Below are 286094 nucleotides of genomic sequence, written 5' to 3' on the forward strand. Positions count from 1 at the left end.
GCCAGTTTCATTACTTGAGGGCACCAGCGCATGGAAGGCAGAGCATCCCATAAGCAGGGACGAGGCTGCGAAAGAACACATCCACTCTGGCCGAGGCCGGCTTTGCAATGACATCAAGAGCGACCAGCTCTCGGTGGCCTTTCCTGTCCCCTGATCAGTCACTCTTTAAACTGGGAATTAAACCAGGGATTTTCCTCTTGAAAAGCAGGTGATTCGCTAACTGCGTTCCCTGTATCTCCCCCGCCTCTATGACAAGAAGAAACACGGCAGTACAACCCTATAGTGGGGAGCATGAACATCCCTCACCAGTCTGTCTCTGGGGTGTGTGTGTGTGTGTGTGTGAGAGAGAGAGAGAGAGAGAGAGAGAGAGAGAGCTGTACCAGTTGAACTTCCACCATTCTTCACAGCGCTTAGTAGCCTAGGTAGAACGACCAGCGTGCCAAAATCTCAAACGAGAGCCTCTACGCCTATGATAGGCGTGTAGCAGCAGCAGCAGTCAGGAGTTTGGCAGGTGCAGCTGGACTCCTAGCTGGCCCCCTTCCCTCTCCTATGCCCCTGCAGGAAAGGCAGAGGAGCCCGGCTGCTGGCGTTTAGGCGAGGGTTCAGAGCCCCCAACAAGGATTCCTCAGCGTCACGTGTGAACGCGTCCCAAGAAGCCTTTCTCCTTGCACTTAGGGCTTGACCTCCGCCGAGCGCTTAGGGTTGCCTTGTAAAGCAATGACGCGGGGCAATAAGAGCTTGCGAAGAGCCGCAGGGCAGCGGTACAAAGGTTGCTTTGTGTTTCCTGGGTTTGCCATGGGGCACCCTCCTCACCCCAACCCGCCGCCGTTTCGATTGCGCACGGGGGGGGGGGGCTGACTCAGGAGCAAAGGATCTCCAGCCCTCTGATCCAACCAACCAGCCAGCCAGAAGCCCTTTCCAGCAGCTCGGGGATCCAGATCCCCCGGGGAGCAGCTGCCAAGGCCTTCCTCCCACAAAATCCCGCAGCTCGCGCGCCGCCGGCTCGTATTTAACAGATGGCGAGTTGATCGCGGGCCCCAGTGCAGGTCGAGCAGCAGATGGTGGCCGGCTCTCTTCTCTGCTCTCTTGCGCCCTCTGCCGCTAGGACTGGGCTGCAGCCCAAAGCACCCCGACGCACACAAAAGGCAGGAATTCCTCCGAAGAGTCTCGTGCATCCGAATTCTTGGTGGTCTCTTTAATAATAATAATAATAAAATCGAAGTTTTTATTTTGCATCATGACGACTAATCTCACCGCCAAAAATCACCGTTTGATGCTGAGTGATGGGAACAGCATCCCTGTGATTGGACTTGGGACATACTCAGACCCTAAAACGGTAAGAGCATTTATTACTTTTCTCCCCCTCGCATGAATATGAACTCACCACAGCGGTTCATTGTTAAGGTTCTGTTTCTTGAAAGGAGGCGTCTCTGTCTCCCCAGCTTCTTTTGAAACTTGTTTGGACTTTAGATTCTCCCCTCGCATTTCAACCCCATGCTTCCAACCCCCCTGAACTCGTTAAAATTTATCTTGCAGAGATGTGATCAGCCTTGAAGAGTGAAATACGGTGAACCAGTAAGCCAATCTCTGGGGCCTCTTTTGCAAAATTCATTCAGCACAAATCAAACAAGCCAGAACATCATGTGTATTTAAACTTGGTTGTGGGTGTTTGCTGTTGACTCTGATGTAATTCAAGTGACTCTTAAGGCTACATTCTTACACATGCAGACTTGAGGGTTAAGCACCCTGAGGCGGCAATGCTAAATGCTCACTTACCTGGGAATAAACCCCAGTGAAAGCTTTGTGCGTGATATCTAACTCGGCCACACTCCCACTGAAAGAAATTAGTCCTAGATTCTAAACGCAGTGATTTCAGCGAGTGTGATTTAGTCAGATGTCACCCAGTGGGGTTTACTTCTGAGTAAACCTGCCTAGGCTTGGACGCTGATAGTGGGACTTTTCTTCTGAGTTTAAATGTGCAAGAGATTTGGCTGCAAGCCCGTTTATAGAGTCGCGCTCTGCTCAAGTGTCGTTGATAAAGAATTGTGAGTTAAGGAAAGTACTCATCTCTCACCTACATTAAATCAGGGCGATGGATAAGTGCTCAATGTTGGTTGGATCTATTGTGCAAGATAGATGGCAGACCAGGGCTAAAGATGGCTTTAGACTTGTAGGATCGACTCTGTCTCTCACTGGGGCTCCAAGACCCACCAGTCAGAGCTTGGGGTGAAAGACATACATACAGTTAGCACGGAAGCCCTGGGCACCCCCCCCCCAGCCCATGCTGAGCTCAGGGCTTTGTTTCCATCGCCAGAACTGTACAGAGCTCACACAAAAGACTGGGGGTGGGATAGCTCTCAGCAGCCTCTCTTAGGTGTTTCTAGCAGGACTCTGCTAGCAATCACACACACTTACATGGTTTTTAAAAGGGGGAAAGACACTCTGTGGCCACTGCTAACCTCCGATGGCTGTATTCTCCTTCCATTGTTGGATGCATACCATTCCGATTCTTGGAAACCGCAGAAGGGGAGAGTGATTCCCCCCCCTTTCTGCTAGTGCTCTGGTCCTGCTTGCAAGCTTCCCAAAGGCATCTGGGTGGTCACTGCGAGGCAACAGGATGCTAGACTAGATGGGCCACTGGAGTGATCCAGGGTGTCTTCTTGAATTCTTCTTGTTGTTTAGTCGTTTAGTCGTGTCCAACTCTTTGTGACCCCATGGACCAGAGCACGCCAGGCACTTCTGTCTTCCACTGCCTCCCACAGTTTAGTCAAACTCATGCTGGTAGCTTCGAGAACACTGTCCAACCATCTCATCCTCTGTCGTCCCCTTCTCCTTGTGCCCTCCATCTTTCCCAACATCAGGGTCTTTTCCAGGGAGTCTTCTCTTCTCATGACGTGGCCAAAGTATTGGAGCCTCGGCTTCACAATCTGTCCTTCCAGTGAGCACTCAGGGCTGATTTCCTTCAGAATGGAGAGGTTTGATCTTCTTGCAGTCCATGGGACTCTCAAGAGTCTCCTCCAGCACCATAATTCAAAAGCATCAATTCTCCTTGTATTCTTGCCTCCCAACAAATCCCACCTATTCACTGCTGCTGTAGATCAGGGGTGAGCAGATTTTAGCCTGATAAAAACTTGAAACTCAAGAGCTATACATTGGAGCCAGATACAACACACACACACACACACACACATGGATAGAATTACAGAGCAGGGTGCGTATAAGTAGGGGCTGAGCCCAAGAGCTCCCCCCCCCCAACAGCCCCCAATTACCGGGACTGATCTGTACTCCCTCGAAAGTCCCCATCTGGTTTTCCTTGCAGACTTATTTAAGGGAAGGGCAATGCAAGAGCAGTTGCTATGTATGCAGAAGGTCGCAGGTTCAATTCCTGGTGTCTCCAGGTAGGACTGGGAGGGAGGTTGCCTGAACCCCAGAGAGCCCCTGCCAGCCAGCGTAGACCAGTAGTTCCCAATACTTCCCTCCAATGCAACCTCCCTCCCAGTCCTACCATGGACCACTTGAAAATTGCTGATGGTCCTGATGGACCAGTTTTTTCTGCATGTCAAGGCAATTCAAAGAATCATAGAATTGCAGAGTTGGAAGGGACCCCCAGGACCACCTGGTCCAACCCCCCTGTAATGCAGGAATATGCAGCTGACCCTGCGCCACTTAGTCTTTCAGCCGAGCCGACCTCACAGGGTACTTGTGTGCATAGAATGGGGAGGAGGAGAATAACCATCTATGCCACCCTTGAGCTTCTTGCAGAAAAGGGGGGGGGGCACAGAAATGTAATGAAGTACATCAATGAAATAAGGAACGCTCTGTTTCTATTGCTAGATGTCCTAGGACAGGCATCCCCAACCTGCGGCCCTCCAGATGTTTTGGCCTACAACTCCCATGATCCCTAACTAACAGGACCAGTGGTCAGGGATGATGGGAATTGTAGTCCAAAACATCTGGAGAGCCACAGGTTGGGGATGCTTGTCCTAGGAGTCCAGAATCAAAAGGAAGCCTGCATTCAGGCACAAGGCAAGGTGAGATGACCAGCTCAGGCAGCAAGGATCCACAGGGACAGCCGATCCCGGTATAGATCTTTATTCCACCCAGCCAGCCATTCCTGGTGTAGTTCTTCACTCACCCCTTCTTCCCTGGTGAGAAGGGGGGGCGCCCTTTTTTTCCGCCTTGGGCGCCAGAATGTCTTGGACCCAGCCCCTGATTGCAAGGGGAGCCAATATGGTTCCCTCCAAGAGCTGGAGTACAACTTCCCCACATCCCTGGCCGTTGGCTATGCTGACTTGCAGTTCACCAACATCTGGAGGAACAAAGCCAGAGGCCTGCTGATGTGCATATTATCGCAGCCTTGACAATGATTTGATTGCAAGGTGGGGGTCTAACTCTTCAAAATAGCTAAATAAATTCCATATATGCATGAAAGCAAGTCCCAAGGCAGGAAGCAAAGCTTAATTCTGAGTAAATATATGAAGGATCAGGCGGCACATATTTGTTCAGCCTTGGAATTTTTCTCCAAAGGAGGGAAAGGGAATCCTTTTGTTTGCCGGCTGGTGTTCCATCATGCATGTGCAATACAACATGAGAGAAGGAGCTTTGTCAGTTGAAGGGCTTCTACGTGTCCAGACAATAAGGTTACTCAGTTCTGAATGGTTAAAAACTTGTTATTTTTAAATATTTTTAAGGTCAGCTCATCTCTCTTAATACAGTCTGGTACTTTTCTTATCCCTTGGCATTTGATGACAGAGTTGTTGTGAAGATAAAAATGGAGGGGGGGGGAACGATGTAGATAATTCCTTGATCTCTTTGTGGGAAAGGCAGGCTACAAAATGTATTTATTTCTTTGTCATCCCCCCACAAAAAAACCCATTTATAAACAGCTTCATAGTTTAAAACTCTTTAAGTGGTAAATGTGAGAGAGATAAGTGAATAAGGATGGCTGAGAATTCCGTTGGCAAGAGAAATAGGTGTGGAAATTGCCTCGATTGGCATGTCAGCCCAAGGATGCCCTTGCTAACCCGAGGTCACAAAGTGAACTCGGTGGGAACCAAATGGGATTGTATGACTCCCTAGCCCTAGAAGTGCTTTCTAAGGTTTGCTGCCTGCCAATCCTGCTGCACTGAACAAATATAAAAGATGAAGAAATGTGCCGGAGCCTCTCGCATTCAAAGGAATGCCCCTGGAACAAAAGCCCAGATTCCATCACCCCAATTGCTGGGGCTCCTCAAACTGAGTGCCAAAACCAACTGTCGGAAGACGCCAAGGCATCTGTGTGTGCCTCTTGATGTGGTGCACTGGGCATTAGAGTTTATCTTCATCTTTGGACAGCCTTAATATCTACCAAAGCATACCGGATGCTCACAGGCTGATTCTTTCAGCCCATGTTTGCTTAGCACTAAGGTGGGCCATACTGGGGCGGGAGGGCGAGGAAGGAGAGTGGATAGGATGGTCTGTACTACTCTTGGCTACTAATTTTCTGAATGCTCTCCTACTTTATGTATTAAAACCTTCCTGTGGATACTGACAAACCAACATCTGTTTGACCATTATTGTCATTTCCCATTTTCAGAAGACTCTGTAAAAAAAATAATAATGAAAGGGAGTCTTCAAAAATGCTTCAGGTTTGCAGAAAGAACATCTGGGTGATGCCATATTTTGAATGATATTTCGTCCCAGTAATGTTGCGCAGCTTCCCCCCCCCCAAAAAAACTGGGCACGCTCCAGAGGTTGTTGGACTCCAAATCCCATCAGCCCCAGCCAGCATGGCCAACAGTCAGGGATGATGGTAACTGGAGTCTAGCACCACCTGGAGGGGAGATGCTGCCCCTTCATGTGCCTGAAATAAATGCATATTCTCCCCATGCAAACCCTTTCCCCTGTGACTTTTCATGTTGCAGTTTGGACCGCAAAGCTCCTTGGCCCAGGGGCTTGCCCAGCAGTGTTTTCCTAAGATATTATGCACTCTGATGGTACTACACCAGTGGTGGGGAAACTCTGGCTCTGTGGCCAAACATGGCCCCCTGGGCCTCTCTATCTGGCCCTCAAAAGTCTCCCCAAGGCACCCCTCTCCCTGGGCCTGCTTTCTCAGGCTAAACATAGCCAGTTCCTTCACTTGATCTTCATAGGACATGTTTTCCATACCGCTGGCTACCCTTAGCATATAAACGCATCATGAATCATCTGTTATTGGGGTCTGTGGGCAAGTAAAACTTGCAAACCATTGTAGTTCTATTTCTGTAATGGTGTGAATCAGCAAGTTACCCCATCAACTTGCATTTCTTGTTTAAATATAAAATCATAGAATTGTAGAGTTGGAAGGGACACCGAGGGTCTTCTAACTCAACCACCTGCAATGCAGGAATCTCAGCTAAAGCATCCATGAGAGATGACCATCCAACCTCCAAGGAAGTCTACCAGCTTCCAAGGGATACTGTTCTACTGTCAAACAGCTCTTCCTGTCAGAAACTTGTTCCTGATGTTTAGAATCTCTTTCCTTGTAACTTGAAGCCATTGGTTTGAGTCCTACAAGCTTGTTCCCTCTTCCATATGACAGCCCTTGAGATTTTTGAAGATGGCTATGATATCTCCTCTTAGTCTCCACTTTTCCAGGCTATACATACCCAGCTCCTTCAAGTGCTCACCATAAGGTTTGATTTCCAGACCCTTGATCATCTTGGTTGCCCTCCTCTGCACATGTTCCAGCTTGCCAACATCCTTCTTAAATTGTGGTGCCCAGAACCAAACACAGTACTCCAGGTATGGTCTGACTAAGGCAGAATAGAGTGGTGCTATGACTTCCCTTGATCTGGACACTATACTTCTGTTGATGCAGCCTAGAATAGCATTCACTTTTTTTTGCTGCTGCATCACACTCTTGACTCATGTTGAGCTTGTGATCCATTAAGACCCCTAGATCCTCTTCATATGTCCTACTAGTAAGCCAGGTGTTCCCCATCTTATATGTGTATCTGGTTCTTCCTGCCTAAGTGAAGAACCTTACATTTGTCCCTATTGAAATTCATTTTATTATTCATTTTATTATAACCTACCACAATCTCTTGGCAAAACAGACAAGTGGGGGGGGGGTTACCCACAATATTGAGCTTCAGACTAAAAGCTTGGGGGCAGTGGGAGAGTAAGGCCAATTTAAATGCCTGATCCTTATATATGAACCAGGGATACTCCGAGTGAAAAATCACTGTTCTCTATGTCAGCAATAAGGTGTGTGTTCTGAAACAATGGCTCAATAAGTAAGACTAAAGGCAAGAAGGTCATTGGAATACACACCTTGGAAGCTGAACAGGGGGGCAAGGGGCAGGGGGGGTGATCCTAGCTGGGTTACCACTCACCCAACCTCAGCAGGAAACACTCCACCAACAGCCATGGTTCTCAAACTTTTTTTTTCTCTGAACCACACTTTGAGAATAATTTTTTTTCTTGCATCCCACTGATTTTTTTCTGTTGTTAAGAAGTGTGGTGTAGTGGTTAAGAGCAGTAGACTCGTAATCTGGGGAACCAGGTTTGCTTCCCTGCTCCTCCACATGCAGCTGCTGGGTGACCTTGGGCCAGTCACACTTCTCTGAAGTCTCTCAGCCCCACTCACCTCACAGAGTGTTTGTTGTGGGGGAGGAAGGGAAAGGAGAATGTTAGCCACTTTGAGACTCCTTCAGGTAGTGATAAAGCGGGATAGCAAATCCAAACTCTTCTTTAAGCAGCCAGATCCATCACTCACACCCTTGGCAAGGAGCTGTATTGCTGCTCCACCCAAAAAAAATTACTTTGCCACAATAGCCATATTAGAAATTACTACATTTTACGTGTCCCAAGTACTTGAAGCGCCCAGGGTAAGAATGAAGAGCAAAAAACTTAAAATAATGCATGCCTTTGTGTGGGAAGATTGGGAAACCTCTCCAACATTTTATCTCACCACAACAGTGGTGGTTTTGTTGCCCCACACGTATACTTCATACACCTCATAGTGTAATAGGCGATTTTTGCAAAAACAAAACCCTGGGTTTGTGCCCTTGGCATGAACTGGTTTCACCAACCCCTAGGCATGCCTCTGTTTGCAGTGTTTAGAGTGGATTACAGCAAGGTTTGGGGGGGGGGAGGCAGGGTGGGGACTAATAAAATTCAAACAGCCAACAACAATTTTAGGCATTTGTCTGCTGCCCTTATCTTAAAAAAAGGGAGTGGCCTTAAAGAATTTGGGCGCAATAGAAATCTCTGTGGTGGTCTCTGTGAGGCAAGGCATTCCACCATCTAGGCCTAGCCATAGAGAGAAGGCCCTTTCCCACGGCCCAGCCAGTCCTGCCTCAGGCACTGTCAAGACACAAAGACGGGTCTTCACAGCAGATATTGTGGGGAGGAGATGGGCTGTGGGTGGCGGTTCATTAGGGCAAGTGGGGTGCTGCCCCACCAACCTTGGCCAACCCTCCCTTGCCTTGCCTTGCCTTCTTATTGCTTACGCCCAGTCCAGGGGAGTGGGCCCTGGCTGTCAGTTTCTTCTGCCTTAATCTCTTCATTGCTGCTGTGGATAGGGACAAAACTAGAGTAAGTTGCCTGTGCCCGTCATTGATTCTTGACTCCATCTGCTCTTGACTTCCATTCCTTCCACCTCCCAGCCCTAATGGGCCCCAGCCCCACTGTGGGCAGCTTCACGGTACTTTTATTGGGATTGAATATATTTTTGTTTATTCCATCTTCTAGGCTTTGTAGCCTCCAAAGGTGGCACACAAAGCAACCAGTGAAACAAATATTTTATTTATTTTGTTATTTAGTTAGCTTTTGAAACAATAAAGCAAAACCAACAGCAACGTTAAGTAGCATTAATATAACGGCAGTAGAGAAAACTATTATTAAAACATAAGCCGACTAGAATGAAACAAAGTATTTAGGGCTCTTCTGAAAGCCAACTAAGAGATACATATATTCCAGAGATAAATATATATTTGGAACGGACACAGATGAGGAGCCACCAAGGAGAAGGCCCTGGAACTCAGTAACCCAATAGCTCTCACCAAATTATGGGCCGTTTGTTGCAAATTTTAAGGTTCAGGTGGGTACAGATGGGTATAGGTGGTCCCTTGAGTATCCTGACTATTTAAATGGGATCACCAACACTTTTGAATGGTTGCGTAGAAATGAACTTGCAGTCAATGCAGCTGTTGCAAAGTGGGTATAATATGCTCACCCATGGGTGAGCTAGCACTCGCATTCTTGCTGCCTGGGTTTGGACCAATCAGATTTTCCATTTGGTTGCCACATGTAGATCACACTGCAATAAACACAATTCCAATCTGAAAGTAACAAAGATGTGTGCCATGAGATATTGATCGGTCCCCTTGACCATGGATTGGAGAGAGTTGGGCAGTGGTTTTCATTAGGAACCCGAGTTCGAGAAGGGGAATTTTTCTTCTAGCAATCATTATTGGGAAAAGAAGAGACCAGGACGTGAAATCGAAGGAAAGGGAACTGTTTTGAAGAATGTTTCTTGTCCTCCTTATACTGGAAATGTCACACAAGAATGCCTAATGGAAAGTTAAGCCTGCCTTTTTGCATATGAACAGGAATAATAGAATCAAAGCACTGGAACCTGGGAAAGATCTTAGAATAGTCTAAACCAGCCCCCTGAACTGAGAAGGACTTTATTATTATAGATTAATCATTCTTGACAGATGTTTATCTACCCATCTCTTCAAAAGCTAAAATTGATTTCCCCCCATCTACCTTAAAACTATTTGTTTAAACAAGCACCAAGTATGGCATTTAGAAGCGTCTTCATAGTATTGAACCCATTTCTTCTTTCTGCAACTTTTGAACGTTGGGGGATTTTGTTAAAAAAACCTGTGGCTGAGGGAGTGTGCTAGAGCCACAGTATACAGCAATGCAAACACAACCTTAATTTTCCAGGTTGAAGAACAAGCACCACCACCCTTTCCTCAGTGGTCTGAAGATCTTACTGCCCTTTCTACATTTGAATGTATATCTTACAATTATCTATCTCGTTTAGAGACCTATTTGGACATATGAATCACATTACATTTACACAAGTTGGAAGCGGGGGTGGTCACCAGTCTTTTTGGGCTCATCTGCAAACTAGAAAAACGGTCATGGACACCAGATATACACCCACCCCCAAACTACATCCAAGCATGCACCACAACCTACTCTATTGGCTACAACAGGATACTTAATCTAATTTCAGCAGGGGGAAGGGAACCCTGCGGGTACCAGGGAAGGCTCTTGCTGGTACATATGCACCCCTGAGCACCATATTGGTGACCCCTGACTTAGAAGACATTGATCCCATTTTCATGGCTGTGATTGACATTGCAAGGGAGCAAGGCTTAATCGTAAGGTCTAATCAAGGCAGCTCTATTTAGCTCAGAGGGAACAAGACTTGCTTGCATTTGGCGATGGCATCCTTATTCCACCTTTGCAAGAGATGCTTCAGGACTCAATTCCTATGTGTTCCCCACTGTGATTCCACCATTGCATTTCCATACCGTGCAGTTTAAGACTCAGTTTGAAGCATGCTTGCTTAGGAGGTAAATCTGGGTGAAAACAATGGGACTTAATTCCAAATACACAGAATTAAGAATTAGACCTGGCTGTGAAAATAGACTTATTTTTTTGAGAACTAATCTTCATGGAATAGTTGTTCAAAATTCAGATTTTTAAGAGGATGTCCTTAACAGAGGTTAATTTCAGTGTGGTTATCAGTCAAGCCAACTAAGCACAGAATGTTGGTTTTTGGGGGGCAGGGGGCGGGGCTGGAATTCTGGTCAGAACTGGCAGGTCGGATGAAAGTGTGCAATCCATAGTTAAGCCCTAGCTATGTTGTATCTGCAGTAGTTCTTCCTGGCAAGTGAATTGTGGTCTTTGGCACAACTGCACATTGCGAAAACTTATTTCTGAAATTAAAATTCCTGTCTCCTTCAGGTTCAAAGACCATGCAACTGTTTTTAATGAGATTTGCAATGTGGTATTGAAGACTGAGATACTCAATATTTTCAGGGGGGGGGGAGAAAATTTGCCATATTTGAAGTGAGGCCTCCTGAGCATTACAACACTCTCCCTTCCTATAGATTTCAGCAACCGGTATTCAGAGGCATATTGTCTCCTACCTCCACTGTTGAACAGCCATTGTGGCTAAAACATGGCATTTTAGCCTTTTACAAAGCTTTGTTGTTTAGTCGTTTAGTTGTGTCCGACTCTTCATGACCCCATGGACCAGAGCACGCCAGGCACTTCCTGTCGTCCTCTGTCGTCCCCTTCTCCTTGTGCCCTCCATCTTTCCCAACATCAGGGTCTTTTCCAGGGAGTCTTCTCTTCTCATGAGGTGGCCAAAGTATTGGAGCCTCAGCTTCACGATCTGTCCTTCCAGTGAGCACTCAGGGCTGATTTCCTTAGGAATGGTAAACATGCAAAAACTACAGGCCTTAACTGTAAGGCCTTGGAGTTTTGCATTCTTCAGCTACCTTTTTCCTCTTTTAAGCTCAGTATTTTTTTTAATCAATATTTGAGATATTTGTTCATTTGCATTTCACTTGTTGCATTCTTATCTCTGGGAGAGTCAAAACAGATTTTGAATAGGGAAGGGATTTGCTTCAGCTAGTTTTCCCAGTATTGCTTGCTAGCATGGCATGTAGAATATACAGTATTTTTCCGTGTATAAGACTAGGTTTCCCCCCTAAAAAATAATGTCAAAAATTAGGGGGCGTCTTATGCACGGATATTGCCGAGGGTGGGCTGGCGATTGGTTGTTGCCTCAAAAATAGGGGGTGTCTTATACATGGGGGTTGTCTTATAGACTGAAAAATACGGTATTTGCAGCTTCAGTGCAGTTTTATTGCAGATCACAGGTAGGCAACTCCCACCTGATTTGAATTCAAATGCCTTGTTTTAGTGAAAACTAATTATTTAAGAAACACTGACACAACATCTGGACTTCATTATTCAAGACTGATGATACAAGACATTTTTATTTTATTTTTTATTTTATTAAAAAGGGATTCTTGATTCAATTACTTCAGAGAAAATTTCAGGAGGCTTTGACATCTTGCCCACTCACCTCCTCTCTAACTTCTTTTCTTCTCTTTCGGGACAAACTCTGAAAGATTGGTCACATCAACCAGTTTGTTAAGGGTCCCGAGGACTATGAGAGTCTTCTAACAACTCTCAGCACACTTAAAAAAACCTACAGTTCCCAGAATTCTTTTGGGAGAAGCTATTCCTGTTTTAAAGTAGTATACGTGTGCTTTAGATGCAAAGTTAGGTCCTTTAAAATGTACAGTTCTCTGAATTTTCCAAGACAGTTTTTCAGCCAAGTAGTGTGTACACAAATGTATATGCTGGGATAAAATGTGCATAAAAATACATATACACAAATACACAACATGGAAAAATGCATTATATTAGGGGAAAGTGCTTTGCCAGTGTGGTGTAGTGGTTAAGAGCGGGGGACTCATAATCTGGGGAACCGGGTTTGCTTCCCTGCTCCTCCACATGCAGCTGCTGGGTGACCTTGGGCTAGTCACACTTCTCTGAAGCCTCTCAGCCTCACTCACCTCACAGAGTGTTTGTTGTGGGGGAGGAAGGGAAAGGAGATTGTTAGCCGCTTTGAGACTCCTTAAAGGGAGTGAAAGGCGGGATATCAAATCCAAACTCCTCCTCCTCCTCTTCTTCTACTTCTTCTTCTGCAATTGCATACAAGCATATACAGTGGTGCCTCGCAAGACGAAAAGAATCCGTTCCGCGAGTCTCTTCGTCTTGCGGTTTTTTTGTCTTGCGAAGCAAGACCATTAGCGTCTAGTGGATTAGCGCTATTAGCGGCTTAGCGGGCTTAGCGGATCAGCTGATAAGCGGCTTAGTGGCTTAGCGGATCAGCTCTTAAGCGGCTTAGCGGATCAGCTGATAAGCGGCTTAGCGGATCAGCTGTTAAGCGGCTTAGCGGCTTAGGATCAGCTGATAAGCGGCTTAGCGGCTTGGGAAAAAGGGGGGGGAGGGAAAAAACCATGCAGGAGCTTGCAAGACATTTTCGTCTTGCGAAGCAAGCCCATAGGAAATTCGTTTTGCGAAGCAACTCCAAAACGGAAAACCCTTTCGTCTAGCGGGTTTTCCGTCTTGCGAGGCATTCGTCTTGCGGGGCACCACTGTACAGTGGTACCTCGGGTTACATACGCTTCAGGTTACATACGCTTCAGGTTACAGACTCCGCTAACCCAGAAATAGTACCTCAGGTTAAGAACTTTGCTTCAGGATGAGAACAGAAATCGTGCAGTGGTGGCGCGGCACTGTATATGTTAGGAGAAATTTGCACTAAAATACCAATGGCTTAAAAAACCCCAAACTGATGTGGAAACCAAATTTAAGAATGTAAAACTGAGAAACTGAAATTGCCATATTCACCCATCTCTACTGGAAGGGGCTTATTATAACTGGCCAATTCACTTGCTGTATACCACTTTATTGCTTCTGTATTTCCTGTGTTCCACGTATTTTAAAGTGTATGTTTGCTCTGAAATGCACTGTTTGCACTTTAAAAACAAATGCTGGAAAGTATCCAACAGCAGATGCCTTCACTTCCTTCCCATCATCTGAAAAGATCCACCCGTTCCAAGGTTTGGGCATTTTCTTTTGTCCATATTTCCACCCGAATTCACCAGATATACTCGAAGAACTGCTAACAAAACAAAACCCACCAGTCCTCTGGTATTTGCTCAGGAAGGAGATCAAAGCATTTATAACTGTAAGAAATGAAGGGGGATGAAAGTCTAACTTGGAATCTCAGGAGGTTTTTGGGGATCTGGGCATCATTTTGTGCTAATCAGCCTCAGCTGTTAGGCCTCCAAGTTAAAGGCTTATGGCTTCAGGTGGGGTATTAGAAGAACTGAATAAAAAAGGCAAAGGCAACTTCTTTCATGAAAGAAATGTTGGTAATAAGCTATAAACTGTGAGGTTGGAAAGTACAGGATTATAGAGTGGTAAAATGTTGCAAAATAACATTTCCCCTTCTATTTAAGGAGTCACACTTTTAAGATAATGTTTCCCAGAGAACGCCAAAACCTTCAGATCCACAGCTTAAAATGGTCAATTTAAAACTGGCTAATTGGTGCCATTAAGTAACCAAACAATTAAACCCATGTGCACAACGGATAATTGGTGTCATTGTCATACGTGCACATTCCCTTGTCTTTAGGTGCATTAGTTGTTCTGCCCTTAAGCAGGACGGAATGACCCTTTCTATGTACAATTGCGACATGGTGGACCTGCCACAGTTTTGGCACGAAAACTTAGGAAGAGAGCTACTGGATCCAAACAAGCATCGGAAACTAGGAAGTTGCCTAACACCAAATCAGGCCTTTGCTCCATCTAGCTCAATATTGCCTGCTAATGAAGGAATGGGTGTTTCCCAAACCCAAAACTGACTGTGCAAAACTGACTGTTCTCTTTGACAGGCAGCAGCTCTCCAGGGTTTCAGATGATGCGAGTCTCTCCCAGCCCTACTGAGAGGTGCTGAGGTTTGAAGTGGGAACCTCCTGCGTACAAAGCAGATCGTCTGCCACTCAGTTATAGAAAACAATAGAAAAATTATATCCAGAAATATTTCCAGTTTTTGTTTGCTTTTAATCAATTTGGACACATACAGGCTCCAAAATGTTTCAGATTTAGAGTGCTCTGTACATCCAAGCTGTCAGCAAGTCTTTGAAGTACAAAATGAGGAGTGCCCTTTCCCCCCTTAATTTTCTCTCTAGAAGACTGGGTTTTGCAGCAGTAACCTGCAGACCTTCAAAAGGAAGGCTGCATGTGATGGGGTTGGGGTTTAAATCAGTATACCGTATTTTTTGCTCCATAAGACGCACCTAGTTTTTGGAGGAGGATCTGATGGTGAATTTGGGGTGACCCAGTGCAAAAATCCTGAGGATCCATGTGGATCCATGCTTTGTAACCACATTTTTGCACCATTGCAGCCCCAGGAAACAGTGGATGCGTGATTTTTTGGGTGCAGGCTGTAGCCATGGACATGCTATGTGATCTGATGGTGACTTTGGGGTGACTCAATGTAAAAATCCTGGGGATCAATGGGCTTTTACCTCCCTCTCCCAGGCAGCCTCCGCTAGCGTCCCTTATCTCTCTTCGGATCCCACCACTCCCTTCCCTCTTGTTTGCCTTAGTGTCTTTTCCTTAGCTGGAGCAGTTTTTTTGCTCCTCCTTTTCTTCTAATTTCTCTCCTTATTGCTTTAGTCTTTCTGTTTCCCCCCCTTTGCAAGTTTGCTATCTTTACCTCCCCCCCTCCCAGGCAACCTCCTTTATCTCTAGAGTCCCTTATCTCTCTCCCCGCAAACAATCAGCAGCTTTGTTTCAACACTCACTTCCCTCTTTCAAGAAAAGAAAAGAAAGAAAAGAAAAGAAAAGAAAAGAAAAGAAAAGAAAAAAAGAGCATGATCTGCTTTTTGCCCCTAGGCAATTTGGCTCCAGGGACCACACATTCGCACCATAAGATGCACAGACATTTCCCCTTACTTTTTAGGAAGAAAAAAAGTGCTTCTTATGGAGCAAAAAATATGGTATCTCTTTTAAATTGGTATATCTTTTCTGAAAAGTTACAGACAGTCCTTGGAACCACCGACCCTGCAATTTTGTACGAGTCTCAGGGAAATAGCCATGTCGCCCTTAGCCAACAACAACAGCCAAAGGCTTACTTTGCCTTAGCCAAATTCTACAAAGCCACATAACTGGATGGCACTATATCTTTGGTTATGCAAACTAAGTTGATATTATGGGAATAATCAAGGTGCACATGGTTCAAAATCTACATGCTGGTGCTGCTCATTCACCAAAGAAAACAGCCCTTTTCTCTGTTCACCCAATCACAGCGCTGGACAGAAGACAAGATGCATTGTGTTCTTTTCCTATGGTTAGTTTTTAAAGCTATAAAGGCCTGTCTGGGTTTCTTCTTTTGTTTCTGTTTTCGGATCAGAAAGGCAAGGTTAGGAAGGAAGTTGCCATATACTCAATCAGACCACTGGGCCATCTAATTTCGCACCCCAGGAGTTCCCAAATTTGGGTCTCCAGCTGTTTTTGGACTACACTTCCCATAATCCCTGACCTGTTAGCTAGGGGTGATGGGAGTTGTAGTCCAAAAACAGCTGGAGACCCAAATTTGGGAAACACTGGTCTATACTTGCTCTCAGGATTTCAGATGGGGGTCTTTCCCGGCCTTTCCTGGAGATTCACAGATTTTAACTTGGGACCTTCTGTGTGCAAAGCGGATGCTCTTCCGTGGAGCTATGTCACTTCTCCTAAAGGCTGTTTTTGGATGCCAACTCCCATCAGCCCAAGGCAGCAGAGCCCAATAGTCAGATGATGCAAGCTGTGGATCACCAGTTTCACCAAAGATTCCCCATCTCTGGTATGAACAGATAACATTTGCTCTGAGCTCCACTCATAGACCCTCCTGGACCACCCCTACCTAGATTGACCTTTGACCCAGAGAATTCTTCCCCTGAGTACCACTTTTAATTTTGGGGTGACGTGGCCCCTTCCCAACAGAAGGGGCCATAGCATGGGTACATTGCATATGGAAGGTTCAAGAGTCAGCAGATACTTAGCAAAGTTCTCTCTTGAGACCCTGGAGAGCCACAGCCAATCAGAGCAAGTCAGCCGCTATGCCTGGCCGACCAATGGTCAGTCTCAGAAAACTGTGAAACCATTGCAGTGGAGCAGTGAGAGTGGGTGGAAGCGGGTTCAAATCCCCACTCAGCCATGAAGCTTGCTGTGTGACCTTGGTCCAGACATTATATCTCCACCTAAGCTACCTCACAAGGCGGTTGTGAGGGTTACATTGGGGCAGGAAGAGAACCGTGGACAATGCCTCAGTCACCTTGGAGGGAGAACCGTGTATCAATGTAATAAACTCAATATAATCCAGGTTCATATGTTTCCTTAAGGGGCACCACTGGGCTGCATCCTAGCTCTGAAGGAAGACGCCATCTTGGAAGGCACAGCAATGTGTCTCCTAGATAGATGGTTTATATCATATACTCATCACCCCAGTTACCACTTCTCTTTTATCTGCTGTTTCTGAGTTCCTTCTCTCCTTAGATTTATTTTTGCTCGTTTCTTGACGCCTACATTACTTAAGAAAGGCTGCCAGCATTATTATTCCCTCCCTCTCCTTAAAAGCTGAGTGTGTTCTGGTGCTTTGGTGTTTTCTAGGAAATACAACATCTCACCTTTTGCCAGATGGAAATTCTGGGAATGCTCCCTCGTGTAACTTGCATCTTCAGAGTTCTGCTAAAAAATAAAACCTGAGCTGCCTCGTCTGTAACATCTCAAAACGCTTTAGGCACTTTCTGTGACCTGCTCTTATACCCCTCAGATTTTGGTTCTGGTGTTAAGTGGCTTGCCCATTTATTTATTCCAGTCTGCATTTGGGTGTTATGACAGTGTTTGAGAACTGTCTTCTCTACTGATGCACTTGAATGTTAAGTGTGTTTATTGCTATTTTAAATCTTGGATTTTAATGTCTGTATTTTATTGAGGTAGTGTAGCCTACTTTAAAGGCACACTTTAAAACCATTCATTAATCAATTGTCATTATTCTAATTAAGAATAAAGAAAGTTCACCTTCTATAAACTTCATTCATAAATGTGGTGGAATAATAGTAATAATAGTTATTGATAATAATAATTTCCAAGTAACACTTTAAGGAGGAGACATTATAGGATTTCACTGTAAAACTCATTGATAGCTATAGTGGTTCCTGCTGGTTGTGGTGTGGAGGATTCCAGTGAAAATGTCACAAAATAGTGAGCAAGCCTTTGAGTTTCTCCAGAGCTGTTAATCAGGCTAGAATGTTAAGGGAAAATGAGATGATGATAAACACAGGATGTCTGCAGATTGAAACATTCTTAAGGTGAATGCTGGATCGTTGGCATCAAAATACCAATACATTCCCCCCCCCTCTTTAATTTGGATTTTTCCTTTCACAGGACAATCAAATAAACAAAACAAAACAAAACAAAACAAACAAACAAACCCAGCCCCAACTACAGTCGTACCTTGGAAGCCGAACACTTTGTCACGCGGACATTTTGACTCCCAGTGTTCCAGTTTGTGTACGTTCTTTTGGAACCCGAACGTGCGGCGTGGCTTCCGATTGGCTGCAGGAGCTTCATGTAGCCAATCAGAAGCCGTGCCTTGCTTTCTAAATGTTTTGGAAGTCAAACGGACTTTCAGAACAGATTCTGTTCAGCTTCCAAGGTGCCACTATACTGCCAATTGTGGGATATGTAGTTGCTTTGCTTCTGTTTCCCAGTTATGTAGTTCAATAAAGGTTCATGCTGTTATTACTCTGTTTTGCCTCGTGGGAACCCACCTACACTTCAGGCCGGTCACCCTCTCTCAACCTAAACTATCTTGCAGAGTTGTGGTGAGCATGAAATGAGGAAGAGAAGCACCATCTACATCCGCTTGAGTTCCTTGGAGGAAAAGTAGGATATATAGTAAAGTAATAAATGTATGGGGGACGCGGGTGGCGCTGTGGGTAAAACCTCAGCGCCTAGGACTTGCCGGTCGCATGGTTGGCGGTTCGAATCCCCGCGGCGGGGTGAGCTCCCGTCTTTCGGTCCCAGCTCCTGCCCACCTAGCAGTTCGAAAGCACCCTTAAAGTGCAAATAGATAAATAGGATTTATAGCGGGAAGGTAAATGGCGTTCCGTGTGCTGCGCTGGTGCTGGCTCGCCAGAGCAGCGATGTCACACTGGCCACGTGACCCGGAAGTGTCTGCGGACGGCGCCGGCTCCTGGCCTCTAGAGTGAGATGAGCGCACAACCCTAGAGTCTGACAAGATTGGCCCATATGGGCAGGGGTACCTTTACTTTTAATAAATGTATAGGCCAGATATAAGTTCTTCAAACTTTTGTTCTGTAAAGCCTCTAGAGCTATATTTCAGTATGCTCTTCTTTTGTTTTTAGCAGGCTTGCATTTAAATGTGGCTTGATTGGTATCCTAAGTTCATTTCCGTGACTTGTTCCTTTTGTGGCTTTAGCCATTCTTTTGCAGGGGGCGGGCAGCTGTGGAGGTTGAAAGGAGGTATAAATACAAAAATAAAGCTCTCCCCCCCACTTCTCTCTCCTGATTGGCAGACCCCCAAAGGCACTTGTGCCGAATCTGTGAAAACCGCCATTGATGCAGGTTACCGCCACATTGACGGTGCTTTTGTGTATTACAATGAACATGAAGTGGGACAGGCCATCCGGGAGAAGATCTCTGAAGGAAAGGTCAAGCGTGAAGACATATTTTATTGTGGCAAGGTGAGAAATCCTAATTATTGGTGAGGGTGAGGGTGGGGAGTGTCAGGAACACATCTCGTTGGCCTTAACCTGCATTTTGTTTTCTTCAAGTCAAAGGTGAAATGTGGGAGGTTTTGGCAGGTAAGGAAACAAAGGAAAACTGTGTGCGGTGCAAGCAGCATTGGAAGGAGCTACAAGCCACACTCTCCAACCATCCTGAAATTCCTGGGACAGTCCCAAAAATCCTTTAGCCATCCCGGCTTCTCACGGTGTCACGGACAGTCCCGATCTCCTAAGAAAATCTCTCCTTGCTCTCTGTTCCTATCTTAATTATTTGCTTGGCTGATGGACTGGTGTCAAGGCTCATTTCTCACAAAGGCTTTATATGTAGCTTCAAAAAGAATATATATATATATATATATATATATATATATATATATATATATATAAATTTACTGTCTCCACCCCTCAAGAAAGATATTGTAATGATATGAGAAGCCTTTCTTCAGATTCTGCTCTTCAGCAACTTAACGTCTTTGCCATTGGCCTTGACAAGTTTCCTCTTAAAATTTCCATATTGAAAATTACAATAATATAAAACAATATACGTAATAATAATAAAAAATCCCAGTGCAATCAAAGATAATAGACCCACTTAGGATTTTAAAGAATCTCCTGGTCTCACTGCACTAATCCTTTCCTCTTTTTTTGCTACACAGAATTTCCTTGTTGTTAAAGCACACAGAGCTGTTCCGTAGGTCACAGAAGAGTACACATTTCCTAATAAAAACACTAAGTTTTTGTTTGGAAGAGTTGGTTAATTGGTTAACAGCCTGCCCGCTGCTCCAAACCTTGAGTGGAAGGGCAGGCTGCTGGCAGAGCAGCACCCCCACCCCCATTCAGCAGCCCAGGAGTGTGGGGCATGGGCGCACAGCCTTCCCGTTGCTCCAAAGCTTCCCGGGGCTGCAGGGGGAAGCCGAGGCTGCCAGCAAACGAGCGCGGCTCCCCCACCCCCCAAGAGCAGTCCAAGAGCGTGCCACACTCCGGCAATTTGGCTCCAGGGACCACACATTCACTCCATAGGACGCACAGACATTTCCCCTTACTTTTTAAGAGTAAAAAAGTGCGTCCTATGGAGCAAAAAATACAGTATTTCCCAAGTACCTTTGCCTCAGCACATCATAGAAGAAGCATTTCAGCAAACAATGTTATGGTTCAAATTACATGTGCAGATGATGAGATTAGACAAATTCATGGAGGATAAGGCTATTCTATCTCCACAGTCAGAAACGGCATGGATACCTGTTAAGCCATTGGGATGTCCTAGCTCCTGCCCCCAAAACATACAAGCAGAGGCTCTTACTTGTAAGTAAGAGATATTTCTTAGGGCAAATAATGATACAGATTAAGGGGCAGACAAGAGGCTTAGAAGTCATGATTCAAGAATTCAAAAGCAGGGCAAGAGGTTCAGAACTGGACAGAAGCAACAGAGATGTCTCAACAACTTGACACACCCCATCTGCCAAGCTTTTAAAGACAAGGTGTAGCATGCTCACCTGCGACACTTGCTCACCGTGGGGGAATGTTGAGACTATACCATTTATAGTTTTGTACACTCGTAACATAGAGGCTTCAACATATGCACACACTTTCATCCTCCATCTATTTATTATTATTATTAAATTTGTATACTGCCCTTCACCCATAGATTTCAGAGTGGTTCACAACAAAAAAATTACAATATAAAAAAAATAATATGTAAGCATCTAGGTAGGCAAGAGGCATGATCACAGTTCAATGACATATTACAGCCAGGCAAATGCACTCAGGTAGGGCACAGAAAAAGGGGAAGAAATGGAGGCATTGAGAGATTTTACTTTCTTGGGCTCCATGATCACTGCAGGTGGTGACAGCAGTCATGAAATTAAAAGACACCTGCTTCTTGGGAGAAAAGCAATGACAAACCTAGACAGCATCTTAAAAGTAGAGACATCACCTTGCCAACAAAGGTCCGAAGAGTTAAAGCTATGGTTTTCCTAGTAGTGATGTATGGAAGTGAGAGCTAGACCATAGAGAAGGCTGATCGCCAGAGAATTGATGCTTTTGAATTATGGTGCTGGAGGAGACTCTTGAGAGTCCCATGGACTGCAAGAAGAACAAACCTATCCATTTTTAAGGAAATCAGCCCTGAGTGCTCACTGGAAGGACAGATCGTGAAGCTGAGGCTCCAATACTTTGGCCACCTCATGAGAAGAGAAGACTCCCTGGAAAAGACCCTGATGTTGGGAAAGATGGAGGGCACAAGGAGAAGGGGACAATAGAGGCCGAGATGGTTGGACACTGTTCTCGAAGCTACCAGCATGATTTTGACCAAACTGCAGGAGGCAGTGGAAGACAGAAGTGCCTGGCGTGCTCTGGTCCATGGGGTCACGAAGAGTCAGACACGACTAAATAACAGGGCACAGAACAGGGGCAGTGAGGAGCATGGCACGGGAACAGCCCTCAGGCCCAAAGAGAGAGGCATGGAGGGCTACATTTGGACCCCAAGCCTAACATTTTTGACTTCTTATTTAAGGCCAACTCCACAAGGTCCTCTAGCAAAAAGACCCTGTGAAGGGCAGAGGTTTTCAACCTTTTTGAGTCCACAGTTCCCTTGACCAACTACATTCTTTCTGTGGCACCCCTGTGGGGCTCTGGAGCCCAGTTATGTCAGAGGACCATTCGCCTGTGGAGCTTATAGCCAGGGATGCTGCAATAAACAGCTGTACAAGCCTTTGGGAGGCAGAGACACAAGAAGAGAAGAGAAGAGAAGAGAAGAGAAGAAGAGTTTTGGATTTGATATCCCGCTTTATCACTACCCGAAGGAGTCTCAAAGTGGCTAACATTCTCTTTTCCCTTCCTCCCCCACAACAAACACTCTGTGAGGTGAGTGGGGCTGAGAGGCTTCAGAGAAGTGTGACTAGCCCAAGGTCACCCAGCAGCTGCATGTGGAGGAGCGGGAAAGCGAACCTGGTTCACCAGATTACGAGTCTACCGCTATTAACCACTACACCACACTGGCTCTCCTACAAGCCTACTGCTATCTAAATAGAACTGTTTGGTTTTCTGTATTCTTGCCAGTGTATCATAAACAAAGATGTTGCAAAAGTGCCATTTCCTCTGTTGCACTTCTGTCCTTCCCTCACCCCTTTGCCTAACCCAGCAATGTTTTTGAATGTTTCCTGGCTCTCTCTTACAAGCTCACCATTAGTTATGCACCAGGTTGTGCCCAAGCATCCATCTGGATGGGAAGCAAAAAAACAACAACTGGATGGGAGGAAAAAGGGACAGAGACCGGTGTTGCCTGTGGTACCCCTGGCCATCATTCAAGGTACCCTAGGCTTCCACGGCACGCTGGTTGAAAACCACTGGTTAAGAGCATTGCTAAAGCCTTGTCTCTATTATCTCCATTGCTGTTTACTAACCTAAAGGGAATATTCCAGCTGTTCCTGTTTCATGCTACTTTTTATTTTTTTAAATTCAGAGCCATGACAATGCAGTTTGGGAGGCGAGCTGCAGAGTAGGAAAAGTGGGGTGGGGAGACTCCCTAAGAATCCCAAGGACTTCTGAAAGGGGAGAATGGTTGGTATGAATGTGGTTCCAATTACCCTGGAGACTGCCACATTAAACAACTGGCTTTCAGGGAGGGAAGGGCTGAAAATAAAAGCCCTTAGGCTGAGCCTCCGTCTCTGAAGCTGCTAATTGATCTGTGCCGGACTGCAGGAAATGGCTAATTTCTTGTGTCTAAGTCTTGATTTTTATATTTTTGAAAGGGAAGAGGAGGCCGCTGAAATCTAGACAGCAATCTTTAAGCCTTAATCTCCAGTCAAGTAAACCTCTTGAATGAGGGAGAAGTTGGTCTCAAAGCCACCAATGAAGTGTTATTTCACAAATCCTGAGTGGCTGGTTGGTGCCTAATGAGAAAGAGAGAGCTATAGAATTCCTAACATGAGAAAATGGTCAAAAACTGTCCAAGTCACAATGTGGCTTCTACATTTTTATATGACCGTGTGGTTGTAATGGTCAGAGAGCTGGACTAGGAGACCAGGGTTCAAATCTCCACTCAGCCATGAAGCACGCAGGAATGACCTTGGGCTAGTCACTGTCTCTGAGCCTCCCCCAAAGGGTTGTTGTGAGGTTAAAATCGGAAGCAGAGAAGAACAGTGTATGCAGCCTTGAGCTCCTTAGAGGAAAGGTGGGATAGAAATGTCATAATAAATAACAATAAATAGATGATAAGAAGCATGACATTCAAACAGGACATCCGGATCGACCACTGGGTCCGCCTTTTGCTGCTAGCCAGCTTGGAGCAACAAATCTTGCATATTCTTCACACTGGTAACATTGTCTTAGTTCATCTGAGACATTGCAGCCCAGGCATAGGCAAACTCGGCCTTCCAGATGTTTTGAGACTACAGTTCCCATCATCCCTGACCATTGGTCCTGTTAGCTAGGGATGATGGGAGTTGTAGTCCAAAAAACATCTGGAGGGCCAAGTTTGCCTATGCCTGTTGCGCAGACCATTCTGCTTGCCAGATTCCAGAATCTAGGCAGAGATTGGGGCATAAGCCATGAGGCACATTTCTTGATGAAAATTTGCTTTCATTCTGCTCCATAGATACTGTGGGGCAATCGTCTTCACTGCAGCTGCAGATTCCCCACCAAAGTGACACAAGTATCAACTGTAGAGTTGCCTAACTCGGCAGCATTTGGAAACTTGTACAGGAAAGGAAAGGATTGTCACAAAATATCTAGCACCACCATTAACAGCTGCAAGCACTGTCATAACAAAACAGTGGAAAGTCCTGCAAAATAATAAAATCTTACTGTAATGGGTCACTTCCCTTATCAGATCATACAAGATCATACATCAGATCTTGAGTTTAAAAAACTGATAGAGAATTTTCCTTGAGATACCATTGGCTATGCCCACATGATACATTAAAAAAACCCACCTTATATCATCTCAGCATTCATGGAGAATCCTGGGAACTGAACTTTGTTAAAGGTGCTGGAAATTTTAGCTCTGTGAGGTCAGTGCTCTATAGTTTGTTAAGTCAGAAAGTGGCATAAAAGTGCTTTAAATGCATTGTGTGGATGTGGAAAGGGATATATTAAGTTGCTGATCAGTGGAACCTTGGTTCTCGAACTTAATCTGTTCAACTCCCAAAACGTTAGAAAACCAAGGCACAGCTTCTGATTAGCGCAGGCACCCCGGAAACAATAGCCGACAGCTGCATCGGACGTTCGGCTTCCGGAAAATGTTCGAAAACCGGATCACTTACTTCCAGTTTTTTGGCATTTGGGAGCCGATTTGTTTGTCAACTGAGCCATTTGAGAACTGTACAATTTATTATAAGTGACAAGTGTGTTGGTTTGTTGGAATATTTCTAGATAATATGATTGTTCCTTTTCCTTCTGCATAATTACGATTGTTACCATCTATTTATGGAAGCGTTTTGTCTAAAATTCTTAGGTTTTGATGATAAGCAGTACAAAGGACACTTTAATAATCCAGTTCTAACTATCTTTACTCAAAACAGCTAGATCTCTGAAATCTGTAGAAGCTCTAAAGCAGCTTTCAACAATGCCTTGCCCTCCAGAAGGTTTGGACTCCAGCTCCCATCGCCCTCACTCAATTGGGCCAGTGGCTGAGGATGAAGGGAGTTGTAGTCCAACAACATCTGCAGTGTGCCAGCTTGAAGAAGGCTGAGCTGGAGTTAGGCAACTGACTCATCAGAAATTATTCCAAACTCGCAAGTGCCAGGATAATTGTGCACAATCAAAAATTATTTGCTGACTGAAAGCAGCAGCATCTGTATTCTGGCACAGTTCTCAAAGCAAAGCATTATTTTATTTTATTGCATGCAAAGAACTTGAAGGTCCAACCCCCACCCCACCCCCGATTTTCCTTCACTGCCAGAAATTTTGGTTGTTTGGCTGCTCCTCCCCACCCCCACCCCAATAGTTCTTCTATTTCATTAAGTTGAAAGCAATGTTTGCAGAGAAAGTGATGTCCTGGGACAAAAGAATAATTTGGCAGCTTCCTGGTGCTCTCACTTATTGACACATGACTGCTATGTGCACTGAGAAGATCCTCTTGAACACAAATAGTAAAAAAGAGTTGGGAAGAGAGAAGACCCATGATGAAACAAGAAGCTAATATTTACAATGCAAAGAATAACCCAGCGTTCATAGCCTTTCCTAGAAAGGGTTTTTGTTTTTGTTTGCTGGAGCTGCTTGCCATGCACACTTTGAAAATGATCAAATGAAGCCAAGAACTGGGTCCTATTCCTGCAGCAGAACTGTATCCATAACTCCTCAGAAGTAAGCCTCATTTAGTTAGATGGGATTTACTCTCAGGTAACTGGGTGTAGGATTGCAGCAGTACAGGAGACGATATATGGAAACCATCTCGATTTGAGGATTGGAAGAACGGAAAATTCACACAGGACTATTATTACTATTGGTGTTTATCAGCTTAAGGAGACTATCAGAAAAGATCATAAAGAAAAAAGAGAAACTATATGAACAAGATGTGATGTGGAAACAGCAAGACAAGATGGGATAGAACTATGAACTTTGTTTGGACTGATTTGGACTGATTGAGACATTAACGCAGCAGCAAGAAGATGATCAGAATCCCCCTTCGGATCTTGAAATATGGGTCCCCCCAACAAAATTTAAAATTCGGCTTTGTAATTCGGAATTTATGTGATATGATTTAATTTGATGTGATTGGCCAGTTAATAAAAATTATTATAAAAAAAAAGGATTGCAGCAGTACAGTTTACTTCTGTTGAAGTGGCTACTTCTGGACTGCCATGAAAGAAGAACAAAGAGTTTTGTGGCACCATAAAGTCTAACAATTTACTATGGCAAACACTCTCGTGACCTAAAATTTCTTTTGTTAGATACATCAGTGTTGGGGTTTAGTTTGGCCCAGCAGGTCTAATTTTGGCTATGAGGCAATTTTCTCCAGAGCTGTCCCTTCATATATATGATCACGCAGATAAAGTCATGGGTTCAAAGGAACAATCAGGATACTTAATGTGTGCTCTCCAATTGGGAACTCCCAAGTGCAGCCAATCCTTGCCAAGACAGGAAGTCACCATGACATTAAGCCATCTTTCAGCAGGGATCCTGAGGTCAAGCAAAGGAAAAATGGATCATCTGACATCAAGCACTCCTTACTGCTGTTGCAATTATTGTTCATGGAAAATTCCATACCCTCTGAAAGAACAGTTTTTGTTGTGACCTTGCTATTTATAATGGTTCTCCAAGTGTAGCTGCCTGTGGTTAACTTCGGTCAACATGCTCTTGCAATGCCATATTTTCTTTGTTTCAGCATTTAGCTTGCGGTGAAGGTTCTATCACATTTATTTACGTTTTCTTCCTCTTCTCCCTCAAGCTGTGGAACACATGCCATCCACCAGAGCTGGTGCGTCCAACTCTGGAGAAGACATTGAAGATCTTGCAGCTTGACTACGTTGATCTCTACATTATTGAGCTGCCGATGGCTTTTAAGGTAAAGAGAAAAGTTGTGTTAGAGCTCCTCCTAGTGTTCCAGTCTGAACTAGGAAGAATACCTGGAGTAAACTTCACATTTACAGGTAGAGAGGCCACTGACTCACCACCCAAAATGCATCTCTCTCTCTCTCTCTCTCTCTCTCTCTCTCTCTCTCTCTCTCTCTCTCACACACACACACACACACACACACGGAGGCAGATTTGCATATAGGGTAAGTTGCACACACTAATTTATAAAAACATAAATTTGCCATGAATTTTTTAATTTGCCAAGCAAAGCGAGACCTTTGGTTTAACGACTTGCTCGTTCAACATTCTGTCTGTAGTGCTGGCAAGCAAGGACTGGAGAACATACAGCTTTTGTGTAGAATATGCATTCCTTGCAAACATACAAGCAGGGTATGAGGGGAGGCAAACAGGAATTCCTTTAGGCAGATCATTCTTTCATGTTTGTACCCTCAGATCTTGACAACTCTGTGGAATTTTTTTCAGTCCTTTCCCTCTCCTCCCGCAAATCCCACAACGCTCCAACAGTCATTTCAAAGGGCTGAGCTACACATTACTAAATTCACTCTTTTTAAAAAGCAGGCTTCATGCTGACACTTTTCTTTTCATGGAAAATCCCAGTTCAATGCCATACACCCAGTGCAGATCAGGGTGTGTGTGTGTGTGTGTGTGTGTGTGTGTGTGTGTGTGTTGGTTTCCTGCTGAAAAACAACTCTCTGGCTGCCATGTAGTTAACAGCACCTATGGGGACACATAGCCAGGTATATGTGTATAGGTGGGATAACAGAGAAACCAGCATGCTTGTACATGGGTTCAGAGTAATGTGTGAATGAGCATAGAGGGAAAGGCATGCAGGCATCGGCTGCTGGCCAGAAAAAGGATATTGCTGTTATTATTGTTATTTTGTGTGTGTGTTGTTTTAATGTATTGTATTGTAAATTGCTTTGGATATAATTTTGATCAAAAGGCAGAGTGTAACTTGTTAAAATAAATCAGACGTCACTTGAAGCCCAAGCCCCTTCTTGGGAATCAAGGAAGCAAACTTGCAAAAGGCAGTTTGTTTTGTAATGTGAGATCTCTGAAGACCACTGGAATTTCAGAATGAAATTTGGTACATGTGTTCAAGCAATGGAGATACATTTCAGCTGCAGATGACAAAGTTCAACCTCCATGTCCATTTTCTGTTAACCTAAGTACACATTTATTCTTATGTGTGCTTTCTTTCCCATTGAATCACTTACCACCTTCTTCTACACATATCTTTCTATCTTTCCAAGAAGTCCCAAGGTAACCACTGCCTCTCCCCTGGAAAGTAAAAAACAGAATACTTATGTATTGTGGATTTCTCTTCTACAAACATATTTGTGTGTGTGTTTTTCCCCTCAGCCTGGAGAGCGCATCTACCCAAAAGATGAAAATGGGAAATGGATGTACCATGAGACAGACCTATGTGCCACTTGGGAGGTAAGTAGATCTGAAGCTGCTGTGGGACCATCATCTTTGCATCTCCTAAGCCCAGGTGTGGGCAGACTTCACGCCCCTTCCTCTGTCAGCTTACCTGGTTACCTTTATCTTCATTTTTCTGGCCTGAGGCTGCTAACAATGTCAAGTAGGTCTGGATTTTGACACTGCTCTACTTCCTCACAGTGCTCCCAAGCTAGCTTTGCTTTGGAGAATTGTGGCTCCATGAAGACTACCCCAGATAGGGCCTTATTTTCCCCCTCTCATCTGACCTTCCCATCAACACTCTATTTCACTTTTCTGCCTATTAGTTTTTTTCCTTCTTCCTTTCCCCCTTTCCCCCTTCTGCTGTGGAGATAAATCACTTCCTTGTCTTTCCTTATTTAAGTTCTTGAACAAAGGCTATTTCTTCAGCAAAGTCTGCCCCCTCCAGAAGCTTCTTGGCCTTCTCCTGTCCTCCTCTACATCCTGGCTCTTTCCTCACTTAGTTGCTACTGAGACCCCTCCCTCCTTCCCTCCCTCCTTGGAGAATTGCTATAAATCTTCTATTCGGCTGCCTTCCCACTGTTTTGCCTGTTTTATTCCGACAGGCTTTGGAAGCGTGTAAAGACGCAGGGCTAATGAAGTCCATTGGGGTGTCCAACTTCAACCGTAGGCAGCTGGAGATGATCCTCAACAAACCAGGACTCAAGCACAAGCCTGTCAGCAACCAGGTAATGGTGACGTGCAAAGTGAGGCAGTGACATGAGCATGCATCTTGTTGCTTTCGCATCATCTGACATGCACTGTATGCGTTTGGCACTTGGGTGACGTATCAGAGTACCAAAGTGTCAGGGAACTGCCATCGGAGGAACAGGTGGTGGTGGGGCTCAGGGAGGCTGGGAGAGACTCAACAGCTGAAGCAGGAACCAGCAGGGGGAGGAGTGTATCTCTGAGGGAATGCGAGCAGGTGGGAGGGCTCCGAGACACTTCCAGCGAGAACAGTGGGGAGGTATCTGAAGCTCCCATAGGGAGACCCACGCCTCGCCGGAAACTGTCACGCCGTGAGTCCAGAAGACGTGTTTCCGTTAAGGAGCTCTTATGCTGGAAACGATTCCGAAAACAACCACTGTCGGAATCTGCAAGTGATTAGAGCAGACATGTCTGAGGAGCTCTGTCACACACAGAGGTTTGTGGAGTTGCACAAACTCTGAGGGACTACGATTTTACGCACAAGCAGCTCATCATCCCATCACAGCATTCCGACAGTCTTTGTAAGCTGCCTGTGCAGGAGAAGGCATCATGAGCGACCCAGCCGGAACCGAAGGAGCAGGGGTTGGAGCTGGTCCAAGCTTGGAAGAAAGGTACCGAGCGTTGGAAATCCAACTGGCGCTGCAGACGGCGAGGCTTGAGGAGAGAAGGGCTCAGGATGCAGACAAGAAGGGGAGAGCCACCCAGTTCACCAGAAAGGTACCAGGATTGGTGCAGAAGTTTGGGGGGGACCCCAAGGACTACCATGCCTTTAGAACAGAGATGCAATATGCCCTCAATGTGCAGTTTGATGAATTCCCTGACGAGGAATCGCGAGTGGCTTTTGTGATTGGGCATCTTGAAAAAGGGGCGAGGGACTGGGTTAGACCCCTGATGGCAACGCATAATGACGTCCTAAAGGACACCATGAAGTTCTTTCGTGCAATGGATCTCATGTTTTCCAGCGATATTGAGGAGGGAGTGGTGCGCAGACAGCTAATGGCTTGCAAGCAGGGAAGCCGATCTGTCCGTGAGTACTGGACTGAGTTCACCATGCTGGTTCACAGATTGGGGTGGGACTTATCGGCGGCACCCATTCAGATGCTATTTGAAGAAGGTCTTTCTTCGGCTGTGAAAGACGAACTGTCCCGGAGCCCCAGGGCGGTTTCTATGGATCAGCTGACCAAATCTGCGCTGACCATAGGAGCGCGCCAGGAGGCGAGAGCCTTGGAGAGGCGGGAAGGTAAGGGGGAACGTTGGAAGGAGTTACGCATTCCAGACATTCCTGAGCCAGCTTTCCCGCCGGCAGAGCCGATGGAAATCGGAACAGCTCGCGCGCGCGCAGTTTCAAAGCCCAGTGAAGGGGGTAGGAAGGAGGGAAAAGGCACCCGGAAATGCTATCTCTGCCAACAGCCAGGTCACTTTGCCAGAGTCTGCCCCCAGAGGAAGGAATGGCAAGGGATGGTGGGAGCTGTTGAGGGAGGAGTGGAGGAGATATCGGAGCAAGTAAAAGCCAACGCCTGGCTGCCACCGTCGGGGCACAGCAGCCAGGCCAAAGAGCAGTGAAAGTGCCCACGCCAGAACCTCCCAAACCTGCCCTAGTGATAGAAGTGTCACTAGAGTTGCAAAACGGATACCCTCTGAAGATTAAGGCGCTGTTGGACTCAGGCAGCTCCTGCAATTTCATGAGCAAAGAGTTTGCAGCTGAACACCAGATACAGACGATCCCTTTAAGCAACCCCCTACAGGTGACCACGATCGATGGCAGGGAGCTGTTGGGAGGGGAAGTCAGCTTGCAGACCGTCCCAATGATAATGAAGGTGGCAAGGCACACAGAACTGATAGCGTTTAATGTGGCCACCTTGGGAGGGGCTCCCATTATTTTGGGGATGAGCTGGCTGGCGTTACATGATCCACTGGTGGGCTGGCATCAGAGAGTGGTTTCCTTTGGTTCCGCACATTGCTTAGAACACTGCAAGGAGGGAAAGGGTTCAGCAGGAGCCCAAGCTACCCTAGCAGGGACAGAAGTAACGGAGAAGGTGAAGGTACCACGACAATACGCAGATCTCAGCGACGTGTTCAGCGAAAGGGAAGCTGACCAACTACCCCCGCATAGACCCTTTGATTGTCAAATCAATTTACTGCCTGGGGCGCAGCTCCCCGCAGGCAAGTTGTATGCCATGTCAGACAGAGAAATGCAGGAGCTAAGAGAGTTCATTGACAAGAACCTGAAGAGGGGTTTCATCAGAGAGTCAAGAGCGGTGGGAGGTAGTCCAGTGTTTTTTGTGGATAAACAAAACACGGACAAGCCGAGACTTGTGTGTGACTTTCGGGCCTTAAACGCAGTGTCAGAACCATTGGCCTTTCCCATGCCTAGAATAGATGACATTTTGAACAGGGTGCGGAAGGGAAAGATTTTTACCAAGCTGGACCTAAGGGGGGCGTACAATCTGATACGTATAAGGAAAGGGGATGAATGGAAAACCACCATGTTCACCCCTTTGGGGGCATTTGAATATCTCGTTATGCCATTTGGATTACAAGCAGGCTCGGCGTGCTTTCAATCGCTGATGAACCACGTACTAGGGCCTTTGCTTTACAAGAATTGTGTGGCCTTCCTGGATGACGTGTTGGTGTATTCTGAGAATGAGGAGCAGCATGTGAGAGACGTCAGAGAAGTGTTGCGCAGGCTGCTAGCCAACCGGCTGTGGGTGAAACTGGAGAAGTGTCAGTTTCATACCAAGGAGGTGGAGTTCCTGGGGTACCGCCTGTCAGACAAGGGATTGGCTATGGATCCCGGCAAGGTCCAGGCAGTGCTGGAATGGAAAACACCCAAAACAAAGAAGGATGTGCAGAGGTTCCTAGGGTTTGGGAACTTTTACCGTAAGTTCATCCGAAACTTTGCCCACCTGACGGCGCCCATAATGGACTGTCTCAGCAGTAAGAAGAAATTTGTTTGGACTGAGGAGGCGGAGCGAGCTTTTGAGGAGCTAAAAAGGGCCTTCGCCTCTGAAGAACAACTTCTGCATGTGGATTTACAAAAAAAGATGAGAGTCGAAACAGACGCATCAGACAGAGCCATAGGGGCGGTGCTTCTTCTGCAGCCAGGGAAGGAGGAGTCAGAGTGGAGACTGTGTGCTTTTTTTTCGCGAAAGCTGAACAAATCCGAGAGGAACTACACGGTGTACGATCGAGAACTTCTTGCTATTCATGAGGCTTTTCGGAGATGGAGGCACCTGCTAATTGGCGCACAACATAAGGTGCAAGTGTGCACTGACCACAAGAACCTAGAGTATTGGAGAACGGCACGAGTGCTCAACCAACGGCAGTTGAGATGGGCCCAGGAGTTCTCCAGATTTAACTTTGAGATTTGTTATGTGCCAGGCCCAGAGAACGTTAGGGCGGACGCTCTCTCACGCAAACCTGAATATTTGGAGGGGGAGGGAGCACCCGAAGAGAGACATGTCATTCCAGAGGACCGCTGGGTGTGTGGGGCGGCATTGGTGGGGCAAAGAGAACTGGTAGAGGGAACGGAGAACGATGAATACGCACAGGACAAACTCAGGGGACTCAGGAGGGAGGGAGATAAACCCGGAGGTTTTGAGGAGAGAAACGGGGCGTTGTACTACAAGGGAGCGTTATATATACCTGAAGGAGAGTTGAGGGGGAAGGTACTCAAGCAGCTGCACGATAGCCCCATAGCGGGGCATTTTGGGCAACACAGAACCATGTGGCTGGTGACCAGGGAATTTTGGTGGCCCAAGGTCAGGGAAGAGGTGCGGGAGTATGTGAGGAGTTGTGACCAATGCCAGCGAGCCAAAGGGGAAAGGCGGGCGCCGGCAGGGTTATTAGAACCACTACCCACACCAGAAAGACCATGGGAAGCAGTGGCCATAGATTTCATGACTGATCTGCCAAGGTCCAGAGGGAAAACAGCCATCATGGTTGTGGTAGACCTGTTAACCAAAATGGCACACTTTATGGCCTGCTCACATGCGGTCACGGCAGAAGAAACAGCTAAATTGTTTGTAGAAAATGTGTTTAGGTTGCATGGCGCCCCCTTGAGGGTGGTTTCAGACCGAGGGAAACAATTTACTTCCAGGTTCTGGAGGAAGCTCATGAGCTTACTGCATGTAGAGGTTAATTTCTCGACTGCCCGGCATCCTGAAACCAATGGGCAGGCGGAAAGAGCCAATGGCATCCTCCAGCAATATTTGAGGTGTTATGTTAATGACAGAGAGAATGATTGGGTGGAGAAGTTGGCATTGGCGGAATTTGCCTACAACAATGCGGAGAATGTGTCCACGGGGATGAGCCCCTTTTTGGCTAATTACGGGTGCCATCCCAGGGCTTTCCCAGGGGGGGAGGGGAGAGATGGAGCGTTCCAGCTGCCGAACAGTTCGTAGAAGAAATGGAAGCGATCCATCGCCAGCTCCAACTTAACTTAGACAGGGCCAAGGAGGAATATAAGAGGCAGGCAGACAAACACAGGAGAGAAGGTGAAACCATTAGGGTGGGGGACCAAGTGTGGCTGTCAACCCAAGGGTTACCCTTCAAAGGGGGTTGTAAGAAGTTAAGACCCAAAAGATTGGGCCCATTTGAAATCACACAACAGGTCAATCCAGTGGCTTTCAGACTCCGGTTACCGAACCACATGAAGCTGCACCCAGTTTTCCACAGGTCATTGCTGTCACTGTATAAAGGGGACAGAGAAGGGAGGGTCACTCGGGGACCAGCAATGGAGGAAAGGGAACAAAGCTACCATGTAGCGGAGATCCTCGATTCCAGGTGGAAGGGAGATCAAGTAGAGTATTTGGTAATGTGGGAAGGGGAACCGGAGTCGGAAAACACCTGGGTCAGGGCAGAGGATGTCAATGACGAGGTTTTAATAGAAACTTTTCATCAGAGGTTCCCACGTAAACCTCAGCCTGTAGCGAGGTTCCGGAGGGAATACTTTGCCACCACTGACGAAGAAGAGGAGTTGGAGGGGTTCACAGATTCCGAGGAGGAGGAGGATTCAGCGAGCCGGGACGGCGATCGATGGAGGGAATTGTTCGAGACGTCTGAAGATGAAGAAGATTCTTTTCGGGGTTTTACCTCCTCACCTCCCAGAGGAGAGGGAACGGGAGGGGGTGAGGGGGGCCCTGGAGGGGAGGTGGATGTCAGGGAACTGCCATCGGAGGAACAGGTGGGGGGGCTCAGGGAGGCTGGGAGAGACTCAACAGCTGAAACAGGAACCAGCAGGGGGAGGAGTGTATCTCTGAGGGAATGCGAGCAGGTGGGAGGGCTCCGAGACACTTCCAGCGAGAACAGTGGGGAGGTATCTGAAGCTCCCATAGGGAGACCCACGCCTCGCCGGAAACTGTCACGCCGTGAGTCCAGAAGACGTGTTTCCGTTAAGGAGCTCTTATGCTGGAAACGATTCCGAAAACAACCACTGTCGGAATCTGCAAGTGATTAGAGCAGACATGTCTGAGGAGCTCTGTCACACACAGAGGTTTGTGGAGTTGCACAAACTCTGAGGGACTACGATTTTACGCACAAGCAGCTCATCATCCCATCACACAAAGCATCTTGTATGGACCATTCTTACGATCTTGTAGCTGCGCCATGACGGCTGTGCTCTGCTTCCAGAGCCAGAGGCACTAATGCTCCTGAATACCAGCTGCTGCAAACCAGAGGAGGAGAGTGCGCTCTTATGCTCAGGTCCTGCTTGGGGGTTTCCCACAGGCATCTGGTTGGGCATTGTGAGAACAGGCGGCTGGACCAGATGGGCCAATAGCCTGGTCCAGCAGGCTCTTTGTATGGTCTTATGCTGAGGGAACTACCCAGAGGGGAGCATATTCATGGCTTCAGATGACTTAGTGTATGAGTGGTTAAGTACAGTGGTGCCTCGCAAGACGAAAAGAATCCGTTCTGTGACTCTCTTCGTCTAGCGGTTTTTTCGTCTTGCGAAGCAAGCCCATTGAAGGATTAGCGGATTAGCGCTATTAGCGGCTTTTAGCAGCTTATCTGCTGATCGGATCAGCTGATAAGCGGCTTAGAAAAAGGGGGGGAAAGGGAAAAAAAAACAGCAGTAACTCGCAAGACATTGTCGTCTTGCGAAGCAAGCCCATAGGAAATTCGTTTTGCGAAGCACCTCCAAAACGGAAAACCCTTTCGTCTAGCGAGTTTTCCATCTTGCGAGGCATTCGTCTTGCGGGGCACCACTGTAATTTCTGACATGGGACATAACGATCTTAAACCTGCCCCACTCCAGATCATAAGATGCAAGGCCAGTATCAGATTGTTGTGGGGCCCTTTGGGCAACAAGAGTAGCCTTGGGCTCACGTTCAGCACCTCTCCTTCCTCCTATAATCACACCCCCTACCAAAAAAACCCCCTAAAATACATCTTACCCAGGACTTCTTCCCCCTCTCTCACAAATGCACTCATGTCTCTTCTTCCACTCATCTTTCTCTACCTAAATATGTTGCATGTCTTATCCAATGTTACAATTATATGACTCTATGAGAGCCCACCTAGTATAGCATCTGGTTCTCACAATCAGATCCCTATGAGAAGCTCACAAATAGGATCTGAATGTGGCAGCCTTCAGCCCACCTTTGATTCCCACTTGTGGCACGGTAGACCTTCATTCATTCAGACACCCTTACTTATTTTTCTCTCCCCACCCCCACTCATTTCACACCAAATCCATATCACACAAATCATGCACCTCCAGTCCTCTCTCCCCCCTTCCCCACAAACTATGCATTCCCTAAATTGTCCCTATATTCATCAGTGGAAATATTTGACATGCATTACAATAATAAGGATAACATGATCACTGATATTGTGAATTGCCATCAGCTCTTTGGAAAAGATCAGAGGAAGGAAAAAGGATAGAAGGATGATCATAATTTTTAAATCTCAGTTCATAAACTGCAGTGAGGCAATCCTATATGACACTTAGCCTAACCTGTCTGTTTTGAGCACAAGAACACAATATCTTTATGTGGGAGAAAGAAGCAAGAAGAGCAACTACTTGGTAACTGCCTGAAGGGAGAAGATATGGGGGAAATAAGAGCTAAAAGACCTGAACTGGCTGGCACAAGAGTGAAGATTGCAGGCAGCAACAGGGCTATGTGTCAATCAGCCGGTCTCTAGGACAGGGGTGGCTAACCTGAGGGCTGCACTCAAGGTTGGTCAATCCACCAAGTGCCACATGTCAACAGTGGTCATAGCCAATCATGGATGAACTTCCCCAACCACACGTTTACCACTGTGTATACAAACACACCCAGCCAACGTACCGAGAGTCACTGTGACCAGGTGACCTGCTCAGTTTGCCTCTGAGGTGCTCCCTATGAATGGGCAACTTCCAGGTCCATCCTGTTCTCCCTTCTTAGGGATCTTTTTCTTTAAACTGGACTTGAATTGGAGAGCCCTCTAAGCAGAAGAGACCTTAAAATGGAGGACTGTAAATCATTGCAGCCCACTACTCTGTACATTTGGCTCCATTTCTTGTTGAATAAGAACTGTACATGAGACATTCTGGAGCTACAAAAGCTGTGTCATCAAAAAAAGCAGATTGTGGGTCCGATTATAAAAGAATAATCTAGGAGACAATGGATTTCTGAGCACTCTGCACTTTTTTGACAAAACCCACTGAGAGAATGAGAGAGAGGGCTGGAACACAGTTTTCTTGGCAACTGGATGAGGTCAGTGTGTTCCACCAACATAAGCTTACAGTTGAATAAGCTATCCTTATTGAAGCCTTTTCTCATCCCCACTTCCAGGGGCTCCAGTTTGAGCAAAGGAGGATTTGCATGGGCTAGAAGCCGTGCTTTACTGGGACCAGCCTTGCAATAAACTTCACAAACAATAAATCAGTCCTGGGATAAATTGGGACTGCTCCATGGAATAGATACTTTTAAATCTATGAAACATTGGCCCATGTAGATGGTTCCCAGGGTCAACAAAAGTTTGCAGAACCCTGAGAGAAGCCAGTTTTCGCCTTCCTTTCTTAGAATTTTATCCCCAAACCTTTCACAGCTTTATAATGGGACTGTATTTGTGGCAAAGATATAGAGCAGGGATTGGGGACCTCTGACCCTCCAGATGTTGTGGGACTACAACTCCCATCATCCCTGATGGGTGGTCATGCTTGTTGGCCATTATGACCATTGATTGGGGATGGTGGGAGTTGTAGCCCCACAACACCTGGAGGGCCAGAGGTTCCCCGTCCTTGCTATAGCAGGATGGCTTCATGGTGTATGATGTATGGTGTATGAAGAGTTTAGTTATCCCAGCAGGTTGAAATGGTTGTGTGAAAATGAGGAGGACCTAAGTGTTTCCCCTCCAGCAGTTTTTCCACTGAAAATCATTCCCCGGGAGAAATTACAGGCAATTACATGTTGACTTTGTGAACAAGGTTTCTTGTTGGGCCATTTTGCCATTAACCCAGGCTTCTGCATTCTGTCTCTGCAGATTGAATGCCACCCGTATTTCACCCAGCCCAAACTTTTAGAATTTTGCAAACAACATGACATTGTCCTTGTCGGATACAGCCCTCTAGGAACATCAAGAGATGAAAGCTGGTGAGTGAGATGTTGTGTTTAGGAATATTAGAGCAGGGGTGGGGGACTTGTAGACCTTGTAGACCTCCAGATGTGGTTGGATTCCAAACTCCATCAGACCCGGCCACCATGATCGGTGGTCAGGGATGATGGGAATTGTTGCTGGAGACAACTTCACCCTCTTTCCTCTGCTGCAGGGTCACATTGTTCTCTTGCTGCTCCATCTGTTGCTAAATTCGTTTGAAATCTGTTAGCATGGTCCTCACCTGGTCCAAAGATCACCGGTATGCTACTCTCACACTGCCTGCATAGGCAAGGCACCCAGTTTAAAAATCAGCTGTATTGCACCCCTATTGCTTGCGGATGCCTTCAGCAGGGCGGTTTTCAAAACCGGATAACAACTTGATTTGGTCTTGCTTCAGTCCCTTCACACCCCCATTAGTTCTTCTTCTGCCACCAGACTGCCATGTAAGGCAAATCTAGGCTGATTTCCTTTCCCTTTCTACAACAAGGGTGAATGTGTCCTCCCCTCCGCTGCTGGAGGACCCTGTGTTAAAGGCCATTGGAGAAAAATACAACAAGACGGCGGCCCAAGTGGCGCTCCGCTTCAATATCCAGCGAGGGGTGGTGGTCATCCCTAAGAGCTTCACCGCAGAGCGCATTAGAGAGAACTTCCAGGTAAGCTTTCAAAAAAGCCTGCTCTGTGTGGCAAAGCACCTGCTGTTCTTTCTCCCCACCTCACTAGAAGGTAGCAAAGCCCACCAGCCTTGCAACCTCTGAAAGGGTCTTTGACAACAAGGCAGAAATAGCACTCCATGTCTGGAGTCTTCAACCTGTTCAATTCTCCCTCCCCCCCCATTTTTTAAAAACAACTTCCACCGTTACAAAAACAAAACCAATACCGTATTTCTCGCTCCATAAGACACACTTTCCCCCTCCTAAAAAGTAATGGGAAATGTGTGTGCGTCTTATGGAGCGAATGCAGGCGGGAGGCTCTGCTCAGCGCTCCCTTTAAAGAGCCGTGTGGAGCATGTGTGCAGCTCTTGGGGGCTTATCCCCGAGGAGGGAGAAGGGCAGCCCGTCAGTCCCTTCTCCCTCCTTGGGGAAAAGTCCCCAAGAGCTGCAAAAACGCTTCACGCAGCTCTTTAAAAGGAGTGCTGAGCAGAGCCTGGGATGCAGACAGGCTCTGCTCAGCGCTCCCTTTAAAGAATCCCCCCCCTTGCATTCCCCCCCTAAAAACTAGGTGCGTTTTATGGCCAGGTGCGTCTTATGGAGCAAAAAATACAGTGCATTAATTGTCAGCTTCCGTCATCTTCAACTTTTTCAAACCAGGGACCCGCCATGTGCTTGGGACCCACTTTCAAATTTTTTTTAAACCTTATATTTATCAATCAATCAATCATTTTATTCGACCGTCAGTAAAAAAAAAAAAAAAATTTGTCAGTACACAGTTAAAAACTCCAGGAAGATTTTAGAACTTAGTCAACACTAAAATGGGCTAAACAGATAGCCCCATATCAATACAGTCAATTATAGTCTTGCGACACTTAAAAGCTAAAAAAAGAAATTTGGCCACCAAGGAAGGTATAGCTCTAGTGACGTTATTCAGCAAGTGAAAAACCTGGTTTTCTCCGGGTAGGAAGCTAGATTGACATAGGAGTGGGTCTATAAAATTTTGTCTAAGCTCTGCATAAGAAGGGCAAGTCAAAAGAATGTGTTCAGTGGACTCAACCACACCCATGGCGCAATGACAGGTTCTCTGGGCGTATGGTACTCCCCTGTACCTTCCCCACAATATCGCAGAGTCAAGGACATTTAATCTAGCCACTGTAAGAAGTCTACGGTATTCCACATAGTGAATTTCTGCAAGGTAGGGGGCTGGTATGATCCGATAAATCTGGTGTCCTAGGAACATCCCTGGTTTTACCTGGGATATGTCCTCTTGTCTGGCAATGTCACTCAGTCTCCGGGAGATCACAGCTCTAGCTTGATTGTACGTCATAGACTCAAGGTAAAGGTGAGACAATCCGCAGGATTGAACCTCGTTAGTGACCTCCCTTTCCCACGATGATTGGAAATCGTCCCTCAGTATCAAGGGGGCAATACCCACTGGTTTAAAACAAAGCTTGAGCCATAGCCAAAGCTTCATCTTCAAGGCCACATACCGTAGAGCTTACCTTATATTTATGTGATGATAGTATTGTCGTTGGCATTTAATCTTGGCCAAGGATGCAACCCAGCAGTGGATCTTAGCCCACTTCCTGAAGACCAGCAAACACTGGAGGCACCACAGATGGATTTTCTCCTTTGGGTAATTCTCCTTCTGTTCTGGGGAACTCCATAATGCCTTCTTCCACATGCTGTGGCCCTCGGTGCAGTCGTACCTGCCTTTATTCCAAAATAATAAGGATCTGATGATCTGAATCTACAGCAAGCCCACCACTCTGGCGTAGGGAACAGAGGGTTGGCTTGCTGTAGATTCAGATCTTTTCTTGGGATTGAAGCTCACTGGCTGAAATCTGGTCAGTCACAAACTTGCAGGCTAACCTACCTTGCAGCGTAGTTGAGAACTGGACTAGATGATCCCCATGCAAGTCATCAAATATCGAGTGCCCATGCATGAATTTGTCCTCCATTCTGGTTATTTAAGCAATTTACCTTATACTGAATCAGACCATTGGCTCACCTGAATCAGTATTGTCTGCATTGACTGGAAGCGCCTCTCCAGGATTTAAGGCATTCCCAGCCATACCTGGAGATGCTGAGGATTGAACCTGGAACCTTCTGCACACAAAGCAGATGCTCTGCCACTGAGCTATGGCCCTTATGGCTGCTCTCATTCCACCACAAACTTTACTATCATGTGCTGCTCATGTGATCCTTTTGCAGGGGCTGTGAGAATGAGGGTGTGCCTGCTGTCCAGCATCCATCGCCTTTTAGGCTAGAGGAGAGGCTAAGGGCACAGCTCTCAATTTAAAGCCCTGGGTCTGAGCACCCTTTGTTTTGCTCCTCAAAAACACGCTCTCCAAAGCTCAATCAGAGCAAACATCAATCTGCAGAAAATCCAAATTGGCAGACATGGAGCACTAAAGTCTGGAACGAGCAGGACAAAGGTCAGTGTGGACAAGCCCACACTTAAGACACAGGCTTAGCCATCAGTGGCATAAATGTTTCTCTCTCTCTCTCTCTTTCGCCAAGATCTTTGATTTTTCCCTTACTGACAAAGAAATGAAAGAGATTGAAGCGCTGAACAAAAATATCCGCTACGTGGAGATGTTAATGTAAGTATAAATCTAGATATGCAGCATGTAGAAGCATGAGTTGTACTGATGTGATAACCACAGCTTAACTGTGGGCTGGGGCCTAGCCTGATGTTTTCAGTGCAGGACCCAAAAATCCACTCTATGGAAGGAGGGAGGGCCTTTCTGGCTTTGGATAAGATTTCCCCTTTGATAGGCTGCTTCTCACACGTGCATGACTTCCACTCTCTCTCTCTGTTCCTGCAAAGGCGGTATTAGGGTACCGCACTACAGGAGGCGCCAAAAATTCTGTAGAATGAAGGATTTTGCATTGCATAAGGCGCCACTGAAAGTTGACGGTCCCTGGCCCTAGAAACATCAACCAATTGCTTTGGATTCTTACAAGAATGTGTTCCCTATAACCCAGGGATGGGGAACCTGCTACCTTCCAGGTGTCTTGGACTCCCAATTGTCATCAGCCCTATTCAACATGGCCCATTGCGGGATGATGGGAGTTGTAGTCCAGCAACTTCTGGTAGGACTTAGGTTCCCCACCCTGCCATAAACCATTCACCAGACAGTGCTGGTAGCTCAGCTCCTTTATGCTCTTAGGTCCGTCCAGACTACCTGCAGCTGATCTGTCTTCTTCATTACATGGATTGGGAGCTCTTAAGTCAAAGCATTGTCCTCCTGCACAAGACAATGTGCTTCCTTGCCTTAAGTAAGCTGGGGACCACAGCTATGCTCCAGTTTGCTGGCAGGTTCCTAACATGGCCATTCTGTTGATCCTGAAACATGAGAACGTCCTCCATGTGTTCTAGGAAATGTGGAAAGTTGGTCACTTGCAATGCAGCTTTAGGAGCCCATGGTATTGTATTACATTTGGCTAGCTCTTGCCCAAGGACTTGCATGACTGAAGTCTGTAGCGAAACAGCCTTGGCAAAACAAATGCACCAGTAGATGCCAGCTTTAACATCATCACTCCCAAGACTCCTGGAAGCCAGTCAGGACATTAATGTCCCCTTACATAACCAAACCGAACTCATCCAGGTTTGAGTCCCAGCAGTTCAATTAGAGGGTGCAGCCAGGTTTGAATGGGCTGCCTGCCAGTTCATAGTGGAGGAGGGAGAAAGAGGCAACAGAAATGAGAGCCAGATAAGTTTATCCTTTGCCGGCTCAAGGAGTTGGGATACATGCAGGGTTTGGCTACACTTTGTACCACATATAGTCAGGGAATCATTAGTGAAAATCAGATGTTTAATCTTAATAACCCAAACTGACCCATGTTTTCTCCAAAAGCCAAGCACTTGTGCTTATCAAGACACAATCTTTGAATCTGAGAGGGCTTTTTAAGTAAAATCATCTTTTTACATATGAATACTTACTCTAATGGATCCTTCATATTGCAGGAGGCCTGTTTGTACCAAGTTTTAAAGCATACATATTAAGCACAGATCACCTTTTCTGTTCAAAATGGTGTATTTAGTTCTGTGTGGGGACTTCTGAAGGCAACAAATTGCCATACTCTAGGGATTTGAAAATGTTCTCCACCTACCTTCCAGTTAAAAGAAAACATTCCGGACTGCTTGCAACTAGGGTTGCCACCTTTGGTCAGCCAAAATAAGGGACAAGTCCACACTTTCCCTTAAAATAAGGAACCACCCCTTATTATAAAGGACAGGTGGCAACCCTACTTACAATACTTGAAGAAATAACCCTTGAAATACAGTGGTACCTCGGGTTACAGACGCTTCAGGTTACAGACTCCGCTAACCCAGAAATAGTACCTCAGGTTAAGAACTTTGCTTCAGGATGAGAACAGAAATCGCGCGGCAGCGGGAGGCCCCATTAGCTCAGGTTAAGAACCGTTTCAGGTTAAGCACGGACCTCCGGAACAAATTAAGTTCTTAACCCAAGGTACCACTATAGATAAAATATGATCACTTCAGATGTTTTGGACGACAGCTCCCACAATACTCTACCACAGACCACAGCTGTGACTGATGGGAGTTGCCACTCAAAACATCTGAAAAGGTCATCGATTACCCCTTCAGTAGATCATACCAATAGCAAGCCTGAGGTCAAGGTGGAGGGATGTTGCTGTTGTGGTTATTTATGGTGTTAGCTGCCACTATTAACTGTGACTTCAATTTGTTTCAGGTGGCAGGACCATCCAGAGTACCCTTTTCACGATGAATACTGAAAATGGTGCATCTACTACCGTGTGCTTGGTTTTAGTGATCTTTGTTCCTTGTTATCTTTTAGCTTTGAATTTAGTAACAGCATCATTGTAATCTTTCTGCAAGTCCCTAGATTTCTCCTATGCCAACCCTCCACCATTTGTCCAAGATAAATGTGGATAATCAGGGCCACTCAGAAGAGTAGTTTCAAGTCAGTGTTCAACTGCCACTACTATTGCGATGGAGGAGAGCCAAGGTGTTGTGGTTTTTGTTTCGTATAAGACGGAGGATCTCTCTTTGACTTGCTGTCTCAAATTTTTGTCTTGTGTAACAAACATTAAAGAACATTTTCGATTAAATCTCTGATGAACTTGAACAGCTGGATGCAAGGTTAGGAAACATAGTATGATGGTGGCAATCATTCAAAGCAAAACTGGATGTGAAATTTGGAGTAGCTTGCTTATAAAAAAAAGTAATCTTCTAGATCAGAATGTTCCTTCATTGTATGTTTTTTTGGCACTTGTGCCCATCTTATGTGAATATAAAAGGACTTATGGACCAAAGCCACCTTTGGCTACACTTTAGAGCAGGGCTGGGGGACCAATGGGCCTCCAGTCACTTCTGAACTACAACTCTCATCATTCTTGACCACTGGTCCTGCTAGCTAGGGATGATGGGAGTTGTAGTCAAAAAACAGCTGGAGACCCAAGTTTGGGAAACTCTGGGTTATGCAGTCTGGAGCTGATGGGAATTGTCCTAAGAATAAATTATTAATTATTATTATTATTATTATTATTATTATTTATTTATTTATTTATACCCCACCCATCTGGCTGGGCTTCCCCAGCCACTCTAGGTGGCTTCCAATAGAACACTAAAAACAGTATAAAACTTCAAACATTAAAAGCTTCCCTAAACAGGGCTGCCAATGACATTTGAAGGGCCACAATTTTCCCACTCCTGCTTCAGAGTGAAGGCAATGGTTAATTATACAAGTGGTCAGAGGTGGTGCCAGATGGGTGTGGTCAGCATGGGGCCCTCAAAAACCTTTCAGCTCCAGTAACCTTTAAGCAATGCCAACAATCCAGCTAAGAATATGGGTTGTTCACTTGTAACATGTAACGTTTTTAATATGCAGAAGTAAAATAAGTCACAGTAGCCTTTTAAATAAGAAATTGTTAAAGTTTTAGATATATAAAAAAGGATTTCAAGTCCATGTTTGGAGGAGGAGGAGGAGAGGAAGATTGCTGCCCTTTACATGACCACACAATGGGACACTGGCTGATACTCAAATATGTACGCTGGGTAAATCTGATACTTCTCAAAGATGACAAAAATAGAAGGATCAAGAACGTTGTCCACACAGCTATCATAAAAGTTGTTCGATTGGTTAGATCTCGATGGAGGGCGGAGGTAAGCAGGATTTCCTTGAACGTAATCTCCAACCAGAACTTTAGCTACAAACATGCTCCTGACGTGGGTATCCGACTGGCAATATGCATGTGAGTAACTGGCGTCTCTGGCAAAATAACTTCCTGAAAGAAGAGATGTCTGTAAGAACCAAGCAAGCCAATGCCAGTTTGCTGCACAAATAATCATCTTGAGCATTTTAGACCACTCCCTTCCTTTTCGATGTGCCATTGCTCATGTAGCCAAAATAGCATCATCCACACCCAACAGGGAGTATCAACAGGCGCATGGAAACCCTTGGTGGGGGGGGAACCCTCCAAATAGCCCATTGAGGCTGTTCTGGATGTAGGGCGTGTGTTTTGCTCACTGTGATATTCTCTTGCCTTTGTGCTCACACAGCTGCATTCTCTGCCTATCTCCAATACCAGCCCATTTGGTGACTTGCACAGGGCAACCACAAAGGTGTGGAGAGTAGACTTCTGAAGAGGAGGGGCAGGGAAGCAAGTGGATATAGGAGATCATTCAATCACAGATATTCAGTTGGCAAAAGAAGAATCACCAAGGGCCCCCAAGCCTTCCACATTGCTGCGGACTTTCAACAAACACACTTTTTTGTACTTGATTGGTGTTGGAGAGGATTAAATCCTGCTGAGGACTTAATATCAGACTATAGACAGGGTATGGTATGGTCCTTGCAATTTGTGTGTGTGTTCCTCTCAGGTTCATTGCACACTAGATGGAGAAAACATGCACAGCTACGCACATTTCTTGCCCGCTCTGAATGGGTACCTTTTCCATAGAGAGTCCCATGGGTGCCACAGATTCTCCAGTCAAAGTTCTGCCCACAGATGTCATGCAAATGGCGTTTGTTGGTGCCATGGAACAATAACCTTTCGTCTACCTTGTCCCCCCCATTCATCTTCTTCATCTGCTCTTTCTGCCTAGAAACAGAAGCATCTACTTTATAAAAAAATAAACACACACTCCGAGTCAAACTCAATGCCCGCAAGAATTAAAACTCCTTTCCTTGAACCAGCCCTCAGGCAATGCAATGAAAGGGTCAGCAAGTATGTTTACACATTTGCCAGCATAATTTTATACACTTTTTTTCTAGCAGAGTAGTCAAATAATTACTTTCCCAAGATCTACTAGCTTACTATATTGTAACAATGTATACTCTACATTAAAATCCAAATTCTACACCAAGCAAACCTTTATGTCTGGAGGCAGTTGGAGGATGGATGACAGCTAACAGATTGAGGTTGAATCCTGACAAGACAGAAGTACTGTTTCTGGGGGACAGAGGGTGGGTGGGTGTGGAGGACTCTCTGGTCCTGAATGGGTAACTGTGCCCCTGAAGGACCAGGTGCGCAGCCTGGGAGTCATTTTGGACTCTCAGCTGTCCATGGAAGCGCAGGTCAATTCTGTGTCCAGGGAAGTTGCCTACCAGCTCCATCTGGTACACCGGCTGAGACCCTACCTGCCCGTGGACTATCTTGCCAGAGGGGTGCATGCTCTGGTTATCTCCCGCTTGGATTACTGCAATGCGCTCTACATTGGGCTACCTTTGAAAGTGACCCGGAAACTACATCTAATCCTGAATGCGGCAGCTAGACTGGTGACTGGGAGTGGCCGCCAAGACCACATAACACCGGTCCTGAAAGACCTACATTGGTTCCCAGTACATTTCTGGGCACAATTCAAAGTGTTGGTGCTGACCTTTAAAGCCCTAAACGGCCTCGGCCCACCTGAAGGAGTGTCCCCACCCCCATCGTTCAGCCCAGACACTGAGGTCCAGCACCAAGGGCCTTCTAGTAGTTCCCTCACTATGAGAAGCGAAGTTACTGTGAACTAGGCAGAGGGCCTTCTCAGTAGTGGCACCCGCCCTATGGAATGCCTTCCCATCAGATGCCAAAGAAACAAACAACCATCAGACTTTTAGAAGACATCTGAAGGCAGCCCTGTTTAGGGAAGCTTTTAATGTTTGAAGTTTTATACTGTTTTTAGTGTTCTGTTGGAAGCCACCTAGAGTGGCTGGGGAAACCCAGACAGATGGGTGGGCTAATAATAATAATAATTTATTATGGACACCTTCACTAGACAAGGGAATCATCAGACTGCTGTGGACTGAAGGCTTTGCCAAGATTGCACAGTCTCACCTTAGGAGTACAACTTACACTGCTCATTCTATCTCCTATAGCTGAACTGGGTGGTGGTAGAGATTATGGTCACTAGGCAGCCACTGGCCAATTTATGTTGGACCACTTAGTGCAAACTCCCCAAACCTAGTGCCCTCCAAACATTTTGGACTACAGCTTCCATCAGCCCCAGTCTACAGGGCCAACGGTCAGGGAAGATGGGAACTGTAGACTCAAACATCTGGAGAGGAATCAGGTTGAGGAAGGCTGCTGTTTGCTGGGATTCTTTGGAAGAATGGTGGTCAGATTCTGTAAGAGATTACTTCAGAGGCAACCTACATTTGATACTAGTCACCTATTTAAATAAATCCTCCAGAACAATTGTCTGGGAGTTCTCCAACACCTGAGACCACCACCGCCAACTCATGTAGGGATGCTACTGAGCAGCAAGTTGGGGGGCCACTGTGTCCCAAACACTAATTACAACACTGGCATGGATGGGTATCCTGGTGAGTGAGATGGAATCCCTTTGGATAATGGTACCCCATAATCCTCCAGTCTGTGCTGATGCTGCTTTGAATGCCCAGGTGGATACAGTAGGGGCAAGTCAACCTCTGTTTGACTGAAACACGACAAAGAAATATCAATGTGCTTCCCTCAAAATATAATCCATGGCCACCTACATATTTGTGACACCAGGCCGCAAGACTTGAATTCCCACCAAATGATAGAAGAATAGCAGTCAAGTAAGGAGTCATAAGTGACGCGGGTGGCGCTGTGGGTTAAACCACAGAGCCTAGGACTTGCCAATCAGAAGGTCAGCGGTTTGAATCCCCATGACGGGGTGAGCTCCCGTTGCTCGGTCCCAGCTCCTGCCAACCTAGCAGTTCGAAAGCACATCAAAGTGCAAGTAGATAAATAGGTACCGCTCCGGCGGGAAGGTAAACGGCATTTTCGTGTGCTGCTCTGGTTCGCCAGAAGCAGCTTAGTCATGCTGGCCACATGACCCGGAAGCTGTACGCCGGCTCCCTCAGCCAATAAAGCGAGATGAGCGCCGCAACCCCAGAGTCGGTCACGACTTGACCTAACAGTCAGGGGTCCCTTTACCTTTTACTTTTAAGGAGTCATAGCCAATTATAGTAGTATCCCCCCTTCACCACAAAAAGAGACAAAGGAAACCATTTCTAGACTCTCATACCATGATTTCCCATCCCTCGGGGGAGAAGAAAATCAAATACGAACCACTGAAAAACTTGCCAAAGAGACGGGTTCTGAATCCTTTGGAGTCGGTGGATAACATAACCCTCCATGGTCTTCTGAAAGAGTTCCTTAATTTCATTGTATTCTTCAGCAGAATCAGAGATCTCCACCAGCTAGGCACAAATCATAGTGAAATGAACCATTCCATATTTGTTTTCAGCCTATACATTTATTTTCTCACATTTATACATCACTCTTCTGAAACAACACAAACCCTGTTTTATGTTTAACATTGCTTCGCACCGATTGAAATTGTTCATTTTCATGTTTTATGTTTTTCTTTAAAAATGTGTTTCTTTAGAATGTTGACTTTACCACTAGCCCATAGTACTTGAGTCTCTATATTCTGTCTGCCACCTGGCAATGCATTCACTCAAGCAGGTACTTAACTCAGTTCCTTTCAGCTCTCAGCTCCAACACTGCCACCCATTTCCTACTCTCCTTGTGCTAGCGGGCTGCTCTCCTTTTCATACAGAGGAAGCAGCTGAGAAGCACCATAGCTCAGTGGAAGAACATCAGCTTGCATGCCAGAGCCTCTATGTTCAATTCCTGAAATCCCCAGGTAGGGCAGGGGACACCCCCCATCTGAAAACCTGGAGAGCCACTGCTAGCTCTCCAGAACCAAGCTAGATGGACCAATATAGGCCTTTGGTCAGCTGTGTAGCAGTAAGGGGGAAATGTGAATACCTTATAGCCTACATTAGGCAATGCTGATCGGACCCAACTTGAAGGAAACAAGGGGGTGGGAAGAGAAGACTCAAAACGACTGCTGCAGACAAGAGACAAAACAATCATTAATAACCGGGAGAAGAGGAAATAGCAATTGGTTCCATTGTTGAACTATTAGGCAATTCATTCCATTGTTGGAGAATCAAGACTTTTCCCCTAATATTCAACAGATATATCCCCAGCCTTGCTCAGCAGCTAACTCAAGTTTCAATACAATTAAGCATCTTTTGCATTATGTTTGATCTCTTAAGATAGATGTAGGATTAAGAAATAAAAGGTACAGGGGCATTGTTCTATCACTTGCATGGATGCACAATTTCTGAAGTGTGCAGTTTGCCATGTCAAGCTGCAGCAACTGCAGCCCCTTCTATTAGAAGCTACTGGAGGCCTTGCCCTGGTTTTCTTTTTGGCAACCCACCTTGCTAAGAATACCCCCCCCCCAACATCTAAAAGAGATCACCTTGCTCATATGCTGCTTGCAGCCATGGTTCAACCAAAGGGATGCTATGCCTATTTTGCATATATCCATTGCATGCATTGATTTAGGTTCGGTGTTTATTTGAAACATTTCTATTCCACCTCTAGGAGATATTCGAGGCAATTTACGCCCAATCCAAGTCTCATAGTCAAATATCAAACAAATATATCTTGCCCCCCTCAAATATACACAAACAGTTTAGTAGACATTGACCAAGCTAGGCTGAGAATGAAAGCATATCCAGTACCCCATCTCATTGTCACGTCCTCCTCCAAAGAGCACAAGCTTGGGCCACCTGCAGACTCTTCTCCGGGTTCGGTAGTACAGGTTTCTCTGGACCATCTCTTGAGGGAAACGGTAGTGGTCAATGTTAAAAATCTCATGTCCATCATCAGCTTAGAATTAATTTAATTAGAGAACTACTGAACAGTAAAGGGTCCTGCTTTCTCCCTAAGATATAATCACAATACAGCTCCTCTCACTTTGTTCGTGCACCTTCAGAAAAACCAGGGCTACTCCAAAGGACCTGTTGAGTGACCATCCATCCCCAGCTACCGGTATTTGCACAAAACCTGTGGAAAGGTCTTTACTGAGCATTTGCTCCCACCCCACCCATTTTTTTTGCAGGGTATTTATACAACAATGAACACTAGCCCTGATTTGCTTGCACCATCTTTTATACATCTTCCTGTTAATCATTTGTTCACCCCACTTTTCAGTACATGTTCCCATCACTTTCCTAACTATAGAAAGTCCAGGTTAGTTGGTTGGTTGGTTGGTTGGTTGGTTGGTTGGTTGGTTGGTTGGTTGAAGTGGATCTGTTGTGCTATTTTGGCAGTGCATTTAATCCACTTTAATTGTACAAACCTAAGTTTCCAGTATGGATTTGAATCTCTCCTACAGAATAATGACTGCCTGGAAGCACATCCAACCAAATGCAAATCCCTATGTGCTGAACAGCAATAGAGTCCTCTGTGGACTTCACCAGGTTTGCATCCAGCCAATGCATTACAGCAGGCCCACATTCAAAAATCTGGTTGTCCTCACCCTCACTCAACAAAGGGTATGTAGAGGAAGACATTGAAATGATACAGCTTGTTCTCGAGCTTTAGAAATCGTTACTATAAAGAATGGGACCAAGGACTGAGTCATTTGTTACATTAGCACATGTTAAATTTCTCAGAAACTAGCACCATTTTTGTATGGCAAGGTGGAACTTCTTCAGTGTGGTAAAAAGAGAGGGAGTCAAGAGTTATGTCAGAGGAATCTCTTCTGCTAAAGGCTGCTGTTCTGAATCATCCTGCACAATTTTAAAAGTTATTTATTTGGTTGTGGGCAGTTTCTCTGTTAAAGTGCTGGCCTTCCTATTCGTTGCCGTCGCCTCCTCCCTTTACTCTGTCCTTTGTGTGCCTGGCAGTGATTGGGCCTCGGAGCGCCAGCAAGACCTTGCTAGATACTAAAAGCAAAACCACTGCGTTTCAGCTTTGCAAGTACAAGGTATACGCAGGAGAATATAATTTCCTCTTCTCTTGAAACAAGGTGCTGCCTCATAACTGGCAAAGCTTTTGTGTTGGGATGGGTAAAACGCGGAAATACCAAAAACAGCAACAAGTTTTGTGAATGTAGAGATCGGAAGGGCATTCTGCCACCCCCTACCTTAATGAGGATGATACACTACCTTGGAAATTTACTTCGTACAGCTGAGTACCAGCATGGAAGAAGACAACGCCTCTGTGGTCCGCCTGGTAAGCAGCCTCCAATTCTTCCGATGATACTGTGGCAGCACAGTGCTCCAAATGCTACAGAGAGGTGTTGGAAAGGGAGATAGCAGAGTATCCATTGGCTTTGAGCTTTTTGATTTTCAAGAGTCTTCAGCAAACTTGGAAACTGGCCTTCCCAATCAGATGCCCTCCAAATTGTTTTGGACTACAACTCCCATAATTCCTGCGACTTGTCTTTGTCAGCCCCTAGGCCAGTCTTCCCCTCCAGGTGTTGTTGGACTCCCCCAGAGGAGAAGGCCATGAAAGTAGTAGCAGGACTATTGCTGGCTGGGAGGTGGGTAGCTGTGCTATTACAAAGGGCAGTAAAAGAGATCACTCAGTGAGAGTCATTAAGATTTGGCTCAGCAGGAGAAGAAGGGTACCTCACCTTTTTCCCATACTCAATCCACCTGTCAGCTTCATCCAACCAATACCAGATGAATTCTATTCTGACAATGGAGTCTAAGAGCATGACAATGGAGTCTAAGAGTGTTCAGGGATGGGTCTGTTGTTTCATCTGGCGCTAGTCCTCTTTGGAAGACCTCCCCCACTTCAATAAGCACGGGAAAGAGAAGGACCAGCTGGGGAACAATGATTCCAAGCTTTAACCTGAAACGTAAAGTTAAGACATTCATTAGCATCGCGTCAAGGAGATTAGCCAATGCCTTTATACAGGAAGCTACCTTATACCAACTCATTCTAGGCCAATGTTGTCAGTCCAAATCCATCTGCCCTAGGCAGTACGAACCACCCATCCCCTGCTCCCTTTTTAATTGCATGTACCAAGTACATGCAAAGCATGTACTCATCACATGCATAAGGACATCCCACTGAACGATGGTCCCTTCCCAGAAGGATTTTTTTTTTTTAGAGCATCAGGAGGCAATAAAGCACTTTAGGAGATGAGAGATGCCACAGATAAGGAGAACTAGCCCTAGTAGATCTGGGTGGAATGACTATGAGCACAGAGGGTTTGCTACCCTCAAACTGAACTGACCACAGTCATGAGACATCGACCAGAAACTAGGGTGGGCATGTGTCCTACTTTAAGGATGGCTGTCCTCTTTTTTAAGAGCTGTCAAAGGACAGTTCTCCATTGGAAGGCATCGTCCATTGGGAGGGCTAGCCAGTCCGGATCCAGGCTAAAGAACCTCAAGGAGAGAGAAAAGGCACCTTCACATTGCCCAGCAACCCTGAGCCCTTGGGTAGCAGGCACACCCAGGTTATAGTCTTTCCCGCAATGTCAAATTATAGCCATTTCTAAATGTACAGCTATACACATAAATTAACATATGCAAATGTTACATGTTATGCTCTCTTTTTTAGCAAGGGCCACCCCACCCATTTAGCCATATATTGGTTTGTAAATTGAGCCTAATGGTTGCTTAAAGTTTGCTTTCTGGTGTGTTACATTCCCCTTAAAGTAACCAGAGTTATAACAAGCGCAAACTACTCCAGGAAAATATGCCTGTCTTATCCAGTACCGCCAGAGGTTAAAGGCCTTTTATTTTTGTTGCAAATGCTTTCAGACTTTGCCTCTTCCTCAAGCAGCTTTCGGTTTCCACCTGGCCTTTGCTTACAGCAGCGTCACTCAAATGTTTTGAAGTGGGACTGACTTGTAAACTTCCAAAACGCCTCAGGGCCCACTTGCAAAACTAACACCATATTTTGAGTTCTGCTTTTTCCCCATTGCAACAGAAAATTCAAGACTACCAAATCAGCAGTTAACACTGCAGAGGTTTGTCTACCTCCCCCATTTTTTAATGCCTAGATTGCTCTCTCTATTCCCAGTGTCCAGGCTGCGAGTGTCCCCCTGCCATCTCTGTGCTCACAAGCTTACTCAGCAGTAACCTTAGGAGTAAAAAAGCATTTGACAATCCTTCCAGCCAGATATACTTTTACTGCACCAAGCTTCTTAGAAGTATACACATCACATTGCAAGAAAGGAGATTCTAAGTGAACACCAGGAAGAACATTTGGACAATAAGAGCTGTTTGACAGTGGACTCTCCTTCCTTGGAGGATTCTAAGCAGAGGTTGGGTGGCCATCTGTCATGAATGCTTTAGCTAAGATCCTTGTATTGCAGGAAGTTGGACTAACTAGGTGACCCTCAGTGTCCCTTCCAACTCTACAAGTCTATGATTCTATACCCGGAAGTAAACAAATGATTCTTTAAAACATGTTCTTTTTTAGACAGGGATGGGTAACCTGTGGCCTGACAGATATTGCTGGAGCACAGTGCCGATAGGCTCAGCAGTCCATCAACTTCTGGAGGGCCAGAGACTCCCCATTGCTGCTTCGAGAGCCCTTCAGGAAAAGAGGCAGGTGTCTTCTATCCACTTACCTTTTTCAGTCTTTGCCAGAGACGTTCTGTGGCGCATCTCACAGGAAAGTCAGCAGGGGAAAAAAGACTTGTTATCCTTGCCCCTCTTGTGTGAAAACAATCCTGTTACAATCGAGTCATATTTAGTCCAAAGCCAATTCAACAGGAGACCAAGTCAGGTAGGATTCAAGGCAGAGTAATATTTTTTAAAAAGAGCAATAATAAAAAAAAGCTACAAAGGAGAACAACAGCAGAAATCTCAATCAGGAGAACCTTCTAGCCTTGACTTCCCATGGATCGCCTTCCAGCTCAACTGCCCTCTAATCAGCCCAGCCTTGCAAGCCCCACCCTCCAGCCTCTTGGCTTTCCTGGCTAGATAATTAACTGGATCACCTGTCTCTGAGTCAAAGGCTCAGTTAACTCTTTCCAATGCCTTTCTGCCATTGAGAAATGTGGCTCATGCAAACAGGGCTGTCAGCTACGGTGGCTAGTTTTGAAGGGTTGTTGTTGTTGTTTAGTCATTTAGTCGTGTCCGACTCTTCGTGACCCCATGGACCAGAGCACGCCAGGCACTCCTGTCTTCCACTGCCTCCCGCAATTTGGTCAAACTCATGCTGGTAGCTTCAAGAACACTGTCCAACCATCCCGTCCTCTGTCATCCCCTTCTCCTTGTGCCCACCATCTTTCCCAGCATCAGGGTCTTTTCCAGGGAGTCTTCTCTTCTCATGAGGTGGCCAAAGTATTGGAGCCTCAGCTTCAGGACCTGTCCTTCCAGTGAGCACTCAGGGCTGATTTCCTTCAGAATGGATAGGTTTGATCTTCTTGCCTAGACTTAAACTAGGCTAACAGGCATCCCCTCTCCCAGGGAATTGTAGTTGCCAATGGGAAGGTTCGTGGTATAGTGGTCTGGAGTTGCAGTGGGTCAAGCACCCTTTACTATTTCTACAGCTGGGGTCCTCTCTCCAGCTAGGGGAGAGAGACCAGGTGTCCAGGTAAAGGTAAAGGACCCCTGACAGTTAAGTTCAGTCGCGGACGACTCTGGGGTTGCGGTGCTCATTTCGCTTTATTGGCCGAGGGAGCCGGCGTTTGTCCACAGACAATTTTTCCGGGCCATGTGGCCAGCATGACTAAGCTGCTTCTGGCGAAACCAGAGCAGCACACAGAAACAGCGTTTACCTTCTTGCCAGAGCGGTACCTATTTATCTACTTGCACTTTGACATGCTTTTGAACTACTAGGTTGGCAGGAGCTGGGACCGATCAATGGGAGCTCATTCCGTCGCGGGGATTCAAACTGGCAATATATCATGAATCATGATGATGGTGATGATGTATGTGTGCTATGCAAAAATCAGAATGTGGGGGAAACCAGCCAATGCTTCTCTCAATTCCTGCAGCCCCTGTTAAAACTGCTGGCTCCGTTCTCCCCTGCCTCATGCAGGGGGCAGCGAATTACAAGAGCAGGCACTGGCAAAAACCATGGTGCAGGAAAAACCATGAAGCTAGTCAATGCCTCTGCATAGCTCTGTTCTTCTTTCAGACATTGGGATGTATCGGTATATTGTGATGTTTACCTGGTGATACATCACAATGTTGAAAACTAGATATTGCCCAGCCCTGCTGACAAGATTCACCCATCCCTAAGTCCCACACATGTCTACTTATAAGAAAGCCCCACTAAATTCAGTGGGAATTACTCCCAGGAAAGTGTTATATGCTTGCAGACATAGTCACATGTTGCCCCCTGAAATGGAAAGTTGCTTCCCATGCCAGGGACAGCCGCATATATTTTGCCGCCTGAGGCAGAACAGCAGAGCATCTCAATCTGACTCAACTAACACTCAGTTTCCCCCAATTTGGTTCGGAACTTGCGACTCAGCCGAACCCAGAGTTATGTTTAGGGAAGTTTTTAATGTTTAATGCGGTATTGTGTTTTTAATATTCAATTGGGAGCCACCCAGAGTGGCAGGGGAAACCCAGCCAGATGGGATGGTATAAATAAATTATGATTATGATTATTTGCTAATGATGTCACATTATTAGCCTATAGTTAGGTTTCTCCAGTCTAATCAGAACGACATCAAATATTTGCAGAACCCTTCCCCACACCGCCCTGAACTTTCACAAGAAAAGTATGTGTGTTTGGATGACAGTGATAGTGTACAAACCACGTCTACCTCCAATTTGCAAGTGCTTTCACCTAAAGTCTGGTTACAATGAATAAGGTAGCAGCTTTGACCCAACGCTTCAACTCTTCCATTAGCATGATAACATATGCAAGATGGCAAGAAAAAAAAAATATTAATAACTTCTGAAAACTGTGCTTTATTTCAAACCATTTAATTAGGTGTTCACTGAGCGTATAAAAAGCTTAGAAACGCTGCTTAGATTTTGGACCTAATGTCACTTTAATATGAAAGTTTCCATTGCGAACTTGGATGAGGTTGGAATTTTACCCTCAAAAACATAGAAAACATTTCACATCTTTAAGCAAACTAAAATGGGAAGTTCAACATTTCCTGTGATTGTCTACCATTTTATACAAAATGTTTTATCTCAACAACGACTGTACAGTCAGTGTTTACATAATCACTATCTGCTAAGGCCTTCAGTGCTGATAGAAAGAAGCTTACTAGACACAGTTTAGAAAACCACAAATAAGAAAGTAGTTCAAAGTTGCTTGTCTATTTGGCTACATGATGCTAAATCATTCAAACTAGCCAATCATACACATTGGGAACACTCTCAGTCAGATTTTCATATATGTATGAAACATTTTCAGGTGGGATTCCATCACTACCAGCTAATTCAGGTTGCACAGTTAGAACTTATTTGGTGCTCTTGGGCATCAAACTCACTCCCCAACCCACCCAAAATCAGACTTTTTGCAATAAGGAATGTGATGGGGAAATGCACTAGGGATAACATTTCATAGAATCATAGAGTTGGAAGAGACCACAAGGACCATTGAGTCCAACCCCCTGCCAAGCAGGAAACACCATCAGAGCACTCCTGACATATGGTTGTCAAGCCTCTGCTTAAAGACCTCCAAAGTAGGAGACTCCACCACAATCCTTGGCAGCAAATTCCACTGTCAAACAGCTCTTACTGTCAGGAAGTTCTTCCTAATGTTTAGGTGGAATCTTCTTTCTTGTAATTTGGATCCATTGCTCCGTGTCCGCTTCTCTGGAGCAGCAGAAAACAACCTTTCTCCCTCCTCTATGTGACATCCTTTTATATATTTGAACATGGCTATCATATCACCCCTTAACCTCCTCTTCTCCAGGCTAAACATGCCCAGCTCCCTTAGCCGTTCCTCATAAGGCATCGTTTCCAGGCCTTTGACCATTTTGGTTGCCCTCTTCTGGACACGTTCCAGTTTGTCAGTGTCCTTCTTGAACTGTGGTGCCCAGAACTGGACACAGTACTCCAGGTGAGGTCTGACCAGAGCAGAATACAGTGGCACTATTACTTCCCTTGATTTGCTTGATTCAATGTCGTCTAACCTCCCCACACACAAATCAGAATGAATGTGCAATAAATAACCAATGCTGACTGATCTCCCTGCAAACTTTGTGCAAACAAATAAGGATAAAATGCCCAATGAAAAGGACATCTGGAAGTGACCTGGGCTTTATCCAGTGCACAAACAGAAGAGGGCTCCACTAGTGCAATGGGATTGCATCTTCCTTTTCCTCCCACAAGCTAACTGCACCCTGGGGCGCCCTCAAATCTGCTTCCAAAGTTCTGGAGACTTGAAAGAAAAAGGAAGAAGGAAGGAAGGAAGGAAGGAAGGAAGGAAGGAAGGAAGGAAGGAAGGAAGGAAGGAAGGAAGGGTTATATACTGAGTTGAATAGGATTCAAAAGGCAGAAGTCTGATTGGTCCTAGAACAATAGGATTCAGAATGCAGCAGTCTGATTGGTTCTAGAACAATAGGGTCCAGAATGCAGCAGTCTGATTGGTCCACAGAAGCCACCCAATCCAGCTTCAGGTGGAAGTGAATCTGCAACCTGATTGGCCTACAGGTGAATCCCGGAATTAGCTAATCACGTGGGGCCCATTGTGTAAATAATGTCTATAAAGCAGACATTCTGGGGGAACTTCCATTTTTCCTCCTCACCACTATGAGCAGAAGAAAGAGCATGAAATCCACTCTCGACTCCGAGTATATTTTAGAAAGAAAGAAAGAAAGAAAGAAAGAAAGAAAGAAAGAAAGAAAGAAAGAAAGCTCCCATTGGTGCCAATGAAGGCTTTACTTCCATGGCTGATAGCAAGCATAAAGAGGAGCAAATTTTTGGCAGGATTGTTGCAGAAGAGATGAGGATGTTAAAGACAATAAAATAGGTGTATATGGCATCACATGAATTGAAACATACATTATTTAGCCCCCCCCACTCTTTTACATGGATCCATGTACAGACTGTGTTATATTTGATATGATTTTGATTTTTCATGCTTGCAGCTGCTGAATCCAGGGTTTTGGTTTGTGACCCTCTCAAGTTGCATTCTGTGTTGCAAAACTAATGTTACCGTTACTAGTTCTCTCAGTCCATCTTGCAAAGCCATGGACCATACACAAATGATTATTATTTCTTAGGATCAATGGGGGGTAAAGCCCCCTAACTGGTGCGATGGCACTAGACCTGATCAAGCATTAGCAAGGATAACTGAAGGCAGTAAGCATCACCTGTGAGAATATAATCATATCCATATGCTTAATTCTACCAGTACTATGAATTTCAAAAGAGGTGTGAAATTGGCTGCTTGAAAGCTGCATCTGGTTTAGTCAGTTTCACAAAAAGGAAATTTCCTCCCTCCCACTTTGCAACAGGCAATATGATCACTTGGAATTATATGTGTCTGTCCTTTTACACACTACTAATAATAACAGTAATAACGTGTGTGTGTGTGTGTGTATACACACACACACACACACACACACACACACACACACACACCCCAAAATCAGAAGTTTCAGATTTGGGGAGGGCTTCTTTACCATTCTAAAGATGCCCATTATAATCACACACACGTCTTTTTCAGCAAGGCTTATTTCAGTTTTTTAGAGTCCATCTTGGAGTACATCAAAAAGTATCATTGGCCAAGGTACACTGCTCAAATCAAACTTTTTAAAAAATGAGCCTGTGTACCTTGATGACTAAGAGCTCTGCAGTACCACTTCAACATCTACAAATAGGTATTGCCTCTACACAGCCAGCATTTAGGGATTGCGTATGCATTCAGACAGACACATCTCTAGGAGTCTTTCTTCAAGGACCGGATGCTCTCGTGCCCATCTGCATGGCAGATGAGGACAATATCAGGATGCACACGGGCTGTTGCTTGCACAGTCAAAGGTGTGACTCATCTGCACAGGGTTTCCTGTGCCTTTGATTTTTCAGGAACTCTCCATCTGGTATGAAAACACCAAACTGGAAGCAGAAGATGCTCCAATGCAGGCATGCTCCGAGTTGTGAGGGTGGCGTTAAATATAAGCTAGGAGAAGTCACCGCAAAATCAGAGCTTTGAAGTTCAGGCTTCTGGTTCACCCCTCCAGCTCTCTTTATGCTTCTCAGTAAGTCCTGATTTCTTGTTGCACCACCTTCAAGAGGATCTGAAGCTTCAGTGTAAGAGAATCTGTAATAGTAAGGGGTTAGATGTATAAGGGCAAAAGTATTTCATGTTCTGGTGTTCCTAAAGTACGAATGATGTTTCTTCCAAAATTGGAAAAATTAATGTGGAAACAGAATGGGATGGAATTAGGGTTATAAAAAAAGAAGAAGCAAAAATGGCACAAATTAAATATGGACAGATTTGAATCCCTTCCTCAGCCCCCTATCTGCAACACGTGGATATTAATACTGACTTATCTTAAGAAGTTATTGTAAGGATTACAAGGACATAATACATGTAAGCATGTTAAACTCTCAGAAGTACTTTATGGATGCTTAGCATCATTATTAATATAATTATGTGATTGCTCAAAACAGGGCTACTTGGAAATGCCCCCATAATATTGGACGGTAAGTTTGCAATTCCATTTCTCCCTCTCTCGAAGTTGCCATAAGGCTTGTAGCTTGAATCTCAAATGCTTGTACAGGGTGCTCCTCTTGGTTTTCCTTCCCAAGTAACAATTCCCTTTGGGCTTCTTGCAATTCCCCTTTGATCAAAGGAACTCAAAATATTGATTTCATTGTAAAAACAAACACAAAAAAACCCTTCAAAAAGCAGAGCATTTTCTTAGGTAACTTGAAAAAGCTCAAAAATATAATTAATGAAGCTGCAAATTAAACACACCACGGCAGCCATGTCTTCCACACTGGCATTTTTTTAAAGTATTGGGTTTTTCCATTCCACAATAAGGATTGGAAACACAACTGGAGCTGTTAGGGGTACTCCATAATACTCGTTTCGCATTTGTAAGGACACATATTTCAGTGTGTCAGTACCCACACACTGGAACTCCCTGCCGAATGACATTTTTTGTTTAGAGAAGACCCAGCTATAGAATGTTGATGTGTCTTTTAATCTGCTTTTAGCTTATCGTTGTTTTTAATTATTTTTGAGTGTTATAAATATCTGTCTGTAACTGTTTTTACTGATAGTTTCATATTTTATTCTTTTTTGTATGCTGCTTTGCGGGTTCCCCCCCCAATACACACAATCAAGAAGCATCGATAACCAATCAATAATAAATCTCCCCCTCATTCCTGAGGGAATACAGCTCTCGACAGCCAGATCAAGCTCTGGCTATGCAGCGATCTTTAAAGAATACCGTACTGAATATGATCATTCAAAATTACCCAGCAGTTTCTACTCACAGAATGTGGTGCTGCAACACTTTGGCATTGACCTGTTGATGAACAAATAGTAAACGGGAAACCCACTTAAAACCATGGCACAGCCAATGCTGATATTGATTGGGTCCGAGTAGAAAGACATCGCCACAGTGAAAAGGCAAATGATTGTAAAGGAAACAGGAACGAAGAGAGGAACCTGGATAGGAAAAAAGAGTTCCAAAAGTGGAGTTACTTTTACAAGTGGGCCCTGAAAGGCTGAGGAAGTTTGCAGGTTTCAAAACATTTGAGAAGCAAAAGGAGGACTGGAGGAAAATGAAAGCTCCTAGAGAAAGACGCATATACCTGGAGGTATTTGCAAGGCAAATAAAAGGCCTTTGACCCATGACAAAGGACTGAATGTAATTGTTAGAACTCTAATTAAAATGTTTCTTTGGGTGAGTGGGGGGAAATCTAACACACTGATTGAGAGCTTTCCCTCACACTGTGTGGTCCAAGTCCTGAGTTCTACAGGGACATCCTTGAGAGGAAAACAAGGTAATTGGGAGTTTAAGCTTTAAATTCCTCTCCTCTGCCATGCATCCTAACAATAATCTGCATAAGGATTATTATTATTTCCAGATGGGCACAGGAGCTGCATGTACTTAATCTGTGCACCCAAGTCTTGAGAAGAGAAGCTCCATATGAATGAGACATGCAAGCATTCTTTTGCTTTAAAAGGTGTGGAAATAAGGGTTCTGGCTTATGTCCACAAGGCGGCAGTAGATGTACATATTATAAGCACTGGTCTTCTCGAATTCAATTTGTATGGTTTCTTCTTGGTGTTTTTTCCCTTCTAAGTTTTGTGAGCGGCTAAAAAAACAGCAAAGCAATACCCTGCATTTCCGAAGTGCTTTTGGTAGTGGCTATGAAGACATGGGACGCGGGTGGCGCTGTGGGCTAAAGCCTCAACGCCTAGGGCTTGCCGATCGAAAGGTCGGCGGTTCGAATCCCCGCGGCGGGGTGCGCTCCCGCTGTTCGGTCCCAGCGCCTGCCCACCTAGCAGTTCGAAAGCACCCCCGGGTGCAAGTAGATAAATAGGTACCGCTTACCAGCGGGAAGGTAAACGGCGTTCCGTGTGCGGCTCTGGCTCGCCAGAGCAGCGATGTCACGCTGGCCACGTGACCCGGAAGTGTCCCCGGACAGCGCTGGCCCCCGGCCAATAAATGTGAGATGGGCGCACAAACCCCACAGTCTGTCAAGACTGGCCCGTTCGGGCAGGGGTACCTTTACCTTTACCTTTATGAAGACATACCAAGAGCATGTTATTCCTGAATATGGAAAATAAGGTAGCCGGGTGAAAAAAGGAATCCTGGGCTCTTGCACCTTTAATAGTGACGTAGAAGATGGAACTTCAGCTGGTGTAGATTCTCTTGCAAGACACCTGCTGACATTTCTTTTTCTATACAGCTATTAAAGGTACAGGAGTCCTCTTTTCACATCTGGCCACCCAAAGAATGATAATGAAAATCCACCCTGGGACACCTTAGAAGTAGGGGGAATATTTCTTCTCTAAGCAAACAAGCAATTCATGTTTGTTGTTTATTTGTATCCCACCACCCTTCCTTCAAGGAACACAGGGCAGCATGCATAGCTCTCCTCCCTAGGGGCAGAGGAGAAATTCAGTTCGGTATGCATTTAAAGCAGAATCTCTCAAATTCACACTTTCTCCGAACAATGTGTACAAAAATGGACATATTGGGGGAGTGTGTGCATTAAATGAAGACATTGGGGGAAAATGACATACAAAAATCCATTATATTATGTGAAATAGCTTGCAACAGTGTGTACATTAGGCAAAAGTGCACCGAAAAATGGGCTTCTTAGGAGAAAATTACCCAAAAATGCTTAGAATTTTCATGAGGGGTTTTTTTTAAAAAAAATGCAAATTACTACAGAACACAGAAAACTAAATTTAATAATGGATAAATGAGAAACTGAGAGATGCAAAATTGACAGATCCTTCCATCCCTATTCTGCCCCCCCCCCCCATTTTATCCTCGCAACAACACCCAGTCAGGCTGAGAGGGAGTGTGCCTGGCTTGAGATCACAAGATGCTGTAAACAGCTCAGAGATGCCGTATGATGCTCTAAACTGCTCAGAGGTTTCTTTGAAATATGGAGCACTATATGAATTGCCTTTTAAAATGTCTGAGTTGGAGGGCTGAACATAGGTCACCTATTTCTTTTTAACCACTTAACACTGTTTCTGATCAGTTGTTGATGGGTGTGATATTTGTTGGGTATACTCTGAGGTGGAATCTGAACCAGGGATCACTTGGCTCACAGCTCCAGCTCTTAACTACTTACTCTTACTTATTAGCACAGAGAGATGGGTCTAAGTACATACCCGGTCTAAAATAAAGAGCAACAGAGGGAGAATCATGGGAGAAAACAGGCTAGCCAAACCCTTACCTTGAATGGGCTTGTTATCTCAGGATGACGGCAGCGGTGAACTATCAGCCCAAGGGTGGCTAATCCTATGAAGAGCCACCGGGAGAAGCTGAAGAAGTTCAGCAGGTGGTAGATATCTCCAACACAGATCATGGCTGTGACCAAAGGAAACTGAGGGGTGTAGAAGGAGGTGAAATAGATTTAGTAAACCACCATCTCAGACTGAACACACAGATGTAGCTGAAAACCTAGAACAGGGATGGGGAACTTGTGGCCTTTCAGATGTTGCTGGACTGCAAGTTTGTGTACACACTCCCATTTTCTGTGCACCCAGTGCGCTTCCACTCCTGGTGTGGGAAGCAGTGTGCACAAAACGTTAGCCGGAATAAATATCCTGTAGTTTCTTAGGAAATACTGCACCCTGCCCCTGAAAACCAGCTTCAATCTTAATTGAGAAAAAGAATGACCTAGCTGCATTTTAAGCCAGTAATGTGTACACAGCCTTTTAGAGTAAGCCCATTGAGACTGACAGTCCTTAAATTACTCATGGGTATCTTAAACATTTCAGTGGGTCTACTCTAAGAATGACTAGGATGGAGTCAACCCATATCCTTACCATCAACATGACTGCTGGTAGGGGTGTATGTCTTTGAATATGGATCATGGAGAAGAGGGGAGGCCATTGCCCTTCTCGTGAAGCCACAAACAAGGTCCTAGAAGGAGAAAACAAATAAGCAGTGAAAGAACGCAATGAATTAGTCTGCATAGGTAGGGAACCTCTAGTAGAGATGCTCAGCGCTGGGGTTCTCTTCCTCAGTTTCATGCTTTGGCCCTCCAGATGTTATTGGACTACAACGCCCATCAGCCCCAGCCAGAACAGCAAATGGTCAGGGGGGATGGGAGCTATAGTCCAGCACCAACTGGAGGGGCACATATCCCCCAGCCCTGATATGTAGCATGTAGTTCATCCTTCAACAAGATTAAAAAAAGAGGACACTGACCTTGAAAATGTAAAGATTCCCCCATTCATTGTCCCAAAGCAAGACAAGGAAACCAAGATAGGCACCATTGAGATAACACTCCGGCAAGCTTTGTGTGCAAAGCTCTGGAAGAAAAGGCATGTTTGTGTTCAGAAATGTGAGGTTTATAATTACTGGTGAAGGAAAACCACTGAGTGGCCTTCAGTGAAAGCAGGCGTGATATGCTACGGAGCTCTGTTTCATTCTGATTTCATATTTACTTGTTGTTCTCCATGCCTCCCAAATCCCTGATTTTCTCTTGTCTTATTCATTTTACAAAAGGCATAGAGACATTATTACAAGGCCCTAACAGCACTATGGTTTTCCCAAACTTGGGTCTCCAGCAGCTTTTGTACTCCAGCTCCCATCATACCAGTGGTCAAGGAGGATGGAAACTGTAGTCCCAAAGCAGCTGGAGACATATATTTAAAGCATCACCATGCCACTTTAAATAGTCATGGCTTCCCCCAAAGAGCCCTGGAAACTGTAGTTTGTAAAGGGCAATGAAAGTTGTTAGGAGACCCTAATTCCATTCACAGAGCTACAATTCCCAGAGCTCCCTGGGAAGAGGGGTTGACTCTTAAATCTCTCAGGGAACTGTAGATCTGTGAGGGGACTTGCATCAGCACCACCAATAGGCAAGGCTGCTGGGAGCTGAAGTCCAACAACATCTGAAGGGCCACAGATTCCCTTCTCCCAGCTTATGAAGGACTGAACTGGGGATGGGTGAATCGGTCCATTCCAGTTTCTCAAATTTTCAGTCTCTTATTTTTTTATATTTTTTTAAAAAAGATATTTATTGAGAATTTTTAGGATATAAAAAAAATAAAAAATAAACATACAAAATAATAAACAATTAAAAAACACACATTAATTTTCAATAATATAACTTCCATATCCTTATTTCCTCCGACCTCGTACTTCCCTTCTTTGTATTCCAATTCGATTTGTTGGTTCAGCAAATCCTTACCATAGAACTTTTACCCATTTATAATCCCTTTTTCATATCTCCTAAAGCATTACAGCTGGAAACCACTTAATTTCTTTCCAACATCTTTCTAACATTCATTAATTTTACAATATTTCTTTAAGTAGTCTTTAAATTTCTTCCAACAAATTTTCAGTCTCTTATTCAGCTCTCCACATTTACGCATTCCTTTGAGAATTCTTTTATAGATATATATAGAAGTCCTCCTGGAAATTCACCAGCATTTTAATGCAAATTTCTCCTAATAGATGTGTTCCTCGCAGTTTTGCCTAATATATACATTTCTTCAAAGCAATTCCCCCTAAAATAATGCCTGTTTGTATGTTGGGCTGTTAATGCTGTGAGCTGCTCCATCATAGTCTCAGGTTGTCTATATGTGTAAATAAACTCTCTATCATAAAGACACCACGGTCTCTGCTGACCCTCATTCCAAGGAAACTGAACCCTGGAACCCCCGGAATCTCGCACTGCTCAGAGACTGGGGTGGCACACATACAATGGGTTGCTCTTCTGAGACATCTCGATGACCAAACAACTCCTCCAAACAATTCTGCAGAGGCTGAATTTAATTGCCACTGGCTTACATTCCAGTCCTCTCCCCTCCATCTACTGAAAACTGAACCCTCTTGGGGAAGAAGGGGAATAATTCTGATATTAACTACAACATTGGCTTTCGACTCACCACAGCTACTGCCTGGGAGGCCAGAACATCTGCTGCTGTCAGTACCGTGTAATAGGAAACATTAGTAAGCATATAACCCACAATCACAGTGATCACAGACACAATCACTGCCAGAGGGATATTTCTACAAACAAAATGGGGAGGGGGAGAGAAAAGGATCGTCAGTACAACTGTTCCCATGTAAATGCAAAATTTCATTGTATTGTTATTTTATTATATATATGAAGCCTGTGCCTTGTTAGCCTATGGAATAATCCATCCCTATTCAAAACAGCATCAGAAAAACATTAAAGGTAAAGGTAAAGAGTGTAGTGGTTAAGAGCGGTAGTCTCGTAATCTGGGGAACCGGGTTCGCGTCTCCGCTCCTCCACATGCAGCTGCTGGGTGACCTTGGGCCAGTCACACTTCTTTGAAGTCTCTCAGCCCCACTCACCTCACAGAGTGTTTGTTGTGGGGGAGGAAGGGAAAGGAGATTGTTAGCCGCTTTGAGACTCCTGAAGGGGAGTGAAAGGCGGGATATCAAATCCAAACTCTTCTTCTTCTTCAAAGGTACCCCTGCCCGTACGGGCCAGTCGTGACTGACTCTGGGGTTGCGCGCCCATCTTGCTTAAGAGGCCGGGAGCCAGTGCTGTCCGCAGACACTTCCGGGTCACGTGGCCAGCGTGACGAAGCTGCTCTGGTGAGCCAGCACCAGCGCAGTGTACGGAAATGCCATTACCTTCCTGCTAGAAAGCAGTCCCTATTTATCTACTTGCACTTAGGGGTGCTTTCAAAGTGCTAGGTGGGCAGGAGCTGGGACCGAACGACGGCAGCGCACCCCGCCGCGGGGATTCGAACCGCCAACCATACGATCAGCAAGTCCTAGGCACAGAAAAACATTAAGCAGGGTCAAATGCAGATCTTTTTAAACTGGTCTTTTGACTCACCGCTCTGGCTTCACTAGTTCTTCTCGCACAAAACTAGTTTGAAACCTGCATCGTGGGAGGGAATGGAACAGACTTCAGTGGCCCTGACAGTTTAGAAGTGACTGTCTTAAAAATGGATGTCGTTTATGCATACCATCCTGAATAGGCAAACATCCCTGCATAAAAAGCCAAAGGAAGCTTGTCCAAAGCGAGGGTCTGAGCATTGAAAGCATCCTGGAAATTTTCTGTATGGCCTAAAGAAAACCATACAGTTAGAAAGCAAAGTATGATAAACATAGCCACGTTCCTAAGATAGATGAGCATGTAAACAGGCTTCGTTTTACCATATACATCTTTGAGATATGGTTCAGGAGTACAGCATATACTTTGGATGCAGAAAAGTCTCCACGTTCAACCCATGAAATTTCCACTTTAAAAGATCAGTTAGAATGTAATAGGGGGCAGGAAACATTCTGCCTGAGCTCTTAGCAGACTTCCTTAGGGATGAAATTCTGCAAAGCAGGTGCCACAAATGAAAAGGCCCCGTTTCTTATACCCACCCACCCAACTTCAGACTCTGACCACTGTTGTCACTCAAGTGTGGGGGGAGGCAGCCCTCAGGGCAGAATATATGGAGGCTATAATATTTTCTGGAGGCAAGTCCTTGCATTTTGATGGTGGTGATGTTTTATAGCTAATAACAATGAGAATAATGCATTACCTTGAGCTAAAAGTATCATTCCTGGGACGATGATGAGAGTGAGAGCTACCAACTTGACGATGGACAAGAAGGTCAGAAGCCTGGCACTCCAGCTGACACTCCAAGAGTTCAGGATTAGGACAATGTCTGGATTAGAGAGGGTAAAAAAGGCATTTGATCTGCACGCTGGGACTATCTAGTTCAGCTGATGAATTCAGAATATGAAATTAATAATAAGACTCCCATTGATTTGACTGAATCGCATCCCAAGGAAATAAATGGGGCACAGTTCCTGCTTCGTACTTACAGTAGCCAAGAAGAGCAACAAGTTTCACAGCCAGAAGTGGAGCGCCACAGGGTGCGAAAAAGGGGTCCAGGATGTAGCGTCCAAATGCCAGTGCAACAACTGCACTGTTGGCTGGCCTGGAAGGGAAAACTGGCTTATGCATTCTGTGACAAGAGCTCAAGAAAACTCTTATTTTTTCCATGCAAAGATGCCACATTCCTGCAAAGTCAAGGAAACTGGGCAGTTGGCTTATTTAAACTGTTTTCTGTGTCCCCTGGAAATCGCTCAGGAGGGAATATGTCTCTAGGGCTGAAAAGAGTTATCTGCCCCTGGCCTAGTTCATCTGGGCTGCTATTCCTGATGGGCCAAGCTGACACAACTCAGAGAAAGGCAGGACACAAACTTCAGTTATTTATGAACAGCTGCCATTCACCCAGAAATATCAGGCGGTCATTTGCCTGGACTGCCTTTAATATCTGCTTCTTACATGCGCAGTTTCTCTCACTGACATTTAAAGGCATAGATTATATACACAACTGCGCCACATGGTTCGAAGCATTCCGACCTCACCTTTAAGTTTATAGCAGGTTGCAGATGGAAAAGCTTACCTTATAGCAAAGTATTCTGCCCATAGGAACAAGAACCCTGGCAGAGGGCCCAGGGTCTCCAAGATATAGATGTAATGGGCTCCAGACTTTGTGATCCGGGTGCCAAGTTCAGCATAACACAGAGCACCTGGAAGTGTTCAGGTAGGAAAGAGTGTAAGCAAACCATCCTAAAGAGTTTTCCTTCACTTCACGCATTGATGGGCTATTGGTATCCTGTGATGTTGTGTCCATGACAGAGGAAAATAGGACCCTCGTGAAAACCCTCACTTAGAGTCACCCAGATTGCAAAGCCTTCTGTAGTGGATAAGGCACTAGACTTTAAACAGGGGTTCAAGTCCCTGCTTCATTTGTGACCGTTAATGTTAAAAATCCAGCAGATGGAAGATTTGTGTGGTGAGCCCTTCCCTTGATGCCCTAAGCACAGACTTATTTTGCTTAATGCTTAATCCAGCCCCGAGATGGGCCAATGGTCTCACGCAGTTTAAGACCGCTTCCTATGTTCCCACCACTATCTCTGTGTATCAGTAGAAGATGCACACAGAGAGCTGTCATACTGAGGTTTCACTTCAAGTGCCCCTAAACCCTTTTTATTCAGACGTAAGTTCTGTTGAGTTCAAAGGACCTTGCTCCCTAGTCATCCCTAATTACTGCAGTGGTGAAGAGTCATTCCTCATACATTTTTGAACTGGTCTTTGACCGTAATAATAAAATTATTATTATTAGTTGGCAAAGGCAATCATAAAAACCTGTTCATCTTCAAGGTGCCACAAGACTCTTTGGCATTTTTCCTCCCTAGTACATTTGCCAAGGATTGCAGCCTTCAGAGTGTCAGAGAGCTACTGAAACTAGGGAAACCAGAATGACCCATATCTGCATGAAGTGTTTGTGCAGCCATTTCAGCCGCCCATGGAAATTATGACATTAGGAATGATCAATATTGACAACCTGAACTTGAACCTGGAGGCTGTGAAAAATCCATGATGACTCCATATGTGCACCCACAATGGAACCATATGGTCAAAAAACAGCTTTCTTAGATTTTAGCCTGGGTTATTTTTATCCTAAACTTCAGCTGGCAAACTCATGTTTTGAGGCCATTCAGACAGAATCACAACCCCCTGTATTTATCATTGGAGAACACTTCCATTGAAAGTTGATTGCTTTTGGGATTTTTTACAGGGTAATTCTATACATGTCTATTGAAAAGTAAGCCCCATTGAGACCCTGGAAATTAAGTATATGATTGTAGCCTTCGCTTCCAATTTCTTGTAGGGCAGATGGGAGGAGGGCTCCATTTTGGCTCTCATGGTTTACTCTCAGTTCTCTTTGGTGAAAAAGTGCTGTTAAAAAGCCACTGGGTAGAGTGTTTTTTATTTTTGTTTGTTTGTTTCTTTTTGCAAAACACCAGCATGACTAGCTGACATCTGATGGGAGTGTGTTCCACAGGGCAGGCGTCACTACTGAGAAGGCCCTCTGCCTGGTTCCCTGTAACCTCACTTCTTGCAGCAAGGGAACCGCCAGAAGGCCCTCAGCGCTGGACCTCAGTGTCTGGGCTGGATGATGGGGGTGGAGACACTCCTTCAGGTATACAGGACTGAGGCCGTTTATATCCCCTTTTGCAGAAGAGGGGCCATAGCTGTCAACGTTTCCCTTTTTTTAAGGGAAATTCCCTTATTCTGAATAGGATTCCTAAAGGGAAAAGTTGACAACTATGAGAGGGGCCACGGCTGTGTACAAATCATATACAGTGGTACCTCGGGTTACATACGCTTCAGGTTACATACTCTGCTAACCCAGAAATAGTACCTCAGGTTAAGAACTTTGCTTCAGGATGAGAACAGAAATCGTGCAGCGGCGGCCAGCAGCAGAAGGCCCCATTAGCTAAAGTGGTGCTTCAGGTTAAGAACAGTTTCAGGTTAAGAACAGACCTCCGGAATGAATTAAGTACTTAACCCGAGGTACCACTGTATTTAAAGCACATTCAAAGCACATCAATCCCCTCCCCCCACAGAAATCCTCGGAACTGTTGTTTATCCCCTCACAGAACGAAAGTTCCCATGATTCGGGGGAGGGGGGAAGCCATGTGATTTAAATATGATTTAAATGTATGGTATGTACACAGGCACGCATTCTGAAGACAGAGGTCCTATGTTCAGTCCTTGGCATCTTCAGTTAAGGTGGCAGATACTAGGGACATTTGAGCTGACTGGTGGGGTTATGTAATTAAAAGACCCCACAGAAACGACATTGCTCTGTAGCAGGAATGGGGACCCGTGGCCCTCCAGTTCTTGTGGGACTAAAACTCCTCTCAGCCCAGCCAGCATTGCCAAAGGTCCAGAGCTGATGGGAGTTGTTGTTGGGCAATAGCTGGAGAATCACAGTTTCCTCCCCCTTGCTGTGTAAGTATCACATGAGTTCTGGGACTTGCAGGTGGAGAGGGGACATGCCCCTCTCAGACTTCCCAGGTGGGATAGTGAAATACACTCAGAGTCGCAAAGTGATTTCATGCTCTTTATTCAGCTCATAGTGGTGAGGAGGAATGAAAGAAAGTCCCCTCACAGTATCTGCTTTATATACATTATTTACACAATGGGCTGCACATGATTGGCTAATTCCGGAATTCTACTGTAAGCCAATCAGGTTGTGGATTCACTTCTATCTGGAGCAGGATTGGGTGGTTCCTGCCAACCAATCATACTGCTGCATTGTTCTAGGACCAATCAGACTGCTGCATTCTGAATCCTATTGTTCTAGGACCAATCAGACTGCTGCATTTTGGATCCTATTGTTCTAGGACCAATCAGACTGCTGCAGTTTGGATCCTATTCAACTCAGTACATAACAGATAGTTACGCTGAAATACATAAGATTCATAGAACTGTAGAGCTGGAAGGGACCACAAGGCTCCTCTAGTCCAACCCCCTGCAATGCGGGAATCTTTTGCCCAACCTGGGGCTCAAACCCACAACCCTGAGACGAAGAGCCTCATGCTCTACCGACTGAGCTATCCAGGATGTTAGGAGGCTGAGATACAAGAGCCTGTTAGGAAGGCTGCTGTTTGGGAATCTTATGGGTCAAGGGCTTTGAAATGGCCTTCCCAGTTTCATCATGCAATGGGGGTGGGGTGCCTCTTTCACAGGGTTCTTCTGATAAAATCCTAATTCGGATTAGTTACACATTAACCCCATGTGGCTTTGGGAGCGCCTGCTCCAAGTTCAAGGCAGAAACAAAGGCTCGCAGCACTGCATGTGCAATGGAGGTGTCACGGGACCAGGGGCTGCTCAGTTGCATCAGGTGCCCAAGTACATCTCAGAAAACAGATATGGCAGGGTTGGAGTGTGTACAGAAAAGGGCACAGCTCAGGGGCAGAGCAATTGCCTTGCCAACAGAAGGTCCCAGGTTCAGTCCCAGGCGATTTTTTTCGCTTCCCCCCCTTTATCTAAGCCGCTAAGCCGCTAATAGCCTTTTAGCCGCTAAGCCGCTAAGCCTTTAATAGCAGCTAAACTGCTAATAGCGCTAAGCCGCTAAGCCGCTAATAGGGTTGCTTCGCAAGACGAAAAAACCACTAGACGAAGAGACTCGCGGAACGGATTATATTCGTCTTGCGAGGCACCACTGTAATCATATATGTATTATGACAATATTATTATTTATATTACATATACAGTGGAACCTTGGCTTCCAAACGCCTTGGGAGCAGAATGTTATGGCTCCCGAATGAATGAAAACCAGAAGTAATTGTTCCAGTTTTCGAACGTTCTTTGGAAACTGAACACCCGACGTGGATTCTGATTGGCTGCAGGAAGTTGCTGCAGCCAATCACAAGCTGTGCCTTGGTTCCTGAACTGTTTCGGGAATCAAACAGACTCCCGGAAAAGATTAAGTTTGGGAACCAAGGTTCCACTGTATAAGAATGTATGGAAATGTTACTGATTATATATAACGTACTATACTATATCTTTTTATTATATTTTTGCACTTTCTCTCTTTTTTTCTTTTGCTCCTTTATTTTCTATAACGGAAATTCTTTTTTATTTATACAGTGGTACCTCGGGTTAAGAACTTAATTCATTCTGGAGGTCTGTTCTTAACCTGAAACTGTTCTTAACCTGAGGTACCACTTAAGCTAATGGGGCCTCCCCCCGCTGCATATATGCCACTGCCGTGCAATTTCTGTGCTCATCCTGAAGCAAAGTTCTTAACCCGAGGTACTATTTCAGGGTTAGTGGAGTCTGTAACCTGAAGCGTCTGTAACCTGAAGCTTCTGTAACCCAAGGTACCACTGTATATTAAAAACAACAACGTTGAGTCAGAATGCTGTCTCAGTTCTGGGTCCTGGGCCAATACGGATTTCATTACTGCAGCTACCAATTCGTTAAGTGATGGGGTGAAACACAGTCCCAATAGGGTTTCTCATCCTCCGAGAGCTGAGAAAGGAGAGGAAAGAAACTCACCACGCACCAAACATAGAGAGGATCCCACAGGCAAACCAGACGACTAAGGAGAGGCCCACGTTGCCGGAGTTCTTCAGCACCCCTTGGGGAGAGATGAATATTCCGCTGCCTACCATGCTCCCTATGAGGAGCGAGAAAGCTCTCAAGAGGGTGATCTTCTTCCTCAGAAAGACAGCTTCCTCGTTCTTCTTCGATTTCCCCATGGCCTGTGTGGTCCTCTGGAAGAGCCTTCAGGTGTCAAAGGTTTGTGGGGCGGAGGTGTGACTTGAATCACCGTAGAGGTTCTTCCTGATCCCTCAAATCAGCCTAGCTTTAAAAAGAAAGAAGAGCGTTTCCAAAGAGACCCTTAGAGGTTGGGACGGGATGTTATGAAGCAAGCGCACAGCTCTCCAACCTATATTTGCATTAATGTGGGAGAAGAGCACCACTTTCAGGGGGATTATCTGCCATGCTTAACCCTTTCACCAACCCAGTTCTACAAATGAGTGGATGATGAGCCTCCCTAGCTCAGTATTGTCTACATTAACTGGCAACAGTTCTCCGGGCTCTCAGGAGTGGGACTGTCCTAGCCCTTCCCCTCCCGTTATCCCTCTTTCTTCCTCACCTGGAAACAAATTGTATCCTCCGGGTGTTTTAAACATTAGTGTTCCTTCTCCGCCCTGCCCCATTTCCCTTTAAACATGTGTTTAAGCACATGCATATGCTTTTAAAATTACTGCACATTAAGCACCGCAAACATTTTTATGGTGCTTTGTAAACTACCCGAGCACCAGGTGGCTGGGGGACCATTGCGCACCTAAAGTATTTGTTTCTAGCTTATTGTTGGTTAAAACGTTACAGCTCACATCTTGTGTGCGTGCCAATTCTTTTAAAAAAACACACCAACCCAAGACATTAACACATTTAAATGCAATATTTATACATCAAATTATCAGCCAGTAATTCATTCTCATTATGTACCACTATGAATAGGAAAGGACACAGCCAATACATCCATTCATCAAAGCTGAATGGATGTCACAGTTAATGAGAAGTATTGCTTCCTCTTTCAGTCTCTCTGTATATAGAACTCCGGAAAGTAATAAAGGAAGCCCATTTATCTTTTTTTTTTTTTTTAAGTTGATTTTCTGCTCCCCTTCATTTATAATGAAGTAACTTGTAAGATTAGGCATGATAGCTGTAGTCAATAAATTGATGAGTGCCATTCTGGAGACACACTCCAGCACACTGAAGCCCATAGAAACAGCCCATTGCTGTTGCAGCAATAAAACAAAATGAAATAATCATGGCATTGTAGAGTTGGGAGGGAACCCAGGGGTCATCTAGTCCAACCCCCTGGAGGTAGAAAATAATAATTGATACTAGTAACCCCTCAACACTTATTGCTATTTTCATGAACATTAGTCTAATCATACTCGTAATAGGAGGGAGGCACTTGGTTCCCTGAGCCAAGAGGAAGAGCCTTCTGACTCCAGTTCTATATGGGCTCTGTTGTAGGGTCACCATATTCCAAAAAGTAAAAATCCAGACACAAAAAGTACTTTTAAAAAGAAAGTTGTTGAGCTTTGTTGTTGACTCTAATTCCGTCGTTGGAAGAACCACGTCAGCCCCAGGCTTGTGTAGATCTTGGCAGAGGGGTACTCCCAGCCTACCCTGTGTGCTCCTCAATCTGTGGATCTTGCCCTTTGGCCCAGGAAGCAAAATGACTCAGACCAGTCCTGGTTAGTCTCAACATCACTCATCCAGAAACGTTTGGAAATCCGGAAGTAATCCAAAGAGTTTTCTTGGGTCGCACAACACAGTAAGCGGAACTATGGTTCAGCAAGACTGTATGAATGCTAAGGAATCGTACCATGTTGTGCAAAACAGCCTTGTGTCTTAGGGGGAAATGTTACCTCTCCTCTAGTCACAGCACGGTCCACTGGGAAGGTAAAGCATCTTGGCTTTGAAGCTGAGTTGCTCTACGTAACAGATTAAAGTGCAAGTATGTTAATCCTCGCAGCTGCACTCTGCATGTGTTTGGAATAAAGGAAATATTTACAAAGCTCGTTTTTGTTTCCTACAATGTGTTGACTGTTGACTCAGATCTCTTTCGTTCTACGAAATTGCCCTTTTTGTTGAAGAGTCAAATGGAATTTTAACTGGCAAAAAAGATATGTTATGAAGAAATCTTACATGACACATCAGTCCTGTTTCTGAGCATTTTACAGAACAAAAAAAGGGGGTGGTATCCATCTTTATGCAGTGGATTCTGAGAGTGTATGGGACAGAAACAGAGAGTGTATCAAACTCAAACAGAAGAAGAAGAAGAAGAAGAAGAAGAAGAAGAAGAAGAAGAAGAAGAAGGAAGAAGTCACCACAATCCAGCCAAAATGATGCAATTTATGTTAATGACAGACCCTCCCAGTGTCCCTATTTTCCAGGGACAGTCCCAGATTTACAGAAGCTGTCCTGGTTTCTGATTTGATCCTGGAATGTCCCACTTTTCCTTAGGACGTCCCTATTTTCATCAGAGAAATGTTGGAGGGTATAGAGTTATGCGACCCCCGAGCCAAGGAGATAAGTAACTATACAACATTTAGAAGACATCTAAAGACAGCCACTTACAGTGGCTTGGGCAACCCTGTCAGATGAAGGGCATATAATTACAATTATATTATTACTGAATAGTGCACCCCTATTTTCATTGGAGAAATGTTGGAGGGTATGCAATGGGAAAGATTAAGCACAGGCTTTACTAGAAGTTATATTCAACACTGCGCAAAGGGTGATCAGCTCATGCAATGGGACTCCCCCTATCCTGACCCCCCAAACCTGATCCAAAGGGACCCCCAGCCCCATTTTGAGAGTGGGGGAGGGAGTTGTAGGGGAGAAGGAGGAGACGTTCCATTGCCCAAGCAGAAGTCTGAAGCATAAGCAAAAAGGCAGAATTTGATAGAACTCTAGGTCACTGACATAAATGGAACTGAAAATATGTCAGTTTTGACCTCTGTGAACAGAGCCATTAAATACACACACAGTCACAGGCAGTGCCAGCTCCCGGTGAGGAGGGGCCTTCAGGAAAGGAAACTGCTGTTAACAGCTTCAAAAACAGATATCTGCAATAAAAATACAGGTCTGGGGAGACCAAACAGGTTTTGGCAGGCATCAAAAGGCAGTACAACAAAGGCGTCTGCCTGATATCAATAGGCAGGGAGTTCCAGAGATTTGGTAGTGCTGCACTGAAACCTCAACTTCTCACAAGTGCTGAATGAATGTTATGTGGCACTTGTGCTATTTTTCTAGAAAAAGAGGTGCGGGAACTCACCATGGCCCCCTCCCTTGTTTTCTTATAATGGCAATGGCGCCCACCTGAGAGGTGCCAGAACAGAGTTCCAGTGAGTTCTGGCTGGGGAAAAAAGTCCTGTGTAAAAGTGCCCCTTCCACAGATATTGTGATCTGATATCTGTCAGCCATACAAAAGAGGCTTCTAATGGTTCGTTGACACCTCACAAACATCTACTATTTGTGTCAAACACTTGCCAAACATGGCAACAGCCAGGAGCAATGTTATGTACATAAAAACTCAGGGTATAGACATGTGACACAAATTACATAAAGTTTACATAGTGTGCTTTATGTGAATTTTAGGTGGCTTTCAGAGGGACAGGGGTGAGGGACTTTGGCTCTCCACTGTAACTGGATTGGGCCTCCACAAATCAAGATGGCAGGTGGCTGGAGTCTTCCAGCTCTGTGCTTTGCAGCAGACCCAGCTGGCTGTGAAAAGCTTTGAGAAAGTTCTTCGTTGTTGCTTTTAAGGGGAGAGGAAGAGGAAGAAGAAAAGATCTATGTCCCAGTGCAAAAGACATAGTATGGCTTGAGCCCCTCACAGCACCCATGGGCAACCGTGCATAAATATGAGAAGAAACTTACCCCAAAGTTAAAGGAGCCCCATAATAATGTGTTGATGAAGCAGGATTGGTCCCATGGAATGATACTAAAAATATCTTCTCATTGTTGGTGAAAATACCGGTAGGCAGAACACTAAGTTGCAGTTGACCCTTCTTTAAACTTAGCGAGGAACCGGAGGGAAATAAAAAAAGCCCTCCGAAAAAAGCAAGTGAGGAATGCAAGAGCTTTAGGCCCTGCGGATAAGTCAGATTCCAGAGCTGTTGAACAGTAAGAGTAGCTGAGAACAGACGCGCTAACAATAATTGAGCAGCTCAGTTGGTAGAGCATGAGATCTCAGGGTTGGGCGTTTGAGTCCCACGTTGGGCAAAAAGATTTCTGCATTTGCAGCGGGTTCGACTAGATGATCCTTGTGGTCCCTGCCAACTCTACAGTTCTGTGACTAGCTGGATAGTGCAGTGGTTTCTATGTTTGGGGTTACCTTGAAGATTATCTGGAGTTCCTCACTTCAGGTTATAATTAATGGTGGACAAGTGTTCCTTAAAGACAAAGAAAGCTTCTCAGGAAACATACTGGGAGGTCTAGAAAAGGGAGTGACCACTGGGATCCCTCATATAAGTACAGAAGAAAGGCCATAACTCAGTGGTAGAGCATCTGCCTTGCATTCATTTGGAATATTGTGTAGAGCTCTGGTCGCCTCGCTTCAAAAAGGAGTTGGAAAAGGTTCAGAAAGGGGCACCCAAAATGATCAAGGAGATACACTGCCATGCCCCAACTCTCCTTGGGGAGAGGGGTTGTAATGAGAATATTTTGCCCACACCATCAGTCTCCCTACAGCAAGAGTAACCAAAATGGCGCTTTCCAGATGTGGTTGAACCCAACCCCCCATCCATTCCAACCAACACATGACCAGTGGTCAGGCATGATGTGAGGTCTAGTCCAACAACATCTAGAGGGCCCCACATTGGCTACCCTTTGCCATACAGGGTTTCTACCAGCATTCTGGAGCCAGAAGGCTCAAAGAGGTTACTAATGCTCTGCACTGTAGCAACCTGCTCCCTCTTTCTAGGAAGAAAGCAGCCTAACTCAAGGTACTGTGGAATCCCAAGCTCCTGGCCTTCATACTCCAAATATCTGACAGTCACTCCTTGCAGTTTGCGGAAGTCTGCAAAACTTGGGCATTCTGCTAGCTTAGCACCGTCGCTTCTTCAATAAGCTATGAGCAGATGTTCCAGATGCTCCAGAAGAGCCGCGCCATTCCCTGATGAACCTCATGACCTTCCTCTTTGTTGGTGACCTGGTGAGGGTGGGGAGCGAGTTCTTTTCACTTGCTAGGACAAGTCCCGGGGGCAAAACGAGAGACTTTGCCTCATCGCACAAACTGTTTTCTTAGCTGGATCGGAGAAAACAAAAATAAAGCAAAGCGTCCCCCTGCAGGGTTCCAAAGTTTGAGCAGGCAACAGCTTTCCCAGAAATTCTTGTCCCTTTAACTATTTCAGCTCTGGTGAAATCTGCATGGGCAGGATTGTCCCCCTTAGCTACGCCCATGCTTCCCTGGACTCCGCAAAGGCAGCCCCTAAAACATCCCTCTGTGGCTATTTTGGGGAGCTGTGACCCCCCCTGAGCTCCCAGGGGTGAGCACACAGGTCACGTATCTGCAGTTCACAATGGGGGTGTTTGTTGCGGAAAACACAAGTGTGGCAGCAATGAATCTTTGGTGCAAGCATGCTGTCTGTATGAAAGCAATTGCTGGGTGTGGAGTTACTCTAAAGGAAGTCGTGTGAGCTCCCTGCCAGCCACCTTCAAGGCCAAGTTTGTAAAGCATTTGCAAACAATGAGTATTTTGCAGTCTTCATTTTCACCTTGTCATCTAGACATGCAAGCTCTGCGCACTTCACCAGCTGTCTACCTTTCCCTTTAAAGTGCATTTCTTTACCGGGGGGGGGGGGCGGGGATGTTATTGGGTTGTTGTTTTTATTTTGATTATATATTTTGTGGTTTTACAATTTGATTTTGTTCTGTGAACTGCCCTGAGACCTACGGGTATAGGGCGGTATACAACTTCAATAAATGAGTAAATAAATAAAATTTCTTGTCCCGATTTCAGCATAGATAAGCACTTGTGCTCATTTTTAACGTTTGTCCTATTAACTCATTCTTGGATTGTGAAAGATGTGGAAATACTGAAATAATGATCGACCATAATATTTGGTGCCGTTATTACATGAGACTCCTCAAACGAAGGGACAAGTCACCATTTAAATATATTGTCTATTATTATTATTATTATTATTATTATTATTACTTGATAACGGATAATAAATTGACTTACTTTGTCTTGCCCTTGCTTTGCTTTAAATACTGTATTTCATTCACTTGATTTCTTGCTTACCCTGGAATGTTCTGTCTGCAGCGACTTTCATGAAGTCTTCACAAATAACAGTTCAACAGCTTTTGCTTTTTCCACATCTGTAAAGCAAATGAGAAATCTATATTGACTAAAAACAATGTTTCTTAAAAACACACACCAAAAAAATCAACAGCTTCCTATACAGCATTCACAATGTTTTGAGAGGATGTATTTGAAACGAAGCAAAATTCCATACATTCTGATCTCATGCATGTTTACTCAAAAGTAAAAACTCTACTGAGTACAGAGAGGCTTAATTACAAGTGTACATTTGTAACATCGCTTGTGAAAATGTGTGCTGATGAATGACTTTCCTGGCTAGGATTGCCAGCTGACCAGGAGGGGAAAAAGTAGTTTGCTCCTCAGCGTTTCCCCCCCCAATTCCAAATTTAATAATAAGGCAATTAAATGCATGTTGTCAAACCTGTTCTGTTGTTGTTCCTTTTTACAGCAGCTTGATTTTCAGAAATCAGCATGTGGAGCTCTTCGTGGTATGAATATAAACATTTATTGTGCGGTAAATTAAAGGTGGAGGAACAGGAGCCAGTGAGGAAAAGTTGGCAACCCTGGCCCTGGCCTCTTTCCAGCTCTCTATCAACTCCAGCATAGTGGCTCCCCTTAACTGCTTTGGACCTGAAGGTAATTTATTCAGTAATCTCAGAGATATTTTAAACCACTCACATATTGTTGCAGACCCAGCTCCAAGGTAGGTTTCTATGAGTAACATCCAGCGCAGAGGCACTAACTCACTTGGCTCAGTCCCTTAATTCTCCCTCAGAGCAAAACCCCTCCTCTGAAGAGATCACCACTGGGTGCCTTTCTGTTGTTGGTCTCTCAGCTCAGCTGCTATTCATTTTTTTATTTTTTATATAAAGCCGTAAGCACAGATTATGGTTGAGAGAACACATTTTGTTTTGTGACCCTCTGAAAAGTTATGTAACAATTATTATCACTGCTTTTTATTTATTTTAGCACCTCCCCGACTGTTGTTATGCGATGCCCAGCTTTGATCAGCTTGCTGCCATTTCTCTTCACCAAAGGCATGGCCTCAAATCAGAAAACCTTAAACCAGCAGAAGTAGCACTGATGCGTTTCTGCTTTGTGGATAAGGCAAATTTAGGCACACTGAGCATGGAGTACAATGTGCAAAGATGCCTTTCCATTCCCAAGGGAGTGAAAGGTTGTTTGCAAAGTCCTTTCATTTATTCAGTTTTTTATTAAAAGCAGTTTCTATAACAATTGTGGTTTTTTAAAAGGACATCCTACTTCAAATAGCACGCTTGCCACAAGGAATTCATATGCCTACCAGAGGGGTGATGTCCATTCGCATAAATAACCTTCCTTTTTTTAGAGAGAACTGGCGAAATTTACAAAGGAAAGCTCTATAAAGGTGGTTAAACTGTGACAGCTAAATACAGCCTCCATATTCAGAGGCAGTCTATCTCCGATTGCCATGTTCTGGGAACACAGGAAAATAAGAAAAGCCTGCCAGATCAGGCCCACATCTCATCTAGTCCACAGTTTTCACAATGGCCCACCAGATGCCTGTGGGAAACCAGGGAGCAGGATTTGATCACAAGAGGACCCTTCCCCTCCTGTGCTTTCCAGCAACTGGTATTCAGTATCCCAGTACGTTTCTGAGCACAATTCAAAGTGTTGGTGCTGACCTTTAAAGCCCTAAACGGCCTCAGTCCTGTATACCTGAAGAAGCGTCTCCACCCCCATCATTCTGCCCGGACGCTGAGGTCCAGTGCTGAGGGCCTTCTGGTGGTTCCCTCACAGCGAGAAGTGAAGTTACAGGGAACCAGGCAGAGGGCCTTCTCGGTAGTGGCACCCACCTTGTGGAACGCCCTCCCACCAGATGTCAAAGAGAAAAACAATTACCAGACTTTTAGAAGCCATCTGAAGGCAGCCCTGTTTACTGAAACTTTTAATGTTTAACAGACTACAGTATTTTAATATTTTGTTGGAAGCTGCCCAGAGTGGCTGGGGAAACCCAGCCAGATGGGCAGGGTATAAATAATAAATTATTATTATTATTATTATTCAGAAGTAGAGCACAGCCATCATGGCTAATAGCCATTGGCAGCCTCATCCTTCCTGACTTTGTCTCACCCAAGTTGATGGCTATTGCTTCCTCCTGAGGAAATGAGTTCCATAGTTTAACTATGCACTGTTACACTGTCTCTAACTGCGTCCATGCCGTATTATTCACAGCAACGGGAAGAGAAACCCCAAAGAAAGGAAGACTGAAAACACTTCCACTTACCTGACACCACCAGGTTATAACCAAAACACCAATTTCCCCCTCACACTTCGTTTTTTAAACTAATGAAGTTCTTTGTCCCCGTTGTTTCCAAGAAAGCTATCGCTTTTCTGCCCTGCACTGCGGAGCATTCATCCTTCAGAGAACTTCACAAACATTAACGAACGGAGCTTTGTGAAGGATAGATAAATACTATTTTCTCGTTTGATTGATAGGTGATGAAATTGAGGCAAAGAGCCATGAAATTAGTTAGCAACATGCAGCAACGCTGCCAGCTACGTGGGTCTAGAATAATTCCCTTCTAGCACCTACCATTTCCCTCCGCTGTCGCCTTGCTACAATGACTTAACTCCACACACCCCCGCCTCAATCTCTTCTCAAGAGAAAACAACGATCTCTTTAATTTTCTGAAGAAAATACCTAGAAAACTGAAGACCAGATCAGTATGAGGGCTGTAATCATTCGTCACCAAAGGTCAGCTATTGTGAATGGCACATGTTGAGGTTCCATTTGGGAGGCCAAATGGAGAGTCTTGGCAGGCTAAATATGGCCCACAGGTGGGAGGCTCTCCAGCCCTGGCTTTGGTAGTGGCTGGGCTGAAAGTCAGTTGCTTGTCAAATGAATGCCCATTTGATTGCTCTCCTCAGCTCTGTCTGGCCCTGCCTTGCTGGATTCTGCAATGATTATGGCTCTTAATACCGGTCGCTTTGACTTCTTAGGACAGCATCTGCAGCAATGTTCTTTTCTCTCACTGTGCATGCTTTTATTTGTGAGGAATAGCTCATGTCAGGTGCACCGCTTTGATATCTTTGCTTAGGTCAGTGGCAGAGCTGTCTTTAGCAAAGATCCACTCAGCGCTCCCTTTTCTGGAGGGGGGGAGTTGTTGAGCTTTTTTGGTGAGGGGAAATCGAGAGCAACAGAGAGGGGCTACAGATCAAGAGAGACCAGTATGCATTTGCCGCCCCCCAGAGTTCACAGGACCCCCTGCACCCCCGGGTAAACACGGCCCTGGCCAGTGGTCAAGGTGCTTTGAACTGCCCTGAGAACTACGGATGAAGGGTGGTACACGGACGCCAAACTTTAACTACCGTAGTTTTTATTAAAGGCTTCCTTGTGTAACAAACAAAAACATAAAAGTACATACAGTGTCTCCACTTTCAATTCATGTTTACATTCTGTATGAGACACTGTTGTTATATGCATTATGCAATTGGGGGATAGGAGAGAGAGGGAATTTCATGGTGGAATTCTTGTTGCAGGATTTGCCAGTATACATATATGCCATGGCTATTTCTTGCTACACACAATTTTGTAAGTTTCTGTTATATGTGGTTTTTTAAAACAATAAATACATTTAAAAGCAGCCTCTGAGGCTGCTGTGGAAAAGAAAATAGCAGGAAGTGAGGTCCTGCTTAACCCCTTCCCTTCCTACCGTTTGTTTATCTGTGTTTCCACCACCCAACAGTTTTTCTCTTTGTGAGGGAAAAAGATACAGAGAACCCCGTAACAGTTCCACGCATGTGGGAAAGCAGTTTGTGAGGGTGGGGCGGGGGGGCTGATTTTAAGCAAACAAATGGCAGAAAAGGCAATGGTTTTTTGTTTTTGTTTTTTAAAAATCCTTCTCCCTCCCCATGGTAGCCTAATAGGCTACTTTTCAGTTTTTTAAAATGGGGGTAAGACACACATAACTCTGCAATATGTAGTTGGACTCAATTCCTTTTAAAATTATTATTTGGAGCAGAAGAACCTGACAGATTTATAATTTGCCAATAAACTCTCTGGGGGAAGTCCAGATTCTTTACCAAAAGGCAAACAAAGTTTCAGGCCTTTGGGACATGGACCGAGAAGAGAGGAGGGGGAAATCAATAACACATCTATTTGGGGTATTTGTGTGCAAATGTGAAAGGTCTTTTCAGTTAAATTTTGTTTAAAGAAAGCAAGAGTTGTCTTTCCCATTCTGGAAACAACCCTCCCCCAGATAACCAGATCATGGTCAGAAGGTCAGAAGGACTTTTTTTAAAAAAAACCTATTTAGATTTGAACCCTGGCCTCTTCTCAAATCCTTCACCCTGAGGGTTATAAAAGCAGAAACATCTTATATAATACAGAACAGCATGAAATGAACTGAAAACATTTCAATGTTTGTTCTATAATCTTGCTTCTGGTATTGGAGGTGGTATGGCTCTGAATATCAGTTGCCGGAAAGCAACAACTGTATTGGCCCATGTTGCAGATATCAGTATTGCACAGTTTGAAGCGACTGGAAGCATAAGAACTGACTCCTTTTGGAAGAAACCATTGTTTGGGCCCATAAAAATATTAGTCAGACTTTTACTTGCAGAACTCTTTAAAAACAGAACATAAGCATCAAAGATAAAACCAAAACGTATTGTGCTGTCCAGAACAGGCTCAACATTTTAGAAAATACGAAATAATCCAAACAGATCGATAAGCAAAGGTCTCTCTCTCTCTTCAACTACATCCATTTTTCTAGAGATCTTTTCCTTGAAAGCTATGTTTACGTTTTCTGTTCCCTGTGGCCAGGAAGACTTAAAAACACCACAGCTTTCAAGATGGCGAGTTTGCAACTCAGTACCTTTGTCACCTGATCTAAGGTTCACTCTCAGCATAGAGTAGGGAAACAATAAACAGCTAATCATTAACTAGGTACAGCTCAGAGTCCTTTAGAAACCTGCTGTGAAAAACCACCAATGTTAGCAATACACATTTAGCCATTTTCCATTTTAAACCTTCATCAAGACACATGCATTTTCATTTCAGTGTCAATTAAGCCAATTATACTCAACAGCCTCATCTGCTTCTTGTGGGCTTCCCATAGGCATCTGGTTCACCACTGTGGGAACAAAATGCTGGCCTTTGGTCTGATCCAGCAGTGCTCTTTTTATGTTCTTAACAATATTCTCCCCGTTTCATTGCCTGAAAAAAATCATTATTTGATTAACCAGATTTGTTTCTGTCTCTAATTCACATGGTCCCAACTGTTTGTTATATTAAGAAATCTGATACAAACAAAGACAGAAGGTAAAGGAGGAAAGTAATTGAGGGATAAAGCAGTCTAATTCATGCATGAAGGGGTTAATACAATAGAGTAAACTATCCTGCCAGGCTTAGCTATGTCACTTCCCTTACCTTGAGAGGAAATAGGTAATCAAGCCCATGGTTCCCTCCAATCTACCCAAGAAACTTCAGCTCAACTGCATGGGTCTTGCCAGCAACTCTTGAGCTCCTATACCAATAATCTAGGAACTAAGTTAAGTTTTACTACCTGTGCAACTTTTTCTGAATGCTGCATGGCAAAGCACATGAATATGACCTTTGGAGAGTTTGTAAGTAAACCATTTTTAACTTGCCAAACATGTGGTCTTGGAACTTGGAAGGGCATTTTTAAAGGTATAGCAGCTGTTATTTCCACGCTTTGCTTTGCTACGTATCTTGTGATTTTAAACATTTTGCTGGGGTTTTCTCACCTAAGAGTACTTGCCCCAAATTTGGATCTTGGCATTCTGCCACTAGGCTACAGCCCTTTCCCTGCCTGAGGCAGAACAAATGCATTTCCCACACCCAAAGGCATGGTGCTCTGTATGTGGTATGTGGTACATACTGCCTCTGTATGTGGTATGTGGTACATACATGTAGTATGTGGTACATACTGCCTTACATCAGCAATGATGCTCACATGCTGGGGTATATACCTAATGGCTTTTTACGCACCAGTCTGGAACCTTTTGCATGTTTACTTGTCTATCTTTCAAACTATTATGTGTGTATATTTATTTATATTTAAAAAATTGCATACCACTGTGTCATAGCGAAGAGGTTTACAGCAATAAATCTTTAAAACCATACAATAAAACCCATTATAAACTTAAAAACAGACATCAGTTAGCCATTGTGGTTAATTAACCATTGTAGAAGGTTGTATTCTGAATTGCCTGCATTCACCTGGTTGGCATAGGAGGCAACAAGAAGGTTTTTTATTATCATAGAATCGTGGAATTGGAAGGGACCCCAGTCATCAAGTCACCAACTCCCGGCAATGCAGGGATATTTTGCTATTTTGTCTTTTTCTACTCGATATAAAATTCATAATATAAGAATAATTATAGTGTTATTTTGGTACCTGAATCAGAGCATTTCGCAAGCACCTCTCTTAATTTCTGGCAGTAAGAACAGGAGTGGTTGCTTGCCTTCATTCATTTCAGTGTGTACAACTAGTTTTCACCATGTGATAACAAATTGAAAAACTAATGCTTTTCTGCCTCTTTCATGTCACCCAGAGCCAGCCACTTGATCTGACCATCTCACTCTGCCTAATGATAGGGGCGGCCCGTTTAACTCCAGTCATCTAAAAGGTCTATGAACGCGGCCCTATTAGACTTGATGGGTTTTTGTTTTATTGCCTTGCTTTGTACATAAGGCCTGCATTTTATCACTGAGGCAATGGATGAGACAGACATTTTGTCTGCCTTTGCCGTGTTTCAGGAGTCGACTTTGGGAGAGTAAACACTCTCTTGGCAACTAGAATAACTGTGCCCCATTTCTCTGATGGGCTTAGACATCCATATTCCCAGCAGGCCTCTCTCCCTCTCTGTATTTATTTTGGGACTCCTTCTCCGCCTCTGGACTTCGAGCCTTCTTTGTTGCTTTTTGTTTGTTATCATCACCGACAGATGCCCTTAGAGCAAACAAAAAGGGAAGGGGTGTAAGTAGAGGAGCACACGGCGCAGGCATGAAACCTGCATGATATGCAGACAGTGGAATTTGCTGCCACAGGAGGCCACTGATGCTAATTGGGTTTAATAAAGGATTAAATTGCTTGAGAACCAATAACCCCATTAGTGGCTACGCATGCTAAGAGAAAAGTCCTCGCATTGCGTGCCGCAGGAACTAATATGATCTCCGGGAGGGCAGCCGATAAACATCCCCTTCCTTTCTCCATCACTTAGCACAATAGGACAGGTCAGCCTTGCAAAATCCCACTCCTTTGGGGTGAATAATGTTTTCCGACATATGGAGAAAACACTATTTGCTTCCCCACCTTTCCAGAGCCTCCCCCCGCCAGTCCTCACTGCACTAATCATTGAATAGGTAGGGTTACCTTGCTACCCTCTCACAATTTTTTACAGACTGTTCAAACTCATGGCAGGAGGCAGGGCGTTGTGTTAATTTCATCGTAAAATCACCAAAGACTAACAAATATACTGGACATTGACTTTCAGGAGTCAGAGCTGCCCACTTTTATCAGATGCATGAAGGCATCACTTAAGTATGTATTTGCAGACCCTCCAAGTGTCCCTATTTTCCAGGGACATCCCTCATTTAGAGAAGTTCTCCCGGCTTCTGATTTGATCCCACTTTTCCTTAGGACGTCCCTATTTTCATTGGAGAAATGGTGGAGGGTATGGAGTTATTTGACTGCCGAGCCGTCTGAAGGCAATCCTGTATAGGGAAGTTTTTTTAAATGTTTTATTATGTTTTTATATATGTTGGAAGCTGCCCAGAGTGGCTGGGGCAACCCAGTAAGATGTGTGGGGTATAAATAGTAAAATGATTGTTATGGAATGGGACGCCCCTATTTTCATTGGAGAAATGTTGGAGGGCATGTATTTGTAAATTGTTGGCATCCATCTGCCTCAAGATACAATGGAGTGCACTTCCAGGGGTGAAGTCAAACCACAGTGTTAACAGCACTGAAGTGATTTCCTGGGGGCACAAGCCTGGCCTGTGTGTATGGAAGTCCTGGGTTGCCCAGATGAAAAGATCCCCCTCTCAGCCTTGCTGATGTGGTCCAAAGGAAAGCAGAGTAATGTGTTTGACACCAGCTTAGCTGCAGGAGTTGCCAGAAGGAGGCCTACAAGGCGCCATCTTAGGGACTCTGTTATGTACTGAGTTGAATAGGATCCAAACTGCAGCAGTCTGATTGGTCCTAAAACAATAGGATCCAAATTGCAGCAGTCTGATTGGTCCTAGAACAATAGGATTCAGAATGCAGCAGTCTGATTGGTCCAAGAACAATGCAGCAGTATGATTGGTTGGCAGGAACCACCCAATCATGCTCCAGATATAAGTGAATCCACAACCTGATTGGCTTACAATAGAATTCCAGAATTAACCAATCATGTGCAGCCCATTGTGTAAATAATGTATATAAAGCAGATACTTTGAGGGGACTTTCATTCATTCCTCCTCACCACTATGAGCTGAATAAAGAGCATGAAATCACTTTGCGACTCTGAGTATATTTCAGACTCTGTTCTGGATTTGTGTAGGGTTTACTCCTTAGCCTTTTCCTCAAGATATCCTGGAAAGCAGAGGTGGTTTAGGATCACAGTTTTCTTTCTCCTAGATGGGCTCCCTTCTGAGGTTGACAAGCCCATCTGCCCCTCGCTTCCCTCTGCAGCACATGCAGAAACCACCTTTTTGGCCATTGGGCCCACCGTTGGTTGACATTTCTTCCTTAAAAAGCTCACGTCATCCACCAGACATGGAGACAATATCCATGGTTAAGACTGGAGCTTGTACATACTGTAAAACCAAGTGGAGCACATCCTGATCAAAAACAAACTGTTTGTGTGAAAAGCCGGGAATTGGACTTGCACCACGCCACGTATCACTAGCTGTGGACAAAGCCCTGCAGCAGACTTCCGTTTCGTGGGATTTGGGCCCCCGTTTCCCCTCCCACCTGATATTTTTGTTTAAATATTTGTTTACTTCATGCTCCTGTTATTCCAAAGTCTTCCCAGACAAACTGTACTCTGCCTGCTAAGCAAAGAGAGAGCGAGAGACTGACTGAGAGGAGAACTGAGCCGCAACACAGGGGTCCGGAAAGGAACTCAAGTTGTGCTTCATACGGGGACTTCCTGTGGTTCCGCGGGGACACTGAAGAAGGCATGGGAGTTTGCAGGAGGAGCAAAGCACCGGCAGAGGTGAAGGAGGCCGTGTTCCTCAGGAGGAAGATCACCCTCACCCGCGTCATTGCCTTGGGGGTGGGCACCATGGTGGGCAGCGGCATCTTCATTTCCCCCAAAGGAGTCTTGCAAAACTCAGGCAACGTGGGGGTCTCCTTACTGGTGTGGCTGGCTTGTGGGATCCTGTCACTATTTGGTGAGTTGTTTGGCTGCTTGGTGGTTTAATTTCCTTTTTCACATACAGCGTCATGTGATAGACAAAAATCCCATGACTGCAATCATGAAGCAGGAATTCTAACAATCATAAAGGGGGAAAGTCTCCTCTCCCACCCCAGCGTGTGGAAATTGTGGTATAACAACTTAGGGTGTGTCCTCTTGGGGATGATGGAACCTCAAAATGGGCTTCTGTGGAGGACAGTGGGAGAATCATACACACACACACACACACACCAATATTAAATTCAGTTCTCCACATTTCCACATCAGTTTGTGATTTTTTTATTTTTTAAAATAGTCCTCATGAAATTTCATCCACATTTTAGTGTGAATTTTTCCTTAATATACACAATTCTGTATGCAATGTTGTGCAATGCACATATTTTTGGGGCAAAGCATATTTTATTATGTATATTTCCCCTAATACAATACACTTTTGTATGCTATTTCCACAAATATATCCATTTTTGTGCACACTTTACCTTAGTATATGTATTTTTTGTACGCATTACTTGACTGGAGAATTGCATTATTGCTGTTACTATTGCTATTATTACTATTAAATGTCTGGGTGGAGGATAGCCTGGTTTCAGTTGTCAATGCTCTGGCAACCTCCAGGTTAGACTACTGCAATGTGTTGTGTGTGGGGCTGCCTTTGAAGATGGTTCAGAAACTACAACTAGTGCAAAATGCAGAAGCTCAATTGTTAACAGGCTCAAGACGGCATGAACATATAACACTGGATCTGGCCTGACCACAAAGGCTTCCAATTTGTACTGGGTTCATTTCAAAGTTCTGGTTTTATATGGCTTGGGACCTCTAAAGGACCACCTGCCCGCGTAGGAACCGAACCCTGAGATCATCATCTGAGGCTCTTCTTTGAGTCACAAGAAGAGAACGAGCTTCTTCTGAAGTAGCTCCCCATCTATGCAACTCTCTCCCATGGGAGGCCTGACTGGTATGAATGAACTTTGTCAACATTTTGGTACCAAGCAAAGATGTTGATTTTCCCGGGCATTTGGGTAGCACCAGTGATTGGATGTGTTTACGTTGATTATATTTTTAATATGCTTATGTATTTTCTACCATACTTTATTCTTGCAATTGGTTTGGAACTGTCTGTTGTGGGAAGGTTACACGCTAGAACTCGGTTTGCCTTTTACCTGGTTTGCCTTTTCATATTAATCTTTTTGTTCTCATTATATTTTTATGGGGGTTGGTTAGTTGCATTTTATAATCGTTATACTGCTTTTATGTTGCTAAGAAACATTTTTCCCCCTTTTAATAAAAAAGTGGATTAGACATTTATTGGAGAGAGGCCCATGTGCAGAGGCAGATTTAGGGGAGTGTGACTGGTTCAGTCGTACTGCATGCAGAACCTCGGGGGGCCCTACAGAAAAGTGGGGGGTGCTCAATATTGGTGTTGTCCAGGATGCTGCTGAAATTTGAGACCCTGAAGTCCTCCACTGCCATCTGGGGAGGTTTGAATCCCAATTTGGCCATGCAGCCACTGGGTGACAGTGGGACATTCATCATCTATCAACCCAACCAGGATTATTGTGAAGATAAAAAGCGGGGGCTCCTTTGAATGAGAACCGGACAAAAGAATGGAAATTACCACTACTGATGACGATGATGATTATGCATCTCAGTTCTAAATATCCTTCCATTGGTACCAGTCCAACTTATTTTAGTGCAACTGAATTTCATATCAATGTGCTTAGAATTAGGGATATTACTCATCAGATAAGGGTGATGGTGATGTTAAGAAATGCACACAGGGTTTACATTTTTAATGTTTTCTTTCTAGGAGCCCTGTCCTATGCAGATCTCGGAACATGCATCACCAAGTCCGGCGGTCATTACATTTACCTGCTAGAGACACTTGGACCACTGCCTGCTTTTCTAAGATTATGGGCGGAATTTGTTATGATCCGGTAAGGGCAGCTTTAACTTCCCATTGTTGTGTGAGAAGGGGAGGTTCTCTAGGGTTTTACTGGGAGTTTTGTGTCTCTTTAAATCTCTCAACAGGGGCACTGTTCCAGCTGTGTTTTTAAAAGCAGCCAGCTGGTGGATGCAGCACCACTGAGATCTAACAAATGGCTGCAAAGACGTTGAGAGGGAGGGGAGAGGGAAAGGAATCTAAGAAAGAGATGGAGGGGGGGGGAGAATGAATGAAATAATAGAGAAAGCCCTATGGGAGAATAAAAACAACACACACACAAACATGCACACACAGCCTTTCTTTCAGTCATGACATGAGATAGATGAATATTTTCTTCCAATAAGAAGACCACCACTGTACTTTTTTGCAGCAGCCACAACAAAAGGTCTTGTTCTATAGAAATCAGTTTGATATATGATCTGCCCCTCCACCAATACCAGATAGCTACTAGATAAACAGAGCCGTCTGCCACAGAACATCTGGGAGTTGCTTTCCCTGAGGAGAGGGATCTCACCGCTTGCAGTACCAGGACAGAGCAATGCAAACACATGGGCCCACTACCCTATTTCAGTGCAAATACAAGAATACACACACACACACACACACACACACACACACACACACCACTCATCGACCACCCCACCAAGGTCAGGCCCATCCGTTCAAAGCTTGTTCCCTTTTGTGTTTGCTTTGCGTGTGTTGTCACAAATGCTGCAGAATTTAGAGGAGAAAGCGGGGTTGGGAGCTGGGGAAATCATTCTACCTCACACCAGAGGGGGGGTTGATGGAGCATATTGTAAAAGACTGGCCAATGGCCATCAAAAGGCTTCGAAAATACGGTAATCCTAGCGGGATGTTGGTGAGGCTCTGATCGCCACATTTCAAGGCCTTTCGCTCCATCCCGTGCATTTCCCCTGTCTACCCAGGGCTGTATGAAGAACTGAGCTGAAAGCTCCCCAATGAATAATATGGGCCAAATGTAGAACAGAGAAATGAAACCCAGCTTGGAGTGGGGCTTCATTTCCTGTCACTTTTCAGAGCAGTGCAATATCCACCATCATGTTTGGGGGCAGCACACCATCAACAAAGGCAACAAGTATCTCCCCCCCTCCCCATGGGAGGCAGCAGCACCAGGGCATTCTTTCATCAGCCTCACCAGCCTTTTGCTTTTCCCATAATACCATGGGGCATCTGGGGCATATTGAGGAAAAGCCTGGGTTCTTATTTTGGTGGTTGGGCCACCATTCTCTCCCCTGGTCTCCAAAGCAACATTAGTTCAACAGTTCAAATGAAATGGTGGTGGGCTATTGAAAGAAAATGGATTTGGCCTATGGTTTGCCCTGAAATCAGAATCTTGGCAGAAAAGGAGTCTCACAGCTTCTCATTCAGATCCTGAAATTGTAGGGTTGGAGAGGGACCAATGGTCATCTAGTCCAACCTCCTGCAATGAAGGAATCACAGCAAAACAATCCCTGATAGATGGCTATCCAACCTCCTTCCATGAAGGAGAGTCCACCACATTCTGAGGTACAGTGGTTACAGATGCTTCAGGTTATAGACTCCGCTAACCCAGAAATAGTACCTCAGGTTAAGAACTTTACCTCAGGATGAGAACAGAAATTGTGCGGCGGCAGCAGGAAGCCCCATTAGATAAAGTCATACCTCAGGTTAAGTACAGTTTCAGGTTAAGAATGGACCTCCAGAATGAATTAAGTTCTTATCCTGAGGTACCACTGTAGTCCATTCTCCTATCAGACAGCTCTTAACGTCAGAAAGTTTGCCAGAAAGTTTTCCCCAGTCCTCAATCCATGCTTTGGAAGAGTGTCTGAATGTCTTCATTTGTGGTTGTTTTGAAGAGCAGACATCAACAGGAGCAGACAGAAAACATAGGTGAGAGGGAGACAAAGTTGCCAGAGAAAAGACCAAAATAAAAGAAATGTTTTTGCCTTTGTTTCATTTTCCAGACCTGCAAATATGGCTGTGGTGTCCTTGGCATTTGGTCGGTACTTAATCGAGCCTTTCTTCGCCCCGTGTGATGTCCCTCCTTTGGCTGTGAAACTGATTACCACCACAGGAATCAGTGAGTACCAAAGAGAACTAAGTATCTAAGGTTGCAAGTTAATCCTAAATGTACCTGCCAAATATTAATACATTTCTCATTGCCTCTTGTACATTTGCAGATATTTCCACAGCAAAATATCATAAATATGCTGAGAAAGTTCACAAATAAAGCAAATCTTCATAGCTCATAATAATTGTTTTTATTATGAGTGAAGAACCCTTCTCTAAATGTTTGTACTGATAAGGAGATATATTTTTAATACCCCCACTTTTGCATCTCCACAACTGGCATTTATCAGACTGTGCTGCTGAGGCCAGTACCAATAATAATAATAATAATAATTTGATTGATTGTACCCTGCTCGTCACTTGGTTGCCCCAGCCACTCTGGGCTGCTTCCAACAGAATATTAAAAAACACAACAAAATATCAGACATTAAAACCTTGATTGCTTTAACCCAGCAATAGCCAATACAGTGCCCTCCAGGTGCCAATGGACTCCCATCAGCCCCTGCCAGCATGGCCAATACTCAGGGATGATGGGAGTTGTAGTCTATCAAACTTCTAGAAGGCACCAGATCAGCCGGCTGCCCCCACTTTAATCTCTTACTTAGCCTCATTGAGAAACTGCCTTTCATTCCCAATAGCTGCATCTCAGTTCACTCTTAGTAGTCCATATGTTGTTGGACTACAGATCCCATCATCCATTCCCATTAGCCATGCTTACTAGGGTGGCTGGGAATTGGGATCCAGAATGTTTGGAGGGGCACCAAATCTGCTACTCCTGCCCTATACTAAGAAAAGAGATCCCCAGTGCCGTATGATAACCACATGAGTTCTCCTCAATTCACAATCCTAACCTTGTCTACTCAGAAGTTATTCCTACTGAATTTAGTGGGGCTTAAACGCAGGTAAGTGGGTTTAGGATGGCAGCCTTAGTTCTCACAGGCCATCCATGAAATGCTGAGATCTTTCTTCCTGGTCTCTTTAAAAAGTTTGCTAGATATATCCAAGGCAGTTTGTAAATGAACAGAAGCTGCTTTTCTTTTTGTTTGATGCTGTCAGCCAGTTGGCAAAGGAAAGGGCTTTTCAAAACCACGGTTAAAAGCTATTTAAAAGCCAGCTAGTTAAAAAACAAAACAAAACAAAACACCACTCACCGGCAATATTTAGAAACAGCAGTGCTCTTGCATGTTTGAAAGCTTCACGCAAACAGTTGTAAACTCCTTCCTTATAGGGCTCCTCGGCCTTTAAGCTACTTGACCAGCAGAAATGCAGCTGCAGCTTTGCTTTATTTATTTTTTAAAAATATTGAGAGGCTGCTGTATCATTTTTTTAAAAATCAGAGCAATTTAAAACAAAAATACCCAAAACCATACAGTAAAAACTCTCTCTCTCTCTCTCTCTCTCTCTCTCTCTCTCTCTCTCTCTCGTGTGTGTGTGTGTGTGTGTTGTTGTTGTTGTTGTTGTTGTTGTTGTTGTTGTTGAAAACAGACATTGATTAGCCATTGTGGAAAGATGTATTCTTAATTGCCTGCACAGGTCTGGCTGAATTTAAGAGTTTTCAGCAGGCATTTAAAAGTTGGCACAGAAGGCACCTGCTGCAGAGATCCGGCAACAGGGATTTATTGACATTTCTGCCAGTCATGCTGGAGTCCTATCAGAAAGCCCCATCAAGCTTGTGGGGTTTTTTCTAATGATCAGCACTTTTAGTAAGTAAGCTTGCTGGAGAAGCAGTATTTCCATCTCCATGGGCTGTTATGACACAGAAGCATTTCTGGTTCTGTTTTTTTAATGTCAGCAAAAAGTCAACACTCGCTAGCTGTTCCAAAAGCACAAGCATTGCAGACGCAGCCATTCCTGGTGATTTCTCTCTCCTCCTTTTTCTTTCTTTCTTTTTCCTAAAAAATATTTATGCATTTTCCATTTTTCTATTTACACTTCACATCTCTCTCCTCCTTTCCAGCCCTAGTCATAGTCCTCAACTGCTGGAGTGTGAGCTGGTCTGCCAACATACAGATATTCCTCACAGCCCTCAAGATGGTCACGGTTGGTCTGATCATCGTTCCTGGGATGATGGCGCTGGGAAATGGTAAGACTGGCCAGAACCCCCCTACATGGCATGAAATAAGAAAGGAGCATCAGAAGGGGCAGAAACTGGCAGTGGCAAAGAAATAGGAAATATGGGGGTGGTCAGAGAGACTTGCCAGGGGACAACAGTAGGTTTGATAACAGAATTCTGTGTGGGGTAGCGCGGGTGGCGCTGTGGTCTAAACCACTGAGCCTCTTGGGCTTGCCTATCAGAAGATCGGTGGTTTGAATCCCCATGACTGGGTAAGCTCCCATTGCTCTGTCCCAGCTTCTGCCAACCTAACAGTTCGAAAGCACACCAGTGCAAGCAGATAAATAGGTACCACTGCGGGAGGAAGGTAAACGGCATTTCCGTGCACTCTGGTTTCTGTCATGGTGTCCCGTTGCGCCAGAAGCAGTTTAGTCATGCTGGCCACATGAACCGGAAAGCTGTCTGTGGACAAACGCCAGCTCCCTCAGCCTGAGAAGGGAGATGAGCGTCGCAACCCCATAGTCTCCTTTGACTGGATGTAACCAGTTCTTTACCTTTTTTCTGTGTGGGGTACTTTTCCAGACTCACAGTATTGTAGAGTTGGAAGGGAGCGCAAGGGTCATCTAGTTCAACCCCCTGCAAGGCAGGAATTTTGCCCAATGTGGGGCTCAAACCCACCACCCTGAGATTAAGAGTCTCATGCTCTACCAACTGAGCTATCCCACTTGAGCCCCAGGTAGCTTTTATGCATCCATGGTTCTACTGAGGGCCAAGCTCTACATGCAGCCTACAAAGTAGGCACTCTGCTCCCTTTCTCACCCCAGGATACAGAAGTGAGGGATCTCACACCTAGGTGGTGGAGCAAATGTGGTCTTTCAGGCATCTCTAGCAAGCCCCTGGGACTCTTCCTAGGCCAAGGGTGGGAAATCGTTTTATCTCTGCAAGCCAACTTTGACAGGTGCGGTAACCCACCTGCCTAGGGCATTCCCTAGGCCATACCTCCTGCCCCTGGCTGCTTGGGGTGCATCATTCAGACGGTGCCTCTCGCAGGCCTGGCTGGTGAGTTGTGTGCCTGTGCCTCTGATTTATACTGTAGAAGAATGAGCATCATATCCATTTCTCCACGCCCTTTTGCCTCTGGCCCCAGGCACCCCAGGCCTGTGGCCCCTGGAAAAGTCCCCACAAGGAAAAGTAACCTTTAGGCTGAAAAGGGGCTCCCGGTTCATGTCAAGGTGTGAAGTTTTATGTGTGCAGAAACTGCCAGTAAAAGTTGGAATATGCTGGAGCAGCGGTTTTCAACCAGTGTGCTGTGGCACCCTGGGGTGGCTTGAATGATGGTCAGGGGTGTCGCAGGCAACACTGGCTTCTGTCCCTCTTTCCTTCCCTCCCTCCTCTGAGGCCCTCTCCTGTCTCTGCCTCCCATAGGCTTGCACAGATGTTTGTTGCAGCAGCTCTGACCACAAACTCCCCAGGCAAATGGTGTCTCTGGGGCTGGCCAGGGGGTGCTTTCCAGGCCCCTGTGGGGCAGTGTGAGGAGGCACCTCTCTTTGGGGCGGGGGGGGGCAGCTCAGAGACCAGGGGCAGCAGCTGCGGCTGCCCAGAGGACTCCCAAGGAAAGGAGGCTGAGAGAATACTCCACAAAGGAGGGTGTTCGGAAAAGGGTGAGAGGCTGCCAGCTCTGCAGGCAAGGGGTGACATAACTCAGCTCCTGAGCTCCATAGGGGTGCCGCCGAAAGAATGTAGTTGGTCAAGGGAACTGTAGACTCAAAAAGGTTGAAAACCTCTCTGCTAGAACATTCTAGCGGGTCTTCAACTTTTCGAAGCGCAGCTGTTGTTTTTCATGCTGTGTGTCTTAGATTAGTTCCAAGGCCATTCAGTGAGCAGTTTCTTCTTCTTCTTCGTCTTCTGACTTCTATGCTTTACTTTCATTTTGCATTTTATATTCGTGTGGTGCAATTTTTCTGCTGAAACTGGTTTTGCTCTAAATGAGCTGAGCTTTGCCTTGCTAGGGAGCTAGCAACAAACTGCACGATTTATGCCTTAGTAAATCTCTCCTTAAGGATTTTTTTTCCCTGCTGTCTGTGTATTTTATTTTATTTTTTGAATCCATGCACCTGCCAAGGTTCTTCTACTCTGCTAATCAAACAATGTCCGGGCGTTTTCCAGGTCTTGGTTCCCAACAGTTCACCCATAGTAGCCAGTTGAAGCCCTAAGGCAGAGAAGATGCATATATGTAGATACCTTGGGTCCCATTTCCCTCCCCAACAAAGCTCCATGCTGGGGGAGTCTGCACCTGTTGAACTTCTGCATGTTTTGCAGAAACAGAAGCAATGATACATGGCCTGATCCAGCCAGTTCTCCTTATGCTCTTATCTGGCTGGGCACAATGGAAAATGCTTCTGACCCAGGATGGTGTCCGCTGATGTATATACCTGCTCTCATTGTTTTTCAGGCCGCTATGAAAATTTCCAGGACAGCTTTAACACAACTTCACTGACACTTGACAAGCTGCCTCTTGCTTTTTACTCTGGGATGTTTGCCTATGGAGGGTGGTAAGTCTTTGAAATTCTAACAGAGCTTTCTACTGTTTGCTCAAATGTCAGAAAGAAAATGCAAATTAAGCAATAAATAAATAAATCTGTACTTTACTCCAGAGCTGGCACAATCCTGGATTGCAGATAATATTTATCTATCTAGTCTGCACCAAATATCTGTTGTAGGGTTGGGATATAACTCACAGTGTCATCTTCCTTTGTTCATTTCTTTTGTGAATTACTGAGGTGATCGTGCTTCACAGCTCATTCCCTTTGGTAATTTTGATGCTCTTTTGTAAGATTCCATAGCTGTTTTCAAAAAGTCTGGCGTGCATTTTTATCTATCTATTTTTATTACAGACATAGAATATATGTATACATGGAAAGGAGAATACTTTCGCAAAGTGAAGCTAATATAGCAGGATTCGTTATTACTGGGGTTGGAGGGCGGGAGGTTTTTTTTAAAAAACCACACATATGTTGACCTTGTGACTCTTGATTTCTTATTTCAGGTTCTATATAAGCTTTGTAACAGAGGAAATTGTAAATCCTAAACGGTGAGCAAACGGGGGTTGGATGGGTTCCGTTCTTTTCCGGTGTATGAAACATGTGTTTCCAAAATAATTGAGAGCATCTGAGGAAGAAGCAGACCAACAGAGCAAATGTTAGGAGGCAGAGTCTCTTCAGCAGTGCCCCAAAGAGGAGAATCCCTGTTAAGTTGTGGGTGAACATATCAGACGACACAGCGATTCTTCAAACAGCTCTTGTTTATTCACAGGCCAGGACAGAACTGAACTGAAGGGTTCAGTCAGCCTGCTGATATAGAGCTCCAGTACAACGTAACTGTATCAACTTTCTAAAACTATCCAATCACTGAACGTCACTTTCAATCCCTTTTTTGCATAACTATCTACAGTATCTCCCTGCTGGCCCAGGGTGAGAACTTCAGTACATAACAATCCCCTCAGAGTTGACCTCAGGAAGAGTTAAAAAAAGACTGAGTAAATTGGCATGAGAAGATCTTGCTGAAACAGGCCAAAACCCCATCTAGGTCAGCCTCATGTTCTCACAGCAACTAACCAGATGCCAATGGGGAATCTCCTGTCTGAAATCCTGGGAAGTTGCTGCCAGTCCGTGTAGCTAATACTCTAATAGAGGGATCAATAGTCTGACTCAGTATAAGGCAGCTTCCAGTGTTGCTGTCCATTAAAAGAAGCAGTAGCACAGGTGTCAGCTACAACACCCATCCATCCAGCTAAAGCTAAAGGTCAGGGAAAGCCTTAGTAAGCAGGTGAGTTTTCAGTATACATCAGAAGCATCCATCATTCGGTACCTTCTGAATCTCAGACAGTGAGAGCCCCACTTCCATCCGGCTTTCAGATGACCACAATACAAGTTGTGTCAGTATCGGCTAAATCTCCGCAGTAGATCTCAGTGATCTCCTGAGTCTGTACAGAGGGAAATGGTCAGCCAGCCCTGAGTTGCTCCAGCTTTATACATTAGCAACACCTTAAAAGTGGCTTGTTGGTTAACAGTCAGTGCAGTTCCTTCAATAGTTCAATACATGAGGCAGTTTGTATAAAAAGAGGGGGAGGGGCTTATTAGGGTTTGCTATTCTTCTTTTAGGGTTTGTTATTTTCTTTATTATGTTTCTATATGTGCTGGAAACCGCCCAGAGTGGCTGGGGAAATCCAGGTAGTAAAAAAAAAGGTTTTTGAAAATATATATAATAAACTCAGAGGTGGGAGCAAACACGAAAGGGAATGCCTACTCATTTGAATGGGGAAAGAATGAAGTTGGTTCTCATTAGAGAGTAGGAGATATTATTATTATTATTATTATTATTATTATTATTATTATTATTATTTAATGAGACATTCCCTGCATCTTCCAAACTAACCTCAAGGACAGAGTGACCCACAGTGCATGAATCACAGTGGCTAAGCTATCGCTATCTTGAAAAAGACATATTTATACATACAGATGCGTAAAGAAATATAATGCAAGCAACACATAGCCATCCAGCATATAATAGGGGGGTCAGGGAGGTCATTAGGCTCCCCAAAGTAGCCTGTTCTTTGAGAAGAGATATTCAAGTGTCCCTGTTTTCATCTCTACACCTTTGGCAGGTCTTGTCATATTTGGCGCTATCTTACAAGATAGGAAATGTGGGGTGGGAAGATAGAAGGCACCTTGAAATGTGGACCAAATAAAATTCCTGACTGTCTTTATTTTCCTATTTTTGCAAATGTCTTCTACATTATTCAAGGTGGGTGGCCACAGGGTCAAGGGAAATCTGTCTCTAAAATGGAACCGTGTATAAGAGGAACGGTGCTTTTCTTCTTCAGGAATATCCCACTCGCTGTAATAGTGTCCTTGGCCGTGGTTACAGGGTGTTACATCCTTACCAATGTGTCTTACTACGCAGTCCTGACACCACATGAGATTCTCAACTCTGACGCAGTAGCTGTGGTGAGTGTGGCAACTTGCGTGCTATCTGTATTTTTAGACCAATATTACCAGGGGGGCAGAGGAGAAGGGAGATGGTCTAGAAGGCCTATTGGACATAAATTTAAGTAACAGATTGTAAATTCCTAGGGCAGACATCTGTTTCCATGGGCAGCGAAGAGGAAACATACATGCTTTCCTAAACAACATTTGGTTTGAGGAAGAATCTTTAAATTGTGCACCTATAAATGAGCAAATCCAGACAGAATACAGAGTACTCCTAGATTTTTTGTTCTCTCCAGATCAATATACCTTCATTCAGCATTAAGCAGCAATTTTTGTATTGGCTTTCAACTGTCTGAACACAAATTTGGATAGGCCTTTTTGGCTGATGTGCTGACCTCTTTTAGTTTTGACTTATTTCACAGGTGGTCTCTGCTGGCAGCAGGGCTGTGGCAGCTTTCAAATGTTTTGCACTGTCTTGTGACATGCACAACTAGCTTCCTGTTGGACAGAAGTTATGTACTCAATCCAATGAGTGCCTGGCTCTCCAAGAACGACTTTTGTCACTTGAGGCCAAATATATATTTCTCTCTCCCACCCAGGGCTGGCCCAGTTTTTGCTTTTTTATTTATTTGCAGTTGTTGTTGACATCTGTCCATCTCCCAAGACAATGGAGGAGTGTACCTTTGGGAGTGTCAAACTGTTGCAGAGTTAAAGCGCCGTCTGCGGCTGCAGAGACTGATATGGTAGAGACATGTTTTGTTGCAGCAGGGGCAGGTGAAGGCATCCAGATGTGCTGCTGCAGATGCACCATGGTGTGTGTTCTCTCTGTGCTCCTTCCAGGGGTCATTCCTCCTCTGGTCACTGCTGTGGATACGCAACCTGTCTGTCTCCAGGCACTGCAGTTGTCTGCAAGGGATTCCCACACAGCAGGGTTGATATTGCCAGCCAGTATCCCTCCTTTTCCTCCCAGAAGCTCAAGTGACCTAGATTGTTCTCCAGCTCCTTGTTTAAACCCCACAACAACCCTGTGAGGTAGATTAGGGTGAGAGGCAGCGACTGGCTCACATGGCTCGCTGGGAATTTGAACCGTAGTTTCCCAGGTCCTAGTCAGACACTCTAACCACTACACTACACTGCCTTCGTTTACTGTATGACATAATGGAAAGTTCTACAGAACTCAAAGAATGGTACCCTGTGATACTGTTGGTTGGCCTTACTGATAAAGCTGTCTTGGTTTTCTTCCAGAGTTTTGCTGATAAAGCTTTCAAGAGCATTTCCTCTGTGATTCCAATACTTGTAGCTCTCTCGTGTTTTGGTGCTTTGAATGGAGGAATCTTTGCTGCTTCAAGGTAAGGGCTTGCCGATTTCAAAGCAAATGTCTTTATTACAAGAAACTGTTCACAGTTCCTTATCTTGTCAGTGTCTTCCTTCTACCAAAATGCTACTTTAGGGAATAATACAGAAAGCAGCCATTCCCCCCCCCCAAATCTGCCTTTTGTACAGAAATTCCAGTTCTTATCTGTATTTCACAAACCTATGTAGAAATAACTTCCAAATGCTGGGAAGTTATGGCTAAAGAAACACAGCACAGACCTAGGCTATAAGAAAAATATTTTTCCGCACACCTTAGGGATAATGCCTATATAGAAAGGGAAAAAAGTCAAGTGCATTGGTATAGTTTAAAGAGCATTTGCTCCCCGACTTGACATATTGAACTCAGCACAATTCACTTCAGTAACGACAGCCATTTTTTGCGAGCTGATATTTCACAAAGAACCTTTCTTAAAAAGCCAGTCAGTGGACAGCGAGTGGTGGAAGCTAGAGAACAACTCTGAATAACGCTTACATTTCAGTGAGAGGAATATAAATAAAAACGAAGTCTTCTCCCAATTTACCAGGTGCAATGCTGCTGTGGTGGGGTTCTCTTTTCCTAGAGTATGTGATATCCCTAACACTTTATGGTTTCTAAGGGGGGGGGGAAAAGAAATGCTTTCTTTTAACGAAAGGAGTGTTTAACAAACCTCCAGTAAGCATAGCAAAAAAAGGAAGTGGAATTCAATGTGTGATCAACTGGTTTTCTTCCACAGGATGTTGTTTGCAGCTGCCCGGGAAGGACAGTGGCCAGCTCTCTTTTCAATGATACACCTTGAAAGACACACTCCTCTTCCAGCCTTGATACTAATGGTAAGAGCTTCAAGGTTTGCTTTAGTGTGCGGTTGGACATAAAATGCAGTGTATGGGCCTGGGGGGGGGGATTTTGCCCTTGGATGGCTGATGATGTTTTAATTTGAAAAGGGGGAGAACTAAATGTATTAGGACTGTTTCTTAAATGATTCCAATACGAGATGGGTGACACCTGGTTTGAGAGCAGTACATGTGAAAAGGATCTAGGTGTCTTGGTTGACCACAAACTTGACATGAGCCAACAGTGTGACGCGGCAGCTAAAAAAGCCGATGCAATTCTGGGCTGCATCAATAGGAGTATAGCATCTAGATCAAGGGAAGTAATAGTGCCACTGTATTCTGCTCTGGTCAGACCTCACCTGGAGTACTGTGTCCAGTTCTGGGCACCACAGTTCAAGAAGGACACTGAGAAACTGGAACGTGTCCAGAGGAGGGCAACCAAAATGGTCAAAGGCCTGGAAACAATGCCTTATGAGGAACGGCTAAGGGAGCTGGGCATGTTTAGCCTGGAGAAGAGGAGGTTAAGGGGTGATATGATAGCCATGTTCAAATATATAAAAGGATGTCACATAGAGGAGGGAGAAAGGTTGTTTTCTGCTGCTCCAGAGAAGTGGACACGGAGCAATGGATCCAAACTACAAGAAAGAAGATTCCACCTAAACATTAGGAAGAACTTCCTGACAGTAAGAGCTGTTCGACAGTGGAATTTGCTGCCAAGGAGTGTGGTGGAGTCTCCTACTTTGGAGGTCTTTAAGCAGAGGCTTGACAACCATATGTCAGGAGTGCTCTGATGGTGTTTCCTGCTTGGCAGGGGGTTGGACTCGATGGCCCTTGTGGTCTCTTCCAACTCTATGATTCTATGATAGGCAGTGTCAGGCACCATAAAGGTAGAATGTTCTGTTTCCATGTTTGAAACAAATTGGCCATACCACATTAAGACCCTGGTTTTAGCCTCCATCTTTGGGCAGGTAACACTTTGTCGCATCCTTGGCGTCGTACTTAAAGGATGCTTGTTAGCTACTGAAAGAAGACAGGTGGATAAATGAATTGTCACTATATTTTCGATAAGAACGGCTGAGTTTAGCTGGGGTCGTTTTATATTGTTCTTAAGTGTTCCATGTCTATTTTAGGGTTGCCATATTTCAGAAAGTAAAATTCCTGATACCTGGAAAGTTGTTGAGTTGTTTGGTTTTTTTTTGTTTTTTTAGGAAACCACCCAAAATTGAAGAGCTTTTTTTGGGAAGCCTGACCCCAAAATACTGATTTTGAGCTTTTTGAGCTATTTCAGTTGCTTTTTCCATTCCATTGCCATACAGGGCTTTCCCTGACAAAATCCCCACTAACGCCATTTTTATGCCCAGAAAACCAGGACATGTTAGGAATTTTCCTGACATGTGGCAAGCCTAGTCTATTTGTATTTTGTATTTGTATCTTTTTGTTTCATAAGACTGATTGATACTTTTAAATGTGTTTGTGGGAGAAGGGGGATATTGTGTTGTTTCTTTTGTTTCAACTATTTAAAGAAACACTGCCAAGTTTGAAAAGCACTGCCTTAAGTTATCTGGGGTTTAGGGTTTTGTATATTAACACAAGACCCTTGAACCTGGGCTGGTAGCATGTGGGCAGCTGGTGTGGATGTTTCCATAGACATGTTACATGCTGCCGGCCTTCTGCCCCCATCAGCAATTTTGTACTAGTTGGGAGTTTCAGGGCCAAGCCCACCATCAGGTCTCATCAACTGAAAAAGTTCCCATAATTCTGCTCAGTAATAATGGACAAGTGTTATACAGTAATTAGTCACAAGGAAAACCTAAAAGTAGCATGGAAAACTGGTTTTGTATTCTACTGACATATTTCCAACACTGCCATTTTTCTCCATCTGCAGTTGCCATTGATCTACTTGATGGTGTCCATTGGTGACCTCTATGGGCTGTTGAACTTCTATAGCTTTTCACGCTGGTTCTTCATAGGACTTGCCACCCTGGGGCTCATGATACATCGTTATCGGCATCCAGAACTGCCAAGACCCTTTAAGGTAAGAAGACTAAAGATAGTGGATACAGGGATGTGTAAATCTCTGCTTCTATCTTTTACCTAGTGTAGTGGTTGGGAGTTACTCGTGCGTAAACTGTCCCCGTTTGGGAGCTTGGCTGCCTGGGTTAAACCGTCCTGACTGCACAGCCCATCTCAGCGTGGCTGCCTCAGTCACTAGCAGAATCTGTCTGTGGGCGTTTCTTAAACCTTTGCCAGCATAAAAGCTGTTTGACACCCAATCGTCTCCACCTCTCATTGCGCGGGAGTCTCCTGCGCAGGGAGGGCATGGGTAGTGGAGGACCAGTGCTCTCCTCACTGACTTCCAAGGAAGAATCCCGGAGCCTTTCCACCTCTTCTCTCATTTGCTCTCCTGGATCCTTGGTGTTACGCTGATTTCCTTCCCCCTCTATCAAGCTGCGTCTCCCCCTAGTGCTGGTACCTTCCCCTGCAGAATCGGAGAGCCTCTCCTTCTCCTGTTGCTCTGGTGTCAGTTCCCTGACACCTAGCTAAAGAAAGACAAAGGCACATAAGGAAAAAAGGGAATCCCAGAGCACAAAAATCCAAACATATTGGCCCAGATCAGACATAAAGCTCAAGTGGTTTGTTGCTCTCACCCTGTAAGATCTCAAATGTATACTGAAACCATGGTTTTATCTGCCAGACTAAGCCTTGACCCCAGGGAGGATTGCCCGATACAGGACCCATTTTCATCTTGTAAGCAGAAAGATGAGGAAACTGCTTTAACCACAATTTGCTTAATGAAGATGGGGTGCCCATGTTTTGATATCCATTTGCAGCTAATCTTTAACCACCTCTTATATGGTCAAGTGTAATGCTTAACCATGGTTAAGGAAAGCAAGTCCAATGAAGTCTGTCTGAAGCTATTATTTCATAAGCTGCTTAGGGAAATTTCATTGCTAGGTGGCCATATTCTGTAAATATTGTGTTACATAAGCAGAAGCAAAGTGTGACCTTGCTCACAGGCTACTAACTGAACAAGGACAAAAGGGAATCACGGATCCATTAGAAGCCAAAAATAGGAGAAGGGGATGGAAGACACAAGAACTACCCACCCGGGAAGAATGGCAAATGAAGGTGATGGACTATATGGAACTGGCGGAAATGACTGGCAGAATCCGAGACCAGGGAGAAGAGTCAGTGGAAGAAGATTGGAAGAAATTTAAAGACTATTTACAGAAATATTGCAAAATTAATGAATGTTAGAATGATGTCAGAATGAAGTTAAGTGGTTATAGCAGCACTGTTATAAAGGAGTATGAAAAAAATGGTTTGTTAACAGGTGAGAATCCAAAGTTACAATATATTAAGTTAAAGGATTAGGATAAAAACAAAGAGGGAAAGGATTTGCTGAATTAACTAACTGAACTGGAATACAAAAAAAGGGAGGTGTGAGGAGGTCAGGGAAACAAGTAAATGAAAGACAAGACATGGAAAGATTGGTTTGTTTTTAAATGTTTTTATTTTTCTGTATTTTGTATTTTTCTTTTCTTTTTTTCCTTTCCCCCCCTTTTTCTTATTTTTGTAACCTTTTTTGAAACTTTAATAAATATAATTTTTTAAAAAAGGAGAAGGGGAGAAAAATGCCACCATAACATGCCAGTATTTGGGAAGAAGTCATAAAGAAACCCTAAACCAGCTCCTTTTCCTGCACTTTATTAAAACTAGAGGATGGAAACATTGTTAAGAGCGTTGTTGTTGTTTTTAGGTGCTTTGTATAGGGATGAGTTATGGTCCTTTCCATCTCTCAGATTAAATATACTACTCTTCTCCATGTTCAAAACATGTTTCTTTTTTGCATTTATGCTTCATGCAGAACTTTATTTTCCGATTTGACCCCTTTTCCTTTAGGTGCCTTTGTTTTTCCCACTAGTGTTCACAATAGCCTCTTTCTGCATCGTGGGGACATCCCTGTATTCCGATCCTGTGAACACCAGCATTGGCTGTGCTGTGACTCTGTCTGGCTTGCCCGTCTACTATCTGGTGGTGCAGAAGACTAGGATCCCAGGCTGCTTCACATCCATGTTCAGTAAGTATGGCATCAGCTATGGTAGCTCAGAACCGTGAAAGGGAAGCTTCAAAATTAGCATAAATGAGGCCCAATTTCACATGTGGCACATGACACTGTTTGTGGATCAAAAGCTGTCAAGAGGAGTTCTGCATCTCCAAAGAGTTGGGGACGAAGTTCCCTCTGTCCTTTTATAGACTATAGATCTGCAAATGCCAACAACTGTGCAGCAGAAACTATGCTCAGTTTAGGACGGACAACAATCATGTGTGAAACTTCTCCCTGAAATTAAGCTAGTACTCTGATATTATTATTTATTAAATTTTTATACCACCCTTCATCCAAAGATCGCAGGGTGGTTTAGAGTATAAAAGCCACAAAAATACACACCATAACAACAAACCCCCCTGAGATCTTTGGATGCAGGGTGGTATATAAATTTAATAAATAATTGTGATAATATGCACGGTCCTCCACAGTAAACTGGGCCGGTTGCATTGGCTGTGATTGACGATTTCTCCTTGTCACACATATAAGGACCCAAAAAGCACTGTACTTACCTTATGAAGTTTTGGTAAAGACACAAAGAAGATAAATCAATGCATGTATAATACTGCTTAGAGCTCAACCACAGGAAAAGTTAAGAATATGTCTAGTTCGAATGAACTTGGTAGAGACTGGAGAAGAAATCTTCAGGAAGGCGTTCCTCAAGACTACTTCACAAATTTTAGCAAGTATATATACCTATCTGTATAGTGTATGGCTCTGCCCTGTTAACTACCAAGAGGCATGCTAATAATTTTAACTGCATGTAAACAGGGAGTGAAACCAGATAGCTTCTCTCACACTTCATAGGGAATAGCAGGTTCACAATGTGGACCACGATACATCTGATGTGTGAAGCAGCCAGAGTTTTCTGTTTTCGCTGAAGAACACCAAATGATGCCTCTCCCAAACTAAACTTTTCCTCTGATTTCCTTGTTGCATTTGTCTAGATTCCATCACAGTAAAATTGCAGATCCTGATGAAAGTGGTGCCCCAGGATGTCCTAACATACTGAAGAATGTGCAACCCTAGGACCTTTCAAATCTGTTCTTTGGGAGCTCCTCACACTCCAACCATGTGGGATACGCCTCCAAGTCCACTTTTAAACAAGGGAGAAAACTGTGACAAGCCATTCTTTCCTTACCAACGATTAGCCAGAGCATTTGGATATCAGAAAATTAAAGGGTGGTCTTGTTTTGGGCAAAAAACATAACCCAGTTCTGCTTAGATCAGGAGTGGGAAGCCTCAAGTCTCTCTGTCAGGCCTTAAGACTCTTTCTAGACTACATCTCTCATCAGTCTTGCTCTCTGAATCCTCCCAGAGGGCTTTTGCCCTTGAACTATGGTCATGCCTCCTACTTGTCTGGATAGAGGTGTGAGTTTGTGAAGAAATCTCCGACTTTGGCATGGTTGGAATGTTAGGCCAGTATTTCAATCTCAGTATATAGGCTACTAGAGCAGAAAAATTGGAACAGACCAAGGGTCTGTGAGTTTTGTCCAGGTGGTCTGCAGTTGTTCTGTTAAAACAATGGAAAAGCATACATCATCTAGCACAGTACATTACACTAGCTACAACAGGCAGGAAAATAAATAAGCGGTCTGCCAAGACCCTCAGCCATTTTCAGGTGATCCATGGAGAAAAGAATTTGGGAACCACCAACAGAATGGATACCAGACTTTATAGTATATTAAAAGCTGGTGCCCAGCTGAGGAAGCTTGCATATCTACGTGTAGAAAACCAGTGAAAATGGAAAATTCAGTATGATCTCACCTTGCTAGAGACAGAGCAAAATTAATGTTGCTTAAGAATGGATTACCGGATTTTCAAGGTAATCCTTATACAGTGGATACTTTCCTGGGGTGGGTGGAACAGATAATGGGTTATTCATTTAAGGGTAGCCCTGGTTACCAGGAGAATGACGGAAACACAGTACATTCAAGAACAAGTGACTTCACTTGGTAGAGATGTTAAGATGCCATTTTAAGATTAGTGGACTGTACTTAAAATACATTTAACCTTGCAGGGGTTAATTCAAGTGGTAGCTTATCTGCGGTAAAAGAGCTGCGGCCAAAATGACATTTGGTGGAGCTGCTTAATTCAACACTTGCAGCACGTGAAACTAAAAAACACACAAATAAACATCACCACCTAGTCCCAAATACTTGCAATTTCACCAGAAAGGGAGGAAGCTCCTCCTCCTGGATAAGCTCTCACATCAAATTACACAATGAGTCTAACTCATCCTGAAGAATTCCTTCTAATGTGGAATGCTTTTCTAGCATAGGTAAAGGTAAAGGTAAAGGTACCCCTGCCCATACGGGCCAGTCTTGCCAGACTCTAGGGTTGTGCGCTCATCTCACTCTAGAGGCCGGGAGCCAGCGCTGTCCGCAGACACTTCCGGGTCACGTGGCCAGCGTGACGAAGCTGCTCTGGCGAGCCAGAGCCACACACGGAAACACCGTTTACCTTCCCGCTAGTAAGCAGTCCCTATTTATCTACTTGCACCTGGGGGTGCTTTCGAACTGCTAGGTTGGCAGGCGCTGGGACCGAGCAACGGGAGTGCACCCCGCCGCAGGGATTCGAACCGCCGACCATGCGATCGGCAAGTCCTAGGCGCTGAGGTTTAACCCACAGTGCCACCATACAGAGAACTAAAATAATAGGCTGCAATTCTAAGACCATGTACCTGTGAGTCAAATTGTACTTAATGGAACTTACTTCTCAGTAAACGTGGTTAGGATTGCAGCCTAAAGCACAAATTACACCCTGCATTGATAGGAACCTTCATTTTTTATTAAAGGCGCTTCATATCTGGGCTGCTCCTAAATTAATAGTACAGAGATATGGTGCAGGAAAATTTATATGTATTTTGGATGACAGGACTGTAATGATTTATATATTTGTTGTGTTAAATTTGTTATTATAATTGTAAATTGTTTTAGGAATGGATATAAAACATTCTCACTGTGTGCTGTTTTCCAGCTGTAAGGGTTGTGTCATATATTGTGTACAAATTACTTGTGTACCCTTAATCCTTGCCTCTCATCCTCAGTTTTCGGTGACAAAATACACGAGCCTATGGTGTGTTTCCCAATTATTTTATTCCTGGAGCATACTAATTTATTCAGGATTTAAACTAGAGACAAATCACCTACGCTCAAGAATACACATTTCCTCTCTTGAGCTTCCAAAGTGATAGGCAGGCATAGTCTTTGTAAGTGCAAGATGCCCGGTTTATATTCCTTGCAGCCATCTCTGCTGATACAATGGCACAGAGGTATGCGACCAATGCTGCATGGAACTGTCCTGCTCCAGTGCAACAATCCATCAAACATAGTTGCTTAAACTGTCTAGTAGTTCAGTTCCTAGGGTCCACTTCTTCATGTACCCAGAATCATGCCCACGTACTAACCCAGACAACAGAAACCCTAGGGAGATTTCCTAGTGAAACAGGAAGAACAGCAAGGCCCTTGGATATCTCCTGAATCTTTGGTATAGGGTGAGTAGCCTAATCCTTTAAATACCCCAATTATGGCTGCTCTCAACACACACTGGCACTGTGTTTCTTGTTGAAATGTGTGCCAACCACATGAGGAAGCACCAGACAATTTCTCATTGTCACCACACTATTTTCTGCCTAAAAACCTATATTGGAAACAACTCTATTCAGTTAACCCTGTGGATTCTGGATTCCCAGAATTAATCCGTTAGCAGAAGTTCCTTTCTAGGAGGCATCGTTTTGCCATGTTACTTCATACGCCTAAATGAAGTGAGTACGTAACAAACCCCCTTTTAAAGAAAAAAAGGACGTAGCTGCATCTTTGCATTCTGCTGTGAATTATGACTCTCTAGTGTTAAAGTCAAAGACCAGACAAGCCTCTAATCAGAAGCCCAATTCACATGCTTAAGGAAACCAACAAAGTTTGTTATGTTCTAAGGCACTTTTCCCCAACCAGATGACCTTCAGTTGGACTACAGCTCCTATCAACCATGCTGGCTGGGACGGAAAGTACTGTAGTCCAAATCATCTAGAAGCTGTGATGTTAGGGAAGGCGCTGCAAAGAGAGGTAACTGGTTATAGGTGAAATCTGATAGTGCCGGTCTGCTGGCATGGTTACCAGAAAGCACTGACAGGGTGTGTGTGTGGGGGGGAGACCTAAAGCTATAAAAGTATTTTGAAATAAGTGAAGCTAGTATTGCTATCTGGGGAGTACATTCTGAACTCAAGCTTTGCTCAAAAACCAAGAGTGGTAGAAAATCAGAAATAGAAGTGGAATTAAGTTTGGTTTTTTCCCCACAAGACATTCTGTATCACATCCAATATTTACACTGAATGAGTGTGCTGAAATTAAACACTTGAATGCTGAAATCAAAAACATAAGCAATACAGATTTTAATTTCAGTATTTTTGAAGTACAGGAAGTGGAAACTATGGTCAAATACAAATTTAAACAAGCCACTTGTCCTTCCAAACAAGAAATCAATAAGCTACTTATATAAACTTACAAATATTAAAGTAAAATTGAAACAAAATAAATACTGTACATACACTTTCCCTGCCTGCAGGCAAAAATGGGATGGGAAACACTGTTATAAATCGAAAAAATGCTCTTAAAGCTGCAGCATCCCATTTCCCAGCCAAAACACTCGACACAGTAGTGTGTTTCTGTAAAAAGGAGCAGAGGACACACAACCCCCTATGCAGAAAGACAGCTATTTCACAAACATTCAAAAAAGTTAGAAATCAGACTGACAGTAGAAAAAGGGTGGGGGTGGGGGGAGTCACATCAGCAAAAACACTACTACAAAACTAGTAAATATAGCCAAGACCTAACCCCTTTTTTTCAAATGCAATGAATATTTTAAAAATGCCAAAGCACAGGCAAAGTTAAAACTGTGATAATTCATATTAATATAATCTCTTAAAGTGATTTTTCATTCCCTTCCCACAGCAAGAAACTATTATGGCTTAAAATTTATATTCAAAGTCCTTTTCTAGTTAGAAACGCAGCTTCAGCAGCAGCTACGTTTCCTGATCAGTGCTCGTCTCATTCTCACCCAGTGTTGCATGATTCGTTCGTTTTGTAGACAGATCTTTGCCTTTTTGGAAAAAAAACAGATGTTGCAGCTCTGAACCCAGTTTAAACTACAAAACGGTAAGGCCCTTAAATTCAGTTCATATTTACTACACAAAATAAAGTTGCCCTGGATTCACTTAGGCCCAAGGCCATGAACAGTTTTTAATGGTCTGGAAGTATGAATAATGCAAGTTCTTCTTCTTCTTCTTCTTCTTCTTCTCCTCACAAAATGATGACTTGAGATTTTTGGTGGCACAGAAATTGTGGGCAAGGAGAGGCATTATGCAGGGGATTCTCTGGTCATTTATAGCATTGGGTCTCATTGGGTTTCTTCCAAGCTACCAGTTACAGAGTAAGCAAAAGTGTCAAGTCATGACTCAAATCCTACAAAGTTTTGTTTCTTTAATGACTACGCATACTGGCAAATGAAGGCAGTCTACGGCATGTTAAAAGGCGAAGTAAAGTTTATTTAATCTGACCATGACATTGTACGGCTGAAGAACATTATGTAAGCATTTCAGATTGTGGCCAGAAAGGCAGCTCTTTTTGTTCTGAGATGGTTTGGAAAATGATTGTATGTCATTGTTACTGATTGCATAGGTAAATCTTACCACAGAAGTCAACTGAGGCTAGTTTGTAGGCTGGCTTTATCAGTAAGTATTGGATAAAGTGAAATGTGGCTGGGGATGTCACTAACCACCAGTATACCAATGCCCTTTTCGATTCTCTCTCTCTCTCTCGTTTGGGCAAAGCCCAAACATTTCATTTCACATATTCCTATCACCTTACAACTCCAAGAGAGAATAGGTCTATTGTAATTCCACCCTACAGCTGAAGCTCTTGTTTCAGTTATTTAAAAATATCTTCTCTTTGAAAATAAGGTTCACTCACCTTCTGCCAGATATGGCTTTAGAACTGCTTCCTGTCCCTCAAGGAAGTGAAATGATGAAGTCAGGACTGTAGCACCCAATTCAGACAATCTATTACACATAAAAGTCTGGTGCAGCAAGGGTCTCTATCAAGCAAGTTATTAACACACAAACAAGACTTGTCTCGATCAAGCCACCAAAATAATTATTGCTTCAGAGCAATTTATTTTGGTGCACACAATTGATGTACTCTACCTTCCTCAAAATTAATCTTAATGCCTAATCCAAAGCTTCATTTTGGTAAGTCTTACTAAAGTGGTAATAGGGGATATTTCCCTCGATTTGTATTTGAAAGACAAAAGGTCAGACGAAACTACAAAGTATTTCTCTTGGTCTATGAAAATATGTTTGCATGCTCATGACAATGGAAGTGAGTCGTGGGGGTGGCGGGGGTGGAGGAATGAGAAAAGTAACTGGAAACAGCCATTAAAAAACCCTCTTCCCTTCTACCACCACCATCACCCAATAAGGCCATAGCTATATTTTAGTAATCAAGATATGTTGAGAGAAAGTAGATCAGTTATAGGATCTGCTAGCTACTATGGATTCACTGGAATATTTTAAAGTAAGAACTGAAGAAATGCAAATGCTTCGAAATTCACTTTAGAATTGCTTTTTCCGTCTAAACCAAAAGGACAAGTAATTTTACTTTAAGAGGGAATTGAGAACTTAAATGATCTGTAGCTCAGTTAAAAGATATATGGACTGCTGGGGGGAAAACATTTTCTCTTACCAATACTGAAAAGTGTGCAATTTCAGATTAACCAATAAATTTCCATGTTTCCAAAAGCTAGTATTAAATTCCCTTTCTGTAACTGGCTCTGTTTATAATGCTGACAACATGCAGCTTATCCAGTTTGGTTTTAGTTACATAATGTGGACACACAAGTGCTGGGGGAAAAACTGTAATTCGATGAAGAAAGAAGAGTGAAGAACAAATGTGTGGTAACTTTCAAAATCTAGGACACACCACAATCCCATTATCCTATTTTTATCCATTTACACTCCACAACTAACCATATTTACTCAGAGGTCAGTCCCAATGATTACAATGGGGCTTATTTCCAAGTTAAGATTGCTACCTTGGTTATTTTGGCTACCATCCTGCATGTGGCTATGCAGATAATTCCTATTCAGTTAAATGGGAAGTGTTAGGAACTCTGTCAAGGACTGCAGCCTTGAAATGTCTCCACTGAGAATTTTAGCCAAGGACGTCTGACTAATATCTATTCTGATAGATGACAAAGGTCATTATGTCTAGTTTAATACAGATACACACATATAGATGCAGCAAATACTGAATATATAAAATTGTTTAAGCACAGAAAAGTCCTATTTGGGGACTTTTAAGATATTTTATTTTTGATATAACCTGAAGGCTTGGAAGTTTTTATTGAAGTTAAAAGAAGTCAAGCAACTGAGTAGCTTTGGCCATGCTTTAACTCTTTATCAACAGAAGAAGAAATCCAAAGCGGTATCCCTAGTATTCCCACTTTAGTACTGAATAGCCCTCTTACCAAAGTAGTAGTACAGGTGCCTCCCCTTTTCCTCCAAAAACAACTTAAATATTCAATTTTATATTACAAAAATACAAATTTATCATCTAGGTTATTTACATGTATTTCAGAATTGGCATTTACTACTGGATATTTGCAAAGCATGATGCAAAATAGTAATTCTGAGTTTTAGCAAGCTATGAAACATATTTACATATATACAAAAACTTAAGACCTTTCATTGGCTGGCATGTGTAGACGAGCAATACTCTGCCGCAATAGCCTTCCTCCAAAAAAAGAAAAAAAGCATCTTAAGTGTCTACACTTAAATCAATAATAGCTGTAGTGCTACCCTTGGTTTACAGCTACCCATGCTTAGCATGAATCGTTCTCCATGATATGGAAACAAATAGGCAGGAGGAGGAAGCACACGTGTGAAAAGAGCTCTTAGTAACGTTATGCCAATTTATCATCCAGAACAAATGGCAAAACATGAGAGGAGGAAGAGGGAGGAGCAAGAAGGGAAAGCTTAACTGGCAAAGAATACGTACTTTAGAAGTCAGTACAAAAGCCAGTCAAGAGCTTATATAAAGAGCGGAAATTAACATGTGATTCCATGTGCCTTAACTTAATGCATCACATCCATGTTTAAGACTATACCTGTTATCAATTGTTTGAATGCAGAGTAAATCATTCATGTGGCGCTCCACTGGAGACAGACAGACAGACGGAAGACAGACAGACATTAAGGACAAACAAAAACCTTCACATTCTCAACATCTAAAATAAAAATCATAATTCCCACAAAGAGTTTTCCAAATAAATAATTTTAAAATGAATTCAATAGTTGCAAAAAAAAATCAAATCTGTCAAATAAATTATTGATAACCACCTTCATCACACTCTTCTGTTCGTGAATTAGCTCAGACGCTACCAGAAACAACAAAATGATTGAGCCCTGAAGAAAGACCATCTCCCAAGTCCATAGTCTCTCTGAATATTCCCCTGTTTCCCAAATGGTTATTGCTGAGCAGGTGTGGCACAGTGAAAATGCAGCATTGAGTTTTTGTTCATTAGGCAGTGTTCTAATAAGGTACATGCATTCTGCTTCAAGCAGAGGAATAAAACAGAAGCTCCAGGCACTGTTCCCCCTCAGTACTGGTCCGTGCATAAAAAGGACAGCAGCAGCAGCAGTGGTAGCAGCTACTGCATCAAACAAAGAAGCGCGCATGGCCATTTCGGTTCAGCTTTAGAATCTTCCCTAGGCGCTGCTTGGCAGTTGCCATTCCTTTCTTTGGACGCTTTCCTGAAAAAGAAAGAAAGAGTTGGTACTGCTAACCACCATTCATGCTTGCACTTCCATAGCTCAGTAAAATCAGCCCCATGTTGGCACAACATGGGATTTCCTAGACAGGAATATGAGGAAACAGAAACTTGTCAGGAACTAGCTATATTCTGTTCTGACTCTTCCGGTATACTGACTACTACTCCAATTAGATAGTTGTGAGATACCAACCACCTGAAGGGCAAATGTACAAATTTGAGGTTGCAATACTAACTACCACCAGTCCTTATTTATATAATGCATTTCAATGTATATGGAGTGTTCTGAACTACAGGCTTGTAAGGGATGTCATTATTATGCCATTGTTGTTGTTATTATGTATTTTGTGCCACACAAAATACATATTAAAAACTAGAACAACAACACCTCTTACCCTATATTGCCCTTGCCCTATATAGTATAGGTGTGTGTAAGGCTAAAAAAAAGAAATGTGCACAACATAATCCCTCACGTGAAATATTATGGAATTCAACATCTAAAAAGGACCGATTGTGTGGCACTGCAGACTGGGTAGGAACCCATTTTCTGAATGGGCACATCGTTTAAACCATGCACTACAGCTTGTTTTGCAAAAATCAACTGTCGGTGATTTCTGTCTAAGAGAAATAAACACAGATGATTACACCACCTTTTGTTGCCTGATTGTTGATAGGGGGTGGATTTGATGCTGGCCGCTTTGTTGGATGAAGAGGTACAGACAACGATGTTTCACCATATGGCCTGTCAGGACTGAGGCTGCCATCACTTAGCCTGCACTCCCCTTCAATCAAGCTCGAGTCCTGGATGCACTTGCCATGGGGGAAGTTCAAAGCATTGTTTTGTAAATGGATCCTGTTTTCTGGAATTTTATAACTGGTCTCAGAAGCACCTTCCTTCTTGAAGTATTTCTGAGCTTTACTTGTATCCTATGGAGGGAGAAGAACAGTTTGATTCTGGAATGCAACGAATACACCACCGGAAAGACAGTTTTTGTAACTTTAAATAGTTTGTTCTAGGAAGCCAATAACTACATTCTGAATGAATGGGAGACACCTACAAACATATGAAAACATCACCACTATGTTCAGAAAACAACAAAGAACTTAAATGTGGGTAGACTACACCCATAGAAGAGGTGAACTTGACTACTTTTCCTTTCTTTGTGTAACCTACACCAATGCAGCCTTGCATGCCACACTTCGGCATCTCTCCCCCTGCCATCCCACTTTTAGATTTGTCAGCAGCCTTTGACACGGTCAACCACGAACTTTTGGACTACCGCCTTGCTGACATGGGGATTCAGGGCACAGTCTTACATTGGCTGCACTCTTTCCTTTCAGGTCAGGGACAGAGGCTGGCACTAGGGGAGGAGTTGTCACTGCACCCCTTGGTGTGTGGAGTGCCGCAAAGGTGTAATCCTCTCCCCAATGCTTTTAAACATTTTTATGTGCCCCCTTGCCCAGAATTTTGGGCTGGGTTGTCATAAATATGCTGATGACACCCATCTTCATCTGTTGATGGACGACCATCCTGACTCAGCCCCAGACACACTAACCAGATGCTTGGAAGCTGTGGCTGCATGGCTGTGTGGGAGCCAGTTGAAGTTAAATCCTTCGAAGACAGAGGTCCTCTGGCTGGGTTGGGACGACATGGGGTTGGGGGGCCAACTCCCATCTCTTGCGGGGGCTCAATTTGTGCCTATGCCTTCTGTCAGGAGTTTGGGTGTAACCTTTGACGCCTCCCTCTTTATGGAGGAGCAGGTTGCAGCTACAGCAAAGGCGGCATTTTTCCACCTTCGCCATGCTAAGCAGGTGGTCCCTTACCTTTCTCGCCTTTCTGATCTAGCCACAGTGATCCATGGGATGGTCACCTCCAGGCTTGATTATTGTAACTCACTCTTCGTGGGGCTGCCCTTGAAGCTGACCCAGAAACTCCAGCTGGTGCAGAATGCAGCTGCAAGCCTCCTTACAGGGTCCTTGCTGTGGGACCACATCCATCCAGTGCTATACCAGCTGCACTGGCTCCCGGTGGAGTACAGGGTCAGGTTTAAGGTGCTGGTTTTAACCTTTAAAGCCCTATACGGCCTAGGACCCCTGTAGTTACAGGACCGCCGTATACCCCACAGAGGACCTTACGGTCTGCAAATAATAATATCTTGGAGGTCCCAGGCCACAAGGAGGTGAAACTGGCCTCAACCAGGGCCAAGGCCTTTTCGGCTTTGGCCCCAGCCAGGTGGAACGTTCTATCGCAGGAGACCAGGGCCCTGTGGGACTTGACATCCTTCCGCAGGGCTTGCAAGACGGAGCTGTTCCGCCTGGCCTTTGGTCCGGGCCCAGTTTGACCCCCCCCCATGGGACACTGTAAGTTACCTCTTTGGCCCTTTTATCGGCTCATGTGGGACCAACATTCCGCACACCCCTGATGAATACTTGAGGTTCCCAACCCCATGGTTGTAATATGTTGGCAGTCATTTAATTTTATCCTGATTCTAATTTATAATTAATTGTTCAATTAATCAAACACTAATTTTTTTATTGTGTTTTAATGTATTTGATATTTGATATTAGCCGCCCTGAGCCCAGTCTTGGCCGGGGTGGGCGGGGTATAAATAAAAATTTACTTACTTACTTACTTACTTATTTACACTATCACTTATTTATAAAAACATGCAAAAAAATACTTAAGTGTCCAAGTTATACAGCATCCTTCACCAAAGAGTACATTCATGTTAGAGCAGAGGCACTTACTTGCAAGGGAAAATTAATCAAAGTTATATTCTGTAATCTGGAACCCCTCTGAATATTTAGTGTGAGCTTGAGAAACCCCCAACCTGTGACCCAAACTAGGCCCACAAGGCTGTTTCCCCCAGCCACAGCCACCTGCCCCAAACTGGATGTTATATGAAGTCATGTGTGGGGCAGGCTGCAAAAGAACAGTGGGAAGCCTTAAAGCATGCTCCAAATTGTTCCTCTGCAAGTAAGAGTTTGCATTCGGCACCTTTTAAATTTGGTGTCAAAAGCAAGCGCTGCTGGGATCAGCTTCATTCAGCAGCTTTCAATCGGAGCTGACCCCTGCAGAAAGCGGACTTGGAATTGGCCTTAAATTTTAATTCTTCCTTTGAAGTTGAATCACATAATTGTATAGGATGCCCAATGATTGGCACAGCATCCCCACCCACGTGTCAAAAGCAGTCTGCCAAGAGCAAATTGGCCAAATCCAGTTCCCACTCCTGATTTAACGTGTACAGTACACAGCAAGCTGCTTTATTAGACACATAATATAATCTTACCTGAGGATTTACTTTAGAAACTGCATGTAATTGTGAAGCAAATGTTGAAGCTCCCACATCTTTTTCTTCTTTTATGTGCTTACCTGAACAGAAATTTGAAGTTCTTAGTATATTTTATATGTTATTCATTCCCCCCTACAGATTCCACCTAGTGTACTACCAGAGTAACCCAAGAGAAGTTCAACAAAACAAATTTTACACTGAGGCAAATTTCCTACTAGAATAATGCAGTAGCTTATTGACTAGTCATAGGTCTGCAGTTTTCTTTGGGCAAGAGAATGCTAACACAGCCCAAAATGTTATAGGACGGTCTAGCTTTGTAATACAAAAGGTATTAAAATCTACTGGTAGATAAATCTACAATGGAAACTAGATTAGCTCCAATCTGCAGTAGTGATTGTAATGGCTCACAGTGGAAGATCACCAACATATCACACTTATCAGATCCTTGTAGCATTTGTGCCACTTGTACACGCCTTTCATACGTCAGACAGCATTAAATCTTCCCCAATACAAAACCAGAAAAACTGAAGCATTTTGGATCAAAACTGTTTGCCTTTGCCATCTGCATCTCTTCGTAACCATAGATATAGAGATGGGTGGAAAAGCATGAAACAGATTATAGTTGAGACAACATCTGCTGTCACAGCTGTCAAGTTACTATGCTTTCTGGGTTTTGCTAAAAGCAAACATCTTGCTATCTCCCTAAACTGGTGAAACAAGTTACTGGGGCAAAGTACTGGCAATTCTGACCAACTTCTATAAAGGAAATTCACATCACTGTTGATTCTTTTATATATAAAAGAAACCGCGCTATGATTTTCTTCCCTCTGACAAAAGGCTATAATTTATTAAGTAAAATTAATTTAAGAAAACCAGAATCAGCAAATTAACAAGCTACTACTGAAATCATATTTTTATGCTTCCCCACCCCCTCATTATTCTGCTGTTACATTTTGATTTTGCTACATTTTGGTAATGGCTGTGTTTAGACAAAGTAATAAACTATGACTTAAAATCCTGTGTATAAGCTGTGCACTTTTGCACCTAGACTGAACGCTCTTCCCTTATTGAAGCAGAGGAACAACCCAGATTAACATCATGTGTGAACCACCATGCCTCTTGGTTTCTCCCAAACAAATCCAATCAGGAAGCAAAGAACAAGACTTGGCTTCCGGTCATGGTTCACATGGAGAGAAACAAACTACAAGCACCAGTTCTGGCATGACACAAAGTAAGCCATTCCATGGTTTGTTTCTCTGCTTGACTAAAGCAGAAGTGAAATATGTGGGAGACCTCGTGGCTTAGCATTACATCTGAATGTGGCCATTGTCTCAATTTTATATTTTAAAAAATTCATTTTAAGCCTAAATAACGGTCTTGGAAAATTCAATGTAAAAAACCCTACTGCTGCTGCTACTACTTGGATTAGTGATATTTTCCTGTATTTTCTATCAACTTTAAATGAACATCGTATTAAACTGGATTTTATACTTCCAATGAAATTTCATTCACAATCATTAAAATCTATATAAATTGTTGTATTTACGACGTTAAAGAACCCTACTGTGGTAGAATTAGTAAACACAGTGTTAACACACAGGTGTCTTTAATCCCATAAGCAGCCCCTGTAAGGTTTTTAGTTTTTAGTTTTTTACACTCCTAATCTCATATCGAGTAATTTGAGAATACGAATGCTTAGAGTTTTATTACCTCTCTAGCTGGAAAAATAAATCCATCTGTTAATGCAAGAATGCATGAGTCACTGCATCTGTCGGTTACCTGCTGAAACCTCTGCACAATGCCCCCAATTATAAATTAATCAATTCAACCACAATAGATTTCTTGTGTTAGTATCTTAAGCACTTAATATCAGAAAGAGAAACAAGGGCATTTGAAGCACATGCCTTCCAGCTTCAAGTTGTAATGGAGAAATGTAGGCCTTGCATGTTTCCAGCAGTCTAGTCACTTGCTTTTACTAGAAACTGTCTGCCCAACTACACAGACCTTTTTAGCCTGGCATGTGCACTAGTAGCGGAAGTCAGATGGATCTATTTTTTTCTACAGGCAGCACCTGAGCCATCTGCTGTCTTAGAAAGCTAGAAAATCTAAATCTGACCAAAAAAACCCACTACAGATATTCCATTGATCTTGATTCCCTGAAGGGGACTGCAACTTTCAAGCTAATCCAGCCATGCAGCCTACTTTTGCAATCTATAGCTTAGGCATCTTTTAGTTTTGGCATAATATACATCTACAAGAGAACATACCATATTCTGCTTTATGACTCTGGGAAGACAGCTTGTCTTTATGCCTACTTTTGGGATAGCTTCTGTGTTCCTGAAGAGAGCTTCTTCTATCAGTGCAGTCTGTGCTCTGCATATGACTTGGTAAACAAGTGGTATAGTGCAATCCTGCCATAGAAAGCATGCCCTGAATAGCTTCTTCCTCCGTACTGGTCGAGGTAGGACATTCCCTAAAAAATAAGAGGAAAGAAGAAAGCTGTATCACAGGACTAAAATGTCTCATCTTCCTATTTAACAGAAAGCAATGAATATAATTTGCTTCAAGCACCTCCATTAATTTTGTAATTGTTCGCCACCACCACCCTTTTTTTACTCACCTTTTAATTGTCATTTCTAGATGTCTAGATGGCTTCTGCATGGTTTGAAAGAGGTCATTTGTTATTTTAGATTCCTCTCTAAAATTTGAAGTTACTTCCTGTTTCTCATCACCTGAGCTTTCTGACTCCTCAAGAGAGAAATCTTTTTGCTGGTGGAAGGAAGACAAAACTTTCAACACAATGAATACCATTAACTTCTACACTAATTTCTACTTCATATTTTAATCTTAGTTAATTCTTAAGGTTAAAGGTAAAGGTACTCCTGACAGTTAGGTCCAGTTGTGGACGACTCTGGGGTTGCGCGCCCATCTCGCTCTATAGGCCAAGGGAGCCAGCGTTTGTCCGCAGATACCTTCTGGGTCATGTGGCCAGCATGACTAAGCCACTTCTGGTGAAACCAGAGCAGCGCACAGAAATGCCATTTACCTTCCCGCCGAAGTGGTACCTTATTTATCTACTTGCACTTTGACGTGGTTTTGAACTACTAGGTGGGCAAGAGCTGGGACCGAACAACGGGAGCTCACCCCGTCGTGGGGATTCGAACCGCCAACCTTCTGATCGGCAAGCCCTAGGCTCTGTGGTTTAATTCTTAAGGTTAGGGTGACTAAATATATATTCCTAGAGGAGATGTTGGGTTATGAGGATGGGATGGGATTCTATTTGGAAGCCATGTATTAGGCAATAAAAGATTGCATAAATGTATGCTTGGTGTACTTTAGTTGCAGATCTATAAAATTTAAAAAGAAAATGGATTTGTAGCAGGGTCAGCATAAAAAACAGTTTATATCTATACTAGCTGACCTTTCATCTAACTCCCCCCCCCCATGCACAAACTGTTCTTGCCCATTTTTGTCATTAATACTATTCAGAGCTAGATATCCTTTGAATTCTAATGTTTAATACTTCATTTAACCACCACCTGCGACACTCTTGTATTTACCTGGTTAGTGCAATCAGGCTCAGATTCTTCTGAATCAGAAATATCAGAGTATTCTGAGTTTCCATTCCTGAGTTCTGATTTCACACTTTCAAAGAACACTGGAGGAGAAAAACAGAGGGATTTTAGATTTGCCATATATTAACTGGACATACTTCCCTATAGCTCCTGCTACCAACTGAGCCTTTCATCCTGTGACTGTACATTGCTTTGAAGACAATGAAACTCTTAATACACATATCCACACTCCAATAACAGAATTTAATGCCCACTGTTAAGCATATAGGAATGAAAGTTTGTAATTTATACGTAATTTGTTACTTCCCAGTTCTTAGGAATTTAATTTCTGGCCTCAGAAAACCACTGTAATTGTGAGAAAATACTATATATTCCATATATAGGGAATTCTCGGTAGAAATTCTACTTTGATCAAACTGGACTTTTTCCCTGTGATCATAGAAAGTCACAATAATTTATTTATATGGGGATAACATACTGCTTGAACTCATTATACTAAGGTCCCCAAAAGATCCAGCTCATGAGTCACAGATATTCCTAGCTATGTATTTCCCAATTAACCAAAGACATTGACCTACGTCTATGAACACAGCCATATCTGAATTTAACAAACACTCATAACCCACCTTTAGCCTTTTTTAAAATATTGGCTGCATCTGGAAGTGACACTAAACCATGGCATAGTGCTGTGTAAAAGAACTTTGCCATCTCCTGAGCTTGTGTGTTCCTCCCATGTGGCCAAGATTCCAGATGTTTCTATTTGGGGTTTTAACCAGCCAAAGCCCTGCTTCAATCTGAACCAGGGAATGGACTTCAAGACTAAGGTCAGTTTCAAAAACAAGTCCGCTTCAACTCATGCTTTTTGAAGCTGGCTTGTTTAAACTAAGTACAGTTAGTGTTAGCCATGAACTCTGGTTCAGAAGAAAGAGGAAGATTGGTTTAACTAAAATCAAAAGTAAAAACTTCCATAATCCTCCTTCCAGTCATGCAGGAAAAGGAGAAAATGGGGACAGCACACAAGTCTGAGCAGAGTAAGGCTCAATCGCATAGTGCTAAGACATGATTTATCATTATGTCTAAATGCAGCGATTGTCAGTGGAAGCTTAACTACCCTGATGAATGACGCCACATTGATCAGCAGTACAAAGCAACAATGAAGAACGGTACAGATACAATAGCCCTGGATTTCTAGTTCAAGGAAAACATACTTACTGTTCAGTGGTTTCTGAGCATCTACACTGCCATCTGCTTCCTGGGAGATGTGTTCTTCTGCCTTAACTGTTATTTCCTTCTCTGACTCTGCTCTCTCATCCTCATCTTCACTGTCCGCGGTGTAAAGACTTCGATCTCTGAAAGGTTGCCTCTCATCTCTGTAATAAAATAACCTGTTACCAAACCAAAAAAAGATCCATTGGGGCCTTGCCCCATCTTTTTATAAGTAATAGCCAACTTTCACTGCTTCCTAGAACTTTTAAGGTACCATTTCTCATCTACTGAAGAATTTTTCCCAAGTCTCTGCAGAATTGTTGGCTGTTATTCTCTTTAACAGAAGGTTTAAATCATTTTCAATTATTTGAAACAGGAGTGGAAAACCTCAGGCCAGGAAGCCAAACTTGACCTTCCAAGCCTCTCAAGTTGGCCCTCAAGACTCTCTTGCAGGTCATGCCTTCGCCAAAGGCCACATTACCACCACTCTGCTTTGAACAATCCTTCAATGTGTTCTTGAAGTAGGATAATGCCTCTTGCTTGCTGGGGGGAGGTGTGCATGCTACTGAAGGGATATGTGGCGGATGAAGAGATGTGGGGTACAGAAACACCTGACTTTTGCATTGGTGGAATGTATCCTACTGTACAAATGTAAGAGTCACACCCATTGCTTTGCCCACGTTTGCCTTTGACCCAGACCACCGCTGGCATATGGTCTCCAGAATGTTTCCCCATGAATGAGTAATGCCCTTAGTCTGAAAAGGGTTCTCCACCCCAGGTGTCAGAGACTGGCTGGACGAAGCAGAGTGGTGGGGAAAACCAGCCGGGAACCCCCCCCCCCGAGAAACCCCAGAGAAGAAAGGCTCAGAGCCAGGGGGTTGGTGATGGGACCCTCTGACCTGTCAGAGGGAGAAGAATGGAAAGAAGTACTGAATGCTGAAGGGTCAACAGGGTATAGTGAGCAGGAAGAACATGTGACAAGGAGCTGTTCAGACTGCGAGGCTGAAACATAGGAGCAGGGTCAAGAGACTACAGAAGAATCCAGGGAGTCTTCCTCTCCTGCTGTGACCAGCTCTCCCCACCCACCCCGTCTCCAAGAATGTGCTGAATAACAAGGAGAGAGGAACAGAGGCTAGAACAGTGCAGATGTAGCTTGAGACTGCTTGGGAAACATCTGGGGGAGTGGAACCTTAGAAGGGCGAGGGAGGCAGGGAACTTCAATCCTGGCAACTGCTCTATAGGGGCAAGACCTGATGGTAAGTGTTGTTCAGTTGTATGCCTTTTCCTTGAATAAAGAGTTAACTTCACCGACAACTGAGACTACTTCTTCATGCTGACCTGCATCTGACTCCAGACCTGACACCAGGTTTAAAACCATCTATAATAGCAGGACTGGAGCTCAGTGGGGCCCACCACTGATGCCTGAAATCAGAGCTCCAGCAGCGCAAGTTAGCTGGACCTAGTCTACATTTAAATTTGCTCACAATGCCACAAATGGTGCTTCCTGAGGGCACTGGGAGAAATTAAGGCGGAGGTAACATAAGAGCCGTCTGGCAGGGTTTCAAATGCTGCTGCCCCACCGCACAAGGCAAGTCCATTATGGCAGCACTCTATCCAAAACTGCCTCAAGTTGGAGACAGTCCTGCAAAATGTGCCCCTTTGTCCCTCCAAACATTTAATTCCTGTATTTGGTTACAGATGTTTCTTGCTGTATCCCTTTTTCAGCCCAGATCTGTCAATTAACTACAAGCCGGATTTTCAAAATTGCCTAAAGTAAACTACATGTAGCAAGCTACACGCTGATGTTTTTATACCTAATTATTCTTCCATTTGACAGCAAAAGCCGTAAATCATTGTCCTTCGTTCTCCATTCAGGAACAGTAGAAGATGGCTGAAGAGGCTTGTTAAACCTTCCATTCAGTTTACCATTTGCCGTGTCCTAAAGCAAGGGGACAAAAGATTTCACCTACGGTTAATGGTACTTTAATAAGCTATTTCTCTTTGTAATCCACATCAGCTGTGGTGCACTGCCAAGCCACACTTAAAACACTGACAGCCAGCAAACGAAGAAATCCTGCATTATTAATAGCCATTATGGCAGAGAGAGAAGTCTGTTTCATGTGTACAATTGTCTTTCACGCACATGGCCCAAGTTGCAGCAAATCCTTCCTCCTGCACAACACTCAATTCTCTCCCATTCTCTGGATTGTTGGTGCTTAGTACACATATTCACTATTAACATGTCTAAACTATTCTACTTTGCAAGTATGGACGGATGGTACTTCCTCTGAGAAATAATTTAAGACAAAAGATCGCCATTACAGATGAATTTTTACAACATATCAGCACATATATTATTAAGTCCACAGAGCTGTATTGCTAACAAGAAGATACTCAGACCATAGAAATATAACTGGTAGAGAGGACTCTGTATGATGTCATTTCCCCTTCTCTCCTGAACAGGAAGGAACACTTAGTAATTCCTCCCTCTCTCTCTCTCTGACCAGCAATGGATGCAGACATGCCTCTGCTTCCTCCAGCTTCAGCACATGCCTGAAGCTGGTTATACTGTAAATATTAAGTATTTTGCCTGCATAGTTTTTACTTCTGCTTTTGCTGTGAACCAATGCATGATCATCAAGTAAGTAAATTATATTTTTAAGCTTACTTTCCAGTCTGTTGCTTGATTCTTTTTTAAGCGGGTTAAGAAAGGGGAGCCAGCTTACTTCATAGCCGGACTTGTTCAAAACAAGGTTTTACAACCTAACACCTATGCTTTTAATTTTGCTGCCAGGGGTAGGATTTTAAAACACTGTTTAACCCACAAACGTGGGCACCTGGGGGGATAAATTGCAATTAATATACCCTCTCCTATAAAAACCCATCCCACAAACTATACACTGGGAACAAGCAGAATTATATACTTAAGGTTCCAGAAATGGGAGGTAATTGGGGATTTGGGTGAGATGTTTTAAAGGAAAAGTGATACCAGTGGGAAAGACCACCATTACCGCAAAACCCTTCTAATTTTTCTTCTTAAAACAGCTCCGGTACCAAATACTTTTTAGCTCACAGGAGAATATGTAGAGGCAACTTCCAAAATATGGTCTGTCCTGGATCTTTTTGGGTAAAATGGAGAAGTATTTGAAAGGTCTAATTCCAGGCTTAACATTCTTTTACTGTAGCCATACTGTATACGTTTATTGCCACACTACATCTATATTTGCTAATTCAAAATTCATCTATTCACATACACCCAAAATGGAAAGTGCATTTTGAGGTCGCTCCTCCCTACCTGTGGTGTCCAGTACAATATATATATATGTGCCTGGGTAGTGCAACAACTCTATTTCCTCACCAAACCAGTGGTATTCAATGATGTGGAAAAGTGAGAATAATATTTTCATTGAACATTAACCAGTGATGATATGATTATACCTCCCACAGTCTTTGTTTTAAAAATGCAACAACTTCCCATTTTTATGTGTGCCATCTGCCCTGCACATTAAATGTTCTAGTTGTACTTTACTTTGCTCCAATATGCAATTCTGTACTTGCCTCTTCCCACGGGGACATCTCTAGTCTTTTGAGAACTTCTCTTGTGTGGAGCTCCAAGATGTCCAAATTAGATGGAGTTTTGATGGCATGGTCCCGTAGCTTCCTTGCTTTTCGTCTGGAATGATGGGTGGAGGCTGATTCATTTGATGAATGCGAAACTTGGCACACACCAATAATTCCCTGAGTTTTAACTGGTTTGCTGTTCTCCTCCTTTAAATAAAAGAAAGTTATTTAGAGCAGCCTATATTGACAATTCCACACAATTTAAAGTGAAAGGTTTCACTTTCAAGTAGCAGTATTAAGACTTTCAACAAGATTATTCCATCCTCTTCCTGTATTGTCTATTACAACAGCACCCTAAGGGACTCTGTCCACTACTGAAATGTAAGAGAAAGAGAATGTTATGCTCCAGCTAAAGATTTAATTCAAATTTCATTATTCACTCTAAACTGCCTTTATAATTCCTCCATAATGTGATTACTTAAACTTTGAATTCTAAGATAGGACCATAGGGTGGGTTATACTTGATAAGTATCTTATAATCATAAGCACCTAAACAGTTTGCCAACCATGAGTAATAAAAGTTTGGAAGTGATTATTTCAGCAAACTAGCAGTTATTTTTGAAGAGAGAGGAGCACAACTAAAGGAGAGCATCTCCAAAAGCTGAAAGTAATCATATGCGATTATCCAAATTTTGCAATCATATTCAATGTATTTTATTCTTACCTCTACAGAACGAATCACTTTAGATAGTTCTTTAATTAGCTGTCCAGGCCTTATATTGTCTGGAATTTCAAAGGCATGTTCTGTTACCAGCTGTTAAGTAAAACAGGAAAATAAGCAGTTAAGTTCCTCCAAATACAAATCAGCAGCATATTTAAATACAGAATTTTTATGAAGCTGTATTGCATTTTAAAGGCTTTTCTTTTAAAGAAAGAAAACCCACTAAAATTATGACTACACATTTCAACTTACATCTTTTTTCATCCATAACTTTAAAGCAGTAAGTAAAGCTTTCACTCCTTGTACTAAGAAAGTTTGAGGGTAAAAACCATCCTCTTTCAGTTCTGGAAATAAAGACAAACACTGCACATTAGATTAATATAAATGTCAAATGAGTATTTACATTAACATCTCTCTCAACCTTTAAAACCTGTAAAAAGTTACTCATGCATTCAAAACTACAATGAAGAGTAAACTGTAAATGAATCGTTTAATTCGTTAACTTCTAGGAAAGAAAGGGGGTTGAAAGCCATCATGGCCAACCCCTGCCCCAAAGGAGAATTTCCCCACACCCCAGTTTTTACAGGATTGCCCCACATAAACCAAACAGTGGTTTGCCAAGCCACGTGCCAATGGATCTTCAGAGCAAATGGATCTATGGGATTCAGTAACCAAGCTACACATGAAAAAATCTCATGGACTTTAGTCAGTCTCAGCCTCAGTAGAAAGTAACTTTCCAAACTTTGTTATCAGCAGGGGAGAGCATGAAGTAAAACTAGAAACCTACTGAGGTGCATGTTCACTAAGCTTTCTTTAGACTTAGGGGCAGCCCTTTAGCTTCCAAAGGAAAGCCAATGAGAAGCACCAAAGCTCCTGTACCAGCAAGGAAACAAGAATCAGAGGAAGAGGAAGTTTGAGAGTTGGAGGAAGAGGCAGACCAGGCAAGTGAAGGGCAGGGTGTATCCCCACCCTCTCCTGCACCACTGTCTCCCAAAACCAGCAGAGGAATGACGCGCAAAGAGCAGAGGAAGCTTCTATGCAGGTGTAGCCTCTGGCAGGTACATAAAATGGTGGAGGGAGGAGTGATCCCCAGTTGCTGCAACTGCTCCATAGAGAGTGGACCTGGGAGTAGCTGCCTAGACACTAGACTGGTGTGTGTAGGTATTTGGAGCCACAGAAGCAACTGTAAATGTTATCTTTGACAATATAGAGTGAACTCTCTGCTGTGTACATTCCTTTGGGTAGGACCTCCCTTGACAGGGTGGTGGCTAAGTGAAATGATTTTTAAGTCAGATTAAAAAAAAAAAGACTTGGCTGCCTGGGTTCAGTGCTAAGGTGGTGGCCATGGACATTTCTTATACATGTGCATATTCACAAAAGCATATCCTTCCCACACCGTATTATCAGAACAGTTTTGGGGTTAGAGGTGGAATTTTTAAGCTTTATGTTTAGCTTCCTGTTGTGCAGTTGGCTAACAGTCTAGTTACTTGTCAGCTTCAGTTGCTTTCCTCAGTTTCTTGAACTTCTATTAGTTCCCAGTTCAGTTATTTGAACTACATTTACTTTATAAGAAAAAAGCTATTTTGGGGGAGACTGGCAGAGAACCTAAATAGAGGTGCATAGAGTACTGACTAATAGAGACTAAGGGAAGCAGCGTACAAGTTAATAATTTGAGTGAGGTGACAACTGTAACTTTAGAGGGCTGTGCATGAATGTGGTCCTGAAACAAATACATTTTCACTTCCACATAAATAACTGGAGTTGACACATATTTAAAGATACATAGGACACTCTAAAGAAAAAGGTTCATATGCCTTCTTTGTCAAAGCCTTTGTACTCCGCTGCACATGAATCATATGTGTAGCGTTTACTACAAATGCTTTTAATCCATAAAGCTTCTGTCATATCAAAACTGAACAAAGTAGCTACACTTACATTTTCCAGTTATAAACTATGAGTAACTTATGTCTTGTTTGACTGGTGTACATTAGACATTGGTCTTCCTGCAAATGGTAGAAAAAAGTCTAGCCTCACGTTCTTCTTAAAACATGAAATGAGTTACCTTTCAAAGTTTCCAGTAAGTTTTTGGCCACAAACCAACAGATGGCTTCAAAGAAAGGGAATTTGAAAAGATCTGGGGTTTTTAGCCTTTTCTCCATTTCATAACACCTAAATAAACAATTTAGAAGGATTATTTTGTGTGAATATTGATCACTGTTAACTGTGTTCACCTAAATTATATGGTGTGCAGCAAAATGAAGCAGTCCATGACAAACAAGATACATCAAGATTTATACTCAAGAGTAGTAAGATCAAACTTGACAAAATTGGACAGAACTTTTCTAAGCTCTGGACTTATCTCTTCTGAAGCTCTGTTGCATATTGAGCTGCGACATTGGACTTCATAATACTAATACCCAACTTTAAACTTTAAACAGACAGAATTCAAGCAACTTATGCCATTATGGTATGCTTAGAACAAAAAGTTTACTCTCAAGTAATGCAGGAATTAGAATTTATTTTCCAGTTCCTGAGTTTTGCTTGCCTAATTTCAGTTTGTTCTGATGAAATCTTCCATGTTATCTTGTTTAATTTCAAAGTCAAGTAGAACAGAACAAACTATTCATTTCTATCTGGAAATAATTCTTGCAATATTCAGTCCACCCCTGGCAGAATAGCAGCATTGTCTCTTTTATTAGTGTCTTGTGTCATTTAATCTCATTTAATCAATTATGTATCAACTGAATGACAAATATATTTTCAAGCTTATGGGAGAAGATACATAATAAAAAGAGAAATCTCCAATACAAACCTGAGCTGCATGCCAATATTGAGGTTGTGCAAAAAGTTTCCTCCAAAAGCCATACAGTCCTGAGAAGTGAGCACAGCATGAATCCAGCCTGAAATGACAGGTAAGCAGAACCTGAGTATCCCTGCCACAAAATATTTCGCATGCCCTACATTTTGGACTTCAACAAAACACAGGCTAGGACTGATACTTTGAAGACCTCCAAGATAATGTTTTATAACAATATTGGCATCACTAATCACACTGGGTGAAAGACATCCACATCCTATTAAGCTGTCTAAGTGTAGCAGTTTGGTGAAGAAAGTGTGTGAAAATGGACAATCCCAAAATCCAAGCCTCTTCCAGCTCCAGCTGGGAACAAACTGAAGTACCAGGATAAAAGTCAAAAGTGTTTATCTAATTCAATCTTGAAATGGAAGTCTATGGCACACTGAATGGAAACACTGTCTAAAGAGTTCAACCCTAGTATCAGAAACCTCCTTAGCTCGTATAATTGCAATTTATTATTTTTCTTGTGTTAGTTTCTTGCACAATATTTAAAAACCACCCCATGTGCAATCATTAAGTGGTACATGGAAGAGAATATCCAATATATATGCTCAAAATAGGTCAGTTAATGCAGTCAGAAATTCTAAAAGACAGCACAGAAGTGGAGGGATGGTCATTGCTTCTCTGGATTTTTTTTCTCTGGAGCCCTGGAGTCCATTATGTTCTCATAACACCATGACTAGACTTCTACAATACCATCTGTGCTGAGCTCTTGGCTGAAGAATGTGGTTCCCTCTTTCACATTAGGAAGGACATTTTACCAGTAATAAGATCTGCACTGTGTTTGGCAGTTTTTCAGGCACACTTCAAGGTGGTGGTTGTAGCAACCTATAAATCCCTCATAAATGTGACCTTACATACTAAAAGAATTGTCACAAGTCAAGCATGACCATAAGTGACCTCATGGTACTGGCATCAATAAGGTAAGTTTGAAAAAGACATGATGAGATATTCTTGGTGACTATTTCACACTGCTCTCTCCCAAAGGATTTGCTAAATCCCAGTATCAGAAATATATTTTATTTTGTTGACTAGGGTTACATAGTCGTTGCTGTAACACACTGCACATTAAATTATTTTGCTTTAAAATATTGCTTTTCAAATAGAACTACCTAAGGCATACTTAGCTTCCTAGTTAAAAATCTTAGAAACCCTTTATTTTTACATTCAAAGTAGACTCAAGTGTGAGAAAAAGAAGTTGCTCACACTCAGAGGAGTCTAGACCTTGTATGTCTGTGTGAGTCAATGATCTGAACAGGCATCCTCACCTGAAGGAGAAATCCCAGAGCAGCGATTCATGCAGACACTCTTAACAATTCTAAGGACAAGTTGTTCCACTGTGTCATGAGAGATTCAATGTTTCAGTCACACCCATTCAGATTCAGGCACCCAGCAGAGGCTGACTGGATGGAGACAAGTCCAGAACAGCTAATCTTTCAGACACAGCAGGCAGCCTCTGAGTGGGAACTTTTAATAATTTCTCAACTTCCTTATCCTAAATTGGGTCATAATTGCTAAACATATTAGCACATTTTTTTAAATTGAATTTTAAAGAGTCCTCTGAACACCAGCCACCAAACTCAACAGATATGAGCATGATTATTCCTTGAGGAAAGCATTTTACCTGTGGGAACAAATAAAGTATGTCCTTGCTTCACTACACACTTGTAACACTTGTCAACTTTATCTCCAAAATACACTTCACTCTGGGTAACAGATGAACTCCAAGATTCGTAGATTGCCAAATTTTCATCAGTAGGTTTGATCAAGTAGAATATCTTTTCACCCTATACATAAAAAATATTGAATGAGGTTAAATTTGTCTCTGATACACAATAAAACTGTGATAGTAGCAATTAAGGAGAGGTAGAATATTATGGGATTAAGCAGGCTTTCCCAAACTGGTGGCCCCGAGATGTTGTTGGACAGCAACTCCAATCAACCCTATTGCAGCCCAACATCATTTTGAGTGCATCAGGTTTGGTAAGTTGGGAATGGGGTATAGGAATGAAAATGCTTAGGTTCCTTCCCAACTGAACATGATAGGCCTAGAAATAATGTTCTGGGCATAGCAAAACAGAATAGAATGAAGTTGGAAGAGATCAGTTTTTATTAGCTTTTCCAGCTATCACACCCATTAGTGTTCAGAATAACAATTTTAAAACTCTCAGGCCAATAGTCACAAAATGCCCAGTGTGGTTAAACTTAAAACCTTAATTGAACTAACAGTTTCAACAGTGTCATTCATAACCACCCTGAGACCTTCAGGTATAGGGCACTATGTAAATTCAATTAATAATAACATGAGCCATTTAGCTCCTACCCAATCATTGTGCTGCTGCATTATGCTGTATGAAACTGTGGTTTGGCTTAGTGTGTTGTCCAAACCTGGCCTCATGGTTTAGCTCTCCCAGACAAACTGTAAGACACAGGACAAACCTTAGTTACAGCTCACTTTTGACCGGAAATATTGCACACAACATTAAGCCAAACCAGAACTTAGCACATGAAAGCAGCAAAATGACTGGGAAGGAGCAAAGGAGACACAATCTCATTTCACATTTCCTCATTTGGGTTAAGCTGTAGTTTGGTTTAGTGTTATGTTGGAACCAGGCTGGTCCATGCAAGAACCCTTCAAGATTATTATTTTTAAATCCATTATGAATACTGTACATTCTATATTTAGAAATCAGCAGTGTTTTCTTACCCAGAGAACATGATACCAGACAGAAGTTCCCCCAAAATCAATATGGAAATCTGTGTAGCTATCTTGAACTCCCATTAAGCAGTACTTCTGAACAAAAGGCTTAGGAAAGACTGAATCATCTGGCCAGTAGTTTTCAACCCAAGAAAGTTTTCTGGCGATTTCAGGGACTTCCACTAATTCAGACATCCTTAAAAGAAGAAACACATACAATAATAAATAAGAACACAGTGAATGAATTTTAGTGAAGGTACACAGATACAACCAGTGTCTATGACGTTTTTATCTGCACCAATTAAGTACAGTAGCTCTACAGAAGTCAAAAGTGGCAGTGGCGGTTCATATAACCAATTAATATTTAGCATATTCTTGGATGCTACCTTTAAAAGATCAAATGATACTCATTCATTCCTTCAAACAAAGTTATTTTAGAGTAATTCCTGCTAAGTTTTAGACAAAGGTATCATAATCAAATTATTGTGACCTACTTCACATATCACATTAAACCACAAGATAAAACAAACTGTGGCTTAATGTGAATGAGTGCATGCTAGTATACACTGTTCAAAAGTTCCCAATACACTGGACTTCCGGGGAGGCGCCTCCGGCAATGGCTGGATTCCTCTGATCGGGAGGAATCCGCTCCATGGAAATTAGGGTCTGGCCGCCACGGCGAAGGCGGAGACCCATCAAAAACCACAGGTGGGAGAGGCTTGTGGACGTGGGATTCGGCTGGCACCTTTTGCGCCCCCCCCCTACTCGCGGGGAAACCCGGTTTCGGGGATCCGGAGCGAGGTGGGGGTGAGTGGCGCGGTGCTTTGAATCGACTGTTTTTTTCACGGAGTGAAGCCGCATTGCTGTTGCAGGAGAGCGCTGACTTTTTCCTGTGGACAATTTGATCTTAAAACAACAACCCGTGAATAGAACGGAAAATTGGATTTTTAAACGTCTTAATTTGGCACCGAAACGGGGAGGTTTCAGACAGGAAGTCCACCTCCCCCTTTTGTAAATAGATTGAAGCAAAGAGGCTGCAAACTAAAGCCTTGGAAAGTCTCTCATAAAGGATCAAACTTCCATCGGTTAAATCACTAAACCCCCCTTGGAAGCAGGAGAAGAGGGGGTAGATTTAAGATCGTGTAAGCCTGCAGGACAGAATAAAGAAAGTCAAATTACCACTGCTCTCCCCGGAGATCTACTTTTCAGCATCAAAGGAAGGAAAATAAGAACAAGGTCAGGAGAAGACAAAGTAAAGTGCATGTATAAATATGAAGAAGACCTGCAGAAGGGACCTGGAAAAGAGTTAAGAGCCTCGGACAGAAGATCACCAGGTTGATGGGCTATTCGGAATTGATGGAAATGACTGGCAGAACCAGAGACCAGGGAGAAGAGACGGTGGAAGGATATTGGAAAAAAGTTTAAAACCTATATATGGAAATAATGTAAAATTAATGAGTGTTAGAAAAATGTTGGAAGTGAATTATATGGCTTTAGTAGAAATATCTTAAGTAATTAAGTATAAATAAGTATTATAGTATTAATGGAAAATAAGGTTAAAATATGTTAAGATAATTATATGACAGAAAATAGAGAAAGATGGAAAGGATTTCCTGAAACAATTACCGTATTTTTCGCACCATAGGACGCACTTTTTCCCTCCTAAAAAGCAAGGGAAAATGTGTGTGCGTCCTATGGAGCGAATGCAGGGGGGAGGCAGGCGGGAAAAGCCCTCAAGAGCCGCACACAAGCTTCGTGCGCTCTTGCGGGCTTTTCTCCAGGAGGGAGAAGGGACTGACTGGCTGCAGCAGTACCTTCTCCCTCCTGGGGGAAAAGCCCCCAAGAGCGGCACCCTCTTTAAAGGCTGCGCGGCTCCTGCGGGCTTTTCTACGAGGTGGGGGAATCCCTTTCCTGCTTCAAAGCAACTACGGAGGAGAGAAGGAAGGGGACCATGGATCCTCTGCTGCTCACGGCTGCAGCGGATTCCTCCTCCTTGATTGCTGGGAGTTTCTCTGGGCAGGAATTCCCTCAGCTTAAGTGGGGCTGGGGGAAGTGTGGCAGGTAGGGGGGTACTGAGAGACACATGTCTCTCAGATGAAAATTGGGAGTGGGCATTGTGTGAAGTGGCTGTGGATCTCCTGCCGCAGAACTGTAGGACTGTATAGAGTTGGGAGGGTCACCCAAGGGTCATCTAGCCCAGCCCCCTCACAATGTAGGAATCACAGCTAAAGAACGCCAGGCAGATGGTCCCCCAACCGCTGCTTAAAAGCCTCCAGTGGTGAAGACCCCAAACGCCTTCCGAGGTCATAGAATTGCAGGGTTGGAAGGGAACACCAGGAGTCATCTAGTCCAGCCCCGGTGGACAGCGGGCGCAATCTATCCCGTTGTGCAAGACTAAAGATGCTGCGCAAGGCTAAAGAAGAAGCCAAGGCAGTGAGCGGGATGGATCGCGCTTGCTGCCTTGTCTTCTTCAGCTGCACTGGAGAGGTTTAGCTCCTGGCTGGAGAGGTTGCGCGGCTATGGATCCCGCACGCTGTCTTGGCTTCTTTGCTCTTTGGGGCTAGGGGGGGGAACCCGGGCTTCCCCCGCAGCCCTGAGAAGCTCTGGGAGAAGTGGACAGGCTGCATGCAGCCTGTCCGTTGCTCTTTGGGGCTGGGGGGAGGGATAATATTTTTTTCCTTGATTTCCCCCTCTAAAAACTAGGTGCGTCCTGTGGTCCGGTGCGTCCAATAGAGCGAAAAATACGGTAATAGAAATGGAATACAAAAAGGGAGGTGAGAGGAGGTCGATGAAACAAGGGAATGAAAGAGAGGATACTGAGATGATACGATGTGTATGTTTTTGAATTGTTTTTGTTTTTGTTTGGTTAATGTGTAAATGTTGCATTCTGTATTGTTTATATATTGTATTGTATTGTTTTCTCTTTTGCTTTTTTCCCCTCTTCCTTTTTTCTTCTTGTCTTTCTTCTTTTTTTCCTTTTTCTTTTTGTAAGGTATAAAAGTAATAATTTTTTTTTGAAAAAAAAGTTCCCAATACACTGCTCCCATTGCACAAATTAAACAAGCCCAAATCTTACTTGTTGTGTCAACTAAACCCATTGCTCATTTCCTCCAAACTACAGGTTTGGATGACACAAGAAGCCAGACTTGGGCTTGCTTCACCTGCAGCATAGCAGAAGCAGTAGGACCCTGGGGAATTTTAAGCAAGATGGACCTTTATGCTGCTAGTTTACATTCAACCATACAGTGGTACCTCGGGTTAAGTACTTAATTCATTCTAGAGGTCTATTCTTAACCTGAAACTGTTCTTAACCTGAAGCACCACATTAGCTAATGGGGCCTCCCGCTGCCGCTGCACCACTGGAGCACGATTTCTGTTCTCATCATGAAGCAAAGTTCTTAACCTGAAGCACTATTTCTGGGTTAGTGGCGTCTGTAACCTGAAGCGTATGTAACCTGAAGAGTATGTAACCAGAGGTACCACTGTAATTGTAAAGTATGGTTGAATATGACATGAGAAGCAGGCCAATTATATTTACTTTCATTTGCCAATCTCCATATTGTCAAATGCCAGCCTCCAAGACTGATTTTTCTACTTAATTAGAGCAAGCCTTTAGAAGCCAGGGAATTATATTGTAATCCACTTCCTGATATAGGATTTCAAAACAAATGTGTAAAAACCATATACTCACTTTGTGTCTGAAAATTCAAGGCTGATCACATTTAATACTTTTGGTCTGTCAGGATTTGTGAAATACTTAACATAATTATGGAGCTTCATTTTACTGTCTGCTTGTCTTGCCACATCAATAACATCTATCACTTTATCACCACCTGTAAAAAAGAAAATATTAAGTCTCTACATAAACAAGGATCACCTATAAACATCACTGAAAGTCACATCTAGGGATTTTGGCAAAATATTACTTTCTATAACATTTCTAGTGTTCTTAAAAAGGAGTAGTTAATGATCTAAAAAATAAGCAACAATTAAGTTATATAGAACAAGAAATATTATATTATATTGTAATGCTCTCTTAAGGTAAAATGAATAACTGTGCAGCACTGAGGAAATTCATAGAAACCTGAAGGTTATCCCTTACTACCCAACAAAGTGATCAGTCTTACCAGCAACCTGGAACTACAATTTCAGAGATAGTGACAATGTAGATATCACACTTTTACTGTTGGAATAATCTCACTAAATCTATGAGTAGTCTAAATATAGAGGGTGTCATCTAATGCTGTCTGTGCATGAGCAGAATGGGCCTCATTACACAAGGGGGCTCTCATTTCCTATCTGAATCCCCCAAAACCTGCTCCTGACAACAGGGAATCCCTCTGGAACAATTTGAAGGAAGCAAGACAGAAGCAAAGAGAAACCTGCTTGAACAACACTGGATCACACATTTAAAAGCTTTCATCTTTGAAATTGTAAAGTGTAGAGCAGTGTTTCCCAACCGGTGTTCCGCGGCACACTAGTGTGCCGTGGAACTTTGCCTTGTGTTCCGTGGAGGCGGGCGAGTCGGGCGGTGAGAGGCGGGGCGGCGGCGGCGAGCACACGCGGGGCGGCGAGCGAGCGAGCTCCCACATCCCATCGCCGCTCGCTACTGGGCCTGCGCATCCGCTCGCCACTGGGCCTGCCCCAGGAGGTGGGGTTGCGGGCATCACGCCCTTCCCCACGTGAGCGGGGAATCCCATCCGCCCCCACGTGAGCGGGGAATCCCATCTCAGCCCCCGCGAGAGCAGGGGAATCCCATCCGGCCACGCCTCCTGGCTGGCTGGAGGGGGCGTGGCTTGCCCTTTTTAGGGCCGGAGCGGAGGGGGCTCACCCTCTCTTCTCCGGCTAGCCCCATCGCCGCTCGCTACATCCTATCGCCGCTCGGCGAGCACACGCGGGGCGGCGAGCGAGCGAGCTCCCACATCCGACGGCACCAAGCAGGGGCCCTTGGCCGGGCCGGTGCCCACCGTGCCCGCCTCCGCCCAGGAGGGCGGCAAGCAGCCACCGCCGCCACCACCCCTGCCGCTGCCCGGCAACCGCGCCGCCGCCCCCGGCTCCCCGCGGTGGGTGATAGTGCAGGCTTCGACGGGCGAGCTGCGAGCTTGGCGGGCAGCGCCTCCGTCTGCAGCGCCCGCCTCGCGGCTCTCATTCCCTGCCCCTGCCAAAGCTCACTCAGCCAAGCCGCGCTCTCCTTCCTGCCTCGCTTTGCTGCCTCCTCCCCCCCCCACCCCCAAAGCTTGGAGGTTCCCCGGCAAGGGGGAGGGAAAAAATTGAAAACTTTCACTTTCGTGCGTCCCTCCCGGCGTGACGCTGCGCGCTGACGTCACGGGGCTGTAATGGTGGTGTGCCGCGAGATTTTTTTCATTAAACAGGTGTGCCGTTGCCCAAAAAAGGTTGGGAAACACTGGTGTAGAGAACTCAACTTAAACTAAATGTTCTCAAACCTTATCACAGTGCAAGCAAAGAAATGTAATGTCTAAACTTCCAGGTGTGAATATTCATCCTTCCAAAAGGCTGCTTTCGCTTTTTTGTTCTAATTTGAAGGGGCCCTAAAGCTACACACAAATTGTCCACAAAGTTGCTTGCATTGCACTGACTAAGAGTTGACATGTTAGTATTCTGCATACCACATTCACAGAATGACAAAGGCTAAACTCCATTAGTGACTGCATACATCAGTTTAGGTAGCCCCACTTCTAATTACAGTAAACGTGGTTTTATTACCATTTTAATTACTGCACATGTTTTTACCCTGTTCTTCATAACAGACCATACCTACGTATCGTTCCACATCCAGAATAGAGAAAGTAGAGGGAGGAAGCCTGAGACCTAGGCCATCTAATTTAGGAACCATAATGGGAACATCAAACCCATGCTTCTCCAGGTATCTTTGTGTCAACTGGCTGCCATGCATTTTCAAAATGATGTCATCAGCACTACAAAAAACAACAATACTTTTTAACACTTGAAAACTAAATAATTCTTGTATACTACTTTTTTGCATATTTTTATTACTTTATTTGATTGTTCCCCATTCTGGAATTGAAAGCATTCAATGAAGGGCAGGTTATAAATACTGAGTCCCTTCAGAGAAAAGGGTAGGATATAAATAAATGTAATAATAATAATTTTAATTATAAATACTTCAAATTGTATGAATAATAGTAATAGTAATTAATATCACCATCACCATTAGATGTCTTAGCCAAAAAGACATTCAGCTGCCCATTATTTTTAGTGTGTTAAAAGTTTATGGCTTGAAGACAAAACTGTTGTTTGAAGGAGCTAGAAAAAATGACAAGACTTTCTGCACCTGCTCTTATATATGTTCTAATGCAACTTATCTTACCTTGGGAAGGAGCGAGCACGTAGTTGTTTAACAAATGTTCTTGTTCCAGCTTGTACTGGCTTGGAACCATCATCAAATTCTGTATAGTCATGTCTGTGCCAGTTCCTTCTCTTCTTCACTAGATAGTAAGGATTAAAACATTATCTTCTAAAATTAATTGCAACTACCACATTTGTACCTGGCCCTTTCCTCAAGACATTTTAGAGAACTATCCAGTTTTCTTTTTTAAAAATCCCATAAGGAAAGATATGCTTAAACATGCATGGTTGGGTCCAAGGTCACATATGCACATCATACAACTGAAGTACTTGCTTTCTCCAAAAGCTACAGTTCTCAGCACTCTTAACAAGTTACAGTTCACAAGATCCTTTAGGGAAGCCATATGCTTTAAATAGTGTGGATTAACCCTAGAGAAGCTTCACAACTAATCAAAGATTTGACCCCAGGTCTCCAAGTCCAAGTATCACATCACCAAACTGGATCTCAGACAGTTTCTGACAAGCTGCCTGCTATTAATTAGTGAATAAATCACCCTCTGCCCTGAATTGAAAAAAACAAAACCATTTATAAATGAGCTGGGTGATGGCATCATTAAAGGAACTAATATAAAGTCTAGACTACATTTACACTCAGAACTGAAGCAATAGAACTCATTTGCATGAAAAATCTATTACGAGCCAAATATTACAATTCATAACATTTTCTTAAAGTTACAGCTGGATAATAGTTCCAGGCTTCATAAACCATAGTTTAATAGTAACAGGAACAAACATTGGGCAGAGTATTCCCTCCCCCTCTTGCTGCATCATTTCTGGCTTATGACTTCTAGCTTATATTTCTGGTTTGTAAACTGCCATCAAGCCATGGTTGAGACAGAAGAGAAACTCTGGCTTGATACAAGCAAGAAACAAAGTACTGAAGGGAGCAGTGCTAGAAGAGAGGTGCTTGTTCAGGGTTTGTTCTCCATTTCAGAAAAACATGCTTGGAACCAGGCCATACTGTACTCTCAGAAGGGAGAACCAAAGTAGCCCTTGCACTACAATTCTCATCATTCCTGGAGCTGATGGGAGCTGTAGTCCAACAACATCTGGAGAGCACCACATTGGCTACTCCTGCTCTACAAGCATTTATAACAATTTGCAGTCCCTTCTTTACTCTAGGATCTCAGCATGGTTTATATGGGGTTCACAATTTTCCACCTGGGGCAAGCTTCTTATTTAAATTCTCTCTCACACTAAAAAGGTATACTGATTTAATTATTTTAGGTGGTGGATATATCCGTAAAAGAAATATGTTGATTAAAATCCCTAAACTTAGAATTTATATCATTTCCCTAGCCATTCTTAATTCAAGCATTACACTCAGGGGACAGAATTCACTAAACCAGCTCTGTCAATGGAAGACCTATCCAAGGGCTTCCACTTGCATAAGAGCTTTCCCTCCTCTTCCACCTGCACCCCCCAAAATTGGTTCAAGTGGAAGGTCAGAAGAACCCTCAGAATAGCACATTGTGGGAGGAGAGGAGGGTTGTTCTATTTGGTAAGTTGAAATGCATGCACAGGTGGAACGAATGGAAGAGTGCAACACTGAATTCCACCTAGTATCTTATTCCTATCTTTCACCTTCCAACTGTCAACCATGACAGCACACTTCAAGCATTCAAAAATAATGTGGGAAGCATGCTACAAGCACACCACTCCAGCCCAACCTTTCCATGTTGCGTAGGAAAGTCTGAAAGGTATTGGGGGGGGGGTCCAACCATGCCTAGATGAACATGCTTCAAAGCATGTATTATTTTGAACATCTGAAAGAGTTTACTACTAATTGTTATTTATGAAATCTTGTGTCCACTGAAGCTACTGTTCTTTATGGGGTTTTTTAAAAATAAAAAAATAAATTTAATTCTCCACATTGAGCCGCTGACAGAGTATTAGTAATTTCATCTGGGCATTCTGAACTAATTAAGCTTTCATTGTTTCAAAACCAATGGATTGTATTACTCCAACTACCATATTTTTCGCTCTATAACACGCACCCGACCATAACACGCACGTAGTTTTTAGAGGAGGAAAATCCGTAGGCATGCCACCCGTAGGCATTCCCTCCATAACACGCACAGACATTTCCCCTTACTTTTTAGGAGGAAAAAAGTGAGTGTTATGGTGCAGAAAATACGGTAATCAAAGGAGCAGAAGGGCATTACTACAATATATGCTTGACTGTCATCCATCTCTCTCAACACAACTGCAAGTTGCAGTTTACTACTCAGAAGTAGTATGAAATCTGAAACTTAAGTTGGAAAACATGTCACGCAGAAATTGAGGCGTACACCACAAGCCAAACTGCACAGTAATCAAACAGCTTGTGTCCTACTTCATGATTAAAAGGGATGCAAAGTCATATGGGCCTGGCAACAAAGTTTATGCTTTGCCTGGATCACAGTCTAGAGAAGGTTCAGTGCACACAGGATGGCCGATACACAGCAACCACTTTCAATGGCTCTTTTTTAAAAAACAAAAACAAAAACTGGCTTCATACTCCAAACCATTTTATGTGGCAGCTCATCACAAAGACTTGGTACATTTTCTGTATTAAGAGCTTTGTAGTAGCCTGTATTATACATGAAAACAGCTTGCTGTAGCAAGGCAGCTGCCATAGGCAACCACTTAAGGGAGACTTCCATGTGGCAGTCGTTTCGTGTGTGCCTTGGGTGTGCATATTTCTGTGCGGAATGATGCATATCATTCTTTCCATGTGTACACACCTGTTTCTTCAAGCTCAGTGACCACTTTGGAAAGCAGCCAATGTTATCTGACAGTTATTAAGGTGGGCAGCTGCACTACAAAAGACACAAGACAAAGCCTCTGATGTAACTGAACTTCTCTATAGAACAAATTGGTATGTGGATTAACAGGCTAGTATTACTTGCCAGTAGTTATAAATTGCATTTTTTTAAAAGGTAAAGATTACTGTGGTCAAAGTTTTCAATACTTATTCTAACAAATATTAGGTTAGCTTCAATAAGAGAAATAAAAACAAAACCGCAATTCAACAGTATCACACATATGAAAAGATTAAAACAAGAAATCTATTAGAGTCCAGTGTAGCTTTGCAATAACTTTCAGAAAGGCAAACATCTCATTTATCTGTAAGTTCAAGGTGGTATAATATATTATAAGCAATTATCCTAAAATTATTAGCCCGAGCTATGAATTTTATACTGCACCTTCTAAAGGACACTTAAGGAAACACATTGTAACCTAGCCTGAGAAGCAATGTTCAACATTGCTTAATGTTTAATGGGGGTTCAAATAATATTCAGGAATAAATCATAGATAAAAGTCCATGAAGCATTAATTTCAGTTTGTTCCTAACTTTAATCTTCCAACTGTTAACCTCTCAAAGGGAATTATTTGAGGCTTAAACTGGGGAGGGGGTCCTAGGCACACCCACCCGGCTCCTCAACTTTCCCAAATTGAGAAGGAAGGCCAGAAGGTGACTTAAGCACATCTGCCTGTCTTAGAAGCTTCCCTGCAGCTTTCCAAACGCAATTCCTCAATGATATTTGAAAGCAGCTAACAGATTCTTTTGCTTTACCATTAGTGACAAAAACTAAATTAAGATTCTTAGGATATTACACAACTACAGCTATTTGGGCAGATCAAGATATGTGAAATCAGGATGATCAATTTATTCAGGATGGATCTATTTCTTATCACAATACAGTCACAAAGCAGGCCAGGACTTTCAGTCCTGAACAGAGAGTTTCACCCTGTACCTTCGTCAGGTACAATCAGATTGGCCTGGCAATCACCCTCTAACACAGTGCCATAGAAAGTCCAGTGATCTGCTGATTGGTCTGCTTGGCCTTCTTGCATGGTAAAGGAATCCTCTGTTCTTTGTTGGGTGTGACTGTTTCCTAACAACCACAATAGACCCTATATGTGCATGCTAGAGAGCACCAAATCTTAACAGCCATCTGCTAAATGGCTCCAGCATTCTAGAACCTATTTCAGGGCCTTGAAAGGGACACCAAGCTCAACAGGAAGATTTGGAACAACAGGCCAAGAGGCTGGGAGCTTAACAGATACTCCAATCAAGATTCAGCAAGGAATAGCATAGTTAACTTCATACTAGAAATGATGGTATTCTGAGGGCTACTGATCAGACACTTTTTACAGAACAAAAGCAAAAAACCACCAAACCTTTGGGAAATTCTGAAATGGATAGCATTGCTAAGATCTAGTAAGTAAAACCCTCCTGAATGAAAGCTCACCATTTAGAGCTATAGCTCATTCTGAACAGACAGTAAAGAAAACATGATCTAGTACTGCACATTTTAAGAGTGCACTTGGCATTCTAGAACCAGATGATGAAAGGGTTTCACTGTGTGAGCTATTGCTGGGGACAGTAAACTCATTATTTGTTTAGAATAAGAATGTATTATATGTAATCTGTGAACATCAGACTAAAAAGATGCTTCTTCTGTTTCTATAGAAACACATGTTGAGTTGGTAGAGCACAAGACGTCGTCTCAGTGTCGTGGGTTGGAGCCCCCCCTTGGGCAAAAAAATCCTGCATTTCAGGGGGTTGAACCCAAGAGGTCCCTTCCAGCTCCATGATTCTATGATCTATGATGTATGTTTCCAAGTCAAGAAAGCAGCTTTGTCAACACAGGAGATCAGGAGGACCCCACATGCTCACATACTCCTCCACTTCCCTTTCATGTTCAGAGCTGACCATGATGCAGCATTATGTCAACTTTCACAAACTGCAGGTAACTCAAATCAGTTTGCAAAATTCTTAAGCATAGTTGCAAACCACAGTTTGGAGCTAAAAGGTGTAAGAATACTGGTGAGTATGGAATGCTGCGCCATGGCTAACCCATGTAATGCAGTTTATTTGCACAGGTCAGGCTGCTATGCCAGCAGTCTTTTCTCAATAAAACAAATATGGCCACTGTCACACCTCCTGTCGTTATATCTGGACTGCAATGCATTCTACAATTCCCTTGAAAAGCACTGATATTGCTCCCAATACAAAATGCAATCGGAATGGCTGAAAATTATTTTAATTTTTTTAGCATACAGTTGTACCTTGGTTGTCAAATAGAATCCGTTCTGGAAGTCCATTCAACTTCCAAAAATGTTTGACAACCAAGGCGCAGCTTCCGATTGGCTGCAGGAGCTTCCTGCACTCAATTGGAAGCCGCGAAAGCAATGTCAGACGTTCGAGTTCCAAAGAATGTTTGCAAACTGGAACACTCACTTCCGGGTTTGCTGTGTTTGGGAGCCAAAATGTTCGAGTTGCAAGGCATTTGAGATCCAAGGTACGACGATATTACTCCAGTTTTGTTTAATCTGCGCTGGCTTTTGGTTTGCTTATATACGGTAGTTATATACAAAAGACCTAAATTATTTGCAACCAGGATTTCTGCAGTACCATCTCCACCCACACAAAACTGCACATGTTATCTTACACATAGTTCCATGCCCTGTTGAGCTTCATAAGTAAAGTTACTTGGGACATGGGGAATAATCTTTTTGGCCATGGCACCTAGAGATGTGGTGCTTCCTCCTTAGGGAACTTTCTCCTCAGTTGGCCTCCTCTTATGGTTTTTGGGCACTCTCTTTATTTCACCAAGTATTTGGCCTATTCTAAGCTTCCTTCTGCCATGTGTAATTAATGGCTTTGCTTTTATATCTGTGTTTTTCATACATGCAAGCCCCCAAAAGGGCCTTTTTAAGAACTGAAAGGTGAGGTTTAAATTATTTTTTTAAAAACAACAACAACAACATGCATCACTGCTTAAATCATTACTTACTCAAGGAGGGTCCATGAAGAACTGCGCAATTGGGACAGTGGTACAGATCAATGTCAACAGCATGGTGCTCTTCTACTCTGACACAACTAAAAGAAGAAGAAAAAAAATCTTCAGGAACTCTTAAGTTGCAACTGCACCTTTTAAGGAAAATTATCAGAAGTTACATATATAACCTTAGGACAAGTTACAAGTTCTTCTCATCACCAGCTGGGGTGCAAAAGTTCAAGGAAAGGAAACACCAAAAGTTGCTGCCTCAGCTGCACAAGTGGAGGCACCCTGTATCCTTTGTCTTGTCTTCTCTGCTGCAGCCTTAAGGAATGGCTGCAGGCAAGTGACAGATGAAATCCAATTATGAAACAGAGCAAACCATGTTATTTTATGTGGTGCTGCATGTTATTGTTAGACTTTCAGCGGGGCTCAAGTCTGGTGGACAAGGTATACATCTACTAAATAAAGAACTTGAGCTTGTTCCCTCTTGTTTGGGAGGGGGGCTCAACTATATGCGGTTTTGTGAATACACACCATCCCCACAATGTAAAGGTACATCTGACCGTTAGGTCCAGTTGTGGACGACTCTGGGGTTGCATGCTCATCTCGCTCTATAGGCCGAGGGAGCCGGCGTTTGTCCGCAGACAGCTTTTGGGTCATGTGGCCAGCATAATTAAGCCACTTCTGGCGAACCAGATGTAAATTGCAAGTGACCTATATGCCTATAATTTAATAATATAGTCAGTAAACTGTAGAGAACTCGTAAATCTTTCACTTATCAAAGTGTAAGGGATTAAATTGAGAGGTAGGTAAATTATCATAAGGACTAGATAACAGAATCATTTGGCAAAGTTTTATTTGATAATATTGCAGAAAATGCAGCCCGTTATTCAACAAATCTGAACACCACCATTAAACAGGTATATTGTATTCCATAGCAAGCTGTTTTTCCATTAGGTTGTAAAACTGCAAACAAACATTGCCTTTCTTTCTTCCTTAGCTCTTTATGTTTTTATGTTGACAGTAAGTATTGCTAGAGGTCAAAGCAAGAGTATATTAAGCCAAGTTTTAAAACAGAAGGAGAGAGAGAGAGAGAGAGAGAGAGAGAGAGAGAGAGAGAGAGAGTGTTAAATAAAAGCTTCAGACTTCTACTGTAACTAAGAGGCAAAAAGTGTGACTGGATAGCTCCAATTAACTGAAGACATATCACACACTATTGGATAGTCTCCTTATGCTAATTGGCAATATTATCTTAACCAAATTAATTAAGCAAATTAGTACTTCTCTCTGCCCACCCTCCCCAGTTTATCCTCCTTTAGATAAAGTATACTCTTCTCAAAGTGGAAGGCTACCACAAGACAGAAACCCTCCTCCCTGTACCAAACAGCACAGGCGACTGCCACAAGCAGGCCTTGTGCCTGAAGAAAAGGAAATGGTCAAGTGCCTTCTCCCTGGCTTGGCAACAACAGAACACCAATTGACTAATCAGTTGGTGGCAATGAAAGGAAGGAATCATTACACTTGGAGAGGATTCCAAGTTCTTTTCAGCTTAGGAGGTGTTGTATGGAAATTACTAAAACTACTTGCCAGTAAAAGCACAGAATGCTCTTACTACCTTTCGCCTGGAAACTCACAACTACAGAAGTTACATCCTTTCTACTTTCTGCTGCAAACCACCACAAATGGGTTGATGTGGTCATTTCACAAGGGCAGAAAGAATGAAATATAGTTAGCAACACTTATGAAACAACTAATGAGCACTTACTTTCTGTCTCTGTCAAAAGTATGGTATATACAATGGAACCTTGGTTTTTGAATGTAATCCATTCGAGAAGACAGTTCGGCTTCCTAAACATTCGAAAGCTGAAAGTGGAAGCCTCAATACAATAGGGAAACTGAAAAAGGAAGCCACGAGGCACATTCGGCTTCCGAAAATCGTTCAAAAACCGAAGCAGTTACTTCTGGGTTTTCGGCATTTAAAAGACAAAACCTGCGTCAACAGAGACATTCAACATCCGAGGTTCCACTGTAGTAACAAAAACCAGCAACATATGTTCACTTTCCTTCCACCATACTGCTTTTTACACCTTCTTCCCTTATACAACCCTCTCTCTAACCCAACTACCAGCATGTTTTCTACTACCTTTTAGAGGAGAGGTGGGAAACCTGTGCATTATTTCACTCCAACTCCCATCAACCAAAGCCAGCATTACCAGAGGGCAGGGATGATGGAAGGTGTACTTCAGCATAATCTGGAGGACCACAGGTTCGCTGCCCCTGCTTTAGAGGTTCAAATTCCATGAGGAAAGAGGGTTAAGCCCCTGACAGTGGTGGAGAGAGCAAGGTGCTTCACCAGAAATACACATACATTTATTAATAAACTGAAGAATACAGTTCTGTATATAAATTAAATGTTGTGTTTATGATCAACCTAGGCCAGGAGCAGTCCCAATCTTTGATATATATTTTTTTGTTCACAGAATGACATCCTTTCTCTTCCCCACTTCTCTATACAGCCTTAAAAGTGAATAAAACATGTAAAAAGAATGAAGTATATGAAGTGAGCTTAGCAACCTCCTTGCAGTATGTCACCCAACAGCTTTAGATGAAAATAAATAGATTTTATACCACAATGTATTAAAAATTCATAACACTTTCCTACTCTAGTTGCCTTTTAAAAATAATGTAGAAGTGATTTCATGTAGAAGCTTTTTGCTTTAGTGGCAACATCAGCATTATACCCTGCTGAACAAGAATGAACTCAACATTTTCCGCAAGAATCACCAATTTAAAGGCCTACTTTACTTAATGCCAGACTAATGGAGATTAAATATTAATTCCATTCAAAGCATTCATGACCTGGAAAACTAGCACTATCTATTTAGAACCACTGGTACCAGTATGAGGCAGACCTGAAGACACAAATTTTCTAAATAATGAAACATTCGTTTGGCATATTTTGATGTCAGCAGTCATAACTGATATTAATGTACTCAAATGAGTTAGTTTCAATTTATTCTGACTTATGCCTCATGTTTCCAGTTTCACCTCACTGTTTAATGTCCCCTGATGGGGAGATGCACAAGCTGTGCTAACACTAATATAAAACATCTACTTTGACCATAAGGACAATGCAAGGAGCAGTAAGCATGGAACAGTTACCGCAACCTTGCAACATACCAGGCAACAGAGCTTGCCTTCAAGCCAGGTTGTAGTTTCGAGGTTCACTGCGTTTGTAGGCATACAGCCTGTGATAAAGAGATTTTTCTCAGCCTGACTGATTTAAAATAAAATAAAAAACTTTAAAAGCCAGGACCAATACAATAAATTTTAACCTCTTGAAATGTAAGCATTGAGGCATTCAGATTAAATCAAGAAGTGCCTAAAATATATTAGTATGATAAATTATATTTCAATTTAATTAAATCTATTAAACTACTATGCAAAAAGTTTTGTTGCAATCTAATTTTCAATTTGTACATCAGTATTTTCACAGACAGGGAATTCTAAGCTAGAAGTTACTATAATATTCCAGCTACAAGTGTGTAAAAGCTCTCTCAAATGGAGCCTTGGTATATATAAATGTTAGTTTATCAAAGAGAGCCAAAAGAGCGCTGTGGCACGTTAAAAAGTTTTTAAAAATCGGGGCATGAGCTTTAGAGAACTAGCCTCACTTCTGATGCATGAAGCATGAACTCCTTAGTTTCACACATTTGTTGGAATTTGTTGTTTATCAATAAATAAAACAAATAAAACTTCTCATTCATTCATTTCATCAAAGGTTCTGATAGGGAGCAGCTAAAAGTATTCTAGATTTCTAATGCTGACTAATCTCATGAACATAGCCCAAGGATATCACAAGGTCAAGTCCTTTAATACTTAAGATTTATTTAAAAAGTTAAAATTGAGGGGGTGGAGACAAACTAGAACAGCATTTTCCTCAATTTTTCAACAGATGCTCACGTTTTCAAATATGAACAGATTTAACCTACATAACAATTGGTAATTATTCATACAGTGGTGCCTCGCAAGACGAAAATAATTCGTTCTGCGAGTCTTTTCGTCTTGCGAAGCACGGTCCGTCGCAACTGCGCCTCTTCAAGCGGCTTTAAGAAAAAACCACAAGACGTTTTCGTCTTGCGAAGCAAGCCCATAGGGAAATTCGTCTAGCGAAGGCACGCAAAACCGAAAAACCCTTTCGTCTAGCGAGTTTTTTGTCTTGCGAGGCATTCGTCTTGCGGGGCACCACTGTACTAGTTTTCTATATTAAAAACTATTTTCAAAATTTTGATGTGAAATATAATCTAAATGCTGGTCAACAATATATACACATCATAAGATTGTAAGACATGTTTTATATGTAATGCATCTCATTACTGCTGCATAAATTAGAGGACTCTATGAAGCATATTAAGTAACAATAAGGGCAATAATATAAGTAGTCAGAATATACAGTGGTACCTCAGGTTACATATGCTTCCGGTTACAGACTCCACTAACCCAGAAATAGTGCTTCAGGTTAAGAACTTTGCTTCAGGATGAGAACAGAAATCATGCTCTGGCGGCATGGCAGCAGCAGGAGGCCCCATTAGCTAAAGTGGTGCTTCAGGTTAAGAACAGTTTCAGGTTAAGGACAGACCTCCAGAACGAATTAAGTACTTAACCAGAGGTACCACTGTATTAGAAATTATAAATGAAGACACTTTAACATAATCAGTGATACCAGTGAAGTCTAAATAGTGTGTTGTAATTTCCTAGCTTGCAGTCTCTGCAAATTAGAACAACAATAGGGAACCACACAGAATACCATTAAAACGATTCCCATTACATCTATGTTTTCTGTGCTGGTTTCTGGATTCTAGTGGTCTCTTTCAAGTTGAGTCCTTCATGTGGTCACCCACCAGGTGCTCTGGAAACTACATTTGGTCTAAAACAGAGCTAGTTCTCAACGGAGGCCTGTAGGCCATTGCAATAAAGCAATAACTGTAAAATAACTGATAAGCCTCGAACTCGAGAGCAAGTCCTAATACTGCAAATTCCACCAATGTCTGCCTCTTAAACAGACTTTGTGACACAAAATTGGGTTCACAGTAAATACTGTAGATAAGCCCCTACTGTCCCCACTGCTGTACAATAATAACAATTTATTACTTATATACTGCCCATCTGACAGCTCTACAGTGCTTTCCTATCCAGTATGACCGCCATCACATGCACACATGGGCAGTTTATCTGCAACAACAACACACTTTACTAATTAAACCATAGTTTTCACTACCGTTATTTATTTTCATTCTATTTATTAATCATTTCCTGTAAAATCTTAAACCGATCTAACAATTAAAACAATTTCATATAAAAATACGTAACTACATTTTCCATAGTTTTGCATTCAGCATACAGTGGTGCCTCGCAAGACGAAATTAATCAGTTCCGCGAGTCTCTTCGTCTTGCAGATTTTTTCGTCTTGCGAAGCACGGCTATTAGTGGCTTAGCGGCTACAGGTATAAACTCGTTCCCGCAACTGCAAGCCTCAACCCCTAGGGAGCATCTGGCCATTGCATAAGCCTCGTCCGGCCTCTTAAGCAGTCCCTCCTGACGCGCTTACATAACACAAGCCCCGACCGCCGCCATCCCAGCGACCCCGGAAGATAAGATCTGCAGCAAGCACCCCGCACCTCCGATCCCGGGGCGCGCTCAGCCAAGGCGTCCCCGGACACCTGTCCTGCCGCGCCTTTGCGCAGCGCTCTGCAGAGCGGAGCGATGAGCCCGGCCAATCGCAGGCAGGGCAAGCGAAGGCGAAGAGAGCGAGGCCCAGAGGGAGGAGTCTCCAGCAACGCCATCGACGGCCCCGCCGCAGCTCCGAGTCCTGGAGCCCTCCGGCTGCGGGCTGCCTTTATTTTGCTGCAGGAGCCTCCTCTGCACCGGGATCCTCGCGCGCTCCCTCTGTCTCTCCATGCCTTTTAGGTGAGTGGCGCGCTCGGGCTGACTTTGGACGACCCACAGCAGGACTTCCCTTGGCCACGCGACCGGAGCCCACCTTTGCGGTCACTTTGACAGGCGATGGCGCCACCCTCAGCCTCAGTTCGGGGGCACCAGCTGCTGGCAAATGGGTGTCCCCCTTCTTCCCTTGACGGGGATCATCTTCCCCGCTTCCTCGGAGACGGGCAGGCAAAACTTTTCATGTTCCCCCCCCCCCACTGCCCAGTCTGCCCTCCTCGGGATCTAGTGGTCGCCGCGCGCGCTAAGAGCGCAGACGGGGAAATCCCACCCCGAGCCGGGTGTCGCCGCCAAGTCCCCTCCCAGTTCTAAGGCTGAAGCCTAGGAACTTTTCGAAGCGGCGCGGGGCAGCATCACCACCGGCTGTGTTTCCGGACGCTAATAATGTATTGATTGCTATTACTATTACATAGATTCCCCGCTGCCGCATAAATAGATTGGCGGTGAAAGCGGTTTGCGCGCGGCGCAGATCAAGCCCTTCGTCTTGCGAAGCAAGCCCATAGGGAAAATCGTCTTGCGAAAACCGAAAAACCCTTTTGTCTTGCGCGTTTTTCGTTTAGCGAGGCATTCGTCTTGCGGGGCACCACTGTATTAAAGTTTCTAAAGAAGTGGGTCTGCTTAACTTGGTAATTGGAAACAATTTCCATGCTAGTCACACATACCCCAAATAAGATTTTATCTAAACTGCAGAATACGCTGCCAGATTTAGACAACAGTTTTCTGCCAGGCTATATTGACCACAAATGCTCAAAAAGGATTCTAACACTTCCATGTCATGATCCAATATTAATTCAAGAAAAATAATTCAATAAAAGAATGACTGCCACAAGACCATGTAAATAAAAAAATGTGCTATATGTGAATATAGAAGGGAGGGGTTGAAAAATGCCACACAGTCACACCATGCCACCAAGGATTCAGTCCTGCTGACATTTCACTGTGATATACGGTAACTACATCATGCAACACCAATGGTGGTCACCTGTATGATGTAACACTAACAACCTCAAGAATCAGCCTGGACAGTACTAAACTGTCAGAAGAGTGATGTACCTGCTCTAGTTTTGCCAAGAAATGAAGGCACACTTTCAAGAATTACATGAGATGCTGCAGACTACACTAAGGAATTTTATTTTGCAGCAGTAGTTGTGCTTATATTTGTCCCCTAGAGGAGAAATGTAATGCATAACAAAGGGAATATATATCTTCTACATACAGCAAATGTGAGCCAAGGATGCTGCACTGGGCCATGACCGTGCATTTGAAGATCTGCATCTGTTGCCTCCACATTCTGGTTTCATCAAAATGTAATACCAAATCATGGTTTGGCGCTAAACCAGGGGTCGGCAACGTAAGGCAACCACAAGCGGCCCACACGGGTCGTTTAACTGGCCCACGAGCCGCCCCTGAACCGAGCCACCCACTCGGCGAGTCCCCACGCACTGCGCTAAACCGGCGCAACGTGGCGCAGGGACTCGCTTCCATGTTGCCAGAAATCGCGTCTGCACAGACACAGACGCTGGAAATTGCAGGCAGGTGCGCTCATGCGCATCTGTGATCCAGGCCACAGGCTGCTGGAGTGAACCGGCCCAGGCGAGGTAAACCTTGCCGACCCCCTGCACTAAATAAATCATCACAGAATGAGCCACAGTTGGGCTCCCATGTATACTGCATTTTTCTCCCCAACTTCCTGCTCCAAAGCATGGCTTGCTGATTTGAATGGAAGGGGAACCTATGTTTTGCCACAAACCATGGAGGCCATGAGGGAATGACAATGCAGAAGGAAGAAAAAACCAGAGGCTTCTTCATATAGTGCCAAAATCATGGTATGCAGGTGCATGGCTAGGTATTTAAAATATAGTTTGTAAAAGTGTGAACTTTAACCGAACTATCTCCTTTTTGGACAAGATGAACTTGAGCAGAACTAATTCACTTTTGAAACAAACACTGTATTAAACAAATCAGTGCTACACAGGGATTTATTTATACCAATGATATATTTCTGCAACACTCTCCACAAAGCACTTTTACAAGATACTACAGTAAGGAGGGAAAGTACTTGATCCCCTGCTAAATTTGCCCATTTGCCCTCTGACGAAGAAATGACCATTCCATAATTTTAATGGTAGGTATATTGTAGTTGTGAGAGACAGAATAACAATAGGGAAACCCCCAGAAACCCAGAAGACAAAAGTCAAAGATTGATGTGCATTATAATGAGTGAAATAAGTATTTTATTCCTTTGCAAAACATGACTTCGTACTTGGTGGCAAAACCTTGTTGGCAATTACAGAGGTCAGACGTTTCTTGTAGGTGGCCACCAGGTTTGCACATATCTCAGGAGGTATTTTGTCCCAATCCTCTTTGCAGATCCTCTCCAAGTCAGTAAGATTTTGAGGCTGATGTGTAGCTACTCAAACCTTCAGCTCCCTCCACAGATTTTCGATGGGATTAAGATCTGGAGGCTGGCTAGGCCACTCCAAGACCTTAAAGTGCTTCTTCTTAAGCCACTCCTTTGTTGCCTTGGCCATGTGTTTTGGGTCATTGTCAAGCTGCTTGGCAATAGTTTTGTAGCCCAGTCCAGCCTTGTGCAGGTCTACAATCTTGTCCCTGACATCCTTGGACAGCTCTTTGGTCTTGGTCATGGTGGCTACTTTGGAATCTGCAGGATTGATTGCTTCTGTCAACAGGTGTCTTTTGTACAGGTACTGTAATTAGCTGGGATTACAGGTAAGACCTCTCCCTTACAGCAGGTGCTTCTAATCTTGGCTCGTTACATACAGTGAAGATACCAGGTAGCCTGACATCTGGCTGGTTTATAGGGGATCAAATAGTTATTTCACTCATTATAATGCACATCAATCTCTGACTTTTGTTTTCTTGGTTTCTGGAGGTTTTCCTGTTGTTATTCTGTCTCTCACAGCTATAATAAACCTACCATTAAAATTATGGACTGGTCATTTCTTTGTCAAAGGGCTAATGGGCAAATTTAGCAGGGGATCAAATACTTTCCCCCCTCACTGTATCATGCTGAACATTTAGGCTATATTTTTTTCTTTTGCATTAGTACTATCAAATATTTTCTGCAATCAAAAACCAAAGCTGAATTTCTCAAATATAATACTCCATAAGCATATTTTAAACAATACATTAAATACCGTTAAAACGATGGGAAGGTTGGAAATTAGAGTGCCTTATCATTTAAAATAATCCTGCTTTACTGCCACAGAAACACTACTCACATGTTTTAATAACATAGCAAGTTTCAATAATATACATAGCTCCCCCTACCAATTCAACTATCCAGAGTTGTAATTATGTAACAGCCACTTCATGTTGCTTAACATACACAAGGCAAGTATTCCCCACCACCACCACTTGGCAAGATACAGAACTGAAACTCCAGTTAAAGGCAAATGTGAAATGCAAATATGCAAGTACAGAACTATTATACAAGACAACAAGACCGTAACTTATTTCCAGGTAATCTTTTAAAATACTATGCATTACTTGCTCTACTGCACTTGCACATTTAAACTGAAACTGCATTGATACCCTTTACTCTGGATTCAGTTCTATTTATTTACAGAACATAAATAAACTTGGTTTTAATATGCCAGAAAGAGAACCAGTGTTTATTAAAAATTCAGAGTATTTGTTACCTTCTCTTGACATTTAAAAATTGTTTCCAGTACTGATGTAGATGTACTGGACAACAATCAACAACATGACAATCAACACAATGCTAATGTACATTACTTAGAAATAGAACTGTCATTACACTTCTATCTCTGTGAATCTGGCCTAGGATATCCACACTGTTCAAAATTAGCTTCTAAGGCTGCAATACTAAGCACACTTACTTGGAAGTAAACACCTTCATACTTAGTGAAACTTACTTCAGAGTAATATGCAAATGATGTAGTTGCAAAACTGATAAGGCTTAATCCTTAACTGACATAACACTTTGCTAATGAAACTGCATTTAATTATTTTATTCCTTGGAAACTTTTTACATAAAACTGTCACAAAGTGACATGATTGCCTTGTAAATAGGCCTACAAGAATTACTAGCCTACTTTTTTTACTAGTCTGCTAAGAGGCTAGTAGCCTGTATTTCCACATTCATTACAGAGGAGTGGAACCCTATTTTCCATGACAGCATAGAACAGAGGACTACTAACAGTGACTAATTTTTTAAAATGTTTTTTACCAAGCAGACCAGCAGAGAATGAATGTGCTTCCCTTCCTCAATGGCCAGAATGAAAACCAAGTTGATTGGTGGAGAAAGGTTGAGAGAGTCATTCCTTTTCTGCTGGGCCACTCATTCATCAGTATGGAATTCCTTGTCACCTACCTGACCTACCAGACAAGCAGGTAAATACAAGTATCTGTTTCAAGCACTAGGGTTAGCCAGAATTTTATGCTATTGGCCTGCTGCACAACTGGAAGATATGAACCCAGGAGAGACAGAAAAACTGCTCAGTGTCCTCAGTGTAGAGGCATGTATTTTTCTACCACCGCATGTGCAGTTAGATATACATGGAGCAGCAGTTGACTGTACACATGTGCAGATGTGAATGCATATACATAGACACATGTTCCCGAAGAGCTGGCATGCAAAATTGGGTCCAAATAGCAAGACTGCATAAATTAGCCTCACAGCCGCTAATCTGCAAACAAGCCCTGCAGACCAGAGTCAGCCAGAGCCTTTTCATTAATCAAGTGACTCTGCCTGTCATTTTTACCTGTGCTGCCTCTTAGCCAGTACAGGGTAGGGAATAACCAATGTGACTACACTAAAGAATGAAAGAAACATATTTCTCTTTTCTTGCCAGTAACAAAACCAGTAACTGCTACATGATTTTATCAGTGATCTGACACAAATGGAAAATTTCAAAATTATTTAAAGGGGGGAAACTAAAACTGTCACAGTATTGAGAAGACAGTGACTAGACCATTAGAGAGAGAGAGAAACCTCCTGTTTGTATTATTATTATTATTTACTTATTTATTATTTATACCCCGCCCATCTGTTTCCCCAACCACTCTGGGCGGCTTCCAATCAAGTGTTAAAAACAATACAGCATAGTGGCCTATGGGCCAATACTGGCCCTTCAGAGGGCCCAGTCTGGCCTATAAAGTCCAAAAACATGCCTACCAACCAATCAGCTTATATCACTCTGATGGGCTGATGATATCAGTTGTTGGCCAATGGGAAGGTTGGGCTTTAATTCTGCACTGACCTATGTGCCTGTTCCCAGCAGCCAAACTAAGCAAAATTGGCTCACATGGTAGTTAAATCCTGCTCAGTTTAGCCACGTGTGCCACTTCCCTTGCTGGCCAAAGCAGCAGGATTTAACCCCTGCTCATCCTCATTAAATCCTGGTCAGATCCCTACAAACTACTGGCAAGCCAAGTGATCCCACACCTTATATTTGTGCAGCTGGTTCTTCCTGCTTAAGTGCAGAACCTTTTATTTGTCCCTACTGAAATTCATTTTGTAAGTTTGGGCCCAGTTCTCCAATCTGCTATGGTCGTCTTGATCCTAATTCTGTCTTCTGAAGCATTAGGTACTCCTCCCAACTTAGTGCCATCTGCAAATTTTATGAGCATCCCCTCAATTCCTGCATCCAAGTCATTTATAAAAATGTTGAACAAAGGGCCCATGACAGAACCCTGTGGAACCACACTTGTCATTTTTCTCCAGGGTGATGAGGAACCACCAGTGAGCACTTTTGGTGTTTGGTCACTCAAGCAGTTACCTGATCCAGCCCAAATTTTACCAGCTTCTCTGCAAGAATACTGTTACTTTGTCAGAAACCTTCAAGATAGACTATGACCACAGCATTCCCTTTAGCATGCTGCTATGGTATCCACTTGAGCCACAGGTTCTAGCCATTTTAGTGCAGCAAATGCAAGAAGGTAATTTGGCTTAAATGAAACAGCTGGTATATAGAATGGTGCATATTTAAGTTATTGTTATTTACCAGTGTCACATTTAAAACAAGTCTAATTCTCCTCTGGCTTGTAAAAAAAGTATTGTATGGGGCATCCCAGATGCAAAAGTATTACAGTGATACCTCAGGTTACATACGCTTCAGGTTACAGACTCTGCTAACCCAGAAATAGTGCTTCAGGTTAATAACTTTGCTTCAGGATGAGCACAGAAATCGTGCTCTGGCGGCACGGCAGCAGCAGGAGGCCCCATTAGTTAAAGTGGTGCTTCAGGTTAAAAACAGTTTCAGGTTAAGAACGGACCTCCGGAACAAATTAAGTACTTAACCCGAGGTACCACTGTATAGCCAAGTTATATAAAAGGTACTGTCCTTAACCTGGCATTCAAAGAGATAATTAACGTGTTAAAGTTTAAAAACAGATTTAGATTCAGGAACTGGAGATGACTACAGTTAACTCTTTAAAGAACTAACTATAGGACAAGTCACTCAGTGACAATTCATCTGGTTTGTGCAACCAGCTAAAATTCTATAGGGCAGGGATGTCCAACAGGTTGATCGCTATCTACTGGCATATCCCCGGGAGGTTTTTGGCTTCCTTTCCTTAGTGGTGGTAAAATCCAGCCCTGCCCCCTCAGCCCACCCTCCACTGTTGCACAATCTCCAGAATGACAGACTGAGTTATAACAGTGATGTTGATTGTTTCCTTAGAGGAGTTAGCCATCCCAGCTATAGGGCATGGCTACAAGCAGAAATCACACCTCAGAGTTTAAAAGAAATCATGTGAAAGCACCAAACCTAATGTAAATTCCATACATGCAAAGTGGTATTCTAAAGAATACAGTACATATGGATTTCAAGAAGAATTTAAAATTCCACTCACAGGAAGCTCCTAAGAAAGGCTAAGGATTGTAAGATGCCTTCTGATCTCTATTGGATATATTGCATTATAAAAGACAGAAAACAAGGAGTCCATGCAAGTGGATAACTCATACAAAAGATTCAAAACAGTCCAGGATCTTGTAAGAACCACTAGTGTCAATGCTTTAAAAACATATTCACGGATCCAACGACATAAGCAAACAAGCTGAGGTGTCCAGCTCTCTCAAGTACAAAACATTTGAACACTAACATCCAAAGCAAAATGAAATACTTCAGCTCCTTTCAAATTAGAAAAAAGTATAAGAAAATAGCAACTGAGCATATAATTCAACTACACATAGACTAATATTTTCTGAACTGTAAATTAGGAGATAGATCTTGAGGCCAGAAACAGGCCACAATGCTGAACACTCTTGTAAATAAGCCCCAACTGGACTTACTTTAGAGTAAACTTTAAAGTATTGCACTGCAAAAGTGACAATTCAGGGGACTATGTTAAAAATTAAGACAAATTATCAGGAAAAGGATCAAACAGCCAGCAATAATGTATCTATGACAGTCTAAATTTAGCAAAATTGTGATGTTTTATTATCTTCCTTGTGGGATACTGCCGGGTGCTTTTCGAAGGGAGCAATAGCAAATCTGTTTATAGTTCAGTTGCCAAGTAATTTGGATTTCAGGAGCCAAGCCATGTGCAGAAGCAAAATTATTTAACAGCACAATCCTATGAATACCTACTCAGAAGTACCGTAAGTCACAGAGTTCAATGGGACTTACCTAGATAAACATTAGAGACTAGATCTTTGTTTTCCCTCTTTTCCACAAGAAAGCATTTTCTTAGGAATAACTTTTAGCTGGTTGCACACTTATAAATAAAATAAATTACAATGCTACCATATAATACACTTCTACATCCACCTTATCAAACCCATTTTTTCTGTCCTAATGCATTAGTTTGCTACTGCCCAACCCATTCCCCTGCTTTTTTGCCACTTTAAGCTCACCTAACTTTTAAAAGCATGTATCAATATTTTGTAATAGATTTCAAAGGGGTTTTTTTGAATATCAGTTCAAATTCTCCTACTGTTTAATAGGACTTCTACAGACTATTGCAGCGATGTTCCCTTTAACAGAACCAAAAGACTGATTACATAACTATTTCACTGCTGTAGGCTTAGGAATTTGGAAATAATTCAGAAAAAAAATCTTTGTTCACCATACTCACAGAAATTTAGCAACAATAGAAGCCTATTTCCTTTTTTGGTTTTGCAGTTTTCTGAATTAAAACACTGGTGCTTACATTTGCAGCAATGCACCAGGATATTGTCAGGTTCCTCCGTAAAACACTTAAATCTATAATAGCCCCACTGTCACGGAACACACGGAATCTATTCAGAGACGAATACAGAACCACATGTGCACCTGCAATGGCAGGCAGGTGCACTTTGTAGACGGCGAGCCAGCCTAGCTTCTAAATGTGAACAATGTATTCGCAATAATCACCGCGCGTGCGGCTCGACCCTCGAGGACAGTTACAGACCTTCTCTCTGTGCTATCTGTCTCCTTTAAAAACAAGAGAGATTAAAAAAAAAAACCAAACAAACCAGAGAGGGAGTATATGTCTCTCTGATCCGGGAACGATCTGAAGCATGAACCATGTCCCTTTAAATTAGCTTCCCTTCGGAAGCCAGCAGAGGGAGATGAGGCTGTCTCGCCAGCTCCATCGTGACTCTGTTTTTGTTAAATGGGGGGTATTTAAATGTCCTGTTGTCAATCAAAGCGCACTTCCCCTCCGCAGCCGCAGCAGCAGCAGCAGAAGCTCGGACAAATATTCCCCCAGATCGATGCCCCTTCCTCCGAACTTCAGCCGCCATCCAGCCTCCGGCCAGCTGGGAGATCAAAGGGCGGCCGAAAGAGAGCCACTCGCGCCGCCGCGGCAGCCCCGAAACTTGCTCCTTTGTTTAAATGCCCATGGATACCCACCCAGCCACCCCACCTCCTCCCTTCGCAGCCGAGGGGAGGCTGCAGCTAGTGCCGCGGCGCCGGCGTGGCCTCCTCTTCGGAGCTCGCACTTTCCCAACAGAACTGACCCAACCTCCCTGTGCAAAGGGGAAAAGAAGGAAGGGGGGAAACGCCAACCCGGACACTCACGCGAGCGCAACGTCAGAAAAGCGTCCGCGAGGCGCACGCAACTCTCTGGCCGGGGGAAGCACGAGCCCAGGAAGCGGACGGGACGGCGAGATGAACACGCATAAAAACACGCGCGCACGCACACAAAAAGGCACCTCAGCCGCGACGCGCTTCGAACAATGCGAATAATAATAAAAGCAACTCAACTTTCCGGGCACCTCTCGTCCCGCCAAACTCCTCAGAAGAGCCCCTCAAGCTCGGCCAAGGAGTCCCTTATATAATAACACTGTTTGGAGAAGGGGGTGGGGGGAGAGAGAGAAGGGAACCGAGGAGCGCCGGCGGCTGCCCGACGCCGCTTCCTGGCACGCCGAAAAGCCCCGTTCACACAGCTCTCCCGCAGACACGCATCGCGGCGCGCACACACCGCCTCTCTCTCCCCCCGCCTCATTGTCCTTCTGTTTGTTTCGGCCCCCGGCCGCCCCCTTCCCTCACGGCCCTCAGGTCTCCCCCCCCTCTAAATAATGGACCCCCCCACACACACACACTTCACTGTTTTGTTGTGGTTTTCCCGTGAGGAGACCCGGCCCCCCTCCTCCTCCTCGCTGCCCCCTCGCGTGTTTTACCTGCCATGGAACCAGTCCTTGCATATGTCGCACTCGATCATGAAGCGGCTCACATCGTAAGGCTCCCGGCACACGCAGTACACGGGGGTCGTCGCCGCCGTTGTTGTTGTTGCTGCTGCCGTTGTTGCCGTAGCCGCCGCCGCCCCGGCCATCTTTAAAGAACTCGCTCGCTCGCTCACTCTCTCTCTCGCCCGGCTGGCTGGCTGGCTGGCTTGACTGACTGAGCCGCCCTGCTCTCCTCCTCCTCCTCCTCCCTCGCCTCCTCCTCCCCCCACCCCGCCAGCCCCAACCAACAGCCGCCGCCAGCCCAGCCAGCCAGCCAGTCAGTCGGCAGCACCAATAACAACAGCGCGCGTGCTAGGCTCCCGTATCTAGAGGGAGAGGGGGAAGGAGCGCGCGTGCGCGTGCGTTAGGCTCCCACATTGGGCGCGCGGCCGATACCCCTCCCTCCCTCGAGAGCGGACAAACGGCAAGGGCGCGCGGCGGAGAGGGACAGTCACGTAAGGTACATCGCCGAGCATGCGCCCTAAAGAGGAGGAAGTGAAGGGCGGGCGGAGGCGGCAGGAGGGGCGGGGGGTGTGTGTGTGAAGAGCGGAACCGTCGGCAGGAAACAAGGCGGCATGGAACTCTCACGACGCGTCAAGCGCGCGCGCGCGCTCACAAAAGGGATAAAAGTTCTCCCTCGCCCGGAAGCCCGCCCGCCCCGCCTCCCGGTCTCGCTCTGAATTGACAATGAGAGAGAGAGAAGCACGTGCCGCCACACATCCTTCTCCTCTTCCCCTCACGCACACATCTCTCTCTTTCTCCCCTCCCCTCTTTTTTGTAGGCGGGGCTCTAGAACAGCGGGCGGGTGAGGTCACAGGCACACGTTGGTCCCGCCCCTTTTCACTCTCCCCCGCCCTCCCGGCGCCGTCACGTGCTTGGGGAAGGAAGGTGCCGCGAGGACACTGTGGAGGTGGTTTTGTTTTTTTGTTTCTTCTCCTCCTCCCTCCCTGCTCGAACGCTCGTCGGCCGCGCGTCACGCTCGCTCACTCTTATGCAACCGAAGGAGAGCGACGGAAGTCAGAACCTTACGGAAATGGCCGAAGTTGGCCCGAAGCGCTTGACTTTGTTTCTTCGAGTCCGGGGCGGGGCTGGAGCCGTGATAGCGGCGGCGGCAGCGCCTTAACCTTGAACACCCACACGGGGCTGTGGCAAAGGCCAGGCAGGGAATAATTAAACGTGCGCGGAGTCCCGATATGCGTGCGTGTTTATACGCACGTGTGTATGGACGTGCACGTGCATTTATGGGCAGGGAAGGTAGCAGCGTTATAGGCGTGCTGCAGCCATCCTTCCATTAAAAGCACCCGCATATTTTTTTTGCACGCGGTTTTTAAAATGTTTTTTATTAACACTTGCTCTGAATGGCCTCCTACAGCTTGCATATCGTTCTCCCGCGATGCGCCGGTTAACATATTGGCAGAGTTTTGCAGATGTTTCTGCGGAGGCGAGAGTGATCAGCAGGACAGTTATATTTAATATCTGTCGCAGATTCTGATCTCACGTTTCCACTGTGGGCACAGATCCAGACACACATCACTTGCAAATGTTCACCAAGTGACTGTTTGTGGTGGAAGGTTAAATGGGGATCTGCAGAAATGCAAACCTTGCAAATCATTCATGGTACTTTCTGGGATAATGACACTCCCGTATAACTTTCCTATACTTCTGAATAGGAGGCAATTGATAACCTCAGGGGCCACAGAGTTATATGAATAAGGAGGCACAGTTAGGACTGCAACCCTCAACACACCCAGGAAGCATGTCACATAGGTTTCAATTTGCTTTTGAGTCAATATTCTTCTGCACAAACTTCATGAACTGTGACTAACAAGTAAATGTTGTGGGCAGGGCACAAGGTTCCCACAGCCATTGAATGAATGCAATTAAACATGAACATTAATAGTAAAGAAAAGCTTATATGTTTTGCTGCAATTAATGCTGAAAACTTCAGGAAACTGAAAATGCAACAGAGACCTGGTTCAGTCTTGAAATCTGCTTGTTGATAAGTTACATAAAACAAGTTGGCACTGTTTGTGGGCCAAACAACACTATCAACATGAGTTTTCTAGAGGCACCCACATGCATGGTTTAGGTGTGAAGGGAAAGGTTATAGAGACAGCACCTTTTGGTGTCATGTGACACACTTGATGACCTGCCATCCCTTGCCTGCCATCTTCACCTGCTAGCCTCAGCAGGGCGAATTGTCGGCCCACCATGCTACTATCTTCTGCAGGTGAGCCTTCATAGAATCATAGAGTTGGAAGGGACCACAAGGATCATCCAGTCCAACAATGTAGCAATCTTTCACCCAGCATGGGGCTCGAACTCACAATCCTGAGATTAAAAGCCTCACGCTCTACCAATTGAGTCTCATGCCTTTACGAAGTGCATATAGTGCCTTGTTGTTGGAGGAGACTCTTGAGAGTCCCATGGACTGCAAGAAGATCAAATCTATCCATTCTGAAGGAAATCAGCCCTGAGTGCTCACTGGAAGGACAGGTCCTGAAGCTGAGGCTCCAATACTTTGGCCACCTCATGAGAAGAGAAGACTCCCTGGGAAAGACCCTGATGTTGGGAAAGATGGAGGGCACAAGGAGAAGGGGATGACAGAGGACGAGATGGTTGGACAGTGTTCTCGAAGCTACTAACATGAGTTTGACCAAACTGCGGGAGTGCCTGGCGTGCTCTGGTCCATGGGGTCACGAAGTTGGACACGACTAAACAACAACAACATAGTGCCTTGACCTGGGGAGTGTAGCCATCACAAACACTGAGCCCTGAATTTCCTAAATGCTTTTTTGTTTTTAAAGGTGCAGATCATGTTCCCATCCCCAACTCAGAATGCAGAATAAGAAGAGGAATCTGGAGTCTCATGGACACCAGTATGTTCAATCCATGGCTCTGGAGCAGGGGTGTCAAACTCAAATTCATCGGGGGCCACATCAGCAGTTTGGTCACCCTCAAAGGGCCGGTTGTATCTGTAGGACTTTATCAAAGTTATTTTTCCTTAGGCACTGGTGTGTGTTGTCTTGAACCTATACACTATTTAATATACCTATTCCAGTACGATTTTAAATAAGAATAGAAGAAGAAATAATAATGATTTTTTAAAAAGATGACGAGATGGGCTTCCAGGCAGACTGGAGCTCCAACGGGGAGGAGACAGGAGCCTGTCCCAACAGAGCAGAGCAGAAGCAAATCTTGCCTCCCCCCACCCTGCGGCCGCACTCAGGAGTCGGAGGATACGGAGCTGCAGTTTGGGCAGCAGCAGTTTCTTCCTTGCAAGGGAGCCCCAGCGGCACTGCGAGCGCGGGTGGCCAGGATGTCCTGCTGGGGCCTGAGCTGCTGCAGTTGCTCCCGGGGAGGGGGCTATCCGCCAAGTCCTCCGGCCCGGAGAAAGCCGATGTGTTGGTGTGGGGAGGGGGGCGGTGTTTCATAGCCAGGCTCCCGCAGCCAAGTTGCTGGCAGGCTCGCACTTTGCTCCAGCTGCCCAGATGCTGGCGCGGTCCTCTTCGGGGTGGGAGGCACCCCTGCTTTGCGGTGTGGCACACCGCCCGCTCGCCCGGCTCCCTCCACCCCACTCTGCGCAGCTGAACCGGCAGCAGCTTCGCCTCTCCCAGCCCAGCCAGGGCGCGCCGCCTGCGGCAAGACCTGCGCCGGGTCCCCACTCTCCACTTGCCTCCGCCGTTCCCTTCCCTGCCTGCCGGCCCCGCCCACCAGGGCGACCCCAGCCAGCCCCTGGCCCCGCCGCCTGCGCCCCTGGCCATCTCCTCGCCAGCTGCAGCGCCGCAGTGGCCTCTTCTTGCGGCCCGAGCGAGCGGCGTCCCAAGCGTGGCTCTCGCTCCCTGCCCTCGCTGCCAGCCTCCACAGCTCCCTCAGGCTCCAAAAGTTGCCCCGCGCGCGACCCGCCCCCTCAAGCAGCTGCACCTGGGAGGCTCCGAGGGGCGGAGGCAGCCGGCTCCGAGCTCAGCTTCGCGGGACCGCCTCCTCCGCATCGAGCCCCGGACTGGACCGAGCGAGCAGAAAGCCTCTTTGCCCGGCCCGCGAGGCAGGCGAAAGTTGAGGGACCGGCCGGTATGCATGGCCGACGGGGTGCGTCTATTGGAGCCCTGTCTGCAAGCAGGCAGGGAAGGCTTCCTCGCCCTTGATGCCACGGGCCGCATGACGAGGTCTGGCGGGCCGGATTCGGCCCGCGGGCCTTGTGTTTGACACCCATGCTCTGGAGAAAAGAGCCGATGTGATGAGGCCGCAGCTCTGGATGGCAGCGGACCCATTTCCTATGTACATTTGAGCTAGCTTCTTATTCGGTGAAATGGTGGCTCTTGCACTCCCAGTATTGTTTGGGCTCAGGGAAGAAAAAGGATGGTGCCTAACAGTGTGCGGCCTGACATTTTAGATGGTGACTGACAGCATGATGCTGCCTCTGAGACCTGTCCTCTCTTTGCAGCGTGACAAGTCCCAGCTGCAAGGAGCTCTCCATCTCATAAGCCAAACCTTGCTATTCAGCGAGGCCAGCTGCAATCTGCTCCATTTTATGGTAATTAAAAATAGCGTTGGGCACCTGGTCGGCTGCCAGTGCAGCTGCTGCAGATACACTAAGTTTGAATGCCTTGATGCCATACATGCACCCTCACCCTTCCCTTCATCTGGAATATGTGACAGAGCAAATGTCTTTGGCTGCCATTTACAAATGGTTCCCTTTTGAGCAATCTCGGGCTCTGGCATGAGTGAACTAGGGATTTGTCCTAAATAAGGGTGCATCTAAAGTGGAGGTTCAGCGCACAGTCCTTAGTGTTTCTTTAGTACCAATGTTTACAGACAAGGTTTGCTTTGTTTCTTTATGAAGGTCTGTAAGTCTCTTTTCCCAGTCCCTTTTCAGGGCACACCCCTTACGTGGAGATGAAGTACTCAAGTTTGTTCTAGTCTAGGCCAGGAGCAAATTGCTTGGGGGGGGGTTGCATTTTCACTGCTATAGTTTCCCGCTTTTCTGAATTTCACCTTTTGTGAGGCAGTGTTGTTGTTTTGAAAGAGCCTGGTCCTGTAAACGTTTACTCAGAAAATAATACCACTAAATTCAGTGGGCCTTACCGCTTGCTGTGTGTACAGTAGTACCTCTGGTTACGTACTTAATTCGTTCTGGAGGTCCATTCTTAACCTGAAGCACCACTTTAGTTAATGGGGCCTCCCGCTGCCGCCGCGGGGCTGCCGCGCGATTTCTGTTTTCATCCTGAACAAAGTTCTTAACCCGAGGTACTATTTCTGGGTTAGCGGAGTCTGTAACCTGAAGTGTATCTCACCTGAAGCGTATGTAACACGAGGTACCACTGTACATAGGATTGGCACCTATGTATGGTCCTTCAGTCTTAGAATTTAGAACAAAACAAATGTGGTCTTCCCCACTGACACACTGTGTTTTCTTCCTCATCTTGCTTCTGACTCTGCTTAGTAGCCCTTGCCTGATCCTTGTGTCCTCAGATGACCGCCTTCATCATTGTCTTGCATGAGTCTTTGAGCAGCCAGCTTGAACATAAAAACTTTCCCTAATAAGGTAGGTCCACACCAACTTTAGCTTCAGTTATGTAACAGCATCGGACATAAACCGGAACCTATTCTTTCTTCTACTATATATTTTGGAAAGTTGTCCCTTGGCTCTGAAATTGGACACTCCTTATGATACTGTAACAGGGTAACCAAATTTTACATGGTGGTTCCTCAATTCAAGGAGCTGGTTTTATCTATGTTGGGATACAATTGGATGCCATTTTGAATCAAGATGGTGAATTTAACCTTTCAAAACACTGATTTTGCAGGGGCAGGGGGTTAGAATTCCTGAGCAATGCCAGATACAAGGCTGCTAATTAGTTATGGATATATATGTTATGTATTTTGTGTTTTCATTTTGTATTGTTTTGTTGTAAACTGCCCCATGATCTTTATATAAAGGGCAGTATATCAACTTAGTAATTTATAAATTTAATTAATAATAATAAAATCTGATATTCCAGTCCTTAAATGCATTGATTACTCATAGGAAACTCTTCTGGGCAGCAACATATTTTGGCAAGCTGATATAGCTTTGCAGGAAAAATTCAAAATGCAACCCCTAATTATTAGGAAATGGCATCTGCTTCCTCAAATCGTCCCCTTCCAAGACTGCTGCCAGGGTCACACTGGGACATTGGCTCCTTCTCACACTTAAGCGAGAATGTATTCCTGTGATCTGTTGCTGTGGCCAGTCTTTTAGTGTACCATGCTGTTTGCTTTGTGTACAAAACCAGTAAACAAAGATCTATCCCCTTCTCTCTCATAGTGTATCATACCTACCACTTTCTCAAATACAAATCCATTATTCAAAGCATGCTGCATAAAAGCATCTTCCTTTACATACTACAGTCGTACCTCGGAAGTCGAACAGAATCTGTTCCGGAAGTCCATTCGACTTCTGAAACGTTTGACTCCCAAAGTGCGGCTTCTGATTGGCTGCAGGAAGCTCCTGCAGCCAATCGGAAGCTGCGAAAGCCCCATCGGACGTTCAGCTTCCAAAAGAACGTTCGAAAGCCAGAACACTCACTTCCAGTTTTCAATCATTTGGGAGCCAGAACGTTCGACTCCCAAGGCATTCAGGAGTCGAGATAAGACTGTATTGCAAAGTCCTATAGCTATTTAACAATATTTCTACACACACACACATACACATATTTGCCTGAGCATATATTCATTTTATATATTCATCTGAGTAATACCAGGGTGGTTCAGAAAACCTTAATACTGCTTTTGCAGCATAATGTTTCTCAAAGCAGTTGCCCTCATTCTAGCTGCAACACTATGCACGCCTAGAGAAGCATTCCTGGCTACACTGCAGCCCTAGAGCTCCTTTTCCATAGAGACTGAACATCTCCAGGAAGCATTGTAAAAAATTTCCTGTGTGGGCTGGCATTTGGCATTTAGCGAACAGGGATTAATGCCGGTGGGGTTGAGGGTTTCACACTGTATATTTTGCACACATTTAATTCATTGTCATGTGACTCTTTTCTAGGTCTTAAACATATTGGCTAGTATCCAAAGATATGCACTCAGCTGGCATTTTTTGGCTTTACTTCCTTGAATGGGAGGAAAAACAACAATCCATGCTATATCTCAAGCTGCTTTACAGCACAATCCTAGGCATGTTTACTTAGAAGCAGGGGTGTGCAAACGTGTAAATTCCAGCTTCTTATTTTCCCAGTCTTAAGTTCTCCACCTTTCCACATCCGTTTTGTGATTTTTGTTTTAAAGTTCTCGTGAAAATTCAGCAGCATTTTAGTGCGAACTTTTCCTAGAGTAGTACGCACATTATTATGGCAAACAATTTTGCCCAATATACACATTTTTCAAAGGCACTTTATGTAATTGGTCTTTTAACGCTAGTTTCATTCACCTATGAATGTTAATACACAATTTACCCCAGTATAAGCATTTTTGTGCACACTGCTTGGCTACAGAAATTCAGAGACGTTTGAGTTCGGAGGGGTAGCTGTGTTATGATTGTTTGTGTATTGTTTCGGAAAGGGCAAATTAGTTAGGTTCACCCATAAATGCAAATTGAATTGAATTTCTCTCCCATTCCTACTCAGAAGTATTGAGTTCAGCATGGCTTACTACCAAGTAAGTGTGTTTAGGATAGCAGCCTAACCTTGCTTAGACCCAAACTACATTTTGAAAAGGAATCACCTCCCACATCACACAGGTAGACCATTGAAGCAGAGTGGTTGTGGTTGGGGAAATACTAATGATATTTTGAAAAGGGTGGCCATGTGTCTTACTTTGCAGAGGAAAAGCAGTAGCATTGCAAGCACACTCAGAACACCGGGTCACTATGGCGAGATGCATTTCTATTTAAAACACGGCCATTATTTTTATTTATGAATTTGCACCTAGGTATATATAAATTAGCACATGCAAATCTGTGTCCCCTTTCTTCTTTGTTGCTGCTGCTGCTGTTGAAGCTGCATGCCCTCTTCTTTGGTGATGTGTAAGTGGAGACCCTCATTTTCAACTCCATGATACGAAAGACAAGCAGATAGATCATAGAATTGCAGAGTTGGAAGGGACCATGGGGGTCACCAGCCCCCCCCCCAATGCAATAATCTTTTCACCCAACACGGGGATCAAACCCACGGTCCTGAGATTTAGAGCCTCTAGATGGGGAGATACAAGTCAGTGATGTCAGCACATCTCCCTATAATGGGTAATTTTAGCTGCGCTTTCAAAAGCCATTACCCAGAGGTTTCACAAGTGCGAGCAAGTGATGGGCAGAAAACCCCAGAAAATTACAGAATACAACCAAAAATAAACAATCTCATCATATCTATACAGCCAGTGCTGGTTTTGACCTAAAAAGCTTCATAAGGCCCCAATACCTTAAGGGACTGCCTCTCCATGAACCTACCTGGACCCTGCATTCATCATCCAATAATCATCTTGGGCCCTTCTAAAGGAAGTGTGGAAGGTAACAACACTAGAACGGGTCTTTTCAGGAGTGGCTCATTGATTACGTATTGATTTTGCCAAAGAGATGTGTCTGGCATCACCATTATCAACGTTTAGGTGCCAGGCAAAGACATTGCTGGCTCTTAGTTAGGGTCATAGGGCATACCCTCCAACATTTCTCCAGTGAAAATAGGGGCATCCTAAGGAAAAGCGGGACAATCGGAAACTGGGACAGCTTCCTTAAATTAGGAATGTCCCTAGAAAACAGGGACACGTGGAGGGTCTGATAGTGTATGATGATACCCAAATCTGTGTTGGTGTCCATCTGTTTTAAGTTATTGCAGAATAGCTTAACGTTCTTTTATCTTTTTGATGCATTTTAAATTTTGATCAAGTATGCTTTTATCATTGTCGTTTTGCGACATTTTTGTAGTTCCAAATAAATGCCGTGATGCAACAGTAATAATAATACCACCAGCATCGAATTGGAACTCAGATTGGAACTAACTCCGCACATCTTTAGAATGAGACATTACAGCCATTTGGGAAATTATTAGTAAATATGTAGGTGTTCGCAGATTCCATTTTCTGTTCCAAAGCTGGAGGCTTCACTGTGCCAAGAAGGGAAAGCTATGGATGAAAGGATCCTTTAGATTGCAGCAAGAAGCCTTTCTGGCAGCGCAGTCTTTTTACATCATAGAGAAAAATACTGACTCATGCTTGTCCTCCCACACAACCCTTACGAAAATAAAAAGCTGAAGTGATTCAAGATTCACCCACACAACGTTGGAAGAAAGTGTAAGCCTCACATTCGTGCCCCCTTGCTGCGCAAACAGTTAGCAAATACTCGGTGTACAGAAAGAAATTATCTTCCCACACGCAGCCTCCACAGAGACATTCTTGAAAATACAGTGACTTCATCTCATTGAGTGCAACGTTTTGATTACGCACGAGAAAATGAAATGGCGAGTGGGGGAAGAAAAGAAGAATCATTTTTACTAAAAGGAAGAAGAGGTCATATCTGTACAAGAAATGGGAGGCCCAATTTGAAAACTTTGTTGTTGTTGTTTAGTCGTTTAGTTGTGTCCAACTCTTTGTGACCCCATGGACCAGAGCACGCCAGGCACTCCTGTCTTCCACTGCCTCCCGCAGTTTGGTCAAACTCATGCTGGTAGCTTCGGGAACACTATCCAACCATCTCGTCCTCTGTCGTCCCCTTTTCCTTGTGCCCTCCATCTTTCCCAACATCAGGGTCTTTTCCAGGGAGTCTTCTCTTCTCATGAGGTGGCCAAAGTATTGGAGCCTCAGCTTCAGGATCTGTCCTTCCAGTGAGCACTCAGGGCTGATTTCCTTAAGAATGGAGAGGTTTGATCTTCTTGCAGTCCATGGGACTCTCAAGAGTCTCCTCCAGCACCATAATTCAAAAGCATCAATTCTTCGGCGATCAGCCTTCTTTATGATCCAGCTCTCACTTCCATACAACTTTTGAAAAGTTAAGTTAGAGCAAAACTTCCAATATCTTAATCTATGAGAAGCAGCATCAAAACACACACACACCTGCCAAATCCTGGAAATGGTAGTTTACCTCTCTCGCAAATCTAAAATTCCCAGCATGCTTAGCAAACTGCAGTTCCCAGGATTTTCTAGGGAAGTAAAATGTGCTTTGAATGTATAGTGTGTATGCAGCAGAACACATTGATGCAAACCCAGTATGAAAAACCCCAAAATTATCACTGAAGCCTGGCAGAACATTTCTACCAAAGCAGGGGTGTGGGGCAGGGAGGAGGAATCCAAGTTGGGGGAACTGCCAAATTCAGAGTCCCGCTGGGCTCGTACTAGCAGGGCAAAAGATAGTGCCGGAGGCGGTCTTTTTCTGCTTTTCCACCTCACCTAGCCAAGTTGTTTTGGATTTTCCTTTCAAGTCATCTCAGTGGGAGGGAAAATAAGCATATGGGGCTGGTTGTATTATGCCTTCTGTTGGGGAACAAGAGGGCTTTATATTCAGCCAGTCCAAAAACTTTCCCAGATTGCCCCATTTTGCAAAGCAGCAGGGGCGAGGGATGTCCGGTGCTCACAACACAGAGGTTTGCGAATGTGGTACGCATTATGCGGGCCGAGAAGAAGAGGAAGAGGAGGAGGAGGAGTTTGGACTTGATAGCCCGCCTTTCACTCCCCTTAAGGAGTCGCGTGGCACTGTGGGTTAAACCACAGAGCCTATGACTTGCCGATCAGAAGGTCGGCAGTTCGAATCCCCGCAACGGGGTGAACTCCCGTTGCTCGGTCCCTGCTTCTGCCAACCTAGCAGTTCAAAAGCACGTCAAAGGGCAAGTAGATAAATAGGTACCGCTCCGGCGGGAAGGTAAATGGCGTTTCCGTGCACTGCTCTGGTTCGCCAGAAGTGGCTTAGTCATGCTGGTCACATAACCCGGAAGCTGTACGCCGGCTCCCTCGGCCAATAAAGCGAGATGAGCGCCACAACCCCAGAGTTGTCCGCAACTGGACCTAATGGTCAGGAGTCCCTTTACCTTTACCTTTAAGGAGTCTCAAAGCAGCTAACAATCTCCTTTCCCTTCCTCCCCTACAACAAACTGTGAGGTGAGTGAGGCTGAGAGACTTCAGAGAAGTGTGACTAGCCTAAGGTCACCCACAGTTGCATGTGGAGGAGCAGGGAAGCGAACTTGGTTCACCAGATTACGAGTCCACCGCTCTTAACCACTGCACCACACTGGGAGGAACATTCTATCCTTTGGCCCCTGAGATGTCTCTTCAGGGACTGGTCCATTATTTTCACTCTACACCAGTGCTTCCACACTGGGCCTTTCACCCCCCCCACACACACACACCGCAGCTTTCCACCTGGCTATATCAGATGGAGAGGTGAAATCACAAGACTCCTCCATCGGCCTTGCTGGGAACCCGAGTACCTTTTTGTTCCTCACTTTCCATGTTTTTCCCCATCTGCAGCCACGTGGCTGCCTTAAGGAGAAAAAGGAGACAGCTGAAAGTCCCCTTTGTTGGCTCAGCCGAGATTCCCTTCCCTCTTGCAACCACCTTCTGCACCTCCATTACTTTATAACCTCATCCTGCAATATTATGTACCTGAATTTGCACGACCCTCCCTTTCCCTTTTCTGTTGCATTACCTACATTGTAAACTACCAGTGCAAATGTGTGTGTGCGGGGGGGGGGGCAGGATAAGAAGGCCCTGCATGAGCCCCATCCCTTACTTTTCCCAGTTTTACCTCAAGCATTCCCCTCGTAGCCTTCTCAGAACAGTAGCCAGGAAGCTATCCCAAAAGATGAGGAGGCCAGGGGCCCTCTGCCTCACCCCTGTAACTTGAGCACTGAATGTTTGTGAACATGCCAAGAACTGACAGATGAATTCGTAAGGAAGCAGGGAAATAGCTACTTCCCTGCTCCCCTGTCCTCTCTCTGGCTGTAACATCCCATTAATTAACATTACCTTATCAAGTGCAGTGTAGGTTTCTTCTTTTTGGTAGCTCGATAGCCAGAATAAATCGTTTTCTGCTAATAATAGCAGGCGCTTACTGAAAGATTAATGCGTAAACTGTGTGCCCTTACTTTTAGTGGCACCAAAGTTGTAGCTAAGTAATTTGTGCTTGCAGCGTGGCCACATTACGCAGTTGTCAAATGCCAAAGGCTGCAGCAGCACTGCAGAACGACTCACCCATGGTACACACCCAATTTAATTCAGCTTTTAAAACAATGAAGCACTTTCAAACATGGTTGTTCTGGAACACATACATTTCTGGCTCCCCCCGCTCCTGCCTCCAACTGCTTCCATACATTGAGGATTGGATCCAAACCTACAGTGCAATCCTAAATGCTGTCTACTCAGAAGTAAATCACATTGACTTTGATGTAGCTTACTCCCATATAAGTGGAGTTAGGACTGCGGTTTTAGTTATTCTTTTTTTATAGAAATGTTTTTTTTAGGAATTTCAACATAACAACATATCAAAATATATCATATTCATTATTTTCTCCCTCCCCCCCTCAAGCCCTCCCTCCCCCAGAGACTTCCCTCAGCTCCTCTCTCTGATTTCTCAGCACATATTATTCTCTGCATGTTAAAAAATTATACGAATCCTTACATTATCCATCTACCATGTTGTCAATCAATAAATTTGTGTTCGTTTATTCAAAACCTGCCAAGGAGTCCAATTCATTTTGTTGTCTTTTAAAGTAATTTGTGAAAAGTTCCCGTTCTTCTTTGAAGTCACAGTTGTCCTTATCTCGTGGTTTTAGTTATTCTTAAAGGAGACCCCCTGAAATCTATAGGACCTCACCGATTTCAGCGGGTCTAATTCCAACTCAGAGAAGTGATTGTAACAAACAGTTAAATGGCCCTGTGTTGTGCGTGACATATCCCTTCTGGCAATCAATCATCAGTGGGTGGCTGCTTCTACATTGCTATAATAATGAAGTCCAAATGGGAACTGGAGTTGCAATATATAATGCGACCTGTTCCGAACTGCAGCCATGCCATTCTATTCCACCACCCAGGTGTGACCCATCTTGTTTCACCACCTGAGGCAAAACAGGAATGGCGGCCTCCTGCCCTCCCTGCCGCTGAGCCCCACTTTTGGCACCATCGCCACACCTTGGCTCTCGCCAAACTTGGGAGGAGCCAGGGCGCTCCTCAAAGTGTTGCCACTCCCTTGGTTTCTCTTGAATTTAATATGATTTAAGTGGCCCTTATGTTCTCAAGCTTACAGGCCACCAGGTATACTGCAGCATCGTTTGGGTTTTTTTTATCCTAGACCAGGGGTGTCAAACTCAAATTCATCGGGGGCCGCATCAGCAGTTTGGTCACCCTCAAAGGGCCAGTTGTATCTGTAGGACTATGTAAAGGACATGTAAAGTGGAGGTTTCCCGTGTAGAACGGCCGGCGCCGCTAGAGGGCAGATGTTCTCTGGCTTGTAGGATGCCGTGCATGCGCTGAAGAGGCGGCTTTCTTGTGTAAAAAATAAATAAATGCGAGAATAAAAGGTGAAGGCTGGCGGCCGGCGGCGGGTACACGGGCCACATGACGAGGTCTGGCGGGCCGGATTCGGCCCGCGGGCCTTGTGTTTGACACCCGTGTCCTAGACCATTACTTGCTTCATCAAAGCGCAGATTTGTTTCCAAACGCCAGCAATTCCCTCTGGGCCTACAAATAACAGGGTGGAGTGGGCAAAGAGACACAACAGAGCAGAGAACAATGTAGTGAACAGCCAAAGATCCCTCTTTCTCAAAAGCATCTGCCAGGAAGCATTTTATGGTCAGCATTCTTATTTGCCTCCGAAAATAAATTTATTTTGATATTGCCTTTCAGACCTAACGAAGGCGCCCAAGTGGGTTTTTTTTACAAAAATAGAAAAGAAAATACAAGCAGAAATGTAATTACAGTAACAGAATTAAAACTGTGATGCACACACCCCAAAAAGCAATGCGAGAATGTTGAATGTCACATTAAAAGCAAATAAAAGCCAGGCAAAATATAAATACTTTTGGTGCCTGCTGAGAAGTAATGAAGGATGGGGAATTCCATTTCAGGGCACTACCACAGAAAAGGCCCTGTCTTGCATTACCACCAACCAAACTTCTTTTGGTGGTAGGACGGACAATAACTTGGATTATGACACAGTTTGTCCATGTGGTGCCTGTGCCCACAAAGCCTCTGAACCCTGCCTCATACCCTCTTGGTCATGACATGGAGCTGAAGGAGGAAGTTGGAAAAGTGACACTCTTTCCCACTTCCTCTTTCAACTCTATGTACTTCCCAAGGCTCAGATTAATATTACCTAAGTGACCGGACAGGGTGGCGTTCATGGCACTCTCTCAAAAAACCAAATATGCTCCTGGGCCTATAACATTCGGCAGTCCCAAGAATATAGTCTCAGCATATTGGCAGATTGACAGGGAAGAGGCTGTCTTTCAGATATCTTGACCCGAAGCTTGTTGAGGCTTCTTGTTTGCCTTGGTACTTCTCCAAAGTGTCCCAAAATATTTGCAGTTTTATTTCACAATCTAGAATTTCAGTTCTCTCTTTGGTTTTCACAATTAGCATGGGAAAAGGCAACTGAAGCCTGAGGGCAGCATAGAGAGCCAACAAACGAACAAATAAACCCCAAGAGAAAAATGATTTGGGTTGGGGTTTTTTTCCTTTTTCTTAAAAAAAAAGATGATTAAAATGCAAAGAGTGTACCTTACGACTTTTGGTACAGGGGAAGCAGTTGCTTTTGCACTTGGAACCCTTGTCTTCCCACCTCAGCATCTTTCCAGAGAACTGTGGAACAGGGAATTCATTGCCCCAAATAATAATAATAATAATAAATTGTGCTACACAGTGATTGGCAGGTTTCTTCTCTTATTGCTGTGGAAACCCAGACATCTCTATCAGACAAGAAGTTCAGGCAGACCCTGGGCCAAGGTGCAAATTGCTTTGATAGACCAAGAGAAGCGATAGCATCCCAGATCCAGAGGCAGACAATAGCTATTGTCATTTGTGTTGTTGTTCCAACAGCCCACCCCAAGTACAGGGAGGTGGGGCAAATCAAGTCAAATGTTTTTTATGACCGGCTGGGGCCCTTTTTAAAAACACATCTGCTAAAAACAGCACATTCTCTCTCCTTGTTCCTTGCTAATATCTGCTCGGCCGTGATCTATGTATGTAACTTGACAGCTCGCACACTTTATTGCCAGTGCAGAATGGTTCAAGGGAAGTTTTTTTGTCATGTAGGTTTTGCATCTCTATTTCAGTCCTGTGGAAAGGCAGCGGGAACAAAGCACAGAGGGGAAGGGGCCACCGACTAGCAAACTGCCAGGCAGGGAAGGAGGAGGGGAGAAGTCAAACGCTCCTACATTTGCTGCAAGGCGTTTGAAGAATCCTCCCTGATTCCTATTATTATATTGTTTTAATTCTTTTGTGCTGCCATATTAAGACTGCGGCTGCGAGAAGGGTTTTTAGAACAAGACGGGAAACAGGGCTTCTTTAGCACAACTCCCCCGCCAACAAGCATTTATTGAAATTTAAACATACAATGAATTTTAGCTTTATTAAATATTATGTTCACACGAAAAAGGATCATGTTCAAAAACAAAAGGGGGTCAAAATAGCGTTGGCTTGTTTTCACACCTCTTTCCGTTATGGTGCTTTAAAAAGAATTCACAAGGTTTATTTTTATTTTGGCATTTCTGACAATGCTCAAATCATGTTGTTATAGAAAACCTGCCAGCCATAAACCAAAGAACATAGTCTGAGGAGAACTTCAAAAGGAGAGCAATTCTGACTCTCAAGATACCGGTACCGGTATAATCTACTGTATTTTTCGCTCTATAGCACGCACCCGACCATAACACGCACGTAGTTTTTAGAGGATGAAAATCCGTAGGCATGCCACCCATAGGCATTCCCTCCATAACACACACAGACATTTCCCCTTACTTTCTAGGAGGAAAAAAGTGAGTGCTATGGTGCAAAAAATACGGTATATTGTTTTAACGCTGTATAATGATAAAGTACTGTAATAAGACTCTCTGAACACACTAGAGCCCTATACCAATACCAAACATTATCACTATTAATAAAACTGCATAGCATCAAAAAAGGGCTCTTGAGTGTTCAAAGCAGTTCCCACACATTAATTCAGTAAACCTAACAACAGTTCTATAAGGAAGGCCAGTATTATTTCCTCTATTTAAAAAAACCCTCAGGTGGTAAATTCTGAGAGAAATGGTGGCATAACAGAGCCACTAAGAGATGTACCATCATAGTCAAGGGAACCCTAATATTTGCAAAAATACAAAAACCCATTTCTTTTTAAATTCTAAGGAGTAATGCCATCAACACCACACAGCCCAATGAGGACTGAGCATGTTTGACAGAGGCAGAACATTGGCTGTCAGCTGGAAAAGAGAAACAAGGAAGAGAGAGAGAGAGAGAGAGAGAGAGAGAGAGAGAGAGAGAGAGTATACTGCCTTTCTCACAAGGAATGCCTTTGTTAAATGTTGAAAAAGAGAAGTTCCTTTAGGAGGGAGCAGTGGTGTAGCATGGGTGGGAGCACAGGGGCAGTTGCCCCAAGCACAAAATTGTTAGGGGGTGCAAAACACCCCGTGCTGCCTCAATACAGCTGTGTGCGTCCATCGCTGGGCTCCACTGAAAACGGCTTCTCCATGCGAACCATGAAGCAACCTCTCCAGACGACAGAACGACTCTTCTTATCTCTGCAGCTGCGATCCCCTAGGTCAGGGGTCAGCAACCCGCGGCTCCGGAGCCGCATGTGGCTCTTTTACACCTTTGCCGCGGATCCGGGGCAGATACTAGCGAGGGGAGGAGGCGCATTGTGTGCCCCAACACTCCCCGCTGTTTTAAATGTCGCAATGGTTTTGCGGCTCCCAGTTTTTTTTTCTTCGGTCCAAGTGGCTCTTTTTGTCTTAAAGGTTGCAGACCCCTGCCCTAGGTGATGCAGACACCGTTAGGCTGTTGAATGTGCATGCGTACTCCCTCCCTCTCCCGCTTCTGTGCGGCCCCGGGCACCGGCAACCCATGCTACACCACTGGGAGGGAGGGCTCCCTTATTATCCCTGTAGTGCAATAAGGGGCTGAGGAAGAGAGAGAACAACTTATTATAGAAGACCAACTACTGGGCTAATGACAGTGGCAAGTTTTAAACTAGGGCCCATCTTGGGAAGTGTTTGCAAGTTTATAAATGATCCACAGAGACTGGGTTAGAAGGAACAAACTTTATTTAGAAGTGTGCTACTGGGAGTAAAACTGAGACTAGCCAGATACCCCTTAGCTTGCTTTCCTTGCTAGTCTCACCCAGAACTGAAGGTGTGTATGCAAGACTCACAAACAGGAGCAGGGGCTGGGCAGTCTGCCTGTAATTTGTAGCGGAGTACCCAATAAGTGATGGTGGAATGCAGACAGGAGAGCATCTGCAAGGATTTTTCCATGGGGGTTAGGTGGGGCAAAGTAAACAAACAGGCAGACATGCAGACATTGACATCAGAGAACAGGTCTACCTTTTCTGAGAGATCTGGTGCTGACAGCGTTATTTTGCCATATAGATCAGGTTCTAGTAAACTTACCTTGTGTGTTTAAAAGAAAGCCAGGGCTTATGGTTCATCGGGGTAAGAAGAGGCAACTGCCCCCCTGTGCTTGTCCATGAGGACAGACCCCAGAACAGGAAGGGGTTAGTGGATAAGGTACCTTATGTAGATTTCGAAGGCCACCCATGAAGCAGATCTTTCTAGTCTGAATTCCAATTCCTTGAGACCCATGTGAATCACCCTGTTGAGTTTGAAGCGGCCGGGAAGCTGTAGGAACTTGGACTTAAATTAATGGGGGAAAGCTGATGAATGGAAGAGGCTGTCAGTCTCCAAAGGAAATGCTTCTGTTCAGGAAGTGGAGTGAACATGAAGGAGTACCTGGCCTGTGTGTACTTAAAACTCTGGTGCACAGGAAGTTAGAGGGGCTTTGATGGGGCGCCAGTTGCAGGCCTTTTGTAACAGAGATTAATGTCCTCTATGAACTGACTGGCTTTACTATATTACAGGTCATCAAAGGAAGCAATAGAAAGATAGGATCACGCGGCAAGGCTTGGGAGTGGAAACTGTTGGAAACATTTCATTAACAAAAAAAAGGAAACGAAAAGGCTACCAGTATTTTCCAGTAAATCTTTTAAATATGCATGAAGCACACATGGACTCTTTTTAATTAGATAACCTCTAGATTGGCGTTTTTAAGATGCAAATGCTCTTGATGTTTTTAAGGTACTTGAATGCTGTTCTGCAAAAACAAACAAACAAAAAACCTCTATTAATTTTAGAATCCACTGGTTTGTAACCCACAACCTGACTTTGTGCAGCAAGCAGCTAGAACTATTTCCAGGTAAACAGTGCAGGCTGGCAACAGATTCCTTAAAGGAAAACAGGCACTACACCAGTTTAAAACTTGCTTAAATTTCATTATCAAACTATCCCATTTAAGACAGTAGGCTCATGGCTTGATCTAGGCAGAGGGGACGATAGTTGCATTGTACACAAAATATGCTAAGGTTTTGGTTGGTTTTTTTTACTGGCAATGCTTTGGCAAGTTTTCAAGTTACACAGAACAGTTTATCAAGGGCCGGTGTTCTGAATAACTATCAGGTGTACAATCCTGGTTAGCAGATGGTTTTCATGGAGGGAGCAGTATTAATGTAAAGGAAATGGATGGGGAATGGTCTAGTTCTCACTTAAAGAAACCGTGGCCCTTCTTTCTTGTTAGACTGTGACTACAGCTCCCATCATCCGTGGCTATAGGACCTGCTGGCTGGGGCTAATCAGAGATGGAGTCCAACAACATTTGGAGGGGCACAGGTATCCCCTCCTTGCCATAAGTGAACTGCTTAACAAGTTCTGTTGCTACAGACACTGTTTCCTTCAGACCTTCGGACCATTTTTCACTTTTAAGATATAATAATAATAATAATAATAATAATAATAATAATAATAATAATTTATTTATACCCTGCCCTCCCCAGCCAAGACCGGGCTCAGGGCAGCTAACACCAAGTATAAAAACAATTGATTAAAATACAACTTAAAAACAAGATTAAAGTACAACAAGAAAATGCAGCCTCATTTTCAGAAACAGGAATGATAACAGGAAGGCTATGATGAGGCTCCTTTCAACATGCAACCAGGAGAAGCTCTTTATGCAGCGGCTGATGCTTCTGAATAAGAGGTACCACTGCATTTAATCATTCTGTGCTGGTCCAGTTCTGGACACAGCCAAAAAGCTCTGGCTTGGTTCCATAGACTGAAAGTTAATCAAACTCACAGAATCATAGAGTTGGAAGGGACCCTCAGAATCATCTACACCAGTGTTTTCCGTCTCCAGCAGTTTTTGGACTACAATTCCCATCATCCCTGGCAACTGGTACTGCTAGCTAGGGACGTTGGGGAACACTGATCTAGTCCATCCCCCTGCAATGCAGGAATATGTAGCTGTCCTATATGGGGATCGAACCTGCAACCTTGGCGTTATCAGCACCACGCTCTAACCAACTGCGCTATCTGGGCTGACCTACAGCAAGAACAAGTGCACAATATAAGTCATCATTCCTTAAGTCCCTTAAGTCCCACTGATAATATAGTCGGGATCCAAGCCTACGTATTCTGCAATTCCCATTGTTTTTGAGATAACAGAAGAGACACTAAGGGGAGGGGGTAACTTCCAAGCCCATGGACTCTGATATGGTCAAAGATTACCCAGACAGCCAGAGAGGGATCTGAATACAAATGGTATACACTAGGCCCAGAGGATCCTTTCAGCAGCTCTAGTGGTTTGCAAGAAAAATGCTAATGCAACAGGCTTGTTCACATGAAACGTAATCGCAAACGGAAGTATCCCAAGCCAGGGTTGCAGAGGCTATCAGTGTGCATCGCACGGGTCAAACACTCATCAATAAAGAAGAAATATTTTCTGGGAAAAATCTGATCCCTGCGGACACCTTTGATTTACCGTCTCCTCTATCTGTGCTGTAAATTGATCTCTCGCCGACTTCCCATCTCCTCTCAAATGGAACCAGCTTCCGCCTGGGTGCTACGAGAGTCATTTACATTGACAAGTGTATCCAGCTCAGGAATCAGTGAATCTCTTTTCTCTCGCTCAACAAAACAGCTTTTGTGCCTTTAAAGCCTGGAGCAGTCTATGATTTCAGCAGGAGACATTCTGTCTAAAAGTCAGCTCTGCTTGGCTTTCTGAATGAGAGGAGTGGATTTGTCAAGACAGGAAGCACAGCGTTTCCTTTGTGCCTGGAAGTTGCCACTGCGTCAGGCGCGCTGTTGCATCCAGTGGCCTATTTTCCACCCACCATGAATTATGTCACTTTAAAAATTAATGTCCTCATGCCGCTCAGCAGATTCCAAGTGTCTAAGCTGGTGAGCACAGATCTTTTTGTTATGACTATCGTGGGCAAAGAGACTGGCCCAGTTTCCTTTAATGGTTGGTAGCAGACCTCCTTACCAGCAGAGGCACCAACTGGCGAGGAAGATGGGGGGGGCAATGATGTGTGTGTGACATCACAATGTGATGTCAGGAGGAACCAGGGGGCGAAGCCGACCGCGGCGGCAGCGTGGCTTCAATGGCTGGTGGCTCCTCCTCTCTGGCGCTCGGCCTCCTTCTGCTGCCACCGCCAACGGCTAGGGGCTGCTTCCTTCTCCTTCCCTTCTGTGACAGGAGGAGAAGGAGTCTTTAACATTGGGGGTGCCAGTCCCCCCAAATTATTGGGGGGCCCTAAAGAGCTGGGCCCCTAGGAATTGGCACTTTTGCTTGCCAGTCTGTAGCCACAGGTGGAACAGGAATATTCTATGCCCTTTCTATTTATATGGCCTTTTAATCTTTTATTCAGAGATATAAAGCAACATGTACAGACCACATTCAATCCCAACAGGTATCCAAGATGGTATTCTCCAGATGTTGGAGGACTCTAAGTCCCATCATCCCAGCCAGCATGGCCAGGTGGCCAGGAATGATGGGAGTTTGAGTCCAGCAACATCTGAAGGGAATCACGTTGATTACACCTGTTCTATCCAATGGCTAAGTCAAACCGGCATTGCTACTGCCTTCCCATCTTCTGGCCAACAAATACAAAGGCACTGGGATTACTGGCAAGTGTTGATCATACGTTTTAATTTTTTTATAAAATGGTGATGGTTTTATTTATATTTACCCTTCTTCCGAGGAGCTCCAGGTAGCTTTTTCTCCTCACAACAGCTCTGTGAGGCAGGCTGAGAGACAGTGACTGGCCCAAGGAGATCCAGCTGTCGTTCCCAAGGTAGTTAACAATCCATCCTCCTTCACAGGGAATTTTAGCTCCTCTGAAAGTCTCCTAAGGACTCTCAGCATCCTTAACAAATTGCAGCTCCCCAGAATTCTCTGAGGGAAGCCAAGGCTGTTTATAGTGGTATCATAGTGTTTTAAATGTATGGTGTACATGTGGTCGACAAATGTGCGAGTGCGGGGAAAGTGAGATTGTGTCTGGTGGCCATCTTTCCCTCCTTGCTCACACACCTGCTGGCTGCGTTACCTGGTGGCCACATTACAGACTTATGACTAGCGCATGTAGTCCTTTTCTCCCCTCATGCATTCACTGAAGACACAGACAGTTCGCTAAAGACAGGCTACTGGTGTTGTGCAAGCATATGCACACGGATTACCCCTCTCCGCCCTGAGCTAGTTCATTAGCTCCTCATGCATGCTAGCTTTAGCAGTGTCGAACAAGACATTTTACTTCCTACTTCCTAGAGAGCCATCTCTCACATAGTGCAGCAACTCACCCAGGTTTCCCACTTAGATGGAGGATGCCCAGTTGGACCCACAAGCACCAGTTCTCTGACAGGCATAGCTGCATACCTATAGGATATACTCACTGCTGAATGCCTGTTTCTCACATTCACACTTTAATATTTCTAGATTTCTCACTAAAAAAAGAACTCCAGTATCCTTAATCCAAGTGTGTATATGAAGACCCATCTTCAAATGCAGTAATTCGGCTTACATTTAGGCAGTAGCAAATTTAATATGATTGCATTTCTTGTAGTGACCAAAGAAAACAGCCAGTCTTTAAATGTCTGCCTGACCAAAGAGGAGAGGTCGGAGGATGCATGCTGCTTGCATTATTCTTAATTATTCCTAATGCACTGGCTAAGGCACTATAACTTGGTTTGTAATCCAATATTTGTAGGAAACTGGAATTCAGTTCAATCAAGCCCTTGCAATACCCCTAGCTTTGTTGACTTTAAGCCCACTAAGGACTATGATTTTAGTAATATTTCACACGATGCACCAATTATCCAGCCTGCAATTAGATGGGCAACAACAACGACAGCTTTAAAGCCCAGGGGACACTTAATCCATAGAGGTTTTGTCCCCCCCCCTTTTCAATTGCAAGAGAAAAACTCTAAATGATATAATTCTATGGCTAACTAGGAACTTGTCTAATGCCAAGTCAGAGATCCATCTAGGACTGTCTGCATGAAGGCTGTGTTCATGTTCCTCTGCATTTCCTGCAAGGTGTTTTTAATCCGTGTTCACACATTACCCAACATGCATATGTATCTTCTTGTTGTTTAGTCGTTTAGTTGTGTCCGACTCTTCGTGACCCCATGGACCAGAGCACGCCAGGCACTCCTGTCTTCCACTGCCTCCCGAAGTTTGGTCAAACTCATTCTGGTAGCTTCGACAACACTGTCGTCCCCTTCTCCTTGTGCCTTCCATCTTTCCCAACATCAGGGTCTTTTCCAGGGAGTCTTCTCTTCTCATGAGGTGGCCAAAGTCTTGGAGCCTCAGCTTCAGGACCTGTCCTTCCAGTGAGCACTCAGGGCTGATTTCCTTCAGAATGGAGAGGTTTGATCTTCTTGCAGTCCATGGGACTCTCAAGAGTCTCCTCCAGCACCATAATTCAAAAGCATCAATTCTTCGGTGATCAGCCTTCTTTATCGTCCAGCTCTCACTTCCATATATCACTAAAACATTACATAGAATAGAGGTATTCCTGGGGGCCGTGCGCCAGAGGTGGTCTGGGCCCAATCCATAGGTGTGACTCGTACAGTAGGTTATGCCTCTAGCAGACCTGACTTCACACAAAAAATTAACTAGATAGATAGATAGATAGATAGATAGATAGATAGATATTAGAGATAGAGAGAGATGGTTGTACTTGGTTTATTAGGGATCGCAGGATTTGTAAACGGAATTTGCTTCTGTCTGTGGTTCTACAGAGAGCTTGGTCTCTCTGGGAATAGGGTTATCACAGGTCATTGTGCCATTGCAATGCTTAGTCCAGTGCCCAGCTGACATTTGTGTCCATGAGCAATACCTACTACAGGAGCAGAGCAGATCTGGAGCACCAAGAAGCTCAATAAGGAGCTGTACAGCATCACCTTGGAGGGCACTAGGTTAGAGAAGGTTGCTCTAGATCAGGGTTTGCCAAACTTGGGTCTCCAGCTGCTATAGGACTACAGTTCCCATCATCCCTGACAACTGCTCCTGCTAGCTAGGGATGATGGTGATATAAGTAAAAAAAACCTGCTCCTTTTCCCTTCTGGGGTACCCAAGAGCCCATACAGAGTCCTTCTGTAGGTTCTGTATCGGTAGGAGAAAATAACAGAGACCAACCAGAGAATATTGAGAAGCAAAGCAGCTAGTAAGCCTGATCTTGATTAACTGTTGCAACTAGGTCCTCACTCACCACACACAGGAGGGAGGAGGAACCCAGAACAATGGTGTGCAAGCCCTTATATAGACATTTTAAATTGCCCGCCCTGGAGTCCAAGACCACCCCCAGAAACATCATACATACATCACAGAAGGGGTGTAGCCCAAGACCACCCCCCGATACATCATACGTATATTACAGAAAAGGCGGTCTACAACAGAAATCTGAGTGCGTTGTTTATCTCCTGGCTGGCAAGTTACCTGATTGCATTATCTGGATTTTGGCCACTCTTTTGTTATTATAACTACTTAATTCCTGAATCTAGGTCACAGGTCACAGGCTCACACCCTCTTCATATCTTGAATGTGCCCTTAAGACAGGATTTGTGAGGAAAGAGACAATGGGGAGGTTTCCCACTTTGACCTTGCAGATAAATATTTGAGGTCAATTTGTTCAGGACCTAATCTGTGGGGTTTCAGACATGTGGTTTATAGTTATGAACATTTAATTTTTTTATATACGACCTTAAAATTCTTATAACAATGGGACTTGTAGTCCAACAGCAGCTGGGGACCCACGTTTGGGAAACCCTGATCTAGGTCCAGGGGCAGAACAGCAAACAGTGATCCTGCCCTTCATGTCAAGGTAAGTTTGCTGTAAACCACGTCAATATTTCTTTTTATGAATAGCAGTAGGCAAATGCTTTAAAAGTGCATTGGGTGTCCCTTAAATGTTTGGTGTGAATCTGTCCTTGGGGTATCAGCATTCTAAGGGCTCAAGTCTGAAAATGCAGGATGCTCAGTTTACATGTGTGTGTGTATGAGTGTGTGTGTGTGTGTTAAGATGTATGTATGGGAGTTGCTTTTGACTGTTTTTCAACTGAAGCTGCTGAGAGCTGAACCGTGTCCCCTGGGGTGTTTCCGTGTACCATTAGGGTTGGGTGACAGTTCTGAATGGCAAAGCCACAGGTCATGTTACAAAGTAAACGCCTCCAAGGTACCAGCCCCGGTATGTGTCAGACAAACGAGACTGCTAATTTGATCATTAAACACTCCAGGCCTTTAAAAGAGAGTCAGCAAGAGGTTGCCATCTCCACCAGTGACCTGGAAAAGCAAACATCCTGAGGCTATTTGCGGCTTCACTGGTTACATTTTCCCCACATAGAGATAAGAATCTCTGAAGGTAGGAAGTGCTCCATCCTGAGTCGGACCACGGACCCGTCACAGTTCAGGATTGCCTGGTCAACTGGCAGTGACTTGCCAGGGTTCAGGACAGGACTCTTCACCAGCGGGTTCACCAACAACTTAGATGGCTCAGCTGGTAGAACATAAGACTCTTAATCTCAGATTCATGGGTTTGAGCCTCAGGGTGGGACAAAGACTCTTCCAATTCTACGATTCTATGAAACGCCTACCTGGAGATAGCACTGAAAATGCACAACTTCATGAGTATTATAGAATGGCAAATGAACGCAAAGCTCACCAGGCAGGGCTTGGCCACTTCCCTCTCAACCTCACCTCTGTCTCCCTCCTTTCTCCAAACACCAGCTCTCAGCTCGCCTCGCTCTCCATAGCGAAGCTCCACACTTAGTTGGCAGGTCCTAGAAAACTGGCTGCACCGCTTCCTCTTCTTTATCAACTTTCCTTGACCAAAACAGTAGGGGTTTTTTTGCTGGGGTGGTCAGTTCAGCGGAATCCCATCCTTGTTGCCAGTGAAATATACTCAGAGTCGAGTGTGGATTTCATGCTCTTTATTCAGCTCATAGTAGTGAGGAATGCCAGTTCCCCCGAAATGTCTGCTTTATATACATTATTTACACAATGGGCCCCACATGATTGGCTAATTCTGGGATTCTCCTGTAGGCCAATCAGGTTGCGGATTCACTTCCACCTGGAGTTGGATTGGGTGGCTCCTGCGGACCAATCAGACTGCTGCATTCTGAATCCTATTGTTCTAGGACCAATCAGACTGCTGCATTCTGAATCCTATTGTTCTAGGACCAATCAGACTGCTGCATTCTGAATCCTATTGTTCTGGGACCAATCAGACTGCTACATTCTGGATCCTGTTGTTCTAGGACCAATCAGACTGCTGCATTTTGGATCCTATTCAACTCAATACATAACACCGTGTGTGTGTGTGTGTGTGTGTGTGTGTGTGTGTGTGTATGTCTAGTTATCTTGGAGGCAATTCGGCTACACCTGGGCATTCTGGGATGTGTGTGTGACCTTTAGCCCCCTCCTTCCCCTCTCAACCAGGGTCCTTGATTCAACAGCTGGAGCGAATGCTCAGTGTTGGTTAAAATACAGCTTTGCTCCCGTATTGGACAGATATGTCCTTCATTCCCTTGGTTTTGTCTGCCTGATCCATTTAGCAGAACTTCAGAAGATAAATGGTCTCTTGTCTTGGGTTTGTGCCTTGTCTGTAACTCCCAGGCCTTGTCTCACTGCAGGGGCCGTTAAGTTCTCTGCCAGAAGGCAAGTAATGACTATTTTGAAAAAGGGAGATAGATAGTAATGAAGGTACGACAGGTTGGACTCTTTGCGTTGTATTACTCCCTCATGCTTTTATTGCCAAGGAAGGCATTCTGCCACATCCACTCCTCTTTGCTCTTTCCTTCTTTTTACTTGGGTGGATCTGTCTACATGAAGAAGAAGACCGCCTGAGTTAAGACAGGTTGCCTCACTTCAAAAACAGAGCATTCAGGGAAGCGAAGACCTTACCGTGGTATGAAAGCAAGGCCGTGAACTATCTCTCTGGAAAGAAAGGAGGAGAAATCCTCTGAGGATATAAGCCTGGCACTCTCCTGCTCTGTTAAAGAGAGCTGGAGGCAATCTGTACTTTTTGCAGCTGTATTAAAACGCGAGGGGGAGGGGGAGAACCCGAATCTCTGTCTCTATTTATTACATTCATATCCTACCTTTCCTCAAGGCAGTATACAGGGTCCTTCTCAAAGGCAGTCACTTTATACATCATCATCAACAGCAACAAAGGAAACATATCACCCCAAAGAGGACAACAATTCGCATTTGCTAAATCGATGCACACGTGCAAATTTAGAAGTATGGTAATGACTGTAATCTGGATAGAAATATATTTTGCCACAGTGGAGAAGACAGCGACCAGGGTCACACTCACAACATGCTTTTAAGGGACAACGATGCCATTTAGGCAGTCATGGCTTCCCCCAAAGAATTCTGGGAGCTTTCCTTGGTTAAAGGTGCTGTTTTAGAGACCCCTAACCTCCTGGCAAATAGAAGGCGAAGAAATGGAGGCAGTGAGCGATTTTACTTTCTTGGGCTCCACGATCACTGCAGATGGTGACAGCAGTCACTAAATTAAATGACACCTGCTTCTTGGGAGAAAAGCAATGACAAACCTAGACAACATCTTAAAAAGCAGAGACATCACCTTGCCAACAAAGGTCCGTATAGTTAATGCTATGGTTTCCCCAGTGGTGATGTATGGAAGTGAGAGCTGGACCATAAAGAAGGCTGATCGCCGAAGAATTGATGCCTTTGAATTATGGTGCTGGAGGAGACTCTTGAGAGTCCCATGGACTGCAGGAAGATCAGACCTATCCATTCTGAAGGAAATCAGCCCTGAGTGCTCACTGGAAGGACAGATCCTGAAGCTGAGGCTCCAATACTCTGGCCACTTCATGAGAAGAGAAGACTCCCTGGAAAAGACCCTGATGTTGGGAAAGATGGAAGGCACAAGAAGAAGAGGACAACAGAGGACGAGATGGTTGGACAGTGTTCTCAAAGCTACGAACATGAGTTTGACCAAACTGTGGGAGGCAGAGGAAGACAGGAGTGCCTGGCATGCTCTGGTCCATGGGTCACGAAGAGTCGGACACGACTAAACGACTAAACAACAACAACCCCATCGAAGAGCTAAAATTGCCAGGGTTCTCTGGGAAGACGGATTGCAGCTGAGAAGTGTAGCTCTGTGAGGGGAATTGGGGTTTCCTAGCAATTCTCAGGCCCCTTAAAGAATTACAGCTCCCATAATTCCTTGGGGAAGCCAGACCCATAGTGCTTTAAGTGTGTGGTGCTAATGTGGCCCTTAGGCCTGCTCAGTCTTCTGTCTAGGTGTTAAGCACTGATGGGCAACTTGGACCAGACAGCCAGACCTTGAAGCAGAGCTGGTGTGCAGAACCTTTAGCCCTCCTGAGGCTGCTGAACTACAACTCCCATCATCCCTGGCCATTGCTCATACTTGAAGGGACAGATGGGAGCTGTAGTTCTACATCTGGAAGACCAAATTTCCCCACACACCTGAAAGAGAGGATGCCTTGGAATAGGGGGCTGTCTTCTGTGCCTCCTTAGTTGCAGTCTGGCATTTTTAACGCTATGCCATACTGGCTCTCAAAATGTATAGAAAGATGGAATTCCCTCTCCAAAGAAGCTTATCTGGCAACAACCTTGTTATCAGGGGAATACTACTTCTTTTCTTTTTTGAAATCCCAGGTCTTTTTGATTTTTATAATGAAATGATTTTATAATATTGTATATTTTACTGTTCTTAGCCGCCCTGAGCCCGGCTTCGGCTGGGGAGGGCGGGATATAAATAAAATTTTATTATTATTATTAGAAGCACTTTCTGGATTCTCAAATGATCAGCCTCATGGGATGATAATGAGTTCTAGTCTTATGAAAGAGTGGGGAGAATTTCCTTTATTCACTTCTATCATGTTGCCTCTGACACGCCTTTTCTTTAAACTAAAGAGTCCCAAATGCTTCCACCTTTCCTCACAGGTGTGGGAATGTTCAGGGAGGCAGGAGAGGATATATTGTTTATTAATATCCTTCCTAACTTGCGCTAGCAAGTTCTATAACTTAGCAGAGTTTAAAATCATTTTACTTGCCCTTTTTTGAAACTTTTCCAACTCTGCAATATCCTTTCTGAGGTGAGGCAACCAGAACTTTACACACAGTATTCCTAATGTGGTTGCACCACAGATTTGCATAATGGCATCATGATACCACCAGCTGAAAGGAAGGACAAGATAATAAACAAGGTTATTGACAAAGGGAAACGTTTAACAAATTCGAAAGAGATAGGAAAAGCCTTTCTAAAATTCTACACAGCATTATATCGGCGTGAGAAGGAAGACCCAGAGAAAATGGAAACTTATTTGAATAATTGCAATATATCCAAAGTTGCTAAGGAAGACTTTAAGACTTTAAATGCACCCATATCAATTTTGGAACTGAAGCTGGAAATTTAGCCAAATGAAAACAGGTCATGCACCTGATCCAGATGGAATTTCTGCAATTTATTATATATATAAAAAATCAAAATGCATTAATTGAACCACTTAAGGGCACTATGAATAGAATTTTGGTGACAGGAGAGGTGCCTGAATCGTGGAAAAATGCATTTATCACCCTGATTCTGAAACAAGACTGTGATTTAATGAGGACTAAGAACTATAGACCGATTTCTTTACTTGTGACTATAAACGACAGGTATTTGCTGCAATTTTAGCTAATAGATTGAAACAGTGCAGTTGCTACTTTGAAACACATCGGGTTAAATGCATTCACTCGTTTGGGGCTACAATCCTATACACACTTGCCATGGGATACACTCAGTGCTTTTTTTCTTTAAAAAATGTTTAGGGGTACTCTCATTTTGACTCAAGAAAATCACCATTTTATAGTTCAAATCAGGAAAATTAAATACAGTAAATGGACAAAAGTACAAAGATTCCCAAAATGTTTAGGGGTATGCGTGCCCCTGTGCCCTCCCCCAGAAAAAAAGCAATGGGTTGAAAAGAGTTTTAAGCAAATGTATTCACAGAGACCAAACAGGTTTCCTTCCAGGACGTCAACTGAAAAATAACACAAGGAATGTAATTAATTTGATTGAATATCTGGAAGTAAGAAATGAAAAATAAGCAGCATAATTTTTTTTAGATGCTGAGAAAGCCTTTCATAATAAGGTCCTAGAGAGGATGGAGATTGGTGACTCTTTCCTAGTAGGAATTAAAGCAATTTATACTGAACTATCTGCAAATATATTAGTAAATAACAATCTCTCAGACAAATGCCCAATAAGTAAAAGGACTAGACAATGCTGCCTATTATCCCCACTGTTGTTAATTTTGATGCTGGAAATATTAGAAGGGGAATATTAGAAGGGGAAATAGGGAAATTAAAGGAAAAATGTTTTGGGGGGTTTTGGACCAAAGCTCACAATTTGAAAAAAGAGCTACTGCTGAATAAGGAAAAATGATTGTCTAAAATATACACATTATTATTCGAATGGGAAACAAAAGATGAGTTGGTTAAAAGCATCAATGACCCACTGGGCAATAGATATAGGATACAATATAGAATTAAACCTCCGGGAGAAACTTTGGAAGAATGATTTGAAATTCACCTCATGCTACACACTGAAAGAGAATTACATGAAAATGATTCATAGATGGTATTTAACCCCGAGGAGACTGGCTAAGATGTATAATGTGGAATCAAACTTGTGTTGGAAATGTAGAGAAGTAGAAGGAACCTTTTACATATGTGGTGGGCATGCAAAAAAAGTTGAAGAATATTTGGAAATGATATATAATGAGATAAAAAAAAGTTTAAAATATCTCCCCCTCAAAAAACAAAAAAACAACCAGAGGCATTTCTGTTAGAAATTGTTCAGACAGAGGTTCTCAGTAGTCGGGGGGGGGGGGGATTACGGTATGTATGCAACAACAACAGCTCAAATTTTGTTCACCCAAAAATGGAAAGTGAGAGAGGTCTCTGGTAAGTAGGATTGGCAATTTAAGATATGCAGAGTTAGCAGATCTAAGAAGCCAAATAAGAGAACAAAAAGAACATGCACTTAAAGAGGAGTGGAAAATCTTTGTTGAGTACACTGAAAATAATTGTGCACAGTTAAAAACGCTGGCAGTATTGAAGTAATTCAACAGTACAGCATATTCTGAAGTGATGTAAGAAAGGTAAATTGAATTAGATGAATTTATTAAAATATGTAGGAATACTGGATAAGTTAAATGAGCATTGGAAGGGGAGGGAGAGAAGTCAATGAATGTTTGGTATAATAAAAGATGTTTAATTTGGAATGTAAAACTTGAAAATTTAATAAAAATTATAGACATATTTAAAATGCATCTCTGGGTTATTTGTGGGGCCTGCCTGGTGTTTTTACATGAGTAGAATATGTGCTTTTATTTAAAATGCATCTCTGAGTTATTTGTGGGGTATAGGAATTCGTTCATTTCCCCCCCAAAAATATAGTCTGGTCTACCACATGGTCTGAGGGATGGTGGACCCGCCCATGGCTGAAAAAGGTTGCTGACCCCTAACCTATTCATTCAGCTACCAGATTATTATTTTTTTTGCCCCAGCATGCCTCACTTTACACTTGCCTACACTGAATTGCATTTGGTATTTTACCACCCATTCACTCAGTTTGGGGAGGTGTTTTTGGAGCCCTTCTGAATATCTATTTTTTTCCGCCACCCTGAAAAAATTAGTATCGTCAGCAAACTTGACCGGCTCACTGCTCACCCATAACTCTAGATCTTTTTTATGAAACGCCACCAAACGTCTTTCTCATTTCAGACTGGTCTGGGGTCAGTGTCCAAGCCTCTAATCTGGCTACAGACAAACAACCTTCCTGCCATTGTCTCTTCTTGTGTAAGCCCCAAAGTTAAACAAACCCAAGACCAGCAGACAACATTTATCACCTACTTTATAAAAACAGTCCTGGTTGGCATCAGTGGCTCCCCCCCCCCCACTCACAACCACCCCTCACTCCCCCCTCAGCCAGGACTCCTCAAGAGGCAGGTTTATAGGGATGTGACAGAAACCAACCTGGGAGCTAGAAAGGTATTTTTCAGACATCAAAGGTCCCATTAAGGTGAGCTGCCCCAAAGCTGCCTCCACTTTAATGGAGGAGATTAGGCCCTGTTCCCTCACCTCCTTCCAAGTTCCTAAATAAATGTTTAATCCCCATTTATGTCCTCTCTGATGGTCTACCTAAAAACCGACACAACGGCTGTCTACAGTTGCAGACATGCGTGCTTCAGTTAGATGCTGCTGGGTTCGCCCTCATAATTGGCCATCTCCCTCACCTCCTTTCCTGTACCCCCAATTACAGATCCCGCATAACACAATTTGCAAAGAGGCCAAACGTTTTTATGGCCTGCGCGCAGAGCCAGCAGCAATTGAATTTACTCTCGTAATGCAGATTGGCATTAGGGAAGTCACTTAGGCTGTGGACACGCTGCTGGTTTAAAACACAGGTCGTTCTTTTTTCCTCAATTCGGATTGAAGCTGGTTTGGAGGGAAGGGCAGCATTTCAGAAGAAGTGATGGTATAGATACACAGGCTGCATCTAGACACATCAAAGAAGCAATTCACTTAAATGCATCATAAGCTTTGCATGAGAAATCGGGTTGGGGAAAATGGAACTCCACAGCGCCATCTGGTGTCCCAGTGTTATAATGCACATACAACGCCTATAAAGCGCTTTTTCTTTGCAATGTAGCTGAGTCCGCAGTGTGGCTAATATCATGTCCCGATTCAGCGATGGTGGGAGCAAAGCCTTCAGATTTGGTCTCCAGTCTCACTCCACTTGCTGCATTTTATAGAATCATAGAATCTCCTTCCTTGGAGGTTTTTAAGCAGAGGTTAGATGGCCATCTGTCATGGATGCTTTAGCCGAGATCCCTGCATTGCAGGGGGTTGGACTAGATGACCCTCGGGGTCTCTTCCAACTCTGCAATTCTGTGATTCTACTTTTCTAGATCCTATTCACATATTTGCATCTATACATATAAATTAGTAGACGTGAAACGATATGCAAACCTGCTTCCTCCTTTGTCTTGCATTTCTTCTTTTTGTAAATGTTCCTGTTTGGTTTGGTTTTCTTGCGTCACAAGAAAAGACAACTCATATAGAGAAGGGTGAGGTACAGTGTTACCTCCACATTTCCTTCACAACAATCCTGTGTGGTAGGATCAGACTGAAAGAGAGTGAGTGGCCCAAAGTCACCCAGTGAGCTTCACGATCCTTTGCAAGTAAATTGACATCACCAACTGAGTTTGCTCCCATATAAATCGATTTAGAACCAAAGTACAGTGGTACCTCGGGTTAAGAACTTAATTCGTTCTGGAGGTCTGTTCTTAACCTGAAACTGTTCTTAATCTGAGGTACCACTTTAGCTAATGGGACCTCCCACTGCCACTGCCGCCGCCGCACAATTTCTGTTCTCATCCTGAAGCAAAGTTCTTAAAACAGAGGTACTATTTCTGGGTTAGTGGAGTCTGTAACCTGAAGCGTCTGTAACCTGAAGCGTCTGCAACCCGAGGTACCACTGTGTAGTATGTTGTTTACTCTTTGGGGATCTGCCCTAGTAACCGAAGAGTTTGTGGGATTAGATTTATTCCTTTCTTTTTGGGAGGGAGCATTTGGCCTTTTGATGATCACACTCCCAGTCACTGAAAAGAGCTCCTCCACCCCTTTCCCTTCTTATCTTGCTAATCCACACCCACATTTGCATACAGGGTTTATTTCCTCCTTTGCTCTGGCAGAGAATCAAAAGCATTGCTAAATAAAATATTTGGTTGTGTATCTACAGTGCATAAATAGCTTAATCAAATGCCATTGCTTGCCTGGCTTACGCTGGCGCTGTACCAAGAGGAGCTAGTCAGAACAAGATTTCAAAAAGAAGGGAGCAGCGAGTTGGGGAAACAGGGATGGGCTGTGCTCACCACTGGCTAGGGCTGCTCCCTGATTCTTTGTCTTAGCACTGAACACATGAAGCTGCCTCGTATTACTGTCTCACCACTGGTACATCTAGCTTTGTACTGTCTGTGTTGACTGGCAGAGGCTCTCCAGGACTGAACCAGGGACCTTCAACACACACACACACACACACACACACACACACACACACACACACACTTATGGGCACTTTATCCCAGTGTATGCATTTTTCTAAACGTTAATTGGCATGAGAACAACACGGCCAAATTCTGAAAGTGTGAATTTTGAACGATGCTTGTGTTTCGCAAGAGGAAAATTAGATAAGTCTGCCTTGAAACGAGAAGTGAATCGGATTTCTCCCCCATCCTTAGATTCTACATTAAAGGCTGTGAAGCCTCAACTGAATTTTCAGCTCTCTTAAAAATAAGGACCTGCTTCTTACTAGCCTCAGACCACGTGGAGACCCACAACTTAACCTGGGACTGTAGGGAGGACTCCCCATTGACCCAACTGCCCTATGGCTTCGAATGCCAAGGGCTGGCATCAGCACCTGGCATCCCTGAATAGCTGAATAGGACCAACCATTGAGGCCTGCTGTGGGCCCTCCTTTAATTTTACTTCTTCATGGACCTGTCTAGCACACTGGGCAGCAGCAGATCCATGACTGGATCTAGCCAGCATTTTAATTTGCCACAATGCTCCCCTATAGCACCACCCTGGGGCATTGTGGGAAATTTAAATGGCCACTCCCCAGCCACCCAGCTCAATAAGTCGGCATGCCTGCCAGAGAGCAGTTTTTGCATGCCCACCTCACCCCTGAAGCCCCATGAGCAACATGCCTGAAGAACTACCTCTTAGATTCCAAATTCTATTTCACAACAATTTAAAACACTGCATAGTCCAATGTAACATATTTTTCTCTGCCACCTGCAAACTCCTTTCGGTGTTTTGGCAGCTGTAGCCTCCCCTAAAACCCAGCATTGCCGTTGGGCATTTTAAGGCATTCTCCAGAGCCTTGGCACAAACAACAACAGGCAAGGGTGGGTGGTTTCTCCTGGCGCCATGGCAACCCGGGTCACGCTGACACAGCCAAACCATCTGACGCCTTTGCTTTAGTCAAGCGCACAGCAAATATGTCAACCACACTTGGTAATGGCAGCAGTGATGAGGGGAATCAAACCCCACCCGCTTCTCAGACAACATGGCCCCCTGCAATGTCTGCAAATTCAACACACTGGGAACACAAAATGATTTGTGACAAAATCACCCTGTATGGAAACAGAGTGGGCCGTTCTCGCCTGACAACAATTGTCACCGATTTCAGTGGCATTTAGAAGCAACGCAATTAGGTTAAGATACGATAGGATAATCTTTATTGTCATTGTCCCATACAGAACAACGAAATTGAAAAAATCTACATCTGACATTCAAAAACCAACAAGCCTGCTATCCCATCTATCCCAGCCTGGTTAACCCCCTAAAAACTCTGATACCCCATAATTGAATACAATATGCTCCCACAGAGACTACCTTACACTGCATTTAAAACCAAAATCGCATTTGGATAGAAACTGTTTCTCAGGCAGCTAGTCCTAGTCTTTATAACCCCGTACCTTCCTCCAGAAGGCAGAAGCTGAAAGAGATCATATTCTGCACTATCTCTGCAGCTTTCTTATGGCACCTGGAAGCGTAGATTTGATCCAAGGTGGGAAGAGTGCACCCAGTTATTCTCTCCACAGTCTCTACAACCCTGGACAGCATTGTTTTTCCCTGATGATGCAGCTCCCAAACCACACACACAGACCATAAGTTAATACACTCTCCACAGTACACTGGTAAAATGCCATCAACAGTTCCTTTGAGAGATTATTTTTCTGGAGGATTCTCAGAAATATAACCTCTGCTGTGCTCTCTTCATCAGATCTTTGCTGTTTTCTCCCCAGGTTAGGTCATCTCTCAACTCCATTCCCAGAAATCAAAACACCGAGACCTGTTCCACACACTTCCCCTCAATAATAAGTGGCTGAATATTCAATTTACACTTCCTAAAGTCCACAACACTCTTTTTGTTTTCTTTAAGTTAAGAGTAGTAGAGATGAGAAGAAACTGGCTAACAGGTGCATTAAGAAAGGCCAGCATCTAGAGAAAGAAGCAAATGAAGGCTAAGTGGAGCAAGGTGAGGTAATAGCCTATGATGAGCCGGCAGTGCTGGATCAAACCAAAGACCTATCTACGCTCACATCCTGTAGCTAACCAAATATCTCCATGAAGACCATGAGCATAACATGACCCCTCTTCCACTTGTGTTCCCCGGCAATAGCATCCAGAGCCATGCTGCTTCTGATACTGAGTGTAAGAAAGCAGTCCTTCACACAGCGCTTAATTGAACTGTGGAACTCACTCCCACATGAGGCAGTGATGGCTAGCAACTTAAGATGGCTTGAAAAGAGAATGAGACAGTCGGTGGAAGAAGATTGGAAGAAATTTAAAGACTATTTACAGAAATATTGTAAAATTAATTAATGTTAGAATGATGTTAGAATGAAATTAAGTGGTTCTAGCAGCAATGTCATAAAGGTGTATGAAAAAATGGCCGGTTAATAGGTGAGAATCTAAAGCTATAAATTATTAAGTTAAAGGACTAAGACAAAAACAAAGAGGGAAAGGAATTGCTGAATTAACCAATTGAACTGGAATACAAAAAAGGGAGGTGAGAGGAGGTCAGGGAAGCAAGGAAATGAAATGTAAGATACGGAAGGGTTAATTTGTTTTTAAGTGTTTTTTCTAACTTTTTTTCTATATTTTGTATTTTGTATGTTTTTTTCTTCTTCTATATTTTCCCTTGTCTCTTTTATTTTTAACTATGTAATTTTTTGTTTCTGAAATTTTAATAAATATCATTCAAAAAAAATGAAAAGAGAATGAGACAAATCCTGGAGAAGGCTACAGTGGCTACTAGCTATGATGACTGATGCTCTGACTATAGTTCCTGGGATTATTTAGCAGAAACCACAAATGTTTAAATATTGCTTTAAATGTATTGTGCAGGTGGAGTCCAGGTGTTACTCCGCACACCCTTTGCATAACTAGATTCCAGGTTCCCCCGGAGGCGAGGGAACGACTCCTTAATTAATTTGAGGGTGTAACGACAATGTGACCACAAGATTCATTACACCTGCAAACACCTGTTTGCCAAAACTCCTTCCTCAACCATATGGCATGAGCAAACGATCAGTGAACGTGCACAGGGTCTAACTATTAGTTACAGAATTTTGGAAATTAAAGCTTGCTACTGGGTCGAGGTCGAATTACTGCATCCTTGGCTTGCTGTGAGAGATATCCAGCCATTTGTAAGAGCTGGAACAAAGGTTAAAGTGCTAGTTAGGGATTAGCTCTACAGATAATATTTCATTCTATGTTAATTTCCCAAGTTAAATTATACTCCACTCTCCAGTTCCTGTCAGCACAACCCTATGGATGTTTTTGTCTGAAAGTACCGTAAGTACTATGACATTCAAGAGGGCTTACTCATGGGCAAGTGTGTCTAGGATTGCAGCCTAAATGAGTTTCGTCCATGTGCTCCGATCAAGAGGAAAGCCTCAGGCTACATCCACACCATACATTTAAAACACGACAATACCACTTTAATCAGTCATAGCTTCCTCTAAGGAATCCTGGGATCTGTTGCTTGTTAAGGTTGCTGGGAGCTTTTAGGAGATCCCATTCTCCTCACAGAGCTATGATTTCCAGAGTGGTTTTGCAATCAATCCCTTTCCCCAGGAAACTCTAGAGATTGGTAGTGTTATAGGAATTCTAAGGTCTCTCATATATATATAACGTTCATAAATTTACAAGGCAAACACATACATAAGTATATAAACCACGTGTCTGAAATAGTATAGGAGAGCAATCCTGAAACCATTTTGATTCTCCCAAACTGACCTCAGATATTTCTCTGCAAAGAGGAAGGGAATAGGCAAGCCTCTCCATTGTCTTTTTCTTACCTGTGTTAAGGGCCTATGTGTGTATGAATAGGGTGAGCCTGTGACCTGGATTCAGGAATTCAAGTATTTACCATCAACAAAAGAATGGCCGGGCTGTCCGGGAAATGCAATCAGTGACCATTATCAGGTATCCTGGAAGATAGGATTTCTGCTGTAGACTGCTTCTTTCTGTGATGTATGTATGATGTTTTGGGGGTGGTCTCTGGCTACAGGGTGGGCAATTTCAAAAGTCTATACAGTGGTACGTCTAGTTGTGGACTTAATCCGTTTTGGGGTGCTGTTTGTACCCTGAAAAGTCTGCAAATAGAGCGCCTCTTCCGTGCATGTGCGTGGCGCGAATGAGTGCTTCTGCACATGCGCAAAGCGCACATATCGCTTTTGCACATGCGTGAAGCACACAAATCGCTTCTGCGCATGCATGCGTGGCAAACCCAGAAGTAAACACTTCCGGGTTTGCCACGTTCGTAAGCTGATAGTCCGTAACAAGAGCGGAATGCTACTAGAGGTACCACTGTATAAGGGCTTGCACAGCATTGTTCTGGGTCCTCTTCCTCTCCTGCGTGTGAGGGGAGTACCCTGTTGCAACAGTTAATAAAGATCAGGCTTACTAGCTGCCTTGCTTCTCAATATTCTCTGGTTGGCTTCTGTTATTTCATCCTTTTGACAGGGGACCCACTTAAGGACTCTATACGGACTCTTGGATACCCCATAAGGGAAAAGGAGCAGTACTTTTCTTATAACAGTAGACTACAAGTCCCATCAGGCCTGGACATTTGCCATGCTTGCTGAGGCTGATGGGAGTTGGAAGTTTGACCTCAATCGTTTCTTTTTCCCTTTCCTTTTTCTCGGCTGAGTCAGCCCAGCAGTCTCTGTGGCCCAGCAAACTCATCCTAGCTTGTGCCCAGAGCAGCTGCAAAGTGTGCCAAGTGCTGTCCGTGGACTGAGAGTGCTGATCTATGGGGAGTGGGAGGACACAAGACCAGTTTCGGCAGCCCTCCTCGTGTACTGACCCTGTGGCTGGCAGGAGGAGGCAGGAAAGGCCAGTTACAACACTTCTGGGTAAAGGGCCTCTCCCTACTAAAGAGAATGCCCAGCCCCTCTCAAAGGTAAGGTAAAGGTAAAGGTACCCCTGCCCGAACGGGCCAGTCTTGACAGACTGTGGGGTTTGTGCGCCCATCTCACATTTATTGGCCGGGGGCCAGCGCTGTCCGGGGACACTTCCGGGTCACGTGGCCAGCGTGACATCGCTGCTCTGGCGAGCCAGAGCCGCACACGGAACGCCGTTTACCTTCCCGCTGGTAAGCGGTACCTATTTATCTACTTGCACCCGGAGGTGCTTTCGAACTGCTAGGTGGGCAGGCGCTGGGACCGAACAGCGGGAGCGCACCCCGCCGCGGGGATTCGAACCACCGACCTTTCGATCGGCAAGCCCTAGGCGTTGAGGCTTTAGCCCACAGCGCCACCCGCGTCCCTTCTCTCAAAGGTACTTTTGCATGATAGAAAGTAAGTGGATTACAGCTGTAAAGATTGTTAAAAGAAAAGAAAAGAATACAACTAGATATAATTAAGGGTGAGGATTTGCTGAATTAAACTTGAAACTGGAATGCAGAAAGGGGAGGTATGAGGAGGCCGGTGAAGTAAGTTTTAAGAAAATAAGGTTTTGAAATTATACTTGTTTGTTTGTTTTTGTGTTTGTTTGTGTGTATTTTATAATTTGTGAAAACTTAATAAATATCTTTAAAAAAACAAACAACAAAGGTACTTTTGCATGTACCCAGGAATACGATCTTTTCAAGGCAACACACAAGAACATTAAAAGCAACCACAGGAAGTACTCCACGCCACCCGCGTTTTTAACTTCCCTTGATGGAGGGTTTTATTTCTGTGCCTATAGAGATGATTCTGAATAAGTCTAGTGATGCACTGGGAGCACACGCTGGCCCACCCAGGTTGCTGCTGGGTGGAAGCAATCCAAGCAATCAGATGCAGCCCCCGCGATTCTTCCTTTCATTGCTGCTCCGTAGAAGCAGGGGAACTGCGTGCTTTGCCAAGAGATAAAACTTCGGTGCTCAGCCAGGGCTGCAGGCACTGCTGAAAACTTTTTCACCTGCCAAGTACAGTGGTACCTCGGGTTAAGTACTTAATTCATTCCGGAGGTCTGTACTTAACCTGAAACTGTTCCTAACCTGAAGCACCACTTTAGCTAATGGGGCCTCCTGCTGCTGCCGCGCCGCCAGAGCCCGATTTCTGTTCTCATCCTGAAGCAAAGTTCTTAACCTGAAGCACTATTTCTGGGTTAGCGGAGTCTGTAACCTGAAGCGTATGTAACCTGAAGCGTATGTAACCTGAGATACCACTGTATTGTAATTCTATTTTTTCTCTCTTTATGCTAATCATTTTCAAAGCATGCAAAAAAGGTGCACTATGTATACACAAATGAAGTCAGACAGACAAAAAGCAGGCAACTTCAGGCATCATATAAATAAAACGAATACTTTCAACACAAATGCCATTATGGACAGGTATTATACCTAAGTGGCTCCCTTACATCTTATTCTCATGACCCCCCCTGTAGAGTAGCTTAAGCTAAGTGGCAATGCCTGGCCTTAGGTTACCCAACAAATGTCATGGCTTAGGGGAGATTTGAACCTGGGTCTCCTCAGCCATGCTCATGGCTACAGCACACCGCCTTGTCAACAAAAGAGTAAATACAGCCGGAATGATATGTTAGAAAGTTCAGAGTGCTAAGCTGTTCTGGCTTCTGTGCAAGCCCCAAGAGATGTAATATATTATGACTGCTTTCTGAGAAGAGGAATTACCGGAGAGGCGAGCTTTCTTTACTAAGTAATGGGCATGAATGAACTGCCTCTAAAAAAATTAAGGCAATCTTCTCTCCCATTCTAAACATAGATACATAGATAGATAGAGTGATGAGCAAGCTCTCCAGCAACGCATTTCTGAGACCAGGGCGCATGCTTGGAGGATGCACGGAGGAATAGCTTAACAAATGAAGAAACAGAAGTGGAATGATTTGCAAGCTCAGATAAACATGGGGGCCGGGGCAAGAGTATCAGATGTGTTTGGGCTGCCTTATCAGAAACCATTAATCACAACGGCCTCTGTTCCTTAGGTAAAGCAAACTTATGAAACAGAGCAGGAAATCTGCCAGATCAACAAGCGGCAAGATAATGACTGGGTTGCAAGGCTCTGAGAACGGGGGAGGGAAACAGAAAAGGTGAAGGCTTATCTAGATGATCAGTTCAAAATGTGCTCCGTAATCCCGCAAGTTCCAATGCAAAGGCTAACAGTGAAGTATCTAGCACACAGCAATAAAAGGAGGGATGGTTCCATGTGCTTGTTTTTAAAAGGGGCTAATTCTGAACATGATCTACGAAAGGGAATGCCCTTCAGTTATCGGACACCAGCTCCCATCAGCCTCAGCCAGCATGGGTTTCCAAGCTGACAAACACACTTCCCCCTCTACATTTTGTTCTCATAACAACTCAGCAAGGTAGGTTAGGCTGAGTGGGGATTTGAACCCTAGTCTCCCAGTTCCTGGGACGCGGGTGGCACTGTGGGTTAAATCACAGAGCCTAGGACTTGCTGATCAGAAGGTCGGCGGTTCGAATCCTCATGACGGGGTGAGCTCCCATTGCTCGGTCCCAGTTCCTGCCAACCTAGCAGTTCGAAAGCACGTCAAAGTGCAAGTAGATAAATAGGTACCACTCTGGCGGGAAGGTAAACAGCGTTTCCATGCACTGGTCTGGTTCGCCAGAAGTGGCTTAGTCATGCTGGCCACATGACCCGGAAGCTGTATGCTGGCTCCCTTGGCCAATAAAGCGAGATGAGCACCGCAACCCCAGAGTTGGCCACGAATGGACCTAATGGTCAGGGGTCCCTTTACCTTTACTTTACCTCCCAGTTCCTAGTCTAACACTCTGACCACTACACCACACTATAGTCCAGCCGTTTGTGGAGGGAACATATTGGCTATCCCAATATAGAATGCAGTTCAGCCTTCCCAAGAACGCCCTCTAGAATCCTCCCCTCTGCAACACACATACTCCCCAAAGTGTCCTGCATTTCAGCAGCTCTCTGCCCTTTGGCACATAAGGACTGCTATTCAGGAAAGTGTGAAACTTTGTCCCCCTTGGTGCAATGTGCTAACTCGCTGCAGAGCTCTTTGGATCTGAGCCAAACTCTACAGAAACCTTTGCCTGACAGCAACTCCCATCAAGGCAAAAAGTCAAAAGTTCCGGAACCAGGGACATGTGGGCCACTCTTGTTAAAAGAAACAAAAAACCCCGCAAACGCACTGATCAAACATCTGGTGAGGATGAGGGCTAAAATCCAGTTCTCCTCGGTGCAGTTTGTTTTATGGGGGCAACAGAAATATAGATGCACAGCCCACACTTTGCCTGAGGTCTTTAGCTCTTTTGCAAGTTCCTACTTTATAGGCTGAGCAATGGCAAAAATATCATGCCTTAGCAAAGGATTGCATATTGTTGCCCATCCACCATTTTGCAGCAACTATCCTGGAATTCAGTGACCAGTGTGGCATAACTACCACAATGCCTTTAGATACCCACTATCTTGGCATCTACCTCGATCCACCCAATTGTAAATCTATATCTGTATTTTAATAGGGTAGTGCGCTTTATTTGTAGCTGCACAGTGGATGCTCGGGCTGCGAACGTGATCCGTGTGGGAGGCACGTTCGCAACCTGCAGTGTTCGCAACCCGCAGCGCCACGTCTGTGTGGGTTGCCATTTGGTGCTTCTGTGCATGCGCAAGTGCCAAAACCCGGAAGTAACCCGTTCTGGTACACATGTAGATGGAGACAGAGACACATCCAAAACAGCATCATCTGTGCAACATAAAATGTAATTAGCCCTATACCTTTTAAAAACACCTTTGTGATTGGTAGTCATTTTAGTTACAACTTTGGTTGATAGCTGTCATTCTTTTCTTTTATCCCCCCCCCAACCCTTATATATACTGCATTTATTAATTCCTTTAGGGACGCGGGTGGCGCTGTGGGCTAAAGCCTCAACGCCTAGGGCTTGCCGATCGAAAGGTCGGCGGTTCAAATCCCCGCGGCGGGGTGCGCTCCCGCTGTTCGGTCCCAGCGCCTGCCCACCTAGCAGTTCGAAAGCACCTCCGGGTGCAAGTAGATAAATAGGTACCGCTTACCAGCGGGAAGGTAAACGGCGTTCCGTGTGCGGCTCTGGCTCGCCAGAGCAGCGATGTCACGCTGGCCACGTGACCCAGAAGTGTCCCCGGACAGCGCTGGCCCCCGGCCAATAAATGTGAGATGGGCGCACAAACCCCACAGTCTGTCAAGACTGGCCCGTTCGGGCAGGGGTACCTTTACCTTTACCTTTATTAATTCCTTTGGACTTTTTTAAAAGGCTGGTTGATACATACATAAAACTATTTGTATGGGCTATATTACATTTATATGCCACTTTTTCTTCCAAAGATCTCAAGGTGATGTGCATGGTTCTCTCCTACCTCCCCCGTTATCATCGCAAGCCTGTGTGGCAGGTTAGGCTAAGGGACTGTGACTGATCCAAGATCACCCACTGAGTTTCCCACCCCAGGTCCTAGCCCAACAGTCAAATTCTACAAATATGATAGCCAACGTGACACCAGGTGCACAGAGAAAGGAGGCTCACATGTAATTCCCCACTGCGAGCGGAAGAAAAAAAGTCTGTACAGGACAACGGATTGCTGCAAAAACATGCTGTACTTCACAGTCTTCATCGCATCCTGTCACAACACCGACCTCTGAAACGGTTGCACAATTTGGTGCAATCTAAACGGAATGTAAACAAACAGATTTCTTCCAATTTGCCAAAAAATAATTTATTCATGTGAAAACCGATTTGGAAAGTTGACAGCGTTTCCTCAATTGACACAAAGCAGAGTGTAACGAACAGTAATACTGGGGCCGGGGGGGGGGAGAGGTAAAGTGTCTAATGTTGTCAGTTAAGCAAGGGCAGTGTTTCGAAGCACCCCTGGAACAGCCAGGCATCAAGTCTTTGAAAAGGACTGCCTTGCAAGAGGACTAATGCAGCGTGGAGCCCAACCGCTTGTGCTGAAGCTTACAGCTATGTGGCAGAAGTGGATTGGGCACACTTATCTCCTTGGAATATAGCCTTAGCCAGGGATGCAAGGACAAGCATGCGATCTCAGCCCTAACCCACCCTGCCGCACTCCCCAAGTTGGAAGGAGCATCTTTCGAAGAGGAGAGCCCTTTCTACTCTTCCGGGGTTTCCAAATTGTGCGGGGATCTGGCATGCGCACGTCAGTCTCCCCGACAGAGATATTCAGCCTTCACCACATGTGAAGGCTGTGGGAGGCGCAACAGTGAGGGGCTGGAGGCAGTGTGGCCAAGGACCACCACCCCTATTTCTCCATCACATGACAGGGATCAAGTAAGGGCCTGTGTCAAAATCACTTCCCCCACAGGTTAGCGCTGCTGTCTGTCTTCACCCCTAGTAAGCCAAAACCATGTGGGCGACCATCTTGAATTTTTGAGGCGGTTCTCACACGTTTCCCCCCTAGCCACGCTGTGCAAAGCAGGGAGCAGAACGAAGTACTGCAGCCTTTTTCAACTTGTGGGTCCCCAGATGTTGTTGAACTACAACTCCCATCACCCCTAGCTAGCAAGGCCAGAGCTCAGGGATGATGGGAGCTGTAGTCCAACAACATCTGGGGACCCACAGGTTGAGAACCACTGAAGTACTGGATCTACGTCAAAGACCCTGCTCTTTGTGGATCTCCTCAATCAAGCTGCCGAATATCTTTTTGGGGGGGCGGAGAAGAGAATGGCAGTGTGTGTGGTACATCCTGAAACTTGGAAAAGGTAAAATAAAAAAATGGAGGTTGCGCCAACACTGTGCCCTGCAGATGTTGCTAGACTCCCTTCAGCTCCAGCCGGCACGGCAAAGAGGCAATGATGCTGACAGACACCATCCAGCAGTGTCTGCAGGGCGCCATGTTGGCTCAAGCATTGGAGCTTGTGGCTTTCCTACTAGGCCACGTCAGCGTCTTCTAAAAAGTACCTCAGGGATAAAAGCAAAAGTGGAAGCATGAAGTACCACAGACAGCCTGATGTTGCAGCCGAGTGGGAAGGAGCAAGGCCTTCCTACCTCTCACACAGCCTTTGCCAACGTGAAACTACCCAGATGTTTTGGACTACAACCCCCTTCAGTCTCAGCCACCACAGCGCTGGCAGGGGCCGATGGGATCGGTAGTCCTAGGCGTTTGGAGGTACACTCTGGTTTCTCTTCAGGGCATATAAAATCTTTTCTACACGTGTGGCTGTCACCAGGGTGGAGAAAGCTGTTCTGATGGATAGGACGGCAAAGGGGAAATAATGTTTTAAAATGTGGGAGATGGGAGGAAAGAAGTCTTTTCTTTTTTTTAAGGAGACGCCTAGGAATCAAGCCACCACATACTGAAGATGGCGGAACAGAGCAACACACTGCTGGGAAGGCGTACAGAGCAGTTGAGCGCCACAGGTCAAGGAGAGGCCTTTAAGGTAGCCGTAACATGATTCAACAAGGACATTCATAAATAAAAACATTTTTTTCTTTTTTAAAAAAGGTATCACTGTACATTAAGTTTCTATAAAGGCATTATTAGAAAAAGAACAGAAAAAAAATCCCTTTCCCCAAATTCATGCCTTAACAATTAAGTGTTTCTTCCCCTTCGGTCTCAGCAGCACACAAAGAAAACTGAGGTGAAAATTCATTGGCAAGGAGACATGCAAGTCAGCAGACACAGAGTAAGTAAGGTTTTCTGAGGTGGGCTGAGGGTTTGACAGTCCCAAGTGACTCAAAGAATTTTGTGGTGCATTTTTTAGATCCAATTTAAATAAATAATCTCTCCTTTTTGCAATCTAGGCTGACCCGTTTCCCTGCCACCAAATCCAATCAAAGAACAGGTAAGGTAGCAAGCAGTGTGCTGGATCAAGCCAGAGAAACCCACAGATCTATCCCATAGGTGCCCATTATCCCACGGGCATAATGAACAGAGCTTATTTGGGCAAAACTCTTAAGACACATGGGAATGGACAGCACACTGCTTAGCTAAACAAAACCTGGGGAAGTCGCTGCTTGAAACGAGCCTATGTACATTGACTTTTACATGTAGATGCCCTGGGTTGATGTCAGATAACAAGGCAGACACAGCACCGGATTTGGCGACAGGTATCACCCAGAGCCTAGTGGCCTTCTACTCCCATGCCATGAACTTCCAGGGCAGACCTATACCTTAAGCAAAAGAACATGCCAAAACCAGCTGAGCTCTCCTCTTCCCTGCTATAACATCTAGATCGATTTGCCTGAAGCCCCGGCACCGCTAAACTGAGCACTTCCCTGCTCTCATTCCAGAGTGTTGGTTGCTGCTAGCAAGGCTCAGTGTGACAACATCAGGATGCTAACCTAGTTGAACTAGAGATTATGGAGAAGGGAAGACCTCAACCTAGAAAGTCTGCCCTCTTTCCTGTCCTTGTAATGCCTTCGGTGCAGGCCAAAGGATCACTCTGATCACTCCGTCAGGGATCATGACTTGGATGACTCCCTAATGAGAAATTAGGTCTTTACTTCTCTCGCAGGATACTGAAAAGTATAAATCACCCCAGCTGATTGGAGAAGGACAATATCAGATGATTACCCCTTCCCTTTTGATTGCTCATAAGCCCATTCAAACTCCTAACATCCTAAATTTTAAGGACTCTGGTGAAACTTTTGATTATCACCCTCCTCTGTGAATTATTTGGCTTTGCACCTCTCCCAGAGATGCAGCCTCATTCTCACACATCAGGCAGTTAAGAGAAGAATATATCAAGTATGGAATGCAACTGCACTGTTAAGACACGGACAGGTTAAATTAACACAGGCAACCTGGACAGGACAAACATTCATAAATCAAAATAAAAACACAACAACCATTCTTTATACAAGAGTGGGCTAAGGATCTGGGCTGCTTCCAAAGGTTCCTGCTGTGTATTTTGTAAATACAGGGCCAGGTAGAAACCAGGAGGCAGGTGCTTGGCACAATGCGTTTACAACACACACACATACACACACCAAAACCCAGCACTGGACTGGACCAAGCCTGATTTATAGTGTCAAGTAATGAAACAGCTTTCCCCTGACTTTGCTATAAAAAAAGCTGCAAAAAGGGGGTGTCAGTTGTAGCGATCTGGCTGCTGTCAGGTGTCCAGATGCAATTTACAAGCGACTGATAAGAGCCAGTTTATAAAGTTATCAGCATCAAGTGGAGAGGCATGCCCCAGATTGTTCCATCTCAGGCTGCAGGTGGCGGTGGGGTTTTGCACATTTATATGATTCCTACATCTGCCAATAGAATTCCCTCCACTGAGACAGCAGATTTGAACTCCTCTCTTGGATTTGCTCATTTTCTACCCGCAAGATTTATTTTGTGGAGGGCGTATTCAAAGCTGAGATCACCCACCTGCAGCCCAAAATGTTGTAGTCCAAGCAGGGGAGTGGGAGATGAGTTTTAAGATTTGATCCTGGTGATTGCCAAAACTGGCTCCAAGAACCAGAGGTAAAACTGGGGCGTGGGGAGAATGTCTCTCTGGCCAGTTCTGCAAGCCCACTATAAACATACAGACACCTCCAGGTTGCAGGTGGCTGCAGCGTATCTTCAGGTGGTATTAGGGCATTCAGACCCAAACTTCGCAGCAGCAAATTCTTTTGTGGCCATCAACCGCAGATGTAAGTGACAAAGTAAACATTAGCTGCTTGATGTCCTGAAACTCCCTTCCGCTTAGTGGTCCTTCCTTGGACAGTTCCGCTGAGTGGTGCAGAGAAGGGGGAGGTCAGCCAGCCAACCTGCGCAAACGCCTCTCTGCCCGCAGCATCTTTATTTCATTTACTATTAAAGGCGTGATGAAGAGCACCGTTAAACCGATCTGCAAGAAGAAAAGGAGTTAAGGATGTTAGCATGGCTGCACACTGGTTCAACGCCATCGTGGCATTTGCTCCCCATTTCACACACAGGGGTGAAAACAAGGAAGCTGCCTTGTACCAGGTCTGTCTAAATCCAGGGCTGGCCATTCTGGACTGGCAGCAGCTCTTCGGCAAAGACTTTCCCTACCACGTATGTGATCCCTTTGAACTGGCAACGCCAGGGATGGACCTGAGACTTTTGCAGATGAAGAATATGCTTTGCCACTGAGCTATTCCCCGTAAGTGAAACACTCATATAGGCATGGTTCCATGGAGAGTGTGCTTGTATGGTGTGTGCATTTGTCACACCTGCATTTCATCCAATTCCCTCTTTTCCCCCAGACACCCTAAAATGTTTGTACAGCACAAATTTTGTGTGCAAGACTCAAGACACCAGCCCCACAATGTTCAATGAGACTTGTAAGCCTGTAGAGGATTTCAGCCTGAGCATGCAGTAAGGCCTTCAAACACATTCTCTGTTTTTTATTGTGCTATGTCACTTAGATATTTGGGGGGGGGGCATAGAAAGTTAACAACGAATGCAATAAATAACAGCGGCAGCAGTAGATCGATTACAGGCCAAGGTTTCTAGTCAACCAACTTTCTGAGGGACACATTTTCACATTACTGCTGCACAGGATACAACTCAAACACAAAAAAGTAGCATCCCCATTTCACATGAGAAAATGTTTAGGATGAAACAATATGTGCCATGTGGGCAGGAGGCAGTGGAAGAAACCTGACCAATGACCACATTTTGAGAGCTGAGGGGCTTAAATGCCAATGAAGTCAAGTTGCCATTTCTGCTCACCTTGGGGGCTCATTCACAGAAATGACTCCACGTGTGAAATGGAGGGGAAACAATCTGTGTGAGAGAACTGCACTGTGGCAAAAATTATGCGTCAGAATTAGCTGCCAGGGTCCTGTGCGAATCAGCTAAGGAAAGGCGACTGTGTGGTTTGGTAGAACAGTCTTGAAACAGCGACTGTGGGAATCTCTCCCACCATGCCTAACTTCTCTAGATGAGAATAAGACTCTCTGCTTGTTGTTTCCTGACTTATATCAATCTGTCTTCAGTAAATTTGCATTTTCCCAATGGATTTCTGGAAAGCAATGAAGGGGCATGAATAAAAAAAACAGGTGGGGCAATCCATCATACCTGCCCCCTTTTCCCCATCCCACCCAAACACTGTCAGCCTCCACATGTATTGTTCTCATACTGGTGCTCACCTAACTCATGTGGTTGCTGTAAATTTATAGCAGTTTGTGCGTGAAGCAGAGAAGATACATGAAGTGTTACGTGAAGCATATCTGAACACTTGAAAGCGCAGTACAAATGTTTAGTATTTTTAATCTAAAAATCCAACGTTGCATCAGTTTTCATTAAAAATAAAAAACAGCAACCAGGGCTCTTACCATCAGGCTGAAGAAATAGAAAACCGACATCCATTCCAATTTATCGTGAATCAAAGATACCAGTGACTGAAAAGGAAGAAAATATGAGAGCTATTAAGGCTGTCAAGGGGTGGAGAACACAAAGAGACTCTCCCCTCCTCCCCATATGTTACGTCTCTCTTGCTTTTCCTTATTCAAAACACAACCCAACACCTCCTCATGTGGCTACTCCTTGCTTCCAAAGCTGTCAGGTTTCATCTTACGAACTTTCCTGCTATCCCCCAAAGGCCTGTTGACATTATTATTTATCAATCATTTATACAGTGCCTACAATTTTGTAGGTGCTGCAGAGTGATTTAAAAAACAGCACAGTCTCTGCCTGCAGGTTCAAAATCTAACAGACAAGATGTAGAGGGGTGGAAATGTGCCAGGAACCTTTCAAATTTGCTGTGTGGAAGGGGGGTGGAAGGAAAAACAAGCAAAATCAGGTATCAATTCTTAAACATGATAATCCCTAAATATAACCTTTCAAATTTGCTCTAACGTCTGAGTTACTGCCGCAATTCAGGGTTAACCAGAGGCTGTAGCAAATGGGAGGAAGAACCCCTGAAGAACCGAGGGACTCTTTCCTTCCCTCTTCTCAGCATAATAAAAGACATACAACTAACAGATACGTCTTCATTTAGAATCATGGAATTGGGAGGGAACACAACCCCCTGCAGTGCAGGAATCTTTTGCCCAACGTGGAGCTTGAACCCACAACCCTGAGATGAAGAGTCTCCATTTAGTAAGGATATAAAGCTGCCTGATATTTATTCATTCATCTCAAACATTTTCTATCCTGCTTTTCTCTTAAAGGGAGCTCAGAGGGGCTAACAGCAGGGCAGGGGCAGCAGCGTCTGGCTCAGGGCCCAAATACACCCCATCCAAGGCCTACAGTGGTACCTTGGGTTAAGAACTTAATTCGTTCTGGAGGTCTTAACCTGAAACTGTTCTCAACCTGAGGTACCACTTTAGCTAATGGGGCCTCCCGCTGCTGCCGCCACACAATTTCTCTTCTCATCCTGAAGCAAAGTTCTTAACACAAGGTACTATTTCTGGGTTAGTGGAGGCTAACCTGAAGCGTCTATAACCCGAGGTACCACTGTATCTATCTGACTCTTGGGACCCTCTCCAGGCCCACTTCCTCTCCCCAGGTCACACCCTTCACCCATCCCACTGGAACGTGTCCTTCAACACTGGCAATGCCTGGACAGTGGGGAGAGAGGGCGTGAGTGTGCGTGGAGACACGTCCACTCTGCAAAAGCAACATTTGCTATTGTTGCTTTGCTTCCCTTTCCCTCTGGCCTCAACCACCACCATCATGTGCCCCTTCCCCCGGAAGGCAGTGTGGTTCTCGGGCTGAAAAAGGTTCCTCACTCCTGTTTTAGGCGGGCAGAACATTTTTCCTCGGCCTAGAAGCAGAGTAGAGCAGCTTCATGCCTCTTCAGAAATGAAACCAAGTGCTTATACTGAGATTCTGCCCCTAAGTATGTCTTTTACATTGCCGTGAACCCCCACACGTTCGACGGGATGCGCGCACTGGGGTGGGCGGGTGGGAAAGGTCATGCACCTCACATGCAGCCTTTAAGCCTCTCTCTTTTCCAAGATGTTTGACATACTCCTGCTGTTAGCTTCCCACTATGGAAGACAGCCCCGCTTGCGAAATCTCAGCTGGTTGCTATGGAGATGCATTGTCAAGAGATAACGGCAACCTCAGGTAGAGAAAGAAGCGGAGGATGCGATTCATCAGACACAAAAAGCTCTTCCCCCCCCAGCCCGGTTCCTTCAGGAAAGGCTTCAAGTTCAAAAACTGGAGAGCGGTGGGGTTAAAGAACTGGAATTCTAAAGAGGATGCTTGCCATTGTGATCTTCAGGCAAGAGAATCATCTGAGAATCCTCACGCTGCCTTGATCGGAGAGGAGAGGCGTCCGCTTCTGAAGGGAAAGGCACTCCAGAGACAGCGCAAAGCCAAGAGGGAATTTCCTTCCCCCTCCCACAGATCAGCGCTACTGATAAGTTGCTGGAATGCTCCCTGGGGCCAATTCAAAACCTACTTACAAACAAAGACGTGAACTCCGGCCCCAGCGGGCTCCTTGGCACTCCATTACGGAAACCATAATGGTTACCTTTGCCAGAATGTTAGCTGCAGTCTCGTGCCATACGAACATTTCCCCAGTTTGCCCTGTGTTCTCTTTGGCTTGCACTCATCTGCTCCTGTTACGCAGAGCGTCAGTAACACCACCACAGAGACATCCAAGTGCCTCTGGCTTCTACATAATTTTAAGGAGTCTCTCAGAAGGGCAACACCATTAGAACCTTCCTGACTCTCAGGATCCCTCTCAATGCTACAATGCTATGATACGATGATTCTCCCTAACCACTTTCTCCATGGATAATTCTATACATCTCTCATATATCCACCTTTCACTCACCTATTTGTCCTATACTTAAAAAAAACCCCTCCTAACTTTGTAACTTTTCCTTGTAGGTGGAATAGCTCCAGTCCCTTGAACTTTTTGGCTGCGCTTTTCTTTATTATCAGGATCGATGCAGTGAAATGTTACCGGAAGGAAGATCTTCATGGTGGCTAGATTTTTAAAACCCTCTGGCAGCCCATTTCACCCTTTAAAAATGTGGAATATCAGAGCCGTCTGCTCTTTGAAATTTCAACAGGTGCTTCTGAACCCTTCTGAATCTCACCTGGCCCACAGCTGCTCCAATGCTCCCAGTGCCATCCACAATCCCCGTCACAGTCGCCAGAGCCTCGCTGCTTCCTTTCACCATCTCCTGACGCCCCAGGTCTGCAGAAATGGCGGAACTGATCATATTGGAAGGGCCTCCAATGAAAAAGCCTAAGGACCATCGAAAGAGATTAAAGAAAAGAATTGAGACCACTGCAAAGGGTGGGCCCGCTCTCTGTTAGGAAGCCAGAACGTTTTTCATCTGAACTCATTAACCCTGCCATATACCCTACAAATACCCACGAAGGCGCCTTTAATTGAAATGACTCAATTGAAAAGCAGGGAGTTCCACGATTATGCAAAAATTGTGTGTTATTTTTGATGGCTCCTTCACAAATCAAAGAACCTTGCAGCACCTTAAAGAATGAAGCATTTATTACGGCATAAACTCTCGTGGATTAAAGTCCCCTTCACTGCAGGCACGAACCTTTATCCCACGTTGGCAGGTTTGTGTATGCACAAGGCTGGCTTACAGGTAAGCCAATGCAATGTCTCCCTATGTGACATCCTCCAGCCTGGCCAATGGTCAAGGATGAAGAGAGCTGTGATGCAGCAACATCTGGAAAATGCCAGGTTGGCTATCCCTGCTCCAGCCCATCTGGTCCATCTCCATGAGAGGAAAGGAGAAGAGAATATGCACCACCCCCTTCTAGCTATGGCCAGGTGAGAATTGCAGTGCCCTAGAAACCTAACAAATCACACTTTTACTCCAATACGGATGGCAGGATGAGATCTGCCTTGTGTCCAGCCACAGCCCTTTCCCCTTACCTGTTATTGCCATGAGAACCGCATTGATGAGTTTGTCGTTTGGTGAACCTATAAAAAGAAAGGAATCATAGAATCACTGGATTGCAGAGTTGGAAGGAACCATGAGGATCATCTGGGCCAACCTCCTGCAGTGCAGGGATTTTTTGCCCAACACGGGGCTCAGACCTGCAACCTCTGAGATTAAGAGAAGAAAGAAATGCTTCAAGTTCGTAACTACCCTTTGGAACGAGTCTGAAAAGATCAGGAAGGAATGAGAAGCTGACCATTAAAGCTGCTTCACCAAGGCTATCTGGGAAACTAGCTTGATCCAGCAGTCCTCATCTTATGTCCTCATGACCAACCAAAAACTCAACCTGGCCAAGGCGATGGGACACCACAGTGAATACAAGGCTAGTACAGTGGCACTTGGGTTCCTGAATGGCTTAGCTGTCAAACAAAATCGGCTCCCAAATGCTACAAACACGGAAGTGAGTGTTCTAGTTTGCAAACATTTTTCAGAAGCTGAATGTCCAACATGGTTTGGGTCCAACATGGGTCCTGCAACCCATCAGAAGCTGCGCCTTGGTTTTTGAATGGTTTTGCGAGTCGAACGGACTCCCAGAACAGTCTAAGTTCAAGAACCAAGGTACCACTGTATGGGCCAGTGAACTGCTGGAATCGCATCAGTTCTTTTGATCATTAGGAAAGGGATTGAAAATGATATGCAGATACATGGAATGATCCATAGCGAACTTGGGTCCCCAAAACACTTCAAACGACTGGCTGTTTTGGATGAATTCTGAAGAACAGAACCATTAGGAAGGACTCTGAAACAAGCACATGTTTCTGTTTTCTTTTGTTTAAGTCTTTTGGATAACTCTAAGGACACAAGTGTTTTGGCATCTTGTAAGTTTATTTACTTTTTCACAGCCTACTTAGAAAACGAGCAAAAAAATTATTATTATTTTAAGAGAAGGAATTGAAATCAAAACTATCAGTATCATAGCAGCGTTATAAAAATCTACGAGGCACCTGCACTCTGCATACTATGCACAGTTCTGGCCTCCTCATCTCAGTAAGGATATTGTAGAGCGGAAAAGGCTACACAAAAAGGAGAACCAAAATGATCAAGGGATAAGAAAAACTGGGGCTTTTTAGTTTGGAGGAAAAAATGGCGAGTAAAGGAGGGCATGACAGAGATGCATGCAATTATGCATATTGTGGAGAAAGTGGTCGCAGGTAAGCTTTCCTCCCTTTCTCGTAGTAGTAGAACTCTAAGGAAGGTGAATGTGGGAGCATACAGGACAACAAGCCCTTTCCCCACACAGTATGTAGTTATACCATGGAATTCACTCCAACGAAACGCTAACTGCTACTAGTCTCTACTGCCTGCACTGTCTTGAGGCAGAGGGCCTATGAATGCCACTTCGCAGGAATCCCTGAGGGAGAGTGCGCTGTAAGACGCAATTCTGCGCTTCCCACAGGCATCTGGTTTGCCATGTAAGAACAGCCTTTGCAGGACTAGATGGGTCTTTGTCCTGATTCAGCAGGCCTTTCCTTATACTCTTAAAACAGCCTTTGCAGGCCTAATAGGCTGGAGCAGGGTTTCCCAAACTGGGGTCTCCAGCTGTTTTTGGAGGTCAGTTCCCATAATCCCTGACCCACTGGTCCTGCTAGCTAGGGATGATGGGAGTTGTAGTCCAACAACAGGTTGGAGACCCAAGTTTGCAAACCCTGGGGCTGGAGGTTTCCCGCTGCTAATTTATGCATTGCAGTTTCTCAGACTGAGAATGGAAGATTTTCCACCATCACCCATTGCATGCCTGGAGCAATTATTGCCAAATCCAGGAAGCCGCTCCACAATACCTGCCTCAGCACAGTAAGCAGGAGCAATACTGCTACTTTTCACTGCCATCTAGCTGGCATAAAATTTGAAATGCATCACCACCTGCTCTTATTGGTACCATGGCATTCACTTGAGAAACATGCAAGAAAGAGGAAAGCTGATCTTTCTCTTGCCAGAAGATGATGGCCAGTTACACAACACTCTTAAGGTGCAGAATTCTGCCCATTAAAGAGTTCGGTGTAACTCACAAGAGCAGACTGCATAATCCTATGCCTGCAATATTTGCACGCAATGAAAGACATTTTAAACAGTTTGCCTTGCAATCTGTGGGGTGCAAAAGATGGTCCTTGAGGAAGTGCCTAAAGGAGAGCGATCAGGACGAAGATTCTATTTGTGTGATTTTTGCAGCTGATGTTAAGATTGCAAAACAATGAGGCACGGGAAGGAGCAAAGGAGAACTTCTGAAACAGCTATGGGATATTAGCTCCACCCAAGGCATGATGGAGAACAGCAACAACCGGGAAAAGATAAACATGGTATTTTACAAGGACAGGAAGAAACACCACAGACAAAATAATTGCAGCACACAGGAAGAACAAGGATGTGGTTTGAATGCTTCACCTGTAGATTTATTAAGCATTTAATGTGTCAATACGAATGGCAGTCGTTAATATTGCAGTTGTTGCATAAGGGATTGTTACGGCTGACTGGAGTGCAATTGAAATTAATAAGAGTTTGGAACGCAGAAATAAAGTAAATCATCAAACCATCAATTCTAGCACACGAGGGACCATCTAAATTATATAATTTGGCATCTGAATGATTGGTATTAGTAATTGTATTATAATTTGGCATTGTTATAATGAGGCTATTATTGGATTATTGTAACTGAAAACTAATAAAAATTATTATCAGCGGGGCGGGGGGGGGGGATTCTATTTGTATACAGCCTCAATCCTTTCTGGCCAGATGAAAAACTTACAGGGAGATCCGACACTGCAGCAATAAAAGCTCCGTAAGCCAGAGTGGTAACACTACCCGATCCCTACAAAAAAAGTCTCCAAGTCTGGCTTGCTCACTGATCTGAGCCATGGTGGAAACTACTTCTGATGGCTACAAAGCTCTCACCTACCCCACTTTAAAGGAGGTTGATGTGGCACATGGAATGCACAAATGGATGCACATATGCCTGTGTACAGACACAACACACAATGGTGTTTCATCCCTGCAGGTCAGCCTGTATGGCCTTTTTCTCACTCACCCAAACTTTTGTTTGGGGGCTTCCCCAAGACACTTGGCTGACCACTGTTGGGACCCCTGGGTCTGATCATCCAGCAAGCTCTTCTGATATACTTCATCTGAACTCAAGGCGACCCCAAACCCTTGCCTTATTAGACAATGAAGCACGGTCATAACACATTTCAGCTGTCTCCTTGATTACATGTCATTGAAGCCACACCATGTGTTGAATTAGAGAAGACAATGTGCAGGTTACACATGACCCCATGCTATTAAACCCCATACCAAGCAGAGAAGTACTCACGGCTGTATCCCAAGAGAGATGCAATAGCCAAGATGAGGCTAACGGCTAACACTGGGGCTCTCTTTTGCAGTTTGTCAGAGATGAAGCCTTGGATGGTGCCACCTGCAGAAATAAAAGAGACATGGGGCCTTCTGGGTAGAAGTGCAGAAGACACTCACTGATGTGCCTTCAGTGGCAACTGCAATAGCAGGCTATAGTTTACTACAAGCAAAATACAACACAAACGGAGGATCGGATGTCACTGTTTAAAAGCAATGTGGCCTAGACATTGATGCCTGACCATCCTGTACAGCTTCATGGGTCTCCTCGTTGACTCTGAATTCATGCCCAGATTCCAGATGTGGAAGAACACGTCACCCCACAGATGTTGCTGGACTCCCAACTCCCCCCAGTCCTAGCCAGCAGTGTCAATGGGAGATGTAACCCAACATCTTGTGGGGGGCCAAAGCTTCTCCATTCTAGTCTCTCATCCCATCCCAGACCTCTGCCTCCTGAGTTCACTCTCATACTAGGTCTTAATAAGTATATCCTAAATGCAGCAAAACATATCATGAATAACAGGCAAATGGAAAGCAATTTAAACCACTGAGCCGGTACAAAAATGGTGGCTGCTTTTTCCCTCCCACCCAAATCTATACTCCAGGAAGGAAAAAGGGGGGGGGAGGGAGCAATTGCATGTTGCTCTGCATACCTATAATCCCTCCGACATCATACCAGATCGACAGCTCATCAGCTTCCGCCTCCTTCCATCCAAAATTGTCATAGAGGTACAAAGGCAGCCAGAAGAAAAAGGAGTAGTTCACTAGCTTTAAGCAGGCATAGGCCAAGGAATACTGAAAGAAATGCAACCCAATGAAAAGCTGTTAGAACTGAAGCAATGCGAGCATAGCAAGCACACCGTAATGGGCTAGGAGGAAGGAGGCCTGGGTTAAAATAATAATAATAATAATAATAATAATTTATTATTTATACCCCGCCCATCTGGCTGGGCCTCCCCAGCCACCCTGGGCGGCTTCCATAAAAACAAAAAATACAATAAAATGCCCAGCTCTGCCACAAGGTTCACTGGGTGGGCTTTAGGTAAAGTCTTATAGAATCACAGAGTTGGAAGGGACCCCGACGACCACCCAGTCTCAGTCCCCTGCAATGCAGGAATATGCAGCTGTTCCTTACGGGAACTGAACCTGCAACCTTGGTGTTATCAGCACCAGGCTCTAATCAGCTGAGCTACCTTGTGTTGCATCTCTCTGCCCGACCGGCTTTGCTATTGTGAAGACAAAAAGGGAAGCCTCAAGAAAGCGGACTTTTAGAAGACATCTGAAGGCCGACCCGTTTAGGGAAGTTTTAAAAGTTTGATGTTTGATTGCGCTTTTAATATTCTGTTGGGAGCCATCCAGAGTGGCTGGGGAAACCCAGCCAGATGGACGGGGTATGTATGTATGTATGTATGTATGAATGAATGAATAAATAGAAGGAATTTCTTGAAGTCTCAGAGACCCCAGATTAAAAGATGCTGGTTGTCCTCACTAGATGACTGTCCTTCAAGCAGGCTTCTTCCAGATGTTGCTGCCTTTCATCCTTGGCCCAAGGCTCATGGGGGCTGGAGTCTTGACAACATCTGGAGGGACCAAGTCAGGGAAAGCTGCAGAGATCCTTATGGAGTACACAGACCAGGGTGCCAAATATTCCTAACAACATCAGGAGCCCTTACCAATATAACCCCAGGTAGACAACAAGCCTGAAAAAATCCAATAGCCTTGGGCTGGCGTGCGTTGCTGCTGCTGCCGCCACTGTTGCTCAGATCAGCTGCCTGAATGGAGTAATTCTGGTCGTCGTTGTCGTCGTCACTGCTACCAATCAATGGCTCACTGACATCTTCTTCCGCAGAACCATCGCCCTCTTCGCCAACGTCAGGGAGCCCTAGAAGAGCAGAAGGGGCCGCAAATCAAAAAGAAAGGACAACACCATCCCCTCTCCCAGCAATCGCTCTTTCGGGTCATTTTCTCCTCCCTTCTGATTGGCTCGCTTGCTCTCCCATACCTCAGTCCTCCTCCTTTGGCTTAGAAACTCTTCTAGATGGTGTTCTGCAGAGTCGCCAGTTTCTACCCCTGGTCTTCTAGAGCACTCGAAAGTATCCTGTCTGATCCTGGCGTCGGCTCTCTCTGCTTTGAGTGTCTGGCCATTAGTTGGAAGACACAACAAATTAGTGCATTCCCTATATGGCTGCGGCTGAATGTCCCCAAAGTTCTGCATCGCTGACAGTGCTGCTGGTACTCAAAAAGCAGGAGATACCATAAGTCTCTCAGCAGCAGTTCTAGCGGAGGAACAGGGAGGAAGACTCTGTGCTGTAGGCTTGCTAAGGAGCTACTTGAGTTAGTTTGCCACACATCCAATGTTAACCTGTCTCCAGATCTGCCCTGCCTCTACAACTTCCTCTGCCCTTAGCAGACACACACATGTGTGCACACATGGGTATCCCACCCCAATCTCATCACTGAACTTGGAAACTCCTAACCTTGGAAAGACTTAGTAGCTTCAGGGAACAAGAATGTTGGGAGAATGTGAGAATAGCCTCACTCATATTTCTCCATCAGCAGCCATTCTATCTGGTAACAACGCTTTGGCTTAGAAACTCTTCTAAGATGGGTGTTCTGCAGAGTCACCAGTTTCTACCCCTGCAATGCAGGAATCTCAACAAATATGCATCCATGACAGAGGGCCATACAGTTGTCGTAGGTCAGGGTTTCCAAAGCTTGGGTCTCTGGCTATTTTTGGACTAGCAGGAGCCAGTGGTCAGGGATGATGGGAAGCTGTAGTCCATAAACAGCTGGGGATCTGAGTTTGAGAAACCCTGTTCTAGACACTCTTTGCAAATGGATGTTTGATTGGAAACAAAAATTAAAAAGGGAAAAATCAAAACAGGGCTTGCCTCCTCGTTGTTTTGAACCATTGCTACTTGCTCAAAGTAGCTCTCCACCTGCCTCCTGCCTCTGTGCTCAGACAGTTTTGCTGCTAGTGTTTTGTTGCATATTTGTGTTTTCATCTCTCTCTACTGCCCTGCTTTTGCCTGGCTAATTGACTCGACTTTGTGAGAAATGGGGTATGTAAATGGTTTAAATAAATACCTCCTGCACCCCACTGGTTCTCAGTGCCACTGCCTAAGATGCAGTTTATAATAATAGCAGGAGCTGAGCACGTATAGAAAAAGCTTTGGAGTTTTAGCAACATATTAAAGCAATGTCTAACCCACCTTTTAGGGCCCAATGGTTTCACTCGATGGTTTACAAACAGTTTAGTGCACATGACATCGTCATGAAACAAAAAATAATAAATGCAACAAATTACATCAAAGCTATCCGTTAAACAAAAACAAAACAGCAGCAACTAAAACTTTTTCCAAGTCCAAGGACAGCTTTAAAAAAGTGTCTTCAAGTTTCATTTAAAAAGCAGCAGAAATGAAGCCAGGTGGACTTCCCCAGGGCTAGAGTTCCAAAGGTGTGGGGCAAGCACTGAAAAGGCCTCGTTCCTGATGCAAACCTTGCAGTCCTTACCTGCAGGGCAGAGCAGGGCCTGTGAGGCTAATCTTAACACTCTGTCCCTGAGATAACCTAGCCTCAATTTTTTTGGGGGGCTTTAAAGGCCAAAAAGTGTTTTAAGTAGGATCTGGAAATGAATAGGCAGCTGTGTAACCAGTACAGAGTTGGTGGAATGTGAACTGAACCACTATCATCCACAAGCTATACACTTAATGCAATAAAAGGAGATTGGGTTGCAAGTAGAAAAGTCAGAGGATGTGGTCACCTCACTGCTACTCACCTACTTCCTTGGGGGAAATCACCAGGCCAAAGAAGACAATGATTCCTCCAGCAAACTGGACTGAAGCTGTCACCAGGAAGGCATACTGAAAGAGGGGAAACAAATGCAGAGCTCTTACACATGTATTTTTAGTCTCTTCGTCTTAAAAATCGTCTTAAGAATTAGGGTTTTTTTGTTGTTTTTCTATTTTACTTCATGTCTCTACTTGTAATTTAAGTTGTATTGTTTAAAACCTGTTAATTGTGCATCTGATAGGATTGGAAAGTGGGCTGAAAGGCAGTCTAAATAAATACACAAACACAAAACTCCATCTATTATTTATTTTCAACACTTCATGCCAGTAAAACAGATTTACAAGTTCCTTAAAACCATCAAAATGTAAGAGATGTACAGAACATGAAAAATGGCACAAATAAACACAATGGAAAAACTTTAACAGAACTACTTGGTTTGGTGTGGCCAAAAAAATGGACAAAATAATAAATGGATTTTTGTGTTTGTGTATTTATTTAGACTGCCTTTCAGCCCACTTTCCAATCCTATCAGATTCACAATTAACAGGTTTTAAACAATACAACTTAAATTACAAGTAGAGACATTAAGTAAAATAGAAAAACAACAAAAAACCCTAATTCTTAAGACAATTTTGAAGCTTAGGGGCCATCACCAAAAAGGCCCATTCTGTCTGTAGGATCCAAGAAGGTACTTATACCCATCTCTTAGTGATTAGGAAGTTTCCTATGGAAGAAGGAACTCAAATATCCTTGACCTAGACAATTAAGGGTTTAGAAGCAAGTGGTAGCAGTATGAATATAGCTCAGGAGCAAATCTGCAGCAGCTGAAGTTAACAGAGAACAGTGGCATAGCTAATCCCAAATACTAGTTTAGTTGCCATGTTTTGGAGCAAGTGGTTTCCTGGCAGCTTTCAACGAGAGCCCCATATAGACTGAATTGTAGTACTCCAGATTAGAGGCTACCAGGCTATGCACCCTGATATTAGGTGCTTCTTTTCCAGGAAGGTAATGATTAAAGAATCAGCCAAAACCAACAGAACTTCCTTCTTGGCCACAGCTCCAATCTGGGCATCCAGGAGAAGGTCCAGACCCAGGAATAGTCCAAACATTCTCTTTGGATTGGAGGGGACAAACAGACATTCCCATCACCAGAGCCACAGCTGCCCACCATGAACAACCCAACCAGTGGTTTCATGTAAATATTAAGACAAAGCTGGAGACAGCATCTCCCTCGAAAATGAGCTCCAGCAGGGGGACCCATGGTTTTCAGTCTTGCATACCAAGACTAGCTCTAGTTCATGTGGAAGGCAAACAGCAAGCAGCTCCACTCACTTCGTAGCCATACTGCAGAACTGAAGAGGCAAGGAAAGCTCCAAAAATGTTGCCCACCGAGGCACAAGCACTCCAGAGACCAAACACAAGCCCCCTCCTGAGTGTCCAAGAGAGAAAGAAAAAAATGGTTAACTGCTGAAAATGAAGACAGAGAAGAGTCCAATTTATAAGGCTCACCCAGTGAAATGCTCCTCTCCACACTCCCTTAACAGACTTTGCATGCATGGTTAAGCCTTCACGGGTCTGTCCACTTCATTGGGAATACCAACATTGCTAGCAGAGAGATGCACTGTGTGTGTCACCCAATCATTCTTGGATTCCAGGCTTCCTAGAAATACTGGCCCAAGAGGTCTGTTTTCAGTGAACTGGGCACTTCACCCAATGCTGCACACCAGAGATAATGCTGCCATTTAACCCTTGTCTCTACTTACAATGAAAATTAAGGCAAACCAAGAGCGTCTAACAAAACAAATGATTCTATTTACACAGAAACTTGAGGAAGATTCAGAAATTACCTCAGGACTGCAGCTCATGCAAACACATATTATTTATATATGTACAGTGGTACCTCGGGTTACATACGCTTCAGGTTATAGGCGCTTCAGGTTACAGACTCCGTTAACCCAGAAATAGTACCTTGGGTTAAGAACTTTGCTTCAGGATGAGAACAGAAATCGTGCTCCGGCGGCACAGCTAAAGTGGTGCTTCAGGTTAAGAACAGTTTCAGGTTAAGAACGGACCTCCGGAACGAATTAAGTACTTAACCCGAGGTACCACTGTATATGTGTATTTATTCATTAGTGTTTTTGTTAAGTTTGAAGATCTACTCCAGTGCATATCACAGGGATGGGGAACCTGTGCCCCCCCCAAGTTGTTGGACTCAAACTCCCATGAGCCCTTGCCAGCATGGCCAATGGCTAAGGATGGTGGGAACTGTAGTTCAGCAACATCTGAGAGCACCACAGGTACATTGCAAAATGCACACACAGAGGAGAGACAAGGCACAAATGAATAGGAAGTGACTGAGGAGGAACAAACATACCCGGCTTTGCCAAACCAGTTTCCCATGACAGCTACGACACAGGGCCAGCCAGTTGACTGCAGCAAGCCGTTCACAATCCACAGGAAGCAATAGAACCACTTGTTGTAGAAATGCAGCCATTCAGTGACAGTGCCAAAAAGAAACACCTGGGAGGAAAGAAGGTGACGCGGTTAACAGCAAGGTGAAAGCAGCCTTGCAAATAAGCCTACAAAACTCACTGGCCCACTGCGTTAATCACTTGTGACCTAAAAGAAAAGAAGTAGCAACACTTCTGTAAAATATTTCCCTGATTAGGATCACCTGGAGCTGATCCTTGCTCACTATAGGAGACAAAGCAAAGAGAGCACTAATTTACAAGGCCGTGGGTTAAGAGAATAGACGTTTTGGGGCTGCTAAAAGACAATGGAAGGTGGAAGAAATGAACCAGTTTAAAAGGAGGAATGTCGAGGACAAAGAGAACCACACAGGTGAGCCACACAGACCTAGTAGGTCAAAATCAATCTAGGCTGCATTCAGAAGGAAGGTAAACCTAATTACTAAGGCTGAAAACAAGTAATTCCAGCCAATTATTTCTAGATGCTATAATAACCCGGTGCTTCCCAATCTCTTGACTGAATTACCAACTAAGACCTGAAGCATACAGACGTGTGCAAGCAATGGAACTGAGATCCCAGTTGAACCAGCTTAATTTGGAAAGGCCAAAAAAGATCTCACTGCAGAGTGGGTTTGCAAAAGCCTGCATGAACAATATGCACTGCAGTCAGGTTTCATGTCTTTTCTTTACTAGCTTGGTTGTGCTTAACCAGCTGAAGCCTTGCAGTATCTGAACATGTGCAGTACTGAGGATTTTTTCATGAATCTAACAACTCCCCTTGGCCAGAGGATACAAATTTACCATACACAAAATCAAAAGATGCTGAAAACCCTAGACTCCTCATTGCCTCAGGAATAAGTCTGACTACAATGAAATTTTCCATGTCAAAAACCAAGTATTGTAGGAACTGCACATCTCTTCCCAGCTTGAGCTGAGATTTCCCAGCTTACCACGACTGCAGAGGAACACATGCCGAATGACAGGACCCAGCGCATATTCAGACGATCCCCAACAATACCACTGATAAAAAGACCCTTAAAAAAGAGAGGAAAATATTACCATTTAACAATATGATGTAGTCTTTGAACTATGAATGCTTTCAACACAGTAGGCTTCAAGGTATCACACTATTCTTTGTGGTTTGCATTCTAGAAGAGGCTATAATGTATTCTAGAATTCTATATTGTATTCTAGAAGAGTTCAAACCTCTGAAGGGCACCAAGTTAGGGAAGGCAGGAATTCATCCATGCCCTGGCTTCTGCAAAGCCACACAAGTATTTGGTGGATCCAGAGCTTAATTCACTGGGGAGGATTGTAGCTGGGTGGCGGAGCATCAGCCTTATCCATAGAATGTCCCAGCATCAACCCCGGCATCTTGAGGAAGGGCAGGTGGACTCCTGTCTGAAACCATGGCAGTCTACTGTCAGTCCACGTAGGCAATACTGAGTCAGATGGACTAAAGATGTCACTCGGTGTAAGGCAGCTTCCTAGGTTCTTAAGACCCTACAAACGTACACCCCCCCCACACACACACACCAGACCTGAGGGGGTTGTGATCTTCTTTCTCTCTCTCTTTTAGACAGGCTTTTAGAGTTTGACGGGGAAAAGGTTTCACTCACCACAGCGTACGAGAACAGGAAGATGGTGTCCAAAGTTCCAAGGAAGAGTGTGGCTTTCCTAGTATCGGGAAATATATGGCTATTGTTCCAGAGCTGCAGAGAGAAGCAAAAATCACCCCAAAATAGGGATCTCAAATGTGCTGATGGGATAACCGAGCCTAACACCAACTTAAAAGTGACCAGGGATAAGCAGCACGACTCGTCTTCAGTGCCCCAGCCTTCATCAGAATCACGAAGCAATCTCAGCACTGCAACACTGACTCCAACCACTACAGGTCAGTCCCTTTTGCACTTTGGATAAAGATGTTAATGTTTTTATTCCTAAGGGCTCTACTGAAGAGGTCCTACACTGTCTTACTTTTCAAAGTACGAACACACCCCACCTGGAATTACCCAGAAAGGGCTGCTTCACATCTGACACTTACTCTTAACTTCGACTGGTTGGCAGACCCCAGATCTGCGCCGTGTCCTGATGTTAAACAACTTTTTACTTTGAACACAACTTTTTGAATGTAACCATCAGCTCTTTGGGGGCATGGGGCACATATGCAAACTGGAGAAGCTACTGCAGACACTATGCATGCAAAGCAGCCATATGCATGTACACAATACAATGCACACTCTCTCCCCCCCTCCATACCAGTAATTAAAATGGGGGGGGGGTTGGGATCCCCCCTACGCCTACTGTGTGGGCTGAGAGATCAGCTTTTCTCCCCACCTGAAATCTGTAGGAAGACACACATACACACTGCAACCATTAGGCTTGGGGGGAAGCACTTATTTCAAGATGAACTTAACCAGGGAGCATGGAAACAGGAAGGGGCTTTTAAGGCACAATGGAAGCTCTCTGTGGGCACATCTCTGCCCAGAGGCACCATGTTTGTGGCCCTTACTGTGCCATTACAAACAAAACAATGTGCAATGACAGATTATATTGCTGCTTCCAAGTGACAACTTGCAAACAGCCAAGCCATTTTCCATATGGTTATCTGGAGCACAAATCTCTAAAAGCAAGGGATACATTAGTCTTCTGACGCTACCTAAAGGCATAAATCAAGAGTGCTGATGATTGTATTGTTACACCACACACACAGCCTTTTGAAAGGACTAAGGGACAAGGGTATAGGTTAAGTGTGGAGTTGTGTGTACTTGCCCTGAATCAGAAAGGGAGGCAACCTGAGCTACTGCATGCCAGTGTGCTGTAGTGGTTAAGAGCGGTAGATTCGTAATCTGGGGAACTGGGTTCGCGTCTCCGCTCCTCCACATGCAGCTGCTGGGTGACCTTGGGCCAGTCACACTTCTGTGAAGTCTCTCAGCCCCACTCACTTCACAGAGTGTTTGTTGTGAGGGAGGAAGGGAAAGGAGAATGTTAGCCGCTTTGAGACTCCTCCGGGTAGTGATAAAGCGGGATATCAAATCCAAACTCTTCTTCTTCTTCTTCTACTCAAGAATCACTGAATGCAATTGCCTTACCCCAGAGTAAGAATGCAGAGGATCACAGCCTTATGGCAACTTGCAGACAGCCAACTTTAGTTTTATGTCAAGTTAGGTATGGCCAACTGTTGGCCCCTAAGTAAAATCTAGGCCCCCCAAGCAATTTGATCTGGTTCTTGGCAGCCCGACTCACTTCTATTATAAGCACGCTAAAAATGTTCCCCAACCATTTCTTGTGCATGGAAGAGAAAAATGTCTCCCTCCACCTTGTAAGCAAAGGGGCGATTCCACTGTGTTAATCCTCCTTTTATAGATTTTGTTATGTGGCACCCAAGCTATTCCTGAGCACTTGTTCTCCACAGCTCCGACACCATGACTGGCAGACCGTACTTGCCCGCTTCTGAGAAAGGAGCCCGTTTGGGTGGCAAAATACACATCTGCCACTGTCTCACTCACAGTCTGGAGGAAAGGGAGCAACCCAAGAATACAGAAGCTGGCACAAAAAAATTATAGTGCTATCCTATTCAGGTTTATCTGGAGGCAAGTCCCACCCATTTCTATAGGATCTTCCTTTAGAGCCATTGCTGCTGCAGCTGCTAAAGGACGACAGTCATTTGCCTCTCTTGCTTCCATTAAAGGAAAATTCCAGGCGTTACAGAGCTGGGTGAAATCTTAGAAAGCCTAGAGTGCTGAAAAAGAGAACGTCACATTGTCTCCCTTTCCCTTGCTTTTGGCGGTTTGGATGAACACATCCAACACTGGCCAAAGTCAATATTTAATGGAGTCAAGATTACCTACGTCAGAAATCTTGTGCATTCTGCTTATTGAGAAACCAGGCTGAACTCACACAAGCAGGAGAGAGCAAAGTGTGCCCCCCCGCCATTCTTTCACATCACTGCTCCTATACAGATGTCACGTGGGACACAATGCAGTGAAATCAGCCCCATGGAACCTTCCTCCAATAGATCACTCTCCTGCGACAACAGGATGTAGTGCTTGGGTGGTACCCAAAGAAAGCACAGGTGATTTGTTTTGGCTCCCACAATGGAGAAGGGAGCTTCCCCTTCCAGGTGACCAATTTTGTGAGATGAGCTACCACTTCACAAGTAATAGCTGTTGGGCCCACCCCTCCCTGGTGGACAGAAAGGCATCCCTTTTGGGGGCAACCTGCAGACCTGTAATATGAATTTTATGTCCTAGGTTAGCCCTATTCAAACTAAACCCATTGAAATGGATGGCTATGACTAACTTACCTCATTTGGCTGGAGGCTGGGGGAGGTGTTGTTATGGGGAAAGGGGGTCCACTGGTTGGATATGCTGACCTTGACATTGCTAAACGTCTTCCGGGAGGCATGGAGCAAAGAGTAGCTGGGAAAATTAAGGGGGTGGGGAGGAAGGGAGAGAGAGAAAGAAGGAATATCACACACAGGTTACTTTCTCATACCTACAAGAATTGCTATCTGATTTCCTGAGAGGTGCTGCCCTTGTCACTTCCAAAGAACTTTTGGAGCTTGCCATTTTTTGTGGCAACTGGTTGTCATTTATTCTGGTGGTATCCTTACACGGGGAGCTGCCCAGGCATTCAATGATTTCGGATGGTGGATGTAAGATGCTCACATTAGTAGTCATAGGACCCTTGATTTGCGAGGCCTCCTCCGGAAGATGTTCTGTCTGGCGGAAACCTAGTCCCTCCTCATCTACATATCTCATTTTAGTCCAAAAGCCCGGAGATCTCTCCTTGGGGGTGGTTTTCCTTTTAGGGGGCGATATACTGCCCTCCCTTATGTGTTGTGCTTTCATAATTAAAGGCAGGTTTATCTCTGCCTTTACCTGAAGGGTATGTGGACGACAATCTGCTGAGTTATATTCCTGTGTAGGGATCATTTTGGATGAAATCTGGCCCTCCCTTGTCACTGGCAAGTACAATATTGGTTAGAGTGGGGAAGGATTTTAAAAGCTGGTCTTGGGAAAACCGCTTTTTGCATGTACATTGTAGAAGAACAGAACCTCCCAAAAGCCAAACCAGAAACTAAAATGAATAGAAGAGGAGTTGGGGCAGGGGATTGGGAACCTGTAGCACTCCTGCTATTATTAAGAGTACTACTCCCATTGCCCCAACCAGCATAGTCAGTGGTCAAGAATACAGGAGTTGTAGCCCAGCAACTTCTAGAGGGCCACTAGTTTCTCACCACAGGCAACGAGGAGAACACGTGTTCAAGAATAGGAACACCCAAGCAAATATCAAGCATCTCTATCCAGAATCAGCGTCTTAACTGTCTCTCCACCTTCAACTTGCTCAACCGTCCACAAACCCCACAAAATGGCTATTGTACAGACTCAGTTGCAACAACCTACCTGAAGAACGTGAGCAGGAACACGGCGACATGATGGTGTGTGCACTGCGACGTGAGGGTCCTGTTTGCAGGCGGCCTCCTCCGAACCCCAGGCATAGTTCTCCTTCCGGCTTCCCCAACTCCCCTCCCCAACCCCCTTTCGCCCTTTCAGGGTAGAACGTAGATTAGGTCATTTCTCTTCTCCCTTAATAATAAAAAAGAGGAAAAAGTAAGCAAAGGCAACATAATCAAAATCATTTTATTATTGCAATCCTCAGAGTCTTTGGACATTCCCAGAGTTGGATGGTCTGGTTTGTTTGACAATGAGAAATCAAACCTTTTGTGTTATCGGCCCATTCCGCCAATAGATATTCAATAGGCGCCTTTTGTGCCAATTTCTACTGAAAACTTTTCTGTTCTGACAGGCCTTTGCAGGCAATTAAGAATACATTCCCCGCAATGGTCTACTGCTGTTTGTTTCCAATTTCTTTTTGCATTTAACTCGCTTTTAACTTTTTGTGATTTGATTGTCGGTTTTATGTTTCCATTTTGTTGTAAATCAACGTGAGGGTTTTTTTATGATGCAGTGTCATATAAACTGTTTTATGAGTAAAATTAAAAAGTTTCATAGAACTCAGTGGAATTTACTTATGAGAAAACTGGCTTAGAAAATTATTATTTTTCCCATTGATGAGTCCCCTTACACACAGGAGTGTGTCCAAATAACTCGCAAAATTTTAAGTGCATAAAGCATAATGAAAAACAGGAAAATACAATAAAAATCATGCATATAACAGATGCAATAAAATAGAATAGCAGAGAAAATAACAGCAATAGACAGCAAAATCATCATAACCCATCAAATGCCTGGAAGAAGTTTTCATCTGGCACCAAGAGAATGTTAATTGATGGTGCTACATGGATCTTACAAGGGAGAGCATTCCACAAGCAGGGAAACACAACTGTAAAGGCCCTGTCTCTTGCTGCAACCCTTAGAACCATAGAATTGTAGAGTTGGAAGGGACCCTAAGTGTCATCTAGTGCAATGCCGGAATCTCAAGTAAAGGAACCCGGAGGGCAGCCTCAAAAGAAGATTAAAAAATCTGGGTAGTTTCATATAGGGAGAGGCACTCTGAAAGATTAATGAACTTAGGGTCCTGTCCCACCACTATAAGAGGCCAATTACATTTATGTATATCTGTGTGAAAGCAATGGACTCATTAGTAATATGTCTTTCCCAAGACCTGCCACCCCGAGTCTCAAGATCCGCCCGAAAGTCCTAGTGCAAGATGGCGATATGAGACAAGGCATGGTTGGTAGCTGTGCTCTGTTTATGGAGCTCCCCCCCACTTGAGATACTAGCTATTTCTACACAAGAGATGTAAACTTATTTGGCTTTGGAATCCGACATCGAGGCTGGTTAGAGTAAAGGCTTTGTACTGCTGTTTTTATACTGGATGAGTGAATTTCTTTATAGTTTATATTACTGATTATAAGAAGGGCAGAGTATAAAAACTCTGAAATAAATGCAGCCACAATACCGAAGCAGAGCACACAGGAGCGCTGGCCCACGTCCTCTACTGTGTTTCGGAAAGCAAGCAGATGCAACTAGCCCCGTCCAGGCATTCTGCTCAAATGTGTAACTCAGATAAGGATGAGTGCACTGTCCCACTGCCATCCCCATTACATTCCAATTCTTAGAGGCTGAAGGTTTGAAGCAGGAAGATTCAAGAACTCATGGAGGCTCTGGACAGGCAGGGCTCTAAATCATGCAGGGAATCCCCATGAGTATAGGAGGCTCCCCCAATCAGAAGCACCTTCCATGATCTTGAGGACAACAGAGGAGGGTGGATTTGATTTAAATTTAAATCACTAGTCAGTAAGACTTGATTTAAATCATTTTTTTAAACAGACTCAATTTTGCTGGTATAAACTTAATATTTACAACCAGATGAAGGTTTCATTTTTTGGCATAATAAATTTTCAGAGACAATTTTGGTTATACTATTAGAAATACATAGATAATTATGAAATTATTGTGAGGTTTAATAAGTCAACTGTTGATAATCATTTCCTTAATAACAATTTAAACAATTTATTTAACTAAAACAATAGCATTATAGCACATGTATCCATGTTTGTTAACTGATGTGGTTAAACTTTTTTTAAAAAAAACTTAGACTGAGTTTTAGCACACATGAAAAACTTAAAACAAATCCTTATTTCCTGATGAATAGCCTTTGGACGATAATATAACTTAAATAGAAAACTATCTTTTGAAATATTTTTCCTCCAAAAGCATTTTATTTTAAAAATCCGATTTAAATAAAAAAATCCGATTTAAATTTTAAAAAATCCATTTAATTTTTTTTAAAAAAAATAATTATTGATTTTTATCCACCCTTGTCCCCACTCTCTCTTTTGCATGTATGTTGTACTGTACACAGAAACAGAACTCCCAAATAGGGCTACATCTGTGTCTCTGGCTACAGATTACATTCACTGCTTGAGACACAGGAGCTTCAAAACCACCCACTGCCCTATGGCTGGAGTCTCCTAGAGAGAGACAGACAGGGAGAAAGCTGGAGGAGGCAACTGCTATTTGTCTAGGCTTATCTTATCTGTCCTTTAGTTGGCTATTTTTTCCTAGAAGTTGGGAGGGGGAGAAGGAAAATGAGCTGCTAGGAAGAGATCTTCGAGGAGATAAGACACAGACTGCCCCCGGATCTGTGGCCCTCCAGGTGTTGGATTACATCGCCCTCAGTGGTCAGAGATGATGGGGGTTGTAGTCCAGCAACATCTGGAAGGCCAAAGGTCAGCCACCTCTGCCTTAGGCAAACTACTATTCTCTCAACCTCAGTGTGCCCCCTCAAATCACTAATCCGGAAATAACACAATCATCCTACCTTACAGAGCTCTTGTTAAAGATTCACCATCTTGCCCAATATTCTTAAGGATTACTGAGGTGACATGTGCTATTCAGGTCTGAGCTACTCTTTAGGGCTATCATGGGACAAATCCAGAGCTTCTAAGCTTCCCTTCTTCTGAGCCAAGGGCCATAAAGGAGAGAGAAAGAGCCTCAACAGATTGGGGTGGAGAAAGAAGGCTAAGCTTCTGAAGCATGGGCTATATAGTCACCACTAATTATAATGTGAAGGTTGGCTTCACTCTGAAAGATGGGGTGGTCCTTAGAAGATCTATGGCTCAGTTGTAAAGCATATTCCTTACATACAGAAGGTCTCAGGTTCAGTTCTTGGCATCTCCAGGTACAGCTGGGAGAGACCCCTGCCTGAGAGCTGCTGCCAGTTTGTGTAGACAATACTGAGCTAGATGGGCCAATGGTCTGATTGAGTTTGATAGCTTCCTGTGTTCCTTCTCTTGCCAGTCAACAGAGCAACCTTGCTGAAATCAGTTCTACTCCAGTAACATTGACAGAAAAACTATAAAAGCAAAGAATATCAAGGAGTTAGGTAGGACTGATTAAAGGAGTTCCATTTTGCTTCCTACTCACTTTGGCAGTAGGACGTTGTGGGAATTAACTAAATTTGACACAGGAGCATTTGGAAACAACCAGCTAAGAGCAGTCAAGATGCAGAAGGCCTCAGCAGCTCTGGCGATCACAAAGCACTTACTGGGTTAGGCCTGGATTTTCTCAAGCACAAAAAGCTTGCAGGAGGCAAAAATTCTGCCAGGAACGAACAGCTGAAGAATATCCCCTTCATTACTTATATGGAAAGCTACTGTATACTTTTCTGAGAATTGTACAGCACCCAACATTATCAAACACAGATTCACATTTGCACAACTCCACTACAGCATGTTGCTCCACAGCCCATGAAAATTGGGAAGGGTTCATAAGAGCTTGAAGGTATTGCCTTCCATCTCATCAAATATTTATCCAGTAGATGCTCCCATGCAACTCATTTTTCCTCCTCCCTTCCAGAGCTTGCTGTAACCATATTTCCATGTTATGGCTGCATCAAGGTTAACTGAGGTTAAAGCTAAGAGGATTGCTTCCAATCCATTAAGTAAAATAATGGTTTGGTACCAGCTTGCAAACCAATGTCTCAGGTTGTCTTCACTGCAGTTAGCCCCCAATGCACAACTTAAGTATTAAATCCACAGCGTGGCATTACCTTTATTGGAAACTACCAAAAAGTTTTTTGGTTTTTTTTAAAAAAGGTACCATGTTCTTCGTCAGATAAAATACTACACAAGACAAGGGGTGACTGTGCATGGAAAAATAACAAAAGAACAAAACTATGGTTACAGCAAGCCGAAGAAGGGAGGCAGGAATTCATACAAAAGAGGGAAGTTGGCAGCAGGAAGGAACCACAAAGGCCTGCGGTGCACCTCTAATCTCCACCTCCAATCTCCGTACTATTACTTGAACCAGATTGGTGCCGGCAAGTAGCTAATATCCCCCAAAATGATCCTGGTCCCATCTGGGAACAAATATCTGATTGATAAGACTGACTGGACATGTCTTAAAGCACCCCAAGAATTAGCTGCCCCTTTTTGCCAGGAAATACTTGAGGTACTCTTGCTTCCTCGCCACTCAAGAGCAGCAGCATTCCAAATAACAGAAAACATTCCCTTGAAATAAATGCCCAACACCAACCGAAACACTTGTAAATTGCTGGCGGGATTACAACCTGACCAGGCTTAGGCTAAAAACCTCCTTTTGTCTGTTTAATTCGAGAATAAATACAGAAATCCCAGACTTGTTTACTTTCCTCCGGCTTTTAACTCACATGCCTCCAGAGCAGCATTCCCTCCTTAACCTTAGCATGCCTTGCAAACCTAGTCCCGACAAGGAAATAGGACTCCACCTGCTCAAACGGCTACGTGGCAGGAGGCTGCTGTTAAAAGGCAACCAGGGCCAGCACAACAAGCAACAGCAGCTTCGGGCCATTTCCCGCTGAAGCCACGGCAAGGCGGACCCGCGTGTCCAAGGGCACGTCTGAATCCGGCCTGACCCGAAAGCAGGAGTCTTGCCTGCTTGCTTTCGAATAATAATAATAATTTTTAAAAATCACATTCAAGGACAATGACTCAAGAAACCTCGCAAACCCGGCCGTGAGCGTGGGCTTGAGCCGCCCCTGCCTCCCTCGCCTTCCCCAGCCCTCGTTACCCGACCACGCCGGGGCTCCTTCCCTTCCCTCCTCGCAGCCCCCGGGAGCCTCCACGTAAACACCGCTCACCTGCCCGCATTTCCAAGGCAACTTCCAGGAAGTCACGTGAGAGCCTCCTCTTCCGAGCCGGCGCCGCTCGCGCGCCACCTCTCCCGCTCCCTCGCCAGCTCGGGCCGCGGCCCCGCCCACCTTGCCCTCGCAGTGCACTCTGGGAGTCGTAGTCCTCCTCCTCCTCCTCCCTGCTGCCGCGTGCTTCTTAAGCTCGCGAGGGCGGCGGTGAAGTTGCTGCCGCCAGAGCCGGCAGCTCACTAAGTTGCTTTCGATGGGCTGCGTTGTGGCGTCGTGGGATCGGGCCGCGCAGTGCCCCTGCGAGGCTGGAAAAGCCTTTGCCTGTTTCCTTCGGGGAGCAAAGCAGCGATTAACTACAAAACAACCACCACCATCTCAAACCCCGTTGAACTGAAGGGGACTGACTTCAGAGTAAACGTGCATAGGTTCGGGCTGTCATTTTGCCACTGTCCAGAAGCTGGGAGGGCGAGGGCGCCTCGCCAAATCTTGCTCATTTATTCGGGAGTAAGAATAGGAATTTAACAAGAGATACATTTCCAACAAACTTTTAAAAATTCCTGTACGTTTCAATAGCTGCCTATCACTTAGAAATCCACCTAGTTGTTGTTACTGTTGTTATTATTATTATTGTTTGAATTTATTTACTGCCGTATACCCGGAGGTCTCAGGGCGGTTCACAGAATACGATAAAAATATAAAACCACAAAATACATAATCAAAATAAAAACAACAACCCAATAACACCCCCCCCCCCATTTAAGAGCATAGGATCCTCACAACATTTAAAGTAGTCTCCATCTCTGCATCTCTACCTGTGGAATGCCTGCCTTCTGCTATGCATCTCTGAGAGGTGCAAACTTTCCAGTTGCTCAGAAATCTTTACCAATAGGAATGGAAATGGAGCCAGTGAATGGACTGTTAAAAACACACACAAAACCCTCTTACTCTTGCTGCAGTTATTGTGCTAGAAGGGATTTTACCTTTTGAGATTAAACAGCTCATCCTAGGGGGATACCACAGTCCCATTCCCCCACCCCTGCAAGGCTTCTGTGCTCCTAACAGTGATATATGAAAGGCAGAATTTCAACTGGCACTGCTTTTTCCTGACATGGACATGCAGCAAAAGGAATGGCTCCAGCCTCCACCTGACAGAGCTTCAGTCCATTTTTAGATAGTGAGAACCTCAGTAGGCATCGCCCATAGGTGTATGTGCTGGCATGAGAAAAAACCCACAGAATGTGCAGAGCAGGAAGAAAAGGTGGATATCATAGTTTCTTTCTGCTGCTAGATTTGAACAATGGTTCTCTTCTGGATAGCTTATTAATTATTTGACAGCTTGCTTCTCTCTTGGAGTCTAGAGACCTGTATCAGTTACTTGACTGCTGTGGGAGAAAAATTCTCAGTGCAGTTTGCAGGGGGAATATTGTTATTCTTAAATGTATAGCCAAACCAGATGCATATTTGGTGTTAGTAGTAAATTAGGCTTAATAATGCAAGCAGCATCGTTACCAAAGCAAGGCTCTATGGACCTGAAAGCACAAGCTACTGACTGCAATAGCAATTCTGACTCAACATGTATAGGATTGGACTGGATAATTAACGAGGAAGTTGAGTTTTTTCTTTTAAGATATCAGGCCTGTGCTTTACTTCTCTGTACTTTCAACACAAGTGGCTTCTCGCTTTTGATCCTGTTTGAGAAAGTTGTGCAGACTTAAACTCTTTGTGTAGTGCAATCCTGCGAATGCCCAAGGCTGGTACCTCGGGTTACATACGCTTCAGGTTACATACGCTTCAGGTTACAGACTCCCCTAACCCAGAAATAGTACCTCGGGTTAAGAACTTTGCTTCAGGTTGAGAACAGAAATCGTGCTCCGGCAGCAGCAGTAGGCCCCATTAGCGAAAGTGGTGCTTCAGGTTAAGAACAGTTTCAGGTTAAGAACAGACCTCCAGAACAAATTAAGTACTTAACCCGAGGTACCACTGTATTGGATCCACTTACCTAGGGGTAAGCTTCCCCATCCCTTGAAAAACAGTGGCACTTACCTCTTAGTGGCCAAGCGCAGAATGTTGCTGTTGGTTTCTTTATGACTGCCTGACAATGATTCACTTTCCAGCATTCATGTCATTCAGAGAAATACAACACTTCCTTTGCACTGAGTTAGGAAGTGGCTTTCATATACAGCTGTATACGAGTGCTTCTCTGGGGGTTGGTGCTTCAACGAAGTAGTTAACGAAAAGCTCAAGGACTGAGTTGGGTAAGATTCATTTTATAAACAGAATAGCTTGAAGACGTTGAACTTGTAGAACTACATTTCCCATCAGGCTGCAAGCAAGCCCAGGAAAGGTGGGAGGGGAATACAAAGAGAGCTATACCTGGCCGTGCAGGTAAGAGAAAAGGGGTGAACAACAGGTGAACAAAAGTTGGTGTCGAGGTTTACTACTGCTTTAAGATATTGCGGAGGGTTTTAATGTTTTACTGCATTGAGCAATGACTGTCCCTTCTGTGGTCTGAGGAAGGGAATTTTTTGCTGGAGCAAGAGTTGAAAGGAGGAATTGTGGAAAGGGGAACTGATGGTGGCTTCGATGTTACGCTCGCTGTGATAACGAGGAAGCAGTTCTGCAAGGGGGCAGGCGCTGGAAAGAAAGGTTTCTCTTTGTTACTGATAAACCGAGGAAGGGAAAATACAGGAGTGTGTGGGCTGGGAAAACTGCTCTTTCTCTCTGCCGCTCATACCGGTCCTAATGACTTATAAATGCACACTTTCTACCTGTTGTCCTTGGGTGTAAAAAGATATCTGCTCACCATGAGAGAATAGCTTCTTTGTGACAGTAGCGCTGACAAGACAGTGCCTACTTGTTCTAATTTTTCTCCCAGCAAAAGCTGACCTCTCTCTTAGTACTGTGGATTATATGAATCGTGCTTTCTCCAGAGTGTCATGATAAAGAGGTTGCTCCATGCTATCGGGTGATTCATCTAGCATAGGTAGAAGTAGATCTCAGGCTTGTGTGATCTATGTTAGTTTTTACTATAAAAAACCCCTGAGGTGAAGCAACTGTGTGGGTGCAAAATGGCGGTTTGGGGTCAGCTGGGGCAACTAGGTATAAAGTGGTGATTTAGGGGGATGAGCTACCTGCCGAGTGCATCCAGTGCTCTAATTATTTGGGGTGGTGTGGGGAGAAGTAGAAGGGCCTTTATGAAATCCACAAGCCTCAACCCTGATCACCACAACTTCTGCCCACAGTACCTAAGAGAGTGGGACCCCCATCTGCCCACCCTAACCCAGTAATTTGAAAACTAGCTGCATTTGAAAATCCTTGTGCTAGAATGACCTGCATATAAAAGAAGAGAAAAAAAGACACAGCGTTTTAGACCTTTGATTGCCATTGCTAAACAACTGAGAGACAGAAACCCTTGCAAATCTACTGCATATCACTCTGCTTTGTCCTGGCCCCAGATTTATGTAGGCACAACATGCAGCACCTCCAGTTCAAAAGATAACAGGCAGCAGGATTAAAGTTTACCCTGCCAATGCAGATGATGTCTGTTGTTATTATTATACCCATACTGGGGCTGTGGGGCGACAGCCAATGCACACCATCCCTTCAAAGCCCATCCAACACACATAGCAACTGTAGGGATTCCCCCAAAGCATCTTGGGGAGTGTAGTTTTTGGGAAAGGCATGTGTTTTTAATGTGTGTTGAATGGGCTTTAAGTGGAGAGTGTGGGTTGCCCAATGCTGCTGCTACCTCTTCGCTGCAGGGCAGGGGGGAGTTAGAGTAGTGTACGACAACCCTGAAGTGTAGTCCAGTGTTATGCTGGTGTTTTGCTTTTTGTTCAGTAAGTGGGTAGGAAATGCTGATAAGTTGAGCATCATTAATTAAGGGTTAGAGGGGGACATGGGAGCTAGGGAAATTAAGGTCTTCAGCCATGGACAGAAAGATGTCTGAATGAGAAACAATGGAGAAAGCAAGTTTTTCTGATTTTGAAAATCAGAGGAATGGCTGAGGGGCTCAGAATGAAGGTAGCGGGGCAGGCTGCCTTCTGCTGTCCATCAGCATTTACTGCCTGAGATTATTGCCTCCCTCTGCCTAATGGCAGGGCCAGCCCTGATAGGATTGCAGGCTACATTGCCAGCTTCAGCTTTAAACCTAAAAAGGTATGATTTCCCTGTTACACTGCTCCAGTGGCCTATACAAGTTTATTACTAAACAAGATGGGGCTGAACTGGACAGAGCCAGGCTGCCACTTGAAACCCTGTCATTACGAAAACCTGACCTGCTGGAGGTAGAATGAAAGCCCTCTAGCAAACTCCACACACTCCTTTGCCACTCAGTAGTTAGGCAAATTTTTCCATTGTCTTTATCAGTAGCTGCAAATAACAATAACAACTAGGGACCAAAGTACCTTAAGGGCTGTCTCCTTATCAGTGGCGTAGCGTGGGGGGTGCAGGGGGGGCCGGCCGCACCGGGCGCAACATCTGGGGGTTAGGGTTAGGGGGCGCAAATCCACGGGTTAGGGGGCGCAAATTACTTGCCTTGCCCCGGGTGCTGACAACCCATGCTACGCCACTGCTCCTTATGCTCCATCTTGATCAGTGAGCTCTCTGTTGGGCCACTCCAGCTGCTTCCTCACGCTCCTCTGGTTTGGTTGACCGAGCCTTTAGTGCGACAGGCCCTGTGAGACTCCCTGCCACTGGAGGTTTGGCAGCAACCATCGCTCCCTTCTTGCAGATTACTTCAAAAGGACTTTGCAATATGAATTTTCCCTTTTCAACCAATTGGTATTTGTTCATGTTTTTATGGATGCTTTCTGTTGATTTTATTTTCATACTGCCTTGATATTTATTTATTTTTTAATGAAAGTGCAGCGTATAAATACATAAACAGACAAGTAAACAGTAGGAAGAGGGAGTGCGGCTATGAAATGTTGCAGTGCGAAGTACTTCCGCCAGCAGACTGACACGCTTTGGGTATCTCTGCTGAATGGTACAACATGATCAGGAAGAACGTAAACTCCTACTAATTAAATGGTATTAGGAGTCTGGCTGTTCTTTGCACTCATTGTTGCTCACACTCTTCTAGGGCCAAGTTGCTCAGGGCTCCAGAAGATCATGGCTTTCTCCAGTTCTGACATGGACGAGGCTTTTGACTACTTGTTCAAGATCATTCTGATTGGAGACTCCAACGTGGGGAAGACGTGCGTGGTCCATCGCTTCAAGTCTGGGCAATACCACGCAAAGCAGCAAAACACTATTGGAGTGGACTTCACAGTACGTTCGCTGGAGATTGACGGCAAGAAAGTGAAGGTGAGTGGCACAGCCTCCTTTCTCCACTGGTGGGCGTGGGCAGGTGGGCATGGCTTGCCCAAAACAACCTCACAGGCCAAACAGGAGGCCTGGTGGGTCTCAATAGACTCATGGACCAGAGGTCCCCAGCTCTGAATTAGCAAAATGTGAAGCAGGACACACAGTTGTGCAAAGAGTAAGCGAAGAGTAAGAGATGGCGTCTTCATTTCCCAAGGAGGCTGAAATAAATGGAAGTCCTGGAAATAATGAAATTCATGTTGATCAACTTAAGCATCATTTAGGCTATAACTTTAGACTACCTGCTTACCTGAGAGCAAGTCCTTCTGAGCACACATGGGCCTTACTTCTGATTAGGCCCACAGGATTGCACTGTAAATAGATTAAGAAGGTGATCAACTGTAGATTTGGATGGCAATGCCTAGGATAGTTGCAAGTTGACTGTGGGCTAAATGTGTTTGTGGATAAATATGACTGCAGTCTGGAGACTGTATTTCAACTCACTGCTCTTTCTGTTCAGTAAACTTAGGTTGACTTGAAGGATCAGTCTCTGGGAGAAAGTTAATTTTATTTCACTGTATCTTCCCCACCCCCACTCTACCTTTCAGATACAGGTGTGGGACACAGCAGGTCAAGAACGCTTCCAGACTATAACCCAGAGTTATTATCGCAGTGCCCATGGGGCTATTCTTGCCTACGATATGACCAGGAGGTCTACTTTTGAGTCAATTCCTCACTGGATTCATGAGATTGAAAAATATGGTGCTGCCAACCTGGTCCTGATGTTGATTGGTAGGTGATAAATTCTACCACCAATAGCATGAGTTTAAACTTATCTACTTTTTCTTGGTCTTTAATTTTGAAATTTATTTTTAAAGCTGAAGCAAGCATGCATAGTCCTTTTTTCTGAACTAGGAAGAGAGAACCAAGAGAAATGGATGAGCTCAGAAGGATACTACTACTAAGGGACATGGGTGGCACGGTGGTCTAAACCACTGAGCTCCTTGGGCTTGCTGATTGGAAGGTTGGTGGTTCGAATCCCCGTTATGGGGTAAGCTCCCATTGCTCTGTCCCAGCTTCTGCCAACCTAGCAGTTTGAAAGCACACCAGTGCAAGTAGATTAACAGGTACTGCTGCGGCGGGAAGGTAAATGGTGTTTCCATGCACTCTGGTTTCCGTCATGGTGTCCTGTTGCGCCAGAAGTGGTTTATAGTCATGCTGGCCACATGACCTGGAAAGCTCTCTGTGGACAAAAACCAGATCCCTCGGCCTGAAAGTGAGATGAGTGTCGCAACCCCATAGTTGCCTTTGACTAGACTTAACCGTCCAGGGGTCCTTTACCTTTACCTACTACTAATTTATTACTTATACCCCACCCATCTAGCTGGGTTGCCCCAGCCACTCTGGGTGGCTTCCAACATAATAAAAACACAGCAAAATGTCAAACATTAAAAGCTTCCCAATACAGGGCTGCCTTTTGATGTCTTCGGAAAGTTGTGTAGTTGTTAATTTGTTTGACATCTGATGGGTGGGCGTTCCATAGGACGGGCACGACTACAAAAAAGGCCCTCTGCCTGGTTCCCTGTGACCTTACTTCTTGCAGTGAGGGAACCACCAGAAGGCCCTCAGAGCTGGACCTCCGTGTCTGGGCTAAATGCTAAGGGTGGAAACCCGGTGATTACTTCTGACTTTCCCATTTGTCAGAAGAGACTCAACTGACTGCATTAAGGATCCAGTTATAAGTTAGGAGATAGTACTTGTGAGTAGGTAAATCCTATGGAACTAAATGGGAAACCTGCAGCAACCCACTTGTCCCTTTTTTCCAGGATGACAAGGAATCATTAATGAGTCCTATTTGGGTTCAAACCACTACAAATCCACCTAACAGTTACCTCATTCAACTCACGTTTTACCAGCTTCCTCACAAAGATATCATGGGGGACTGACTTTGATTTGATAGTCGTAACTCAGTTTAAATTTTGTTGCAGCATGTCTCCTTTACGCCACTTAGAGACAGCTGTGGTTGAATGGCACGCAAATAGTTGAAGTACATAAATAAACCACGACCCACGCTGCTTGATGTATGTATCCTAAATGTCACTGAAACCTTCTTAATCCATTTCAAAGGGAACAAGTCAGATGAAGCAGAGAAGCGCCAAGTCCTGTTTGAAGATGCTTGCACTCTAGCGGAGAAGCAAGGCATCCTTGCTGTATTGGAGACATCCGCCAAAGAGGCCCAGAATGTTGACGAAGTCTTCATCCTCATGGCTAAAGAGCTGATGGCCAGGAACACCTTGCAGCTGCATGGCGAGGCTGCCTATTCAGATACCATCCATCTGGACAGCAGGCCAGTGGTTTCTAATTGGGATGATGAGAAGTCCAACTGCTCATGTTGATGAGGTACTTCAAGGAGAAGAAGCAACCAGGGGCGATTCCTGGGGCCTGCTTTTGTTAGGAGAATCCCCCTGCTAGCCTCATTTTGCCACCTTGATAACATTTCAGCCAGGCAACTTCGACTTCGTGTCGTTCTTCAGAAGCAGAGGCCACCCTTTGTTCTGACGGGTCGCAGTGGCTGAGACTGGCAGTGCTACCTTTTCAGTTGAAGAGAAGGAAGGTCTATTGGAAACCATTTGCTTAAGTGGACAGTTAACTATTTTTTGTCCAGTCAGGTGTCTGTTTGTTTCTACCAATGGCTGTGGAAAATAATGGTGTGTTTACTTGCCAGTCACTACAATCTCTTCTTGTATATGTTAGCTTCTAATTGGTGGTGCCATTGACAACCATTGGCAGCCCATGTAGTGAAATGTTAACAGAATGGCTTTGAATGGTTGCATCCCAGATGACTCCCTTACCAAGCGGCCCAGTGCTTTTGTAGCAATCTCAGAAACTTGATTAATCGAGGGCAGTTGACTGGTCTTTTTGTCTGTTTTCTTAGGATTCTCCCTACCTCTCCTTGCCATCAATGGCTAGCCTTTATGAAGATGTTTAAGGGGGGATTTTTGTGTGCCTGTTTCCTTTCCTCCTTTCCTTTGATGGCAAACAATTCAAACTAAAAAGCGTTTATATGATGTTCCCTTTTGGAAATTTGAATCAACTGAAGTTGTTACACCAGAGTTTTCCAACTATGTGTAATATTGTTTTACATCTACTACAAGTTTTATCAAAGAACATCCCTGGTTTAGCCTAAGAGGGCATCTGGTCCACAGGTCACCAGCCTCTTTTTAAGCCTTGTGGCACATTTGGAGTTTTTAGCGAGTGCAGTGGGTGTCGTTTCTCTCTCCCTCTACCCCCCCCCCGCACAAAGAACCAGTGGAAGAGAGCACATCTGCACACAATTCACTTTTTGTGGGATGTGGGTGAAAGTTGGATTCAGTAGAATTTGAGTTATGGAAAGCCCATAGATCTGAGAGAGGAAGTGGCAAAGAACATGACTCTTCCAACTTCCTCCTATGCACTTACTAAGGGAGAAAATGGTAATCACCCTAAGCATCTCATGACCAAGGGGGGACGGCTCGGGTTTTGTGGGTTCCACAGAAGCCACATTGGTGACCTGTGATTTAGTCTAACATTCTCTTGCCAGGCAGTTGCCTCAAGCAAGTTTGTCCATAGGGCCTGAAATACATCAGCCATTGTCCTTCTCATGCACTGAGCATCTGCATAGAGTAATGTAGGAGGATAAAATCTAAGACAGGAACCACAACCACATCCTGTGGCAGTGGATTCTATACAATGATATGTTAAATAGTACTTCCCTTTCTTTCTTTCTGTCTGTCCGGAAGCAATGGAGTCTCAACTTCATGCTGTGACCTTGAGGTCTCTTCTTATGAGGGACGGAAATCTCTGTCCGTTATCAGTGCATGATGTTGGCTCAGGAATAAATAAGTACCATATTTTTTGCTCTATAAGACTCACCTTTTCCCTCCTAAAAAGTAAGGGGAAATGTGTGTGCGTCTTATGGAGCGAATGCAGGCTGCGCAGCTATCCCAGAAGCCAGAACAGCAAGAGGGATTGCTGCTTTCACAGCGCAGCGATCCCTCTTGCTGTTCTGGCTTCTGAGATTCAGAATTTTTTTTTTCTTGTTTTCCTCCTCCAAAAACTAGGTGCGTCTTGTGGTCTGGTGCGTCTTACAGAGCGAAAAATACGGTATATAGAAAGGAGAATTCCTGGATTGCAAGATCCAAGTTTGGGGCTCATTGGTGAGAGAACCCCAGCAGAGATTTAAAACCACAAAGCAATGCAGCAACATAAGGCATGGAAATATAGGCTGTTAAGACTTTAAAAATATGACTTTCTATGTGAGTTCCAAAATAGTTGCCTCTTCTCCCAGCATAGGAAAAGACCATGTTTAGTATGTTAAAAATGGTTTACTTACAAACTCTCCAAAGGTCAGATTCACATGCTTTTACATACATCAGTCAGAAAGGCTGCAGAGGCCTTTCTTAGTTTAGTTCCAAGGTGGTGAAAGTTATTACTGGTAATAATTATTGGTTTAGGAACTCAAGAGTGGCTTGAGAGAGCCACGCGGTCTGAACTGGAGAAACCAGTTCGGACCTCACACATTGAGCTTCTCAGGTAGACCTCCTCCCAAGGTGAAGGGGAACGACCTAGGCTAAGCCTGACAGGATATCTTGCTCTATGGTCTTAACCCCTTCATGCATTACTTAAGACTTAAGCATGTTGGTTAAATAAGAATGAGACTGGTTATCCCACATGTGAAGGGAGCCCCACACAGAATTGCTGGAGTAGCTCAAGGCCCTCCTAGCCAGCAACAGTGACAGCCACTTGTATCCACCTAATTATTTCCACATTAGCAAAGTCCCCAAATAAACAGGACAGCTAGCTCATGCTTCTGCCTCTATAGTTTATGCATGTGCATAATGCTTGGGCTACAGTGGATATGAAAATCTGTGACCTGCAAAAAATTTAGTTTTTACTGTTGCTGATAAGTTGTAAAAAGTGCTGCCGACATCAATGGGGGGGGGGGGAGAAAAGAAATAAATTAGGCAATTGCTGTTCACCCCACCACCACTTCTCATGACTCAGTTTGTGCATACATGTGAACTGAATTGCAACCACTTTGACTGTTTTCAGCCTGAGGGTAGAGCGAGTCTTTTTTTAGCAATCTGTATGCTGTTCTGGGAGTGTTTTTTGGGTTAATGCCTGAAATAAGGCTGTTTCTCTCATCCTTCCAAGGCACTCTCATGCAACTACTACGGATGACCACATAATCTGAAAGGTGTACTGAGGCACAAAATGCCTATGAAAAGGGATACAGCATGTCAACAGATAGCACTGTACTAATTTCAACAGTTTATACCACCAAATTTATCTCTGAATACTTGTGTGTCTGAACACATGCCTCAACCTAGGGGAAACATTTTACCCGACATCTTCATGAATCTCACTCATTTTGATAGTAGCACCTGCCTTTGAAACACAGATTAGGTCAGCATTTTCTGATTTAAGGCAGTTAGGTCTCATTGGCTACAAAGGGACAACCTGACGTTACACGTTTTACTCCCAATTCAGTGGCAAGGATTAAAGCATAGGTCTCATGCCATTACTCCAAAAAAATTTTTGGGGGGTCTCTCTCATACAAAGCTTCTCTCTTCTCTATAACATTGCAATTAGTTGAATCTATATGCTGATATTAAGCATGAGGGGGATGGAAATATCCAGATGATCAATTGTTACTGGTGACTCGAAACTGGATGCAGAGGTCAGGAAACACATTTTCATCCTAAATTTTGCAAAAGGTTTTTTTGCAGCCCACATTTGAGAAAACCGCTATTACGACAAAATCGAGAGCACATGGGAACGTAACTAAAATATAGGAGTTGCAAAAGTTGAAAACGAATTTGCTTTTCTGTTTTTTTTTTATTATTATTATTTGGGAAAAGTGCTTCTTACAAAAGGCAGCTGCAAAGTAACACAGACTTCAGCAACAGTTTCCGATTCCATTTAAAAGTGAAAGGAGACGCAATCCAAAGGACATAAGCAGCAGAACAGTTTTAAGGACAATCCAGCAGCATTAAATGTAAATGGAAAGTGAAAATTCCATTAAAGAGACAGTGGGAAGAGGGAGAAAAGGGATGGGGGGCTGGGGGGGCACCTGGAGTTTTTTCTTGGCAGAACTGGAGCCTGATTGCGCGGTTGCTTGTTTGATGGGTACAGCCAAGAGGTAATGTGGGTTCTTTTAAACAGAGAGAGAGAGAGAGAGATAGAAAGAGATAGAAGTGTTTTCCTGGATAAAACTCTTGAGTGATTGCTAATGATGATCTCAAACACGTCTAAGAGGAAGGAAATACAGGGATTCTAAGATGCTGGTGCCCTAACTGGGTATTAGGGCTGGTCAGAACCCTCTTTGGCTAACCATATCCCGTGCCTGTGCAGCCCAAAAGGAGTGTAAAGGTGGCTGGGAAGATATAAGAGTGCTGGTGTCATTAAGGAGATGCCTATCACCAAGTTAAATGAGCTGGTTTCAAGACCACTTCCCCAAAAAAACTTGGTTGAGACCACGGCTGCTTCAAAGCTTGCAGGGACTTCAGACTTCGTGAGCCAAGAAAAGGGGTGGTGGTGGGGTCTAAAGTGGGTGATGGTGAAAGAGAAGAGAGAAGCGAAAGGGTTTAATACACACATATACTAAGTTGCCCAGCCCTTGGGATACAACTCTGCATTTTATTTGTATATACATACATAGAAAGTTCTCCTTTCACACACAAAAAAACCACATTTCCCTCTCATGCCGAACAGTAAAAACCCGGAACATTCGCGCCTGGTTCTGGTTACACAGTAGTAAATAGTAATGTGCAAGTAAACAAGTGACCAAAACCACAAATGAACACGTGTACATGGGGTGGGAGTCGGGTCTGGAATGGAACTGAAGCCGGCCAAGGGAAAAGAACGAACAGACGACACCGCTGGCCCGAAATCTGAAGTAGTAAAAAATAAATGTTTCCGAAGTCCGTAATGGAAAGAGGCCACTGGCCAATTCCTGCCCATCCCTGCCCCTGCCGCACAACCGCCGCTCTCACATTTGTCTCTGGGCTCTTCAAGATGAGTGTGGAAGTCCTGTAAACACTTGAACCTTGGAACTGGGTGAATCCCCGACAGGAACACAGATATGAAGCAACAAGTCTAATCTAACTGTCTGACAGTTAAATTCCATATTATTTTTTTTACAAAAAAAAACCCTAACGTTTTAAAGGTTTATTACATGTCATTTGTTTAACAGAGAAGAAAAAAACACACACTCCTGGGGTTGGGGGAGCTTTGAGGCCGGGAGAAAGGAGGGCGGGGTGGGGTTCGGGGAGAGGAGGAGACAGACCCTGGGTAAAAAGTTATTACAACAGCAGCACCTGGAATGGATAGGCCTGCCTAGGAGGAGAAAAAAACACAGGCACTGCCACAACACCACAGGAAAAAGAGCTACTGCCTGAAAACTGGAGCAGGCAGTCCAAAACTCCACAAAGAGGTGCTATAGAGCCAAGTCGTAATAGTCTTCCAGCTCATCGTGAAACAAGTCCCATTCGTCCTCTGAGTCTGTCAGGTCATCGTCGCCGCCTGCTGCCAACAGCATGAGAAGCATCTCGCCCAGCTCAAAGGTCACCACCTCGTCCTCGTCGTTCTCAAAGGGATCGCTGCCCTCCCTGTCCTCGATGAACTCCCAAAACCGGTTTCTCCGTTGGGCCTGCAAGGGAAGCATAAGAGATTGCCCTCAGGTGTCTCACATTTCCCATACTCTTTCTTGTAAGGCAGCGCAAAGGCACATCTCTCTCTCTCTCTCCCATGTTCCACGTTCCTCTACCAAACACTGGGCAAAACTGGTAACATTCAGGGCACCTCTAGGCAGAGAGATTTTGGGTGCCTGGTATGCTGGCTGAGCGCTACTGATCCCGCAAGCCGCAGAGGCAGACTGTTGTGCTGATCCCAGCCAGCACACAATGGCAGTCTGAGGGACATGGGGAAGGCAATAGCTCAGTGGCAGAGTGCATGATTTATTTGCAAATGCTCCCAAGTTCAGTCCCTGGCATCTCCAGATATGGCTCGGAAAGACGCCTGCACGAAACGTGGGAGAGATGCTGACAGCCGGCGTTGAGAATAATGGAGTTAGATAGACCCACAATCTGGCTCAGTGTGAGGCAGCTTGACAGAGCAGCTTTGTACCATCTTTTCTTATTGGATGTTATTATTATTGATTAAAATTCTATACATCTGAGGATTAAAGGGCACTTTACAATATTCCTTGCGCCTCTTCAACATCAAATTGTTTAAGTAGTGTGGACAGTTAGACAAAGTACTCGCAGGAATGCCACCAGTTGCAACAGGCCTGCAAAACCTGTGATCCACCAAGCAGAAGACAACAACAACAACAACGATAATAATAAGTTATCATCACTCCAAAGGCAGCAATAAAACAGTGAACGATACACAGCAGGTTGGCTGCAATTTGGCTCGATGGATCACCAGTAGTTCAGATCTGCATAATGTATTTCTGATGGAGGAACCAACTCAGAATTCCCAACTCAGGAAGGAAGGATGTGCTCTATCCATATAATAAAAGTGTGATTATGTTCAAGGCAGTAGGACTACCATGTCAACACACTCCTTCTCTTCCCAAATCAGATGGAATTTTGCATTATTTTCTTTCCACTGCTTTAAAATAACTCAGTTGAAGCTGCTCCCTGGGCAAAGAAAATCTGAAATAGTATTTTGGTTAGGGTTAAAAAGGAGATTGCTGTAGGAAGCTGCACAAAAAAACTCTCTTCCTGCAAACTGCATCAACTCTCATCGCCACCCCATTTCACAATTTCTCATGGATGTTCATTTAGAGCAAAGGCAGGAAGCATTGGGCCTTATTCCAATTTGGCTTTGGGCTATCAAATAGCCAAGTCTGATTGGCTATGTGATGCCATTATGTGGTTGGCTGGGATCATGTCAGGAAGAAGTCCATTTTTTAAAAATAGCACCCAAGTTGCAGATTGGAAAAAGCAGCATCCATTAGCGTGCATATGTGTGCACACACACATTATGTATTTATATTATTATTATTATTATTTAAACTTATACACCACCCTATACCTAGAGGCCTCAGGGTGGTTCACAACAAGACCACAACATATAAAATCAAACAAAAAGCAGTAACCCAATAACACCCCCTCCCCAAAGCCACATTCTAAAAGGGTGTCTATCAGATCAAAGGCCTGGTTAAAAAGGAATCTTTTTGCCTGGTGCCTAAAGGTGTATAATGAAGGCGCCAGGCGAACTTCCCTGGGGAGAGCATTCCACAGATGGGGAGCCACTGCAGAGAAGGCCCGTTCTCGTGTTGCCACCCTCTGGACCTCTCGTTGAGGAAGCACACGAAGGAGGGCCTCAGAAGATGATCTCAGGGACCAGGTAGGTTCATGTGCATATATTTAATCTTGCCTCCCCCAACCTTGCCCTTTTGATCTCCAACATTTTGTGAGTGAAAAGAAGGCGCTGTCCTAATTTTCCTGCACTTTTGCACACACACCCTCCAACATCTTTTTTAAAAAAACGAATCATCAAAAGCTGTGGGACTTACTCTGTATCTACTCGAAGTTCCCACTTTCTGCCTCTGGGGCTCCTCTCGGCGGCCATCAGGATATGCGTGTTTGTAAAAACAGTTCCCTCCAAATGGGCAGCTCCCACGGCCTTCATCAAAATACCTGCATGGCTTGTTGCTGGAAAGGAAAATATCGCAACCCTTACTCACAGCATAGCCAATCAGAATTCAGTACTGCATTTGCTTTATAATCCAGGTGATTTTGTTTTCTTTTCTTTAAAAAAAAGAAGAAGAGGTATTGCTTGCCGCCAAAGCCATTTAAAACCAATTAACACATGTACACAATGGATTACATCGATGTGCATACGCAAAGGGTGTGTGCATGGGTAGGTGCATGCAGAGGAGAACATCTGTATTAGCCTGTGCTGTCATTTTAAGGCAAGGTTGTGGTTGGGTAGACAAGGGAAGAGCACGTGAGGTTGTCTGGCGCAAAAGAGTGAACAAGTAGCTGGTGTGGTCTGCATGCATCTACCAGTGGTTAGATAAAGATGCATTTCACACACAGAAAGGGGTAGGAAGGAGGTATGAGGGCTTTAGGTAACACTGTGCTTTTCTCCGTGAACGCCCTTAATGTCTGCAGTCAAACTTGGCCCGAGGCTGCAGGGCTCATACCTCATTGCCTCCTTGTATTTCTGAATGAGTTTCTGCTTCTCTTCCTTCTCCTCCACCCAGTACTCACTTGGAATGACAAAGTTAGATGTGATCCGACATTCTGGGCAGGACCTGGGGAACGAACAGACTGCACTGCAAAATTCCACATGACAGGGGCGCTATCTCCAGCTACAGACATACCATGGTATATGCCCACCTTTTAAAAGCAGTCTATCGCACCTCAGAATCTTTGCACCACGGTTCTTTCACAACCTAAAAGCTCTCCCCACCCCCAAACCCCACCATTTCCTGAGGTTCTAAATTTTGCAGCTTGTCCGTTTCTTAAGAGCAATGGGGGGTAAAAAAAAACATTTCACACACAGAGTCATTTTTCTTTAGATATAAATAAATTTATTTTTGTAACTTTGCTTTCTTGGATGTCCATATTGGTTTGGGTTTGATTTTTCCAAGCAGACTTTAAAGAGGGATGGGTCACTGGCTCAATAATGAACTAGAAGAGCGAAGGTTTTAGGAAACACACATTTGGAACTGATCGGTCTCTTTTCACCATCTGAACCCAAATGATTTTGTATGGTAACCAATAGGACAGCATGTTGCTACCATTCAACAAAAAGAAGTTATGACTTAACATTCAAACTAAATGGATCTTGCTGACCAGTCACGAGTACCAAGGTCAGAAGAATATCCAATAAAACCCTCAATTCTGAATAACGTTACTTATGTATTAAACACAGTCTTAGGACGAAAGAGGGGCGATGTTGCAAGTTCACACAACATACTAACATCTTCCCAAGAAACAAAGCACAACGGACATGGGGAAGTGCCTCACTTTATGATCTTGCTCTCAAATTGTTTAGCGCTCCTCCACTTGCGGATGCACTTGAGACAGTAAGTGTGATTGCAGTTGGAGAGGATCCCAAACCGACGCTCGCTGGGGTTGGCTTTTTCATACACCACCTCCATGCAGATGCCACACACCATGTCTTTGCTACGCTGGACGGCAAAGGAGAGCTCCATGTCCTTCTCGTGAGCCTCGATGCAAGACTGCAAGGGAAAGAGGGAGAAAATGACAGACAACGTCTTCCAAATACAAGGTTAACTTTGAAGGACCAACCTTGCCTCACTCCCGTCAATGGGAACTCAATGCAACAAACTCTTCTGCTTGAAAACTCGAAAAATATAATATATACATGATCTTCCAGGGGTTCACATATAAAAGATTCTCTTTACAAGGAATCTTAAGCAAGGTGTGAAAGTTATGGGAGATACGTTTTTCTCCCTTTTATAATGCTAGAAACCAGGGCTACTCAATGAAGCGAAAAATGGGAAGATTCAGGATAGACAAAATTACTTCTTCCTGCAACACACAGTTAAACTCTGGAATATGCTACTGCAAGATGTTGTAACTACCACCAACCTTGATGGCTTTGAAACAGGTTCAGACAAATTCATGGAAGGTACAGGCTATTGGAGGCCAAGTTTCCCCTCCACTGTTGGAGAGAGAATGGTGCCCCCAGTACTGGAACCTGAAAGCAAGGATGGGGAACCTGGTGCCCTCCAGATATAGTGGGAGCCCCAACTATGTACAAGGCCAACAGTCATGGACAGCGGGAGTTGCAGTCCAACACTGGGAGGGTTACAAGCTTCCCATCCCTGCTTTACAACATGTCATGGTGCTATGCATCTCCCCTCACTGACATCGTGTTCCTTGATCTACTTTCCATCTCGGCTGGAAGGTAAGAACTGCCAAGGTGTCTGGAATACCAAGGATTGAATGGTTGCCTTCTTGCCTTGGGGAGATTCACAAATTCTCTTGAGAACCCAAAGACAGAAGGAAGCCTAATCTAACATTATGGTACATTCTGCTACATTTATTTTTTAAACTTTATATATTGTTTCTGAAAACTTTACATTTTAGTCATTCTCTTGGGCAGTGTCTATTACCACTTGGCTGTTCTGAACAAGGTCCATAGAAAAGCACACCTAGGCCATCAGCCAACAGTCTGGACCTGTAACAACTTGTTTGAAGGACTTGTGGAGTCAAGCAAGCTTGCAAGGGCTTAAAAGTTTGATCTTTTGATGGGTCAGCTAGTTATTTTGCCCGTTCTTCCCGCCTTACCTTTATGTGCAAAGATCTCTGTGCGGCATCAGCGGGATGGAGGACCTGCAAGCCACACATGTCACACACATCTCCATGGATATATACACAGTTTTCTCCATAGCGGCATTCTCCCACTGCGGCATAGGGACATAACTGTTTCTTTATCTCCAGGTTGGTGTGCTGCTTTTCATATTCCTCTTCAATTACCATTCTCTGCATGGGAGTTTCAGTGCAGGATGGAGCAGCTGGAAAACATCAGAATGCAGAGTGCTACTCTTAAAGTTTGCATGTAATCATCTGCGCAACTAAGGAAAACAATTGCAGATGGTTAAGACTCTTGCCTGGATGCTGCTTGTCCCCAGCATAAAACTGCTACCATCTTGCCATTATTTTGCACCAGAAAATACTTAACTCAAAACTATGGAGGCCACCACAAACCAAGTACAGCGGTACCTCTGTTTTCGTTCTAGAAGAACGAATAATCCGTTCTAGAAGAATGAGTTCCGAAATGTTCAAAAACCAAAAACTCAAAATGGAAGCCTCAAAACAGAAATCTCAATATGGAAACCACATTTCTGTTTTGACTTCCAAGGTGTGCTGAAAAACCAAAGCATTTGCTTCCGGGTTGAAGGCGTTTGAGTTTTGAAACATTTGAAAACCGAGGTATCTCTATACTTATTTCGTTACAACTCATTTTGTTGCTCTCAGCAACAGGCGAAATCCTTGAAAGGGAACTCACCCCGCCTGCCAGTATGTGGCCACAAATGTTGCATGAACACAAGCTGGCATGCCAAGTTACACCTGACACATGGAGCACTGCCATGGCTAGGTGTATTTTGGTGGCTTCTACAGAATATGGGGACTGCCACTGCAAGGCCATCTTCAAAACTCAGAATCAGGTACTGGCAGACCGGCCGACAAAGCTCATTCTAGACGTTGCAGCCACCTCTTCCCAGCCATCAAATGCTGACATGCGGCACCTTGATCACAATGATACAAACGAGATCCCTAGAAAAGTAAGGGCTGTTTCACTCTGCTGATTCCGTCACATGATTATGGCTGTTGATCCATGGCCATGTGAGAACAGGTCAGCATGAACAGGGCTGCACAACAGCACTTTCACCAGCAGCTACAAGCACAGAAATGGCTGCTGGCTCACACCAGGTCTATAGTCCGGGCCACACTCATGTTTAGCTAGACAGTCATGTGCAGGAAGAATGGTAATTACATTTACTAAATTAGGCACATTTGGCTGTCTGTACCCTTTTAAAAATCATGTTATATGTTGACTTCATCAGAACTCTCTTAGAAGGAAGTCATGTACTTGGGAACAGAGTGGCAGTTACTAATCAAGCACTTGGATGCAATGGGGATTGGAGTCACTCGAGCAAAGGGCATTCAATAAGATCTGCAGACCAGTGGCAAGGAAAATGAGTCTTCAGCCAGCTAAATCATGGCAGATTTTAATCAGCTGCAAGACAGAGTAAGAAAACTCAGGAATCAACACAATATAAAAGGAAATTAATTAAGAAAAGAGCCTTTTCCAAGCCTCTACTCCTTGTGACTTGAATGTGCTTCTTAAGCTTGTGGCCGAGGGGCAGAGCTGCATTAGAGCACAAGGGTAGCTAACTTTTTTGGCTTGAGGACATTGTTCACCCTTGACTATTTCTCTTAGGCAGGCTTCCTCAAACTCGGCCCTCCAGATGTTTTTGGCCTACAACTCCCATGATCCCTAGCTAGTAGGACCAGTGGTCAGGGGTGATGGGAATTGTAGTCTCAAAACATCTGGAGGGCCGAGGTTGAGGAAGCCTGCTCTTAGGATTACATTTCCGAAGTGGGTAGGACTACCCCACACTCACACACAAAGCCTGAGGAGGGGGGTTATTGCCCCTTCCCTGCTCATCAATCTGATGACTGGGAAGGGATGATCTTTCTTTTTTCAAGACACCACAGCACTCTGTCTACTGGATAGGACAGGGATTAGCCACCCCTTGTTGTAGCCACAGGACAATTGCCCAGGAACAAACTCCACAGCATCCACCCAATCTCCAAGTGCAAATATGGGAGGAACAGATTGAGCATTGCTATAACCCAAAAGGCCTGGGGGAATTTTGAGTGGGAATCCAAACCAGCTTCAAGTCCACCTCTGACACAAGGTATTAATAGTGTAGAACTGTTGTAAGCTGCTCTGTCTCACTAACATTCACCAACCTGTAATAGGGATATTATTTAGTGAACTGCACATCTGGGCTGCTGTATATTACCCTTGCAGCCCAACCTGAAATGCGGCAGTAACAGCTTTGGAGAGCTTTACAGGGCAGTTGCATGCAGCAATATTAGCTTCAACGCAACCCTCAAACTGACTGCAATGGGTTCAATTCCTATGGACAATATGAAGAGTTGTTGTAAACTCTGAGAACCATCATAAACCACTCTCTCCTGGCCACAGTTCCCTCCAGTCTGCCAAATGAGGACAATAAACTACATTTGCTTTGGATCCTGCATTAGGAGGACTATTTTTAAAATATTTTAAATTAAACAAGTCCTGAATTAGAAAAACTCTTATCTTTGCTGCTGCATTGGGGGTTCTTCTCTCGGAGGTGGAGTTGACACAGAGCTGCCCAATCCCACATATGTTAATTTTTTGAATTTCCCCACTAATACTCATGGGCAGTTTTCATTTCCATCTCCAGGGACATTTAAAAATAACTTTTCAACGCAAACCAGCAAATTACTTATCCAGACAGAGAGATTGTTCTGTGTCCTTTTTATATCTATTTGTCTCTAACCCCATCCCCCCTTTGCTCCATTTCCCTTAGAGAAGAAAAGAGGAGAGAAACCGAGTGAAGGGCAAATGATGGAAAGAAAGTCCTAGCTCAGAACTCTGATAGTTGCTGCAAAAAGTGTGGCAGCACAATGAAAGTTGTCAAGCTCTCTGTTATTTGCAGAATGCTTAAGAAAAACACGACCACATAAATCAATAAATTGGGCTCATAGGTCTTCCAAATGGACCTGGAAGTTGAGATGATCCCATTTTATAGATAATGGATAGCTACTAGAGGCTTCCAGCTAGTATTTTGCCAGATAAATTCCCTACGGCGTGATCACACACTTCCTCAGCCTGACTGCATCCATGTTTACTTGGAAGTAAGCCTCCATTTCAGTGGACCCTGCTCCCAGGTGACTAGCTGTGCCTCTCCAGGGTTTCAGACAGGGGACATTTGCAGCCCTGCCTGGAGATGCCAGGGATTGAACCCAGACCTCCTGCAAGCAAAGAATATGCTTTACCGCTAAACTATGACTCTTCTCCACTCACTATAAGGCAGTTTCCTATGTTCCTAGCATAAAAGAACAACGTTCACATCAATATAGTTCTTTACTGAAACACTACTCTTAATGAGACAATAAGAACATGAAGCGTCAGTGCTGACTGACGTTTATCACTACTGTAGTAAGTCCACTTACCACGGCCACAGTATGGCTGCCCAGGGACAAACTCCACAGCATTCACCCAATCTTCAGCCCTAGCTCCGGCGGCTGCCAGGTCTTTGTCTTCAACTTCAGTTTCACCAGTGCTCACTTCAAGTGTTCCAGGGGACGGGCTCACTTCTGTGGAAGCTGAAGGGTAGGTTTTTATAGCTGGACTCACAGTAGTCACTTCTTCCCTTTTCAATGGCTTGGTATGTTCGTATCTGGTAAGGAAAGTCAGAATTTTACTTTCCTCCCCGAGGAAGAATAATGACATACATAGACATTGCACTAAATGTGGACCTTTTCCTAAGAAACTGCTGGCAACAGGAGCACGATATGGAATGAAAAGCGATTCCGCTGCTATACATGAGGAACTTGTGGTTGAAATTTTTTGCCATGCAGAGCCCACAGCATATTGATCAAGTGTGTGCCTATCTATTAAGCTTGAGAAGGCGAAGTATTTTGTACCTCTGGCACTAGCATGAGATCCAAGGTCCCTTTCAAAAAAAAAACAAGGTAGCAGAAAGTCTGTCTGCTTCCCTGTTCCCAATAGCTTCATTTTAAGCACACTTACAAAGCTAACTCGTTACCAAATGGCTGACGACCAACTCACCTTTCACATGTGTATCCCATCGTTCAGCCGAAGAGCACAGGATGGCAAACATGGGATCATCACATTTTATCCTCACAACTTGCCCACAGCAGCCTGTCAGCTTCATAGCTGGTCTGGGCGCAGAGCTTTTGAACCAAAGTCTTCCTGGCCCAAGGCTAACATTCTATTTGCTACACCACACCGCTACTCTAATCTCACTAAAATAATATTCAATCCGAGGCATTCAAAGTCAGCTGGAGGATATAGCTGTCGTCTAGTTGGTCTAAAATTCCACACACTACGGCTCAAATTGTTTAGTGCAGGACATCCAACATCATGCAGAACAGGAATGCAGCTAGTTCTCATAAGGTGGATGACAATGAGGTTATTTTCCCCTGTAGCTTTTTAGAATTAACCTTATGATAAAACTTACATTTGATATACACACATTTGTTACATTTACACCTGGTCTTTCTTCTGAGTAGCTAAAGGCAGTGACCATGACTCCCTGCCCATTCTATCCTCACAACCCTGTGAGGTAAATTAGGCTGAGCGACTGAGAGTGGTCCAAGGCCAACCAGGGAGTTTTGTGGCCTGAGCCATGAACCAGGGTCTCCCTGTACCAGGATTGGCCTTCCAGTCACTCCCTGACATCAGATCTACCCTGTACATGTTACTGTGCTTTAATGTCAAGACTTCTGTTCAAGATCACACCCTATGAATTAAGGTATTTAAATTCTTAAAAGGCAGGTTTGTTTTTAGGACAAAAAAATAAATCAGGAATGACTATGTTGGCAGAATAAGCTCATTTACAGGTTACAAGATTGAGGTGGAGGGGTTTGGCTGATGATCATGCTCCATATAAATTCTTATATGAACTTAAACAATAGCCTCAACCACACATTCCCATTTGCCTACATCACTATTCCCTCTAAAACCCCTCAGAAATTGGCTCTGCACATCAGCCATTACCATTTTTTGAAAATTGCCCCAAACAAACTATGACCTGAAGCCACACCACAATTTCCAGTTCCGGTGTAATGCTAAGCTAAGGACTGTGGCTTGTTGCTCCTGCTGAAGGAGGAGCAAAGAGGGAGTGATAAGCTTATTCATGCTGAGCCATGATTATTACATCCACAATGGTGTTTGACAACTGTAGAAAGGAGAGTGTTCAAGATGCGAGTGCCCCACGGATGATCACATCCATTGGACTGAGACCTCCCCAATCATATAAGAGACAGGGAGGGAAGTCACTGAGGGTAATGGTCACAAAGAAATGGAATTGGCTGTTAGTTCAAGGCTAAAACATTCAGCAGCATTTCTATACCTGCAACGATCTCCGTAAGAACAGCATCCTCGCTGAAAATACCTGCACACCATGGCAGACTGACTAGTGTAGAGATCATGGGAGTAACGGCAGTTGTCTCCCTCCTTGCAAACGCCATGCATGAAATACCTGAAAGACAGAGCATTGCAAATATGGCTCAAGCAGAAACATCAACATCCTGTAAGAGTTCTAAAGGCATTTCATTCTGCTTGATGCAAATAAATAATAAACCAATGCTGACTAATCCTCTTAAAAGTTCTAAAGCATCATACTAATACTAGTACTAATAGCCATTAATAAACTCGTCCTTTTCTTCCATCAATTTATATAATCCCATTTTAAATCCATCTAAGCCATGACCATCACTACATTTTATGACTGCAAATTCCACAAATACACATCACGTGAATAAGTATTTTCTTTTTTCTATCCTGAACCTGCTGCCTTTAAATTTCACTGGATAATTTCCTCCCCCAACTTTGTAAAGCAAAATAAAAAAACAGTTAACATACCAGACATGGAAAAGATGGCAGAGAAGGACGATCAAAATGATCAAGCTACAACACCAATGAGCACCAGCCACCATGGCAAATGGGCAGTCCCTGCAAATATTAAACTATGCAGCTTCTCTACTGTGTAAGGAGAGATACCTTTCTCCCTCTTCCATAATTCTAGAACTCGAGACCATTCAACAAAATTGATGAGCCGTAGATTAAGCACTATTTATAGAATTCATTGCCACGAGATTTGGTAATAGCCGCTGACACAGACAGTCTTGAAATGAGATTAGACAAATTAATGGAGAAGAACAGACCCACCAGCAACTACTGGCTATGGCAACCTAAAAGTCTCTGTGTTCAATGAATTCCTAACCAGTAGCTTGGGGGCAACTGTGGGGGGGGGGGAGACTGTTGCCTTTATGGCCTGAATATGGACTTCCTGGAAGCATCTAGTTGGCTACTGTTGGAAACAAGAAGCTGAACTATATAGGTTGTTGGTCTGACCTGGCAGGGCTCATCTTATATTCTTATTTTAACATCTTATTCATCTCTGGAAAAGGCCACCTTTAACATTTTAATTTTCTTTGCCAGTTATGTGCAGAGATCCCAGTTGTCTTCAGACAAAAAAATGTGAAAGAGGATGCAAACAGGGTGTTATCTGTTCTCTTTTTTTTGCACTGCTCCACAGTGCTGGGAAGAACAACCTGGACTATTTAAGCAAAGGGTGCAACTGGAGCACTAATTCACTTACTATCCCAATCTCCAATGCATACAGTCCCAGTTTGCAACCAAAACTGCCTTCGTGGATGACCTGCACCAGGAACCAGAGGGGGAGCTGTTGGTTCTGGTGTGCCTCTTAGCGGCTTTCAGTTTATTGTCTTGATGCCAAGGAAGCAGTGGAAGTTTTGAACCAGTGTTTGAGTGCAGTAGCGTATTTTTTATGTGGGCTAATAAGATGAAATTTAATCCAGACAAGACAAATGTGCCATCAGTCAGCAGGAGAACAGAACCTGGAGTACTGAAAAGTCCTGTTCTGGACAGGGTTGCACTCCCCTTGAAAGACCAAGTTTGCAACTTGGAAATGTTCCTGGATGCTCTGGTGGTGCCTGTGAAGGAGTGTTTTGTACAACTTCGGGTAATTCCCTGGAATAAAGCAGACAGAGGTGGAATCTACACACACGTTAAAAACGTTGTAAAAATGCTTTTTTGAAAAATCGTTTTGAAAAATGTGTTGAATTTGCTGTAGCTCACAATTGTGTCACAATTGTATACTGCACTTTACAACACATTCAAAGCGTTTTATTTGCAGCTGTATAGCTGGGCCCCTGGTCACAGTACCACAAGTCCTGGCCACTTCCAGACAAATCACTGTAACATGCTTCTCTGCAAAATGCTTGCGAATTTAGCTTGTACAAAATGTGGCAACCAGACTAATTTCTGGAGCCTGCTTCGCTGATCATGCTCCTACAATGCCTTTTAATTCTGCCCAAGCTTTTGGGTAGGTTCTGGAACCCTACTTTTATGCTGATCTGTTTTATCATTCTCTTGATTTTACTGCATGAAACTGATTTTAGTCATCTGTTGTTGTTTATAAACATTTCTGTAAGCTGCATTGAGTTTATTTTATAAAGAATGTTTAATTTTTTAAAAAAATAGCAAAAAAAGAAGCAGCACTTAAAGGGGCGGTGGCATTCTAAGCATGTTGACTTAAAGGGAAGTTCTGTGGAAATGAAAGAGGACTCATGTTTTAATCAGGGCTGCAAGCTTTGATTGGTTTACTGAATGATTAATCTACCTAAAGCTTTAGCTGCCCCCTTCACCAACTTGGTGCCCTCCCCAAAAAGCTGTTAGACTCCAGCTTTCAGTCACAGCATGGCCAATGTTCAGAGTTGAAAAGAGCTTTAGCCTAAAACTTCTGAAGAGCACCAAGTTGGTGAAGGCTGCTTTAGTTGATTAATGGTGGCACCACATTTTAATTTGGGGCTATAAATTAAGAACACATTTGCTTACTATTGAAGCCATTTTGATTCCAGCATATTATTGTAACAGAAAACAAAAAAAAGATGTTGAAGTTGTGTTTTCCAGCTAAAATGAATTAACAGCTTTTGTTTATTAAATGCTAAGTTGTGCCTTCAACTGCTTTCAGCATTTCATACCCAGGTTGTTGTTTTTTTGCGATGCATTTTCTTAAGCTCAAATCCATTGCCATTGGATGAAAAACAATTTAACTAAAAACACTACTACTGTAACACTAGAATGAAATCTTCAAGTACAAGAGTGAGTTCTTTGTCAGAAGAAGTCTAGCCTGAAGCAAAAAATAAAATAAAAATAAAAATGATACCAATCATTAAAGGAAAGGAAAATAATGTTCTCCTAATGAAAATCATGCTATCGGCACCCAATGACCCCAAAAGCTTTATCCCTCTAAAAATAGAAGAAAAACAGAAGATTTGCTCATTTCAGCCAGTAAGCGTTTCATGAATTAAAGCCTTTCTGTCATCATACGATCTTAAGAGCAGAGTCTGACATGCTGAATATTCCTCAGACATCTTCTCGTAATTTTAAAATCAAAGTAAATTAGTCTTTAAAAATACAAACATTTCTTCAAATACACCCAATGCCCCAATGTTACAATTCCTAGACCTTTACCCCTGTTGCACCACCTGGTTTTATTTTACACTATTAATCTGGCTCTCAATAGAGCATGAGGAATGCTGTTATGTGATAAACTTGAAAAATGAACTTGACGTCTCCTATGTGCCCTAGACTGGGTTTAGATATCGGTTCAACTGAATTGGAAGCATCAGTCAGCTTGGCCAGCCTTAGACTATAATGGTTACATAGACTTTCTACTCAGAGTAGACAGACTGAAATTAATGTACTTAAGTTACAGTAGATCCATTAATGGACATAACTGAGTACGCCTAATACTAGATACAACCCTAAGCCTTCCAAGTTTGAACTACATCACCATTAATGGTGCCAAAAGCAGCAGGGGTGCCCCACAAATACCTACTGTGATAGTGGAAAATCAATAAATCCATTTAAAAAATAGCATTTGCCAACCCAGTGCCCTCCATATGTTTAAAAGACAACTCCCATCGGCATAGGACTGATAGGATCTGTCATCCAAAACATCTGGAGGGCACAAGGTCGGCAAATGCTGGTCTAGAAGCATATGACCTACACCTTCCTTTTTGTGTGGAAAAGAGCTGTTCACACAAAGAGAGAAAAAGAACCAGACCACTTTAGTCCAGAGGTGAATGTATCTCACATGTACTCAAGACAAAAGATTTTTCTGTAGGAATCTCTTTTGGAAGCTCGTCCTTACACATGCCCAAACTGCCACTTTCAAATTTGGAGATGCAGTCCTAAATCTAGTAAGCTTCTAACGCAAGAGTTCATGTGTGTGTGTGTGTGCGCGCACACACACACACGTGCGGCAGAACTGCCACCACCACTCCACTAGAATACAGATGCAAGTTCAGTTTATGTAGAGAAAGGGGGGAAAGCAGAACACACAATATACTGCTTCTGGACCTGACCATGAAATGCAGTTCAATGTAACAAGTGCATAGCAATAGATAAAGGGCAAAAATATATATCTTAATTTAACGTGAATGCTCATGTGGTCTGAACTAGTGGAGTGTCTGTCAAAGAATGAGATCTTGGGGTGAAGATGCTGACCCACTGCGTGGGAGTTGTGAATAAGGACATTCCATGCTAGGGTTCATTAAAACTGCTGATATCATAATGCCATTGTACAAATTTATGGTGCAACCACATTTGGAATACATACTGTGTACAATTCTGGCCACCTCATCTCACAAAAACATACTGTTAAGTTAAGTTGGAAAGGTTCAAAAAGCTCAAGCAAAATAAATGATCAAGGGGATGGAGCAACTTCCCAATGGAGACAGGCTGCAGTATTTGGGGCTTTGAAGTTTAGAGAAAATGTGAATAAGAGATAATAAGATAGAAGTGTATAGAATCACAAATGGCACATAGAAAGTGGATAGAGAAAAGGTTTTCTCCTTCTCCCATAAAACTAGAACTCAGGGACATCCCATGAAGCAGAATGCTGCAAGATTCAGGACAGATGAAAAAAAGTTCTTTTTCACTCAGTACATAGTTGACAACTGAATTCACTTCCACGGACACAGTAAATGCCAGCATTTGGGATGCCTTTAAAAGACAATTAGACTAATGCATAGAAGATAAGGCTATCAATGGCTAATAGTCAAAATGGCTATGCACAGTACATACAACTCCCCACTTGAGCGCAGCACTAGGAACCCGGTGGGTAGCTCACAAGGACATCCTCTTCAGGTTGCGGGAGGGGTCTCCTTGCGAGCTGCAAGCTGCCCAGCTGACACTACCCTGCATGTCAGTTGTTAGGCAGGGAGACTGAGCAGCCTCAACAAAGCCCTGTTGTACCCCCGGCTTGCAAGTAGAACCTCCCTGGAGGATGTCCTCTTCAGGCTCTGAGGAGGGTCTCCTTACAAGCCACAAGGACTCTCCAGGGTGCTCCTCACTTATGTGCATTTCACTTATGCATACAGGGGCCCAGAACGTAACACCCGTGTAAGTGGGGAGATGCCTGTACTGCAATTTGGCACCAATTTATATCAGGAATGAACCACACAAAGACCAACCACCTAGGTCAACAATATCACTATCAAATTCATTATTGAATCTTTTAAAACTATGTCGTCTATGCAACACCATATAATCTGCACAATTTTCACTTCAACACCCCCACACAAAATTTAATCATGTATTCAGAAAAGATGCTTTCAGCCAGCTGGGTAAATCCAATTCAATTTAGAAATAACCTGGAATGAACCCATAATATAGCCAAGCCTGAAGTTTTTAGCAATTTCATAGTTTGGAACATCCTCAGCCTAAGGCTGTATACCCTAATTAACCTGTCTCTCATCCTCTCTGTATTTACTTAACCCATTCTGTTCATTATGTGAAGTCGTTTTTCTAAAGTAAATAAATAGCACACATTCTGCCTGACATTCTCTTTTTAAAATTGGCAGGTTTGAAGAGTTTACGAGTGATATCAAGTGGATTCTACAGTACCCACACCCTTTAATTAGCTGTTGCTATTTTAGATAACATGACTGTCACTCAACTGTTCACTCTTCAGAATTAAGAAAAGCACAAATGACTGAGAATATCTTTGCTGTGAGGCCCCAGAAGAGGAAAGACTGCATTGTTACCTACCCTAAAGAACTGTGCCCCATTTGCTCTGCAACAAACAACACTATGGGCTTTTGTTCAAGGGTCATATGTGAAACCTCATGACTTTTCTGCTACATTCTGTTGCAGATTCACACTCCAACTCAGATGGCATCATTCAAGTTCAACAAACTACTAGCAAGCACCTGAGGACAACTTGTGAGGAATCAACACAATAGGGAGAATAAGCTTCAGAAGGTAGAAGATGATTGCTACCTGGCGGGCACACCATGGCTTAGTCCTTATGTGATCCAGCAGTATGGAGGGGAGATAATTAATCTATCATGCCAGTCAAGGGTTACTCATAACAGGGGAAACTATAATGTTCCTTCAGAATGAACTGGGCAGGCATAAACCTGGAGGTGCCCATTTCCAGAAATTTTTATTAGCATCTGTCTGTCTCAAGAGACAAAGGAGTGCGCCTTCAGGGGTGAAGTCAAACCGCTGAATTAGCAGCACCAAAGTGACCTCCCTGGGGCGCAAGCCTAGGCAGTGAGTATGGAGGTCCTGGGCTGCCCAGATGACTAGACCCCCCCCCCCACTGTCGCTGATATGGTCCAAAGGAAAGCACAGCAAAATGTTTCACACCAGCCTGGCTGCAGGAGTTGCCAGAGGGAGGTGTACAAGATGCTATCCAACAGTCATAGGATTTGTGTAGGGTTTACTCCTCAGCCTCCCACAGGTATCCCAAAAGGCAGTGGAGGTTTAGAATCAGAGTTTTCCTAGATGGACTACCTTCCCAGGCTGACAACTCCATCTACCTCTCACTTTCCTCTACAGCACATGCAGAAACCACCTTCTTGACCATTGGACCCACTATTGGTCTTGTCCATTCAATCTGCCAGAGGTTGTCTTTGCATGCAGGGGAAGTCCCTAAATCATGACCGAGGGTGAGGACAAACATGCCACTGAAGGAGCTTAGTATCACCTCTTTTATTAGATTCAATTAGTTTGCTAGTTTGCTATGGTGCTTGCTATTTTCCAAAATAGTCAACTTTTATTTCTCAGCTTGACATTTCAAAAATGTAGTTTACATAAAAGCTGGAATGAGGAAATTCCTAATGCTTTGCCTGGCTGCCCAAGCTCCTATAAGTTAGTGTATGTTCCTATGAATTGGAAATGGCTTTCTAGCTGCACATAGCACTGAAAACACCAGATATTACTCTTCTGTGCATGTCCCACACCTCAAACTAAGAAGGATACATGTGAAGCATCTGTTGTCTCTTACATTCCAAAGAACAATATGAAACCTTGATAAGCATTGAAAGTTTTGTTGTGACACAGTACTGCACAAATCATCACTGATTATACAGACTTTTTACTTGGCATAGGTACATGGTACAGTATGCACAAATTGCATGAAAATGCATAAATAGAAGAGAGGGCTATGAGGTTTTCTGAACTACATATTTCAGCAGCAGGATGATCTTTTATTTCTATGCATCACTGGTGAAAGGTGTTTGGAACAGGTACAAGATCAATTAAAGCCTTGCATCTTCTGTGACAGTCTGCATACCATCATAATACTGTTTACTGTTTTTTTCAAATTAAGGAGACACTGTTGTGTTCATTCCATATCATCATCTTACATGGATGCTAATTTCCAGATGGCCTTCCTATCATAATTATTTTATTTTAAATATGTATATACCACCCATGCAACAAAGTCCTCTGGATGGACAAAAGCACACTGATTGTTGTTATTCGCTAGGTGTGGACGTAAACCACCAGAGCAGCAGTTCAAAAGCATAATTATATTAACGGATAGACTGACATCCTCTAACTTACATAAATATGTAGCAAGAACGTATACAGTGGTACCTCGGGTTAAGTATTTAATTGGTTCTGTAGGTCCGTTCTTAATCTGAAATTGTTTTTAACCTGAAGCACCACTTTAGCTAATGGGGCCTCCTGCTGCTGCCGCGCCGCTGCTGCATGATTTCTGTTCTCATCCTGAAGCAAAGTTCTTAACTCGAGGTACTACTTCTGGGTTAGCGGAGTCTGTAACCTGAAGCGTCTGTAACCCGAGGTACCACTGTATTAGCTAGAAATTGTTTCCTATCCACTTTTCTACCCTGCTCTCCAAAGTTCTGCACTTCCCAGGCAATCTCTTGTCTCTGTTCCCTTATGTTCTCAGAAGCTACAGGTTACATCTCTCAAACTGCCCTAGATTTCCTGCAACAAGAAAATAATCGTAAAAACTTCCAATAAGCCCTAATATAGCGAGGAAAACAATAACTGGGTAATTCTTAGGTTTGACTGAGAACGATCTGACCAATAGGTAGGCAAGAAGGAAGTCCAAGTTACATTGGTCCAAGAATGATCTAAAGGACTACAGTTGAAAGGACCCAGGGAAATAAAGCCATTTTCAAATAATGAGGACTCAATCTTGTTTCCTTATATAGGGAACAAAAGATGAGATCTCATACTTCACTGACTGGAAGATGGTGCAGTGGGTACTAAATACACCCACTTTGGGAGATGGCAACTACATTCATGCCTCCTGTGCACCTGTGGGCATTTTCTTAGATAACTTGAGGACAACTGTGAACCTCAGAAACTTGCACTGCATGAAAATAATTTAAGATATAGGTATGGTGTTATGATACATCTCCAACAACAAAATATTATGATTCAATTGCAAATAATTAAGGGAAACACGACAGGCTCAGTATTTGTTGTTTTTCTTTGTACTCTACTTAAAGAAGAGAAGTAGAGTTTGGATTTGCTATCCCGCTTTATCACTACCTGAAGGAGTCTCAAAGCGGCTAACATTCTCCTTTCCCTTCCTCTCCCACAACAAACACTCTGAGGTGAGTGGGGCTTAGAGACTTCAAAGAAGTGTGACTAGCCCAAGGTCACCCAGCAGCTGCATGTGGAGGAGCGGAGACGTGAACCCAGTTCCCCAGATTATGAGTCTACTGCTCTTAACCACTACACCACACTGGCTATGATCGATTTTTTTTATCTAGCCCTTGAAAACTTGGAAGCCATCAGCGTTGTCCTGTCACACATTTCACTACATCATCCACAATGCTCATTACCCAAAGATGTCAATGTGTTTTACAAGCTCCATGTACCTCTTAGTTTATACAGATGGATTAATGGTATCTGTCCACATTTCCCCACTGCTTACCCCCTCTATTTTCGATTGTATAATTCTTGGGAAACAAAGACCTATTTCAATTGCCTACACAACTCTATAAAGGTGCAATGTGCAGCAACACACACACACACAATCAATCAATCAATCAATCAATCAGGTGTGTCCAAGATTACACAGATACCTCTTCAGATAACCAAATCTAAATGCTAGACTTAATTGAAGGACTGAAAGTACTGAAGCTATTTCTTAAATAATTATAACTGCAGCTATCACTATTATAACTACAGTACTCTTCCATTTGCAAAAGAGAACAGACCAGGATAGAGTAGTTTCAAGGTAAAGGAAGAGCTGGAACTCAGAAAGCACTCAACATTACCTTGGAACAGAACTGAGAATAATGCTAAAATTCAAGTTCTACAAATTTACAGAAGCCACTCAAGTTCAAAACTCACAAAAGAAATATTCATTGTTTTGAGAATTATTTCTGTTAGGATCTGTAAAGTGATCAGAAACAAAACGAAGACCTCTGGACAAGAACTATGCCACTTCTATGTGTTCACTACAGCATCTGGCACAGAACACAGCATTAAGAATTAAAACAGTGATCTCACTTACTTGATCTGATCAGAGATGGTCAACTTGCATCCCATCCTGGGAAATTTTTATCCAGCTTCACTCATGAGAAAACTGTTTCCAAACCATATGAACAAGAAAAATATCTATACTAATAAAACACATGGGGTTTGTATACAAGGCCCCATGTTTGCCCAAACGTGTGTGCTTCCTACTTATTTTCAATGCCCTATATTTATTTTAAAACTTGCTATCCCAACAAGGTGCCTACACAAATTGTGGGGCTACAATTAGCATCATCCCTGACCATTAATTATGCTGGCTTGGGCTGAAGGGAGTTGCAGTCAAACAACCTCTGAAAGGTCTGGTGTTGGGGAAGGCTGTTCTAATGTCTCAGCCCCTGTAAAAGGGGCTCAGGGCCTATGCAACGAAATACACTTCCATCCCAGACCACTGCTGAGGAATTAAGTAAAGTAATCTAGCAAAGAATTACAGTAGATCAAACCAGAAGACATGCAGTGTAGCCCTAATTAAGTTTACTTCAAAGCAACTCCCTAGTAAAGGACTGCAATCTAAGTTTGTTTCAGCCTAGGACTTCAAACACTGCTGCCAGAGAATCCTTTTCATTTTGCTCCCACATACACATCTTATGTTATCAGTCTGCAGTTAAGCAGGACTCGGAAGGCTTACGTGTACATACAGATCAGTGCCACCTTTAGTCACAGGCGAGCATCACCAAGGGGAACAAGCAAGTGAAGTGAACCCGGTGAGCAGAAAGGGTTGCGTTGGGTGTTAATTGGGAAGCACACGGAGGAATACATTGCTGTCATCATACTGGGGTGGGTGGGGGCGAGAGAGAAAGAGATCTGCGTCTAGGAAAACGAAAACTTAATAGTACTTAGAATGGATGTGGAGCGAGTAGTAAACAAAGGATCCAGGCAGCATTTTACAAAGGGCGCATGGAGGACTAGCGGCGGAGGAGCCGGAAAAAATCCCAAAACCAAAACATTTCGGAGGACACGTGACAAGAAAACCTACCCGGCTTCTAAAAAAAGAAGATAAGAGACAGACGGGGGCAGTGGGCAACAATGGTGACATACCGACACACACACACACACCACCACCACCCCGACCCCTGTTTCTGCTTCGGAAGAAGGAAGGATCCCGGCCAGGATCGGTGCGCGCTTGTTCTGCCAGTGGAGGATAAAGGACCCGAGGGAGGCAGGCGGGCTCGAAGGTCCGAGGAGCCCGAGCGGGGCTCCGAGGGCGGTTGGGGACGGGAGGGAGGGGGGAGGCACGGGCGCCATCACCCGCCACCGCCTCTGCACGTTACCTGCAGGCGACTTGCTTAGTCCAACCGCCGCTGCTTCCCCCTCCGGCTCCGGCCGGCGGCGGCTGAGGCTCGGCTGTGGGGAGGCTGGGGGCCGTGGCGGTGGCGGCGGCGGAGGGGCTGGGGGCCGCGACAGCCGCTGCTCCAGCTGCCGCGGCTGTCGCTGCCGCGGCTCCGCCACCACCGGGGGCCACCGCAGCCTCCGCCATTACTGTTTACCCCACACAGCGACGGCCCCGCCGGAACTTCCGGGAGCTCATCCTTCCGGCCTGCTGGACAGGAGGGCGGGGCAAAAGCTGATGGACGGGGGGGAGGAGGAGGGGGAGGGAGGAGAAAGGGAGAGGGGTGGGCGTGGCTTACCTTACCCCCCTCCCCCGCTTCGCTTTGAGAGAAGAGGACAAGCGGGCCGACAGAGAAAGGTTGAGAATGGGGTGGGAGGGGGGAAGCACGAGGTCGAGAGCGAAGGTTCTGATTGGTGTAGCCGTTCGTGAAGCCGCGCCCACTGGGTTAGACGGACGTGGGGGAGTTGTGACGCCAGACCCGGAGGCGGGGCTTGGGCGGGGGAACCACCTGCAAACGGGCGTCGGGCTTCACTTCGCACGAGCGGCGGTTGGCGACAGAGGTCTATGGGGTTTTGGGTTCCTTTTCTCTGTCGCGGCTCCATGGGGAGCTCGCTCGGTTACGGGGCGAAGCTTTGGGGTCTCAAAGCCCAAATACACACCGGGAACATGAACGAGTCTTTTTGTGGCATCCTAAAGACGAACATAATTTAATTTGGCATAAGAAGAACCCACTTCAGTTGGAGGCCTAAAGCGTTCTATTTCAGCTTCCAATTGTTACTATCACAATACATTTCTTGATTTACTTTTATTTATTTCAGATTTATACGCTTGCTTGATTGTAATAAAACCTCAAAGTGGTTTACACAAAACAATAAATTATTGGAAGAAAGCTTAGGAACCACTATATAAAACATTAAAAGAAATTTAAAAATCACCGCTAAGCTGAAAACCAGATTGCAATGCATGTTGACATTGTCCGGATACGATTGTCTAAACGTAGGTGTTTTGAGCAGGCACGCGAAATGGTGCGGCGAAAGCACCTCCCTGACACCTTTAGGCAGTGAGTTCCAAAGTGGAACAAAGGTGGCATTCTGTAACAATGCCGTTTCCTCAGACTGAAGCAGTCAGCGGGTAAGAAGATATTGCAAGTAATCTGGTCCCAAACTGTTAAGGGCTTTGCATACTAATAGTGTTGTGGGAAATCTCACATCCTAACACAGTGTGTGTTATCCAAGTGGGACTATACAAATAGAGACCAAATCTAGATGCAAATGTACCTGGGAGGGTGATCTGATGGCCAAGAAAGATGGAGGCAAGAATTGCCCTGGCAATATATACTGAACCTCCTCAAACAAAGAACTTTAAGCTATTTTGTTACATTTTGTTGCCGTTTTCATACATTGCTCATGTACACTTATCAGCGGCTACATTCCTAGTCTATCAGGGTTCCTTTGAAGTAGACTCTGTTCCATGGCCTTGAGAGCAGCTCCTCCTGCTTATCTTCAGCCTCCCTTCCCATCCTTCTCGCAACTATCAGGTCGCATAAACATTAGGTATTCCACATGTCTGCCTGTGGCCTTGCTCAGATTGCAAGCTACATAGTTTCACATCATTTCTTCACAATAGTAAAGCCTAGAACTTGGCCTGGTAGCAAATCAGCAACCAATGCAGGACTCTGACCAGAGATATTATATGTTAACAGGGTTAGAAGCTGATTTACATGCAAGTATATAGAGAAGGTTTTGGGGGTGGCGCTGTGGGTAAAACTTCAGTGCCTAGGACTTGCTGATCGCAAGGTCGGTGGTTCGAATCCCCGCGGCGGGGTGAGCTCCCGTCGTTCGGTCCCAGCTCCTGCCCACCTAGCAGTTCAAAAGCACCCCTAAGTGCAAGTAGATAAATAGGGACCGCTTTCTAGCAGGAAGGTAAATGGTGTTTCCGTGTGTTGCGCTGGTGCCGGCTTGCCAGAGCAGCTTCGTCACGCTGGCCACGTGACCCAGAAGTGTCTTCGGACAGCGCTGGCTCCCGGCCTCTTGAGCGAGATGAGCGTGCAACCCTAGAGTCGGACACGACTGGCCCGTACGGGCAGGGGTACATTTACATTTTATTTATATAGAGAAGGTTTGAGGGGACTGAGTCTTTCTGTGTAAAGTTTTAATGTACACAGAATAACACACAATCACCATTCACATCAGTGATAATGGCAGATTAAACAACCAACTTAGCTTTACCATGCAACTGAACATCTATAGTGGGAGAAGAAAGCATTTTCACATTTAATGCCAAATTGATAGACTCAAACTTCTTAGTAAAATTCTTGCTTGCTTTTTTTAATTTTAAAAATATAATTTTACTTTTTTGTTTTCAAACAAAATATACACCACCACCATGGCAAACTTATTTACAGTAAGAGGTCGGATACAAAACAAAAGCTAGGTCAAGATTATGTAAGCAGTACATTGTTTGGTCATATTTTCAGTAAAAACGGTTCTTTTATTTTCATTAAAGAAGTTTCCTGGTAGTATAGAAAATTAACCTAAAGCATCGTCCCATTAGAGGCCATGCATGTTTAGAGGACACAATGCATTTTCATTATATGTTATATGTTTAATAAGGCAAAACCAAGTTGTTTGAATGCATTCTTAGAACATGGATTATGTAATATATTTGTTTTATTAATTTTTTAATACTTTTGCAGATACCACTATCCCATCATGTTGACACCAGATTTTTCTAGTGCCTTGCAATGGTTTGGTGGTCAGCTTCCAAGAAGAATCTCAATAAATGTTTATTTAACTTTTCTTCCTCATTTCCATTGAAAATAGACAGAAGAGCCTTTTGTGGTATTTATCTTATTTTTCTGTTTTATTTTTCTTCTTTTAATAAGCTGTATAAGCCTCTAGGCAATGCACATCACTAATTTAAAAAATCCCAAGATCTAAAAACACATCAATACAGTGGTACCTCGGGTTAAGTACTTAATTCGTTCCGGAGGTCTGTTCTTAACCTGAAACTGTTTTTAACCTGAAGCTAATGGGGCCTCCTGCTGCTGCCACGCTGCCGGAGCATGATGTCTGTTCTCATCCTGAAGCAAAGTTCTTAACCCGAGGTACTATTTCTGGGTTAGCGGAGTCTGTAACCTGAAGCGTATGTAACCTGAAGCGTATGTAACCCGAGGTACCACTGTAAACAGATAATTCATACTAATAACTAAGCCAAGCTGCAAAAATAAATAAATAAAAGATTTGCAGCAGTAAGGATCATTTGATCACAATTCAGTAATTTCTTTGAAGTCTCTTTTTTGAAAAATGGCAACTTTCAGTTCAGCAGCAGAGTGTCCTGGTGTACCACAATGTTCTGTCCCTGGTTTCTGAATGTTGCCATTTTTTAATATATTTGTGCCCACTTATTCTTTCTCACACAGACCTGCTGTATAAGAAACATAGTAATGAGTGAGGGGAACAGCATAACAAAACAAAAAAACCCACAGGTGAGTGATCCTTACATATGTTTTCAAATACAGTACATGTTCATTTCAGTAACCCTTTATATGTTTAGGTATGCTTAATGTGTGAGGAGATTCATCATTCACTCCATGCCTCCTCCATCTGTTGTCATCATTTGTTATTATTTCACTTATCAGGCTCTATCACAATCAAAACTGGGCAATCTGGAGCCTTGTTCAATCCAAGGAACTGTTATTGTAACATTGGAGTCTTAATTTTCTATTGCAATACAGAATGTATTGACAGTGGAGGGCAGCAATCCATAGTGGCTGATTAATGTTAAAACGTACCCCACCCTTTTAAAGTTGCACAGCTAGGAAGAAAAGTATAACAACAGGAGAGTATAACTGGAGACCTACAAACATTTGCAGATGTGAATTGTGTGTAAAATGGCTTCTCTCAATCCACTCCCCCCACTGTCACACTTATTCATTCATATCCATATACGTACATCTACACTATTTGCATACAAAAGTTAATTCAAAGGTTACTCTCACCATTTAACACATACACACAGCCTAACAACTGAACAGTGTTTTGATGGCACAGCTTTCTACCTATTCTGAATTGCGACCCTTGAACACAACACAGCCCCATCTGTCCCTGAGACTTAGGCATGCACAGTTTGTTTGTTTTTTCATGAAACAAAACTGAGGAGTTCATAAACATTGCATAACAGCTCAGCAGCTGAGCAATGTTTAGGAGAAAGGGGCTCATTTCAATCAGAGCTAGTACAGTTGATAGCTATGGCAGTTTCAAAGAGTGCAGCCTGTGTTAATCTCAGATTCCACCCCTTCCCCTCTTATCAGATTTACCTGATTTTGGGTGGCAAATGGCAAAACCACCATTTCCCTGCTGTATTGCATGTTTTGTGCTCTTGCCTAAAACCACCATAGGAACTCTGAAATATTATCCAAAACTGACTTTGATTTCTCCGGAGAGATGCATGAAATTGACGGTGCTGAGCATGGAAAAGCACCAAAAGTCATGGAGATCACAGATGTTTTCTCCAATTTGACAACAGCCTTCCCTTTCCCCAAGGCAGAGAGTAGTTCCAGAATGCCAGCTGCTTTATCCTGTTAATGATAAATGGACTTGCTTGGCGTGGAGTCCATGGCTGGAATGCAGGACAGCTGGAGCCAAGATCAGTCTGTTGCAATTCCCAACAGGCTCATCTTCTTGCAGCGCTGGTCATATGGAAAGTTCAGCCAGCATATGGTGGAAACAAGGAGCGCTCGTAGAGGTAAGGATCCAGACACATTGCCACCTTCTTCTGCTGTCAAAGGCCAATGCTAGTTAAATACCAGATTGCTAAGAGGGTGGGAATAATCAAAGGTGCAGCTGGGCAAACCCTAAAATAAAAATGAGGGTCCTATCATTAAGAATGCAGGGTTTGCTCAGGAGAGTAGCATAAGATAATTTTTAAAAATACATTGGTGACTCTTGCTTAGTTTCAACAAAGTGTAGACTGGTTTTAAAAGGACTCATAGTGAAACCAAACTGCGTTTGCCTGGAAGGTAAACTTAGTTGATATTTAGTTTTTAGTATTTCGCATCAGGGTGGCTAGCACACAAAATTTCCTGTGTGCAATAGTATACTTGGTGCTGAGCTAACTAAGCTGAGCAGTATAAACCTCACCATGTAACTCAGTCCTTAACTCAGATGGAGAAATCACTCTAATTTTGGATAAATTGTTCTAGGAACTCTAATTATAGTGGTCCTGTAATGCAAGGCCGAGAGCACTAAATTGTGTGGTTGGTCCTGGACTAGTTACCTGAATATTTAGCTGGTGTCTTTTGTAATTCTGTTATAGTTAGAAATGTAGGAAGCTGCCTTATACTCAGTCAGACTACTGACAGGCAGCAGCTCTTGAGGATTCTAGGTAGGAGCCTCTCCCAGCCCTCCTATGAGATGCTGAGGGTTGGACCAGAGACCTTCTGCGTGCCAGGCAGATCCTCTTCCCGTGAGCTTCCATTTGGGCTGGAAAACTTTGAAAAAGGAAATTTGAGGTTCAATCTGAGGTTCTCTGTTTTGTTTCCATTTTCCCTTAGTTTCCCTTTTATCATGAATATTATGCAGTTTTATAAACTGATGGGTTGATTTGTGGTCTTTGACTACACATTGGAAGCCACTTTTGAGGGGCATGATGTGATGATACAACAACATAAATGCCTAAATAAATGATAAGGAAGGGACCAGCTTGCAAGTCAATTAAAGTCTGAGAACAGGCACAAATTTTGCTCCTTTCAGACACACTTTTTGACAGCGTTGGTCTTCATGAATTGGCCTTCTCTTCAATCAAAGAATGATTTTGAAACCTGCCTTTACCTTGGGAGGCCGTGTGGCTTCTGTGGCTTGTCGTGTTCTCCAAATAAAAAGATACTTGAACGGTGAGTGTTTCTTGAAGAGATTGCACTCTTTTTTATGCCACCCTTGTGTGCAGTATTAAGGCTGGTTCATGCATACATGTACATCACCTGATAACTCATCACCAGTTAGGGTTCCTTCAGACTGCCATTATTTTGCAGGGTGGATTCAAGTGCACACCGGAGCATTTAATTTGTGCATTTGTAGTGGATTGATGTTCTCTGTCACCCTAGTTCAGAAGCAGTGTTAGGGTAGCGCGACTAGTTTGGCCGCATGGAGCACCACACTGCAGGGGGCACCACAACAGCGCTGTAGAACGAAGGGGAAGCGCACACCAAATTTTAGCGTTGCACAGGGTGCTGCTTGAATTTGAGAGCCCAAAGTCTGCCACTGTTCTAATGCAACAAATCTGCTTTCAAAACCCAGGCTTTTTGTAGTTCAGAATACACACCATGAGCAGTTGTATAGTTAGGCATTTTTAAATCTACAGCACTGGAGGGGGTTTGGATGAGGCCACAGTGTCCCTCTGTCCCCCTCTGTTTGGCTGTGCTGGGCTGTGCCAGTGGAGTGGCTCTGTTGCCTCAGAAGCCCCAACTGCACCCGCAAAAACTGTTAGAGTTCCTGATCTATGATTGCAGTCATGGGATTGTTGTCTTTCACATGACGGTATATGTTTTGACTCCACAGAGTGGGAAGTGATGGAGACAGGATGTTTGTGTTACTGTGTTCCGTGAAGTGGGACTATTGTCCTTTGTTCTTTTTCTCTTTGCTGTCTGATGCTAGAGAGAGGGGGAACCATGTTGCAGTGCTCTGTGTGTGTTTATATGTAAATAAAGTAGATTAGCCAAAATGCTGAGTTGCTGAGGTCTGTTACGCAAAGCTGCAAAGACTCTGCAGATCCCTAAGTGTGCCGATGTCTGTTGGCATCAGTCACTGTGATGTTTGGGCTGAAGAAAGCTTATGAAGCTCCCGAACGATCGACCAGGAGGGAGGGAACATGCCAGTCGGGTGTGTGTCTTTGTCAGGGTCCTACTCCAGTGTAGGATGAACTCCTGACAAAAACAACACATTAGCAGCAGCTGCCACTGAGGTTTTCCACAGGTGGTAGCTGGTACATGTGTCCCCCCCCAATATGGGGCATTTCAGGAGTGGGAGGAGGGCAGGGGGTGGATCTCAGCTAGCCAAGGACCCACTGGATCCCAAGCTATTGGCAAGTTGTTGCAGTGGTCCCAATCTAGAGTTTTCTGCTATGGCAGCCTTGAGCAGGTGTAGTAAAAGTACAAAATTCCCCACTCCTCCCCCACCTTGCCTTCTGTTTTGGACGGCGCAAGCAGTGGGGGGATGTGGCAGTGGTTCCCACATTCCATTAAGCGCAGCTGCTGTTCACCAGAGTTTGGATTGCACCCTTAATGGCCTTACAGGATCTCCCTCTTTAAATGATCATGTGTGTCACTTCACTTACATTTCAAAATGCAAGCAAAGCCCTGCTGTGTTTGGAGCCCTTCTGCTCTTTGAGGCCCTGGACTCCTGCCCTGATTGTCACACTTTCCCATTAGATATCGACAGTGTTTGTATTTTGTTCTAGGCAGCGACTTCTGCATCCACCCTTTGGTGAGGGAGGCCCTGGACAGCAGGAGGCCTGTCGTTGCCTTGGAGAGCACCATCATTACACATGGCATGCCATATCCCCAGAATCTGAGGTGGGCAGAGACTGTAATTTTCTCACACAGCAAAAGCTGCAAGCTGGGCTAGGCCAGAGACTGATGCACACATGCATGCACCTCATGACATCTCATTGCTTGTTGATCTGCAGCTAAACTGAACTCATGAGCTGCCTTCATTGGAAAGGACTATTTCTGGGGTCACCAGGTCAGGGGCATTGCTAGGTATTTAAAGGACTTGGGGCAGAGGCCCATGACACAAATCTACATAGAATTTGCATATGCTAATTAATGTAGACAACCCTGGGAGGTTGAGGTGGTGGCTGAGTGGCAGGGGTCTTCACCAGTAATTCATTTTGCATTGTACCCAGCCACTGGGTGAGTGGCTTTTGGGGAAAATTTTAAGAAAATGGAAGTGGCAGAAAATATGGTACCCACCACAAGAGCCCCACCCCTGGCAACCCCGTAACAATGCTGAGGTCATCAGGAAAAATGACAGCTCTGTCAATTACATTTGACCTTTGATGGCTGCTTCACAAGTTCTAGCTATCGCCTGAAGTTGCAGTCACCAAGTAATAAACATATTCATGAAGGTAGGATCCACTTAAGCCTGTTTCCTATTCCTATAACCATACATTTTTTATGGTAGTGAAGCTTGATAAGCCTATCTGGGGCAGTCTTTGCACAGCAAATGAACAGATGGCACAGTCTCTTTAGGATTAAGGTACCACTGCGGATTGCAAGCGAGGGAATTGCATTCTTGAACACTCCTCTGGGTGGAAAAAGTTCATTGCCATTAGAAAAGCAGCGCATCAGGGAATGTGTACAATCTGAGGAAGGATACACCAAATGATTTCTTTCTGTGCAGATTGCCATTCAGAATAGATAAAACCAGGGCATTTTTTTCAGCCGGAGCTCACCAGAACTCAGTCCCGGCACCTCTCAGGTGGGCTCCATTGCCATTATAAGAGAACAGGGGAGGGGGTCATGGTGCGTTCCGGCACCTCTTTTTCTAGAAAGATAGCACTGGTCAATAACCTTGACATACTAGAGAATAGGCTTTATGTTGGCTAAAGGCAGGGCTATTAGGACAGTGGGGATCCCAGATTGCCACCTACATTTTTGAGCAGGGATTGGGGAGCCTGTGGCACTCTAGATGTTGTTGGACTCCAACTCCCATCAGCCTCAGTCAGCATTGCAGAATGGTCAGAGGTGATGTAAACTGTACTCCCAACAACACCTGAAAGGCCAAGGGTTCCCCATAGCTGATTTATCCCTGTGCTGACAATCTGGCCATAAATTGATAACGCAAGAACCTCATCGCCATCAAAACTAACCCAAGATTATGTAGAGGAGCCACAGGGGAAGGAAATGAAATGTAAATGAGGGTGTGGTGAGGGATTGGGTGAGGAGTACAGTTTTTAATACCATGGCAACTTATTTTGCCTTCTTCTTTTTTTGCGTTGCTCGCAATGCACCAGCATGGCCAGAGAGGTAGAAGAAATAATAAGAGCAAATGGGTCCGTGCCAGCAACTATCGGCATTTTAAGTGGTCGCATCCATGTGGGCCTCCAGAATGAACAGCTTGAGACTTTGGCCAAGAGCAAAAACGCAATAAAGGTGTCTCGGAGAGATCTTCCCTACATTCTCAGTCAGGTATTGGACTGAATTCTTGAGGGGTGGCGGTTTGTTTTCTTTTACGTTCCCCTGGTTCAAATCTCTATAGAGCACACATAATCTCTGAACATAACCTAAGCACATGAGAAGACCCAGCTGGATCAGTAGGACTGGAACCACTGCAAAGCAGTGCCACCTACCCCCAACTCAGACAGCCACCCCAGAAGGATACAGTGCTTGATAGTATTGAAAGCTGCTGAGAGGTCAAGGAAAATTAACATACATATTTCCCCTGAATCTCTCCCAGCGGAGGTCATCACGCAGGGTGACCAAAGCAGTTACTTGCGGGCCAAATGGGGTCACCTAGTAAGCTTAATTAGGACCAGGTTCCCCACCTCTGTAGTTTACGGTTCTTATGACCAGTAGCCATGGATAGCCTTGTCTCCATTAATTTGCCTAGTCTCCTTTTCGAGCCACCCAGGTTGGCTGACACTGCTGTATTTTGCCCAGTGGTGGAACGACGTGAGAGGGTTGGAATCTAAGCACTCCTTGCTGAGGGTCTTGCGCAAACTAGATTATGACTGGCTTGTTCCACACAGGGCTTGTCTGGTGGTACAACTGTGGCTGGAACCATGATTGTGGCACACAAAGCAAAGATCCCTGTATTTGTGACAGGAGGAATTGGAGGGGTTCACCGCGGAGGAGAGGAGAGTAAGAGACTTAATTTTATAACTAGAAATTAAATTCCAAATGCTGTTTTGATTTTATAACCAGAGGTTAAGTATATGAATTCTAGGCCTATAACCACCTACCATTTTATGGATCTCCTCTAGGAATGGAAAACTTGGAGCCTTTCAGATGCTTTTGGATGCTAATTCCCATAAGCTCAGCCTACAAGGATGATGGGAGTTATAGTCCAGCAGCATCTGCAGGGCACCACATGGGCTACATCTGAATTAATGGCATTTCTTCACATTCTTCCCTCCCTACCCTGCTTCCCCTCTGTTCTAGAGGTGAGAACCAGGGCACCCTCCCCAATTCATATACAGCACAGTCTCGAAACTGATCCATCCCACACACCTTGCAGTTGCTACTTCGAAACACATCGGGTTAAATGCATTCACTCGTTTGGGGCTACAATCCTATACACACTTGCCATGGGGTACACTCAGTGCTTTTTTCCCCCTTTAAAAATGGTTAGGGGTACTCTCATTTTGACTCAAGAAAATCACCATTTTATAGTTCAAATCAGGAAAAATAAACACAGTAAATGGACAAAGATTCACAAAATGTTTAGGGGTATGTGTACCCCTTCGTCCCCCCAGAAAAAAGCAATGGGTTCACTTCACTGAAACCAACACAACTTATTTTGGAGTAGCCATGCATAGGATTAATCCAGGGCTGGCCAACTCATGAGGTGGGCTGAGGCAGCCGCCTCAGGCAGCAGAAGCCCACGAGGCAGGGCCTCTGCAGGCACGCTGCCCTCCCCACCCCACCCCCTCTGCCACTGATGGAGAAGCAGTAGTACCGAGATCTCACCGAAACATAGCTGTCAACTTTCAGATTTGAAAATAAGGGATCAGCAGCCTCAGAAATAAGGGATCAGCAGCCTCACCTGTCCTGGGGACAGTCTACGGGGTATCTAAGAATCCGGGATAGCAGCAGGAAGCAGCGGGAAACGGCGCTGGAATAAGGGAATTTCCTGCAAAAAAACAGGAAGGTTGACAGCTATGCACTGAAATACCACAAAATCTCATGAATTCTCATTTGGTCCATGATATCCTGCCACTGCCGTTTTGTGGATGCTGCCAAACAACCCAGGTAAAGGAGGCTTCAGCAGGGACAGTGGCGGCAAAAGGGCAGGGTGGCACTTTCCTGTTTCATCTCTGGTGGCAACATGGAATGCACCACTCTTGGATTCTTCTGCTGAAGTTGCATCTTGTTTGACCCTCAGACCGTAGAAAGCCACAGCCAATTAGATGGTACTGGCAAGATGAGCCAATGGTCTGACTCATTATAAGGCAACTTCATATGTTACTTTAATACAGAATTATGATGGTTCCCACCCCCACCAGTTTGCCCATTTTGGTGGCTATGAATTTTGGCAGGGCCACTGTCTTTTCAGTCTTTTCTCCCTGTCCTTTTCAGCTTTGGATGTGAGTGCGGACCTGACAGAATTAGGCCGTACTCCAGTTGCCGTGATTTCCGCAGGTGTGAAGTCTATACTGGATATTGGCAGGACATTGGAATATCTGGTAAGGAGCCACAAATGCAGTGCAGAGGGAAGGAACAAGAGACAGAAGGCTGGTTTAATCTGGCCTTTCTCAGTTCTGTCGTTCCAGCTTCACGTAGAATTTACTCCCATATTTCAATGGATAGTTGTACTGTCATGGCTGTCCTGCTCAGAACTCTGATATTCTGAAGTAGGGATAGTGGAGAATTTGATAAAGTTCACATTTAAAGGCAAGCCCCGGTAATTTATACTTTCCAAAGCGATATGCAAACCAAAACACAGCCAGCTTTCTGAATTTTCAGTTCTCCGAATTTTGCAATCCGGTTCTCTGGCCAAGTATTGTGTACAAAAAAGCATATACTGGGGCAAAGTATGCATATGCTAGTGAAAAGAACCTACAAAAATTTTTGCTTTGCAAAAAAATCTATATTAGGCAAAATTGCATGTGAATATAATTTACACTAAAATGCTCAGTAACTTTCATGAGAACTTTAAAAAGTGCAAACTTATGTGGAAATGTGGAAAACTGAACTTAACACTGGGAAAAGGAGAAACTGAAACTGACAGATATGCCTATCCCTCTTTTGAGCGTAGTGGAAGTGAAGGAGGCAAATTATCTGTTTTTATGAATGTTCCTTTGCAACCAAAGTATTAATCAAATTGATTTGAAACTGGCCTAAGTTTCTAACACAGAAATTTTCTCACCTAATTTATTCTAAAAGTAGTTGGGTGGCTTGTGCACCCACAATGGGCTGGAATGAATACTTCCATGAGCCACAGGCAGCCCACATGCATTATAGCGATTATAGCAATTAAAATGTATATATTTTGAGGTTGTGGACACAGTTCAAAGACAAAACGAGAAAGAGATTTGTTGGGCTTGCTGCATCTAGTTCCTGAGATCGGATTCTGTCAAGTCCATGGAGCTGGAGGAAAGGGCTTGTATTTTATCCTTTTGTGTGAGAGTGGTAAGGGTTTACTGCTTGGGGAGGGGCTGTACCTCAGTGATACAGCTTGTGTCACGGGTGCAAAAGTCCCTAAGTTCTGACATCTCCAGGCAGCAGGGCCCTCAGCTAGTCAATCTAAGAAAGACACCTGCCCATTGCAGCAGACAGTGAAGAGCTAGCTGGACCAATGGTCTGACCTGGGATCATGGAAATTTCATTTGATTCTGTAGTGTGGTAAGTGATTTGGTCCATAACCCAGCAAAGATGGTTTTTGCTTTCATACCACGTATAGTATTTTCATTTTGCCCCCGCTCTTCACCTTTGCAGGAGACTCAAGGTGTCTGTGTGGCCACCTTTGGAGACTCCAGAGAGTTCCCAGCCTTCTTCTGCCATCAGAGCGGCTTCCAGGCGCCATATCATGTGCAGAACGAGGAGGATGCTGCACGGCTGATTGGTGAGCTGTCTGTGGAACAAAGCGCTTTTTGAGAATGGAGTGTTTGAGTTCAAACCAATGGGCTTCTCAGTTTCCCTGAGGCGGAAGTTCATTGCCCACATAGTGGGGAACAAAGCCCATTGTAGTCCGTTGGGTTTACTTTGGAAGAAATGCGCATGGGAGCAGGACAAATCTGTCCCACGTGCTCCTTTCCATCCTTGGATATCTTCTCTTGTTTTCAGTATCCTGGTGTTGAGACTTGGCAGGGGCAGCGGCCTTGGCAACCTCTTACACCCCAAGTGACCAAGAGCTCCCTGGACCCAGGGCTTTTTTCTGCTGAAAGAAGCTCAACAGCTTAAGGGTGTCTGTCTAAAAAAGGTGGGGTTCCTGCACTGGACCTACTGAAATTAGTGGTGGGTGGCCACCTTGTTTCAACCTGCTCTTTAGAGTGAATATGCCTGTTTCACTGTCTTGGCTCTGCGCGTGGATTGGAATAATAATAATAATAAATAAATAAATAAATAAAAATAATAATAATAATAATAATAATATTATTTCCCCAGCCAGATGGGCGGCTTCCACAAAGACCAAAAATACAATAAGATGTCACACATTAAAAACTTCCCTGAACAGGGCTGCCTTAAGATGTCTTCTGAATGTCAGGTAGTTGTTTATCTCTTTGACATCTGATGGGAGGGTGTTCCATAGGGCAGGCGCCACTACCAAGAAGGCCCTCTGCCTGGTTCCCTGTAGCTTTGCTTCTCGCAATGAGGGAACCGCCAGAACGATGGGGGTGGAGACACTCCTTGAGGTATACTGGGCCGAGGCCGTTTAGGGCTTTAAAGGTCAGCACCAGCACTTTGAATTGTGCTCGGAAACGTACTGGGAGCCAATGTAGGTCTTTCAAGACCGGTGTTATGTGGTCTCAGCGGCCGCCCCCAGTCACCAGTCTAGCTGCCGCATTCTGGATTAGTTGTAGTTTCCGGGTCACCTTCAAAGGAATGTAACGTAAGCAAAATAATTATTATTTATAATTTTTCTTTTTTAAACATTCTGTTGTGACTTGGAGCTGCTAAGTAGCAGGATGCTACACTGCTAAAATCTCTTTCAGAATGGTCCAGAAAGTGACTGTATGTCATAACGTGCTGCCTGTTTCCAGGGGAATTGTACAGAAAAAAAGGATGGCTGCCCCATGTATCTATGCACTCACTGGGGCTGATGGGAGTTGTAGTCCAAAACGTCTGGACGGCTGCATTAAACTTTGTTGGGTGCAAAGCAGTTGACACCAGAGGCTACTGGGATGAAGAAACAAATTGCAAGCACATGCATATACATCTATAAGCGATGAAATTTGTGATGCCACCTTTGTCACCTGTTGATAGAGTTATTCAGCAGAGAAACACAGTTAATGGCCTTTCTTCCTCAGCCAGGTCCCTGAATTTGCAGTTGGGCAGTGGAGTGCTGATTGCAGTGCCCTGCCCTGAGGATCAAGCTGCTTCAGAACAGCTTATTGAAGAAGCAATCCAGCAGGCTTTGAGAGAGGCTCGGTAAGCTGCTGCTGAAATCCCGTAACTTTTCATAACACAAAAGTTCTGGGTTTGTTTTGTTTGTCTTCCATAGCCCTGATAGAGCACCAGCCAGAGGGGGACGGGCAGTTGTCCACAGATCCCTGAGGCCTCTGACACCCAAGCTCCAGCCAGTGGGTGCCCTCTAGGGGCAGGTTTTCTCCAATCAAGTTCCTCCACTTAAAAGCCTGAGCTGAGCTCACCTTGGATAATCAATGCATATATTTATTAAGTTTGCAGCATAGATAGGGCCACCTGATGTGTTTCCCCCTTTTATGGATAGAAAGATGATTTATTTGTGCTCTTCTCATATAGAAATATGAAATTACTGGTTCTCATCCAGATTGCTCTTCTTACATTTGCAGGGAAAAAGGGATTACAGGAAAGGAGCTTACACCCTTCTTGCTGCAGAAGCTAAACAAGTTATCTAGTGGGGAGTCACTTAGATCCAGTATCCTTTCCTGAAAATGCTTGCTTCTTACTTCCCCTCCTCAAAATCCAATTGCATAATTTCCCCCCCATGTTCTCCATACTTTCTGGAAATCTTACACTGCCCCAGCGCAACATTATACTGGCAGCATTCTGGGAAATTAAAATAGAGAGAGATCTTTGCACCAATTTCTTACACCTACTTTTCTTTTAGTTCTTGGGTTCTTCTGCTTTTATTTTCCTTTCATCATACCCTTCCCCATATCAGATATTGCCTTGATCAAGAACAACGCCAAGGTGGGCAGCCGCATAGCTGTGGCCCTGAACAAGATCCAAAGAGCCCAGGGCTGGAGAGACGACTTGGCTCAAAATGAAAAAGTATCTCCTGTACCAAGACCGGTGAGTGGCCTGCTCTGTAAGGGTCGCTACTCTCTCAGAGAGAAACAGCTTGGCTGCTGCAGCTCATTTGCACATCGCCTTAACCTTGCGGTCTTGGCCTTAGGCTCCTCCAGGCAATGTGATGATTGAGCATTCATCCGGATTTCTTTGCACAAAGCTTACCTGGTGGTTAGACTATGTCAAATGAGGGTCTTTAGGTCAGCCACCACTTTTGCCTTCTCTAAGACTAGCAGTGCTTCCCTGCAAAATATTTTTCCCCAAATGGAGGTAATCTCAGTGTAGGAAAATATCACAAAAAGTCACAAATGTAGAGTTGAAATGAAAAGATCTTAAAAGTCATCTAGTCAAACTCCTCACTGATGCCAGTTTATGATGTATGTACACCAATCATGTATGAAATAATAATAATAATAATAATAATAATAATAATAATAATAATAATTTATTTGTACCCCGCCCATCTCTGGGCGGCTTCCATAGAAACCAAAAATACACTAAAATATCACACATTAAAAACTTCCCTGAACAGGGCTGCCTTAAGATGTCTTCTAAATGTCAGGTAGTTATTTATCGCTTTGACATCTGATGGGAGGGCGTTCCACAGGGCGGGCGCCACTACCGAGAAGGCCCTCTGCCTGGTTCCCTGTAGCTTTGCTTCTTGCAATGAGGGAACCGCCAGAATGTCTCTTTTGTCACAATGATGCTTGCTTGGAAATGCAAATGTTGCAGTCATTGAACAAGAAGAGCAAAGAGGCGTGCCTCAAGGAAGTGCTTTTAAAAGCAGTAACTTATTTTGGTAGGAATGCCTAATGCATTTTCAACCACAGGCCATCCACAGGGGCACTAACACAAACTAACACATCCATTTTAAAATGGATACTCAAACATAACCTCCAGCAAACATGCTGAGTTTATCAGCTGTCTGATGTTGCATGAATGTTGGACAGTGACTATCTTGAGAGTTTTTAAAAATGCAATTTAACAATCATTTTCTACTTTCTCTCTGGAGGTTGTTTGTTTACAGTTTGCATTAGGTCTTTACATTTATGTACTTTTTTCAATATGTACTTTGTTTTACTGCTCCTAAGGAAAACCTTTTGGTTGAAAAGCACTGACCATTCTTCTGTGGACAAGTTGATTTATTTGCTCCCACTGCCTTTCAGGGAACCCTCTCAAGGTGGCCTATGGAAGACTTTGAAAATGCAACATAACGTGAGGCACATATAGATAACAAGGTGTCCCCATGTTATGGACTACAACTCCCACCAACCTTTACCATTGGTCATGTTGGCTGAGGCTGATGGAAGTTGTAGTCCACAATATACACAACACATGCCACCACATTGTCTGTCAATTCTGTGATTTTACTACTTTCAGGCATCTGCTTGAAACATGTCTCCTCCTTCTCTTGTCTGATAACTACTGCACACCAAGCTTTCATTAATATGAGGGGTGTATCTAGATCAGCTTCTGCGCAACTTCTGATCCACCAAGCCAAGTGTTGATCATTATTAGCCCACCAAGGACTCAATAACCTTCCTTTGTTTCTACTGCCTTGGTGGCACTGCAAAAACTGTGGTTGTCTTCTGCTTTGAGCAGGACTGGGGAGACTGTGGCCCTCCAGATGGCGTTAGACCCCAGCACCCCTAAGAACCAATCCCCATGGTCAAAGGTCAGAGTTGATGGAAATTGGTGTTCAATGATGTCTGGACAGCTGCAGGTTCCTCAGCCTTGGCTTTGTGGGCATGTCCTGGAAGAAGGGCTCTGGAAGAGACCTCTGCTGATGGCTTCTCCCTCCCTCTGACCCACCCACCTCTTGTTTTCCTTTCAGGTGGTCATTGGTGGTATCAACGTCGATTTCATAGCCAAGGCAAGAGATGCAACAATAGTGGTAATTGCACTTAGCAATATTTAAGCTCCATTTTCCTTACCCTAACCTGTTGCTGTAAAGCTCACTGGATGCAAGGAGCTCACATGTCACCTTTCCAGACTATTAGGAAGTATAAGGGCTGGCAGTCTGGAGGCAAGCAGGCACTGCCTAGGCAGGTAACCAAGCCTAAAAGGTGTTAGGCAGGCAAACAGGTATATAGGTGGTTAGAAACGGGCAGATCTGGGCAGATAGAAATGGGCCATCTGAGGATTTATACCAGGCATAGGCAAACTCAGCCCTCCAGATGTTTTGAGACTACGATTCCCACCATCCCTGACCACTGGTCCTGTTAGCTAGGGATGATGGGAGTTGTAGTCCCAAAACATCTGGAGGGCCGAGTTTGCCTATGCCTGATTTATACAGATGTACATGATGTTGATGTGAAGGCTGAATTTGTGTCATCAGAGAAATGAAGGTGGGGGAAGCCGTCTTCTGGGTGCAATAGAAAAGCCCAAGCTCACTATTTTTTCCAGGTACGTCTGTCTGCCCCACGAGAGCAGCTCAATAGTTCATTTATTTAACAAGATTTATAACCCACATAATCAACAAAAACCTTTATGTGGTTTACATAAAACAATACAAAATATCCATAAGAAGCATACCATTAAAATATAACTTTAGAAACAGGTAGATCTAAGATTTATTGAAATATAAGTAAAACCAGCAGTTTTGGAACACATGCCTAATAAGTTGGTGTTTGGGAATTTGTACTTGAGTGACACGTTGCTTCACCAATCTGGTACCCTCCAGATGTTTTGGACTACATGGCCATGTTGGTGAGGACTGATGGGAATTGTAGTCCAAAACATCTCGAGGGCACCAGATTGGTGAAGGCTGGATGAGACTGAGAAACTGGTTCAGAGGCAAAAGGTTTACAGGATCAGGCAAAAGCCTATTGGTCCCTTTTTTCCGCCTGATTTGTGCTAAGCTGCAATACCACCCTTTGGCCACATGTAGCAGTGTCACTGTAATGCAGTAGTTTGTCTGGCAATTTACTACAGTGGTGCAGAGAGTAAGCTACTTGTTTCCTGCTGCCAGAGATGCCAGCGCCCTACAGGAGGAAAGAAGGGAGCATTCTTCCATAGGCAGGTAGCAGCAGCAGCAGCGGCAGCTTAACACTGCCTTGTGGTGCCTAGGTGTGGTACAACTTGCCTCCCAGCCACTTCTTATGGGTCACAGGTGTTGCTATGATAAAAATGATGGTTGTCATCATCATACACATGGACCCATGAGCTAAGAGAAATAAAAACGTTCCATAATAAGTGATGAAAACGCTGTGGAGTGCGGAAAAAGAAGAGGGTTTAAAGCTGATAAATAGAGTTGTTCACCCTATGTCATCTAGTGGAACATTTGATGCCAAGTAATGCGACACACCTCTTTGGTAAAAGTGAGCAGAGTTCCCTAGCCAAATGTCTGGGCACCTTTCTTAATAGCTGACAAGTGGATGAAGACAGAAATGGAAGAGTGTGATGGTTGTTTAATTAACAATTAACTAAGAAAACACTTCTTAATCCTTGGAGACAGAAGAAAAGTACAAACCATGATGAATGTTGGCCTAGTAGACAATTGGATTTTATAGATTTTCCATTTCTAGAAGAAATATGGGAACCTCAGCAGATGACAGAAATAAGTTTATTGTAAGGAATGGCTGTAGCCTAGCTCATTTTGGATGGGGAAAGACCATAGGTGATTGTTAGAGCACCTGCCTTGCATACAGACGTTTTGAGGCTCAATCCCTAGTGCCTTCTTATCGGGCTGGAAAAAGCTCCTTCCTAAAATCCTTAAGAGGTGCTGCCAGTCAAAGTAGACAATGCTAACTAGATGGATCAATAGTCTAAACTTGGCAGCTTCCTGTGTTCCAGTCCCATGAGATCACATAAAGTGGAATAGTCTCCATAGAACTTGGGTTTAACTGGAGCCAGTGTTGAAAGCAGTAGCATTATGGTACCATCTGGGAAAATCAAGGCATATCTAAGTTTGGCCTGTTTTGTTGATTTCTCTGCATTTGCAGGGTGGAGGACAGACAAATCCATCAACAGTGAGACAGTCGTTTGGAGGTGTAGGGAGAAATCTAGCAGGTAATTCATTCTAATTATGCTCTCTGCAGGGAGATAGTGGGTCCAGCATATTGCTATGCTCAGCCTCCACATCATTGAGCTAGAAAGTTCCAGGGTCTCAACTCTCCCCAGGTTTGTTGGAAAGGAGGTCATTGGATGGGCTTGTCTGGTGCTTTTTTGATATTTGCTTTTTATTTACAAATATACAGGTTGAGCATATTTGGAGATCTAATGTGGGAACAGTCCATTGCTCCCAGATCTCAAGAGAGACAGCTAGCACCCCAAAACACTCTCTTCTGGCACTTCCATGTGACCTGTTTATTCAGCATTCGTCCTCATTTGTTTGCAGGCAGATTAGACAATTTTGGATATTTAATGAGGATACATTCTGATTTGTTTGTGGGGAGGTTTGAAGATGTTGCATCAAACGAAGTGTTATCCCACACTTCACAGGGTGTGTTATTTACTGCAAAAAGTCCAATCTTTTGGGGAAGTGGATTTGTTGCGCAAGACCTCCCAACCAACAACATTTGTGCAACTTGAATCTGTCAGTATGTGCTTGAATCCCACCAAAACATAATGAATCTGAGAGTGTTACATCTCTCTTAGTCTCCATCTCAAACTGCAACCTCTCCTCACATGCAGACCTAGATTGCATCATCCTCAGTAAGGAGCAGGGAAAGGGCATCTCTCAGGTATTTCCTAGTTGTTCAAAAGACAGATTATTGATCCTGAGCCAGATGGATAGTTTGGCCTGGTAAAAGGCACTTTCCTATATAAATTAAAAAGAGTGCAGTAGATATTTCACTGACTGATGACCCCAGAATGCTTCTACCTTGACTTTCAGATTCTAGGGTTGTTGGCAGATAATCCAAGCTTTGTTCCATTTCTCTTCCATTTTCAGATTGCTTAAGTCGTCTTGGGAA

At 44.2% G+C, this 286094-nt stretch overlaps 9 protein-coding genes and 1 long non-coding RNA gene across 20 annotated transcripts in view; 4 read left to right on the plus strand and 6 right to left on the minus strand.

Moving 5' to 3' along the window:
* The first annotated feature begins 817 nt into the window (after positions 1 to 817).
* AKR1D1 (aldo-keto reductase family 1 member D1) lies at positions 818 to 43411 on the plus strand. The gene is made up of 9 exons (XM_082240630.1): positions 818 to 1336; positions 19161 to 19328; positions 26758 to 26874; positions 28269 to 28346; positions 28934 to 29056; positions 37545 to 37654; positions 38146 to 38311; positions 40832 to 40914; positions 43033 to 43411. Exons 1-9 carry the CDS (start codon positions 1238 to 1240, stop codon positions 43073 to 43075), a joined length of 987 nt encoding a protein of 328 aa, XP_082096756.1. The 5' UTR covers positions 818 to 1237; the 3' UTR covers positions 43076 to 43411.
* A 750-nt stretch (positions 43412 to 44161) lies between these two features.
* LOC309542226 (protein mono-ADP-ribosyltransferase PARP12-like) lies at positions 44162 to 53458 on the minus strand. Of its 2 annotated transcripts, none has more exons than XM_082240879.1 (8): positions 53172 to 53458; positions 51216 to 51436; positions 50746 to 50866; positions 49315 to 49411; positions 48548 to 48626; positions 47843 to 47973; positions 45252 to 45403; positions 44162 to 44587 (listed from the first exon to the last, which is right to left on the minus strand). In XM_082240879.1, the coding sequence occupies exons 2-8, from the start codon at positions 51297 to 51299 to the stop codon at positions 44307 to 44309; spliced, it is 945 nt and encodes a 314-aa protein (XP_082097005.1). In that variant the 5' UTR covers positions 51300 to 51436; positions 53172 to 53458; the 3' UTR covers positions 44162 to 44306. The 2 variants fall into 2 exon arrangements, with proteins under 2 accessions (XP_082097005.1, XP_082097004.1); XM_082240878.1 differs by having other exon boundaries at positions 48548 to 48629.
* A 4657-nt stretch (positions 53459 to 58115) lies between these two features.
* Positions 58116 to 80726, minus strand: LOC309542053 (cystine/glutamate transporter-like). 3 transcript variants are annotated; one of them, XM_082240568.1, is made up of 14 exons: positions 80589 to 80726; positions 78242 to 78378; positions 72029 to 72331; positions 67568 to 67694; positions 66981 to 67096; positions 66695 to 66820; positions 66128 to 66227; positions 65995 to 66039; positions 65069 to 65192; positions 63381 to 63484; positions 62996 to 63092; positions 62401 to 62550; positions 59971 to 60145; positions 58116 to 58786 (listed from the first exon to the last, which is right to left on the minus strand). In XM_082240568.1, exons 3-14 carry the CDS (start codon positions 72222 to 72224, stop codon positions 58722 to 58724), a joined length of 1425 nt encoding a protein of 474 aa, XP_082096694.1. In that variant the 5' UTR covers positions 72225 to 72331; positions 78242 to 78378; positions 80589 to 80726; the 3' UTR covers positions 58116 to 58721. The 3 variants fall into 3 exon arrangements, with proteins under 3 accessions (XP_082096694.1, XP_082096695.1, XP_082096693.1); XM_082240569.1 differs by lacking the exon at positions 80589 to 80726 and adding an exon at positions 79001 to 79138 and having other exon boundaries at positions 78302 to 78378; XM_082240567.1 differs by lacking the exon at positions 80589 to 80726 and adding an exon at positions 79001 to 79138.
* Positions 80727 to 87197: 6471 nt separating this feature from the next.
* On the plus strand, positions 87198 to 106458 carry LOC309542051 (cystine/glutamate transporter-like). Its single transcript, XM_082240564.1, has 12 exons — positions 87198 to 87710; positions 89541 to 89667; positions 91640 to 91755; positions 93703 to 93828; positions 96251 to 96350; positions 96845 to 96889; positions 98681 to 98804; positions 100032 to 100135; positions 100874 to 100970; positions 102856 to 103005; positions 104874 to 105051; positions 106026 to 106458. The coding sequence occupies exons 1-12, from the start codon at positions 87497 to 87499 to the stop codon at positions 106088 to 106090; spliced, it is 1446 nt and encodes a 481-aa protein (XP_082096690.1). The 5' UTR covers positions 87198 to 87496; the 3' UTR covers positions 106091 to 106458.
* Positions 106459 to 112417: 5959 nt separating this feature from the next.
* Positions 112418 to 159825, minus strand: KDM7A (lysine demethylase 7A). Of its 3 annotated transcripts, none has more exons than XM_082240471.1 (20): positions 159566 to 159825; positions 143986 to 144071; positions 138162 to 138279; positions 137588 to 137748; positions 135504 to 135645; positions 131822 to 132008; positions 130739 to 130901; positions 129070 to 129157; positions 128320 to 128426; positions 126510 to 126601; positions 126261 to 126350; positions 125534 to 125743; positions 123790 to 123914; positions 121982 to 122154; positions 120755 to 120852; positions 119815 to 119963; positions 119510 to 119667; positions 117192 to 117274; positions 114552 to 114828; positions 112418 to 113884 (listed from the first exon to the last, which is right to left on the minus strand). In XM_082240471.1, the coding sequence occupies exons 1-20, from the start codon at positions 159715 to 159717 to the stop codon at positions 113790 to 113792; spliced, it is 2754 nt and encodes a 917-aa protein (XP_082096597.1). In that variant the 5' UTR covers positions 159718 to 159825; the 3' UTR covers positions 112418 to 113789. The 3 variants fall into 3 exon arrangements, with proteins under 3 accessions (XP_082096597.1, XP_082096598.1, XP_082096596.1); XM_082240472.1 differs by having other exon boundaries at positions 119462 to 119667; positions 159566 to 159823; XM_082240470.1 differs by having other exon boundaries at positions 119462 to 119667; positions 121982 to 122139; positions 159566 to 159822.
* A 17922-nt stretch (positions 159826 to 177747) lies between these two features.
* On the minus strand, positions 177748 to 180119 carry LOC309542463. The gene is made up of 2 exons (XR_014224244.1): positions 179591 to 180119; positions 177748 to 177871 (listed from the first exon to the last, which is right to left on the minus strand). It is a non-coding gene; the product is annotated as an uncharacterized lncRNA (long non-coding RNA).
* A 23716-nt stretch (positions 180120 to 203835) lies between these two features.
* Positions 203836 to 232322, minus strand: SLC37A3 (solute carrier family 37 member 3). Its single transcript, XM_082240558.1, has 15 exons — positions 232217 to 232322; positions 227035 to 227217; positions 225933 to 226047; positions 223246 to 223338; positions 222577 to 222660; positions 221533 to 221678; positions 220491 to 220587; positions 219145 to 219229; positions 217040 to 217248; positions 216020 to 216161; positions 215329 to 215430; positions 211961 to 212008; positions 211152 to 211303; positions 208431 to 208496; positions 203836 to 206977 (listed from the first exon to the last, which is right to left on the minus strand). Exons 2-15 carry the CDS (start codon positions 227127 to 227129, stop codon positions 206885 to 206887), a joined length of 1527 nt encoding a protein of 508 aa, XP_082096684.1. The 5' UTR covers positions 227130 to 227217; positions 232217 to 232322; the 3' UTR covers positions 203836 to 206884.
* Positions 232323 to 232394: 72 nt separating this feature from the next.
* On the plus strand, positions 232395 to 240588 carry RAB19 (RAB19, member RAS oncogene family). Of its 5 annotated transcripts, none has more exons than XM_082240651.1 (4): positions 232395 to 232775; positions 237300 to 237523; positions 238129 to 238312; positions 239648 to 240588. In XM_082240651.1, exons 2-4 carry the CDS (start codon positions 237329 to 237331, stop codon positions 239914 to 239916), a joined length of 648 nt encoding a protein of 215 aa, XP_082096777.1. In that variant the 5' UTR covers positions 232395 to 232775; positions 237300 to 237328; the 3' UTR covers positions 239917 to 240588. The 5 variants fall into 5 exon arrangements, with proteins under 5 accessions (XP_082096777.1, XP_082096778.1, XP_082096780.1 ...); XM_082240652.1 differs by having other exon boundaries at positions 232395 to 232720; XM_082240654.1 differs by having other exon boundaries at positions 232395 to 232627.
* A 3590-nt stretch (positions 240589 to 244178) lies between these two features.
* On the minus strand, positions 244179 to 266455 carry MKRN1 (makorin ring finger protein 1). 2 transcript variants are annotated; one of them, XM_082240562.1, is made up of 8 exons: positions 265969 to 266454; positions 255210 to 255338; positions 253285 to 253511; positions 249838 to 250064; positions 248548 to 248762; positions 247719 to 247829; positions 247086 to 247224; positions 244179 to 245210 (listed from the first exon to the last, which is right to left on the minus strand). In XM_082240562.1, exons 1-8 carry the CDS (start codon positions 266172 to 266174, stop codon positions 244998 to 245000), a joined length of 1467 nt encoding a protein of 488 aa, XP_082096688.1. In that variant the 5' UTR covers positions 266175 to 266454; the 3' UTR covers positions 244179 to 244997. The 2 variants fall into 2 exon arrangements, with proteins under 2 accessions (XP_082096688.1, XP_082096689.1); XM_082240563.1 differs by lacking the exon at positions 247719 to 247829 and having other exon boundaries at positions 265969 to 266455.
* An 88-nt stretch (positions 266456 to 266543) lies between these two features.
* Positions 266544 to 286094, plus strand: part of LOC309542024 (uncharacterized protein) — a 34430-nt gene continuing 14879 nt past the window's right edge. The window contains exons 1-15 of the mRNA XM_082240500.1: positions 266544 to 267158; positions 268723 to 268867; positions 270572 to 270773; positions 271781 to 271920; positions 273483 to 273597; positions 275040 to 275214; positions 275775 to 275886; positions 277324 to 277430; positions 278683 to 278809; positions 280215 to 280335; positions 280719 to 280804; positions 281051 to 281181; positions 283013 to 283072; positions 285123 to 285189; positions 286073 to 286094. The exon at positions 286073 to 286094 is cut by the window's right edge and continues 73 nt beyond it. Of these exons, the coding sequence (XP_082096626.1) occupies positions 271836 to 271920; positions 273483 to 273597; positions 275040 to 275214; positions 275775 to 275886; positions 277324 to 277430; positions 278683 to 278809; positions 280215 to 280335; positions 280719 to 280804; positions 281051 to 281181; positions 283013 to 283072; positions 285123 to 285189; positions 286073 to 286094 (1208 nt within the window). The 5' untranslated portion in view covers positions 266544 to 267158; positions 268723 to 268867; positions 270572 to 270773; positions 271781 to 271835. The remainder of the gene's footprint in view (positions 267159 to 268722; positions 268868 to 270571; positions 270774 to 271780; positions 271921 to 273482; positions 273598 to 275039; positions 275215 to 275774; positions 275887 to 277323; positions 277431 to 278682; positions 278810 to 280214; positions 280336 to 280718; positions 280805 to 281050; positions 281182 to 283012; positions 283073 to 285122; positions 285190 to 286072) is intronic.

This window comes from Podarcis vaucheri, assembly GCF_965113315.1.
Source record: "Podarcis vaucheri genome assembly, chromosome: 10".
Classification (NCBI taxonomy): domain Eukaryota; kingdom Metazoa; phylum Chordata; class Lepidosauria; order Squamata; family Lacertidae; genus Podarcis; species Podarcis vaucheri.

Excerpts from the sequence above, each read along its gene's own strand:
- LOC309542051 (XM_082240564.1), top strand. The coding sequence starts at position 87,497 with ATGGGAGTTTGCAGGAGGAGCAAAGCACCGGCAGAGGTGAAGGAGGCC. Across the intron at positions 100,136-100,873 it reads GGAATCTTTGCTGCTTCAAG|GATGTTGTTTGCAGCTGCCC; the intron begins GTAAGGGCTTGC and ends TTTCTTCCACAG. Across the intron at positions 100,971-102,855 it reads TTCCAGCCTTGATACTAATG|TTGCCATTGATCTACTTGAT; the intron begins GTAAGAGCTTCA and ends CTCCATCTGCAG.
- MKRN1 (XM_082240562.1), bottom strand. The coding sequence starts at position 266,174 with ATGGCGGAGGCTGCGGTGGCCCCCGGTGGTGGCGGAGCCGCGGCAGCG. Across the intron at positions 255,339-265,968 it reads ACTAAGCAAGTCGCCTGCAG|GTATTTCATGCATGGCGTTT; the intron begins GTAACGTGCAGA and ends TCTGTCTTTCAG. Across the intron at positions 248,763-249,837 it reads AGAGATCTTTGCACATAAAG|TCTTGCATCGAGGCTCACGA; the intron begins GTAAGGCGGGAA and ends TTTCCCTTGCAG.
- LOC309542226 (XM_082240878.1), bottom strand. The coding sequence starts at position 51,299 with ATGCTCTTAGACTCCATTGTCAGAATAGAATTCATCTGGTATTGGTTG. Across the intron at positions 50,867-51,215 it reads GGATTGAGTATGGGAAAAAG|CATTTGGAGCACTGTGCTGC; the intron begins GTGAGGTACCCT and ends ACCTCTCTGTAG. Across the intron at positions 45,404-47,842 it reads CTTTGGCAAGTTTTTCAGTG|GCAGAAAGAGCAGATGAAGA; the intron begins GTTCGTATTTGA and ends TTCTGTTTCTAG.
- KDM7A (XM_082240472.1), bottom strand. The coding sequence starts at position 159,717 with ATGGCCGGGGCGGCGGCGGCTACGGCAACAACGGCAGCAGCAACAACA. Across the intron at positions 128,427-129,069 it reads AATATTGGCATGCAGCTCAG|GTGTTATGAAATGGAGAAAA; the intron begins GTTTGTATTGGA and ends TTGTTTATTTAG. Across the intron at positions 117,275-119,461 it reads GAGTCATAAAGCAGAATATG|GTAAGCACATAAAAGAAGAA; the intron begins GTATGTTCTCTT and ends ATTTCTGTTCAG.
- AKR1D1 (XM_082240630.1), top strand. The coding sequence starts at position 1,238 with ATGACGACTAATCTCACCGCCAAAAATCACCGTTTGATGCTGAGTGAT. Across the intron at positions 1,337-19,160 it reads CATACTCAGACCCTAAAACG|ACCCCCAAAGGCACTTGTGC; the intron begins GTAAGAGCATTT and ends CCTGATTGGCAG. Across the intron at positions 19,329-26,757 it reads ACATATTTTATTGTGGCAAG|CTGTGGAACACATGCCATCC; the intron begins GTGAGAAATCCT and ends TTCTCCCTCAAG.
- RAB19 (XM_082240650.1), top strand. The coding sequence starts at position 233,453 with ATGTGCAGAGCAGGAAGAAAAG. Across the intron at positions 233,475-237,299 it reads GTGCAGAGCAGGAAGAAAAG|GGCCAAGTTGCTCAGGGCTC; the intron begins GTGGATATCATA and ends ACACTCTTCTAG. Across the intron at positions 238,313-239,647 it reads CCTGGTCCTGATGTTGATTG|GGAACAAGTCAGATGAAGCA; the intron begins GTAGGTGATAAA and ends TCCATTTCAAAG.
- LOC309542053 (XM_082240568.1), bottom strand. The coding sequence starts at position 72,224 with ATGGGGAAATCGAAGAAGAACGAGGAAGCTGTCTTTCTGAGGAAGAAG. Across the intron at positions 66,821-66,980 it reads TGTTGCTCTTCTTGGCTACT|ACATTGTCCTAATCCTGAAC; the intron begins GTAAGTACGAAG and ends TCTCTAATCCAG. Across the intron at positions 62,551-62,995 it reads TACCAGCAGTCATGTTGATG|TTTCCTTTGGTCACAGCCAT; the intron begins GTAAGGATATGG and ends TACACCCCTCAG.
- SLC37A3 (XM_082240558.1), bottom strand. The coding sequence starts at position 227,129 with ATGCCTGGGGTTCGGAGGAGGCCGCCTGCAAACAGGACCCTCACGTCG. Across the intron at positions 223,339-225,932 it reads CCAGCCTCCAGCCAAATGAG|CTCTGGAACAATAGCCATAT; the intron begins GTAAGTTAGTCA and ends TTCTCTCTGCAG. Across the intron at positions 211,304-211,960 it reads GGTTCTCATGGCAATAACAG|GCTTTTTCATTGGAGGCCCT; the intron begins GTAAGGGGAAAG and ends GATGGTCCTTAG.